General features: G+C 40.5%; 2 protein-coding genes across 4 annotated transcripts; one reads left to right on the top strand and one right to left on the bottom strand.

Moving 5' to 3' along the window:
* The first annotated feature begins 44,181 nt into the window (after positions 1-44,181).
* Positions 44,182-227,231, top strand: PLPPR1 (phospholipid phosphatase related 1). Of its 3 annotated transcripts, none has more exons than XM_065947184.1 (8): positions 44,182-44,366; positions 86,502-86,606; positions 178,036-178,224; positions 193,134-193,266; positions 212,877-213,127; positions 217,298-217,474; positions 220,341-220,472; positions 226,350-227,231. In XM_065947184.1, the coding sequence occupies exons 2-8, from the start codon at positions 86,544-86,546 to the stop codon at positions 226,380-226,382; spliced, it is 978 nt and encodes a 325-aa protein (XP_065803256.1). In that variant the 5' UTR covers positions 44,182-44,366; positions 86,502-86,543; the 3' UTR covers positions 226,383-227,231. The 3 variants fall into 3 exon arrangements, with proteins under 3 accessions (XP_065803256.1, XP_065803260.1, XP_065803259.1); XM_065947187.1 differs by lacking the exon at positions 44,182-44,366 and adding an exon at positions 86,247-86,315; XM_065947188.1 differs by lacking the exon at positions 220,341-220,472.
* A 12,012-nt stretch (positions 227,232-239,243) lies between these two features.
* On the bottom strand, positions 239,244-250,994 carry BAAT (bile acid-CoA:amino acid N-acyltransferase). Its single transcript, XM_065946924.1, has 4 exons — positions 250,902-250,994; positions 243,749-244,243; positions 243,315-243,517; positions 239,244-239,837 (listed from the first exon to the last, which is right to left on the bottom strand). Exons 2-4 carry the CDS (start codon positions 244,209-244,211, stop codon positions 239,244-239,246), a joined length of 1,260 nt encoding a protein of 419 aa, XP_065802996.1. The 5' UTR covers positions 244,212-244,243; positions 250,902-250,994.
* Positions 250,995-288,358: the final 37,364 nt, after the last annotated feature.

The raw sequence follows: 288,358 nt of genomic DNA on the forward strand, positions 1-288,358 counted from the left end.
AGATGACAAGAAACTTCAAGGAATTGCTGCTGGAATACTGCAGATGCAGTCAGTTAAAGAAGGTGACTTTGAGGACCAATAAAGCATTGATTTGCTTGTGAAATGACTATCTGTTCTCCACTTGTGGGAATCAGATAGGCCTCAGGGTAGGTGAGTGAAACAGCCAGGAGGAAAGAGTAAGGAGTGAAAAGAATCCAAATATCTATATCTTGCTTATCACTCACTTTTTTTTAAAATGAAACACAGCATTTTCTTCTATAACATTGTGCTACTGCTAATTTTCACAATGATTATATCAGACCATCTTAAGTAATCCTGCATATGTGCTCAGTCATGTCCAGCTCTTTGTGACCCTATCGGCTGTAGTCTGCCAGACTCCTCTGTTCATGGGATTCTCTCCTCTGCCAGTTCCTTCTCCAAGGGATCTTCCCAACCCAGGTACTAAATCCATGTCTCCTGCATCTCCTTGCATTGGCAGGTGCATTCTTTACCATGGAGCCACCTGGGAAGCCTTCTTAAGTAATCAGCAATACACTTTTCCATTGTTGAATTCTATGTGAGCAAAAAGACACTTCGTATTGCTCTCACCATGTAAATGCTTTGAGGAAGTATAGATAGCAAGGGTTACATGGGAAATGGCTGCAGTGATATTTCTGCTGTCACAGTAATCAAGCATTTGTAACCTGCTTAGCCTTTTATCATTTCTTCTCTAGAAATGTCTTTATATTGAAATTTTAAATTTTATAGGAAAGTCATAGGGTGAACACAAAAGAACTGCTGGAATTTGCTGTGCTAGCTTACTGATCCCTGAGTGTTAGTATTCAGCTGATGAAACAAATACTTTGATATCTTACAGTGATTCCAAATGGTGAACATTTAAAACCCACAGGGATCTGCCTTTCCTGGAAAGTGGCATAGATCTTTGATTCCTAGTAAACTAATTGTAAGAGCCAGGCATTAACATTTATTGATTACTTAGTATTTGCCAGGCATTGTGCTAATGTGTTTTATGTCTATCATCTCTTCAGTCTTTTCAACAACCAAATGAAAAAGTTCTTATTCTTGCTTTATAGGTGATTAAACTGAGGCTTTAAAAAGTCAAGGGACTTGTGAAGAACAGTGAATGATGGAGCTGAAACATAGAGAGAAAGAGTATCATTATTTTTGTTAACCAAATAATTATTATTAAGTATATTAGCTTAATTACATATGTTTTGAAAGGTATTATTAGTACTTTCATGATTATGTTTACTGTGGAATGATCAGAAAAACATTAAGAAAACAAAAATCACTGTGCTCTTGTAGAGGAGATAAATAATTTTCCCTCTACCTTTTTAGGTTCTTGATTGAGACCCCTCCTCCCCACAATGAAAGACAGATTAACAGAAGAAAAAACAAGCAAATTTAATAACACCTCCTGTCTACATGGAGATATACAGGAGAACTGAGTAACTCCCCGAAATGGCCCAAGCCATCACCTTCAATCCTATTTTCAGCTTAAGACAAAAGAAAGAGGTTGGGGTGGGTTGGGGGCTGTTAATGGGGAAGGGTTTACCAGGAACGGCACAGTAACAAGTGAGAGGGATATGGTGGGCATGCAGATCTAAGTCCTTGCCTTCTCCACTGATGAGAGTCTCTAGAGAGTTAGCCACCCTTCTCTTGCTAGTCCTGAGAGGGAGGAGTCCTTGCAACTGATTCCTTTTCCCGTGTCTGCTGTTTCTTAAACCTTAGCAGCCTGAAATAATTCTTCTACCAAAGAAGTGTATTTAGGGGTGGCAAATTGAGTTCTCTGTCTCTCTCCTCTAATGCTCACCATTATCATTCATAATGTACACACGAAATACAAAGTTGGAGTAATAATGGACCTTATATAGCCTGTTTTTTCATATAAAACTGTGTGAAAAAATTTCCATATCATTAGTTTTTTTCTAGAACAGTATTTTAACTATTTAACACATGGTGTTATTTCCAGGTAAGGAACCTTTGACTTAGTCAGCTAGTTTCTTATTTTTGACCTAAGTGGTTCCTGATATTCCATTATTATGTGTATTACAATGATCCTTCCTATTAAGCAGTCTGTCTGATACATATTTCCAGACTGCCCTTGGAGAAGATAGTTTGTAAGATGTATTAGCTTGCTAAGGATGCTATAGCAAGGTGCCACAAACAGGATGTTTTAGAAGAAAAATGTATTTTCTTACAGTACTGGAGACTGGAAGTCCTAAATCAAGGTTTTGGCAGATCCATGCTCATTCTGAAACCTGTAGACAAAAGATCCTTTCTTGACTGTTCCAGCTTCTGGTAACCCAGGACATTTCTTGGCTTGTGGCTGTGTAATTCTCCCTGTGTCTCCCTGTATCTCTTCGCATGGTCTTCCTTCTCTGTGCCACTGTGTTCAGATGTCCTCTTTTATAAGGACAGCAGTCATTGAATTAGGGCCCATCCTAATTACCTCACCTTAATTTGGTTAAAACTACAAAGATCCTCTTTCCAAATAAGGTCATATTATGAGGAAATGGTGGTTAAGACTTGACTCAACTTTTTAGCGGAAAGTGAAAGTCACTCAGTTGTGTCTCTTTGTGACCCCATGGATTATAGAGTCCATGGAATTCTCCAGGCCAGAATACTGGGGTGGGTAGCTGTTCCCTTCTCCAGGGGATCTTCCCAACCCAGGGATCAAGCCCAGGTCTCCCGCTTTGCAGGCAGATTCTTTACCAGCTGAGCCACAAGGGAAGCCCAGGGGAGACATAATTCAACCCATCACACAAGGTGTACAGTCTTTATGAGTATGATGTAGGAGTCCTTATTCTCCTGCATGTTCACCAGGACTGGGCAAAATTTAACAAATGAAAAGAGATTTTATGTTTGCCAATTTAAAAGATAAAAATGATGTGTGTGTATGCTTTGATTTGAGAGTGTGCATTTTCTTATGGGTTGTTACACTCATGTTCAACCACCCTCAACCCACCACAATCTGGCTTCCACTCCTACCACTCCTCTGTATCTGCTTTTTCTAGAATTCTGGTGGCCTCCTTCCCACTGAATTCAGTGTTCATTTCAGTTTTTATTTTCCTTGCCCTGGTAAACAGTAATGCATATTTATGTCCCAACTTTCCATCTTGAAATATATTCTAAATCTGCTTTGCATGACAGTGCCTCTCTTGTTTTCTTCCATTCTCATTGGCTGCTCCTTCTCAGCTCCACCTGCTTCTTTCTCTCTCCCATCCCCTAAATTCTGGAGTTCTTTATGGTTGTGTACTAGGTCTATTTCTTCTTCTTCCTTTTTAAAATTTTTACTCTCACTTCCTAGATGATCACCTGTACATGGCAGGTAAGTTACTACACATGTTAATGACATATGTAGAAGTCAGAAGTTAGCTACTCCTGAACTTCTGTCATCTTCATCCAATACAATGTATTCTTTCTTGCCTCCAGGTCTATACTTTTTGTTGTTTTTAGTCTGTAAGTCATGTCCAACTCTTTGAAACCGTATGGGCTACAGGCTTCCAGGCTCCTCTGTCCATGGAATTCTCCAGACAAGAATTCTGGAGTGGGTAGCCATTTTCTTCTCCTGGAAATCTTCCAGACTCAGGGATTGAACCCGCATCTCCTGCATTGGCAGGCAGATTCTTTACCACTGAGCTACCTTGGAAGCCCCCAGGTCTGCATAAGAAAGAAAGTGAAAGTGAACTCGCTCAGTCATGTCCGATTCTTTGCGACCCCATGGACTGTGGCCTACCAGGCTCCTCCATCCATGGGATTCTCCAGGCAAGAATACTGGAGTGGGTTGCCATTTCCTTCTCCAGGAGATCTTCCCAACCCTGGGATCCAACCCAGGTCTCCCAAAATGCAGGCCCTTAAAACTGCAATAACAGTTATGTGTTTCAGTTTTCACTTTGCTGAAGTCTACTTTATTTCTCTTTCAGGTCCCACTTAAAAGCTTACTTCCTTTAGGAAGTCTTTTGCTGTTCCCCATCCTCTGGATGTGATGTGTCCCTACTTCCCTGTATCAGTACATACTATTTTGACATTGTGAACGTCATATCTATCTTGCTTACCATCCCTGCTGTATTTTTAGTGCCTAGCTGGTGCTTCACATAAATTAAATTCTCAATATAAACTTGTTGAGTTAAAAAAAAAATCAATATGGGCCTTTATCAAATAAAGCATCCTTGCTTGGTCCAGCCCTACCTCTTGAAATTCATCCTGCCTCTCTCTCTTCTGTGATTCATGCACACTAGCCTCTTAGTTCTGCCAAGGGACCCTGCTCCATCATGCTTTAGGAACAATGCCTATGCTGTACCCTTTCCTTGGAATGAATTCCTGTGCCTAGACCTGTCCTTCAGATCTCAGCCCAGGGGTCACTTCTGCAGGGAAGCTTTTCTTGACTCTCCCTTTTATAGATTAAGTGTCTGTGAAGCCTCTGCATCCCTATGTTGAAACTTTAAACTGTGGTGCTTGGGTGTTCCTTGGCCTTTGTGTGGTAATTAGGTTTTGACAAGTCATAGGGGAGACTTCCCTGGTGGTTCAGAGGGTAAAGCATCTGCCTGCAATGCGGGAGACTCACGTTCAATCCCTGGGTCAGGAAGATCTCCTGGAGCAGGAAATGGCAACCCACTCCAGTATTCTTGCCTGGAAAATCCCATGGACAGAAGAGCTTGGTGGGCTTTAGTCCAAGGGGTCGCAACGAGTCGGACATGACTGAGCGACTTCACTTCTTCACTTCACTTCAGGGGTGGGGCCCATGATGGGATTAGTGTCCTTATGAGAAGAGGAAGAAATCAAGCTGTCTTTCTTTCTGCTTCATGTGAATACAGCCCTCTGCAATCAGGAAGAGAGTCTTCACCAGATACTGAATTGATCTTGAACTCCCAACCTCCAGAATGTGAGGATAAAATGTCTGTCATGTAAGCTACCTAGTCTGTGATATTTTGTTATGGTTTATGGCATTCTAAGACGCACCCCATTCCCCTCTCCCAAACTCTCATGTTATATTTTCTTCAAAAACACTTATATTAGAGCCATTATCTCAGTGTTTATACAATCATTAGAGGGTGTATTTAGTTAATGTTCATCTTACTAATAGACTATGTTCCATAAGAATAGGAATTATCTATTTTGACTTATCATTGTATTCCCATTCAGCCACCAATAAATATTTGTTGAATGAAAAAACAAAAGAATGGATGAATAAATAAATGAATGAATTCCTCTCCTTTTATCCTCTGAGTTTCTTCCTTTTTCCCTCCCTTTCTTCTTTTCTGTACTCTTCACAGTGCTAGCTAGGGCAACTTACTATAAAAACAGGAGTACTAAAGAGTTTGTCTACATTAGGATAACTACGTAAGACTCTTTAGATCATCTGGACCTGTCTCGATACCAGGCAGGAGTTCATTCACCTTCCCTGAGGCTTGGACTGATGACAGACTTTATCAGTCACTGGTAGCTCATGACATTTCAATTTGTTCAGCAGTTTTGGTTGTTTGAAAACTCTCCATGCACCAAACCAACAACCATCTTCTTAAATTCCTCCCATTTATCCCATCTCAGCCCTCTGCAGCAATACATGATAAAATTATTCTCTCTTTGGAGTGACTCCTTTCATGTAATTATGGGCAGGTATTAGGGATTCTCCTCCCCTGCCCAGGACTCTTGTCTTAGTTCCATTCCTTTCAACAATCGCCATCCTGTTTGTGTTTGATGGCTCTTTTGCTTCTTTCTCTATCAACTTCTTTCTCCTACCCTTCCTTCCTTCTCCCTGATTTTCCTTTCCTCTTCCCTTCCTCCCCCTCCCTCCTCTCGTTTTCTGTTTTCTTTCTTTCCTTCCTCCCTCCTGCTTCCTGTTTCTCTGGTCTTTCTGTTTTCCCACTGTTCTTCCTTTTCCTCCTCCCTTTCCTTCTTCTCCTTTCCTCTCCATCCCTTCCCTTCCCCCACTTTATTTCCCAAATAATATAAAGCAACTAGGTGATCTCTAGTTCTCTTTTTTTTCTCTTAAATATCAGACCTACTCTGATTATCACAGTGAACAGGGAAGGAAGGAGAGAGGGATGTTCCCAGTCATTTTGATAAGAGTGCCTGTTATGCTTTCCTCCACACTAGATGAAAATGTTAAATAGGATTGAGCTCTGTACCAAAACCTGGGAATGCTACTAAAACTTCCCTTCAAGGTAATACTGATCCATTAATAACACTCTCAGTTATTAATATGCTGTCTCCAAGCCAATGTGGAAAATGTGAACAGTAATGTAATCACCAGGAAATCTTGAAGCTAGATTTAATATTTCAGAGAAACCCATTCATTGATTTATTCATTCAATTGAGTGCCCACTTAATATGTAGCCCTGACATTTTAAACTGAATATTTTGGTCATGGCAGCTATAACAGAGCTTTGAAATTTGAGAATGTCAAGCTTCTGTCCACTCAAATGTCACATAATTACTTTCCTGTCTGTCTTGATACATCCAGGAACTATACCATAGCCACCGACCAATTTTGTATTCTGTCTTAGGTCTATCTGTTTTAACTTTAGAATTTCCATTCATTGACTCATCTGATACGTAAGTGCACTGCTGTGGCAGTGCTTCCATCTTCTTGGCTAAATGAAATGGATATTGTGACCATCTCCTTTCATTAGATCAGCGATGCTGCTTTAGCATCCCGGAAGAAGCTCCAGTCAGGTTCCAGAATGCATGAATGATGGAATCTCTGAATCACTGTCTGTGTTTCTGGATTGTTCACCAAGGGAGAAGTCCTGAACAAAGGCTGGATATCAGAGCAGATCATTGTTCCATCCACAGTGGGGCCTTCACTTAAATCTTGCAGTTTTTCTGAATGTGTGATAGGACATCCTTCCTTTCTTTCCAACTCGCTGTTCAAGTGATCACCAAATCCCATTATTTTTTCCTATCTCTTAACTCTCCTTGATATTTGTCCACCCATCTCCATCCTTCCTTCTACTTCTTTATCTAAATCATCATCTTCCATCTGAATTGCAGCTGGAATATTCTAGCAGGACTCTCTTCCTCCTGCTTTGCCTCCCTCCAGATTGATGTTTCCAAAAGACAGATCAACTCAAGTCATTCTGCTGCTCAAAAACCTTCAGTAGCTCCCTATTTATGAATTTATTTATAAATACCACCTCACTAGAAAACACGTGTGTGTGTGTGAAGTCACTTAAGTCGTGTCTGACTCTTTGTGAACCTATGGACCAGTAGCCCACCAGGCCCCTCTGTCCATGGGATTCTCCAGGCAAGAATACTGGAGTGGGTTGCCATGCCCTCCTCCAGGGCATCTTCCCAACCCAGGGATTGAACCTGCATCTCTTTTGTCTCCTGCACTGGCAGGTGGGTTCTTTACCACTAGTACCACCTGGGAAACCACTTATACTTACTTATCCTGGAGCATATTACCTATTTAAGGTAATAGGTTTAAGCACACATTACCTACTTAAGGAGTAAATGTGTACAGCCTGGTCACCTTTTTTATTAATAGGCACTGCGTTGAGACTTAAATGTAATGGAACTGTCAAGCCCACTCTAGCAGCCCTTCTGTCACCAATGTGAACCCCATTTCCTTGCTTCTGTAGTTTTCTCAGCTCACTAAAGACATCCCTGAAGGCTTCAATCTATCTCAATTGTAAAATAATCTGCTATTTCTCTTTTTGACTTACTTCACTCTGTATGACAGGCTCTAGGTTCATCTGCCTCACCAGAACTGACTCAAATTAATTCCTTTTATGGCTGAGTAATAGTCCATAATATCTTCTCTATCCACTCATCTGTCAATGGACATCTAGTTTGTGACCATGTCCTGGCTATTGTAAATAGTTCTGCAGTGAACATTGGGGTACATGTGTCTTTTTCAATTAAGGTTTTCTCGGGGTATCCTCCAATTAAAGAATCTTCTATTTAGGTAGGAAGTTTCAAGAAGCCCCAGCCCTCCACCCCAATGAGTGGTAGTGTCAGGCCCAAGTACTGACCATGAGTTCCAAGTCATGTTGTCAGTGGCTTTGCAGCTCATCTGTTCCAGAGTGTGGTGTCTGAACAGATTATGAGGTGTCTATAATCTGTGTTTGAGCTTCCCTAGTGGCTCAGATGGTAAAGAATCCGCCTGCAATGTGGGAGATCTAGGTTCGATCCCTGGGTTGGGAAGATCTCCTGGAGAAGGGCAGGGCAACCCATTCCAGTATTCTGACCTGGAGAAGCCCCATGGACAGAGGAGCCTGGCAGACTACAGTCCATGGGATAGCAAAGAGTCAGACATGGCTGAGTGACTAAGTCCACAGCCTAGTCTCTGTTTATTGAGCTTTCTCTTCCTTTCTCAGACCTTGAAATTGTGCATTCTCGGCTTATCCACGTGTACCCAATTTTCTAAGCTCACTATTCCCTCCTCCTCTACCCTCACGTGCCTCAGTCAGTGGGACTAAACTGCTGACCTAGTCCCTATTCCAAGATTTTATTTCAGCAAAACCTAGTATAACTGAGACTCCGTGCATCTCCCACTGTCCCAGTGCCCCTGCTAGGAGGTTTATCCGTCTCATAGTCCATCCATAAGCATTACCTGTCTGCTGGCTTCTGAGCATTGTCCACACAGCCGCCTTCACGGTACCTGGACTGGATCTTTCCTGAGTCTGTGATGGGTTTGCTCTTTAAGTGGAACTCACCTCTCAGTCCCAACCTTACCTACATGCGCCATGGTAACTCCACTGTGGGAAAGCATAACTTTTCCCTTTATTTGACTTACAACACAATCTTTTTTAAAAGCTAACTTTCCTTGATCAAAGGCTATGTGCCAGTCACAAAACCTTCATAAACATCATGATCTTCATCATACAGGTGAGGGAACTATGCGTTTGAAATGTTACATGACTTTCTCAAGATCACGTAGCTGATAAGTGGTGGAACCAAGATTCAAATTAGTATCATTCTGATTTCAAGCATAAAATAGCGCTTTCTCTGCAAATTGGAGCAGAAAACACTTCAGACACGTACAGAAATATTTCTGAGCCACGAAAGGAGGTTGAGTTCATGATAAGTGTTCCACCATTACTCTTTGTTTTGAATGTTGAGCCAGTATCACTGCTTTAAGCCTCTCTTATTGATTGTGGCCAAGACAATGATAAAATTATGAGGTGGAAACAATCAAAAGCACTCTGAAATGAAGGAACTTGGAAAGCCCTGAAGATATTTAACTGGATTGCCAAAGGTGACAGAAGATGTGGTTAAAAGCGCATTTAAACCCACTGAAAGGCTGACAGTTGCTGGAACAACTTTTCCCAAGTTGATGAGGGTATTTGAATATGAGAATCAGATATAAATACAGTGTAAACAGTGGGGCGCTTGGGCTACCCTGAGATCACGGGGTGAACAAACTCTGAGGCAATTGATGGGCCAGCAGAGTGTTCATAGGGAGTGACACAGAAACGGCATCAGGAGAGAGGCCAGGTGCCATGGGAGACAAGTAAATGGGAAACTTTCTAAAGAAGGTACCACCCTCAACATGGGAAGTGGCTAGAGCAGTAGGGCCCCTTCGTCTCTAGCAGGGGTTGGTTAGCAGTGCATACAGGATGTGAGGGCAGTTCCTCAATGAGTGAGCATACAACTGAATGGCCCTATGAACATGTCAGTGAGCATGTGTGAGCTGAATAAGCACCTTTAACATCAGAATGGGCTTGTAAAATATCTCTATGCATTGTGAAACATGTATGACCATGTGTAAGATTGGAGTGAATTTGTATATTACTTGAAATAGAGTAGGTGACATCTAAATAAACACATGACTATGGAAGATCAGAATGAATAGTTTAACATATGAAAGATTTAGGTAAATCTTTTTTAACACTGCAGTGAACATATGTGTCATCTCAGCGAGCACATGTACTATCTGATGAGGTTTTATGATGTCTCAGGTATGACTTTCTGAACTAGCTCATGCATGATCTGAATATCAATGTGTAATGTTTGAACTATTTGCTACTTAAATGAATATGTTTTCTAACAAGCTAATGTGTGTATCATTTTAGTGAAGATATGCATCACCTGCATTAGTAAGGATGTGATCGAGCAGGCAAATAGAACATCTGAATGAGGATGCATAACACCTAAATTGACAGGTCTCAAACTGGAGCATATGCCAGGATCATCTGTAGGACAATGTTAAGCTCACATTGCCAGGAACTCGTCCCAAGAATTTCTGAATCAGAAGATCTGGGGTCAGGTCCAAGGATACGCATCCATGTGACCCTGGTGCTGCTGGTCTAGGAAACACATTCTAAGAACTACTGTTTTAATGACGTGTAACACTTAGGTGTAGCATTTCAGTGAGCTGATTAGTGGTACATGGACACATGACAGATCTAAGTGAACACATGTGTATAAGGGACATATATGTCACCTGAACAAACACTGTGGCAACTATACGAGCCACTTATGTAGGGAACATAAGTGAACCTCGATGTATGTGCAAAAACATCTAAATAAACGTGTGTAAATATGAGGAATATCTGAATTAATGTGAGTACCATCTGAGTAGATATAACATCTAGAAGATGTGTGTATGTTTTACATCTGAAGGCACTCATATGACTAGACAGGCATCTGCACAAATAATTACTGTGCATTATGGGAAATGCAGCAATGAATGTCCAGGGAACAAAGATGCACAAGAAACAATAGCTACATTAGTAGCAGAAGCTGCTAGAGGAGAAGGGAGTGGAAGATGACCTCTTAGGTCTGTTTTAAGTGCTGGTTAGGTCTATGGCTTATACCACCCAGAATGAGTCCCTTCTCATCTGATCTCGGAAGCTAAGCAGGGTTGGGCTTGGCTAGTGTTTGGATTGGAGACCACGTGGGAATACTTAATACTATAGGCTTTTTTTTTTTTTTTTTTAAACAAAAGCTGATTATGAATTCTCTAGGCTAAGAAGAGGAGGTAGGTGGTGAAGGTCATTCTGTAAGAGAGCACAGATTAAGAAAAGGCATAAAACAAAATAGCTTGGTGTATTTGAGGAACCAAAAGTAGTCTGAGATTTCTGGAATAAAATATCATGTGGTTCGCAGGGGCTGAGGCTAGAGGGTTTCCCAAAAGATCAGATCGTGGAGATCTTTATGGTCCATGATATGGAACTTGATGATTTTTTTCTCTCAGTAAGTGATACAAAAACCAATGAATTGGATTTAGGTAGAGAATTAATGTGATAGGTTTATGTTCAGAAATAGGACTTTGGAGCCTGAATGGGAGATAGACTGGAAAGGGAGCAGGAAGTCTGCTGCAACATCTATTTGCAACAGACAATGAGGTCTTCAACTACAAAAAAAAAATGCAGTGGAAAATAAGGGACAAAATTAGGATCAATTTTAGGAGATGAAAGTCCATAGGACTTGTGGTGGGTCATGAGTCTCAGGTGAAATGAATGGGCGAGGCCAGGAATATGGAGAATGGACTGGAAAGAATGATGTATTTGCTATTAGACACTGTCAACTTGGGTGCATCTTCAGCATTCAGAAGGTGATGTTGTACACTTGGGGCTGAAGCTCAGGAGATAATCCAGGTCAAAGATTGAAATTTGGAAATGATTAGTCAGTGCTAACTACACTCATGGGAATGGCTAGGCTTTGGTGAAAAGAGCAAAGAGGCCAGAGAGGGGGCTGCCCGGGATCATCAGCATTTGAGGGGTTGGCAAATGAAGAGACTGAAACAAAAGAAAATCAGGTGGAATACTGAAAAGGTAGAGGGATGCAGAATCATGTGACCCCATGAAGCATCAAGTTCTTTTAAAAGTCAGGGGAAATTCATTTCATTTCAGTGATTTACAGACAGTCCTGGATTGAGAGTGGGTGGTTCAAGAGGGAGACTCATGTTCCATCCTGGTTGTGCCACCAGATGCTTTTGTGGCTTTGGTTCATGAATTTGAGTCTATGGGCTTCAAAATGTGAAAAATGCTAAGGCAGTCTTGACTGTAAGAGAACAAGAGCTTGGCAGTTTCTGTTTTGCTCTGTGAATGAGAGTTTAAAGACTGTCCTTGAAATGCTTGTTACAAGGGCAGGCTCTGGCATTGCTCAGTCCTGGGTTGAAATCCTGAAGGCATTGTTTTCTAGTTCTTTGACCCCAGGTAAATTGCTTAATCTCTATAAACCTCAATTTCCTATAAGATAAGTCAAACAATAGTAGACTTGTGGGGTGGTTTTGTGTGAGTATTTAAAGAGACACACCATGTAAACTGCTTAGCACAGTGCCTGGTACAGGGTAAGTGTTCAAACAGACAAACCCATCAACAGCAACAATAAAACCCTATGAACTCCTGATGCTGGAGGAAGTCAAATTATTAGATCATCAGTGAAGTCTTTTCCAGCCCCACATTATATGTGTTTGCTTCTCTTTTTGTCTGCGGTCCTGAAATGAGACACTCAGTAGATATTTATGACCTACACATTGACTAGGAAGAAAGATTTGGTTTCTGACTTCTGACATATATTACACAGCAAGAAAAAATAATTCTGATGGGGAAAAAAAAAACCCCACCATAAAATGCAAATACACTAAAAAAATATGGCTTGCTAGGCAATGCCCCTCCTCTTCGCCTGCCCTGAGGCAGCTGAGGAGCCTGTGCTGCATGGAATCCAAAGAGCATCTTTTGCTAATGACCTGTAATAAATTGCTTCCTCAATCTAATCACTGGGACAGGTAATTATTTGTTTCTCAAAATATTGCTGTAAAATGAGAAGGAGTCATGAGCTTGGGGGAAATATGGTGGCTGATTACTTCTTTCTCTTTTATCACACCTGGTCAGAGGGTCTCATTACTTCTTTTATGAAAGTTGCACGGTTAGCATTTTTTCATATGTGCAATGTCTAGAAAAATGTAAGACTGACAAAAAGTGCCTTATTAATATGGATCCCCAACTAAATTTAGGACCTAGCAAGGTAGAAAGATAAAGCAGTCTGACTCAAAGCCAATGGCACAGAGCAACTGAGAAGATGAGAAGATCTCACCTTTGTGGTGACAGGGACTATTTTGCAATGCAAAACCATCCTCATCTCCACGCAAAGGCAGGCTAATGAGACTGAGCAGATTAAAGGCAGGACCCTGGAAAGAAGAAAGAGTGAGGTTTTATCTTCTACTCATTTTATTTTTATTTATGAAAAAACATAAGATTGCATTTCAAGGTATTATTTGAGCTTTTCACCTCTGTATAAGTCCTCCACCCTTCAATTCCTCACACTTTGCTCATCTTATCAGCTTGAAATCAAACCTCATTGCTCTCAAACCCTGAAAACACTACAGTTATTATGGAGATGTATTTTGGAATACACATTTTTGTACACTAACATTTAAGAAAATTTAAGAAACTATATTGTGATAATACATGGAATGGACTTAATTGATGGTTTGTCAGAGAATTTTCTCTTTGTGTGTGTGTGTGTGTGTGTGTGTGTAGTTTTGGTTGTAGCTCACATTTTTTGAGCACATTGAATAACCAAGTGCTTTTCCAAGTTCTTATTTAGCATTTAATCCTCACAGGACTCCATTCTTAAGACTTCTAGTGATATTGATCAAGGTTCTTGGCCTTCCCCATCAATAGAAATTGACTAGAGGCCAAACAAGAAATTCAGTCAAGGCTTTATTTGGGCCACTGCTGTAGCAATTGGAGCAAGAAAAAACAACAGGTTCCCTTGCTTGCTCTCTCCCTGAGGGAGAGCACCCTTGTTCCTTATATGGGATGAGGGTAGGGATGTGTCCAAGAGTCTGGCCTGAGGGGTGGATTAGGTGTTTTGCCCACCCCTCTGGTGGTGCTGAGTGCAAGGGGCATGCTCAATATGCTGCTTTTGCTCCCAACACCCTGTTTTTGCTCCTAGCTCTTCTGAAGTGGTAGTAGGGATTTTTTTGTCTTTTTGTGTCTTTTGTCCAGAATTTGCCCAACTGTACTACATGCAGTTATTTTCCCTCCCATATAGTTTCTTTCTGTTTTGTTGCCAGAGGAGAGGTTTGTCCAGGTATAAACACCACGGCACTGCAGCAAATGGTCCCAGGTCCTGGCCTGTCTCACTAGGATACAGTTAGAGCCCACAATTAGGATTATTATTTCACTCATTCTGTAGCTGAGAGAGCTGAATTTAGTGATGCAAAGTAATTCACCCAAAGTCACATAGCTAAATAGTGGTGGAGTAGGGTTTGAACACGGGTCTGCTTGATTCCCAAATCTACTCTTTGAGCCACTGCACAATACTTGTGTGTACAAAAAAGTATGTGCAAGTGAATTCAACCTTAAGAAATGCACATTCTTTTCCCCATTGCTGTTTGTGTTCTGCTTAGCTTGCTGTAGGCACTTTGTGCATCCCTTTATTACATTTACTTATTGCTTTGTATTATTAGTTTATGTTTATTTTATTTTTTATCAGTGGCTCTTGATTTTCTTGTGCAGTAAAAGATGGTGATGGCCATCATGAATCTCTTTGAGGATTTATCAAGGTTAGGACCTCTCTCATGCAAAATGTGTGGGCATGTAGGCTGGATTAAGGTTTCAGTGATGACTTATGTAACATTATACCTTTTCCCCATCAAAATATAATTTGGGTGTTCTTAGATTTTCTAGACATGTTAGATCACTCTTTTATTTAGTATCTCAATACTGAATACTTCATAAAGGAAATCTGGTCTCTTTCAAAAAACATCTCAGTGCTTGCTGTAAATGCTTCTGAGTCTTTGTTGCCACACATTACCTCTGGGTGCAGCTGCAGACAGCTCCAGGATGAGCTCTGGAGAGTGGTTGATACACTTAGTGAGGATCTGAGCCTACCTTGAGGTAATTTAAGGAGGGAAAAGGGGAAAAACTAATAGTTCTTTTCCCCCAGATTTCTTATTGGATACTCTGCTCGGTATACAGCCATCTTGTTGAATAAATAATAAATGGATGAATGAAAGGATAAATCTACAGACCCTTTAAATATGAATGAACCAGGTGGTTCAAATCCATGCACAAGACTGTAAAGTCCTTAAGGGCAAAGTTTTTTCTATATTCTTTACCATTATATGAAAGTGAATGTGTTAGTTGCTCAGTTGTATCCGACTCTTTGTGGCCTCATGGACTATAGCCTGTCAGGCTCCTCTGTTCATGGGATTTTCTAGGCAAGAATACTGGAGTGGGTTGCCATTTCCTTCTCCAGGGGATCTTCCTGATGCAGGGATTGAACCCAGGTCTCCCACATTGCAGGCAGACTCTACCATCTGAGCCACCAGGGAAGCCATTGTATACCTATAAGCTAATGCTAAAAAACTATTTGTTGAATTTATTAATGGAATAAATCCATTAGCTAAGTATATTGGTACACTAAAGAGAAAATTAGGGCCTCTTTTTAAAACTTCTTTTAAAACCAGGCCATAGGCTGTTAAAAGACTATTTCCAAATATAAGAGCATTATTTGCCCCAAAGAGAATAACACCATTACCTCTTCAATGCTGTTTATAGAATATCACCCTTTCTCACTTATCACATTTCTAGTTATTTTTTATGTAATTGCCTTTTCCATTATAAAGTGAGCTTATACACTTGATGAAAGTAGGAAAAACTTTTATCTGTATACCACTGTATTTCCAGGTTTTGGATGGAGGCAATAAATATTTGTTGAGGGAGACCTATTTAATTGATGAATGGATGATTAAGTCAATCAGTTGATCCATTCATGGACTATGGGTTGGCTTAGATGATAAACATCTTGCAAAGGTTTATTCCGTTTTGTATTCCTGACCTAATCCATGGAATCTGGCCTGAGTAGGTATTTGATAGATGCTTGTTGAATGAAATAAATACATGTATAAATGAGTCTTGGATAAGCCCTTACTGTCCAACTTGGGACTGTTTGTTAATGAAGGCAGGGGCCATTAGTAATTATGCCAGGATATCAAGCACAGACCAGAATTTCCCAGACACACTGGGAAGTTCGGTCACCCTGTGGGTAAAGATGATACCAAAGTAGATTTTTGTTTAGGGAAAATACAAGAAAATATCATTATAATGCAGTTCCCCTGAACATTTTTTTTTAAATCCCACCCTACGCCATAAATTAAACAATTAAGCTACACCTGATATTTACTTTGGAAATCATAAGATCCTTTCTATCTCCTAAAAGTCCTAAAAACTGGAAGACAGGCTCAAAACAGGCTGGAGAGCAATTGGGCTTTTGTCTCCTGGCCTGATACATAAATCATAAATCTTTAAAACAATTTGTGTTTTGTTTCACTAGCCTTTGGGAAGAGAATAAACATCCTCTGGGAATGCTGCTCTCCTAACACTCTTGCTTACTGCAAATGTTCCCAGCCTGCTTTGGTCTGAAGTTTTTTCTTAAGATGTCTCTGGATCATAGCACAGCCTTCACTTCTGTCCACCTTAGGACTAGATCCATTTACATAGCTCAGACTATTAATAGAACTAGCTAATCTCTAAAGCCGGTGATGCTGGGAATGAATGGGGGCCACATTCATTCTGGTTTATGGGCTTCTTCTCCTGTTTGTGACTGCAGAATCCTCTTGTCAAGCTAACTTTCAGGCAGTGTGAAAGGGTGATCTCAGAGTTAGAAGACAAGGCTGTGGGCTGAAATCATAGTTCGCTACTCAGATAGCTATGTGACCCTTTCTGGGCCTCTTTTTACTCCTGTGTAGAGTCATGTTGTGAAGATCACAATATTAAGGGAACCTTAATGTGAAGGTGCTGTATAAACTGTAAAGGGCAGTACAGAAACTGCGAAGGCCTAAACAGATCAGCATCCTACAGCTGCTCTGGACATCATCCATGATAATATTAGGGTACTGCCAGGTTCTATGACACTGTCTGTACTTCTCTTTAGAAAACAGTTAATGATGTTATTGTTCAGTCACTAAGTCATGCCTGATCCTTTGCGACCCCATGAACTACTGCACACCAGCCTTCCCTATCCTTCACCATTTCCCAGAAGGGACTCAAACTCATGTCCTTTGAGTCAGTGATGCCATCCAACCATCTCATCCTCTGTCACCTTCTTCTCCTCCTGCCCTCAATCTTTCCTAGCATCATGAGTCAACTCTTTCCCAGTGAGTCAGCTCTTCTCATCAGATGACCAAATGTCAGTGGAATCTAGTGATCATAAGTAAATTTTGCCTATTTTTTGACACTCTAACTTGGCAGTAATGAAATCATATTGTATATGTCCTTAGATTTTACTTCTTTTTACCATAGTATTCCTATAACTTAATTATATTTCGTGTTGTTCTGTATGAACAAAATTCATCCATCTTCAATTCTGTTAAGTATTCCATGGCTTTTTCATTTCTGTTGTTGTTATTACAAACAACAATCCTATGAACATCCTTTCATATGTGTCCTTGTGTGAAAGTGCAAGTATTTAAGGGAAAATTTTGCATTATAAATAATTCACATCTTTTGTTTTACTAAATTATATCTAATTATTTTCTTCAATGGGGAAGATAAATTGACATATCCACTAAGAGCATGTGAATTTTCTAATTCCTACACATCCTAGCCAACACTTGATATTGCTCAACTTTTTAATATTTGCCAGTCTAGTGGTTATAAATGGTACTGCATTGTGGTTTTAATTTGTATTTTCCTGATTACAAAAGAGGGTAATTTTTATTTAATACATTTATCCACGATTTAGATTCCCTACTCTGAAGTGCCTCATTACATGCTATGCCTATTTTTTTTACTTGATTATCTTTTTCTTATTGATTTGTTGGTACTCTTTGTATTTTCTGGATACTAATGAATTGTTAGTAGTTTGTGGCAACTATTTTCTCTCAACTTTGTGGTTTGAATTTCAGTGCATTTAAAAGTTTTTTATGTTGGAAAACGCTTTTTTGTTTTTCTTTTCCCCTGTAGTCAAATTTAACTCTTCTAATGGTCAACCATTTGTGTCATATTTAAGAACACATTTACTACCTTGGCTCATAAAATATTCTTCTGTAATGTCCTCTAAGATATGTAGAATGTTGCCTTTTGCATTTTTCTTTAATTCACTTGGAATTAATTTTGGTATATGATATGAGATGGGACAAATTTAATTTAAATTTCCTATGAATAACTAGTTGTCCCAATGCCTGTTTTTGGACAGGCCATCCTTTGCTGTATTTGCAGGGCAAGCTCAGATTTCCATGTATCCGTGGATCTATATTTCCAAGTAGCATTTTAAAAAAGAGAAAGAATCAACCTCACTAGAGCTTTCATTTATTGAGAGCTTAGTTTGGACTAGGAACTCTGCTAAAAGCTTTTCATGTGCATTGTTTCATTTGACCCCAAAATAATCCTATTGAGATTGATGGGCACTATTCATTTTATCCTCATTTTACTTATGAGTAAACTGAACCACATACATGAATTTCATAAATTAAGTACTCAACATTTCCTAATAAGAGTGGAGACTGGCAATGAACACTACATATGAAAGACATGTTTATTTTGCAAGGCACCATTTGAGTTTGAGAAACCAGAATGTATCCTTAAAACCCTGAGTTTTTAAAATGCCTTTTTGAAGCTTTAAATTTTATTTCAAATATAGTCTCAGTGGGGGAAATGATGTGAGCACACTTCCTGCTCACCTCTTCTCCTGCCATTCTGTCTCTAAAAGCTTTGTATGGAGTATTTTGCCAGAATCTACTCATTTTATAAGGATTAGTACATTCATTCAACATGAAACAAAACTGTCTATTATTAACTCACAGATACTTTAAATGAACGTGCTTCTTAATGCCTGCATTTTGGTGATGCAGTCAGCTTTATAGGGCTTTACTATTACTTTTAACATAGGTGATGATGATTAAAATTGTATTTAATGCATTCATTTCAACCTAAGCCTGAGATATTTAGTGTAATATATGTCTAAAAACCCCACTGGGCACCAGAATTCTTTTATTATAGAAATTCCATCTGTAGAGGAAATGACTAATCACTAGGATTATTTTCTCCACAGAAAGATCTCATCTGTTTATGAAATGACTAAGGTAAACCCTATACATAAAGTCTGAATACTCACATGCTTTTGTGCACACATACACACAATTCCTGCCTCTGGTTCAGTTTTAGGGCTAATTAACATTTTATGCACCTTACCCCACCCACACAGACATATAGAACAAAATAAAATCTTAGTTGGTCATTAAGTTGGAAATTTGTAATGTACAGATGACTTTCCTTTTCTGAAAGGTCAGATAAATTTTGAGAAAGAGCAAATTCCATAAGACCAAAGCTTAGAGAAAAATTTCCTGTCTTTGCTATGATTTTCCTGTTAGACCTTAGTTTGCTGTAGTTTTTTTCTGTATTTTTCATCCTGGCATTTTTAAAATGAGGAGAATCATACAGTCATAACATGTCAGAACTGTATGAAACCTTAAAAAACTTCTCATTCATGGATCCATAAGACCTTTGCAAGGTAAAAATCTTTTTTGTAATAATACTAAGATGCTACCTGTCTCTTTACTCTCCCTAGTGTTCAGTCAATTTCCCAGAGGCTACATGGCATGTGTTATCACAACAGATGGAATGTAGACAAAGAAGAGAGAATCCAGCTGTCTTCCACTTACCAGACAGGAAAAAGATATGCAGAAATGTAGGAGAGTTGCTTTTACAATTGTTTTCTGGTTTGGAAAATCTCATTATTTTTCAGTAATATGTTTTTATGTTAACCTGCATTGATGTTTTTAATGGTACTCTTGAACTAATAAATAGTTTTAAAATTTCTCAGTTTTAATTACTAGCATGGTAAAATTGATTGAGATAACTCACAAAACAAAAGCTCTTTTCAGTCCTCGATAATTTTTAAGAGTGTAATGGGGTCCTGAGATCAAAAAAATAAAGTTTAGAAACTTTCATCTATTTTAACTTAATGTCACCATTTTGCAGTAAAGAAATGGAAACCTTGACTTGCTCAAGGGTGTAGTCATTGCATTTAAATCAACATTTTGTTCTCTTCTCTCTATTGACTTTGCTAATCATTTCTCATGTAGATATGTACTGTGGTGCTGCCATATATACTTCTGGCCTAGAGCATGATCATAGCTTCATAGAAAGTATTTAAATATACTCACTGACTCAATGGTTATTGTGAATTTCTAGTAATCCTTCTAGTATGTTCTTGAAAGGGTATACGTAGGAGATTCCAGCACAGAGCACTTGGTGTTGATTTTTTACCATTTCCACAGAAAGATTAAGAGTAATTTAGTAATAGTCAATCCTATTACCCAGGCAAAATCACTGTGAAGATTTTTGGCTAATTCTTTTTTTTTTTTTTTTTGGTGTGGTTTTGCAAATTTGAGTACTACCCAATATTTTAGTGAGTTTTAATCATAATCAGTTAGCCATGTATAATACCTGTAACTGGGTGGTTTGCTTGTGACAACACTTTCAAAGCTATTTTGAACTCTTGGCACATGCCCGTGGTCATTATGTGCTGCTGAGCAACTCTGCTTTGGGGTAGGACAGGTGGGAAAACTGTTCAGTGATTCTCCCAGCAAAGCATCCCAAACATGTAAACAGTTTGGCCATTGTTAACGGTGCCAAGACACAACAGCTCTTGCTGCTGCTTTAAATTATCATATATAAAAACAGGAGACTATGAATGTGAAGGGAAGGACATAAATAACAAAACAGTTTCTTAGCTAGCAAATTAGTTGAAGAACAACAAGGGCAAGCTTTTTCCTAGTCTTCAGAATCCATATGATGATTCACTTGGAATTTAGAATTTAAGGTTCAAATTGAATAAGTGATTAATCTCACTCATAATTAAAGCAATACAAATGAAAATACAGTAAAAATAATGCAGTGTCTTAGCTTTTAGCCCAGCAAGGATTAAAAGGTTGCATCATAGTGTTGCTAGGAAATGTAAATAAAAATAACCATTTAGAAAAGGCAATATGATGATGTCTAGCAAAATTAAAAGGCATATATGTATATCAATTTACTGAACAGATTCCCTCTGTACTGAAACATCTATGCAAGTTTGCAAAATACATGTACAGGATGTGGTATCATTGTTTGTAACAGTAAAAATCAAGTGATGGAGATATGCATCAATGGGGACCATTTTTTAGTAAGTTCTATTATATCCAGGCAACCAAATCTAATGAAATCATTCAAAGGATTGAAGAAGAAGCGATATAGGCACTGATCTCCAAGATATGTTGCTAAGATATAACAGGCTTCCGTTTGTTTAATGACACAGTGTTAGTTGCCTAGTTGTTTTCAACTCTTGACTCAGTTGTGTTCGACCCCATGGACTGTAGCCCCCCACCCCCCTGGCTTCTCTGTCCATGGGATTCTCCAGGCAAGAATACTGGAGTGAGTTACCATTCCCTTCTCTAGGGGATCTTCCCGACCCAGGGATTGAACCTGGGTCTCACATTGCAGGCAGATTCTTTACCATCTGAGCCATCAGAGGCAGGGTGTGTGAGTAAATTGCATGTATTCCTGTGTATGAATATAAAGTTCCTGGAAGAATAAATAAGAAACTGTCTACACTGGTTACATCTGAAGGATAATCTGTAGATTGAAGTCAGGGAAGAAGGTAAAAGAGCTTTTTGCTCTTTGATAGATTATGTTCATGTGTTCGTATAATGAAAAACATTTTGATAAAAAAACCTTTAAATTTTTATCTCTTTAGATCCAGGAATACAACTTTATGGAATTAACCTTATAGAAATTGTTATGCATTATTAAGAGCCCTGGTGCTAAGATGGTCTTTTGGCAGTTACTAAATAAAATATTAGAAGCAATGTAAGTGACCAATCATGGAATTAGGTTACATGATTTATAGTATTATTAAAAATGATATTTTGTGAGAATATTTACACTGTAGTGTTAGATGGTGTCCCTTAAAGTATGTGCACTACAGCTCAGATATCTGGGATGCTGCTGCCTCTGCTAAGTCGCTTCAGTCGTGTCCAACTCTGTGCGACCCCATAGACGGCCGCCACCAGGCTCCCCCGTCCCTGGGATTCTCCAGGCAAGAACACTGGAGTGGGTTGCCATTTCCTTCTCCAATGCATGAAAGTGAAAAGTGAAAGTTAAGTCGTTCAGTCATGCCTGACTCTTAGCGACCCCATGGACTGCAGCCTATCAGGCTTCTCCGGCCATGGGATTCTCCAGGCAAGAGTACTGGAGTGGGTTGCCAGTGCCTTCTCCGTATCTGGGATGAGATATATCCAAACATGATTAGTGGTGGACTAATGAGTGATTTTTATTTTCCTTTTTAAAAAAAATCTATATTTCCCAAGTGCTCTAAATACACACACATGTACAACCCAGGTTATTTTTTAAAAAAATAAAAGTAAAAGCTAAGATATTTAGATATTACTAAGAGTAAATTAATCTCTTAGCACCATCAGAACATCTGTTTCCATATTTTCATAACCTGACTCCATTTTCCTAGTTTAGTAGTGCTACTCACTGCTTGGCTTACATGCCATGGAATTCCCATGTAACTGATGCATTCATAAACCTATTTATCCAGCAGTCAATTCCTTTAATAAAAATATGTTGGAGCTTGTGAAGTGAGATATTTGGGGGAAAGTATTTTTCTGTTGTACCTGCATTTGTGTACCTAAGCTATGTTAGATGGTCTATATGATTTGATATAGTTTGTCAATATTCTGTTGATGCTACTCTGGCATTTTACGTTGTAGTTGTTCAGTTGTGTCTGATTCTTTGCTACCGCATGGACTGAAGCATTCCAGACTTCCCTGTCCATCACTATCTCCTGCAGTTTGCTCAAACTCAGGTCCATTGTTTTGGTGGTACCATCCAACCATATCATCTTCTGTCACCCCCTTCTCTTCCTGCTCTCAATCTTTTCCAGGTCTTTTCCAATGAGTTGGCTCTTCGTTTCAGGTGGCCAAAGTATTGGAGCTTCAGCTTTAGCATTAGTCCTTCAAATGAATATTTAAAGTTGATTTCCTTTAGGATTGACTGCATTTGATCTCCTTGCAGTCCAAGGGATGGATTTTATTTATTTTGGTAAGACAGAAAAACTGTGAAGCACTGTTATTAACTTAATGAAAATTCAGGTACTAGACGGTAGACCCTTAATTGCACAGTTATAAAAACGGTACATCATGACTTTCTGATTTTCCCTGACCACAGAGCAGTGCTGAATGTTTGAGCTGTCCTCTTCTAGGCTGGACTGAACCATGTCATTTAAAAGTGTCTGCCAACCCAGCCCAACACTAATAAAGATATTTAGAAGAGCACTCAAATATTAGAAAGTCTCTATAGTAGGAGAAATGAATAGAACTTATGCTCTCAAACAATGCTTTAAAATACATTCAGCTTTACTTTAACTTCTCCTTTCCAACTTTATAAGGTGCTTTATTTAAACAGATTTAAGCTCAGGAAATAATTTGGCATTTCTCTCTCCCCATGTACACACTCTGTCTCTCTATATTCTGTGATAAGGAGATCATTTCTATTGCAGAATCTCTGGTGGCCATCCTGTCAATTCTCTCTAAGAATGATATTTGCCTGGTGAGCTACAGTTTTTGCCCAGACATATGAGGTGCAGGCTTCAAGTGTCATATCAACTGAAATCTAATATTCTGCACTTACCATTAGTTTCTACTTAATAAATTGATAATCATACTCAAAGATAAGGCAGTTTTACAGTCCTATTTGAACACTCTATCTGCATGTTAGCTTAACACTGACTTCATCCCACAAAGGCATTCATGGTGGTAAGGACAACTTTTCAGATACTGTTGTTTCTATATTATGAAGCATGTGCATATATAGCTGTATTTATATTTACATAAACAGGCAACAGTTGTTCCACACATAGAATTTGAAAGTGGGTAATAGGCGGAAATATAAGCCCAATTTTATAAATAACATTTAGCTAAGATTTGCCACTTATGCAGTCCTTATTCATTTAGTATTGGGTTCCATTTCCATAAGATGTAATTTTGGAACTTGGGAGTTTGGCTACTATTCTCATCTAAAAATATCTCACATGAACAGCTTCAAATACAAACAGTGTTGTTAGCAGTAATTTCAGTGCTTTAATACAGAAGCTGTCTCTTCCTGCATTTAATCATTGTCTGCCCCGGCACACAGGAGCCCTGCATCATTACTTGGTCACCCCAAGCGGTGCAGCGCTGAGCTTGGCAGTTTCCATATGGCATGTCACACTAGGGGAAATAGGGAAGGGAAGAATGCTGAGAGCGCACTTTCTTCCCTCCACATTGAGAAAGGAAATGATGCTGGCAGCTGTCTATCCATAGAAACATCTGAGCAGGTTAAAACTTCATCCTCACACTGTCAAATGCCAGGTGGTGGCACTTGCTTGTTTGTCTGTTTATGGTTTACGTTGAAAGAAACTCACCGGGATGAAACCCATGTCAGTTCTCATGGGATGAAGCGGTAAACTGACCTCACCATTCAGACATCTGCCTCCGATATTTGCATATTTACAGTGAACATGGTTTGGGGGCTTGAAAGATGGATCTTTTCCTCCAGTTTTTTACTTCTTTGGAGAATTGACAAATCCTTAGAGATATACATGTTTGGGGGTGGGAGAGGGCAATTGTATTTGTCTAGAACCTCCAGCTTGATTGCTTTGTTCTTTTAGATTTAGACAGTCAGGTTAGGAAGTGCTAGAATGATCATTGGAAGTGGGACAGGAAGTGATGAGAAGAATTTTATTCTTTTGCTGCATCCTTAAATATTCTAATGCTTCTTACCTTGGAGGATGTTGCAGTAGCCTCCAGTGAGAACCCTCAGTATTGGTTCTGATTTACTCAAGTCAAAACTATGCTAAACCAAACCAAACAAAATGTAAAGAAACCAGGTCAGTATTTTTGTATATTTCTGCCTTCATACGCTAGAAGTGATGTATGTTCTTTCGAGAAGCAACAAGAAAGTGAAATGCATAAGGGATATAGGATGATTGTTTGCTTTTCATTTTCCTGCAGGAAATAGATCATTCATTTTGTTCTAAGATGAACTAGAAAGTGTATCATCCCAAGGTCTTTACAAATCAGAGATCAGATGTACCCGTGGACTCTCAATTTGCATTCTTAATAGGAAATTTTTTACAGCTTCTTAAATATGCCAGTATTCAGTATGACTAGGGGGAAATGTGGTGGTAAGAAAGAACAGCAAAAATCATACTCTTAGGCTGACACTGAGGCTTTTTTACATGCAAAAAAATAAAACAAAAAATCAAGCAAGTTTCTGCACTGTTCATAAACAAATGCAATTTTTTCCCCCAAAAAACTTAAAGCAATTGCATATTTCTGCAGAAACTTGAGCCCCTATGGCTCTTGGGACCCATGGCAGGATTGTGGAGCGGTGTCTGCCCAGCAGTAAGTGAAGGCAGGCACAGAACAGTGAGTTGCAGAGGCAATAGGGAGAAGAAGAGCTGGAGCCTGGAGGTAGACCTGTCCATAGAAGGTGGGAGGAGACACAGGTGGAGAAGGAGGGAGGGCGGTAAGATGAATACAATAGTAGCGGCAGTTTGGGTGGCTCCACAGGAGATCAAGTAAGGAGTGATGGACGTGTCCTGAAAAGTGAACGGGAGCCTGAAGTTGGTCCTAATGGCAAAATCAGCAAGACAAACAGCAGCATCAGAACTGAGGATTGAGAGTCTCGCAATGGCTTTCCATGCCCACTGGAAAAAAATCCAAAGTCTTACCAGGGGGAAGTCCTTTAAAATCCGCTCTTACTGTCCCCTCCAGCCCCATCGTTCTCTCTACTTCCCTATTGCTTGCTATGCTCCAGCGAATTCACCTGCTTATGGTTCTTCCAACAACTCAAGCCTTTTTCCTCCTCAGGTCCTCTCCACATGCTGTTTCCTCTGCCTGTAATCCTGTTTTTCCGCATACTTCACCTCCACTGTCCTCAACGTGGCTGACTCCTACTTCTCCTTCATGTCTCAGCTGCCGTGCAACCATCTTCAGAGAGGTCTTTCCTGACCTTCTAATTTCTAGGACTGTAACCCTTGCCCAGTTACACGGTGTCACTATCATCTTGAGCCTGTCACTTGTGTGAACCAGGTCCTACCATCCTCCCCAACATAAATGCTGCCTGCAACCCGGAGAAGTCAAGTAAGTTGCCCAAACTATGCACTAGCGAAGGGTATATTAGTCAGGATCCCAGCAAGGGAGAGACAGTACACTTGGATTTGCCTGACTTAAGGAACCCTTAAACCTGAAGAGGAAGGAAATAGACACAGCTGTGTGGAAAGGGCCACCTACACAAGACTGAGACATGGGTGAGGGATGTAACCAGCCCAAGGTGACCCTGCAGAAAGGGAGGCAGGAGTAGGGAAAGCAGACCACACTCTCCTTTCTCCCTGTTTTCCTGCTGGTGCTCCATGCTGGAAAGCAGGCGGGAAAGGCAGCCAGTGATGTGATCTACATCGGCCCCCTAGGGACACAGAACAGGCCAAGAAAGGTCCATGTGGAGGCAAGCAGCAAAGGAACAAGGATTTGAACTTCATGTGGCTTCGTAACAGATGCTCTTAACAGTGGTGCGTGTTTCTCTTTCTGGTGTGTGTGTGTGTGTGTTAGTCGCTCAGTCGTGCCTGACTCTGCAACCCCATGGACTGTAACCCGCCAGGCTCCTCTGTCCATGGAGTTCTCGAGGCATGAATACTAGAGTGGGTAGCCATTCCCTTCTCCAGCAGATCTTCCCGACCCAGAGATTGAACCCACCTCTCCCACATTGCAGGCAGATTGTTTATCATCTGAGCCACCAGGGAAGCCCCTCTCTCTGGTACAAAGTGCTTAACCCAGACTGATCCTGATGTAAAGAGGACCTGAAAGATCAGTGAGGAGTTGCTGTCCTTCCTGCGTGCATTAAAAAGCAGAGTAAGGTGAATATTGCTAACCATCCTTCTCTGTAGGGGAGAGCTAAGGACCACTTATTAATTAAATTGGCCTTTTGAGAGGTGAGGGTGAGGTGGCCTCTTTATTTTTTTTTCCCTCTTGTAGCTCATTATGTTTCCTAGAATGGGTTGAGTCTTGCAGCTGCTGGAGAGATTCTCCAGGTAATTTCAGACTTGCACTTGGGGGCCAGCCTGTGTTTAATTTTGCTGGCCTCGTTACATTCTGTCCCACCCCCACAGAATAGGAGGGGCATTCATGTAGGAGAATTCATTCCATTCCCATAGCAGAGCCCCAGTGAGACAGAATGTCTAGCTCTCTCCTAGAAGGTCATTTTATTCTTTCCTAGTGGAGCTTCATTTGAAAAGACCTTGATGCTGGAAAAGATTGAAGGCAGGAGGAGAAGGGGACGACAGAGGATGAGATGGTTGGATGGTATCACCAACGCAATGGACATAAGTTTGAGTAAACTCTGGGAGTTTGTGATAGACAGGGAAGCCGTGCTGCAGTCCATGGGCTCATGAAGAGTCAGACATGACTGAGAGACTGAACTGACCGAATGGAGCTTCAGGAACATATGGGAAGAGAGGCAGCATAAACATTTGGGTATATCTGTGCCCCAAGGCTGATTCACACAGAGGATCAGCAACCTGCGTAAGTTTAGCCTACAAAGGCAGCTGTGACAGTTGTGGGAATGGTGACTGATTTCCATTATGCAATTATTTATCAAGAGCTTACCATGGGCCAAACACTTGGGGCTATTATGATGAACAAAGCAGGCGTGGTGTCATCATACTTTCAGAAGTTCACTTTTAAAAATACAAATTGCCAGTTGAGATGGAAAGACGTGTCTTTCCCTCCCTTGGGAAATATACGAGAGGGCAAAGAATAGAGTTTAAAAACATCATAGATGTGAGAGATGTAAAAAACCATATTGCATAATAGCCTTTTAAACAACCATTACATAAAACCTGATGGTTAGATATATATTAGTGAGATGCATATATTCCATATGGCATATGTGCATTGTGCTTTTTATCACACAACTTGAATGTACATTTAGCTGTGTCCTGTCTTAATGAGAGGGATTTCTTGCTTTCTTTATACTCTCAGAATTCCCTCTGATTTAGCTGGGAGAGACGGTAATAGCAACAGTGATAGTAAGTCCCTCCATTAAGGATGATTACTTTTTGCAGAGTTTCACATTATTCTCACTGCTTAGCAGTGACTCTCGGAATTTACACATCTTTCCAGTTTTCCAGACAATGAAAAGACAGCTTCTCTAGAAGAACAAAGCTTTGAAAATTCTCTGGGAATGACCGCAATTCTCAACGTGACTTTGTGACCAATGTGAGTATCACCTAGACAGTCTAATGGGGCTTCCCAGGTGGCTCAGATGGTAAAGAATCTACCTGCAATGCGGGAGACCTGGGTTCAATCCCTGAGTTGGGAAGATCCCCTGGTGGCGGGCATGGCAACCCACTCCAGTTTTCTTGCGTGGAGAATCCCCAGGGACAGAGGAGCCTGGTGGGCTACCATCCATGGTGTTGCAAAAAAGTTGGACACAACCGAGTAACTAAGCACAGACAATCTAGTAAACAGCCACGGAGCACTCAGTATCCGTAAGGCAGGCAACCAGTGGGTTGGGGGAACCTGTGGGTTAAGAGTGCAGGCTCTGAATTAGATGTGTCAAAACCTTAGGCAGACTGTTTAAGCTACAAAGTCTCCATTTCCTTCTCTTTAAGTGGAAATAATAAGAATATCTCCTTCAAAATTTAGTTGTGAAGATCAGTGACTTACCTAGCATGGTGCCCAGCACACATAAACACTCAGTAGGCATCAGTTAATTCTGCCATCACTTTAGTTATATCTGCTTTGCTCTTCTTAAATAAGTGGGACCCCAGGATACTTATATCCCCCAGGGGATTTCCTGCTCAAGGTTGCCTTTGTCAGATGCCATCAACAGAGGTAACTTTTATATCAGCAGTAGTTTCAAGGGGAAAAGCATAAAGGAACAATCCAAGAGGTCACTCAATGGACCAAAAAAAAAAACCCAAACCATAAGATCAAATGTTTAGAGGAGAAGATAGAAGCTGAGTCCAGAGAAATGACCTAAGACACCGTGTCTTAGTGCATCATAAGATTTGATTCATAACTAACATTCTATGACATGGATGTGCAAGAAGCCAATAAAGGCAAGCTGACCTGCCCTGGGCAATGATAGTTGAGAATCTTAAATGCTACCTCACTGATGGGACACAGGCACTGCCCACTGGGGTTCTGGGGAGCCTGGGCTTAGTGGGATTGGTATGAGAGAGCTAAAGAAAGAACACAACTGTCCTAGAGTGAGTAAGTTTGGAGTCACATCTTAGAGACCAAATTTGCTTTCTTGGAAATGGGATCTAAAAGAGAAAGGTGAATGGAACAAGAGATGGCATGAAATCGAGGAGTGAAGCACAGAAGATCTAGGACTTGTCCCATGAACTGCAAACTGGCACTCTCTCTGGATTCTGGCTCCATGTGGCTTGAGATAAAGATGTGACTTCAACTGGAGCAGCAGATATTAGAGAGGCTCTAGGGCAGGAAGGAGAAAGATTATGAAGCCTGTTAAGGCATGCCAAGGGGCTTCAGTCCCTTTGACCCCTTCAGAATGAAAGAGAGAAGGACACAAAGATGAGATGCTGATTTGGATGACGTCCCTTGAGAAGGTTTCCAGAGTCTCCTGAAGGCGTGGGCTTGGGGCTCAGGTACTAAGTCACACCCTCCTGCACTAGAACTGGGCCCTGGGAGTGGGCCAGCTGTACCTGGGCCTGCAGCACTGAAAGCCTCCTGAGAGTCCTTTTTCTCTTTTCCATCTGTCTTCCTAGTCTTACCATATACTTGGCGTACAACACTCGATATGTGTCTAATAACTGAAAGGCTGATACCTCTTCTTGAAGGAAGGCCTTCGGCAGGGCCTTCAGGGTGCTGGTTGCCCTAATGTTGTAGCATCATTGGTGGGGTGCTGCTTTGGCCATATGGACGCCCACCTGGTCTCCTGGGAGATGCTTGGAGCAAAACCACGTCACACAGCTCTGCCAACCCTGGCCATCAAGTGTGGCCGGGAGAGGGCAGCAGAGGGCAACAGGCAGGTCCAAATGCTCAGGGGAACGTCCCCCTGGAGGCCACTGAACTACCAGGCGATGTCCCTGGACGGAGGAATGCAGAGCTGGCAGGGAAGTGTTCTTGAGCAACCAAGAGGAAGTCAGTAGCGCCTTGGGAGCAAGTTTGGGCTGTAGAGAAATTGAGGAGCTGCCCCCTTGAGAACTGTGAGCTAGGTTGGGGCCCACAGTGGGAAACTAAAAGGCTTAGCCGAGCACGTGGGGAAGGGCAAAGCTGGCATTGCCTCACAGTGCCTTTATGTCACGCAGACCGCCAAGGTCACGGGTGAGTGGATGAGACCCACTTCCCAGAGGACCTCAGGGGAACCCTACGTGGCCTCTAGGCTATTCTTTTGTTTCTTGTTGTTCAGTCAGTAAGTTGGTCCTACTCTTTGTGACCCCATGGACTGCAGTGCACCACTCCTCTGTCCTTCACTGTCTCCCGGAGTTTGCGAAAATTCTTTTCTGTTGAGTCAGTGATGCCATCCAAACATCGCATCCTCTGTCACCCCCTTCTCCACCTGCCCTCAATCTTTCCCAGCACTGGGGGCTTTTCCAATGAGTTGGCTCTTCCCATCAGGTGGCCAACTCTTTGCGACCCCATGGGTTGTAGTCCATCAGGCTCCTCTGTCCATGGAATTCTCCAGGTAAGAATGCTGGAGTGGGTAGCCATTCCCTTCTCCAAGGGGATCTTTCTGATCTAGGGATCGAACCTGGGTCTCCTGCATTGCAGACAGATTCTTTACCATCTGAACCACTGGGGAAGCACCATAGGCTCTTTACTTGCCTGGAGAATGCAGTGGCTCTGGAAAAATCCCTCCCCATAGTCTTTTCCACATTCCTCCCACCTCAACCACCCATTTCTGCCTCATATGTTTGTTCTTTGGCAGGCTGAGGAGGCTAGTCCTACACTAAAGGAAAAATCCAGGTTTTCTTTGGCATCTTAGCATCCTCTCTAGGGACATCTACCTCATCTACCTAACAGTTAACTGCTGTAACTAGTGGCATTTAGGAGATTTTCCTCCCTTCTTTTAGCCTGTGCATTACTGAGTTTCTGCTTACTGGCTAGGAGAGAGCTCTGGGTTTTTTCCGGTGACTCACACATCTTCACACCTAAAGTTGTTTTCCTGTCTCTTCTTACTATAGCTTCCCAGAAGAAAAACTGTCTTTACACACACAAGGATAAAAATAATCATCCAAAAGTCTGAAAGAGAGGGAGTGAGATGTACTCACTCTCTCAAAATTCCTCTTTCCTTTTTTTTTTTTTTTTTTTTTGTCTTTTAACCCTTTTCGCCCAACAGCCAATGGGATCAATTGTTATGAATTCCTTTTCTTGCCTTTGATGGTTAGAATTACTGACTGTAGGCATTGTGACTTATTTAAAAGAGAGGGAATGTCTGAATGTTCTATTTACCAAGTGCATCGGCCAGTGTATCTTATCAATGCCTTTGTGTTTTAAGCATTTAATATTATTCCTCTTAGAAGCATCATAAATGTCCTTATTGGCTAGAACTTCATTGCCTGGTGAGGTATCTTCATTGTTTCCTTCTTTACATACTCAGCAACTCAATAGGTGTTACTGAATGAATGGGTGGGTGAATGCCTATTTTATGATAAGTACCATCCTCTGGCACGTTGCAGTCCATGCAGTCATGAAGAGTCGGACTTGACTTGTGACTGAACAACAACAACAATCATCCTCTTAGTTTATCCCAGGACCATTCATTTTTAAAAAGCTGAACATAGGAAATAGTTGTGGTCGTATTCTTCCGTCTTTAAATAGATAGAAGTGTGGGGTCATCACCAAAGGAAAAGGTTTGAGGCTTTGTGAGCTCAGCCACCCATCTCACTTGGCTTCAGAAGTTCTGTACTTTGGGAAAGATTATGACCCTATGAGGTCCTTCTCGCTCTATTATTCCCAGGATTTAGTGGCTCTTCCCTCTCATTGCCACAGTTACATCCTTGGCATTGGACATACTGGAATTATTATTGGTGGCTTAGATGACAGAATCAGAATCCATCAGTAGATGGTCATTACATAGAAACAAGTATGGACTCAATTTAAATAAACATTTTCTAACAGTTGAACTTCCCAAAGACAGATGAAGCTGATTCACAAGGGGATGGATGTCAATCACTGGGGTTTTAAGCAGAGGGTGGAAGGCCAGATGTCAATGCCAGTTCTCTCTGATGCTCAGATTGTAAAGTCTTTTATAGCCTTCAGGACACGTAAGGATCATGGCCTTCCGAAATGGGTTTCTTATAAGTTCCTATTGATGCCTGAGTCTTAGCCAGCAGAATAGTGCAGTGCATCTTAGAGATAAGATCTATCTTCTTTTTGGCAAAGAATAAATTTGCATTCATTGAGTTACTATATACTATGTCAAGTACTTTTCTTTTAATCTGCACAACAGCACTGCTAGGCAAGGTTTATTCTTTTCATTCCATAAGTAAGGAAGCTGAGATGCAGAGAGTCTAAGTCACTTGTCCAAGTCCACATTCATAGCAGAGCCCAATTCTAGAGCCACATCTGTCTAAAAGTGTCTTTTCAACACACCAGGTCTCCTTTAATAAAGAATTGAGAGCTACACTTGCCAAAGCTCTGTTTTTCTGAGTATACATGCATTTTAGTCACAAGTAACAACATTTACAACAGTAATTTATGATCAAGGAGCAGTTTGTAATTTTTATAAATGGCTGCAGGGTAAACACAGCTCAGCTTCATTCTGCATGCACCTCAGAACACGTGCACACTCGGTCAGTTTTCCCATTTCCTGTCAGCAAGTACAGTGGATGTGGTACTCAAGGAAGGTGAAAAATGATTGACTGCCTTCAAATGAAGGGAATTGCGAGATTTTTATAGCTGGTTTTGCCATGAGAATTGCGAGTGTGGGCAAGTGAAAACAATGAATTCTTCTAGAAGCTTTTCCCCTTGTTATAATACCTGAGTCCATCTCTTCTTTTTTAGGTATAAAACATGCACTTGGCAAGCTCCATGAGGGCTGATCAGACATGTGACCACGACGGTATGGTTAAGCGAGTCTGCTAATCTGTGGTTTGCAGAACTAAGAGACCAGAGTCACCCCCAGGAACATGGCTAGAGTGTTTGCCAGTGCAATGAAAGGCTGGAGCCATCCAAGCAATCAGCCTTTTGGTATTTATTTCCTTCATATAAAAACAGACATTGAATTTGCTTTGTATTCATTTGTTTTCCAGGTTATTTCTTGGCAATTTTCTTTGAATGTGCAGAGAGGGATTTTTCAGAGGTAACATTGAACCATAACAGGGAATCTTATCTGGCAGTCTTCCCTGATCTGTCACCGAACGCTAATCTCACCATAGGAACACTGTCATACATCATAAAGATACATACCCTTTCCAGACATTTTAAGACTTGTTCATCCTCCCATTGTTGTGCAAACCCTGCCATTGTCGACAGCTGTTGGTTTTCATAATGTTACTAGCAGACATTTAATTGCACTTGCTATGTGCCCAGCACTATTCTAAGAACTTTTTATCTTACGACAACTTTGTGATGATTTGCATTTTACAGATGTAGAAACTGCAGTCATCTGTTTTTTCCTTATAGATTAGGAAAAAAATTAAAAGTTGAAGTAAAAAATCCCTTCCAGCTTTAAAGCAGATATTCAGCTTAAAACACAACCGAACAAACTCAGTTTCAAAGATGTGTATTCTAGCAGTCATTTGTAAAGTTATATTTTTACTATTTACCTTAGTTTCAACTTTATTTAATAATTTCTATACTTACAAGATGTAATAGATCTACTTGGTTAAGTATATTTTTGATAGTATCCCTATGGCGGGTGGGGGAGGAGGGGGGGAGCAGGCTTTTTGAAAACAGAAGACCCAGGGTGAATTCTAGATTGGAGTTGTTGCCTTTTGTATACTACTTCGATCTCCGTAAGCCCCTAAACCATATTCCTTCAAAGACTGCAGGCTTTCAGGTTCTCTCTGTAGAAGTCAGGTCAGTCTTCTGTTTTCAAAATTGCAGAGTGACATTTACTATAAATGAGTTTATCTCAAGTGCAATGATTCAGTTCAGTTCAGTTCAGTCACTCAGCCATGTCTGACTCTTTGCGACCCCATGAATCACAGCACGCCAGGCCTCCCTGTCCATCACAAACTCATGCCCATCGAGTCGGTGATGCCATCCAGCCATCTCATCCTCTGTTGTCTCCTTCTCCTCCTGCCCCCAATCCCTCCCAGCATCAGGGTCTTTTCCAATGAGTCAGCTCTTCACATGAGGTGGCCAGAGTATTGGAGTTTCAGCTTCAGCATCAGTCCTTCCAATGAACACCCAGGACTGATCACCTTTAAGATGGACTGGTTGGATCTTCTTGCAGTCCAAGGGACTCTCAAGAGTCTTCTCCAACACCACAGTTCAAAAGCCATCAATTTTTCAGCACTCAACTTTCTTCATAGTCCAACTCTCACATCCATATGTGACCACTGGAAAAACCATAGCCTTGACCAGACAGACCTTTGTTGGCAAAGTAATGTGTCTGCTTTTTAATATGCTAACTAGGTTGGTCATAACTTTCCTTCCAAGGAGTAAGCGTCTTTTGATTTCATGGCTGCAGTCACCATCTGCAGTGATTTTGGAGCCCCCCAAAATAAAATCTGACACTGTTTCCACTGTCTCCCCATCTGTTTCCCATGAGGTGATGGGACCAGATGCCATAATCTTAGTTTTCTAAATGTTAAGCTTTAAGCCAACTTTTTCACTCTCCTCTTTCACTTTCATCAAGAGGCTTTTTAGTTCCTCTTCACTTTCTGCCATAAGGGTGGTGTCATCTGCATATCTGAGGTTATTGTTATTTCTCCCGGCAATCTTGATTCCAGCTTGTGCTTCTTCTAGCCCAGTGTTTCTCATGATGTACTCTGCATATAAGTTAAATAAGCAGGGTGACAATATACAGCCTTGACATACTCCTTTTCCTATTGGGAACCAGTCTTTTGTTCCATGTCCAGTTCTAACTGTTGCTTCCTGACCTGCATACAGGTGCAATGTTTAAGGGCCTCCTAATACCATATTCTCCTTAGACCTGAGTTTAGTTTCAGTACAGTTAATTCGCCTCGGCTTATGCTAAATAATGGGTGCTCCTGCAACCCCTCCAAAACTTTGTTACATGTAATTCCCCTATAATCCAAATCTATGTACCTGTATGTTTCTAAAACCCTGAATTAGAGGTCCATGCTTTAAAACTGAGACCTAACATTATAAATCCGAAAGTTCCCCCACATTAGGGAGGTTCAATGATAGCTCTGCTTGTCAGTCCACAGTAAGGCTTCTAAGACACTAAGAAGTAGAAAATCCTCACAGTGAGGCCTCCAGGCTTTGAGATCAGACAGGCTGGGTGGTCTTGATAGTCAAGGCAAATGTTGGAACCATAAATGCAAAGTGCCCAGTGATGGCTGGTGCTTGGGGGCTGGGTACGGGGGGCTGTGAGCGGAGTGAGAGCAAATAGGTAGTTGGAGGATCATTTCAAGAGGATCCCATAGGGAGGGAGAAGAGGAAAAACTAAACCACATCAGGCAATGTGGGGGATATTGGCCTGGGATGTGGGTGGAGACTAAGGTTGACAGAATTCCTAGAAAGAGTAGTTCAGGGAGATTTGTGAGGATCTAGAAAAGAAGGGCTTCCCTGGTAGATCAGATAGTAAAGAATCTGCTTGCAATGTGGGACACCTGGGTTCCATCCCAGGATCAGACAGATCCCCTGGAGAAGGGAATGGATACCCCACTCCAGTATTCTTGGGTCTTCCCTGGTGGCTCAGACAAGAGACCCAGGTTTGATCCCTGGGTTGAGAAGATCCCCTGGAGAAGAGAATGACTACCTACTCCAATATTCTTGCCTGGAGAATTCCATGGACAGAGGAGCCTGGTGGACTACAGTCCATGGTAGGTACTTTGGGATGGTGGGAAATTTCTTAGAGAACCTGGGAGCTATGTCTGGAGATACATTCAAGAAAAACCTGGGACTTCTGTTATGGAACAATCAAGAGGTTTGCAGCTCACATTGTATAGTCACCCAAAGCATCCAGCTGTAGAGAAATTCCAAGGAAGAAAAAAATCCTCACTGGAGTCATGATTCATCCCAACCTGCTGTTATAGCTTTTTGTTTAAATTCTGCAAAGTTCTTTCCCTAAAAGAGTGAATGCTTTCTTTTTAAAGTGAGGCAATCATTTTTCCTTTGAGATGTAATGATGATCTTATTTACTCTTGCCAGATCTTTATATTATTTGAGTCAGTCTGTGGTAGACAGCTTACTGAGTGCCAAATTCAGTTTCCATGGAAAACCCACACTCCCTTCAAAGCAGTGACTGGACATTTTTTGTTACTCAGTACAGAGCAAGTTTAACATGATGGGAGGGTGGCATTTTTTCTGTTGATGTGCTCAAGCTAGTGCTCTCTCTCTCAAAATATGTGGGTAATTACTCATTTCTTTGCTTGAGACCATGTGATCTGCAGGATTGACATGCTTCTCTGATGAGAACTTTGGAAGGAGATGATTTCATAGTACTTTGTCTTGTGGTTTATTGTGGGTCATTCCCAAGATAACCCCTTATGATGGGGATTAGAGAAGTTACATAATTGACCCAAGTTAAATTGGAGAAGGAAATGGCGACCCACTCCAGTATTCTTGCCTGGAGAATCCCAGGGATGGCGGAGCCTGGTGGGCTGCCATCTATGGGGTCGCACAGAGTCGGACACGACTGAAGCGACTTAGCAGCAGCAGCAGCCAGTCAATAGAGGATTCTGAAACATCATCTTTTTCTTCTAACAATACAAGTCCTATGGTTCTCTCAAGGGTGATACAAAACCTTTTACCAGAAGCTAAACCTGACCAACGATACATAATAATGTTATGTTCTTATTTTATATTTTCCTTTGAATCCTTTTAATCATATTTCAATATCCTATCATATTAATCCTTCTTTTTATAGATAGATACATAGCTAGATATGCAATTATACTAATGATCCTCTAACCAATTCACTGTCTCCCTAGACTTTGAGCTCCATGGGATAGAGTCCCTTGTCCTCTAATTCTTTAATCTCCTCATTGCCTCTTGCACAGTGCAGAACACACTATAAATCTTTGTTGAAAATACAGAAGACTGACTAGACCAAACATTGTCAAATATGTGGAACAACTAAAACTCTAATTCACTGCTGGTGAGACTGTAAGGTGGTGCAACCACTTTAGAAAAGAGTCTGAGAGTTTTTTTAAGTTAAACATACACCTATCATTTGACCTAATTGTTTCATTCCTGTTTATTTATTCAAGAGAAATGAAAGCATATATCCACACAAAAATTTATACAAAAAATACTCATAGCAGCTTTATTTGCAGTAGCCCCAAACTGGAAACAACCAAAATATGTCTTTCCATAGGTGAATGAAAAGACAAATTGTGATATATCCATACAATGGAATACTACTAAGCAATAGAAAGGAATAAACTATTAATATATGCAACATGGATAAGTTTGAAAATTATGTATGTGCACCTAATGCAAAAATGCCTCAGCAAAAAAAAAAAGAGTATATTCTATAAAATTCCATTGATATAAAATTCTAGGAAGTGTAAATTAATATATAATAACAACATAGTGTGAGTGCCTGGGAATGAGAAAACAGGGCAGGGAGGTTATAAAGGCAATGAGGAAACTTTTGGGGGTGATGATATATTCATTATCTAGATTTTGGTGATGGCTTAGTAGACACACACGTATGTCAAAAGTCATCAAATTTACATTCTAGATATGCCTGGCTTATTGTCAGTTATGCCTCAGGAAGCTAAAAGTACTGAAATTACTGAAAGTATTCTACATGTGTCATTTTCCCTTCAGTATCTCACTGCCTCTCTGTTTTTATGGCAGAAGCTTCCTCTTTGAGATCAGCATGCAAGAAGATGTGAAGCAGATCAGGGCATTTAGATCAGACAGAGCTTGTGTGATCAAAACTGTGCTTCTTACAGCTGTATAACCCTGGGCAAGCTTAACAGTGTTCTTAGAGCTCAGCTGCTTCCTCTTCTAGAAAATAGAATTAATAATATTCCAACCTCAGAGGAACATTATAAAAATTAAGTTAGATTAAAGGCCTGGCACCTCATAAATGGTGAAAGTGAAAGGGTGAGTTGTTCAGTCGTGTCCGACTCTTTGCGACCCCATAGATTATAGCCCTTCAGGTTCCTCTGTCCATGGGATTCTCCAGGCAAGAATACTGGAGTGGGTTGCCATTCCCTTCTCCAGGGGATGTTTCTGACCCAGGGATTGAACCCAGGTCTCCGGCATTGCAGGCAGATTCTTCACTGTCTGAGCTACCAGGGTCATTAATGGTAGCTACTATTTATTATATATTGTTAAGAACCTTTTAAAAATAAGACTGGCATATATTTATTGAGATCTTTCTCAGCTTGATTTAATTTTTGCTGATTCCTAACCAATTATTAAGAATGAAGCAACTAACAGAGGGCAGACTATGCTTGAATATATAAATAACACGAAATCACTTCTGGACACCTGTCCACTTAATTCTCCATCACTTGTGCTAAGCTGAATTAGCATCATATGTGTAAGTGTGTTCCAAATGGAGAACAAGATAACACAGAAAATGTGAATTGGAGCAGAGTGGGAATTGATAAACTGAAAGGCGTGGAGAGGTACTTGAAAGTGTGTGGGTTTTGCTTTACACAGCCTGACTATAAATGTGAGCTCAGCCACTTACTATTTATATGTGAAGTTGTGGATAGGTTTATTAAACCTCTGTGATCCTCAGTTTATTCATTTGCAAAATGTAGTTAAACAGTTCACACATCACAAATCTGTTGTGCCAATGAATATTTATACAAATATCAGAAATAATTTCAAGATTAAATATATATGTGTAATGGTCCCTATTCTCTGTCTCATTCTGGAATAAGGCCAACTGTTTGTGTACTAATGATAAACACATGATTTAACCTGGCCTTAATGGTATTTTTAAAACAATACATATTAAAAGTCCTTTGTAAACTCATTCTTGGATAATTGTGTGTGTGTGTGTGTGTGTGTGTAAATGTGATTACCAGATCTCTTGAATCTGCCACTAATACTTTTTTTAAGGAGAAAAGTTTATCACATTAAAACCTTCTCAGTGCAGGAAGGCAACTCAAGCAGCATTTTTGGTTCAGAGCAGTGAGGAGAGGCGCCCAGGCCAAGCCTCTAATTCCCAAGACTGGCCCACGTTCCACGGCCCAGGTGTATCTTCGTGGCACCATCAGGTTTAACAGAACCACCTGTTTAAAGGAATAGCCCCAGAAGCTCAGTTGGGGAGGTGGAGGCAGAAATCAGGTCCATGGAGCCGGGGTGTGGACTCTTCTCCTGACGGGAACCCAATGGCCTACTCTGGAGTGTCCTTTCTCAGACACCAGCATCTGCTCCTGGGTGTGAAAGGTTTGCCACCATTTACCTTCTATTTCTCAGCTTGCTTTCTACGGGGTCTTGAAAGTTTGAGAAAGGTACATATTTTAATCTGATTTTGCAAATGGGGAACCAAGTCCAAGAGAAACAAGTAGTGAGGAACTTTGAAAGAAGTTTTTAGCCAAAGAGATTAAAACTCTAGACTCTATACTCAGATTACCTAGGCTCTATTTTTATCTCTGAAATTTACTAGCTGTGTGATCTGGGACAAGTTACATAACCTCATTTTGTCTTGGTTTTCCCATGTGTAAATGGAGAGAGTACCTACCTCATAGGATTGTTGACAGAAGGAGTTAAAAGCAAGGTGCTCAAAATAGCACCTGGCTTATAGGAAGTGCTGCATCGATGTTGGTTATTGTTTTTTTTGTTTGTTTTGGTTTTGGTTTTTTGGGTTTTTTTTGTTTTGTTTTAGTTGGTTTTTGTTTTTGAACCATTGCTTAGTCAGTTTCATAAGAAAAGATTTGGTATATTGGGATTATTCTGACTTTCCATAACCCTATTCCTTTTAGACCTGTTTTTGAGAACAGACTAGGGCTTAGTTAAGACTGTCTTAAGCCGTAATATCAAATCTCTAGGTTTCCTCTGGTGGCTCAGTGGTAAAGAATCCTCCTGCCAATGCAGGAGGTGCAGATTCGATCCCTGGGTGGGGAACATCCCCTGGAGAAGAAAATGGTTATCTACTCCAGTATTCTTGCCTGGGAAATGGCACTGACAGAGGAGACTGGTGGGCTGTAGTCCATGAGGTCACTAAGAGTCTGACACGAACTAGCGATTAAAGAATAGCAACACATCTTCGGACCCTGTAGCATTTTAAAGAGAGTTTTGAAAATGAGATAGTTTGGAAACTGAGGGTGCTGTACACCAAAAACTCCTGAAAGTCTTAAGAAGAGATTAAGATCAATCAGTACCACAGAATCCCTAGCAGTGAGCCAGGCACAGGCCCTAAAGAATGGAAAATGCAGTGGGGAATTCTTCTCCTTAGGTGGCTTTTTTCCCCCCACTTTCTCTGCCAGCCTCTGGAACTTTTTCATGTCTTGAATGATTAACCAAGGATTATGGTGTGTGTTATTTCATGTGTAAGTTTGGCCACCAGATAGATTCAATCATGCTACAAAACCACGTAACTGAACTAGTGTTTTGCTGTGAGATAAATACCTAGTATCAGAAAAGCTTCACTTAGGAAACTGTGTTACAGAAAGATAAACCTTGAGTAACAATTTTAGGAAGAGTGAAAGTATTTCTTTATTTTTATGTATATGGATTTTCTCCACCAATACCCTTTATTTCACATGGTACCTGTTTCCTTATATAATACATGGTATTGAAACCTATCTTTATACCATTACCTTTTAAGAAGTATAGTGTTTGCTGCTGGTTAGAACAGATTTAACTGTTCTCCCCTGGTTTTATGTCCATTATTAAAGAATATTTGTATTGTCATATGAGCACTATAGCAGATATGAGAAAGCAGGGTAGTTTACAGGTTGAATTTGGCTTCTAGTATCTAAAGGGACTAAACTTGAATTCTAACTTCACCATCTAAAAACTTTTGACTTTGGATTAATTATTGAATTTAAACTTAAATTATTTTATCAGTTTTTTAAAAAGAATTATATATGTATCTACTATACATGATATTTACATGATTAGCTTAAGGCAGTCATGTGAGTGCTTATATTCATGCCTGGCATCGAGTGAGCAGCAAATAGTAAGTCACTGTTATTCAATGTTTTCAGCTTAAATAACAAGAAATTTTAATACTTGAAGCAATTTTATGGCTGGTAATCTTGAGTTTATCCCTTTAGTGAAGTGAAGGAAACTACAGCCAAATAAACTCACACCGCAGCTGTATAGTAGAATTGTATGGAGGTTACAAACTGGATTCAGAATTTAGACAAGCTGATTTCAAGTCTCAGCTCTACCCCTACTGCTCTGTGTGTGCATGCTCCATCATATCTGACTCTTTGCGACTCCATGGACTGTAGCCTGCCAGGCTCCTCTGTCCATGGGATTCTCCAGGCAAGAATATTGCAGTGGGTTGCCATTTTCTTCTCCAGGGATCTTGCCAACCCAGGGATCAAACCCTCATCTCTTACATCTCCTGCATTGGTAGGTGGGTCCTTTTACAAAATTTTTTAAAATTTTTTAATTGAAGGATAATTGCTTTACATAATTTTGTTATTTTCTGTCAAACCTCAACATGAATTAGCCATAGGTATACATACATCCTTCTTTCCAAGGGAGTAAGCGTCTTTTAATTTCATGGCTGCAGTCACCATCCGCAGTGATTTTGGAGCCCAGAAAAATAAAGTCTGACACTGTTTCCACTGTCTCCCCATCTATTTCCCATGAGGTGATGGGACCAGATGCGATGATCTTAGATTTCTGAATGTTAAGCTTTAAGCCAACTTTTTCACTCTCCGAAGGAAAGTTGGAAAAGACCCTGATGCTGGGAGGGATTGGGGGCAGGAGGAGAAGGGGACAACAGAGGATGAGATGGCTGGATGGCATCACCTTCTCGATGGGCATGAGTTTGAGTAAACTCCAGGAGTTTGTACTGGACAGGGAGGCCTGGCGTGCTGCGATTCATGGGGTCGCAGGGAGTTGGACACAACTGAGCGACTGAACTGAACTGATATATACATCCCTACCCTCTTGAACCTCCCTTCCATCTCCCTCCCCATCCCACTCCCCTGGGTTGACATAGAGTCCCTGTTTGAATTTCCTGAGACATATAGCCATAGATAGCCAATGGGAATTTTCTGTATGAGAGCTGGGTTCCTTACCACTAGTGCCACCTGATGAGATTATTGCTCTGTAGGTTTGGGCAAATTGCTTAACCTTCTGTGCTTCCCCTGTCTCCATCTATACAACTGGATCAGTGATACTACTTTATTCGGTGGCTGTGAGAATTAAGTGAGATTATACATATAGAACTGGCACATGGAAGACCTTCACAATATTTGAATTACTAATATTCAAGAATAGTCAAGGAAATTGCAGAGTGTAAACAACATAACTAAAGTCAAGTTTAGGTTTGGAGTTCTAGGAATCATGCAATTTTGCTCTATTCTATGTAAATGAGGTTGGTATCCATTCATAGTTTCTACTTTGTTAAATTAGGTAGACTATATCTCCATTACATCTTTATTGACTATTTATGTAGTGTAAAGAATATAGAAGTTGAAGAATTAAGGAATTTGTTATATTGTTAAAGAGACAACCCTAAGTCATAGAAGATAATTTGAGGATGGCGTCAGATAACATAGTCAAGTGCTAAGTGATATGCTGTGGTCTGTAAGAAAACGAAAACTGCAAAGCAGGCCAGATATCCGAGCAGCTGGGAGTAATTTATGGATGGTAGGGTAAGTGATAAGTGTTTGGAAGGGAGTATGGATGGATTCAAGTTCTAGTGCGAGAACAGCAAAAGCAGAAGGCAGGTGGTAGGTCTGGGCACGGCCGTTTTGGAGGGGAGAAGCAGAGGAATGAGAAACCCCAGAGGGTATCTGTGAGCAAATAGTGAGAACCGGGTGTGGTGTGCCAGGTGACAAGCCTTCTGAAGAGTCAAGTTTATGGTTTAACATGTACCCCTCATTTATAGATGAGGTGAATGAGGTATAAAGAACACCAGGTCACACTTACTAGTTGGTATGAGACCCCGTAATTCTGGACTCCTTGGCTAACGAATGTGCAACTGTATCACTTTGTCGGGTCAGATGACAGAGATCTTTCAGTTCAGTTCAGTCGCTCAGTCGTGTATGACTCTTTGCGACCCCATGAATCACAGCATGCCAGGCCTCCCTGTCCATCACCAACTCCCAGAGTTTACTCAAACTCATGCCCATTGAGTCGGTGATGCCATCCAACCATCTCATCCTCTATCGTCCCCTTTTCCTCCTGCCACCAATCTCTTCCAGCATCAGGGTCTTTTCCAATGAGTCAACTCTTCACATGAGGTGGCCAAAGTATTGGAGTTTCAGCTTCAGCATCAGTCCTTCCAGTGAACACCCAGGACTGATCTCCTTTAGGATGGACTGGTTGGATCTCCTTGAAGTCCTTAAGACGACTGAAAAATTCTCTAGACGGTTCTCACATGGTCATGCTTCTAATTTTGTAGATTAAGTGATGCTCTTTTTTTTTCTGTCCATATTTCCTAAAGTGAAAGAAGCAAACATTAAATCACAGACCATCGGAACGGGGGCTTCATCAGTCCCCTCTCAGGAAAACCCACTGGAGCATTGACTTAGAACCCAGATCTGATTCCCAGGGCAAAGTGCTTTCCACTACAACCCCCCGCTATATTTATTTACAATGATTTCAAACCCTTTTCTTAAGGATCTCCTTATTTTGATCCTTGTTAGGCTAAATGACTCGGGTTTCCTTTCCTCTACAGTGTGCGTTTCATTTCCTCACTTTCACCAACCCCCTTTAGGATCAATGAAATGTTACCATCTACTTATATAGAGCCTCCAGGATTGCTCTGCCTGTGACTCCCTAAAAGCTGCTGATCTGGAGTCTGTATTCTGTGGTTGTGTTCCTGAATCATGTAGGTCATTATATTAGAAACATGTTTTCCTCCTCCTCTGAGTCACCTCTGGCTTAGAGGTTGCAGATCCTACTGCTGCGGGAGTCCTTTCTTGATAAAAGCCAACACATACATCCCCGGGAGATCGCTGTTTTGCTATTACATTCTGGTGGAGTTGTTTTCACCTTCCCATTTTTCAGCCCCCGCCACTGTGAGCCCAGCGGGCATTCAGGTGAGGAAAGGAGCAGCAGAGGAGCCGAGTCGGTCCGGGTGTTAACACAGTCACGGTGTATTTCAGATGGCTGTGTGGGGAAGAGGCAGGCAAGCAGAAACGCTGCAGATCAAACACAAAAGGAGGTAGGATGGGCTGTGACTGAGGTTGCCGGGGCTTAGGAAAGTTTCTCTGCTATTTCTTAATCACCTTCAGTTCCTCTCCGTCACCTCTGAGTGGGTGTAAATTCCTTCAGAGTTCTTTTCCCCACCCTCACCTCCTCCTCCTCCTCTTCCGCTTCCCTGGGTTTCCTTTCACAGCCCTTAGTGGCAGGTGAATCAGAATTAGTGGGGGAATAATTATCTTCTCTTTCACTGTTTATCACCAGCCCACTTCCCTTTAAAACCTGAGATACTGCTTGCAGGTTGCCAAGTATCCGCAGCATCCTGAAGAAGCATCATGTTTACAGGAACAGCTTATACTGTCAGCATTAGAGAGAATAAGGGCAGATCTGTTCAGCAAATTGGAGACCTGTCTCACTGGATATGCTAAAACCTGGGAACAATAATAACTTGTGGGTCCTCCTTTGCTGATCCTGTTTGACACCATTCAACACATGATTTGCATGACAATGTTCTCTTTTCCTCTGACATTAAGCTGTGTTTATTGCTCTAGTGAAGATTCCAATTTCTCTACATTTACTTGTTACTGTTGCATCTTTCACTCGTAAATCCCTTCCTCCCTATTCAATTTTTAGTCAATTAGGGGTAAGTGTCTAAATGCAACTTTATGAGTTGCATTCATTCTATTATATTTGCTTTGAGAGCTTTATGTACTTCTATGTTTAAAAATGAGCTGTGTGGTTATTTGGTTATTTTTGTAATTTCATCAAATTGCATAATGAGGACTTGAATATGGTTACTGGGTTTCTTAGTGACAGTGCCTGGCTCTCCTGACAGCACTCATTCCTTTAGTCTTTCAGGACAGTCCGAGAGGTGACATTCTTTGTCAGACTGGGTGGCAGAGAGGATGGAGGGATGTTCTTCAGCCTGGCTTGGGAAACACGTAAGGCAAGAAAAGGGACTGGCAGGAGGAGGAGCCCTGTGGGTTTAAATTAGCCATTGGAAAGACTTCCTGGTGAGAAAAGAAATCAGGGAGGAGAGAAAGAGCACAGGCTGGAAGGAACGGAAGCTGGAGGGATAAGAAATAAGAATTACTTGGACAGAAATAGGTGGAAAATGATTAAAGAACAACAGTTTAATCAAGGACACTGCTAGCCCATACTCTGCCTTGGGGCAAAATTAGAGAAAGGTGGGTGGTTCCTCTGTGTGGAGGTGGTCCTGTATTTGGGTGCACAACTTGGGGAGCAGAGTAGGCTGTATTTTAGCACTGTCTGCCTCCTGGGTTTAGTGACCTTGGGCAGGACCCAGCCTGCATATTCTCCATGGCAAGTCTGAGTATATTGATCAAGAATATGCTCTAAAAAGCAGTGGTACAAGTTTTAGTATGTGTTACCTCTGGAGCGAAAAGAGTCTGCTCTGAAATGGTCGTATTCTAATATTCCTTTCCAAAATATAGTAAGACTGACAAAGTTTCTGAGCCTCTGTGCTTCTTTTGATCCCTCACATGGCACTGAGTATACTGTTATCCCCACTGTGTAGATGAACAGACAGGTTCAAAGAGATCAAGGTGTTCACAGAGGATATATGACATCAAGTAACAGAGTCATGATTTAAATCAAACCCCATGACTGTAAATCCTGAGTTCTTCTGCGGTTTTAGGCTGCCCGCATTGACAGCATACAGAATAAATGAGGCTGCATTTGTGAATTACCATGACCATTCCTCACGCATATGCAGTAATTAAGACAACTCTGTCATTTGGCCTGTACAATAGAGATGACGGATTCCTGCCACCAAGGTAACTTGGAGAAATGAATTTCTGTGCCTCAGTTTCCTCACATGTAAACTGAGGCCAGTAGTGAATCTACCCCATAACTCACTCGGTTGTTAATCATCATAATTGCGTTTCTGAATATTAAACACTACAAGACAGAGCTTCTGTCTGTTTCATATACCACTGTGTTTCCAGAAACAAAAACAATACCTGACACAAATAGCTGCCCAATATATATTTGTTGAAAGAATTAATGAACATAACAATTGACTGCATGCTGGTGCTAGGATGGGCTAAATGCTTTATAAACATTGCTTATTCCTCACCACAGAGCTGCAGGCTGTGTGTGATGACCTGCATTTTACAGATGAGGAAATCAAGGCAGAGAGCGGAGTGAAATAACTCATGAGAGGTCACACAACAGAGCTGGAATTCAAGCACAGACTTGTCTGATCCTAAAGCTTATGCTCACAGCTACTAGAATTGCAAGGACTAAACAAAAGTAGGTGCTGGACCTAGCATAGTTTATAATGCAAATGTTTGATTAATGAGAATTTCCTCTTTTATTCCAATTGTAAATCCACAAGTCATGACCACTTTTTAAATGTCTAAAGAATAATATAAGGGTTTTAGTTGATAAATAACTAGAAGCATAACTTCTGAAGCCTGACTAACCAGTTTCTTTCCTCTATCATGCTTCAGTGATGACAACTTCTTGGGACACTGGTTGACAATTTTTTTTTCTCCTTTCAACATACCCCTAGTTAGCTCTGGTAATGCATGTTCTCACAGGTCTCACAGCACAAGAGACATTGATACTGGCTTTTTTCCAAGGATGTAGAGGAGCAGCCAGGAGTGACTAACATCCCATATGGTGGGGAGCACAGTTCTGTCTTTATGATGTAGTCATCCCCAAAGACCTTGTGGTAAAGCAATTAATATCGCAATGGGTAAGGAGTTTTTCACTATTTACTGTGAGATCTGTATTTCTTCACCTTTCAGAAACAGGAAAAATAACATTTAGACAATATTAAATAGTTATAATGAAGTCTAATAGAGTTGCCGGAGCCTCCGTCCCCCTGCTTAATATGAAAAGCCCATGACTGGGTGCCAGCAATAGAACAAGCACCCAGATGTGGTCACGGTTCAGAGAGGCAGCTCTAGTCCGACCAGCCTGCAAAACATGAACTTTTGAAATAACCACATGGGTTCAGATCCCAGCTCCACCACTTGCTAGCCTTATTGTTCTGGGTGAGGTGTTAACCTCCACGGGGCCTTGGCCTTGCTCTCCTAGGAAGCTGAGAATTCCTGCTTCGCAGGCACTCTGTGAGGACTGAAGGAGGCAGCACGGAGCAGACCTAGTCGAGTGCCTGGCGTTCGTGGGAGCTCCGGGAAGATGGGATCTTCCCTCTCAGGGTCGACAGTGTAGCAGGGAGCTGGAGAAGATGAGGGAGGTGATTGCAGGTGAAGTCAGCGTGTGGTCCTCGCAGTAGAAGTGGCATCGTTACGTTAATTTTTGTAGACATGGAAATGCAAAATAAAGATTATGTATCATTCTGGTTGGTTAATAAAATGGTCATCTTGAAGTTAAATATGCGGGTGGCTGAGGCCCTGGCTAGACGTGCTGGGGAGCTTTCCCCCCACCTATGTCTCAGCTGCGCCCCAACAAATGGAGACGCGTCTACTGCACGCTTGCCGCTTAGTACAATGAAGGAGGCAAAGCCTGTGGATCTATAGTACCCTCAAATGAGGGCACAGAAGGAGTTAGAAGCGGGTCACTGCCCACTCCTTTTGTCCACGAAAGGGCTAAGTCTATATATATTCTCATAAAAATAACTTTTCCTGAATGAGCTTGACTTTTCCTAGAGACATAAAAGCAAGGTTAGTCAGTAGGAAAGAAGTTGACTCCTTATATAGACTGAAGCTGAGTTTACATTTCATTCGTTTGAATGTTCGAGGTCTGCTATATACCAGAATCCCCACAGAGTATTGCACATAGGAGAAACAGGTATTTGAAACACCAGCAAGAACAAAACAGCCTTGGCCCTAATAATGTAGAAATCGTTAGATGTGTAAAATGTTCTTTACCTTTTATACATGTTGACAAGTGGATAAAGGTCAGGAGAAGGGTACCTTGCGTGTGGACTGAACATGATTTTCCCGCTTTCTCCAGGGACCCCCTTATTTAAATAGCCCCCCTTCCTCATCTGTTGGTGGGATAAATGACTCCTTCTACAGGGTACAACATGACAACTGTCTAATGACATAACAGATGAATCCAGCAAGATTGTCATACCCCTCCGAGAGGAGAACAGGGGTCAGAAGCTAGCAGCCAGTTACCCACAGTAGAATTTGGCCCGCGTGTTGTAGGGAGAGGATGGTTCTGATGGACTGTGTAACAGGATGTACGGAACCCCACAATTAGATGTGTGTCCTCTAGCTAGCTGGGCAGCAAGAATACCTCACCACCAGGATGAGAGACTGAAATAAGCAGCAATACAAGACAGGCAGACGTGAGAAAGAGGTGGGAGTGTGCTCCACAGGTGAGCGGCCTCAAGGCCTGTCAGTAGGTAACACTCTGCTTAGAAGTGTCGCAGTGCTGACACCTCGCCGGAATCCCATGAGAAAATGACTCACGCATGGAAGTTTCTGTCTGGAGGAAATGACACTCCTGTGTCCCTGTGTAGAAGTGTCATGAGGAATTGGAAGTCTTTGAAGAGAAAATAAGGATTAATTTCCAGCCACAATGGACATGGCGTCCTGTTAGACATTGGGAGGAGAGACATGTTTCTGAGGAGAACCGATGGGAATCTCCTTTGGCCACAGGGAAGATTCTAGTCTGTGAAAGCATTAGATGTTGCGTCTCATGTTCTTTAATCATTAGCATCGTAAATGTTTTTGTACTATGGAGGTTGAGCCTTTTGTGTGAATTACCTTTTTAATTCTCACGATGATTTATGAAGTAGATATTGTCAGTGCCAGTTTTCAGATTGGAAACTTGAAGATTAAAGTGATTAAGTATATTATCAAAAAATCATACCATTAGTCGAAAAATCTCACTACTCCTATTAGATGGAATTAAACTCAGGTCAGAGCCCAAGTTCTTAACCATAACTTGATGGATTTTTCCTAGCACAGAATGAGTGAGAGGATTCTTGGTTGTATATGAATGAACAACTTTAAAACATATTTATTGAATAAGAATTTTTTAAAAATTATTTTTGGTTGCACTGGGTCTTTGCTGCTGCGTGTGGGCTTTCTCTGGTTGTGGTGAGCAGAGGCTACCCTTGGTTGCTGGGCATGGACTTTTCATTGCAGTGGCTTCTCTCGTTGCAGAGCACAGGTTCTGGGCTCATGGGCTTCAGTAGTCGCAGCCCGTGGGCTCAGTAGTCGTGAGGCACAGGCTTGGTTGCTCCACAGCATGGGGAATCTTCCTGGATCAGAGATGGAACCTATGTCCCTTGCATTGGCAGGCAGATTCCTGTCTACTGTGCCAGCAGGGGAGTCTGAAAAAGAATCCAACCCATGATTTCATTTTAGCTGTTCTTAGAAAGAGAGCAAGTAAAAATAGTCAACTTAAAGGTAATTTTCTCGCAATAGGAAGGACATGGGAAAGCCGTGAATAAGTATGTAAGTAACTGAAACTGGCAGACTGCATTAGGACATGTATCCTTACCTGGCTCTTGCATTTCTGTCACCAGCACTCTTTATCCCCATGTGCTCTGGAATTTCAGTTCCTCTGCCCACTTTGGATCAGCCCCAGTGCTGACTTGACTTGCTCCTGTTCTTTGATGGTTAACAGCACAGGACTGGGGGAAAGCATAACCCTGCTAATTGGTTCAGGCTTCCTGGGTGGCGCTAGTTGTGAAGAATCTCCTGCCAATGCAAGAGATATAAAAGACATGGGTTCGATTCCTGGGTCGGGAAGATCCCCTGGAGTAGGAAATGGCAACCTGCTCCAGTATTCTTGCCTGGAAAATTCCATGGATAGGGGAGTCTAGTGTGACTACAGTCCATTGAGCTGCAAAGAGTCAGACATGACTGGTCAGGTGAGCACTGCATAGATCTCATTCCCTGCCCCAGCTTGTTTCTCCCGATTGGTCAGCAGTTCTGTTCTTTATCCTGCAGTGGCTCTTCCAAACATTTACCACATATCTCAGTCCAACTGTATCTGAACATCCCTCTCACCAGATGCTGCAAACCTCTTCCTTCCAAGAAAATACCCCCCTAGAGTTCTTTACTTAGAAGCAAACTGAGGCACAGAAAGCTTAAGTAACTTGCCTCAAGTTTCACTGCTAATATTGGTAGAGCTGGGATTCAAACCTTCTCAGTCCGGCTATACACTTTGCCCTGTTAACCTCTATGCCATATTGCCTCTATGGACATATATTTGGGATGAGTCAGTTAATCAGTGAGTAGATAGATTAAAGGCTGGAATCTGAAACTTGGTAGCCATAGCAGCCAGGCCAGGTCTGCCTGTACGTATGAAGCTACTGATAAAGTTAATTCTTATATCACGACCCACTAAACGGAAGCCACCTTAGTAGCCTGGTCCACGTTACAAAGGTAAACCTAAGCCAGGCTGCGCTTACAGGAAATGCCTGTCAAGGAAACCTAACATACACCAATCACAGTCCTCCAACTTTAGCTAGCTCACCTTACCCTGGGAAACAGGACCTGCCAGCCTTATAAGGAAATTCCCAACCCCCTAGCCACTTACACTCTGTTTCTACATGGCCTCTTCTGATGCTCTGTAAAACACTCTTACCCCAAATCTCTCGGAAAGAATGCTCCACTGCTTCTGAGGCTCAGCACTCCCCCAATCCATGGATTATTTTCTCTTGAATAAAGGACATCAGACTCCTTCTTCTAGTTTTATCACTAGATACTAGGCTTGCACTAAATGTGGCCTGAATCCACATGCCTTGGCACTTAGTTTTACTGGGCTGGTCCTTCCCCAGGGACCACAGGAACTACCACCAGGAACTTCCTCCGTGACAGTTTTCTCCTTGTCCCAGCATCCTATGTGGCCAGAGTGGCTGCTTCACTGACCCTTCCCTGGTCTCAGCTAGCTTTTCTTCTGTATTCCCTGTTGCCCTTGAGGACTGTCTTCCAGATGAGAATCCAGGAATAGTCTGGAATCCTTCCCATACTCTCCTAAAATTTTATTTCTTGACTCTGTCTCCTCCTCTCGTTTTCCATCATCGCTTCTTTGATTCTTTCATGTAGCACATTATTTTGGCGTTAAGAATGCAGTGATGAAGATAACAGACAATGCCCCTGACCTCGTTGTAAGGGAGGAGATAGACTCTGATGAAGATCTAGATTGTGATAAGTGAAAAGAATCAAACATGGGGTAGAGGGCATAATAGGATGGCCTGATGGTATTGAAGGGTTATGTGGGTACTCATGAATTGATTGTGAAACCAGTGATCCTAGTTGAGTGACTCTTCTTCCTCCTGTAACTTGCCTGCTTAGATGAGGTGTGGACAAGGTGGATGGATGACTTCATTTCTTCATCTCTTACGCAGATCATTACAAAAGTCTGCTGAATAGTCCCCTAACCTCCAGGTCTCACCTCTCTCCTGCTCCATATTGATGCCAACATGCTCTCTGTAAACACAGGGGTGCTATGTCGTTGCTCTAATTAGACATCTGTAATATCCCCTCTGCCTGTAGCAGTGGTTTTCCATCCTCAGTGAATCACTGTTGCGTGGAGAGTTAACCACACTGATGACTGTCTCCTCCCTGTCTCTCATCACCTCCCTCACCCTCATCACCTCCCTACCAAAGTTTCTGATGCCATAGATCTGAGGGTTGGTCTGGGGTGAGGTCTGAGAATTTGCATTTCTGACAAGTTTTCACCATATGCTGATGGTCTGGAGACCACACTTGGAAAACCACTGGTCTGAAGAACAGTTTGCTAACTGCTCCATAAACTAAGCCAGCCTATTTCCAGCTTCACTCCTTCACTTTCTCATTCATGTAGACAGTGTTCTAGTCAGACTCTCTGCAGCATTTTCAATATGCCAAGTACTTCGTCATCTGTTACCTCTGCTCACGCTGTTCATCTTGCCATGAATGCTCTTTCTTTTCTCTCCTTGGTGAATCCTTATCCTTTGAGTCTCTGCTGAAACACAGCTGCCTCTGGGATCCTTCCCTTATCCCACCATTTGAGTAAAGTTAATTACTGCTTCCTCTGGCTTCCATAGCACTTTCTTTGTATTGCTTTATTTCTCACAGCTTAATGTGATTCTTTACATCCCTCTTGCTTTGAGAAATCACAGTTTATTTATGCCTGTTACTGCCGTCCTACCCACCCTCCCCCCCCCCCCACCCACCCAGTGACCAGCACCAGCCCTGGTACCTAACAGAAGCTCAAGAAATATTTGTTGACAATGACTGGTTAGATAGGTGGGTGCTTAGAGGTGTCAGAGAAGGCCCCTCAGAGCAGAGTCTTGAGTAAAAGAGTAGAAAGAATACCTGATAATGTGCCAGTGTTAAGCCTTGTTGGACAGGAGACTATGGAACAAAAATGAAGTCCCTCGGAAGCCTCTACCAGCTACTCCACTCACCAAGCCAGGCCATTTAAGAGAAGAGATCTGTTGATAATGCAAAAAGAAATGTTTGAAACTTCTAGCTAGAATTGCCTAGAAATTATAGAGCTCAGGGAAACATCACCAGTGAAGGTACTGCTAAATAACCCAGCAAAGCAATTTCTGAGCTTGAGGCTCCAAAGGACTGAATTCCCTTACTCCCCAGCAGGGGTCTGAGGGGCCTTTAACCAAAGGATCTCTGCCTAATTTTCCCCTCCCCTCAGAACACCTTAAGCTCTGAGCTTGCAGTGATGACAGTCCCTTATATGAGGGTCAGCAGGCAAGGTCTGTGCCTCCAAGAAACTTAAAATGCTGCCCGAAACACATGGCCTTAGCATGTGGAGGGGACTCAGACATTGTGACTTCAGACCTTGTTTCAATTCCGCACAACATTAAGAATTTAAAGAGAGATCTGTTTCTGGTTTCGCTTGCCTAATAAAAGACCAGGATGTTGTAAGGTCACGTTGCTGGGCAAAAGGTCACTTCAGCAGTTCTGACTGTGGCCCCAGCCCAGCCACCTGGTAGCCGTAGAACTAAATAGGAGCAGCGTGTGTGGCGGGAGTGGCTCCCATCCTTGCCCTACAAAAGAGGTGCTGAGCCTGGAATTACCTTTTGGTGATTCAGCGGCCTCGTGTGAACTTCATTCAAACGTGGTTCTGTGGCTCAGAGCAGAGGCCTACCCACTGCCTAGTGGTCTAGGATATTTCCCATGTCTGCATATTTATAATTTGTGAGGAAGGTCTTGTATTCATCCACAGTAAGGTTTTCTGTGCAATTACCACAGTTTTGCTGTCTGTGGGTGGGCTTTAGAAAAACAGTTACTTTCGGTCCCTTGAAGATGCCCATTTCTTCCTAACTCGGGGGTCAGATATTCAGAACTGCTCTGCCAACCAAGGAGGTGAGTTTTTGTGCTACATGCCGCTGGGACTCCTCCTGTGTCTTCTTAGTGGTAACGTCCAAGGAAGGAGGAGCAGAGTAGTAAAAAGCACAGAGAGACAGACAGTTGGATTCAGAAGGAAGAAGAGCAAGACGTAGGAGGAGGAAGTGAGACAATTTCCCAGGAAACAGGACAGAAGAGTGTTCCAGCGAAGGAGAGGGAGAGGGAGAATGGGCAGGAAGAAGACTAAAGACACAGCTTCAGGAGGTGGCTTTGTAGGAAACCAGTGGCTGAGGCTGCAGGTACCTGGGAAGGGTGGGGTGAGGCGCACAGGGCGCCCGTCTGCTGAGCATTGAAGCCTCTCAGGCCCTTTACCACCCACTGTTATTGTCCTGGGAAACCCCCACACGAACCCAGTGAGATGTTACTATCCAAGCTAGCTAAGCTAATGTCACCATTTCAGCTAAGTGGCAGAAATGGTATTTGAGCCCAGGTGTGTTTTGATACCAGAGGTGGCATTCCTAAGATAGCCAGATCTGAGGCACTGTCTCTGTCCTTTGTTCTTCAGGGCACTCTGCAAACCATTTTCATTGTTATTGTGCAGTCGCTCAGCCATGTCCAACTCTTTATGACCCCATGGACTGCAGCACACAAGGCTTCCCTGTCCTTCACCATCTCCTGGAGCTTGCTCAGATTCATGTCCATTGAGTTGGTGATGCCATCCAATCATCTCATCCTCTGTTGTCCCCTTTTCCTCTTGCCTTCAATCTTTCCCAGAATTAGGGTCTTTTCCAATGAGTCAGCTCTTCGCATCAGGTGGCCTAAGTATTGGAGCTTCAGCATCAGTCCTTCCAATGAATATTCACAGTTGATTTCCTTTAGGATTGACTGATTTGATTTCCTTGCTGTCCAAGGGATTCTCAAGAGTCTTCTCCAGAACCACAGTTTGAAAGCATCAGTTCTTCAGCACTCATCCTTCTTTATGGTCCAGTTCTCACATCCATACATGATTGCTGGAAAAACCATAGCTTTGACTAGATGGACCTCTGACAGCAAAGTAATGTCTCTGCTTTTCAATATGCTGTCTAGGTTTGTCTTTGCTTTTCTTCCAGGGAGCAAGAATCTTTTAATGTCATGCCTGCAGTCACCGCCTTCGGTGATTTTTGAAGCCCAAGAAGACTGGTTCAAAATAGGAAAAGGAGTACTTCAAGGCTGTATATTGTCACCCTGCTTATTTAACTTATATGCAGAGTACATCATGAGAAATGCTGGGCTGGAGGAAGCACAAGCTGGAATCAAGATTGCCGGGAGAAATATCAATAACCTCAGATATGCAGATGACACCACCATCATGGCAGAAAGAGAAGAGGAACTAAAAAGCCTCTTGATGAAAGTGAAGGAGGAGAGTGAAAAAGTTGACTTAAAGCTCAACATTCAGAAAACTAAGATCATGGCATCTGGTGTCACTACTTTATGGGAAATAGATGGGGAAACAGTGGAAGCAGTGACAGACTATTTTCTGGGGCTCCAAAACCACTGCAGATGGTGATTGCAGCCATGAAATTAAAAGACGCTTACTCCTTGGAAAGTTATGACCAACCTAGATAGCATATTTGAAAGCAGAGACATTACTTTGCCAGCAAAGGTCCCCCTGGTCAAGTCTATGGTTTTTCCAGTAGTTATGTATGGATGTGAGAGTTGGACAGTGAAGAAAGCTGAGCACTGAAGAATTGATGCTTTTGAACTGTGGTGTTGGAGAAGACTCTTGAGAGTCCCTTGGAATGCAGGAAGATCCAACCTGTCTATCCTAAAGTAGATCAGTCCTGGGTGTTCATTGGAAGGACTGATGCTGAAGCTGAAACTCCAATACTTTGGCCACCTCATGCGAAGAGTTTACTCATTGGAAAAGACCCTGATGCTGGGAGGGATTGGGGCAGGAGGAGAAGGAGACAACAGAGGATGAGATGGCTGGATGGCATCACTGACTCGATGGACATGTATTTGGGTAGACTCTGGGAACTGGTGATGGACAGGGAGGCCTGGCGTGCTGTGATTCATGGGGTCACAAAAAGTCAGACATGACTGAGTGAGTGAACTGAACTGAATGTTTCCATTGTTTCCCCATCTATTTGCCATGAAGTGATGGGGCCAGATGTCATGATCTTAGTTTTTTGAATATTGAGTTTTAAGCAGATTTTTCATTCTCTTCTTTCACCTTCATCAAGAAGCTCTTTAGTTCCTCTTTGCTTCCTGCCATAAGGGTGGTGTCATCTGAATATCTGAAATTATTGACATTTCTCCTGGCAATCTTGGTTCCAGCTTGAGCTTCATCCAGCCTGGCATTTTGCATGATGTACTCTCCATATAAGTTAAATAAGCAGGGTGACAGTATACAGCCTTGATGTACTCCTTTCCCAATTTGGAACCAGCCATTGTTCTATGTCCGGTTTTAACTATTGCTTCTTGACCTGCACATAGGTTTCTCAGGAAGCAGGTAAAGTGGCCTGGTATTCCCATCTAAAGGCAGTCAGACTTGGATGCCCACTCACCTGGGTGTGTGTTAGGAGAGGGGCCTCCTTACGAATAGTCAGACTGGCAACAACTCACCTCTCAGTCTCCAGGTGGCCTCTGCTCTGAGCGGACAAACAGAATCCAAGGTGCCCGGGGTCCCTTCCCCGCTGTAACTGCAAAGGGGATGGTGTCTTCCATTCTCTCTCCTCTCTGTCTTCATATAGCAAATATCCAGATGTCTTCTCCAGTCTCATATTTTAGCGCCTAAGGATGCTGCTCTAGGTTAGAAGAGTCTCAAGTGTTCCTGATCTGATCGTAGACTCTGACAGGGGCTTACTTGCCTCTTCGATGAAACTGTTTGCATTCACAACTGGAAAACACCCTTAAAGATTGAGGAAACTGGGAGCAACTCCCAAGTAACCACTTGGGGGTTGGGTTCGACCCCTAATTTCTTTCATCTGGTGTTTTCATGTTCAGCCCTTTTTCGAACTTAGTTCCCTGCTGCTTCACCCCTGGAATGAATCTCTAACATCTCTCCAGTGTCCCACCTGCACTGCGTCGGGCCAGGTCCTCCCAACACTCTTTTGCTAAACCCTCCGTTCGCCATGTAACTGGCCCCCGGCCTGGGCCCTCTCTGTCCATCTTATGAAGTTTCTGCCAGATCCATCCTCCCTGAGTGCAGTGGTGGTGTTCAGTTTCTCAGTCATGGCCAACTCGTTATGACCCCGTGGACTGCAGCACCCCAGGCTTCCCTGTCCACCATCTCCTGGAGTTTGCTCAGACTTACGTCCATTGAGTCAGTGATGCCATTCAACCATCTCATCCTCTGTCGTCCCCTTCTCCTCCTGCCTTCAATCGTTCCTTGCATCAGGGTCTTTTCCAATGAGTTGACTCTGCATCCAGTGGCCAAAGTATTGGGGCTTGTGTGTTGTGCGAAGTTGCTTCAGTTGCGTCCGACTCTTTGCAACCCTGTAGCCCTCTAGGCTTCTCTGTCCATGGGATTCTCCAAGTATGAACACTGCAGCGGGTTGCCATTTTCTCCTCCAGGGGAATCTTCCCAGCCCAGGGATCAAACCCTTCTCTCCTGTGTCTCCGGCATTGGCAGACGGGTTCTTTCCCGCTAGCGCCACCTGGTGGTACTATTGGAGCTTTGGTGGTTTATTCACTCAGTCGTGCGGCCCCATGAACTGTAGCCCTCCCAGCTCCTCTGTCCATGGGGTTTTCCAGGAGAGAATACTGGGCGGGTTGCCATTTCCTTCTCCAGGGCATCTTCCCGACCCAGAGATTGAACCCGCATCTCCTGTGTCTCCTGCATCGCTGGCGAATTCTTTAGCAATGAGCTATCTGGGTTTTGCTCTATGTTGACCCAGTAGCACTTGAATGATCACAGAATGAAACTCCAAGGCTGGTCTGGACTTCAAGGCTCTCCATCGGGTCTTGCAGAGACTCACCCCACCCTGCTTTCTAGGGTCTCCCCACCCAACAGTCTCAATTCCAGCATACATCTAGAACTTCTTCCATTTCTGTGCCTTCATTCCCACAGTTGCCCTGCTTGGGATTATTCCCAAAGCTCAAAATCCACCTGTAATGCAAGGCCTGGTTCAAGTACCAGTTACCACAGAGAATTTCTGTTAAAGTCTTCCTCCCCATCCTTCTACCTAAAGCATTATCTCCTACCACCAAATCCCTATCACAGTGCATTACACCCTCTCAGGGAACTTTGTGGTGTAAAATTTTTGTTAGAAATATTCAGATAATAAATACCTGTTTTACGTACATTTCTAGGGATTTGCTTCATAGAATTAACCAGTTGACATGTGCTTCCTATGTTTCCTCCATACTTGTAAGATAATGGGGAAGCACTCTTCAGAGTTATGATGAAAAGAAGTGATTATTCTAAAGCACTGTTGATCATATATATAAAATAAGCTGTGTATTGACAGGACTTCCCTGGTGGCTCAGATGGTAAAGAATCTGCATGCAGTGCTGGAGGGCTGTGTTTGATTCCTGGATTGGGAAGATCCTCTGGAAAAGGGTATGGCTACCCACTCCAGTATTCTTGCCTAGAGATTCCCATGGACAGAGGAGCCTGGAGGGCTGCAGTCCATGGGGTCGTGAAGAGTCAGGTATGACTGGGCGACTCACACACCGAGTACTGACACCAGAGACTAACAGAAACTCAATATTTATTGACTAAATGAATGGATAAAAGAAGCAAATTAACATTTCTTAAGCTCAGCTTTTAAATAGAAAAACCCCTGACCTTACTCATAACCGTTACCACTTCATACCCTTCCTGGCCTTATCTGTGAGTCCTCCAGAATTCTAGGCCACACAGTCTTCCAGTTATCTAGGGTGACCTCTTTGTGTATTCAGTCTTGGACCCATGGTGGCCTTGCTTCCCCTACAGTGAATCCCTACCTGTCTCATACTAGAGGCAGCTAGCAAAACAAGAATAATTTGTCTGGTTATGAAATTCTTAGGTCACATTTTCCTTAGAATTTTGCCCATATTATTTCACTATTCCATATTTAATATTGCTAGGAAGAAGTCAGGGCCAACATAATTTTTTTCTGCTTTATTTTTCACAGCTAGGTATTCACAGACTATTTTTTATCTTTGGAGCTCAGCTACTTCCCCAGTACTTGATCAGGTTTTCTTAGGAAATGGTATGACTTTTTATCTGTAATATCAAATCTTTAATCCAGGATTGTTTTCTTCTTTTATAACTTTGACTGTTTTTATTCCATTTTTTTCCTGTCCTCTTTTTCAGCAATACCAGTTTTAGGGATGTCAGATTTCCTTTGCCTTATAATCAGGGTTATTCATCATCTTCCTTTTAATCATGATAACATCTTGGTTCTTATCTTATGTCATTTCAGGCCTCTCCACTAAATTTCTAGATCTGTTTTCAGTTATGTTTGTTTTACATTTGTGCTTTTAACAAGCCTTTCATTTGTCATACTTCTGCTTTGTTTTTGTATTTCTTTCTTGAGCACTGCCAACTTTTTAAATCTTCTATAATCTCAATAATAATTGCCTATTTAAAATCCTGTATCCTTTGAACTCTTTCTACAGCCCTCTAATATTTTTGTGTCTATTGAGATGCATTTCTCTAAACACTTTTATTGATTTCTGTTTCCACAAAATTGTCTTAATTTCATTGTCCCCTCTTTTCCTGTTGTGGGGTTTTAGTGTTTAATTGCTTACCTTAGTTGTGTAGCTTTTATGCATAGGTCTCAAATTGATGCATTTCTGATTATTATCTTTGGGTTATTAGTTTCGGAAGAATATTTCAGAGTGGAGTGAAGGAGGGCTATTAAGTTGGAGCACTCTACAATTTTGGTAGAGGCAGCTAGGAAAACAAGAACAGTTTGGTTGAGATTTGTCACTAATGCCTTTTCACAAATTCTGTTTTAAGTTTGTCTTACACTCAGGGCCCTAGCTTTAAGTTTTTGTCATTCAGAAAGCTGGTGTGATTTTTAACGAAAACTCTTGACAGGCTGAGAGTGTCAAAGTCTGAGGACTTCTGCCTCTTGTCCATCCACCACCCTGTTCTTCTCTGATGGTCTCTGTCCAGCAGATGGTTATACTGTGGGCCTCAGAAAGAGTCACTCAGCTTTGGTTCCTCTTTGGACCCCCTGGTGTGCAGATCAGCAATGATTTGCCCTGCCTCTGTTCCCACTCTCATTGCTTCAACAAAATGACTTTTCGGCAAGCCTTTAGGGCCATGCCTCTTGCTCCTGGTGAAATCCTCTTCCTGCTTGAGTTTTGAGGATGCGTATTCATCTTTACACATACAGGTTTCACAGTATTGGTCAGCTACACTTTATAGTTAGAGCAGCATTGCTATTTCCAAGTAAATGGAATTTTTTTCTTGATAGTTTAGTGTGTTTATGTGCACAGTATTTGAGAAAATAGGGTCAAATGGAAACAACTTTACATCTTTAAGCAAAGATTCAGATAATGTTTTTAAAGACCAAATTAAATGAAAAGAAAGCCATATGTGGCTAATAAAATATTCTATTAATTTTGCTATGACATAGATGAAGTTTGAAGAAATCATGCTAAGTAAAATAAGCTAGTCAAAAAGGGACCAATATTGTATGACTCCACTTAGATGAGCTATCTAGAGTAGACAAATTCATAGACACAGGAAGAAGAAAGGTGATTGATAAGGGCTGAGGGAGGTCAGAATGTTTGCTGAGGGCTGAGGGAGGTCAGAATGGGGAGTTATTGTCTAATGGATATAGTTTCCATTTAGGAAGATGGAGAATGTTCTGGACATGGGTGGTGGTTATGGTTGCACAAAAATGAGAATGTACTTAATGCCTCAGAACTTTAACCTTAAAATGGTGAAAAAGGCAAATTTCATATTGTGTATATTTTGCCAAATGTTTAAAAATAAAAGTACACAAATATGGGAAAAAAATATTCTATTAGTTAGATAATGTCAAAGTAATGGGTATTTGTTGCCATGAGTTGGCTGTGTAATTCTTTGGAACCATTCTCAGATGAAATAATGGATAGGAAACAATTTTTTAAATATTAGACAGTGTTTCAGTATAAGGTAATATTCATTATGGGCTTCCCTGGCGGTTCAGTGGTAAAGAACCCACCTACCGAGGCAGGAGACATGGGTTTGATCCCTGGGTCAGGAAGATCCCTTGGAGAAGGAAATGACAACCCACTCCAGTATTCTTTCCTGGGAAATCCCATGGACAGAGGAGCCCGGTGGGCACCAGTCCATGGGGTCACTAAAGAGTCAGTCACAACTTAGCAACTAAACAGCAACAACAACAAATATTCATAGAGTTTATATATACAAAGAGAGTTTATATAATAGAGTTTATATAAATATAGAATTTATATAGAATAGAGTTTATATAAATCTGGATCATTTTAAAAAATTTACTGATGGGACTACCCCAAAGCCTTTTTTATTGATTTGGCTTCAAATATTTGTACTTATTTTAAAAGGAAACTTTTAGTGTTCTTTAAGCAGGGGAAGGCATCGGTTCTTACAGGAAGAACAACTTATTGCTTTAAAATATTATTCAATCAGACCAAATAGCTCAGCAGCATCCTAATAAGTAATGAGTTAATTGTCAAGGCTCGCTGACATCCTGGATGAATGCTTGAGCATGCACTGGTGAAGCCCCTTGTGTGGCTGTATTATTTGTTATCCCCTCTCTGGTTTACAAAGGGATTGCAACTACATAGAATATATGCTGCTGCCCCTCTCTCCCTCCACCGCTTGCTGAGCTGCTGAAGAGCGCTAATTTATCATTTTACACGTTACACTGAGATCAGACATGGCCTTAGAACCTTTCCTGTCACAGAAGCATCTACTATGAATTTATTCAGCATGGCATGACAGAAGCAGTGTACCTACCACCCCTACTCTAACTCACTGCTGGGCTTCTCAATTTGATGATGTTCCCCAAATAATGAGCAGGCAGAATTGTGAAATTAAATGATGAAAATGATGTTTCCTAACTATCAGAAAACATTCCACAGGCTTCTCTTTCTATGATGTTTCGGTAGTGTGACTAAAATTCGGTTCGAAACCTCATGCCTACTCTGGGTGCTGTTTGATCTTGGGTGAGGAGATGAATAAAATATAAGCCCTGTCTTCAAGAGGTTAACCAATTAGCCTAAGTATTTATGAAGCACTTTCTCTGGCAGGCTCAATGCCTGGTGCTAGGGTTACAGAAGTGAGTAAAACAAGTGCTGACCTTGCCCTCATGGGATATACAGTCTAGAAGGGAAGCTGGGAAATCAAAACAGATAATGGTTAACTAATTACAAGGACATAAAGTGCTTCAGAGTTGTTGAGGGCACTACTGTTAGTATGTGGCGGCGGCCGTTAGTTTGTCATGGGTGAAGGGGTTTGTTATCTAGTAATAGAAATAGCCACAGAAGCAAAGAAGTGATACTTGGTATGACACAAACAATAGAAGAGTTATGTACAAGGGACAGAAGCAAAGACCCAGTGATTCATTCTGCTTTGTAGAATCAGGGAAGAGCACGTAGGGAACACTCGAGGGAGGTTGTAATGAATAAATAGGGAGTCAGTGGGCATGCACACAACAGAGAGGGAGGCTTGCCAGATGGAGGAAATTGCTGGAATTCAAAAGCAAATGAGAGACACTCCCTAGTTTTTGCAGAAAACTGTTCAAGTGATTCTGAATGGCACGTGATAGCCTCTCACTTGATCAAGATCCCTATATGGCATAAACTGAAGCTTATGCTTTATTTTTTTGTACCGATGAGATTGACTTGGCCCCACTTATTACAGAAAGATCAGTTGGTGGCAGTGTTGAGGATGGGTTGGTGAGTGAACTAAAGCCTGGAGATAAGGAACTGAGACTGGAGGTTATGATACCATGTGGGGGAGCTAATGAGGAATATTATAGTAAAGAATTCAAAATGCCCAAACCCAAATGCCTAATCCAGTTTACACTTTTTGGTTCCTACTTTACTTTTTCTGTGCTAGTGGAGAAGAAAAGGGGAGAATACATTTGAGAAATATTTAGGAGGTAAAATTCACAGGACTTGTTAACGGTTAGGTCATGAACCCTAGAGGAGATGATGGGTGATTAAACTTATGAAGGTTTCACCGAGTAATACACAAATTGTAGGAGATTTGTGCTAAAAAATGATCAATTCAGTCTCAGATGTATGACATCTAAATGTCTGTAAATGTAACCAAAGGGAGATATGGATCTAAATTCAAGAGTTGTCAATCCTGAAAAATATGGATTTCAGCACTGTTAGCCAGGGGAGTAAATGAAATTACCAAGGAAGAGCATGTATGATAAAAAGAGAACCTGAGAAGAAAGCCTTGGAGGGCATCAACATTTAAATAGTTTGTAGAAGAATAGAATCTAAAGCAGTCTTCAAAGGAATAGTCAGAAATATCAGAGGAAAATGAAGAGACTGAGGTCACAAAAATCAAGGTTAATGAAATTTAAAGAAGATAGTTTCTGTAACATAGAGAAGTGAAAGTGTTAGGTTTGGCATTTAGAAGGTCACTGCTGACTTTTTGATGAAAAGAGTTTCAATAGAGATGGATGAAGAAGGCAGATTACAGCTGGTGAAGATGAGAAATTTACAGCATATAGCGCAATTATGTAGACTGGTTGATAAAGAAAGGGGGGAGGAAGTTCGGAGAGTAGCCAGAAGGGGGACGCAAGAGGGTTTTTTCATAGAGTGAGAGAAAACTGGCTGTTTGGAAGAAGTTATCACTGGAGCAGAGAGCAAGATGGGACATAGGACCAGAACAGGTGAAGGAGCTGGCATTCATCTTAGTGTGGATCTCTCTAGAAACATGCTGAAACATGAGGGCAAGAGAAAGTAGTTTCTTGAGGAGTGCCGGAAATAACAGTAGGAAGGTAGAAAAGTGGGACAGGGAAGGAAGATAGGCAATAAGACTCTCAGACCAGCTACCACTTTGGGCGACTGGTGCTTAAATTAACCCCATGGGGAAGGTCTAGGAAACAGTGTGAGGGGCCTGCCACAGAGTTTTCTCATCCCCAGGGGTGAAGCTCGGGCATTTTACTCTGACTGCCACCAGACAATGGTTGAGGAGTTGCTATTTTCAGGGGTTTTAATTCCCTGCGCTTCCAGCCTGCATTGCAGATAGAATATCCCCTGGTGAAGAGATGTTGTAGGTGCTGCAGGGTGGGAGTTGGGCTGAAAAGAGTGAAAAGTGAAGTTGCTCAGTCGTGTCTGACTCTTTGCGACCCCACGGACTGTAGCCTACCAGGCTCCTCCATCCATGGGATAGGTCAACTGAAATAGTAAGTCACAGGGCAGGTGTGCTGGGCCACAACAGTTTTCTTACAGCTTGAAAGATAGACTGTGCTGAGTGAGCTGGAGGCATGGGATTGAGTGGATTTTCCATGACATTTCATGTAATTGGTGTGTGTGTGCTAAATTTGACTACTATCTTCATCATATATCAATTTTAAGAGTGAAAATTATGTTTGAATAGTAATCTATAAGGAAAAAACTTTTCCCCCTGTCTTACATATGTAATTTAAAATCTTGATGTATGACACCATTTTCAACCTATAGAAGGTGTTACTTTATTTCTCCTAAGTGATCTTGCAAAAACACCTGGCAAAGGAAATGTACTGTGAAAAATCAAAGTTTGTGACTAAGTACATAGAAATTTACATTCATCAGTGAGGTGGGCTAGATATTTTAGGAGTGAGAGTGAAGGTGCAAAAAACCCTACAAAATTCATAACCTTAAATTAAGTCATATAATATTGGACTCTTATTATAGAGACAAACATAGGTATTAACTTCAAATTTATTTTGAGTTGTCTTGTGAAAGATATGAGTGGTGGTTTAGGCTGTGGTGATGCATGCCTGTATGTGTAAGTTTCTTCTAAACTTCTCTTAAATTTAGATCAAACTGAAAATGATTTTTCCTGTACTTAATACTAATCACTTTATTTGCCCTTTAATGTATGAGTCTAGTTACTAAATATGAAAAGAAACAATTAAAATGTTTCAAAGTGATTGCCTCTCAAAGATGGGGCATCAGGGTGAAAAAAGGCAAAATGGCAAACTGCTAATGGGGTCATAAGTTGGTAGTTTTATTTGATCTTTTAAACTTGCCACATGTATTTATTTTTTCATACAGACTTTAAAAATGTTCTGTGGAACAAAGAAGCTAAGAGAGATGAATGGAAAGCAGTGGTTAACTAGAGCTGTAGTGCAAAAGAACAAAGTTTTGGGAGGCGAGGATAACATGGCCTCTTCCACACACAAACACAAAGGAACATGATGCAAAAGACATCCTTGGAGCAGAGAGGGGCTGAGCTGGTTAAACTGGACAGGACTTGTCTTCCAAGCTGTGTGTTGATATTATAAACTTTACATCTCACTTTCCAGACTGTAATTTAAGATTCTTCTGCAAAGAGGGATTATTTTGCTTCTTGTGACATAATGGTACCTAAACAAAATGCAAAGCTTTCTATGTCAAGAAAAATGTGGTGGTGGTTAGGGCTTTACCCTTAAGAAGTTGGAGTGAGAGTGCTAAGTGTTAATGAAAAGGCCTCCTGCGAACCTGCTGAGATTCCTAAAGTGTGTACCTGGGGAGAGCATGATCCTTCTAGAAACAGGCAGAACAAGGACCGAGCCATTGATTCCCCTCTGGGTGGTTGAGAGCTGGCTTTCTCTGTAACGATAGCAGTGTTTTTATGTCAGACGAGTGGCTTGAGACCTGCTTCTGCTCAGTTGCTACATGATGCTGAATGGGTTACTCGGTCTTTCTACTCCTTGGTTTCTTTAATAGTAAAATAGGATGGTAATCTCCACTTCTAGGGTGGTTATGGGGATCACATGAAGTCATCTATGTGAAAGGCTGCCTGGTGATGATTTGATGTGTGCTTTTTTGCTCTTTGCTTTGAGGGCGTTTGGTACTTTAGTACTCTTTGATCAGAATGAATGCTTTCACATGAGAAATCCATTTTATCATGGTATTTGGGTCTTCAAACTTTCATCCAAATTTTTTTGTTTCATTTGTTGTAAGAATTATAAATTTCATGATGTAGTTTGAATAGCAAGTGTGAGAATTTAAAATGTAGCCTTGAAGGATGTTAAAAACAATTGCTTGTTTAACATGAACCTAACCAATAACAGCAAAGAGCTCAGGTTTCATGGAGAGCGTAAAATTGGACAAATTCCTGGATAAAAGGCTTATAATCCAATTAGCTATCAGGAGTCCATAAATATTTATGCAAAAATCATAGGACTGGAAAGAATTTCAAGTTAAATGCAAATGTGATTTCTACAAAAAAGTCCTTAACTTCCTTTTTCATTCTAACCTTTTATGTGTTCAAAATGTCATTGAAATATTAAAAAAAATTTTTTTAACCACTTTAGTGTGACAAGTTGTCTGTAGCTGGATGGTTGGCTGGATATAAAATGTTATTCTCCTTCAGCTATTAAAGCTGTCCTTGAAAAGAATCTCTCTCAATTTCCTTCCAGATCACTTGTGCTTCAATAAATTGCATTAAACCTCTTTACTTTTGGAAATATCACTTCATTAGCATTATTTTTTGCCCTTGACCCTATGGGAGATACAAGTGGGAGGTTCCTAACTGAATTGCATTGTCAATTGAATATAAGTATGATTTTTCTGATCATCAGAGCTGCTTATAAATGGAACAAGCTTTAAGTGTTTTTATTCACTGGAGATGTTCAAATACAGGCTCAATAAGTGGTAGTTAACATGTTAGCTCAGTTGCCCCAAGATGTTCTGACCCTAGGAAACTAGAGAAGTGTTTGGACAAACCTTAGATAGAAGAAGGACTTCCCTGGTGGCTCAGATGGTAAAGAATCCCCCTGCAATGCAGGAGATCCGAGTTCAGTCCTTGGATTGGGAAGATCCCCTGGAGAAGGGATAGGCTACCCACTCCAGTATTCTTGCCTGGAGAATTCCATGGACAGAGGAGCCTGGTGAACTGCAGTCCATTGAGTCACAAAGAGTTAGACAGGACTGAGGGACTAACACTTTCACTTTAGACGGAAGAAAGTGTTGGGTTATTGACCACCTGCCACAGACTCGCAAATAATCACAACTGCCTGCTGATGTCAAGACAGAGAGTAGTAGGAAGTCATTAGGTTTACTCCTTATTTTACTACGTGTCTCCACATACCTTGAAGACCACATGAATAAACTACATTTGTATCCTTGCACTAAGGCCTACTTGTTGTGTGACTTTGGATAAGTTATGCAATGGTTCTAAGCCTGTTTCTGTATCTGTAAAATGGGGATATTAATGATAGAACTTGCTTTATAAGATTATTGTAGAATTTCTTCTAGAGCCTATTATACGGAGTGAAGTAAGTCAGAAAGAGAAATATAAATATCATATACTGATGTATGTATATGGAATCTAGAAAGATTATGGTACTGATGAATTTATTTTCAGGGCACAAATGGAGAAACAGACATAGAGAACAGACCTAAGGACAGGAGGGGAGGGGAGAAGGGAAAGGGTGAGATGTATGGAGAGAGTCATGTGGAAATTCATAATACCATACGTAAAATAGACAGCCAGTGGGAATTTGCTATACAACTCAGGGAACTCAAACATGGGCTCTGCGACAATCTAGAAGGGCAGGATAGGAGGGAGGTGGAAGGGAGATTCAGGAGGGAGGGGACATGGGTGTACCTATGGTTGATTTTTGTTGATATATGATAGAAAACCACAAAATTCTGTAAAGAAAATATCCTTAAGTTAAAAAAATTAAGTGGCAAAAAAAAAAGATTACTGTAGGGTTTCTTAAGGCAATACTGGAGCTTAGCATGACCTAACACACAGGAGGCATTCAAAATATGCTATTTATTAAAAGAGGGAGAAAAGAGTGTCTCATAAATGGTTTTTCCCAACCCCAGGACTGCTCACCTCTCTGGAAAGTTACTGCCTTATTTCAAACTGTGTAAAAGTCCTTTTCTGAAATTCTAAGCATAGGCTGAGTTCTTGGACTAGATGACTCATGAGGCAGCTTCCTGCTCTGAGACTGTTATTTTGAGTATTTGATTCATAGTATTCACTATGGTAAACATTCCCATATCTCCCCAAGTATGAATAGCCTGGTTATCCTGGGTAAGCACTGTGTAGAATGAGGAGCTAACATGATGAAGTAGATGGAATTCGGTTACCTCTGGACCTTTTGGACCTAGTTTGTATCCTAGCTTCTAATACCTGTTAGCTGGGAACCACATGAGGCAAGTTGCTTAACCTCTCTGAGCGTCAGTATTCACAGATGTAAAATGAGGGTAAAATAATATCCAGGAGGTCTGGAACGAAGATGCAATGAACTAGTCCGTGTTATGTCATCCAGCACTGGGTATCCAGGAAATGATCTTTCTCTTGGCTGCAGATTTCACATTTTAGCTAGGTGTGTCTGCATGATTTAACACAGCCTGACAGTGTTTTATCCCCACCCCGTAAACAGCAGGAATATCTTCTGCCTGGCCCAAACGTTAGGATGTAAGATTTTTGGTTGGCACCCAGTTTGTGCTCATATAAAAGCCCTAAATAAAATGCTTTGGGTAGAAACAGTTTTGGCTCATCTGCAAGGCAGCGGCAAAAGTGCCTGGCTTCCCGAGGACAAAGCAAATGATGCTGTGACTGGCTTTATTTGCTGAGGGCAGAACTTGTGAAGTTCTGTGCTGCAGCTGCCATCCACGTTCCTGCAGCTGTCTCTTCCCATTTTTTTTTTAGAGCTGTTGTGGCAAAGTCTTCTTAGCATGATGTGCCAAGTTTGAGGGAAGTTAATTTATTAGTTCATTAAGTTTAGGGCATTCTAGCTTCTGCCTCACCATTGCTTTTGATTTTGGAGTTTGGGGCTTCTCATATCTTCAGTGTTTGACCTACCACTTTGCCAGCCGTGACCCATCACCGAGTGCTACGTGCTATGTTTTCACTTCCAGGGTTGCCCAGATGGATTTGCTCTGTGTTGTGGAGAATATGGTTAATTAAGAGCTTCAGGCAGAACCCGCAAGTGCTTTTTAATTTTCCTTGCTGTCTGGTTCATCGCTTCCCTTATCTCATTACCCACGTTTCTCCTCCAATCTCAAGAATGAATTTCCTGCTCATAAAGTCCCGCTGGCTGCATTGTAGCCTGTACCCGGCTATCCGCTCCACTGAACGGTGGTTTCTCTGTGAGGGGAAAATAAAATAGTGAAATTAACTCATACTCAAATCTGAAGGTTTTCTGAAAATAGATGTGAAATTAGGCGTTCTGGGAATTAGCCAAAGCTCAGTAATTAATAACCTTTTTAGGTCTGGGTGAATAAGAAGAATGTTTAATAATATGGCTAATGTTCTCTACAAACAGTCCATTCTCATTAAGCAGGATAGTAGAACACTGTTTCCCTAATGGGTGATATTTGGCCCTGGGGGGCAAAAGCAGAAACGTGACTGCAAGTGAGGGGTGTAGTGAGATTTCTTTTTAAAAAAATTTTTATTTGCTCTTTATTTTATTTTATTGACCACACCCTCTGGTATGCAAGATCTTAGTTCCCCAACCAGGGATCGAACTGGTGCCCCCTGCATTGGAAGCATGGAGTCTTAACCCCTGGACCACCAGAGAAGTCCCTGTAGTGATCTTTCATGCCTGGTATGTACTAACCACTGTACATATCATGTAATTACCCCTCACACCGATTACTGTAGCACAACCTCAGTAACACCAAGGAATAGAAAACACAGCAAGTCAGGGTGGCTTAATCTAGTTTATGTACTTGGTTCCTTGTGACTGGGGTCCAGATCCAACACCTGTCAGACTCCAAAGCTAGTGTTCAAGGCCTGGAACCTGGGACTTTGTCATCAGATGCAGAGTGACATTTACTTGTGTGATGAGGGTTAATGCTGTCCCAAGAAGGAAATCTCTGTCCTGGTGGTATTCTAGTGACAGCAGGCTGCTGGGGAGGTTGTTCATTAACCTGCCCAGCTTTCCCTCTGTAGGTTACACATGAGCAAAGTCCAGAGAGAAAGGGGGACACGTGGTGAGAACACTGGAACAAGGGCGCGCTTCATCCCAAAGCTTGTTTATAGACAGCGAATGTCGGTCAGTAAACAGGTGCCTTTGAGGGTCTAAGATTTATCCTTAACTCACTCTGGATTGGACCGCAGAATAACATCAAGTCCCTGAAGTAATTTTATGATCCTCTGAAATGTGGAATTTCAGTGAGATAGAGAAGAGGATGAGAGGTCTCCTAAGTATAGCCATTGAAGGTATCTTGGGCCACAACTTGTGAAAGTTCTTGTGAAACTAGGGAAGAACTCCCCTGGTAGTCCAGAGGTTAAGAATCCACCTTCCAATGCAGAGGACTTGGGTTTGATCCCTGATCAGAGAACTAAGACCTCACACACCAGGAGGCAACTAAGCCAGCACTGCACAACTGGAGTTACATGCTGCAACCAAGACCCCACACAGCCAAATAAATTTAAAAAAATTTTTTAATAAAATCAGGAAAAGCTTGGGGCTTGCATTAGGGGATCAGAACCCCTGGATGTCTAATGAAATATAAAAAGAACCAGCATGTTAAAGAGCAAACTGACCCCAGCTAGCAAGCTGGGACCAGGGATGTAAATTAAGCCCTTTGCTTCCCTTTTCATTTTTCTGGAGAAGCAAATGATACAATTACTGAGTACACAAACTTTAGGATCAGACACCTAGGTTATAAATCCTAGCTTGAAACCTAGTGTCATATGTGATCCTGGGCTCTGCCTAAATTCTCTGTAACTGTCTGTTTTCTCCCCCAAAAGATCCAACAATGGATTGTATATTTCATATAGTGGTTATAAATATTAAGTGAATTCTATATATTGTTTAATATTTCTTTCATCCTGACCTTTTGGCACCTTTATGAATGTTCCTGTTAAAAATGGGAAGGCAGAAAGGAAGGAAAACTTAGTGGATTTTTTAAGTAATTTTACCAAAAGGACAGGTGATTCTATGGATCTGAAATTGGATCAATAGTTTGAGTTCATTCATTTTCCTTCTAATGTGAAAAAATATTCATGAATTGACTCTGCTTTAATCACAGGGTCTTCACAGAAGATTTGACATGTTACTATGGCCAGCATTTTGCTGACTGCCCACTTGACGCCCAGCTGGGCATCTCACATTGGTGACCATAAATACTTTCTGTATATTATCATTTAGCCCTGGGCTAGATGCTGTGAGGGAGTTTATAATCTGGAAGAAAAGATAAGCCATTTGCCCATTGGAAGTTAACTAAAAATTTTGCAGTGAAAGATGAAAATGAAAATGAGAATACAAAAGGGAACCATGGGCTGGGAAGGGTCTTATCATTGTTCAGTCACTAAATCATGTCTGACTTTGCAGCTCCATGAACTGCAGCACACCAGGCTTCCCTGTCCTTCCCTGTCTCCCAGAGTTTGCTCAAAGACATGTCCATTTAGTAGGTGATGCCATCTAGTCATCTCATCCTTTGTCGCCCCCTTCTCCGCCTGCCCTCAGCCTTTCCCAGCATCAGGGTCTTTTTGAATGAGTCAACTCTTCTCATCAGGTGACTAAAGTATTGGAGCTCCAGCATCAGTCCTTCCAATGAACATTCAGGGTTGATTTCCTCTAGGGTTGACTGGTTTGTTCGCCTTGTCGTCCTGCAGACTCTCAAGAGTCTTCTCCAGCACCACAATTCAGAAGTGTCAGTTCTTCAGCACTCAGCCTTCTTTATGGTCCAGCTCTCACATCCTAATGTTGCTTGTGACCAAACACCAAATCAATAGTTCACATAGTAAGCATGCACAGCTTATGGGCAGATCAAAGCGTGATTGTTGTGAATGACTGACTTATCTAATTGTGTCCTAAAGGATACAGAGGAGTTGGAAGGGCAAAAAGAAAATAAGGAAGGGCATTTGTATGTGTTAAAGGATCCCAACTTATTGAAGGAATGGATTTGCAATAAGTTACTGGTTTTGTTGTCTTAGCACGGTATATTTTTAATTTATTTTTTAACTGGAATATAATTGCCTTACAATATTGTGTTAGTTTCTACTGTTCAACAATATGAATCAGTGTAAGTGTACACGGACTTCCCAGGTGGCACTAGTGGTTAAGAACCCATCTGACAATGCAGGAGACATATAAGATGTGGGTTCGATCCCTGAGTTGGGAAGATCCCCTGCAGGAGGGCATGGTAACCCATTCCAGTGTTGTTGCCTGGAGAATCCCATGGATAGAGGAGCCTAGTGGGCTACAGTCCATAGGATCGCAAAGAGTCAGACACATCTGAAGTAATTTAGCACAAATGCATCCACACACATAAGTATACATATATCACCTCTCTCTCGAGTAAGCACGGTGTTTTCCAATGAGATATTGTGAGGTGATGCTCAAGAATTGTCTGTTCCATGCTCTGCCTGATTCTGGGCCAGATGAAGGCTGAGAGGACATGGTTGGGACTCAGGAGGAAAGATTGAAGGAGAGGCTGCGGCTGATTTAACAGGAGAGGAAGCAAAGCTATTCATCATCACCCCTGGAGGCAGCACAAGTAAGGTGGTACTCAGGATTTAAATTTTAAAAGGCATTTAAACATCCCCACCACTCCTACTTTAATCAGTAATTAAATGCTATTTGCTCGTCTGGTCTCTTGGGCTCACTGACCTGTCTGTGTCTGTTGCCTGAGTCTGAGTTCCAGCTACCTTCCCCTTTTATCTGGAGATAGCAGGACCCTTCCGCTGGTCACCTCACCAGTCTCTCTTGTCCCACTCTCCCAAACCATTCTCTCTTTTCTGAGCTGTCTTTAGTAAAAGCAAACCGGGGCATGGCTGTTTTGTTCCTTAAAGCCCTTCAATAGTTTACTATTGTTCTTAGAACAAATCTCAGACTTTTTAATGTGTCTCCCCAGCCTTGCATCGTGAGCCCTTTCATCCCAGCCCTCATCATGTGTCCATTGCCGAGGCTGTGTTTTGCAGCTGTGTGGCCATGCTTTCTCTCATTTCAGGAAGTTCCCCTGTTCTATTCCTTTTGACAGGAATATAGTACAATCTTTCATGCATCCAAGATCACTTCTTTAGGGAAAACTCTCCTGACCCCTATACTATGTTGGGTTCCCCATTAGGTCCTGGAGAGATACAGTATCTCTCACTTGTAATTATTCTTTATCTTCTTTCCAAAAGACACTTAGGGTACAACTGGTGAACAGAACAGGAGGAATCATGAAACTTATATCCTGGTCACTGGAGGAAGATGATAAACATAATGAATAAATAAATTATGGTATGTTATATATATATAAAAGAATAGAGTAAGAAGGATGAAATGAGGGAGGCGGGGTGCAATATTGGAAAGAATGGTCAGCGTATTTCCATGCCATATGCAAATTAACTCAAGAAATGTTGTAGTGTTAAATGTAAAAGTTAAGACTATAACTCTGCATAAAGCCTGGCATGTGTTAGTAAGTTCTCAAAGCATATTTATCAAGGAGACTAGCAGACAATATTAGCACTGTTATTATACTCATTCAAATTCTAAGTCTGGGTCAGGCATAGAATATGTGCAGCCTTCTCCTGGTTGCATAGCAGGCAAACCAAGGCTTACACCAAGGTTGTCTAATCCTTCTCTGAAATCTCCTGTGGTGAAAGGGGATTCCTTTTAATGCTTTTTTCTGTCTCCTGAGAGACCCTAACAGAGTCCAACAGAATTAATTAGTTACCCTGTCATGAGGGCATAGGGACTTCTTTGCAGTGATTTCTGAGGGCACCTGAAGATTGAGCAGGCCTAATGACAAAAACAGAATCATTCTGTTCCAGAGAGTTGATGTGCAGATAGATTGGATATCTGAACTCCTGGATGTTTCTGTCACTTTCTGTCTCTCTCACACACACATGCACACATGCTCTTTCTCTCCTTGTCTTCTCAACAACAAACAGCTTGGCTCCTGGGCAACTTAGCTTTAAATTGGAAAGTGCAGCCTTGCTTGGCAGAACAACAGTATCACAGCCTCCCCGTGGCTCAGAACAGCTTGTGACACATCCCTGCAGGCAAGACCGTAAAGGGCTGTCTAATGTCCTGGAACCACCACCCCCAAAAGGGCTCTCCTGTGCAGCTTCTTTAGAATGCTGGTTTACGGGGCATATCTTCTCTTCCCCAGCAGTTTCTCATGCTGGACTTGAACTTTTTGCTTCTTTCCTCTCTGTTTAATTAGTGATCTCATCTCTTCGATCATTAGAAACCCACAGTGGCCCTGGAGATGGGAATCAGAACCAAATTCAAAGGGAAATGCAGGAACCAATGACTTGGAAGTCTGAAAAAGCACTCTAGTCCCTCTGACCTTAATAAAATAATGCATTCCCTTCTTGGCCACTTTACAGAGGCCCCAGTTCAAACAGGCACTCCTATTTACCTCTCCTCCCTGTGTACCTCAAAATTGTTTTTTTAAAGACTAGATTGAAACAGTTCTTGCATGGTTCTGATTATGTCTTACTTAGATGATAGTGGCCACTCTTTCGTTGTTGTTGTTCAGTTACTAAGTCATATCTGACTCTTTGCGACCCCATGGACTGCAGCATGCCAAGGTCTTCTGTCCTACACTATCTCCTGAAGTTTGCTGAGATTCATGTCCATTGAACTGGTCATGCTATCTAACCATTTATCTCATCCTCTGCTGCTCCCTTCTCCTTGTGCCTTCAATCTTTCCCATCATCAGGGTGTTTTCCAATGAATTGGCTCTTTGCATCAGGTGCCAAAATATCGGAGCTTCAGCCTCAGTCCCTCCAATTAATATCCAGGGTTGATATCCTTTAGGATTGCTTAGTTTGATCTCCTTGAAGTCCAAGGGACTCTCAAGAGTCTTTTCTAGCCCCACAATTCAAAACCATCAATTCTTTGGTGCTCAGCCTTCTTAATTGTCCAACTCCCACAACCGTATATGACTACTGGAAAAACTGTAGCCTTCATAAGTCTTGCTGACTCCAGTGTTCACCCACCATCACCTATCTTATATTCTGTAAACAAAAGCCAATGAAATGAGCCTAAACTCCTTAGCTTGCATTGGACAATCCAGTGCCAGTCTTCTAGAGATAGAAGAAACTTGCCTAACCATAACTCCATGTCATAGATATGGTCTGGGCTATTCTACTCCATCCTTTGCCCCTACCAGTCCTAACACCTAGAAATTCATCTGTCTCCTGAGCATGTTCATAACTTCCTGTCCTCATCAGTTCACCTCAGATATCTTGCATGGAAACATTCTCTCCTTTCTATGAATTTTCATCATTTATATCATTTTATAAGTAGACTCTGCACTAGACTGCATTTGCATTCTTAACTAGGTTGTAAGCGACTGGCTGGCAATGTCTGTTTTACCCATATTTGCATTATTCAAAGCCTAAGACTTTGTACCTAGTAGATACTTAATAAAGCCTCATTGGTAAGTGAATGGACAAAATGGCATCTTTTCTCGATGTTTGTCTTCAAAATAGTTTAGTAAAAGGTGTTATGGTATTAGGTACATCAGAGCCTTTCTAAAATACAGTCCATTTTAGAACAAGCATAGTGCAAGTGATGGTAAGTCTGATCGATGGGCAGTTTTCTCTGGAATGATGTGAGAGACCACAATAAAAACAGTCTTTACCTTTAATATAGTCAGTCCTATAACAGATTATAACATCGTTACAAATTTCGTTAACTTCAATTGCTTTTGAAATTATATTTGAAATTTAATAACTAGAGCCAGATGCAGGAGAATATAAATACATTCAGTTCCCGACTTAATATGGTTGGATTTAATACTTTTCAACTCTGTAATGGTGTGAAAGCCATTCAGCAGAAAGACTGAAGATCAAACTGTGATCTTTCCCAGGGCTAGCAAATGAGGTATAGTGTCTCCTGATGCTGGGCAAGATCCTGAGCTGCATGCAGCTCCCAGTTTGCCATATGATCTCAAGGATAAACAAATGATACATTTACAACCAGTTTGTACCCATACAACCATTTTCTTTTCCAAACACAGTACAGTATTCAGTAAATTACCTGAGATAGTCAGTACTTGATTGTAAAGCAGGCTTTGTGTTAGATGACTGCTGACTAGCTGTAAGTGTTCTGTAGGCTAGGCTAAGCTGTTTGGTAAGTTAATGTGAATTAAATGCATTTTCTACTTAGGCTATTTTCGGTTAATGATGGTTCTATCAGGATGTAATTCCACCATAAATCAAGGAAGACCTGTGCCTAATTATATTTGAAAATCATATTCACTACTTTATAAGAGCAATTCAGCATGTTCCCTACCTCTTCTCTCCAGAATTTAAGCTGTGAGCACAACATTTGCCTGGAATTTTCCCTATCTTTAAGCCTTTCTGAGGGGGAAGGGTGTGTGTCTGTGTGTCCATCCCAGCCTCTGTGTGTGTGCACACACACACACACACACACACATGCATGCATACTTCTGGTTCTTGCTCCCATGCTTCAAGGTTTCAGTTTAACTGAGCTTCAAAACTTCATTTCCTTCTAGCCTTTGACTTGATTGAAAGAAACATTAACTTCTGCTTTCCCCCAGCTATTTTTTTTTTCTTTTTCCTGGTGGAAAATTAGGGGTAAACAGTATCAACTGAATTGAATTGAAAAAGAAAACTAGGGAATGGCCTTCTGATCTGGCCACTGTCTTGCTATCTGTTGAGCAGTTGTTCTGGTGGTGGCCCATCAGATGGCCCTGGGTCCTTGTTCTCATCAGCAAGCTTGACATTTGCAAGCTCTCTGCTTTCCTCCAGCTGTCTCAGGTCGCATGCTAAGCTTTGTGGTCTGAATCATGCTTGTGCTCTTTGTTTTTAGATCAGTCTGTAACGAAGTTGGCTTACTTTTGGATAGATTTGGATTCTTTTTTTCCAATTTAAACTTTTAGCTTGAAGGAGTGTACCTTTTAATGCAGCCATCTGAAGCAGTTTTGTTTCTTAATACTCAAAAGGACCAGAGGTAGAATCCAGTGTAATGATTTCTCCTTTCAATTTTACATTTTTAAATTGTTCTGGTTTATGTTTTGATTTCTAGGACTTTCAGATACTTTATTCTTCATTGTTCTTTGGACCCAAGATATAGCAGGTCTTAGCTAGTTGAGGTGGGTCAAAGGGCTTGACCCAAGACCTATTTTAGTACTATACTGTTGAGTTCATGCAGGACCTGGAAAGGACTGACCAAGACCCAGATGAGGACTGGGTCAGGAGTTAAGGAGTGGACCCAGGGCAAATGTGAAATCAAACAACAGAGCTGAGAGGCTTAGGCACACTGTTAGTGTCAACTTTTATTGTACATCTACTATGTGCCTGGTCTATGCAAATTACTGAAGTTACAGTGCTAAGCAAGGCAAACATTCCTAGAAAAGAGATATTAGGCAGTTACACAGTACATACTCTGAGGAAGCATGATAGTGTTTAATAGAACTGAACCAGTCAAGGCAACTAAGGAAACTTTCCCATTGAGAATGGTGTTTAACTGCAAATTCGAAGGTGGGGCAAATAATGGAGGAGAAAAAATTCTCCATGCTGTAGTGCATGAGAAAGTCCAGAGGTGAGAAAGAGCTTAGCATGTTGCAGAAACTGAGTGAGTGACTGGAGTACCGGGAGGCTGGGGATGGGCATGAGAAGATTGTTACAAAATGAGACTAGAAAGATTTAACATAGTCAAAAAAATTTAACAAGCTCAGTCATTAGCCAGGCCATCTTCTGCCTCAGTCGTGAGAGGTCCATCATTGGTACTCCTAGGTGTCAAGTCATCCTCTGGTAGCAAGGGGCAGTGGCTGTCTTGCAGACTATCCACTCAGGACTAGGGCTAAAGTGTGAGCCAGGTGTAACTTGCAGGTTCAAAGGACTCACCTAGATAAATGGGCATCTGAGTCCTAGTTACTGGTTGAAGTTCAGACAGGAGTGTGCAGGCAGACCTGAAAAGAGATTGAGGTATGAGAGAGATTCATCAGGTTTAAGCAGTGGGAACATGCTTAATGCCTGGTCATACAGACCTGGCCAATGTTGTATGGGAGCCCAGAGGGAACCTGGAATTATCCCCGGGTCTGAGAAGCCACTCAAGACCAACCTGGGGCCCTGGCATGCTCACAGGACACCCCCCCTTCAAGTTTTTATTTTGTAAAGATTTGACTGAATTCTAGAGTTCCCTGTGTTGTAGGTCTCATGTTCTTTGTATCTCTGCCTTATGCTGGGCTAGCTCAAGGGCTGGACCATGGATCCAGCTGTGAGACACTGTGGAAGGGAGATACTGGACAAAGAAAGAGGGTGTCAGTGCTATTCCCCTTAATGTAGGGTTTTCACTTTGCCACTTTTCACAAGCTTTGAAAAGCATCTCTAAAATTGAACAGAGTACAGCATTTCTCTTCAGTCTAAGTAATACAGTCTTAAATCCCACATCATCTTGTGATGAAATCTCTTTTACACTCATCTACAATCTCATTTGACTTGTTCCTATCTCTTAATGTCTTAGTTGCTTTCAAAAAATAAAGAAAGAAAACATAGTTGGGTTTTCCAGCTTTGAGAAATTAAATACCTACTGAGATGCTGGTTGGAGATAATGTACTGAATAGAAATGATCCAGAACAGTGAGGGGCAGCTCAGAGGCACCAGGGAATTTAATGCCTATTTAACATGTGTTAAAGATGAGCTGGATTAGGGGATTCTGGCTCATCCTTAGCACAGGAGAACAAAGTGAAATGGAACTCGCACAACTCATTTTTTGCCTTTTAATTTTCCCTTTTCTACTCTAATCCCCTCTGCCGTACCTCTAATTAAGATGTAGATCATGTAGAAAAAAGTCCTATTTTTCCCCTTGCTAGACATAATCTCATTTCAATCCTACATCAACCCAATTTCGAATAAATCCTAGAAAGTTTCACCACATTGAGTGTTGTAAAACTCACGTCAGAGGTTCCTTTGGTGTGACCTGAGTCATGGATATTCTTGCTTTTGGGGCCCCCTGACACTGGGGAAAAGCATGTCATTCAGTGGCCCAGAATCTAGGTAAATTTTCAGTATCCTGTAACAAAGAAAAAAAAAACTCTGTAAGGAATACTTGTGGCCCTTGGATAAGGAATGTTTTCATATCTGAGTTATTAGTTAACCCTAATTGAAGTCTTCGACCTTCTCTCTGATGAGTTAGGTGTCTTTTCATTTGGGTTGGTGGGAACAGGAAGTATTCTTGGCCTTGTGTGAGCCCCGATGATAATTTCACTCTAATCCTTTTGAATGGTTTCCCTCCCGGCCTTAGCTAGTTTCTCCCGTGCTCATTAGTACTCTGCCAAAGATTCACAGAGACCCCCAACCTTTTTGGCACCAGGGATAGATTTCATGGAAGACAGTTTTTCCACGGACTGGGGGTTGGAGGGTGTGGTTTCAAGATGATTTAAACACATTGCATTTATTATGCACTTTTTTTTACTATACCTCAGATCACCAGGCATTAGATTCTGGAGGTTGGGGACCCCTGCGCCTAGGGGACCCTCAGCAGGGCAACCCAGCTCTCTCTCTGCAGAACCCTCCTCTCTGGTCCTCTACCTTATGAACTCCAGTCACTTGGGCCTCCCCCACATTCCCAGTGCTGTCTGCTCAGCTCAGGGAGACCATGGGCCATTCTGGGTTTTCCTCTCTGTGCCCTGGGCTGGAGACGCTCTCCAGGCAGTAAGGAGGGCAATTGCGGGGCTTGCCTCTGTTTGTTCCCATCTTTCAGGGATCACTGCCCTTCATTGCCTCACAGCCAATGCCTTGAATACCATCGGCTCATTTATTTTGTCTCTATTTTTCAGTTGTGCCAGGCATGAAATCCAGTCTTAGTTACTTTCGCTTGGTTGAAAGCAGAATCCCTCCAGGGCTATTTTAAGGTTGTTTAAGCTTGTTTTTGACACTCACTTTTTGAGACCTCACTCCATACAAAGAGAAACACATAATGAGTGATCTGACAGTACATTTTTATTTTGTGGCAAAATGAAAATATTTTTATGATTTTTCTTTGGAAGTTATTTTTCTGAGTCACTAATTTTACAATTAAAGGTTCTTTGCAAAGGAATTTTTAGAATTAAGGATTTTTGCCTATAAATCACTTTCAGATTGTTAACACTAAACTGAGTAATGAAATTGCAAGAATTTTACATTTTTAGGTATACATGTACATATCCATTGGATTTTACAGAGCTTTGGTGCCTTTTTTGTTTATTTCTTATATATTCTCATAGACTGTTAAATAACTCATCAGTCCCAGGATTTGGGCCTAAAGGTCTCAATGTATAAAACAGTCCTGCTTTCTTTAGAGGTTCAAAGTGGTAGTAATACCACATACAATAGCTTTATTATCGCTCCAGTCATGGTCTCTGACATAAGATGCCCTTTGTTTCCCCCAAATGCTGATAAGACATCTCAACAATTTTCGTATTTCCCTCTGTTAGGTACCAAGCAGGAATAGGTTTGTCCCCTTGTGCTAAAATGTGGCCTTTATCCTTAGTGAAGCAAGTTCTTCATCAGCTCAGAAATTCTAATATCCTAGGGCCTCTGCTTTCAATCCTTTAAAATTAATGGTTCTCCCCCAGGTCTGTCTCCATCCCCTGCTCCCTCCCACCTTGGAGGGGAATAACTAGCAATGTCTAGAGGCATTTTTAGTTGTTGCAATATTTGAAGAGGAGGGTAGAGGCCAGGGATTTAACTAAACACCTAATGATGCTCAGGGCAGCCCCTCACAACAAGAATTATGAAGCCCACAGTATCAACAGTGAGGGGGTTGAGAAACATTGTCCTGAATCAGTGTGGCCTCAGAGTGCAGAATTCTTGGGGCTACTCATAAAAATACCTTTTTGGTGACCTTGTTATTACCTATTTGTTTTTTAGACTTTTGTTTTAGTAAACTCAATTAATTCATATCATCCTAACTTTGAAGGGAATCACCATGGCATTTTAAGCAAAATTAGCTTAAAATATTCTGTATAAAAAGAGCAAGATCTAGCATCCCTAAAATCATAGACTCTGGGCTGCTGAGAAGAACCTCAGGCTGTGACTTTGCCCACTGAAAATATTGGATTCACACCAAGGCTGGGCAGAAGCTCCACTGAATCATGGGAACTCTTTCTCAAGGGCATTTTTGTTCCTTGCTGTTGATACTTCATTTGACTGGTCAACTGGAGCTAACTTTGCATAACATAGAAATCGGTGAGGTTTATCCTCATCTATCTATGACTGTGCTCCATCCATAGCAATTCTGAGTCTCACTGAAACAGATTCTTTATAATCAGCCATTATTTGTGCATTTGTCCTGGGTTGACTAAGAATTGTTACACTTCTCATGAGCAAAAGGGAATTACATGGAAAATCCAGTGGAAACACATGAGATGTCATTAACTCCTTGATTGAACAGTTCTGATTTATAATGTACTTACTGCCTAGAGATGAAGAGCTCTGAATTAATTAGTAGGAAACAGTAGTCCGTCAATATTCTCCTTTTATCTCCATGCTCCTATCTGATATAGAAATGGACCAACCTTGTATTTCTTATCCTTGAGGTCTTCTAACTTCTGAGTTTGTGCATAAAATTCTACATGTATATAAACAAATTTTGGTAGCACCTTGAATGTTTTCATACATTTGAGCTGCTGGTGATGTTTTTAGCTTTGCAAACATATGTTAAGTCAACTTATATCTTTGAAGCCTTAGCTCTTGCTGTTAAAAATACTTCATTTGTCCTCCTCCGATAGGGGAGCAGCTACCTTTATTTTAAACAACTTAAATAGCCTTCTCCTCTAAGAAACTTTTCCTTAACTTTCTCCCAGCGAGGACTATCTCATTACTTTTGTGGACTCTAGGCAATTTTGCCTTTGTGGACCCCTTTCTCTATTAAAATTAAAATTTATATTTTACAGTTGAATTGGTGTAAAACTGAATTTAATAATACGTTAAATATTTTTGTACCTAACCTAAACATTTATTATCTTAAAAGAAATTAAAACATTTTCATAGGCTCCTAAAAGTATTGTGGGTCCCAAACAGTGAATCTACTATGCCAACTGGATAACTCCCTGACCTCCAGAATTAGAATTGGTCATCCATGCTGCCGTTATCCCTCTTATAACTGATTGGAAAATATACAAACAAGTATAACAGCCTTTTCTTGATGACTATTAGCCCCTTAAATACAGAGTGTATGGCTAATTCATTACTTCTAGTTGTGCCTAATGGGATACCCGGCATGAATCAGGGACTCACAAATAAACAAACAAATGTTGCTATTCTGATATTTTGAAACCTTGGGCACAAAAAGACTCAAATTCATGAGAACACAGCAGGGCTAAGCTACATGAGAACTTTGGTCCCTACTGTTGTGGTGCTCCTTTAAAGACTTCTAACGACTTCTTCTGAAAGGATGGAGTAAGATGTATTTTCCCCATTCCTCCCACTAAATCAACCAAAAATCTTGAATGTTACATGTAAACAGACAAAGCTCCGAGGAAGGAAAGGTGGACTGGTGGAGGCTTCACACAAGAACCAGCACAATATTGAGTTCTCAGGATTTCTTTTTGCCTCGTATCTCAGACTGGATATCAGAGAAGCTGGCACACAGGGATACTGGTACTCTCAGATGAAACAGCCCCAAGAAAAGCTGCTGCTTTCCTAGCCAAAGCACTGGGAAAAGGGCAGCCTGGTGGTGCAGAAAACTTTTAGAAAATAACCCTTTGACTATATCCAAAACCACAGAGAAAAACTGCAGTCCTACCTCTGTCTCTATCGGCAAAGGCTATGCAGAGACCCTGGACTTCTGCCCCTGTCAGGCTACAAGGATACTCCTCCAAACTTCCGCTGGGTTATATCAGAGAAGGCCAACTGGGAGCCAAGACTTTAATTCATGCTGGCCAATAACGAGTAGGCCCCCACCCCTGTTCCACAGTGTCGGTGGAGGCTGTGTAGGGAGCATTAAAGAGGTACCTAACCTTGTGACCAACCTAGACAGCATATTAAAAAGCAGAGACATTACTTTGCCAACAAAGGTCCATCTAGTCAAGGCTATGGTTTTTCCAGTGGTCATGTATGGATGTGAGAGTTGGACTGTGAAGAAATCTGAGCGCAGAAGAATTGATGCTTTTGAACTGCAGTATTAGAGAAGACTCTTGAGAGTCCCTTGGACTGCAAGGAGATCCAACCAGTCCATCCTAAAGGAGATCAGTCCTGGGTGTTCATTGGAAGGACTGATGCTGAAGCTGAAACTCCAATACTTTGGCCACCTGATGTGAAGAGTTGACTCATTGGAAAAGACCCTGATGCTGGGAGGGACTGGGGGCAGGAGGAGAAGGGGACGACAGAGGATGAGATGGCTGGATGGCATCACTGATGCGATGGGCATGAGTTTGAGTAAACTCTGGGAGTTGGTGATGGACAGGGAGGCCTGGTGTGCTGCGGTTCATGGGGTCACAAAGAGTCGGACATGACTGAGCGACTGAACTGAACCCCCTCCCAGCCCTAGTGGTATCCGTGGGCCTTACTGAGGAGCCTGAACTCTCCTGTTACCTAGTAAAAGGGGCCACTCACCAGCTAGCTATCACGGGGGGCCAGGTAGAGAACCTGGACTTCTACCTTCACATGGCAGTAACAAGGGGACATTCCCTGCATCTACTGGAGGAGTGTCAGAGGAGGTATAAAAAGACATAGGCTTTCAACAGGATCTTTAGTCTTACAATATAACAACCAAGGTCAATAAAAAATCACTCTGCATGCCAAGAACCCGGAAGACGGCAAACTGTATAAGAACAGATCATTAACAGACACCTAAAACAAGATGATATAGAATTGTCTGACAGAAATTTAAGTGGCCATCATAAAAATGCTTTAATAAGTAACTGTAGACATGCTTGAAACAAATGAAAAAATAGTCTCAGCCAAGAAAGACTTTCAGCAAAGGGATAGAAAATAGAAAAATCAGATGGAAATTTTAGAATTAAGAAATATAACAGCTAAAACTCAGTGGATGGACTTGGCTCAGCACCATATGGGGATGATAGAGGAAAGAATCAGTGAGTTTGAGAACAGAATAGGAGAAAATACCCCATCTGAACAACAGAAAGTAGACTGGGGTGGGGATGGGGTAATAAAAGTCTCATGGACATGATGGATGGACTGCAACAAAAAGTCTAATATTCATGTCACTGGAGTCCCAGAAGGAGATGAGAGAGTAGGTTAAAAAAGTATTCCAGGAATAATGGCTGAAAATTTTCCCAGACTTGGGAAAAACCTAAACTGATAGATTTAAGTATTAAGAAATTTCTTAGCAGGATAAACCTAAAGGAATCCATACCAAGGCACATTAATAGTCAGAAGACAAAATATATTCTGGTAAGAGACTTGTGTCCAGAATATACAAAGAATGCTTTTATTTTGAAAATATCCAAATGTTTTGTATTTTATGATTCGGTTATTTTACAAAAGAAGATAGAATAATGGGCAATAAGCACCTAAAAGGATGTTCAATATCATTTGTTATTTACAAAATGAAAACCACAATGAGATATTATCCCACATCCACTATAATGACTATGAGAAATGAAAATAAACACAGCATGTTCTTAGCATCACTGGATAATTATAATATCGGATACAACCTTATGTTGGATACAGCAAAAAATTAGAAACAGCCTACATTTCCACCCATTGGTAAAGGTTCTATATCCATACAATGGAATAGATTCAGTAATAAAAAGGAAAAATTACTGATGTGTGCCCTATGACATGAATAAACTTCAAAAACATGCTTTTGTTTTGTATAAGAATCCGGATCAAGAGACCACACATTATATGATTCTATTTATTTGAAATATCCAGAAAAAGCAGATCTGTAGAGACAGGGAGTTAGATTAGTGACTAGCTGGGCTGGAGAGGGGTGAGTGAGGTGATGATGGGAATGAGAATTCTTTGGGGGTGAAGGAAAAAGTGCTAAAATTGTTTTGTGTTTATCATTGTACAACTTGGTAAATTTACTAAAATATTGAATTGTACACTTGAAATGGGTGAATTATATGTGAAAGTAACCTCATAGTTACTAATTATGTATAATACACATACATAGATACATATGTGTGTGTATATATGTGTGTGTGCATATGTTTAGTCTTCATACATGTATAAAAAGCTAGGTTGTGTTTTGAACCAGAAGAGTGAAGAGAAAGGTGAATTTTATGTGATATCCCAAAGGTTGTGTTGTATTCTCCATTTCATTGCTATTTTTTATGAATTGTATGGAGAGGCCATCTAAAATACTGGGTGTGTCTGATGCCTTTATTTTTCTGGTGCCCCTACCTACTTCAAGGTGATTAAAAACTTAATTTACTTTTCAGATATAAGGCACTATGTTTAGTTGATGCTAACAGTAGGACTCATCTAAATCATAAATACCAACATATCACACCATTATTGATTGGCTATACTCCAATATAAAATAAAAAGTTAAAAAAATCATAAATAGTGATAAATGAATTCTAAGATACTTGGGTTAAGTAAGGGTAAAATGAAACCAATCATTGAGTTGCCAAACCAACTCAAATGTGTTTTACTTATGAGTTTCTTTCTAATTGTAAAAAATATTATTTATTCCTAAATTATGAAATAGAATGGTGAAATAAAAGATTTATTATGAGTATTTTATAACAGATAATATCCAATAGAAAATTTTAAACTGCCAATAATTTAAGCACTGTAACTGATGTGGACTTAATATCGCACATAATGTTAAATTTGATCAGACAAGGTTTTAGTCAACAATTGAAAGCTGGTTTTTCATAAAGAGAAAGAAATGTTTTTTAAAGTTTTATCTTGGAAAAAAATAAGAATGGGCAGAAAGACAGAGTTAAGTTAAAAAACATTCATTCATGACCTTTAAGAAAAAATGCAGTTGGCCAGTTGCATGGGCCAGCAGTCTCTGTACCACTTTTCTTACCACAGTCCATAAGAACTATTGGGAAGTCTGACACAGAAACAGAACAAACAAAAAATAATTCCCAGGAGCAGTTACCTGAAACATACTCAGTATTGCTTTGAATAGAGAATGAAAGGTTTAGTGGAAAATTCTTTTTATTGGGCCATGGAAGTTTCAGAAAAGCCTAGAATCTCTATTTTGTGTTGTTATTAAGAAGAACCAAAATTAACGGATCTTCTAATACACGACTATTTTCAGTTTAAAGTAGGACAGAAGAGTTCTAACAAATATTTAAAATTATCTGCTGTTGCCCAACTACACCATTCTTATAGGAGAATGTTTATGGTGTCAATGTTTTGTGTTTACAATATACACACACACAGAAAGAGAGAGACATGGCTGAGGGAACCCAGTGAGAGGGACCAGTGATGTATTAAATCCAAAGTAGTGAAAGGCACTGTAGTCAAGGGAGCAAGGGCAAAGAGGGGTCAAGAAAGGAAGTCAGGGATTAGTGCCTCAGTCCTAAATGTCAGCTCCAGAGCAAGAGGCAGAGGCAAAAACGAACAAATCCTTAGACTGCAAACTGCAAGGGTCATGCACAGAAGAGATTCACGCAGAATGGACAGAAACAAATGTGTTGTAGCAAAAATTGCATTTGTGGCATGAGCACAATCTACTGGGTTCAGCATTGTGCAGCACCAGGCAGTTAAAATTCTGTTCACTAGATCTGTGTGCGCAGGGGCTCCCTGCTTGGTCATTGAGGCTCAGAGACTGTTTATGGTTAGTAAACCTTAGTTTCTTTTCTCTGGACTTATTATTAATCTGATTTAACTGTGCTGTAGATCAGTATTTGGCCTTGTTTGTACACAGCTTGCTTATCTAGACGGTAGCTGATATTTTTATGTGCATACCTGAGGGACTTCTAAACATATGGTTCTTACACCATGCCATCTATTTCTGTTTCAGCCTGGACAGTTTTAGACGGCACAGCCTTGCTACATGTAAGAAATGGCTGTAGGAAACAACACTCAACGAAGTTATTCCATCATCCCGTGTTTTATATTTGTTGAGGTAGGTGTATTTATTTACCTTTACAGAAAAACTGGAATAATTGTAGCAGTTTTTATGCTGAGAACTTGGATTATTTTATAGAATTATTTAATCGTATGATTGATAATGAAATTTTTATAGCAGAAACATTGGTAAAGAATAAGTTATGCAATGTGTTTCTTAAATAGGAAGGCATAGAACAAGAAGATTCATCTTTGGGGTCCAAAATAATTGTGTCTTACTAGACTTCTTTTGTTTTCAGTGGTGATTTGAATATATTATGAATTATGAATGCAGCATTTTGATTAAATTGTTTCTTTAAAAAATCAATATCATATTTCAAGAATTCAATAAGCAAGGTTTATAGATGATGTTAATGACCTTTGGCCTTGGATCCAATATAAAGAAGAAAATTTCTTAGAGTTAACTATCTTCACTGGGCATATTTGTTTTACTGGGATATTGAGAACTTATATAGTGTGGAATTTCTTTGGGTTTTAAATGGTTTTATTGAGATGCCCCAACTTTGTGCCAGCAAAGAATTTCTCCAGCATCTTTTGGTTAAACTTCTTGGCATCCTTCCCCCACTGTACCTCCCTTTCCATAATGTTTGCTATAGAAGAGACAAAGACATGAAAATTTTAGGTAATTTGGAATAATATGATGAAAAAAAAGCTACTCCAGATTTTCACAAAATAAGGTATTGATTTGCCAGAGATGATATTATTGGGCATCTAACACATTAGTTTTTATCCAGAAAATTGTGTTTAAAATATGATGATGTGAAGAGTTGAAAAGTAAATGTCCTGAGTTTCCTTTCTGGTAACAGCTTGTATAGTCTCTCCATCCTAAGGATCGGCTGTAGCATGTTCTTACATAATCAGGCAGGGGACCTTTTTGGCTCTGAGTATGGGAGGAATATGCATGTTGATCCATTTTATCACCTGTATCACTTGAGTTAAACCATTACTGATGCTAGCAAAAATGTACTTTCAGTGCATGTGTAGTTTAAACATAGCCTATGAATCAATGAAATGTTTGGGTTTTTGTTTTTTTTTTTTTATCTTCTAGCTCTTGAAATAACTGTAGCTGTCTATATAGTCAGTTGAATGATTTTGATAATATTATCTGGGCCAAATAATAATGTTTGGCTGATCCTCAAGTTTCACCTTATAGATATCCCTTGGTAGTTTAGATAGACAAATATTACTTGATGATTTATTTTCTGGTGATATCTGTGAACCTATTTGTATTGCAGAACCAAGTGGAAATAAAATTAGATTGGGACAGAAGTGTTGATATAAGTTAAGACACTCAGACTCAAGCTATATCTTTGAAAGGGTAAACTAAGAGCTCATCTTTGAAAGGGTAAAGAAGGAACTCATCTTTAAAGACAAGCATATATTTTTAATACTCTTAACTTTCCACACAAGGTCAAGAATAACTCCTTTCAGACAATAACTCTATATTATATCTATTGTGGGTTCTGGTTACTGTTGTTCATATTGAAATTGTGATGAATAAAAAGGAGTCCTTTCTCCCACTGATCATGGGAAAAGGATAGAAGAGTTCGACACTATGTTTTTCAGTGTTAAAACCCTGACTCTTTTGTCACAACAAAAATAAGATTTTAAAGTGAACTAGAGGAGATTTAGAATAAGTCATCTGTCATCATCCTTATCCTCCTGGTAGCAGTTTTATTTTAAATTTTCTTAAAAGTTGAACAGGAACCAAACCTTAAAGTAAGCAACTGACTTCATTGGCTGGAAGCTCTGTGACTAAAGATTGTCAGGCCTCTAGTCTGTGAATGATGAGCTTGACAAGTAGAGCAAACCACAGAAGACATCAATTAATCTTTCTATGCCTCAACCTGACACAAACGAAAAAGTCTAAAAATCTTGGAAAGGAAAGATAGTTTATTCTTTATCTTGCTGTATTATTGTTCTTACTTTGCATAGAAGTTTAAGACATATCAGTGACTTCTTTGAAACAAGGAGGAGAAACAAAAAGAGGACATGAAGTATCAATAGAATAAAGTAGAAACTGAAAAAGAAAGAGGTGAAAAGTGGCTTTCATGATTCTTAGTTATTTCATTCATCAAATGCTTTTTGTTATAAACACCCCATGTTTGTTGCTGCACTATTTATAATAATCAAGGTATAGAAACAACCTAAGTGTCTGACAATAGATTAATTGATAATGCAGTTGTGATTTGTAGATATATGTGTGTGTGTGCTGTATCTATCTCTATATATATATTTTCCCCCAGTGGAATATTATTCAGCCATCAAAAAGAATTAAGATACTGTCATTTGTGACAGCATATATGGATCTCAAGGGCATTATGCTAAGTGAAACCAGTCAAAGACAAATACTTTATGATTGTTGAATCTAAATATGTGGAATACATATGTGGAATCTAAAAAGGAAGATAAATGCTCATAAATACAGTGCAGATTTGTGGTTTCCAGATGTGGGGGTACAGGGAGGAGGACAGAAATGGGTGAAGGAAGTCAAAATGTTAAAAAAAAATAAGTAAGTTTCTTCTGAGATTGGGCAACAAAATTTTGAGTAAGATTCAATGGGAACAAAAGAAATAAATAAAAGAAAATACTTATTGTTTACCTACATTATTCCAGGCATTATAACAGGGATATCAGAAAACTTGATCAAAAGTATAACTTGGTAAAAATGTCAGCATGATCAATAAGTATCTTTCCATTGTTGTTTTTTAATTATGAAGTAATTAAAACAGAGAAAATAATATAGCAGACTTCACTGTACCTACCATCAAGACCAAATCTTAAAATTTGCTACATATGCTTCAGATATTTTTTTCATGGAATGTAAAATATTCCAGATATGGCTGAAGTCCTACTGTTCTAGACACAGAACTACAGTTGAGCCTAAACATTGTGGATTTGAACTGTACAATTCCACTTATATGCAGATGTTTTTCAATAGTAAATACTACAGTACTAAGAGCCCATGGTTGATTGAACCTGTGGATGTGGAGGAACCTTGGATACGGAGGGCTGACTACAAGTTATACATGAATTAACCCCTGAATTGCTTCAAGGGTCAGCTGCTTGTATGTGAAGTTAGAGGCTTTATTCTCCTGCATAATTCTTATACGTATTTTCATATTTTCCCCATATGTCCACATATTCATAAATTATATTTTAGGGAGAGTTTAGATAAATTATACCATATTGAACCTACTTTTTCTAACTTACCTTTTCACTGAACATTATGTTTCTAAGTTTATTCAGACTGGCAAGTCATTCTTTTAATTATTGCCTTTTATCCAATTATGTGAATATATATCAATACCTACTGAGGGATGGTTTGGTTGATTCTTTCTTATTTTCTTAATGCTTTATACCCTTACAGCTTTTTATTTTTTTTTTTGCAGAAATTATCCTTATTTCTATCTCTGTATGCAGGTGTACAGGCGCTTTCCTTGGATTGACACCTAGCAGTGGAATGATGAGAGATGATTATATTTTCCTGTTTTGTTTCTTCATTATAGAAACAATATTAGTATTTTTCTACCAATTTTCTTGAAAAAACTTTGCTAAACTTTATTATTACTTTTACTGGTGTCTGTATATTTCTTAGATTTTTTTCAGACAGTTATATCACCTGAAGGTATAGAACCCAGGCTCCCTGCATTGGGAGTATGGAGTCCTAGCCCCTGGACCACCAGGGATGTCCCTGAATTCACTGGTATTTAATCCTCCAGTATGTTGAATCTGCTGTCTCTAGCTCATAGTGGATTGTTTCTTTATAATTATTTTTAGCTCATTTTTGGCAGAGCTAAAATTCTTCTTCTATGTAATTCATGTGGGCCTTAGACTTTCCAAAATCTTTGGAAAGATTTTGTATGCATGTTTCTCTTGGGTTTATGTTTCTATATTCATTAGTCAAATTTTCATAATTCCACAGTACTATTAATCAAAGCTCATCTTCCATGTAGTCTCCCTAAGCCAGCAGGTGGATTTACACAGAACACTGTCTCTGAAGTGTCAGAAGCAAGCTTTCAGGAGTCTCAGTTTTTACACAGGAGTCTCAGTTCCAACTCAGGTCCTTAGAATGTCTTATCCTCATGGGCATTAAAACCCAAGCCTTGTTTGCTAAGACTGCCATGTACCCCTTTCTCTATTCCCGTTTAGGTTCACTGTGTCATCAGCTTACTCAGTTACCACTCCTGCTTTCAATACCCTTTTGGATTCAGCTCATCTATGAATTAAAAAGAAAGAAAAAGGCTGACCATTGTTTGTAGGTGTTTGTAGTAGAATCTTTGCATGATTTTTTTGTTCCATGAATGCATTCACTCATTCAACACTCATATTTTTAGTACTTATTTTTCTTCCCCAAGTCATTATGTGTTTAGCCCTTTTTTGCATACTTGACATACTAACTGGGTTTCTGTAACTTGTATCTCATCAAGGTTTTTGGAGGTCTGTGGTTATTGGGCCATGTTTAACATGTGTAGGGGATGGAGGGTGGGGATGAGACACACACAGAGCTCTCAGGTGTATTTTCTTGGTGATTTTAACTCTATGAGCATAAATTTTTATTTGTGGTAGTTGGTGAGAAGAATAGATACCAACCAGCCTCTAAAATTCAAACTTGCTGATATAGTAGGAGCTTGCTCGAGACCCACCCAGAAGGCTGAAACAGTGGTAGAGAGGCTGACAAGGCAGCATGCAGCAGGAAATATCTCACGGTGGTAACATGTCAGGAGAGCATTGCTTTAGGTAATCCTTAAATGTCACAAACGAAAATGAAGGGTTAAGATATCTTTAGAGAGAGAGCAAAGTTTGTAGATTAGGAGAGTATCTAGAGAAAGTAATGGGCTGAAAGGAGGGAATTAACCATGGGAGGACAGCAGAATAGATTGAGAAGTATGATATGCAGCGGGCAATGCACATAGTTCCAGAAACCAAGCCCTTGAATGTTAGAAATTCAGAAAAATCTCTCAAGTACATCTTCCAGCTAATCCTTAAAATGTACCTTTCCATGCTGGCTAAAGCCTGTTAAATGGAAAGCCCTTGACAAGAAAATAATGGCTTGATTGACCAGAATACCAACTTTTCTGTCACTAATGAGAGGGAACTTCAGAATCACTAAAATTTGAATATGGTCCACAATAATACTTCTGGCCAGCTTTTGGCTCTTTGCTGATCTTGTTCTACTAGTGCAAGTGGTAGAGCAACTGGTGAGCTAGACAAAAGTTTAGAAAAGTCAGAGGCAGCAGGAAGAGCAGTAGATGTTTACCAGCCTGTAACATGAGGACAAGGGGGACACCTACTTCCCATCCTCATTTTTATGTCTTGAACTCAATAATACAAATTTTTGGTGAGGATAAATGTACAACAAAGTAGCTTCCCAAAAGTGATCAAAATAATCAAATATTCTTTGTGATTTTTCTTAGTCCCTGTTTCTCTCCCTCTGCCTTCCCTACCTCCCTCTCTGCCTTTTAGTCTATCTCTGGTCTCCTTTTCTCTGTCATTTTAGCAATACCTCTTATGCTTGAGGATCTAAAATGGAGACTCTCCCTGAGGGAAAAACACACTCAAATTTGTGACTGAAGTATAATTTTTTTCCTAAAAATAAGAACACAAGTTGTTTAAGATCTCCCATGTCCCCCAAATCAACACCTAACTCTATTTTTGCAAATTACTTAGGGTTGAAATACACTTTTTGCAAATCTTTCCAGGTATCAGTGGACACCTCTTGAGACAGTTTCACTGCATGCTCTATAAACTTGCGAAAAATTCAGTCAAATCTCTTTCAAACATATTTGTCTTAACAGCAAAACTCCAAATGGAACTTAGCTTCCTTGGAAGACAGTATTAAGTATCAGGAGTTGGACATAATGAATGTAATCATTGCTTGATATGTACAAACGTGACAGTTTTATCATTTTGATGGTTGCTTGTACTTGCAGTTGTTATTGCCTTTTCTTGACAACTCATTTTTCTCAGCTGGAACCTACTAGGTGATTGTCATAAATCCCAGACTGAAGATAAATACTCTCATGAAGTTCGGCAAGAACTTAGGATTCTGAGTGTCTTTCTCCAAGGCCAGAAGTTAAGAAATTTCCCCTTGTCATTTCTGGACTATGAGTGCCATTTCAATGTCTCACTTGTTTCATGTGCCTCCGATTTTAAAGGAAGGGTTGCTTGGCTTTGCTTTCTGCTGTTTACTTGCAGGTGCAAAGATTTAGCAGCTGCGATTGCCTTGTTTCTGAGTCTTAAATTGCATTTATATTTAAGTCACATTGAGATATTTTTCTCTTAAAAAAAAATCAAACTGCTGGTTCTTACAAGGAGAAAGTATCAAAAATTATCCTCAAACAGAGTAAAGTAGAACAAGAAAATAACTTGGTGTCAGAAGCGGTGAGTTTGAGTCCTGGCTCTGCCATTTACTGCTTCTATAAACTTGGGTTCCTTCTTTGGTCCTCAGTTGCTTCACCTTTGAAGTGGAAATAAAAATAACTTCTTCCTGAACACTTTTGAGAAATGAGGCAATGCGTCTGAAAGTGCTTGTCAAGTAATAAGTGGTTAAAAAGTGTTAGCACAAAAATAATTTAAAATAATAAGTTCTACCCACTATAAAGCAGAAAATAAAAACAGCAAAGATGAAAAATAAAACTAACCAAACACACACATACACAGACACTAAAACCCCGACAATTAGGGAGGAAGTCTGGCAGTTTAATCCCCAATTATGCAGCATCGCTGGGTTTAGGGGCATAATGTTTTTAGAATATATTGAGATGTTATTGGATGTGGTGTTTTAAGAGCAATGAACAATCCATGGTCTTTTTAACAACTGCAGTGATAAATGCACATTATAAAGTACTTTCCCATGATTTTCCTTATTTAATCATTATTTTGACTAGTGTTTGCAGTACTGGGGTAAAAGGACAATGCCAATCTTCAGGTATCTATTTTTCATAGTATCAAAATACCAATGTTGATTTTAAAAATTAAATATGGTTACCATCACCCTTTATCCTTGTCATCAGATGCCCTTCCCAATGAATGAAGTCTCCTCTATTCTTCAGCATTGAGTCTCTCCAAGGTGAATATTTTGGGATCAAGGTCCCAGTTAAATCTCCCTGAGGGGAAAGGAAGTTAGGAATAAAAAAATGAATCTGGCTTCAGAGGACAAAAGATCAAGAGAGGAAGAAATATAGTTCTGGGGACACTCAGGTGGTCGGACTCCAAGACCAACTAGGAACTGGGCCTGGGAACCTCCCAGCCCCTCCTTTCTCTGAGCCCCTTTCCATACCCTCCTCCTGTTTTCCGTACTGGTCCACTCCTCCTCCCACCCACCCTTTGAAACTAATGAAAAGCCCAATCGGGGAGGAGGAGTTATAAATCCCCAAGAAATATAAGAAAAGATGAGCAAACTCACTGGTAATCTAAAAGTGATAATGATGATAACTATACCATGAAGGAATTTTGAATAGAGCAGGGATGAGGTCAGAATGAGAGCAGCTTTGCTCTTGTCGACATTTTAATGAAGTATATAATTCTGCATGCATCTCATGATGTAAGTTAGTCAGATTTCAGATTTTTTTGAAAATCCCCTAATGTGTTATACTATTGTGCTCAGTCACTAAGTTTTGCCGGACTCTGTGCAACTCCATGGACTGTAGCCCGCCAAGCTCCTCTGTCCATGGGATTTTCCAGGCAGGAATACTGGAGTGGGTTGCCATTTCCTTCTCCAGGGGATCTTCCTGATTCGAGGATCAAACCCTCATCTTCTCATCTCCTGCATTGACAGGCCGATTCTTTACCACTGAGCCACCTGGGAAGCCCATTATACCACTAAATATACTTGACATTTGCAAGGTGTTCTGTTATAAAACTGGAGTCTTGAAAAACATCAGTAGGAAAATATTGATTTTTTTCAATAGAAATATGTCTTTTAAAATTTCAAAATGAAGAAACTGAGATACAGAGAAGTTAATTGGCTTACTCAAGGCCACACAGCCAACAGGTGTTAAACTTGTGATTTTAATTCATCACACCTTCATATCTTATGTTCTTTCCACTGCATATATGTAGACATGATAATCACTGGCCTCCTGGTCACATGGAAGGAGGGAACTTTCTCCTCTGGAGAAAATAACGTAGGGTAAGGAAGTCCTTTCAGGGACCAGAATCCAAACAGAAATATTGACGTGTGAATTTCCCTTTCTACAAGCTTCTGTGCTTTAAGAGCTTAATGAGTATTGTTATGTTTAAATCCAGGTAAATCTCAACTATCCAGAACTCTTTCAAAGTAAGGCATTTAAAAAGACTTGTTATTGGAGTATAGTTGATTTAAAATTTTGTGTTACTTCCTGCTGTATAGCAAAGTGCCACTGTTGTGATTACTGCAACTTTGTAAGTGCCATTCAGTCCTGATTACTATAGTTTTGCAGCATAGTCTAAAGTCGGGGTGCCTGACTGCTCCAGCTCCATCTTGTTTCTCAGGATTGCTTTGACTGTTCAGGGTTTTTGGGATTCCATACAAATTGTAAAATTTTCTGTTCTGAGTCTGTGAAAAGTGTCATTGGTAATTTGAAAGGAATTACATTGAATCTGAGGGTTGCTTTGGGTAGTAAAGTCATTTTCACCATATTGATTCCTCCAATCCAAGAGCATGGTATATCCCTTCATCTGTTGGTGTTGTCTTTGATTTCTTTCATCAGTAGCTTATAGTTTTCTGTATACAGGTCTTTTGCCTCATTAAGTAGGTTTATTCCTAAATATTTTATTCTTCTTGTTGCAGTGGAACATGAGTTTGTTTCCTTAATTTCTCTTTCTGATCTTTTGTTGTTTAGTGTATAGGAATGCAAGAGATTTCTATGTATCAATTTTGTATCCTGCAACATTACCAAATTCATTGATGAGCTATAGTAAGTTTTTTGGTTAGCATCTTTAGGATTTTCTGTGTATAGTATTATGTCATCTGCAAACAGTGACAGTTTTACTTATTTTTTTCAAGCTTGGATTTCTTTTATTTTTTTCTTCTTTGATTGCTGTGACTAGGGCTTCCAAAACTATGTTTAATAAAAGTGGCAAGAGTGACCACCCTTTCTTTTCCCTGCTCTTAGAGGAAATGTTTTCAGTTTTTTACTGTTAAGTATGATGTTTGCTGTGGATTTGTTGTATATGGTCCTTATCATGTTGAGGTTAATTCCATATATGCACACTTTCTGGAGAGTTTTATTATAAGTTAGTGTTGAATTTTGACAAAAGCTTTTTCTGCATCTATCGAGATGATCATCCAGGTTTTGTTCTTCAGTTTATTAATATGACATATCACATTAATTGCTTTGAATAAATTAAAGAATCCTTGCATCCCTGAGATAAATGCTACTTGATCATAGTGTATGATCCTTTTAATGTGTTGTATTCAGTTTGCTAGTATTTTGTGTCTGTGTTCATCAGTGATACTGGCCTGTAATTTTCTGTTTTGTGATTTATTTGTCTGATTTTTGTATCAGAGTGATGGTGGCCTTATAAAATGAGCTTGGGAGTGTTCCTTCCTCTGCAATTTTTTGGAAGAGTTTCAGAAGGGTAGGTGTTAACTCTTCTTTAAATGTTTGATAGAATTCACCTGTGAAGTCATCATGTCCTGCACTTTTATTTGTTGGAAGTTTTCCATCACAATTTCAATTTCAGTACTTGTGTTTGGTCTGTTCATATTTTCTATTTCTCCCTGGCTCAGTGTTAAAAGGTTATACCTTTCTAAGAATTTGTCCATTTCTTCTAGGTTGTCCCTTTTATTGGTTTGCAGTTGCTTGTAGTAGTCTCTTATTCTTTGAATTTCTGTGGTGTCAGTTGTAATTTCTCCTTTTTCACTTCTAATTTTATTGACTCTAGTCCTCTCCTTTTTCTTAATGAGTCTGGCTAAAGATTTATCAATTTTGTTTATCTTCACAAAGAACTAGCTTTTAGTTTCATTGATCCTTGCTATTATTTTCTTCATCTCTGTTTCATTTCTTTCTGCTCTGATCTTTGATTTCTTTCCCTCTACTCACTTTGGGTTTTGTTTGCTCTTCTTTCTCTAGTTGCTTTAGGTGTAAGGTTATGTTGTTTATTTGGGATTTTTGTAGTAAGATTGTACTGCTATAAACTTCCCTCTTAGAACTGCTTTTGCTGTGTCCCATAAGTTTTGGATCATTATGTTTTCATTATCATTTGCCTCTAGATATTTTTTTATTTCCTCTTTGATTTCTTCAGTGTTCCATTGATTGTTTAATAATATATCATTTAGTCTCCATGTGTTTCTGCTTTTTACAGTTTTTTCCTGTAATTTATTTCTAATCTCATAGTGTGTGGTCAGAAAATCTGTTTGATATGATTTCAGTTTTCTTTAATTTACTGAGACTTGGTTTGTGGACCAAGATGTGATCTATCCTGGAGAATTTTTCATGTACACTCGAGCAGAAAGTGTTTTCTGCTGCTTTTGGATAAAATGTCCTATAAATATCAATTTAGTCTATCAACTCTAATGTGTCCTTTAAGGCTTGTGTTTCCTTATTATATTCTGTCTGGATGATCTGTCCATTGGTGTAAGTGGAGTGCTAAAGTCCCCCACTAATATTGTGTTACTGTTGATTTCCCCTTTATGACTGTTAGCATTTGCCTTATGTACTGCTATGCTCCTATGTTAGGAGTGGGAGCATATATATTTATAATTGTTATGTCTTCTTGGATTGATCCCTTGATCATTATGTAGTGTCTTTCCTTGTTTCTCTCTTATACCAGTCTTTATTTTAAAATCTATTTTGTCTGATTTGAGTACTGATACTCTAGCTTTCTTTTGGTTTCCATTTACATGGAATATCATTTTTCCATCCCTTCACAAAGTAGGGCATTTTATTTGGAGGTTTAAGTTAGCTGATAAAAGTCAGAAAACCCTTTGACTTTAATAACTACTCTTAAATAACTTTCTTTTAAACTTGTGTTTTGAATGATCAGAAGCATACTCTACATAATAGAAAATAATATCTTTCAAGTACTCAGCTATATAAAACCTTAAATTCTGGCATTGTGTGGTTCAGATTTAAAATAATAATAAGATGTCACTGATAGAGTTGAAGCTCCCATGTACTTTTCCTTTATGGGATCCCATTTTCTACTTTGCCTCTTTAGAGGTAACCACTAAGCTGAATTTGTTGGACATAGTTTTCTAAGCTTTGAACACTTCTATAATATGTGTTCACTTTGTGCCTTAGTAAGTTAGAAAGGCTGAACAATTATATTTCTTTTTTAATGTTAAAGTACTTGATCATGAGTTGTGTTTACATGCTGCTCTATTATAGGTGTAGATATTTAGGAGATTGAACCAAACACATAATGTCCATGGCTTTATATGATAGATTGGCATTTTAAAATAACCCCAGCTAAAACTGACTTTAACAGTCAGTGTGGGATAGGCTTTGGCACAATAACAGACAGTTATTGTGGTTAACACACAAGCTGATTTCTCCCACTGCAGATTCATTGCAGTTGGTGGGAGGGTTCTGCCCATCCCAGTCACTGAGACCTTTCCTGTTGGAGGTATCAGCTCAACACATGTTTCCATGATCACTTTGGCAAACCAGAGCAAACATGGACATTCACAACACAGACTCCAAAGCTTATATATATAGTTAATATCAGTCAAGCTTCTTATATATAGTTAATATCGGTCACTTCCACCCACATTTCAGCAGCCCAAGCAACAAAACTGTGGCCATGCCCAAGTTTAAACAGGGTGGGGAAGTACATCCTACAAATGTATCTAAGAGAGAGAGATGCTTTGTAGCCTAAATGACCACCACAATGCCCTTGTGATTTCTTCTTTCTCACTAAAAGTTATGTTCCAAATCGTTTAGATAATAAGCTTTACTTAGCCATGTTCTATTTGATAGTGACATTTGCATGTGTTTACTGAGTTCTTTTGTCAAATGATTTATGCAGTTGATGTGGCTGATAGGGACAGTTCCCTGTCACTGGTGTGTTTAAGTAGAGACCGATTTGCCAAGCAGTGAGAGACTGAAGAGGAGACTTCAGTACCACACTGCGCTGTGTTTAGCCGCTCAGTCATGTCTGACTTTTTGCAACCCCATGGACTGTAGCCGCCGGGCTCCTCTGTCCACAGGCATTCCCCAGGCAAGAATACTGGAGTGGGTTGCCATGCCCTCCTCCAGGGGATCATCCCAACCCAGGGATCAAACCCAGGTCTCCCACATTGCAGGCGGATTCTTTACCATCTGAGCCACTAGGGAAGCCCAAGAATACTGGAGGGATAGCCTATCCCATTTGCAGGAGATCTTCCCAACCCAGGAATCAAACTGGGGTCTCCGGCATTGCAGGTGGATTCTTTACCAGCTGAGCTACCAGGGAGGCCCCTTAATGCCAAACAAGTGACCCTCATTCCCTTATGACCCCGAGTACCTGTCCTAGTGAGACCATCCAAAGATGATAGTCCTAGTGAGACCATCCACACGCAAGTACCATCGCCCAGGTTTTGCCCAAGAATGCTTTCCTTAATTCATCCACCTACTTTGTGGAGTTTCCAGACCACCTTATTCCCATATGGTATACCATGTGGTAACATGCTCCTTACCAGCTTCCCTGATAATTGACATAGCACCTTAAACCAAGCATCCTTCGTAATGTTGAATGAATGCACCAATACTCTGGTCCTCATCAAATTTTATATTCTGTCTCTATAGGTCATGAGCCCAATAAAGCCAAAATAATAGCAGAGTCCGGAATGAACATGTTATATTTTTTAAGAACTATAAAAGCATCTTGTTCTACTGCAGTGTATTATTTTGCACAGGGTACAGGTGAATTCATTCTTTGCTTTGTGATGCCTTTTTTCTTTTATAAAATCCTTTAAATATAATTTGAAGCAGTCTAAGCTGTTGTTGAGATGTGTGGCTGGCCAAACTCTTTGCATTTCTCTTGAATCCTAATTCCAAGATTATATCAAGGTTAATTTTTAAGCCAATACAATGTTATGATCATTTATTCTAAAAACAAAGCAAAAATACTTGAATTTGAATCTATTTCATAGCGTATAAAAGTCTAACTTATAGGAATGCTAAAATAGCAATCTGTAGGGAGAAGCAGCTTGGCACTGTGTCCCAAGATCTTCAAGACTTTGTATTCCCCTTTTTACCCCAAAAGCACAATCTGCTTTTTTTTTTAAATTGAAGCACAGTTGATTTACAGTGTTGTGGTAATTTCCGCTACAGAGCAAAGTGATTCAGTTGCACATATATACATTCCATTATGGTTTATCACAGGATATTGAATATATTATAGTTCCCTGTGCTATACAGTAGGGCCTTGTATATCCATTCTATATATGCTAATTTACATCTGCTAACCTCAAACTCCCACTGCGTGCCTTTACCACCCCTCTTCCTGCTTGGCAGTCACAAATCTGTTCTCATTGCCTATTGCTCACACATGCTCACAGAGGATTCCAGCAGCTCCCTAATCTTCCCTGGTTAAGCCTGGAATTGATACCATGCTCGTGAAGCAGTCTCTGGGCTCTTGTTACCCAGAGAATCAGAGAATTTTGTTGATCAGCTCCAGCCATACATATCTATTTTCTCAAGCAAAGAAGCCACATAAAGGTGCCTCAGCCCTGCCACTGCTGGCTTTGCTGTCATGGGGAATGCTAAAATGTCAGCCACGGGTGGGTGTGGGTGTTAGTTGCTCAGTCATGTCCAACTCTTTGCAACCTCATGGACTGTAGCCCTCTAGGCTCTTCTGTCCATGGATGAGTAGCCATTCCATTCTCTAGGGAATCTTCCCAACCCAGGGTTTGAACCCGGGTCTCCTGCATTGCTGAGAGAGGGCATCAGAGGGCAGACAGACTGAAACCACAATCACAGAAAACTAGTCAATCTGATCACATGGACCACAGCCTTGTCTAGCTCAGTGAAACTAAGCCATGCTGTGTGGGGCCACCCAAGACAGACGGGTCATGGTGGAGAGGTCTGACAGAATGTGGTCCACTGGAGAAGGGAATGGCAAACCACTTCAGTATTCTTGCCTTGAGAACCCCATGAACAGTATGAAAAGGCAAAAAGATAGGACACTGAAAGATGAACTCCCCAGGTCAGTGGGTACCCAGTATGCTTCTCAGTGGAGAAATAACTCCTCATTTGAAAAGACCCTGACACTGGGAAAGATTGAGGGCAGGAGAAGGGGATGACAGAGGATGAGATGGTTGAATGGCATCACCGACTCAATGGACATGAGTTTGGGTAAACTCTGGGAGTTGGTGATGGACAAGAAGGCCTGGTGTGCTGCGGTTCAAGGGGTTGAAGAGTTGGACACAACTGAGTGACTGAACTGAACTGAATTGAACTCCTGCATTGCAGGCAGATTCTTTACCATCTGAGCTACCTTTGTCTCTGTGAAGGATAGAAAAGAAATTCTGTTCCCAACTCAATGTCTCACTTCATCACCAGAGCATCAGGAGGCTCTGATGTGTCTTTACAACCTTCTGTTCACAGGACTCACATGTGAATCTGTGTACTCATGGAAGAACCAATGCCTAAAACAGACACACTTGTCTCCTCTATTTGCATTTTTCCTTCCCCCTTTTCCATGCAAATTAGTTCAAAAAATAACATTTTGTAGGCCACCAGCTACGTTAACATCTCAGACATGCTGGATGTGTTCAGGTCATGGCAGTAGATATTGTAGCCTACAAGTCAGATAACCTCTCCATTCAAATTCTGCAGCACAGCTGTAAAATGTGATGCCATTTTGGAAATATGGATATGTAGCTATATAACTAGAAAGAAAAGTATGTGCAAAAGCCAGTGTTCACCTCTGGATATTGGTATTAAAAGTACATTTTTTTGCATAGAACTTAATTACTTTTTCTATATAAAAAATAATTTCCTTTTAAGAGTACACTAAGTCACTGATGTGCGTAGTATGAAATATGAAAATACTGTTGTTTAAAGGTAGAACCTGGCTACTACTTCTGTAGCCTGAAAACTCCTTCACAAAAAAATCTGTGAAAAACTCCATTTCTCAATATAGAATTAATTGAAACAATAGTGAAGGTTGCTCTAACACTGGGTTTTTTTTTTTTTTTCCAATACATACTATGTGTTTATCACTAATAAAAGCGTTGGGAGTATCAATGTAAATATTTATAATCATGCTTCAATTGCCAGTTTCGTGTAGAAAAACATATTTAAGAAAATATTTGAGTGCTCTGGATTCTTCTCTGGTTATAGATTGGTATATTAGATTGTTCATTATATAAGAGAATAATTGTTATTTTTAGTTTTAAAACTACTGTCTTTTCTACACATATTTGCGGAACTGTATTTTTCTACTCAACTGGCAGCTCTCGCCCGAGTGCTCACAGTGGTTGTCTCATTTGTGTGTGTAATGTGCGTGTCAGCAAGAAGTGGTGATGAGAACCTGGAGCTGAGGATAGGAGACATGAGCTCAGGTTTGCACTACATACAGTAGATACCATCTCTCCCCAGACGGCAGAATATCATTCTTAGAGAGGTGAACAAGTGTCAAGGCCCTAGAGTCCTCATTGCCCACTTTCCATAAAGTCAGAGAGATGAGAAGAATGTGCAAGGAATGATACTTTATCAAAAAATGCTGAGCATACCAAACTGCTTTTAGAAGTACCATGTCACCTTTTGTCATAACTTAGGAAATTATGAAAAAGATGGTGTCAGCAGTTGGTCTGGCTTTGACGCTCCCCAAAGCTGAACAGGTATATATGCAGGCTCCCTGTGACAAAGGCTTAAAGATTTTTTTTTTCCTAAGAATCCTGACCAACATATGTAGGTACAATGATTTCATTTTCTGTTTCAATATCCCCTTTTCTTATTTCCTCCCTCCACTCACTCCTGCTCATCACCATCTTGTTGGAAAAGTATGATCACTCCAGAATAAGGGTATCTGACAATTTTGCTCCTGACCCATGATCAGATGGATGAATCTATATTTAAAGGGATTTTCTAGAATTAGACTTGCAAAGTGCTAACCCATTCACATACTCTCATTACACTCCCTTCATGAGCAACAGCTTATATTTGAGAAAATGAGACATAGGAAAGTAAGATCCTTCTGCAGTCGTTAGGATTTTTTTCCTCCAAGACACTGGTGAGCATACATGGGGATGAATTCATGGTGTTTGGTGTCACGAGGACAGTGTTTTCACACAGTGGTCCAGGGGCCACTTGCTCTGAAACAGATGCTTGTTGAAATTCAGGTTGCTAAATCCAATCACTGATCTTATTCAGTATGGAGGTGGGGGGCTAGAGATATGTATTTTTCTACATCTTTAGGTCATTATGCCCAGTAAAGTTGAATAAGTTTTGATTAACTTAGTTCAGTGCGAACACAGCGCAACAGATGTAGGCAGCACTCTGCTCAGCCCATTTTTCTCAACCTGAGAAAAACAGTCCTTGCAAACAGCCCTGAACAGACATACAGGTTTTTCTATCTTGTCCCCATAGGCTATTCTCTAGCTGTAGAAATGTGCTAGGCCTGACAAGTTGAGGAGGCCGTGATTGCTGGGGGGGTTACACCCAGCTCCCCTTGACCAATGAAGAAGACATGATGGTGGATAAACTGTCTACCTTCCTCACTCCTCAGTGGGACTATTCTGAAAGGGGTTTGATGTCATCTCTGAGAGGTTCCAGCAAGACTGAATGCCGCTTGCCCCTAGCAGTGACCTCCTCACTAATGCACTGTTATTTTCTTTATCCTCCCTTCCTTGTCTCCCTTACCCTTCCCTCAGGTGTTTCCCAGATCACTTCACAAATAAATGACTTGCACGCACATCACTGTCCACTTGGTGGGGGGAACCCAGACTGAGGCAGATAATATACTGTATGTGGAGTGGAAAAACTTTATTACAGCCAAATTAGGGAATGAGATTTGAAGAATGGAGGGTAAAAATTTCTTAAAATCCACCCAATCAAAATGGAGTCAGTTCAAGCTGTTGTATTTTTCACACTGTTTTCTATTATTTCTGTGTGGGTATACAGCCTTCTATGAAGTCTGATGTATTCAACAACCTTCCCAAAGTATCCTCATTATTTTATATTAAATCCTTCAACTTCTTCTTGAAAATATTCAGATTTTTATGAAGATAAATATTAATTCTGTGTATGCTAGATGGAATTTAGATAACTTAGGAATCAATTTTCCTTTGATAGTAGACAAAAGACTGCTTAGCCAAAAAAAAAAGAAGCAGCATTTTAAAGACTCATTTTCCCTGAAACTACACTGTTATTTGACCCGAACAATTGAGGACATGATTGTTCAAACTCATTTTTGCACATCCTAAGGCAAACACGTTGGAGCTGAACTTTGGTATGCTTTTTTTCCAGCCCTAAAGGATGGCAGCATGGTATTTTGAAAGAAGCATGGGTTTGTGGGTCTGACAAAATAGCTGTAATACCTTACTAATCATCTCCTAGTTGTAGTTTTCCCATTTGTTACAGAGTAGTAATAATGATAATACTAGCAATACCTACTTCACTAGGTTGTTTTGCAGATTACATAGTGTTTTTAAGGTGCCTGGCACATCGAAGGTAGATGCTTACTACTCATTAGCTCACCAGACAGCCCAGCTAGAACCTCACACCATGAAGAAGCCAGTATTTATCAACTCAGGAATGTCCTCAAGGTTTCTTATCATCTACTTCTATTCAGCTTTCTCTGTTCCATCGTTCTTATTCAGTAACTGTCCTGGGCTGAAGGAGGGTTATTTATAGGATTCTGTGTAGCCAGTGTCTGCGTCCTGCAAACATTTGTCTGACTGGCAGAGTCACCAGCTCGAGTGCAAACCCAAATGGCTAACATGTCAAGCTAATGACATACACAAAATTTAACTGTTTAATATGTTTGCCTTCCATGGCCATTAATCTATTTGGACAGAACTGAATGAGAAGACAGATAGTTCTGACACTCTTCAAACACAAGATGCAAAATAGCCAATTAATCTTGTCCAGCCAGTCTGGGGGTCTATGTACCTAGCCTTGTCACTAAATAACAAGCCTGGGTTGTATGAAATCTTTCTCTTTAGATTGGTCATTCAAGCGTGCATTGTACGGGATGACAAACTCTGTGAAATGTATTAATATTTCCAAGTGAAATCAGTACCTTGATTGTTTCTTTGATGTATGTAATCTTACTCCTTAGGTTGTCTGACGCCTTTCTGCCATAGGGTACTTTGTGCTGAGTTCTTAATGGCAAACTCCACTTTTCATTGTGAGAATCTTGCATTAGTGAACATATGTTTATTGTACGTATCCCCAGTATTCTTCCCAAGTAGACTGTTGTCGCTGGTCTTAACCTTTGTGCTTATATTCCTAGAGGTCTTATCTTTTAAGGGCTAGGATGGTGTCTGCTTGCTCTTCATATCTCTGATACCTATTATATAAAAATGACTTGTACAGAGTATAAATGCTTGTTTTAGGTTGGATTCCTCCAGAACATTCTCTAAAACCAAGACTTGCAGGGAAGTAGTTTGAAAGTGCCTGTTACAAATGGGAAAGGATGAAGCTAAGACAAAATACATAGAGGGCAGGTGCCCAGGGTGGAGAACGGCTCCGTGCATGCTGGAGACACCTAGGATATGCCTCAGAGTTATCCCAACCAAGGGGCGAGGAAGCTGGTATATTTATCATCTGGTAGCTGCATTGTGGTTCAAGGTTTCCTCCCAGAGGCATTGATTCCTGGGCACTCCAGCCAGCCGTGCACACAGCCAGCACACTCCCACATCTCAGGAGCCCTCAGGCAGAGGGTCACTTTGTGAGAAGATAGCCAGTGCTAAGGGATTGTGAGCAGCTGTCTCTGCTGTAATGCTTAATAAACTCTTCTTGTACAGAGGTGAGTGGAATTTTCCCAGAGCTATAAGAAATGTCAAATGACTCCAAGACCTGAAATCACTGATTTTTACTTACCTCCTGCAGACGTGTGTTTTCAGCAGTATCAACTTTGTCAGGGCTGAACGATTTGGGGGCAATGCCATCTCTAAAAGCAGCAGGAGGGCAGTGTTTATTCTGACTCCATCACAGCGGTGGGATGTCTTACATACCCAGGCTATGTTACAGATAGAGCAATAAAAGTACTTTTTTATGCCTTTTAAACTAAGCAGTATGGGATCTCAGTAGAGACTCCAGGGAAAAAAGACTGTATTGTCCTTTGGAAAGAGTACTGGGCCAGGAGTTGGGGGATTTAGGTGTTTATATTCTTTCTCACATGACCTCACGTGGCCTTACGGAAATCACATTGAACCTTCTAGCCTCATTTGCTGACCTGTAAAATGGATAGGTTGAACACTAAGGTTTCTTCCAGTTTTAAGTATGATTATGTCCAATGAAGTAAGGCAATAAGACTTGTATTATGTGGATCAAGTAGAGATTGGAAGGGAAAAAATACAGACTTACACATATGTACAAATTATGCATACTTATTTCTGTAAGATGTGTGTCTATTCATTCTGTAGTTATTTTTATTCCAAAAATGAGAGAACATATTGTTATGACATTTGGAACATATCCTTTTCTAATAATCTTTTCCCCTGAAAGCAAATGGTTTCTTCTCCCACTTATAAGTGAGAATATATTTTCCATGTAGGATCACAACGGGAAAGGGAATTTGAGAATGAGATCTTTTCTTATGACTGACGTGATTAAGTAGTCTATAGAGATGAATGTTGGTTGAAAATTCATGTGAAAATAACCTAAGGTTGCTTCTCCAGGTCATTTAAGTTTCTGTTAATTTCCCATCTGTCTTCATAAACTCAGCAGGATTATACTAGTATGGAAGGATGCCCTACTTTTAAATATTAAAAAAATCCAACTTTGCAGTTTCTGTTTTGCTGATTTAGCCTTAAGTATTGGCCTCATAACCTAATAAATGTAAGGTTTTATCCAGTTTCTTCCTAAGAGGTAGAGAGTGGTGTGGGAAGGGTGGGAGCAACCAGTTCAAGCCCATTGGTAGGGCTCACTTACCCCAACCCATATCTCTTTGAGGACTTCATATCATACTGTGAATAAGAGAACTCTGGCATTTTATAATAACGATGTACATTAGGTTGTGATGGAGATGTCAAAGAGAGGGAAGTTCACATGCTATGCCAGCACCCTGGCTAATCACCCCGGCTCTGACCTTCCCACTCGGATCCTTTAAGGGAGTGTGCCTGGGCTTGTCTGGTGCTCAGCTGAGGATGCAGAAAGTGATTCACTGGTTTTGAGGCGCAGCACGTTTATAGACACTCTTAAGCTGCTGCTTCTGTGTAGTGGGAAAGCAGAGCCACAGTCAGGCCCTTCTGCTACTGCTTTCCCGTGCTGTGGACACCTGTTCATCTTCCCGGGAACCACCCCACTCCAGACTGGGTCTTCAGGCCCTTGGAAGTACAGAATGGGTTTCTAAGTTTCTCTGGCTTCTCTAGTAGGGTCGATGTTTTCTTACTGGGTTAATCAGGATGTCTGAAGTCCCAATAGACCTTTGAGTCAAAATCAGCTTGGGAACTATTTAATGGTTAGGAATAGTAGAGGAGGCCATGTTCAGCTCAGTTTGTTGTTCAGTTGCTGGTCATGTCCAACTCTTTGCAACCCCATGGACTGCAGCACAAAGGCTTCCCTGTCCATCACCAACTCCAAGAGCTTGCTCAAACTCATGTCCACTGAGTCGGTGATGCCATCCAACTATCTCATCCTCTGTCAACCCCTTCTTCTCCCTCCTTCAATCTTTCCTAGCATTCAGAGTCTTTTCCAATGCGTTGACTCTTCATATCAGGTAGCCAAAGTATTAGAGCTTCAGCTTCAGTATCAGTCCTTCCAATGAATATTTAGGACTGATTTCCTTTAGGATTGACTGGTTTGATCTCCTTACAGTCCAAGGGACTCTCAAGAGTGTTCTCCAACACCACAGTTCAAAGGCATCAATTCTTTGGTGCTCAGCCTTCTTTATGGTCCAACTCTCACATCCATACATGACCACTGGAAACCCATAGCTTTCACTATACAGATCTTTGTCAGCAAAGTGATGTCTGTGCTTTTTAGTACGCTGTCTAGGTTTGTCATAACTTTTCTTCCAAGGAGCAAGCATCTTTTAATACCATGGCTGTAGTCACCATTCGCAGTGATTTTGGAGGCCAAGAAAAGAAAATCTGTTACTGTTTCCACTTTTCCCCCTTTTATATTAGCTATGAAGTGATGGGACCATATAACATGATCTTAGTTTCTTGAATATTGAGTTTTAAGCCAGCTTTTTCACTCTCCTCTTTCACCCTCATCAAGAGGCTCTTTAGTTCGTCTTTCCTTTCTGCCATGAGGATAGTATCATCTGCATATCTGAGGTTGTTTATATTTCTCTGGGCAATCTTGATTCCTGCTTGTGCTTCATCCAGCCCTGATTTCACATGATGTACTCTGCATATAAGTTAAATAAGAAGGGTGACAATATACAGCCTTAACATGCTCCTTTCCTGATTTGGAACCAGTCCATTGTTCCATGTCCCGTTCTAACTACTGCTTCTTGGCCTGCATACAGGTTTCTCAGGAGGCAGGTAAGGTGGTCTGGTATTTCCATCTCTTTAAGAATTTTCCATAGTTTGTTGTGATCCACACTGTCAAAGGATTTAGCATAGTCAATGAAGCAAAAGTACATGTTTTTCTGGAATTGTCTTGCTTCTTCTATGATCCAACAGATGTTGGCAATTTGATCTCTGGTTCCTCTGTATTTTCTAAATCCAGCTTGTAAATCTGAAGTTCTCAGTTCACATACTGTTGAAGCCCTGCTTGAAGGATTTTGAGCATTACTTTGCTAGCATGTGAGATGAGTGCAATTGTGCAGTAGTTTGAACATTCTTTGGCATTGCCTTTTTTGGGGATTAAAATGAAAGCTGATCTTTTCCAGTCCTGTGGCCCTTGCTGAGTTTTCCAAATTTGCTGGCATATTGAGTGCTTTAGCACTTTAGCAGCAGCATCTTTTAGTATTTTAAATAGCTCAGCTGGAAATTTAGCACTTTAGCAGCAGCATCTTTTAGTATTTTAAATAGCTCAGCTGGAATTCTATCATCTCCATTAACTTTATTCATGCTTCCTAAGGCCCACTGACGTCACACTTCAAAATGTCTGGCTATATGTGAATGACCACACCATTGTTGTGATCTGGATCATTAAGACCTTTTTTGGTACAGTTCTTCTGTGGATTCTTAATCTCTTCTGCTTCTGTTAGGTCCTTGCCATTTCTGTCCTTTATTGTGCCCATCTTTGCATGAAGTATTCTCTGGGTGTCTCCAATTTTCTCTAGTCTTCCCCATTCTATTGTTTTCCTTTTTTTTCTGCTGCGTTGTTCACATAAGAAAGCCTTCTTATCTCTCCTTGCTGTTCTTTGGAACTCTGCATTTAGATGGATATATCTTTTCTTTTCTCCTTTGCCTTTCACTTCTCTTCTCAGCTATTTGTAAGGCCTCCTCAAACATCTGTTTTGCCTTTTTTGCATTTCTTTTTCTTTGGGATGGTTTTGGTACACTCCTCCTGAACAATGTTACGAGCCTCCGTCCATAGTTCTTCAAGCACTATGTGTATCAGGTCTAATCCCTTGCATCTATTTGTCACTTCCACTGTATAATCATAAGGGATTTGATTCAGGTCATATGTGAATGTTCCAGTGGTTTTGAATGTCCTACACTTCTGGGCTTGTATAAAACACACAAGCTCAGACAAACATAAGTTTTGTTTAAGCTCACTTAGTACTGCTTGCTTAGTTTTACTCAGTTTAGGAATCATAACCTTTCTGTAATCGTGACAGAGACATAGAGGAATGTTCCATGCACACACACACACACAGAGAATCTCAGCCGATGGTTGGAAAAGGGTGAGATGGCCATTAGGTTGGGAGTTAGAGTGTGCCCACAAGTTACACCAACATATTTCCTCAAGGATTTGGGCAGATGTGAAAATTAAAGTCACAGGGACCAAAGGGTTTATAGGAGCTAGACTATTTCTCACAAGTGAGGCTGGTAAAGGCTTAAAAACTACTGACCTATGATTATCTGGAAGCCTTTTTAACTTAGGACTTTGTCAAACAAAAGACTCTGTGAATGTCAGAATCCATACTCTGGAAAGGAAGATAGTGGAACAAACATGGCCACACACAGATACACTAAACACATGCGATGTCCAGACCCACACCCTTAGCCTTCTGATTAGCTTTCTGGAAGTTCACTTTGAGTGTAGACATTATCCAGTGATTCTCAGGGAAGTATATCTGAAGATATCAGTAAATGCCTGCTGCTTGGACATATTAACCTGTGACTCCATCTGCTCCAGTCTGCAGCCTGAGCTTTCTCTCAGAGTCTGCGCTCTGCCTGGAACAGAACAAACTTTCTTCTGTCCTTTTGTGTTACAAGCACACAGGTTTCTCTTGCTCAACAGCAAAGGGACAGAGGTAGAGATGTTAGGGGAAGCACACTGACTGAAACCGCCCACCCTGGCCAGGCACCATAGTAACCATTTGCATGAGTTGTTTTATGACAGGAGATCCTGATAAGGAATACGGAACTAATAAGCCACCACCAGCCGGAAGAGTTCAGGAAAGATTGAAAGGAGACACTACCTGTCCGTCCACTTCCCAGAATCCCTCTTGCTAGCATCCACCTTGGCTGAGCGATGCGTGCGCCACCAGGAAAGACTCTGAACTAAAATGATTGGCCAAAGACTACCCGGAAACGAATCCCATCACCATAAAACCCAAGACTGCGAGCCACGCGGCAGAGCAGTTCTCCTGGGTTCCCTTACCCTCCTGCTCTCCACCCGGGTGCCCTTTCCCAATAAAATCTCTTGCTTTGTCAGCATGTGTCTCCTCGGACAATTCATTTCCGAGTGTTAGACAAGAGCCCAGTTTCGGGCCCTGGAAGGCGTCCCCCTTCCTGCAACAAATGGCGACCACGAAGGGACATCTTCTTCGCTGAGACTGACATCCTGACCACTCGGGGTACTCAGGGGCCAGCTTGCCTGCCAATGGACCAGACCCAGCGGCCGCGACTGGGACCCTTTTGTCCCTGGTCTCCTCCTGACGCGGACAACTGGCCAGAGTGCCCCGACCGGTAAGGAACAAGAGATTTTATTGACCTCCCTCCCCTTCCCTCTCTCTTTCCTCTCCTTAGCCCTTCCTATCCTTCCCGTTTTTCTAGTCCCCCGGTCCTGGACGCAGGAATCTGGTCGAAGGGCCTCAGCCTGAGCTGTGGATTGGAGACTGATCACCTCCTCTTGGCAGAGAACTCGAATTCTGGTCTTGTTTCTGGTAGGGCCGAGTTCCAGTCCTCCCTTCTCTGGAAGCCCAGGGAAAAGTCCCGTAACGCCTGGGTGTCTGCAGGTGGCAGGAGACGTCTGTAAGGCCACCCCTTTTGCCCCCCTTTCCCGCCTCCTCCTCCTCCTTCTTTCAACCTGGCTTCCTTTCCTCCTTTTGAAATCTTTAAAGACATCTCAAGTTCTGTGTCTCTATAGAAGGTTTTCTGAGAGACTGCATTCTTGTATTTAAGGGAGTGTCTGATGAGGACTGCCAGGTTTATATGTGTGCGTTTTAACTCTGTTCTGTGTCGTGATTTGTGACGGCCGTTTTGCTTTGTCTAGCCACCATTTAGACCTGCCGCCATTTTGTTAAAACTTGATTTTCTTTCCCTGTGCCTTGAGACCAGGGCTCTCAGGAACACTTATCTAGACCATCTCTAACTCCTGAGACTGAGAGAAAAAAGAAAAAGCCTTTTAAAATGTTATTTAAATTTTATATTGTAATATCTAATTCATGACCAAACTTAGAAAATGAAGCTAGATCTTGCAGTGTGTCTGTCTAAATATGTCTTGGTATGTTTTTGTCTCTGGGTAATATTTTTTAGGTTAATTTGTAAATGAGCTCTATTTAATTGGCTTAAAAAAAAAAAGGTAAGCGCTTACAAATCAAATAATTCTAAATTAAACAATAAATTCCAGGTTCAGGTGAACTGGGAAATATTCAGTATTAAATATCTGATATTAATGTTTGTTTGTTGACCTATCTAATATAGACATGTCTTAGAGTAATTAACATCAAGAAAAAGATTAAACCTAGGTTTAATATAAGTTAAATATTATATCTGTTACAAGTTTGTCAACAAGGAAATTACCTCGAGTGAAGAAACTTCTAAAAAATGTAAATGAGATATGAGTTTGTATTCTTTAAGAATATCTGTCTACAATAGTCTCCCCAGATTGGTGTAACTTAAATTTCTAAGGGTTGTGCTAAACTAAGTATTAGAAGTCTATTAAATAATTAGGTCATTTCCAAATGAAATAAGATTTTAAAACATTTACTACTAAACACTGACTTTCTTTTACAGAAAAACTAAAGAGATTTGGAACCATAAATGAATAATGTTTGATGCCATCCTAAAATGTTTTAAGAAAGCAAGGGTTTTAGAATTTATCACTGGTATTTATGTTCATCAATCTATAAAATGCTAATATAAAAGTTAGCTCTTGGTTGCTAAAGGAAAGCAGGAAGAGTGATTTCAGTAAAAAAGTATGAAAAAAATACTAAAAAGAGTTATGCATAATCAGGATTTTCTAAAATTGGATTACAATTAGTTAGATAAGTAGATTTTGTTAGGAATGACATGGGTGTAAGAAAACTGCTTAGAGCCAATTAGGTCCAAGATGGCGGAGCTGACTTTCACTAGACCTTGAGCCTTGGTATTTACGCCCATTGTGACATATCAACAAGTTAAATGATACAGCCATCAACATTGACTAAATCTGACCAAATGTTCTAAACGCTTTTAATTGATCTTTTCGATAAAAATTCCTAAATCGAATTCTTTTAAAGTTCCTTTGACCTCTAGCTAACTTTGGGGTGCTTCAGAGGGCCCCTGAAACATCCCAAAGAGAGATATTAAACTGTGTTTATTTGGTTGGTTAAATTACATGAAAAAGATTATCAAATGAGCAAAAAAATCTGCTCATGTTATAATGTATGGTAAAATTACTAATACAGATATCCTAAAAATTATATGGAGTTCTTAACATTTTGATATGTCTTGGTGTTCTAATGAGAAACCTGATGACTTCACAAAAGTTAACAAAGGACTGAATGAACCAGCGAATATGCTTATAATTTTTATGGTTTCTATCTGAAAAATTACAGGTTTAAATCTTGTGTTTTCCGGGAGTAAGGAAAACATTCCTCTCAAACTAATTATAAAAATAATTTGGTAAAATTACATTATAAACAAAACAATTATATTTTCTCTCTATCTGACTCCTCCAGAAATTTGAAACTCTTAAGTTTCCAGTAAGTTTATCAAATGAGCTAAAAAGGTTATCTCACTAACAGGTACAAAAATCTCAAGGAATTTTTGAGACCTTAAAAAGAGAAGAGTTCACCTAGATTTGTTATTCAAAATCTGTGATAAGCCTTTGGTGTGAGTTTCCCAGCCCTGTTTTATATTAAAAGTTCAGTCTGAGATTCTATAGGTGTTTCAGCAAAATAAAAAGTCTATAATCAATTATGGTTATATAAATCATCAGACCAAAATTAGTGAGAACAGACCTATTTTGCAAACAAAATAGCCTTAATTTGGTTATATTTGATAAAAATGAGGGTAACTTTGGAAAAAAAAAATATTTCAAAAAATGTTAAATCCCAGTTTGTTCATGGAGGTCTGCATGTAGTAAGACTCATTTCTTAGATAGTTCTTTGCTGTTATGTGATATTAATGCAAAATTTAATTAAATTCTTAAAGAACACCCTAAGTTTGTTTCTGAAGCTTACCTCAATAATCTATCTTTGGATGAAAATTGGATGCCTCATGACCTGCAACCAGGACTGGAAAAAGACATAATTTAAGGGACTGTCTCCAACGTGGATGGAAGGACTTTTTATCAGGTACTCTTAACTAACTCTTGCACAATGAAACTGAAGAAAATTAACTCTTAGATTAATTCCCACTTCCAAAGGCCCCTACACTGGATTAATCTATAGAGAAGACAGCTGACCTGATCTCACCTTAAAATGATGCTCAAACAAGAGAAACTACAGTACACCAGGATGAGAAGACAACAACATCAGAGGTAGACAGCTTGTCCAAGATGCTGGACCTGATTCATATGATCATTTATAATGTTTTCTTGACTTCTTAGACTTTTGCATATAAATCAAATGCTTTTCTATCACAGGCCTGATACTATGCTAGTTTTAAAAATCAATCCGATTGTTGGGTTTGTGACCAATTATCTGTGTCTAGCTCCGGGTTACCTTGATAAATTTCTCTACTACAAGACTCTAACTGATTGGCCCTGAGGAAATTTACTTAAAAAAATTATAGTCATATTCAGGTTACTATGATACTACCAGACGGGATCCCTTCACTGGGCCAATTAATAATGCCTACTCTGACTCTGGCCATAAATTTGAGCCTTTTTCTATTCCTCAAGCTCAATCAGAGCAACACAAGAAGTTTCAGCAAAAGAAAAAAGTCTCCCACAATTATGAGATAGATTTATGTAGATAACACTAAGCTATGGTAATTTAGGTTTAAAGTCTCTGTGTTAAAAACAATTAAATCATACTAAAGATAACCAGTCTAGTAACACTAGAAAACTGGGCTGTGTGCCTTATAGATGGTGGTGCCAATGTATAATTTCCCTGAAAGATAAAGATTCGTACAGAGTAGACTAAGTCAGACGACCTGGGATATACTGGGCTACATCTAATAGAAGCTCTTAAGTCTTACTCGTGACTTTACTAATACTGCTGGCTATGTTCTTTGTATTTCACCTGTTTTACAAAATTGCTGTTTCTTACACTGCCAAATGTGTGACTGAGGCCTCTGATAAAATAATATATAGTTCCTTATGAAATCGATGATGATGACAGTGTAACTCTAGATATGAGAAAAAGCAACAAGAGGGAATGTTTTCCTGGACCAGAGGCTAGTAAGACAGGTGGTCCAGAGAATTTTAGATACTGTTTTATGGCCTAATCCAGTAACAGCACATTGAGAGGCTGGTCGACAAAATCTTTGCCAAACCTGAGAATGGACATTCTGAGCACCATGGGATAAAATGGTCATGAAATGCCCCCCTCAAAGTCATTGTCAAGTTTGTGAGCAAAAAGGGGCTTTGCCAACTGAAGATTGACACTTGCCATCTACATCTACAGTGATTATATCATGGCCACTGCAACTGCTGACTTTCAACGGCCCTGAAAGGAGTTCAGGGTGAAGATCAGGAATGAGGCGCTCCGTGCTCTGGGAAAAACTGGCAGAACAGGCCTTCAGATAGTTAGATCTTTTCAAGAGATTTTATGAGTCCCAATTCTTGCATCTTCTCATACCTAGAGAAACACTGACATCATTAATGGTGCCATCTGCTTTGGCTATTAAAGAAAAAATTTTTAAATTAAAAGTCAAAATAGAGTACTCAGCTATGGTTCAGACATCCTGAAAAATAACCAGGTGTTACTATGGGTGTAATTTCAGATTAGACATTGTATTGCTAAACACTGGAGTTTTCTGAGTCGTGTCAGGCTTAGATGCTACCATTCTCAAAAGTGTCTGCTGGAAGCTAGTAACTTCTACCTTACTTTTTATAAAACTAGGCAACTGGCCACCTGGCTACAAGTCTCCCTGAAGTGCCAGGTCCAGACTGGATTTCAGGCCTATTCTCCTAAAAGAAAGAAATTTACTTTGTCTATTAAAACTCCAGTTATCCCTTCTCCAGCTACTACTAACTGGGTATGTTACAACAAAATGGCAGACCAAGGGATTGAGATTTTAATCATACAAGGCTCAAATCTAGGACTTGGAACTCAGGAATACTTCCAATTCAGTGTCTCTTCTCCAAGCTGAGGCGGTCCTGTGCCCCATTTTGACAAAAAGTTATCACAGTCATAGTTGCCCTGTTCCCTAAATAAAACTAAACAGGACTCCGCGGGGTGGCGACTCTGGAGTACAGATCTACTGAACTGTAAAATATAGGCTTTATTCAGCCTCCTTGACCTTCCCTGAGTTCCAAAGGGTAGATTCAAACAATTACCAATCAGAGAAGAAAAAAAAAAATACAGAAACAGAGGGGAAACAATCAAACGGTGGTACAGCCTTGAGACGGGTCCTGGTTCCGACTCAAAAAAAATATATGCATAACAATGTCTTTTGAGTTCTTCTACAGAACTAGAGCCCCCACCCAGGTGAAAGATGGTAACTTCAGACTAAACATAAGATTCTTAGAACACAGCTCTGTTGCTTGACCACCCGCCAATCATCCCAGCGGTGCCTCCTGTTTCTGGGGACCAGTGATGACCATCCTGTTAGGTCTCCTGTTTGGCCCCTGTCTATTTTACCTCTGAGAGGCGCTGACAGTTTCAAACTCAGTCACTGTTATTACAAGAGTGAAAGCTGGTTTCAGATATAAAACACCCCAACTTAGATCAGGTAGAGAGAGACTTCTACTCTACTAGGCAGGCCTACGCCCAGGCACAGCAGGAAGAAGTTACAGAAGAAAGAGACCTTCGCCCCAATTCCCAAGAAGCATCTTGAGTGTGAAGTCTCTCAGGGGGGAGTTGTTAGGGGAAGCACACTGACTGAAACCGCCCACCCTGGCCAGGCACCATAGTAACCATTTGCATGAGTTGTTTTATGACAGGAGATCCTGATAAGGAATACGGAACTAATAAGCCACCACCAGCCGGAAGAGTTCAGGAAAGATTGAAAGGAGACACTACCTGTCCGTCCACTTCCCAGAATCCCTCTTGCTAGCATCCACCTTGGCTGAGCGATGCGTGCGCCACCAGGAAAGACTCTGAACTAAAATGATTGGCCAAAGACTACCCGGAAACGAATCCCATCACCATAAAACCCAAGACTGCGAGCCACGCGGCAGAGCAGTTCTCCTGGGTTCCCTTACCCTCCTGCTCTCCACCCGGGTGCCCTTTCCCAATAAAATCTCTTGCTTTGTCAGCATGTGTCTCCTCGGACAATTCATTTCCGAGTGTTAGACAAGAGCCCAGTTTCGGGCCCTGGAAGGCGTCCCCCTTCCTGCAACAGAGACAGGAAAAGAGTAGGTTTAAACTTGGATCCTTTGCCAGCAGATTCTCTCCTTGAAAGGTGATGGAAATGGACGTTTATTCAGCTTCCAGCTATGACACCCAGGTTTTTCTGGCAAACTGCTGAATTTATCACTTTCTGTGGGATAATGATATTTTCCCTGGAACTTCCACTGATACCTGGAGTTATATAGTCTGTAAGTTGTTTACTTGTGTGTGTGTGTGTGATTTTTTAAAATTTGCTTTTTCTCCTGTGTCTTACTCACTAGACTATAAGCTCCATGCATAACAAATAAAGATAATAAATATTGCTTCAGTGAATAAACAGGTAAACCCTCAGGAAAAATATATCCAACCCCCAGCCTTCCTCTCACTTGTTCCTTTTCCAAGAAATGAAGAGGAATGAGAGGAAGAAGGAATTGGAAGCATTAGACCACACTAACCTTCAGGACTAGTATAAAGGCTGCTCTCTATCTTTTAATTGTACCTGGCCTGGAAGAACTATGCAGAATTGTCTTTAAACCCTCTAAATCTTTGATTCAGCGCCCCCCCACCCCATCCCAATAATCTGGTTTTCTCCAACTGTGGTTTGATAGTTTTCATACTTTAAGAAATTAGGTAAATTGCTTTCTTTCTTGGACCCTACATGCATTTTCAGAATATTGTTCAAATAGCCTGAGATGGAATGATGAGGATGAGGAGAAAGTGTGGGGAAGCATGGGGAATGGAACCCAAGCTCTACCCCTTAAGTCATCTTCAGGTTATGTGACATCAAGCCACCCCCACTCACCACCAGTGGCAAATACATTACTAATGGACAGTATCTCAGCATATGATTTCTGATGGAACCATGATCTATCCATCTTGACCCCCAAGAATTAGGGGAAGAATTCTGAGCCTATGAAAGAGTTTGAAAATGGAAGGGGTGCTCTTCAAGGAGGGGACAGAATACATATCTAGTAATCAGTGAGATAACTAGGAAATCAGGGCTTCTTATAGTCTAAGGAGAGGTCCTGAATGGAAGGATGCCAGCTTCATTCTACCTACAAGCATATTTTGTTTGAGTCGCACACTTTTTTTTTTATTGGAGTATAATTGCTTTACACTGCTGTGTCATTTTCTGCTATACAACAGGGTGAATCGGCTATACATATACATATGAAAGGTTGCTGCTATGAGTTGTGAGCAATGCCTGAATTCTTGGCCTCTGGAGGAGAGGAATTCTATCCGGGGCCAATGACAAGGCTTGATCGCTCAGAGCTTTTTGTGTAATAAAGTTTTAATAAAGTATAAAAGAGAGAAAGCTTCTGACATAGACATCAAAAGGGACAGAAGGGGTGCCCCCTTGCTAGTTTTTAGCAAGGAGTTATATACCTATTAGCAAGCTGCTAATTGGAGAAAGGAAATGCCTCAAAACTGAGAGAGTTGCTCCAGGCCCACAACAGACATTTTGAGATAGCATTGGCACAAGATGAGTTATCTCAGGCCATAAAACGATTGGCATCAGTCTTAAAAAAAAAGCAGACTTCCAAGCAAATACATAGTTCATTAACATAGCTTAAGGAAGATATTTCCATGAGAAAAACGCATTGGTTAGCTCAAGGTTTGAGATAAAGTTAAGTTCAGGTGGAACCAGGTGTCGTCATGACAACACAGAATTTTAAAAGAAAAAAAAAATGCCTGCCACTTGCGATTTTATTTCCTCTTGCTCCTTGGGGACCTCTGGCCTCCCTACCAAGGCTATTAACACTCTCACATATATCCCCTCTTTTTTTAGATTTCCTTCCCATTTAGGTCATCACAGAGAATTGAGAGAGAGAGGTCTCTGTGCTATACAGTAGGTTCTCATTAGTTATGTATTTTATACATAGTAATATACATATATATATATATACACACACACACACACACATATATATGTCAATCCCAATCTCCCAATTCATCCCACCCTGCACTTTCCCCCTAGTATCCAGATGTTCGTTCTTTACATCTGTGACTCTGTTTCTGCTTTGAAAATAGGTTCTTCTGTACCATTTTTCTAGATTCCACATATGTGTTAACATACATTTTTCTCTAACTTACTTCACTCTGTATGACAGTCTCTAGATCTATCCACATCTCTGCAAGTGACACAATTTCATTCCTTTTTATGTCTGAATAATATTCCATTGTATTTATGTACCACATCTTCATTCATTCATCTGTTGACGGACATTTAGATTGCTTTCATGCCCTGACTACTGTAAATAGTGCTGATATGAACGTTGGGTTGCATGTATCTTTCTGAACATTGGTTTTCTCTGGGTATACGCCCAGGAGTGGTATTGCTGGGTCATATGGTAGTTCTATTTTTAGTTTTTTAAGGCAGCTCCATACTGTTTTCCATAGTGGCTGTATCAATTTACACTTCCGCCAGCAGTACATGAGGGCTCCCTTTTCTCCACACCCTCTCCACCATTTATTGTTTGCAGATTTCTTGATGATGGCCATTCTGACTAGTCGCACACTATTTTAACAGCTAGGAAACTTTACATGAAATTCCAAGTTCTGATCTCTCTTGGAAAATTGGGAGATCTGGTAACACTGGGATCACATCCCATAATGCAGCAATCTCCTGCGGCTGGGTAAGAATTTCCCATCTATACAGAACATAACAGTCTTTGGTTAACCAAGTCTCTTAACTATCTACTGCCTTATATTCTATTTCACTTATATTGGTCCCTGTTGGCTGCAAGATTTCATCTCTGGTCTCTGAAATAGATTTAGGATTTTCAAAGGAACAGTACACCGTGGGTATTTCGTTGACAGAATGGAAGTGAATTGGCAGACACTTCCTGACTCTACCAGAGAGAACCAAAGGCTCCAAGGAGGTGTGTTTATCACTTACATTGAGTTGGCCAGTACGTCCTTAGGAGACACATGCATGGAGAGTATCTCTTGAACTCAAGCATCTGTCTGTGGTTGAGAATTTCTAGGTGGTGGTGGTGGTAGGTTTTCTGCACATTTGTGACAGATTTTTTTTTTTTGTCAGCACAAATTTTAGCTTTGCATTTTATTCAGTTTGTAACACTTGCTAGTACCTATTTTGGAAATTACGGTCATTCTTTCATCTTTATATCTCAACCTTCATTTGTTCCAAATGGTTGAGTTTCTTCCTACTGGAAAATTTGCTTAGTCTCAGTAAATGTGTGTCTGTTATTAGGCCAGATTAGTTTTGCCAAATCAGTGAATATAATATCCTCAGGGTAGAATAAATTAATACATTTGGAAAGGTAATTCCATTAAGTCATTTTGCCACAGCAGTCAGAAAAAAAGGTTAGAGAAAATTTCTAATGAATCCTTTGGAGTGGTTTTGTGAAAGACTCATGCAAATTCTAATTAGTCGTAAATTGTAATTTGGTAATGTCCACATTTACAATGATAGAGCTCCCTGGCCACTGTCATCTTCCTTTATAGTTGCCCCCTTTGGTCTGGCTAAACAAAGAGAAACATCCAGTTTGGGCCTGCTATTTCATCTCTCTGCTTCCTCATTCACCCCCTCGTTCACTTCCTAACAATCATCTGTTGAGCAAATCCACTGGAGCCTTGGGTGAGAAAAGAGACCAGCCCTCAGAGTGCTCAGAAACTAATAATCAAGTGAAGAATTAGGCCTGTGGGCAGGCCACAATGTGTAGCCTCAGCATCACACTGAAACTTGTTAGAAGTACACATTCACAACTCCCGCTGGATGTAATGAACCAGAAAGTCGAGGAGTGGGCCCCGAAATCAGTGTGTTAACCAGCCCTCCAGGTGCTTCTGACTTACGTAACTGTTTGAGAGCCCAAGTGTCCTGTGTTCCATTCACAGAAAGTAAACAAATAAGCTAAAGCCTGAGGGCCCTGGTCTCCAAAGAGGCAGAATTTTTCCTTTGTGAGTTCTTCCTCTCTAGTATTGCCGTTGCTCTGTGGCTATTTCAGCAGCCCAGGTGGTGCTAGTGGTAAAGAACCTGCCTGCCAATGCAGGAGACATGGGTTCAAGCCCTGGCTTGGGACAATCCGCTGGAGAAGGGTCCAGCAACCCACTCGTATTCTTGCTTGGAGAATCCCATGAACAGAGGAGCCTGGCAGGCTGTGGTCCACAGGGTCACAGAGAGTCAGACATGACTGAAGCGACTCAGCACTCAGGCACGTGTTATAGACAGGACCGACCTTCAAGGTAGTTTTGGAGTGAATGAACCACCTGCTCCCTTGTCTGTCTCTCTGTTTAGGGTCCTTTCCCAGATTTCTTAGGCATCTTTAGTCCACATAATCTCCTTTTCTCTGTCTGTTGTTCAGAGAGATAGAATCAGCAAATTCACAATGTGTGGGACATGTTTGGTCCAAACCATGAGGATGGATAGTTTAAAATCAGCAACGTATTTTTAGCTGTTGACAGTGTGGTTTTTCCTGCTGGCCAGCGTATCTCATTTCCACATCAAATAAATGAGACTTCTGACCATGCCAGGATTGTCCATTTTTCAGCTACGGAGATAATCCCTCTAAGGAATATCTGCAAAATGTGGATTATTTTTACCAGTGAGAAGTTTCTGGTTTTTAAATTTTATTGGAGTATCGTTGATTTACACCACTGAGAAGTTTTAAAAATAGCACATCAGCTGTCTTCTGGATCACCGCCTCACTGATCTAATCGTGTGTTCTGTTCTCAGAGTTAACACTGATTTTTGCAGGCAGTTTGTGCAGTGACTGTTAATCCAGGTTTGAACTCAGGAGCCTTAGATGTGAAGAATGAGCAGTACTTCCTAGAAATACAGGGATTAGTTTTATAACGACTTACATTTCCATCAGGTGTAGAATTGTTTTTTACTATTTTTAGAATTATAAAACCCAACATTATGCACCTTTGCTATGTCCTGACAATTGCCTTAAGCCGTGCTCATCAACTGTGTGGGGCTTCCCAGGTGGTTCAGTGGTAAAGAATATGCCTGCCAATGCATAGACATGGGTTCGATCCCTGGGTCGGGAAGATCCCTGTAGAAGGGCATGGCAACCCACTCCAGTATTCTTGCTGGGAAAATTCCATGGATAGAGGAGTCTGGCAGGCTGCAGCCCATGGTGTTGCAAAGAGTCGGCTGTGACTGTGCGGCTGAGTACGTCCACACAACTGTGCTTGCTAACACCGTGAACAATGGCTAGTACTGCATTCTGTCACGGGCAAAGATTCTGCTGGCTTTGGGGGAGTGGTATTAATGTGACCCGTGTACTTGAGAGCACCGCAGAATCATCTGAGAGAAGATGAAGACATGTGTAGGTTATGACACAAGTCGCTTGGAAGCCTCTGGATATTGACTCCAGGACCCAGGGGCTCCCTGGGCCCTGGGGGTTTGTGTGGGTAGTGACCAGTGTTTAGGGACAGACAGGGAAGATGTCTATGCACTCATCCCCACTCCTCCCTCTGGAGGCTTCTGCAGCAGGTCCTTGACTGGTCATCTTTCTTCCTTTCGTTCTTTATAACGGGCTTTGAGTATATGAGGATTCATAGTTGCCGATCAATTTTTTCCCCCAAATTTGGCCTTGTATCCTGTGAATATGATGAAGTGTACCTGTTTCTGTTGGCCAGTTCTGCTTGTAAAAACAGACATTTAAAACCTAGAATTTAAAAGAAGAATGCAATTTTCTTTTCTATTTACCTTCACAATTGAGTTGGACATCCTTCCATTTTTTAATCTTAATTAAATTTAATTTTATATTCATGCTGTAATTACAGTTATGGTTTTACGAGGCCCTGGTTAATTTCACGATTCAGGTGCTGCTGCTGGAAGCAATAACTGAACAGATAGGGCTGGAGATTTCAGAAGGGGTCACCTGCACCGGTCAGAACGGAGCTTCATTAAGATAGAAAGAGAAAGGAACCCTGACACCCAGGAGCTGGCTTAGTACTTTCAGTAGGGTTGGCATTTGCCTGCTGCATGTATTTTCACAGGACATCATGATCAGACAAGGCCATTCTGTGACTCTGCTGGATCAAGACAAAAATAAGACCACTCCAAATCACATCTGAACACAGGCAAAACCTAAACATTCCGCTCTCTCAGCTAGTAGGAATGACTGCTGTTTCTCTTTCAATTAAAGCTTTAGTTTGTCCTGCCCTCAGATAAGATTCATTAAGGTAATTTAAAAATTATCCCTGCTTTCTATAATTAACCAACAGAGATAAAAGCCCGCTTCCTTGGACTCTCCTCAGAACACTCAGTCAAAACCCCAATCTTAAAAGTCCTTGCTAACACCTCCCTTTTTAAAATTTTTTTGTACTTAAAAAAAAAAACTTATTGAAGTCTGATTTATAATGTGTTAATTTCTGCTGTACAGTACAGTGATTCAGTTATATATTCTTTTTCATATTTTATTATTATCATTAATATTATGCTAAATGGATTTAAATTAGACCTGCTTAGATATAAACATATAAGAAAATCTATAGTCAATATACTTCTCAAATTAATTTTTATTTGGAGTATAGTTGATTTACAATGTTGTATTAGTTTCTGCTATACGGCAAAGTGAGTCGGTTATACATACACATATATCCACTCTTTAGATTCTTTTCCCATATAGACCTTTACAGAGTTTTAAGTAGAGTTTCCTGTGCTATATAGTAGGTCTTTATTAGTTACCTATCTGACCTATCCCAATTTCCCAGCTTATCCCCTCTCCTTTCCCCCTAGGTAACCATAAATTTGTTTTCTACATCTATGACTCTGTTCTGTTGTGTAAATAAGTTCATTTGTACCATTTTCTAAGAGTCCACATATGTGATATTATATGATACTTTCACCATTGGACTTACTTCACTTGGTATGACAGTCTTTTAAGTCCATCCCTTTCTGCGGCCAGCACAACAGGTAGGGATCGAAAGTGGTCGACACACAGTTTGGGGAAAAGAAACTAGAGACAGAATTAAAGTTTTAAAGATGGGACCGGGGGACTCAAGACTTCTTGGATCAAGAGCCCTGTTCCTCAGAGCCATATCACTTTTATTTAGTGTCTCGGTACGCAGAAAGTATCTGTTGTGCTACGATAAAATCAGCCTCCTGTGTCCCTGGTCACGTCTCCCATTTTATTGATTGCTTTGAACTATCTTTGTTATTTTCTTGTACAAGGGTTATCGCCCGGCTGGAGGCCATAGACCCACATATGCTTTGGGAAACATCTTGACGTGTGCACAAGAAATGTTCTGAACTTGCACTGACCTGGCATTCCAAGGTCCACACTATATTTTTCCTTAGTTTAGCAGGGCATGACAACCTCAAAAGTACATCAACCTGATGTACTTTTGTTCAGATTATACTGTATTGCTATATTTTGCTTTTGTTCTTTTCTCATGGCATTTTTCTTATAGCTTAGCCAGAGCAACAGGCAGCTGATTATTAACCCCTGCAATCCATGTTGCCCCAAATGGCATTATTTTGTTCTTTTTTATTGTGTAACATTCCACCATACATATGTACCACATTCTTTATCCATTCCTCTGGTGATGGACATTTAGATTGCTTCCATGTCCTGGCTATTATAAGTGGTGCTGCAATAAACGCTGGGGTGCATATACCTTCTTTAAAATTTTTATTGGCGTCTAGCTGATTTACAATGTTGTGTTTGGTTTCAAGTGTACAGAAAAGTGGATAAGTTCTATATATACATTTATGCATTCTTTTTTAGATTCTTTTCTAATATAGGCCATTACAGAGTAGAGTTCCTTGTGCTATACAGTAGGTCTGTATTAGTGATCCATTTTATATACAGTAGTGTGTACACATCAGTACCAATCTCCCAATCTATCCCTCCCCACCTTATCTCTTGGTGACCACAAGTTTGTTTTCTAAATCTATAACTCTGTTTCTGTCTTATAGATAAGTTCATTTGAACCTTTTTTCATTTTAGATTGCATATATAGGCGATATCATATGGTATTTGTTATTTGTCTTTCTATGTTTGACTTCACTCAATATGAATCCCTGGGTCCATCCATGTTGCTGCAAATGGCATTATTTCCTTCTTTTTTATGACTAACATTCCTTTGTGTATATGTACTTTATTCCTCTGTTAATGAACATTTAGTTTATTTCCATGTCTTGGCTATTGTAAATAGTGCTGCAACGAGCATTGGGGTGCATATATCTTTTCAAATTATGGTTTTCTCCAGATACATGCCCAGAGGTGGGATTCCTGGATCATATGGTAGCTCTATTTTTGGTTTAAGGATCCTCTACACTGTTCTTCATAGTGGCTTACCAACTTAAATTCCCACCAACAGTGTAGGAGGGTTTCCTTTTCTCCAGCATTTGTAGATTTTTTTGATGATGGGTGTTCTGACTGGTGTGAGGTGATCAGTTCAGTTCAGTCACTCAGTCATGTCCAACTCTTTGCGACCCCGTGAATCACAGCATGCCAGGCGTCCCTGTCCATCACAAACTCCCGGAGTTTACTCAAACTCATGTCCATCAAGTCGGGGATGCCATCTAGCCATCTCATCCTCTGTCGTCCCCTTCTCCTCCTGCCCCCAATCCCTCCCAGCATCAGGGTCTTTTCTGATGAGTCAACTCTTCACATCAGGTGGCCAAAGTATTGGAGTTTCAGCTTCAGCATCAGTCCTTCCAATGAACACCCAGGACTGATCTCCTTTAGGATGGACTGGTTGGATCTCCTTGCAGTCCAAGGGACTCTCAAGAGTCTTCTCCAACACCACAGTTCAAAAGCATCAATTTTTCGGTGCTCAGCTTTCTTTACAGTTCAACTCTCACATCCATACATGACCACTGGAAAAACCATAGCCTTGACTAGATGGACCTTTGTTGGCAAAGTAATGTCTCTGCTTTTTAATACGCTATCTAGATTGGTCATAACTTTCCTTCCAAGGAGTAAGCGTCTTTTAATTTCATGGTTGCAATCACCATCTGCAGTGATTTTGGAGCCCCCAAATGAGGTGATACCTCATTGTAATTTTGATTTGCATTTCTCTAATAATTAGTGAGTTGAACATCTTTTCATGTGCTTTTTGACTATCTGTATGTCTCCTTTAGAGGATGTCTATTTAGATCTTCTGCCCATTTTTTGATTGAATTTTTTGTTTTTATTGAGCTGCATGAGCTGTTTGTACATTTTGAAGATTAATCCTTTGTTAGTTGCTTCATTTGAAAAATACTTTCTCCCATTCTGTGGGTTGTCTTTTCATTTTGTCTATGGTTTTGTTTACTGTGAAAAAGCTTTTAAGTTTACTTAGGTATCATTTATTTTGTTTTTATTTTCATTATTCTAGCAGGTGGATCAAAAAGATACTACTGTGTCAGAGAGTGTTCTGTTTTCCTCTATGAGTTTGATAGCATCCAGCCTTATAGTTAGGTCTTTGATCCATTTTGAGTTTATCTTTGTGTATGGTGTTAGAGAATGTTCTAATTTCATTCTTTTGCATGTAGCTATCCAGTTTATCTTCTATGCCTATTTTCTGGAGAGTTTTTGCCATAAATGTAACACCCTCTTTCTGAGACAACCCATAATTACCCGTGGTATGCTCTCACTGCAACAAGTAACAAACCCAACTTTTTCAACCACAGGTGTGTTCCTGGTGGTCTTTGGCCAGAGAATATTCTATATGTTGGTTGACTATTTGGTTATGTCCACTCTGAATGATAAATATGAATTGTACCTCCTTAACGCTGGGCATGCTTACTAATGAATGCATCAGCTTTGTCCTTCTCTCACTTCAGGTCTTCTGGGAGATTTCTATTTTTTAACTTTTTATTTTATATTGGAATACAGCTGATTAACAATGTTGATAGTTTCAAGTGGATAGCAAAGGGACTTAGCCATGTATATAAATGTATCCATAATTGGAGATTTGTTCTTAATGGGTTCATATGCTGAAAAGATTTTAATTCTTTGAATGGAGTCACCTTAGAATCTAAACTGAACCACAGTTCAAAAGCATCAATAATTCTGCGCTCAGCTTTCTCTTGGAGAAGGAAATGGCAACCCTCTCTAGTACTCTTCCCTGGAAAATTCCATGGATGGGGGAACCTGGTAGGCTACAGTCCATGAGATCGCAAAGAGTTGGACACAACTGAGCGACTTCACTTTCTTTCTTTCTATAGTTCCTATTGGAGAAGGAAATGGTAACCCACTCCAGTGTTCTTGCCTGGAGAATCCCATGGACAGAGGGGCCTGGTGGGGCTACAGTCTATGGAGTTGCAAAGAGTCGGACATGACTAAGCAACTAACACATACACATTTTAAAGTCCAACTCTCACATTCATACATGACTACTGGAAAAAAACAGTTTTGACTAGAGGGACCTTTGTTGGCAAAGTAATGTCTCTGCTTTTTAATATGCTATCTAGGTTGGTCATAACTTTTCTTCCAAGGAGCAAGCGTCTTTTAATTTCATGGCTGCAGTCACCATCTGCAGTGATTTTGGAGCCCCCCAAAATAAAATCTGTCAGTGTTTCCACTGTTTCCCCATCTATTTGCCATGACTCCATTTTACAGATGAGCATACTGAAACACAGGTGAATTAACTTGCCCAATTACACAGCTAAGGTTCAAATTCAAGTTGTCTAACTCTCCTCTCTTTAAACTTTTACATTTTGCTGCCTTTGCAATACCTCCTCTGTTTCCCAGAATCTAAACAGTGGTCATTCAGAATGTGGTTATCTGGAGGAACACAGGTAATTCTAGGTAGACATAATAATAGTTATTAAAATGTTGGTACATTGATAAATACATTACCAGCCTTGTTCTTCTCAGTCACAATAGTTAATGAATCCATGATCAAACTCTTGAGAGAGCCAGATAGTATTATCATATATCAATATAACTAAAGGGTTCAGATGTTTTCAGTGCAAATATTGTTAAAAGTGTATTCTTCTTATTTAGGGTCATTGTAAAGTAAAAATATATAGGAAACTCTTCTTTGAATAAGATAGACATATTTGTAGCAAAAGGAATGAAAGATATGTGTAACATGAGTGCTGAGTACAGGTATATTAAGGTGGCATCAGTTGTTACAAGTGTTTCCTGGGTAATCCTCTTCCTTGTTGGTAATAGCTGAATTGGGTATTTACATCGAGAGGTACTACTAGATTCATTGTACAGTGTTTTGTTCTTCTTTTGTCCAATCACTATTTTCAACCTCTTATGTTCTCTGTCCCTCTTAGTCACAGAGAATTTAATTACTCTCATTGTTTACTTGATCCATCCTTTTATGCTAACTTACCATTTCTTTTACCACTTGGTAGATTTTTTGTAATGGTTTAGCGATTTTTACAACTCTTCTGACCTTTAAGCCTATTGTCAATGTTAGTTAATAAATCAAGAACTTATTTGAATATCCAAAAGAATATAAAATAACTTTGAGTAAGCACTCAAGAAAATATATAATCCATACAAATAATTTGAATAAGTATTGTTTTCAAAATAGGCATATGTTTAACATCACTGATATACTTTAGAAATTCTAAGGTTAACATTAAAATAGTAAATGTGCAGAAACAAAATTTATAAACAGATTGCCTTCCTGTCCCTTATCAATGTCAACTATATTAAAATTCACAGTTTACACATGATTATGGAATATTTTCTGTCTGTTATCTGGAGCAATCAAGGGAAAACCTGTGACCTCCTGGGTGCGCTTAGTTGTATCCAACTCTTTGTGACCCCATGCACTGTAGCCCACCAGGCTTTTCTGTCCATGGAATTTTCCAGGCAAGAATACTGCAGTGGGTTGCCATTTCCTTTCAGCATGTGGTAATATAGAATGTTTTTCATCAGTTCCTACCTAATTGTTAGGGTTGCAATTAACTTTAATAGTCCTTCCATTGCACCTTACAGTCAAACAAATTCTAAGTAAGTCTAATTTAGCTCTGTATCTAAGAAGGGAAATATAATGTAAAGAAACAAAGGAAAAGTTTAGTTGTAAGCACCTCAAATGCAAATATACCATTTTTGGGAGTATTCACAGAAGGTTAAATACTGACAGAAAAAAGTAATTTAATTAAATGTTTCATCAGTATTGCATCTCTTACTCTAAACATCTGACTCTATATATTCAGAGAAAATCACATATGTGGTTCAGTTTAGAAAGATGTGTTTGTCTACAGTTTTGATCTGAGAAGAGAATGTACACCTCAGTCACTCTTGACTACTCTGTGAGGCCTCCAGAAAAATCTGTAAAAGAGATGGATGAGGTGACAAGGCAGATCCCGGTAAAAGGGGCTTTAGGGATTGCTATCACTGAAGGACTAAGGATTAGGTCAGAAATACTTTTGTTCAAGTTCATTCAAGAATCAATCATGCTGTTCTGCAGGGATGCTGGGGGAAATTACAATTTGACCTGCTGCAGAGGAACCTTTTACCCGTGATGGCTTCTGAATAGCTCCTTGTACTTCAAGGAGCTTAAGCACATCTTTGTGCCAACATATCCTGGCCTAGCTAGCACAGCAACACTTCACCATGTCACATGAATATTTGTAGAGGTATTATACGTATGTGTATGTGTGTATATATGTGCACACCCACAGATATATACATATACTTACTATGTATATGTATAAAAGCATAAGTGTATGTATGCTTAAAAATAGTGAAAAACTTACAGATCTTCATTTTAAATATTTTAAAATTTTTAAATATTTTTAATTCTATCAACATTCTTTATGAAAATTAGTTTGGAAGTCCAAGCCTATGCTATATGAACCAAACAAAAATAAGATAAACATTGGAAAGAATCTACAAATTATATTACTTCATGGGTTGAAAACTGAAAGTAGCCAGACAAATTCTACTCAAATTCTGAGTTTTAGTAAAATTGCTTGAGATAAAAAATAGTATACAGATATAGCTTTTTGATAACAAAGAGGTTCCATTTCAGAGCAAGAAACTTGTAAAATACTTAGGAATACTCAGAGATGTTCATGACAAGGTAAGAAAACCAGAAAATTTGACTGGAACTTTTACTTAGTAAAGACTTATTTTTAAACAGGAGCTATAATAGAAGACTGACTGAGAATGTAAGTTAATTTGTAGCACTAGTGAAATTCTGGCCAAAGTCTGAAAAGAATTTTCTTTTTCCTTGGTAGAGGCTATTGTAAAATTTATTTGTAAAAATAAGCATTCAGAAGACCAATTGATACTTTAAAAAGAACCATAAATGGGGGAGGTGACTGGCTGCATGTTGCTATGAAGTGAAGTGAAGTTGCTCAGTCGTGTTCGACTCTTTGCAACCCCATGGACTGTAGCCTACAAGGCTCCTCTGTCCATGGAATTTTCCAGGCAAGAGTACTGGAGTGGGATGCCATTGTTATAAAGCATCGGTAAATACGGTACAAAGCTGAAGTTGTTGTTCAGTGCCTAAGCCATGTGCAACTCTTGGCGACCCCACAGACTGCGGCACACCAGGCTTTCCTGTCCTTCACTGTCTAAAAGCTAAAGTAGGGTTTCTCAACTACACTGACATTTGGGCCAGGTAATTCTTTGTTTGGGGGCTGTCCTGAAATTGTAAGATGGTTTTTAGCAGCACCACTGGCCTCTCTACTCATTAGGTGAGTAGCACCTTCTTCAGTTGTGATAACCAAAAACACCTCTGGATACTGACAGATGTCTCTTAGGGTCAAAATCATTCCTAGTTGAGGATCACTGAGCTAAAAAAAAAAAAAAAAAAATCAGAAATTAATGAAGCAGATTTGAGAGTTCAAAAACTCTCTAATTATATATGAAGGTTATGAAAAGGTAGGCATCAACAGGCAATGAATAAGAGTTTTTAAAACAGATTTGCACAATCAAGTTTCATATTATACATTAAAGTTAACATTGTGAGTAGAATTAAATAAAGGAATCATATCATTAAAAGGAGCTAATAGAAAATAGATTAAACCTATGTATCTGATCTCTGGGGCAGTGATTGTTGAAGGAAACAAAAAAGTCTATCATAAAAACAAACATCAAGGTTTTGACACAAATGGCATAATTTAAAAAAACAAAATTACAGACAGGGATAAACATTTAAGCCCATTATAAGAGATTTAAGATTAATGGGTATACCAGAGGGCAGCAAAGGGCTAGATATAGTAAATGTTTCAGACTTTGTGGGGAGGGCCAACTTCACGGGCATGTGACCTTCACTTGACTTAATGCTCTGTCATTGACATCTTGAAATTCTTGGTGTGAAGCTCCTTGTTAAAAATTTGTTTTCATTTTCTTACCCTTCAAATTATGTAGCCACTTCTGTTTGCAGGCCACATGTTTTCTGTTGAAACTACTGAACTCTGTGGTTGTAGCATAAAAGCTACTATAGACTATACATGAATGAATGTGGTCATGCTTGAATAAAACTTTATGGGCCAAACCTGGCCCACTGGCTGTTTTTATAAATAAACATTGTTTACCCTTGTATGTCCTAAGAGAGTTGGACATGACCGAGTGACTAAACAACAAATACTATAGAAAGTATATAGAAACAGATAAAGAAAAAGAACCATAAATGAATGTCCCAGTTCTGACATTTTCAAAGAAATAATTATTAATAAGACAACTGTTGAATTAATACAAACGTAATGATTAATTTCCATACCAGTGAAATCATAGTAAACCTGGTAGCCTCAGAAAACAGTCACAGGAGCATAACTCAAACTTTGAAGAATATGTTTAAAGAATTTTAAGAATTATAAAAAGGCATCTAGCTTTTGACTCAGTACCTTCACTCTTAAGAATTTATCCCAAGAAATAGGTCAAAATTAGAGAATATTGTGTGCATGAAGATATTCACTAGAGGTTTATTACTAAAAGAGGGAAACTGATAACAATATAAATCTCTACAATGGAAGTATGCTTAAATAAAGTATGATTCTACTGACTTTTTGAAATTGTATACATACTCTCAATAAAGGTGATCCAGCTTGTAAAGTTGAGACAGCAACTTGCGAAGTTTTTAGTATTCTGCTATATGAAAAGAACAGACAATCAATCAATGCTGTGTTTGCAGTAAGGCAAAAATTATGAATGGCTAATGAAAAACTCTGAAAGGAGTCAATGAGAAAGAAACCAGAAAACAGTCTTTGAGTTCTAGTACTCTGCTGGAGTCCTGGGCCTGTGGTATTCGGCAGGGCCCCATTTGGCATGACTGTGAACAAGTCACTAAACTTTTGAGACTCAATTTCCTTTTCTTCAAAACAGATGTGATAACATTATACTGTCTATATCATGAGGATGCTGTGACGTAAAAGATAGATATGGTATGGCACAGTGCTTTGCACATGGGATGCTTTCAAATGTTAGCTATTATTATTATTAGCAAAGCATGGGAAATTAAAAGTTCATTTCCTTTTTAGTTCAGTTGTTATGATGTTATTTGTGCCGTTAGAGAAACTTCTAACAGCTGTCTTTTAAAATGTAATGATTAAGACTACAGCAATCTCAGTACGTAGCAAACTAAAACTACTAAAGCAGGGACCATAAAAAGACTATTTTGAAGATTTCACCAATAGAAAAGAGAGAAGAATTGCTGAAATGTCTTACATAAGTTGCTAAGCAAAGTCACAAAGACGATTAGAATGAGCACAGGGAAGGGTAATGAGGGGCGATAATTAAAGCTGCCAGCAGATACGCACACAGGCAAACTCACACACATCTCTCTGTCCTTTAGGACAGCTGATTAAGGCAGCAGAGGAGCAGGCGAAGGGGTAATTATTAAACCAGTCTTGTCATGAACAGGCTCCTCTACCCAGCTTCTCCCCTAAGGTGAGAGAGGAAGAGAAGTCACCCCATCACATTACTGCCAGCAATCTTTGTCATTCACTCCTGGCCCTTGTCCTTATCCCCCACTCTCACTGTGGATGAGTGGGTTTCCAGACACCATGTATGTAGCTTGATGGTCTGGGGAGCTGACTCAACACGAAATTCACTCTAGTCGTTTGGTTCCAAGAAGGCTCGTGATAAAAGCATTTAACACAGTAAATCTGGGCTTATTCTTCAACCGTAAGATGATTTTCATTGCCACAGAAGGCCAGGTTATGGTTGATAAGACTATCCTACCTTTTTTCCCTTTTCCACCTGGGAATATCTGTTAGACTGAACTAGACAGTGTTCTGTTTTCCTCGCCATGCCAGAATTTGCAAACACCCTCAGCGTGTGCACACATATAGCACATAATGCAAAAGAATGTGTTTAAGGAGTTTAAACCAATTTATAACCTACAGAAGGTCAGCAGCCGGTTGATGAAAGTAAGATGCCCTATTCCTCCCAGCTCTGAGTTCTCAGCGTGTTGACTATGCTTCACCTCACAACAGAGATGCAGGGAGTGCTCCGGTCTAGAACTTTGCCATGGCCCTGCCCACAGGGACGACATTCGTCTTCTTACTGTGGCACCGTCATGAACCCCAGCTGGGCCCCCAGTTTGACCTCCCCAGTGCTCCATAGCCTCTGCATGGCCTTCAGCTCCCTCGTTCACTCTGAAATCCATCCGTCACAGGTAGAACTGCCGCAACCTTGGAACAGGGGCAGGGAGTCCCTCTGTTTTCCCTCCTGGTGCTCCTTCTTTTTCCCTCCCTCATTTTACCAAAGTGTTGTGGCAGAAATAATGGAAATTCAGGCCCGCTTTGAGCCCTCCCCTGACATCAGTAGACATATCTTCTACAACTGAGTTTCTTAACCTTGGCACTTGTGATATTTAGGACTGGGTGGCTCTTTGTTGCAGGGTCAGTGCTGTGAATTGTGACATGTTTAGCAGCATCCCTGGTCTCTACCTACTAAACACCAGTTGCAGCTCCCATTTATAACAACCAGAAATGCTTTATAGACTTTGCTAAATGTTCCCTGGGCAGGGTGTCTCTGTGTGCATGTGTGTGTGAAATCACTCCTACTTAAGAACCACTCTTCTGCTCGGTAATTTTGTATGACCTCCTGATCACTTTTATGTAAAAATGCCCTTTAAATGAGCACAATGATTTAAGTATCATTATTCATCACCTACAATTTATGAGGGAATTATTATTAAACCCATTTTTCAGGTGAGGGAATTGAGGTTCTCTTTGCCAAACATTACACAGTTAATAAGTGGTAATATCTGGATTTGAACATAGGTCTAACTAGAACTCTCACCTTTTTTCCTACTATTTAACATTGCAAACCAGAGTATTATCTTGCTGGTTCATAGCTAACTTGTATTTTCCCTGTGTCCTCACATGGAAGGAGGAGCAAAAGAGCTTTTATAAGGGCACTAATCCCATTCATAAGGGCTCCTCCCTCATGAGCTGATCACCTCCCAAAGGCCCCACCTCTGAATACTATCTTATTGGGAGTTAAGATTTCAACATATGAATTTGGGAGGGACACAGACCTTTGGTTCATCACCATATACACATAATACATGGAGCAGTATAGTAACAACAACAAAAAAAAAGAGCTACATTAGTTTAGCTGATATTACATTATTAAAGTGCCAAATATCTTTTAAAACAAATAATTTTCTTACAATTCTGCCTTCTAGTTAAATGGAGAATAATTTATATTTGAGGGTAGTTAGATTCACAGAGTTTTCCTTTCCCCAAGCATATTGGTCTCTCAGTTGAAGTTTTACATTACAGATTTCAAACTGGTTGATTCACATAATGGAAAAATCCAGATATAATACCGACCTCAAGTAAGACTTGATCTGGGGTTTCAAACACTATTTTGCCTTCATGTTTCAGCTGCTTTTCTTAATGTGAATTCCACTCTCAGGTTTTACACTTTGGGCCAGCAGATTAAGGCTCCCTCTTCATGGTGCTGGTTCAGGCTTCACAGCTTCATTTTACGCCATCTAAAAAGAAGGCGGCAGTCCCACGAGAGAGAGAGTTGATATATTTTTCTCTTAAGCCCTAGAAAATATCTGGCTCTTCATCGAGTCATATGCCCATCCCTGAACCCCTCAGTTCAGCCAGAGGATTGGCTGTATAATTTGCTTTAGCTCTTCAAGGCTTACTCTGGACTAGTTCTGGGGTCAATCCCCTTTAACTTATAGATCTAAAATTGAAAAGCAGTGATTCCTCAAGGAAAGTTAGGAATATAATTCCAGAAGATGGGGGAATGGTTGCTAGGGGGAACCAAATATGTTTTTAGACCAATTCTTGTTAATCTGTGTGCTGCACTTAGTAGTTTTCATTATTTCACAAGTCATCTCCCCATCCCCACCCCCACATTGCCCCCTGCCATCCCAAGACCTCCCCAGCCAATTTTATCACAGAACTTTTACTATAGACCTGTTTCCTTTACCTGGTATTGCTGAAAACTCTTGACAAGTGCCCAGGTAGACACTGTGGTGAACCAACACCCACAGAGCAGGTCTCAGCCAAGGCCAGGTGTGGGGACAGCCCACTGCTTCTTAGAGAGGGCTCCCAGCCAGTCCCTAACATTCAATCAAAACCTCTCTCAATCATGGGGACTCTAGGGCCAGATTGCTGTCACTGCAAGTTGGTTAGCACTTCATTCCTCAAAGCCAAGGAAAGGGGCTGTGTTTGAGCACCTCCTGTGCACCAAGCAAATGCCATGTTCATATGTCTTCCTACAACCACCTACAAGGTGGGTTTTATTATCCCACTTCAAAGATCAGGAAGTGGAAGCTCTGGAAGGTGAAGCAGCTTGCCCCAAGCACACCTCCGTAAGAGGCCGAACACACATTCACTGACATGTCTCATTCCAAAGCCTGTGCTTTGCGTCAGCCAAAGTGAGCCCCCCGGAAAATCAATGAATATGTATTTACTTAAAATCTATTGTACGTCAAGAAATATGCTCAACGTTATTTACATATGAGTAAATATAGAGCATTTCCCCTTTTCCCCAGGAATGAATGAATGGAAGAGGAAAAATGAGAAAGCAGGAAAGATAAAACCCTTGTGTAATGAGAAGAGCCTAGTCATCCCAGGGCCCACACAGTACCTAGAAATCAGCACCAGCGTGTAATAATGAGAGCATCTGCAGGATGAAGAAGTTAGGGCAAGAGTTCTTTAGGCAGTGACACCGAGTCCCCAGAGAAGTAAGTGGTGGCTGGGCAGCCCTGTGGCAACAGTGGGAATCAAAGCAGCATTTGACAACGAAGGTGAGCGGGCAGTGTGCATGCCAGTCCCATCACAGGGGGTCTCGGCTCTGCCTCCAGGTTGGTGGGCCCTAAAGGAATTCCTGCTAGAGAAAGATGGTGCAGCAATACACATAGGCTTTGCTGAAATTCAAATTCTGCATCTGGAATAGAACAAACAGGAAGAGCATTTGCTCATTCCTGGGTTATCTTGAAAAGCTAACATAGTCATAACACTTGGGTGTATTCTTCATCTCATAGGGTAGGTATTATGTGGATTTCTTTCAGCTCTGGCAAAAATATCACCTTTAGGCACATCAAAAATGAGACACACCCTCTACGCACCTCAGTCTCCACCTGTCATCCTAAAGCCAGGTAAACTTTGGACAGGTTGTGAGTTAAATCATTCCTTTGCCCATGATCCATAATATACAGCAGGATGACACAAAAGCAAATAGCTAGTTTTCTCTGTTCTGTGTTGAGATGACAGTCAACTGTGTACGATCTGGCTTGTTGTGCAGAAGGCCTAGAGCAGAAGTCCTCGGATTGGGTTCTGCAGAGAACTAGGCCTGAGAGAGGGTCACAAAAGCCACAAAAGAGACCAGGGGGATGCCTGTGTATGCACCCCCCCCCCCCACCTCCTCTCCCTAGCACCTCCCCTGCACCTGCTTCTACTATTGGAGCTCTATGTGAGATTGTATCTGCAAATATTTCACTACGAAAGGTTCAGAAGCCATAGTCCTAGATGGAAACACCTATCTCTGCCTCTGAAATGCCTGAGTTATGCTCAGAATGACAGCTCCTAAGACATATGGAAGTCAACACTCTAGAGCCGTGGTCCCCAACCTTTTTTGGCACCAGGGGCTGGTTTCATAGAAGACAATTTTTCCACAGACAGAGGGATTGGGGGCGGGGGGATGATTCAGGTGATAATGGGAGCGATGGGGAATGGCAGATGAAGCTTTACTGGTTTGCCCACTGCTCACTTCCTGCTATGCAGCCCAGTTCCTAACAGGTCACAGACCAGTACGGGTCCATGGCCCAGGGGTTGGTGACCCCTGCTCTAGAGGATGCCAGGTTTTGGGGACAAGTGCCCTCTGAATTTGCATGGGAACCAGTTGCTTGGTATATAATAGTTTTGCTTGGTATATAATAGTGCTGGGCATGACATCCAGAAAACAGAATTTCCAGAACTTTCATGAAGCCCGTCCGTCTTGTTCTGAGACACCTCCCTCCCCAATTATTCAATCCTTTTACTAATTCACCTGCCCCCAACAAGAATCTCTAGTGAGTTCTAAGTAAAGCATCAGGGCCTTAAGCCTTTGGATTGTCCATCCCTGGTAGCTCAGCTGGTAAAGAATCCGCCTGCAATGCTGGAGACCTGGGTTCGATCCCTGGGTTGGGACGATCCCCTGAAGGAGGGCATGGCAACCCATTCCAGTATTCTTGCCTGGAGAATCCCCATGGACAGAGGAGCCTGGTAGGCTACAGCTCATGGTGTTCCAAAGAGTCAGACATGACTGAGCACATCCCGACTAGTGGGGCGGCAGATAACATCTATTTTCCACCTGACCTCCCACCTACAAGTATTGAAAAATGCATTTAAGACAGAGTGAGAAACTTTTGCTATATTTTGAGGTAATTTCAGCTATTCTGAAAAATGACATGACAGTTCTAAATTTGATTGGATGTAAAGTGAAACACCCAGTTTAGTTCTGTCCATTTAAAGAAAATTATGTATGAATGTCTGAAACATATACATATAATACCTAAATGTATATAACCAAACCAGTACTTCATCATTGGAGAAAACAGCCAGTCAGTTTTTAGTTGGTATTTTTACACTTTTTTCAACAACTTACATGATACCCCTCTCCAAATTCCTCTCCTGTCCCTGTTAAGGTGTGGGAACCTGCAGGTTGATATCTTGGCCTAAATCTCCCCTGGTCTTATTAGGATGAAATAACAAAGCCTCTCACCTCCTTAGGAGAGTTATTTTGAGGTATGATAAAAAGTTGCTATTGTGCTTTTAGCCTCTGACAATTGACAAATGTAAGAAACTGGACAAAGGAGAAAGATTCTGCAAAAATTTTCTGTACAAATCAGGTGGTAAATGTCTTTGCTATTGTTGATGGTTATTCACTAACAAAGGTTAAAAATGTTCTGCTAGGAAAATAGAATTCCAGGGCCATATCCAAAAAGATACAATGTGCTATTGAATTTTAAGCATTCATTATCATTGATGGAGGGAAACATAATTAGAAGCTTCCATTTTGATGACAAGCATTTTCCTTTCTCACTGAACCCAAAGTTACTAATGTTTAGGCCTATGTCTCCTGCATTGCAGGCATATTCTTTACCCATTGAGCCACGTGGGAAGCCCCAGGACTCTGTCATTGAGTCTTTGGGGGAAGGTTTTATTTCTTCTGTATAAAGAGGGTAGGTAAAGTGGTGGCAGTTTTACTTGGGGAGAAAAAAATGTACGGTGGGCTCTATCCAAGGGCCTATGGACAGCCTAGGGTGGGCATTTACAGACACCATGGAGAAGATCTGTGGATGTAAAAGACTATTTTAGCATGTGGGGCCTGAATTTGTACCAGTGCAATAATCTGTCTTTTGGAGTCATTTGGGGAATGAATTTTACCAGCAATTCTTCCTTAAGTGAAAAGAATCATTAAGTCATTTCCTTTCGAGCACATGACATCTTTAATGTTTCTTACGAGCCATTTGTGAAGTGAAATATTATCAGTGCTCACAAGGTAGTTTTCCGAAAATAGAAGGCCCTGTAGATGGATTTCACAAGGGCCATGCCTCACTTGGCTGTGCTGGGCTAATGGGCTCGTTCTGGTTCCACACAACCCACCCCAAAGCAAGAGCTGGCCCTCGACCATACAAGCATTCACCCATCAACTCCTAGGTTTCCAGAACGTCTCATCCCCATTGCAAAATTTGCCTGTGCACCTCAAACTAAAGAGAGAGCATGCGGTGGGAGATGCTTTTCACATGAGCTCTCACAGTCCATGCTTGCTCACATGCGGCAGTCACCTTTGGAAGCTTCCCGCACCCCATGGCTCCCTCATTGTCCCCTGTACCTGTCTAGCCAAACAGTAGAATTTAAGAGTGCCAAATATTACACACAATGGATTAAGGTGCTCTTATAAAAATGATAGATCCACTCCAGTTACACTACACCAGATGCAAATCTTGGGGCCTTTTGGATCAACCCCTTAAGATCACTTATTTTTGCAACTGGGGAAACTGAGACCCAGAGAAAGAAAGTCAGTTGGCCAAAGTCACACAGGAGTTTAGTGAGACCCAGCCCCTCTCCCTCTCCCTCCAGGACCAGAGAGGCTTTTCCTCTCTCACAATCTCATTTCCCAAGTTTACTCTCTGACCTGATGACTTATACGTTTGTCCTCGGGGCAGGTAAGACGGTAGCTTTTTCTGAAAGTAAACTTCTTGGAAACATGTTGCTGAGGTGGTAGAACAGTGAACTGAGATGTTTTCTCCTTCCTCCCACGTGCACACACAAACCCCGTTCTGCTCCAATACCACACAGGTAGCCAGGGACTCCATGTGCTTTGTTAATCACAGGGGCATATGCCAGGGGGAAGGAGCTGAAGCTACTTAAACTTACTGGCTCTTATTTTTTGTCAGAGCTTGTACTCCTTACAGTGATTATGCTAGAAGACCTGGAGGGACTGGGAAGAAGGGAGGTCTTTGAGGGCCAGCAGAGAGAGAGAGGAGGAGGAAGAGAATTCTTTGAGACTGGAAAAGAGAAACAGAATGGGTGGGTCTTTAAACAAGCTAGGGACAAATGTCTTGCTGCATAGCAGGACTTCTGTGAGTTTGCAAGACCTCACAGGTGAAGACCATGTGGGTCCAAAGGAGGCTGGACCTTGGAGCTCCAAGCCCCGGCAAAGATGCCTGTGCCCTAACGGTGACACAGAAGCAGCAGAGCTCCAGGGCCTAAAGGAACTATATGAGCTAGATACTGTGGGCTTCAGGGCTACCCAGTATAGACCATCACTCACCCCAGGGGCTTATCTGATACACTAAGATCCGATAGGGGAGTCCTCAGTTCAGTTGCTCAGTCATGTCTGACTCTGCGACCCCATGAATCGCAGCACGCCAGGCCTCCCTGTCCATCACAAACTCCCAGAGTTTACTCAAACTCATGCCCATCGAGTTGGTGATGCCATCCAGCAATCTCATCCTCCGTCGTCCCCTTCTCCTCCTGCCCCCAATCCCTCCCAGCATCAGGGTCTTTTCCAATGAGTCACCTCTTCGCATGAGGTGGACAAACTATTGGGGTTTCAGCTTCAGCATCAGTCCTTCCAATGAACACCCAGGACTGATCTAGTCAAAGCTGTAGTTTTTCCAGTGGTCATGTATGGATGTGAAAGGGGGACTATAAAGAAAGTTGAGCACTGAAGAATTGATGCTTTTGAACTGTGGTGTTGGAGAAGATTCTTGAGAGCCCCGTGGACTGCAAGGAGAGCCAACCAGTCCATCGTAAAGGAGATCAGTCCTGGGTATTCAATGGAAGGACTGATGCTGAAGCTCCAAAACTTTGGCCACCTCATGTGAAGAGCTGACTCATTGAAAAAGACCCTGATGCTGGGCAAGACTGAAGACAGGAGGGGAGGGGAATGACAGAGGATGAATTGGTTGGATGACATCACCAATGCAATGGACATGAGTTTGAGCAGGTTCTTGGAGTTGGTGATGGACAGGGAAGCCTGGCGTGCTGCAGTCCATGGGCTCGCAAAGAGTGGGACACGACTGAGCAACTAAACTGAGCTCGAGCTACATATAACTTAATTTTGAGATAAAAGAAAAACAAAACACCACAAACCCATGCGTTCTTCATTTGGGCTGATGAAGACCGAAGTCCCGGGGTTACTTAGAAGCTGTGGCTGTTTCTAGATTTTCAGTTCTGCTGCCGCTTCTGCTCTCAGCTCAGGTCAGGTCAACAGACTCGAGGGGATACTCAGCATGTTTGGGGCACTTTGCTCTGTTTCATGAGAAAGTCTCATGCATACACACTCACATGCACACACACATGCTCCCGCAAGGAGCTCCCGGCCTACTGAAGAGTACAGGCAAAACAAGGTACATGATGAAAAAATCATACTGCTAATTCTCTTTGCCTCATACCCACTGTAGGACCCGCATCCAGGCCTAATGTACGCCGATCGGTCAGGTCAATCCCACACAGTGAGGGGCAGTCATGGGAGCTCTGGATTTTGAAAGCAAGGAGCTAGGTTCTAATCCTTTCCTTGGATCTTAGTTTCTTCAATTTTTTCCTAAGTGGATGTCATATTTGAGTCAGAGGTCTGATTGACAGTATGCTTACAAATGCAGTGTAAAAAACGGTTTTCAAAAAGTAAAAAATGAGAAAAAAACACTATTCCAAAGAAAGAATAAGTACACAAAACAAGTAATACACAGAATAAGTATATAAAACAGAGAATTGAATGGAGACGATAGAGAATGAGGAAGTAGAAAGGGAAAATAAAGCCTATTTAGTCAATGAATTTAAACACAAAAGAAGAGAAACTGGACAGGAGTTGAAATTACTAGTATTAATAAATTCCAGTGGGACTATTGGTGATGTGACAATATTTAGGATATAAAATTATTTAGAAGAACCAATTAAGTTAATCATAAATGCTAGCCAGAAAATGGGCATGTCATCCTCTAGAAGAGTAAAATAGTAAGTTCAGGGTAGAGGTGATTGGACCTAAATCTTTGAGACAGTGAGTGAGTAGGGGAGGAAAGTTAGGAAGTTAATGGACCTTTGCAGGGGAGAAGTACTAAATAAGTGAGCTGAAAAAATCACATGCCAACGGATCCCTCCCCGAAAGTCACTATATTATTTACCTAGGAATCAATATAAACTGTTTTGAACTGCAGCCTCTGAGGAGATTCATGTAACAAGTAGGTCATTTCCATGATTTGCTTGACAAAATTAGTCAGTTCTTAACTCAGAATGAAAAAATGATTAAGTCTGCTTCCAAGAGTTTGGCTTATTTGTTATTGGGTCAGTGGTTTGATATTGGATCAAAGCCACAATTACACATTGATTCTTAAGCATAATTTTGTATTGAAATGAAAACAAAGTGTATCTGCAGTCATTCAGTCAAAAATAAGTACAGTGTAAGAATCAATTGTTATCTGTGTTTGTTATCTTCCAATGCATCAAATTTGCCAGTCCCAGGATCTTAGGGGAAAAAAGCTAATTCTCCTGTGTAGCTTATTGGATCTTATAGCCCATATTGGGGAACTGATTTAACTGTATGAGAATAATCATATTTTAAGTAATTTAAATATTTCTTTTCCATTTATAAAAACAAAGTATATAAAATACAGAAAAAAAAAGAAAAAAATCATTCATTGGTCAATCATTCAAAGCAACCCACTGCTAATAATGTGATGTATGTACTAGAATTTTCTATGCATATTTTATTTCATAGTTGGGATCATACTCTCATATATGGCTTCACTTATCTTAATAATAAAGAGCATTTAAAAATACTTTTTAAAAATAAGATGCTTAAATCTAAAATGCCATGCACTTGAAAGTTTTCATCTCTCAGTTTCTGCAGTAAGACTTTAACATCATCTTTAACAGGAAGTAAAATTCAGTATCAAACCTGACTAAAATTAGAGACTAGTTGGAGGGTCTCAGCCAGCAAAATCAGCAGATTCTAAAACCTCTCCAATTTCTGTGCCTTGCCAAGCGGCTGAAGTGGAGAGGCAACTTGACTATTGCCTTCTGACGCTAATTAATGTTTAATACTGAGCAGCAAACGTGCGCTTCCTCTTGTAAGTTCTCATTAAGTTCCTTTTGAATCAGTTAACACTCTGTTTATAAAGATGTGGATATTTTCTCTAATTACTGTAATTTTGGCTAGTGCTGTAAAAAATCAGTGCTCCGTGTCACGCTGTCAGAGATCATTACAGATGCGAGTATACTTCTCCCCTCCCTCCCCTGGAAGGGATCCAGTTATCTCTGGAAATTAAATGCCTTAAAAGGTTCAGTAAAGGAAAATCCAGACATAGCATGTCTCTTGTCAAGCCATTCCAGAAGAAAACCAGGATGTATTCATCAGGGTGATGAAATGTGGACTGTTTAAAGAAGAAGGGTATAGATGCCGAGTTCTCTTACTTATAATAAATTTCATTATTGTAAAATCCAATTCATCCTGCCCAACAAGAATAAACTGAGATGATTTATGCTCTCAGAAGCACATTTCCCCCTCCTGGTATTTCCTTCTGTGTGGAGAGCTATCTGTAAGGGTATAAAGTCTGGCCCCTTCTCCCCCTTGGGGTACCCCTGCCCTGGGGTGGAAGTTTCACCATTATTGAGTTTAGAAGATGACCTGGGCACGCATGGCTCAGCTTCTTTCTCCTTCCTTCTCTGTGGGAGCCAGATACCACAAGAAATGTGTGTTCTAGTCTCTTCTTTCTTTGTGGGGAAGGACTGAGGTTTTCTAGCTATCTGTGACTGAGTAGGTTAAGTCCACCTGAGTCTATGGCTCAGCATTGGTGACTCCAATTAAGCCACATCCTCGAACTCAGCCTTTAGAAGTAACAAAGGACCCTCCATCTCTGACACCTTGCTCTCTTAATCAATTCAGAACACTTGGATGGCTAAAACAGGTGCTATTTACCACTAAACACAAAGAAGCTGGTGATTCAAAAACAAAGTGAAGCAAAAACACCACTCTGTTTTAGAGTTGTGCTGTTTTCCTTTCAGTTATTATAGGCAGCATCAGAAAGATATGCTATAAGGGTTTATTAAATTGAGAAAAATATGTCCGACTAGAAAGGCATGTTCCAGAAGTTCAGAGGATGGCCCCAGGGGCCAAGGTAAGTTTTATAGAGGAGTACCTAGTCTGTGTTTGGCATATACCTAGAGGGGGTTGAATGAAGGTGAAAATACGAATGAGCAGTAAGGGCAGGTGGGAATTAGGCAGCTTTCTTATGCTTCAAATAGAACTGAATCAGAGAAAACCATAGGTATGCACAGGTATGTTTTAATGTAACCTTCCTTTAAGTCCCAGAATTCTTAAGATATAAAGCTGAAAGTATTTTGAGGATAGATGATCCAGAAAAATGGGATATAAGAAATTTCCAGAAACGATAATAATTCATAATTATATATGCCACCTAGCATTATGTCATGGTAAATGTGCAAAAATTGCATTTATTCTTATTGATGTTTAATAATCTCTCTATTCATGACCGAACATGGGGCTTGTGAATGTGTTAGTGTGAAGAAAGGCGGCTCTTTATCTCATCTACTGTGCATTTCAAATCTAAATATTTTCCTTTCCCCCCAATTCCTTTCATAATTACGGGCCTTTGCCTGTGCCAATAAAAGGGGAGAGAGCAAAACAGACAAGTATTTGTTGCATCAGAGTAGTTTCTAACACAGAAAGAACTGTTTCATTTCACTCATTACAGCTAACTGAGAGCTGTAAGCATTAGTGATGCTAGTTCACCATGATGTCAATTCAGCTGTCTTCCCAATTCCCAGGACTTGGAAATGCTGAATCTGCAGCTGCTGTGACAGTTTTTTCACCCTCTCTCTCACCAAAAAAAAAAAAAAAAAAAATTTAAGGCCTCCAGCATCTTTATCTTAGAAAAACCAAATATGTACATGCTGTGCTTTTATTTCATTAAGTTCATTTGAAACAGATGACATTTCTGTGGATTTTTCTAAGAAAAATAGTTTCTCTATCTGCTTTGATTTGTGATCATTTTAAAATGCTCAGCATTACCAAGAGCACTTAGTCTGTGAGTCAAGTGCTTCTGCCGATAGAACACCAATGCCCCCTACTGATAAATTTCCCAAAACCTTTCTATGCACAATGAGAACAGAACCCCTCACTTAAAACAAGCATACTATTCACCGGCCTTGTCTGAAAAGGACGAGTACTTCTCGGATCACCTGTGTCTGCTTTATTAGCCTCTCATTAGTGTAATTTCCTCTATTAGTCTTTACTAAAGCAGCTAGAAGTTATTTCATGCATGGCTGGCTGTATTAGAAAAACAATTTTAAAGGTATCAGCAGAGCTTTATACCTGATAAAATGTGAACCAGAACTAACATTTGATTATAGTAGTGTAATTCATGTTACATTATGTTTATATTTAATGGGAAAAGTCCTTCTGAATACCTTCCTATTTGTCTTCCTGTGTCTTCAGTATTTATAGAATTCAGGCATAAACAGACTTTAATACCTAATGCTCCAGATTTACAGGAATCCCTTCTAATGTCATCTCCATCAAGTAATTGCTTGGTTTTCCCTAGTGACAGAGAACACACTACCTATCAAAGCAACCTGTTGCATCTTTGAAAAAATTTTCAGCTTTCAAAATACCGGGCAATTTCTTCCCTTCCTTTGCAGTAGGAACTAATTCTTCTTCAATATTTGAACAGAAAGATTATGCCCTTCTTCTGGCATTCTTCTCTTCCTCAGGAAGAGTGATGTCAGATGTTAGAGAAGAGACAAATGTTTCTATAAGTGTGAGGTCAAAGGGACAAGGATTTAGGACAGGATGCCCCGGTGGCACAGTGGTTAAGAATCTGCCTGCCAGAGCCGGAGACACAAGCGCCGTGGGTTCAATCCCTGGTTTGGGAAGGTCCCCTGCAAGGAAATGACAACCCACTCCGGTATTCAAGCCTAAAAATTTCCATGAACATGGGAGACTGGAGGGCTATGGTCCATGGGGTCTCAAATCAGACACAACTGAGCAAGCATGTATGCCAGTAGAGTATAAAATTCCTATTTTCAAATTATGTACTAATTGTTACTTCCTCGCTATGTCTCATAAAAACATACACACCCCTCATGGTTACCACAATACACTTTAAAAATGGTCTTCTTTACTCTTGGCAATACGGTCAACAATCTTTTTCCAGGCTCCATACAGCACAGAAATCTTTCCAGAACTTTAATCTGATCACATCTTTATTTTCAGCTCTTTAAAGGATCCTCTATCAAAATAAATTCTCAAATCTTAGGTCAAAAAAAAAGGTCATCTTTGAACTTAGTACAGGAAGCAAGAGACCAATTCAACTTCTGTGTTAGTGTGATTTGAATGTTTCCAAGAAGATCCAGTCTCAAGGCTACCTTCACAAATGCCTGGAAATTGTTAGACCTCCCTGCTCAGTCCATGTATTCTTAAGCAAGTAGCGTTAGATGAGGGTTTCCAACAAGGTTGAGAAATTAGTGAACTTAGACTGAGGCTTTTTAAGCAGCAAATGTCTCACAAGACCAATTGGACCTTTGTAAGAAGTCCGTCATCCCATTAAGTTCAGGCCCTTCTCTTCGGGCAGACACAAAATGAAGATTGCTAGTGCTCTCTGTATAATTCCCTTTCTCCCTTTTATTTGCAACCTTAATTTTGCTGTCTAGGAAGCCAATCATGAAGGGTATTGCCATCTTTTATTTAATTATAAAACAAGCAAGAAAAGTATCATATATTAATACATAGACATGGAATCTAGAAAAATGGTACTGAGGAACTTTGAACTTACTTGCAGGGCAGGAGAGGGTGGGATGGATTGGGAGATTATGATTGACATTTATGCATTATCTTGTGTACAACAGAGAGCTCAGCCCTGTGCAGGCACCACCAGCACCTTCGTGTGGCCTTTTTATGTGCCTTGGGCTTCTTGATTTGGGAGTGGAAGCATTACAGGAAGAAACATTGAGATAGACCCAGGTAGATGCTGCAAGGCTTCTTCTGACCTAACTGACCTCCCATTCATCACACTTCTTCCCTGAAACAGGCCAAGAAACACTCATGTGAGAGGTGCTCTTCCTACACCCAGAGAAAAAGAGCATCCTTCTCTCTGAAAACAAGGGCAGCTGAGAAGAATCTTAGCAGGTCTTGCTCAGTTTCCCCCAGTTTCCTGCAATCACCTCATACTTCTTAACCTGTCAGATTCCTCTCCAGTTGTACAGCTCACCAAACCCTAGCATACAATACTCAAGGCCGTTTCTTTGGGTCTTCATTTCCTTATGAAGGCTCTCATGTCACATTAAACTTATATTAAATAAATCTGTGTCACCTTCTTCTCATTCTGTTGGTCAAGGAAACTACCTTCAAGAGCAGGATAATTCAGCTCCATTTCTTAGCAAGAAAAGCAGCAGAGTCTGCTGTTACGGTTAATCTGCCATAGCTGTGTTTGGTTAGAGAAGGAATGGCTTGAGGGGGTGGGGTGGGCAAAAACGGGTGAAGGGGGTCAATAAGCACAAACTTCAGCTGCAAAATAAATAAGTCCTGGGGATGCAATGTACAACATGGAGACTACCGTTAACAATTCTGTACTGCATATTTGCAAGTTGCTAAAGGAGTAAATCTTAAAAGTCCTTTTCACAAGAAAAAAATTTTCTAACTACATGTGGTGGAAGATGTGATCGTTTCAGTGTATACAAATATTGACTTGTTATTTATTCAACTAAAACTAATGTCAAATGCCAATTATACTTCAATTTTTAAAAAAAAGTTTCTTGCTCTCAATTGCTTACTATTGTAATAGGTACTGTTTTCTTTCTGTGGTGCTTCACACAGTTCCCATTTCTTCAATCATTGCCCCTTTGACAAGGTGTTAGACCAGTCCTATAAGGTTAGGACTGAAAAGTGTTGAATGAGTTTTTTAATGAGGAAGTCATTGATGATTCAAATGAGGCCAACTTGAGGAGAGTGGCTGAAGCAGATTAAGTTAACCCCTCAGTAGCCCTGCACTGTAGAAAAGTAGAAAGATTGGACGGTAGTGAAAGGCAGTAATACAATGAAGGGAGTTTTGTTTTTTTGGTCTGTGTTTTTAATGTTTAAGATGTCCTTAGAAGTGGTGAAGATGGAGAGGTTCAGGATGCAGAAAGAGGAAGAATAATGGAGAAGTGTTTTCAAGAAAGATAAATTAGCTAACAGTCACAAGAGGAAAGGCTTCTTTTTCTAAGGCTTGTTCCTTTATTGCAATTCTGTTAAGTTACATTTATGCCCCTCTCATATCCACCACCCAATATTTGAGCAATAGATTATTAGTATTAGGGCTTCTGTTTTTTGTTTCTATGAAATTTCTTGGAGTTAAATTCGGTCTCTCATTTCAGACCACTGAGGACTTTCTGGCTTTGTTAGAGGAAGCAGACTGACTGAAACCTCCCACCCTGGCCAGGCACCATAGCAACCATTTGCACGAGTTATTTTATGACAGGAGGTCCTAAAGGAACATGGAACTAACAAACCACCACCAACTGGAAGAATTTGGGAAAGGTCAAAAGGAGATGCCATGTGTCCCACCACCTCCCAGAATCCTCGCTGGCATCCATCTTGGCCAGTGCATGCACCACCAGGAAAAACCTTGAGTCAGAATGATTGGCCAAAGACAACCCGGAAACTAATCCCATCACCATGAAACCCTGGACTGTGAGCCATGTGGCAGAGCAGTTCTCCTGGGTTTCCTCACCCTCCTGCTCTCCTCCCAGGAATCCTTTCCCAATAACGTCTCCTGCTTTGTCAGCATGTGTGTCTCCTTAGACAACTCATTTCCGAGTGTTAGACAAGAATCTACTCTTGGGCCCTGGAAGGGGTCCCCCTGCCTGCAACAGATTCAGATTTTTTTTGTTTCTGTGTGTATGCTATCCCTTCAAAGTTCACATTCATCATTTACAGATTTGGTAAGGCTGACTTCTAACCCATTGACACAAGAATGAGAAATGCACACCCCCAGATTTTTCCATTAATATTACTACTGACACATTAATAAGCTCATTTAGTTCATCCAATATTCTATATACCTATCATTCAGTACATATTTGTTTTGTCCTTCAGATTTCTTAAGGTCAACTTTTGACAGATTCCTGGATGTAGCCTAGACAGATCATAAATAACTCATATCCCTCCCTCCTATGCCAATCCAGTAACTCCATTAAAGAATGAAGTAAGATCAGCCTAAGATAACCTGACTCATCCTTAATGAACCCATCTGGCTCAGGGTGATCACGGCTTCCTCTTCTAAAAGCAAAGAAAGTTGCCCTGTAACATTCTAAGTCATCCCCCAGGTAACTATAAAATTCAATCATCATCATTAGCAATAGTTTTAAGTCTGTTGACTTCATTTTTTGAAATTTGGAAATAATGTTTGCCCATATCTAACCTTCCTGTTTCTCTTTCACTCTCAGTGATTTCTTAACACTTATTTGCAAGGTTCTCAGTGTCCTGGATGTGATTTCTCTTATAAAGCATATTTAAACTCATTTAAAGCAACTTTATTCTTTCCTCAATCCCACACTACATTTGGGATCAATGCCACTCTCACTTTTTCAATCTTAAGATCTTTTCTCTAGACCGAGAAAACAAATAAATATTAAATAATTCAGCTTTCTCAGTACCATCCATCAATATCACAATCATCATTCTGTTTTGTTGCATCAAATCTAATTGTAGCATTTTTTTTAACCACCATTTACTTTGGATTTTGGATACCAGAACACACTATAAAAGACATCGCCTGAAAAACAAATATCATATATTACCACATATATATGAAATGTTAAAAAAAATTGTACCTATTTCCAGGCAGGAATAGAAAGACACAGGTATAGAGACATGGTGGGTGGGGGGAAGCAGAGGGTGGGACAAACTGAGAGGGTGGCATTGACATATATACACTATGATGTGTAAAGCTGATAGCTAGCAGAAGTTGCTATATATCTGTATAGCTGGGTGCTCTGTAATGACCTAGAGGGGTGGCATGGGTGGGGGACGGGGAGGTTCAAGAGGAAGGGGAGATATACATATATATATATCTACACACATGTGACTGATTCACACTGCTGCACAGCAGAAAATAACACAACATTGTAATGCAATTATACTCCAATTTTTAAAAAATTAATAAAATGGAAAGAAAACAAGAGAGAGAGATTCCCTGCCTTATATTGGTCTCTGTTAGCGCTCTTTCATCTTGTATACATTGCCAAATCTGGCCTCCTCACAGAGCTCCCATAGAGCTCAGAGAGCTTCTTTCAGTTGTTTCTCCTCTTCTTTCTCATTACAACTTCACTTGTGAGAACTTCAGTCATCTAGACTGATTTCTCTTTTAGCTTCTCATGTCGTAGACCCATGTCTGCTTCATCTTGAAATCTTTTCATTTATTTTCATGAGTTCATGTCTGACCAAACTCAACCTTTCCTTTCTTAGATACACTGAACTAAGTTAATGGTAGATTTTTCTTCCTACATTCACTTCAGGTAATTTATTTTTAAATTATTTTTCATGGATTACAGCACATTGATCTGATAGGTTACCTATAAACAATCCCATGCCTTATAAGAATATCAAAATTAACTGAAACGTTGATAAATATTGTGTATGAATTGTGGGGCAAGTAGAAAATGAAAGCCATGTGGCATAATAGGTACACAGAATCATATTTCTCAATTACTAATGTGACTTGAATTATCATAAAGAGGTTATAACCAATAAAGTAATTGCTTTAGAGTACTTTAGATATGTGATTGACTAGGACAATCATTTGTACATATCAAATCCCTATAATTTGGAGATAATCTCATTTCTATGCTGACATACAATAAAATATACCTTTGATGTATTGAAAAACCATACTAAAGAAATACAAAAACCAGGAAATTGTATTCATCAAAAGATGTCAATGGGAGGGAGTTTCAAGAGGGAGCGGACAATTGTACACCTGTAGCTGATTCATGTTTGACAGAAAACAACAAAATTCTGTAAAGCAATTATCCTTCAGTTAAAAAATAAAATTTTTAAAAGGTAAAAAGAAATACTGCAGAGGATTTTTTATGTGTATCTATCTGATAAGAGATTAGTGTCCAGAGTTTATTAAAAACTACTTCAAGCCAGTAAAATGACAGTGCAAAAAGACACATAAATAGGCTGTGTGTGAACATACACACATATGTACCTACCTATATTTAAGGTACTCATACAGATGTGCAGAGAAATGAAAAATATAAAATTCAGGTAACAGTGGCCTCTTTGGGAGATCATCAGGTTGGGGCTGCAATAGGATCCAATAGATTGAGATTAGAGCACATACAGTTGACCCTTAACCAGTACAGGGTTAGGGAGCCAACTGATTGCACGGTTGAAAATCTGTGTGTAAATTATAATAGGCGCTCCATATCAGCACTTCCTCCATATCTACTGCTTTTGAGGATTCAACCTCATGGATCACGTAATGAAAAAAAATTGGGTTTAAGTGAACCCATGTAGTTCAAAACCAGACTGTTCAAGGGTCAAGGGTCAACTGTATATGGGAAGTGTCTATGGCTTTAAATAATATGCTCACATAATCATGTGTTTAAACTATAATTCAATTAAATATATATAGTGAATTTACAATGTTGTGTTAATTTCAGGTGTATTGCAAAGTGATTGAGTTACTCATTTTTTTTTTCAGATTCTTATCCATTATAGGTTATTACAAGATACTGAATATATTCAGTAGTTACCTGTGCTATACAATAAGCAGGTCTTTTTTGCTTATCTATTTATGTATAATAATATGTATTTTATATATAGAGTGTGTCTATATTGTTCCTAAACTCTTAATTTTACACATATCAAAAATACCAAACAATAAAAAACAATAAAAACCCACTGTGCTATGTGCTGATCCAGAGTATTTGGATAACTTATTCTGTTATCTCAAACAAGTTACTTAGTTTGTCTGAGCTTCACGTCCCTCATTGGTAAAGAAACTGGCTAATCTGTAAAGTGTCTTCCAATTCCCACAGTCTCTAATCCCATGATCCAGAGAAATAAAAGTATGTAAACCTAGGATCTTCCCCAGTTATTTTTCAATTTACACATGTTGACATAGGCTCAAAATATGAGGAAAGGGGCAAAGAATATTAAGCTGCTAAGTTATTTTAAATAAATGAGAAATTCAAACAAGGAAAGACTAAATAAACAAGATTGTATTAGATTATTTGAAACTATAACCATCTTACCCCTGGATCAAATAGCTACTTGTCCACAATCCTCCTATCACCTCTCCCATATCCCTTTCAAAATTTTAAAAACAAGGAAAACTTTGTATAAACACTGAAATCTAGAGGAAAATGACATTCAGTGACAAAAACCTCAAATACTGCAAATGTGGTACCGATTGACTCAGAAGAAGGAAAAGGAAACTGTGGCCACCTTTTGCCCACCCAGCAAAACTAGCAGCAGCATGTGAAGCAAGAAATAAAACTCATTGGAAAAACACCATTGATATTCCTTAATTAGGACAGGAGCAGACTTTCAGACATGCAGAATCAACCTACTTGGTTCTCTTTTCATCAATGCAAATCAATGTAACAGCAAATGATAATAGCACATTTATAGTGTTTACTATATGTCAGTATATATAATTAGTTCACTGAATCTTCACATCACAGTCTGTTGGTAAATACTTCTGTCTTAATATTAAAGGTGAAAAAACAGGTATAGATAGTTTATGTGACTGTGCCCAGGGCCAGTGAGTGGCTGAGGCAGGATTTAAATCTGAGCTCTAGGTGGAGAAGGTGTGGAGAAAAAAGGAACTCATCTACACTGTTGGTGGGAATGTGAATTGGTACAACCACTATGAAGTATGGTATGGAGCTTCCTTAAAAAAGCTTTAAAAAAATAAAAATAAAAATAGAGCTACCATATGATGTAGCTATCCCACTCCTAGGCATATATCTGTAGAAAACCGTAATTTGAAAGAATGCATGCAATGTTCACTGCAGCACTATTTACAATAGGATCAATGGATCCTATTGTAAGATTCTTACAATGGAAAGAATCTTAATGTCCATCGACAGAAGAATGGATAAAGATGATGTGGTACATATATCCAATGGAGTATTAGCCATAAAGAAGAACAAAATAGTGCCATCTGCAGAGATGTGGATGGACCTGGAAATTGTCATACAAAATGAAGTAAATCAGAAAGAGAAAAACAAATCTATCACTTATATGTGGAATCTAGAAAAATGGTACAGATGAACTTATTGGCAAAGCAGAAATAGTCACAGATGTACAGAAAAAATTTGTGGGGAATTGGGGGTGGGATAAATCAGGAGATGGGATTGACCTATATACACTACTATGTATAAAATAGGTAACTAATGAGAACCTACTGTGTAGCACAGGGAACTCTAATCAGTGCTCTGTGGTGACCTAAGTGGGCAGGAAATCTATAAAGAGTGGATATATGTGTAACTGATTCACTTTGCCATATACCAGAAATGAACACAACATTGTAAAGCAACTATATTCCAGTAAAAATTAATTAAGAAATAAATCCAAGCTCTTGACTTCCAGAGTCTGGTCCACTTATCACTGAACTATATATACTGTCCCTCAACAGCAAAAGAAAGTAGTTATGTCTAATGTCTATTGACACAATAATGATGCATTAAAAACAACTTCAAAAGCCTATGGTATATAACATAAACTCATGAGTTTGTGGGATGGCTGTTTAGACCTTACTGGGTGGCTCTGGTCTTGGCTGGGCTCGCTCATAAGTCTAAGAGCTGACCAGCTATTGTCTGAGGCTCACACATCCTGGGGTGACTTGGCTTTCCTCCAAGCAGTTCACGCGTCCCTCCAGCAGGCTGACCCAGGCACGTTCTCCTGGCAGATGTGCGTGAACAAAGAGGACACACAGTGCTTTTCACACTTCTGTTTGTAGTCACTCTGCACACATCCCCTGGGCCAAAGGAAGTCACTGCTCTTCAGTAAGAGGAACAAGAGAAATGGTGTGGAGACAGGGAGAGATGAATTGGGGCCTTTACTGTCATTCATTCGTCATGGTAACTGCTGAGAGGTTCTGAAAAAGCTTTTGCTGCAGTAACAAGGCTTCCCCGCTTGCATCAGGACTCTTCCCTGAGGCAGCTCTGAAGGGAGGGAAGGTCCAACAATATGCCACCTGGGGCCAGGCCCTTCAGACAACTGGATTCAGCAATCTGACCTCCAGGGAAGATTCTCCAACAAGACAGGGAAAACTCAAAGCAGCGACCCAAAGGCAACTGCAGCTCCCTCTCATTCCTCCCCTCTCAGGCTTCTACATGACCTAACTGGGTACTTACATCAAACTGTCCTTTACTGGGACCTCCGAGAGGACGATGTTTACAGCCATCATAGGGAAAGGAATCTAAAGAGATATTTATGTGAGAAAGTGTCTTCCATTTCTGCTGGGGTTTGGATTTATTACATGGCACTTAACCAAGGCATTACTTGTTGCTAATGGTTGTCTTGAGGCACTTGAGAGAACTATAGGTGTGGTGGTCTGTGGATCGACACCCATTGGCTGGAGTCTGGATCTCACCATTCTCCTCTGACTTTCATCCATTTGTTGTACAAGGACGCATGGAGCACCTACCAAATACCAGGCTCTGGGAGCACAATAGCTGTCAGCGTTCACAATCCCCACAGACTTTTTAGCCTCCTGCACTGATTCTTCATGGTCTCCCAGACCCAGAGTGCTCATTAGACTATATTCAGGAATTAAAATAGCATGATCATTGCTATTCTGTCTCCCATACCTCTCTTTATGAGTGAGTATAACCTCTTCTTCAATATATCCAGCTAAAAATATTTTTCCTGATCCCCAGAGAAGAGAGACCCTGTCCTACTTCGTAGAAAGCAGAGAGCCTGTGCCTAGGAAGGGATGGGGCTAAGCCTGGATTAGCTGATACAGCAGTGCTGATGGAAACTACTTTTGGACACAGTAAGAGGCTGATGATGTGAGGTATAAGGTGTCAGTTGGTGGGGCCCAAACCAGCACCCTGACTGCACACTCTAGTTATAACATTCTGACCTTCACATTTTTCTGTCGTGAAAATGTGAAGACACCACTGAAATGATCTTTCATATCCTAGATTCGCTACCTTCTACTGGCTGTTTCATGGGGCCAGAAGACAAGCATCAGTCAAGAATGAAAAGCTTATGGTGAACAATTATTAACTACTTAAGAATATAACTAACTTCCTGAACGCTTTCAGCTCAACATGCCTGGCTCAAATCAAATGCTCTAAATGTGTCTTCTAAAGTAATTTCACATCTCATTGAATAAATTTCCATTGACAAGGCATGCTCAGTCATAAGTCCCCTAGTATAATGGCAGAGTATTTAGAGTGCTAAATGATACAGATTATGCATTGTGCCGTGTTCAGAAAGTTTTTAAATGGAACAATCGTTTTCAAAAGGAACAAAAATCAACCCAAGAGGATAAAAGTGAGAAAAGGAGGCTTAGATTGCTTTGCAGAACCTCCAGTCAGGCATGGATATCCAGAGAGTGACAGTTTTTCATAAGAATCAGGAGATTAAAAGCTCTGAAAGCCTTTCTCCTATCATGTGTTTTAAAATAATTGTTCCTCTAATTCAAATCTCTAAGCAGCTTAATGCCTGTTCTTATCTTAGTTCAATTTAGAGAGAACATAAGAACAAAAATGCTGTATCTGCTCAGTGTCTGCTTCTCTAGATGAAATTGTTTAAGTAAACTCAAAGCTCTGGGCTTATGTGGTTGACCATGTAACTGGACATTCCTTCCGAAAACAAGGTAAAGAAAGCCTTTCCTAGTCCAAGACTCAAATTGAAAAGTGGTCCTAGGATTGTTAGAGGGGTATAATAACCTCTTCCTAATGAAATATGTTTGGGAACAAATTAACCTAATATTAGAGGGGAGAAAAAAAACAATCTCTGTTCCACTCAATGCCCTAAATTTAGTTGAATCACCATGATTGCATCAGTCAACACTCTAAGCTGACCAACTGGGGTCTTATCTGGGACAAGAGGTAGCCATCTCTACTGAAATTACTGCCTTTCTCCAGAAATCAAAGAAATGATCGATGAGCAAATGTCTGGTGATACTCCATGCTGGATTGCCTGTCATGTACGTCTCCTCTGGACAGGAAACTTTGGAACCAGAGTTTCCTTGTCTCAGGAATGTGGAGTACTTTGAAGACACACAGACATGTACTGAAAACCTCATGGCAATCTAACCTATTTCAGGACCCAAGTCACATACCTGAATAGGTGGTACTCCTTACGACATCAGGGGTAGCCTAGTTCCAGTCATCTGGTAATGACTGAGTGCTGTGTGGAAAATGATATGAAGACCCAACTGGGTTCAGTAGGAAAGAGTCCCAAGAATAACTGGTGCTATTGGTCATAATTAGGCACATTTGACACGATTTTATCATTTCCAGTTCTGCTGACTTGAAACAACTATTTTCCTCACATTTTCTCATTTCTTTAAAAACACAGAGAAAAGGAAGCCTGGTTGGGGATGAGGGCGGGTAGGTGGGTCTAAGTCCTCTGCATTTTGAAGCGAAGATGTTGGTCCTGTATTTGTGTTATTCTCTGACAATTTATTAGGTGCTTGTTATAAAATGGGGCAGGTAGTTCTGAACTACGCTCTCCAACATGGGAGTACTTGGATAAGTGGACCACTGGCCCATTCTGTTGTGGAGACAAGGGGAAGATGCACCTCCTGGAATCCCAAAGAGCAAAAAAAGGTTTTGAAATGACCAAGTCTCTTCTCATCATCTGCTAAACAACAAGCACAGTTGCACTTGAGATCTGACGTTTCCTTTCTCTCCCTCCTTTTCAATGTCGGGTACCATAGTGGACATTCAACACGTATTTATTGAGATAAGACAAGGGCAGAATTCATCTTGCCTAGAGATGCCTGCTGCTGCTGCTAAGTCGCTTCAGTCGTGTCCGACTCTGTGTGACCCCATAGACGGCAGCCCACCAGGCTCTGCCGTCCCTGCGATTCTCCAGGCAAGAACACTGGAGTGGGTGCCATTTCCTTCTCCAATGCATGAAAGTGAAAAGTGAAAGTGAAGTCGCTCAGACATGTCCAACTCTTTGTGACCCCATGGACTGCAGCCCACCAGGCTCCTCTGCCCATGGGATTTTCCAGGCAAGAGTGCTGGAGTGGGGTGCCGTTGCCTTCTCCGCTAGAGATGCCTAAAGATGTGCTAATTTGCCACAATTTACGAAACATTTTTAAAACAGCCACATTCCTGGATTAGCACACAAAGGCTGGAAAAAAAAACAAAAACAAAAACAACTCACAGCACAATGCAGAGGACCTTTTTCTGTCTCTTCCTGTATTCTCAATACAGCCCCACAAATCTGCCTCAAAGAACGCTGAGGGGTAATTCTGTTCTGCCCATTGTCCCTATCTCAACCACAATTAAAAGACAAGGACTCCACATCACCTCTCACCCTCCTATGTCCACACGGCTCCTGCATCTCTTAAGTGATCCCATCACCCACCTTCCTCAACCCCTACATTTCTTCCCTATAGCCTGTCATCAATACAATCCTTTATCTTCTTACCCTTGTCTGAACAGTTTCTTCTTCTGTGAACTTGACTTTCTTAATATAATAGCTTCCTGCAGCCCTCCCAAGTGGCCATGTTTTATTTCCCACACCCCTTGTGCCACTGGACTTAGAGACAGGTCAGGTGTTGTTCTTGCTCCCCATTGTCTCTTGTAGACTCTTCTTAAAAGTCACTCAGCTTGTAATAAATAGACACATGCAAGTCAGAACTACAATGAGATACCACCTGGCACCAGTCCGAATGGCCATCATTAAAAAACTACAAATAACAAATGCTGGAGAGGGTTTTGGGAAAAGGGAACCCTCCTACACTACTGGTGGGAATGCATATTAGTGCAGCCAGTCTGGAGAACAGTATGGAGGTTCCTCGAAAAACTAAAAATATAGTTTATATGATCCAGCAGGCTTAGACAGTAAAGAATCTGCCTGCAATGTAGGAGACCTAGGTTGAATCCCTGGGTTGGGAAGATCCCCTGGAGGAGGGCATGGCAACCCACTCCAGTGTTCTTGCCTGGAGAATCCCCGTGGACAGAGGAGCCTGGCGGGCTACAGTCCATGGGGTCGCAAAGTGTCAGACACGATTGAGTGACTGAGCACACAGAAGCACATATGATCCCGCAATCCTGCTCATGGACATATATCTGGACACAACTATAATTCAAAAAGATATATGCACCTCTAGATTCACAGCATCTCTATTTACAATAGACAAAACATGGAAACAACCTAAATGTTCATCGACACATGAATGGATAAAGAAGTTTGTGGTACATATGTAAAATGGGATATTCTTCAACCATAAAAGAGAATGAAATAATGCCATTTGCAACTACATGGATGGACCTAGAGATGATCAGATTAAGCTAAGTAAGTCAGAAAGAGAAAGACATGCCATATGATATCACTTACATGTGGAATCTAAAATATGACACAAATGAACCCGTCTATGAAACAGAAGGGGGAAAGGGAGGTGGGATGAATTGGAAGATTGGGATTGACATATATACACTATTGATACTTGTATAAAACAGATAAGTAATGAGAATCTACTGTATCACACAGGGAACTGTCCTCAATGCTCTGCGGTGACCTAAATGGAAATCCAAAACAGATGGGATAAATGTATGTGTATGACTGATTCACTTTGCCATACAGTAGAAACTAACACAATATTGTAAAGCAACTATACTCCAATAAAAACTTTATAAAAAAAGAAATAAAATATAGAGAATAGACTGGTGATTGCCAGTGTGGGAGAGGGTTAGATTGAGAATCTGGAACCAGCAGATGTAAGCTGGTATATATAGAATGGATAAACAATAAGATCCTACTGTATAGCACAAAGAACTATCTGTGATAAACCCTAATGGAAAAAATATGAAAAGAATGTATTCATATATGTATATATATGCATGCATGCTTAGTCACTTCAGTCATGTCTGATTCTTTGGTGACCCCATGGACTGTAGCCCGCCAGGATCATTTGTCCATGGGATTCTATAAGCAAGAATACTGGAGTGGTTTGCCATGGCCCCTCCTTGTATATATATGGCTTCCCTGGTGACTCAGATGGTAAAGAATCTGCCTGCAATGCAGGAGACTTGGGTTTGATCCCTGGGTGGGGAAGATCCCCTGGAGAAGGGAATGGCTATATATATAACCATATACACACACACACACATATATATACATACATACACACACACACCTGAATTACTTTTCTGTACATCTGAAACTTTCACTACATTGTAAATCAACTATACTTCAAGAAAAAAAAGTCATTCAGTGTGGAGCCTCATTCTATCAGTCAGTACCACTCATTGCCTCCTTAATGCCCTTACATGAAGTCTTGGACCATGTATCTTGGTCCAATATCTCCAATATTCTTGTTCTTGGCTCACTGTTATTTTGCCTCCAGTCCTACCCTTGTCACCACCTTCTTCATTTGCCTTTGCTCATTCATCACATTTTCTGGACTCTGCTCTCCTCTATGTATGCTCACTAACTAAGGCTCCCAGGTGGTCCAGTGGTAAAGAATCTACCTGCCGATGCAGGAGATGCAGGTTTGATCCCTGAGTCTGTAAATCCCTGGAGTAGGAAATGGCAACCCATTCCAGTATTCTTGCCTGGAAAATTCCATGGACAAGGAAGCCTGGCGGGCTACAGTCCCTGTGTCAGACACAACTGAGCAACAGATCACTAACTAGATGATCACATACCTTGACTCCCAAAATATTATCTCCAACTTATATAGCTGACTCCCTCCTTGACATTTCTATTGAATGTCTAATAGGCATCTCAAAATTTATATGTTCAAAATGAAACTTATTTTTTCCCCAGCCCCCAAATCTACTCTCTTTTTACTGCCTCCCCCATGTGGACAGAGACTTGATTTTGTACACTGCTATTTCTTTAATACCTATCATATAGTAGTTTATCTATGAAAGTTTAATGAATGAATTACTTTGTATCTTCACAATCGTAGTTAAAACTAAATTTACAACAGATAGCATGTTACTTTTATTCCTTTGTGAGGGAGAGTGCTAAATAGGATTTCGTGAGAGCAGTACAGTATAATTGGTACTCCGAGTACCTGGAAACTGACCTGGAAACTAACCTCTGCACCAACTCTGATTTGTCTGCCAAGGGTCCCTGCTCCAGCCCCATATGGATTCCTGTCAAGGTCGCCTTCTCTTCAGTGACAGGTTTGATGACACCAATTCTCTGCTCAAAATCCTTCAGTTACTTCAAGTATACAATAAAAGGTTGATATTCTCTGCCTACCATGCAGAGCTCTCCTCTTTTGAGTTTGTACCTACTTATCCTTTTTTATTCTGGTTCCTGAATACACCTGTCAATCAGAATATATCAGCTCATCTAACTGTAAAGATCTCTATGTACTAAGATAGAGATCTTTATAGTTACAAAGAAATAATAGCTGGCTCAGAGGGTAAAGAATCTGCCTGCAATGCAGGAAACCAGGGCTCGATCCCTGGATCAGAAAGATCCCCTCGAGAAGGGAATAGCAACCCATTCCACTATTCTTGCCTGGAGAGTCCCATGGACAGAGGAGCCTGGCAGGCTGCAGTCCATGGGGTCCCAAAGAGTCGGACATGTTTGAACAACTAACACTTTCACTTCGACTGTAAAGATCTCTATGTACTAAGATAGAAAAATGGTGAAAATAAGTTAAGAGAAATACATGCTGTGGAATAGCATTTATGGTTTGATTCTACTTTATGTATTTTAAAATCTAGAAGAACAAATATAGACCACATATTAATTTCAATAAGTTTTTCAAGTTATACCATTATATATTAGAGTGTTTCATTTTTTAAAAGATTCACAAAATCAGAGACAGAGATCAGACTTGTGGCTAACAGGGGTGGAAGAAGAGGGGGATGAAAATTAGAGGAAGGTGATCAAAAGGTACAAGTTTCCAAATAAAGTAAGTACCAGGAAGGTAATGTACCACATGATACTGTCTGATATAGGAAAATTATTAAAAGAGTAAATGCTAAGAGTTCCCATCAGAAGGAGAAAATTTTTTCTTTTTTAATTTCTTCTTTTTATTTTAGTTATATGAGACGATGGACATTAGCTGAGTCTATTGTAATAATTTCACAATATATATAAGTCAGATCATCATGATGTATGCCTTAAATTTATATAGTGATGCATGTCAATTATTTCTCAATAAAACTGGAAAAAAATGAAAGGCTCATATTTATGTTTGGCTCATAGTTGCACACTGCTAATGCAAAGTTATCATGCACGTTCCAATATAACTACCAGCCATGTGTGGCTACTTAAATTTATATAAACTGAGGTGAAATTTAAAATTCCATAGCCACATTTTAAGGGCTGGTAGCTACACATCGCTAGTGGCTATCGTATTGAGAGTACAGATATGGAATCTTTCCATCTATTAAAAACAGTCCCACACTGGGGGACACCTGGTAAGCCAGATGTTCCTAAATGCTCACCTGGTTGTCATCACGAGGATAACTGGCTTCATTTAGTTGCAGCCAGAGTGAAGCAGGTACAGGCCTGAATACCTGTGATCTGACAGCCACCAGGAGTTGGAGGGAGGGTCAGTTCAGTGTTCCTTTATGCAAGATTTTCCTAATGTATCTGGGGAAAGTGCTATTATAGAGGCCACTTACTCAGTAAATTGAAGGAAAATAACGAATATCCTAACTTGTAATTTTTAAAGGAAAATGAGAACATCTAAATCTTTTACAATGTTGATATTAACCTGTTTTAATTAGAAAGAAAAATAACTGGTTGATTTTAAAAAATGTCTTTCCTTTTCTCATTTGCTTAATTCCCAAATAATGTAGCAATCCATGTGGAGAAAGAAGAATCATATTCCTTTCTGGTAGGAAAATTAAAATGGTATCTTAAGTAGTTCTGTTCAAAATTACTTGAAAGCAAACATAGGAAACAAGCTACCTTGTTTCCTTAATTTTCTTTTTCAGTTGAAATCTTTAATGTTTGTTGTATGTGGCATGCAGAAAATGCAATGTTAGTTTTGTGTCCATTCTAATTTAATCATAAAATAATTTCTCATGTGACTTTTCCCAAGTCCATAATTTAAAAGCTCATAGCGAGAAAAGGATTCTTATTGTAAATAAAAAATAGGAATTCTCAACACTTTTGAGATACAGTGTGATTTTTGATATTTAAAGAGCAATATATTATATCTCAATCTCTGGTATCATTTTAAAGTCACAAAACAGTAAGCCCATGAAAATATCATATTTTTAAGAGCAAAATCATTACAACTTTTTTGACCACAGATCTCATTCCTTCTCTCTCTCTCTGCAAAGCACTTATGAACATCTTACATACCAGAGAACACTATTCAGAACATGCTGGTTATATTAAAAACTTTAGTTTTAACCAATATACCAATAAGACATCCCATGATGTTTTAGGTCATATATTCCTTGAATTATGGTTTTCTCAGGGTATATGCCCAGAATTGAAAGAGACACATGGACCCCAATATTCACTGCAGCACTATTTACAATAACCAGGACATGGAAGCAACCTAGATGTCCATCAACAAATGAATGGATAAAGTTGTTGTACATATGTGCAATGGAATGTTACTCAGCCATAAAAAGGAACAAATATGAGTCAGGTGTAGTGAGGTGGATGAATGTAGAGCCCGTTACACAGAGTTAAGTCAGAAAAACAAATACCATATATTAACACATAATATATGGAATGCAGAAAAATAGTACTGTTGAACCTATGTGCAGGGCACAGAGATGCAGACATAGGAACCAGACCTGTAGACACAATCAGGAAGGAGAGGGTGGGACAAACAGAGCAGCACTGACATTTATATGTTACCATGTGTAAATCAGAGCTAGTGGGAAGCTGCCGTACGGCACAAGGAGCTCAGCCAGGTGCTCTGCGATCTGGGTGGGGGGGCGGGAGGGAGGCTCTTGAGAGAGGGGATATATGTATATGCTTGGCTAATTCACACTGTTGTACAGCAGAAACCAAGAAAAAATTGTAAAGCAATTGTTTTCCCCAGTTAAAAATTAAAATTTAAAAAAAAAAAAAAAAAACACTTCATGGCCAAGCAGAATCTTCAGACTTGGTTTTGGGGGGACATGAATCTGCCTTCTCCCTGATTGGTGGCTTTTTGACTACAACTAATTTCCTTTCCACCAATAAATGCCTCTTGGATACTGAGGCATCCTATACCAAAGTATTCCTCATGATGAAAATCACATTACATGACCTTACCCCTAAAGAAAGAAAAATACAGGATAAGGTGAAGTCCTATAGAACTTAATCCTATTACAAAAGGGCCCAGAATGACTAGCAAATTTCTTTTGTTGGGCTGAAGTCTTATCCTATTATATTTTCCTTTGACTACATGGATTAAATAGTTGAAGTCCTTCAGTAAGGTACCTTTACTTGGAACATCATAATTAGGATTTTAGTGTGGATATTAGTATAGTGTGGATAGACCAAAGGAAGTAAGAATAAAGTCCTCTTTTTCCTTCAGACTAGGCAGACCCAAAATGATTCTTTAGGCAGAAAATCAAATCAGTCTCCCCAAAGGAAAATCAGTGTTCAGTTAGAAAGCAAAGATTGCAGTAATGATGATTCAAATCCGGCTTCACATATTCACTTGTGATACCCGGCTTTGTTCACACAGGGCCTGTGCCTGCTGATTAAGCCTGTATCTCTTTCACTGAAAATCTCTTTTGATTATTAATGAAAGAAATTTTAAAGATGGCAAGAAAATTGCATTTCCTTTTGAAATTATAGTATAAGTGTAATTTCTTCAACTGGCTCTTTAAAAATTGAGAAGGCCTCATCCTCACAGATTAATGAGGTTTTTTCCTTCCCTGTGCCCACTCAAACCCCCTTGGACCTACTGATACACTTAATAAGTCTGCTGCCTGTCTCGGCTGTCAGAAATGACACAAGTCTTCATCCTTGTGGAGGACGGCTAACTCTTCTGGATGCTCGGGCAATCGTGTTTCTAAAGATTTTCTTCAGTGCTTTTGACTAGAGTGGATGGCACACCAGAGGCCCTGTTCTCACATCTATACCCTTCTCCCCTTCCTCCACAAGAGGAAGTGAGGCCTTTGGTGTTAGAGTCTAAAGACTGGCATTCAGATGACCTACTTGTTATTCCTGTAGCTTTTTATCCAATGATATTCAATCCCTCAAAGAAGTCAGGCGCTGGGAAAGTTGAACCCAAGAGTGTTTGTGGGTTTAGAGCAGAGGTCTCATTCAAGTGCCCTAAAGGACCAACTCTTTTAAGAACAACAGGGTAGGTTGTTTTGATCATGGCTCTTTGGATTCATAGAACAGAAAACCAACTGCATTATGTGAAGCCAAACCTTTTGAAATTAGAGTAAAAGTGAATTCACAGAAAACCAGAAAGCAGACAACCATCAGCACAAACTAAAAGCAAAAACTGCAAAACCATCAGAACCAAAATTATTCCCTCTCTCTGGGCCTTACGGTCTCTTGGTTTTACATGTCCCCCTTACTTTTCCCTCTGAAAAACCATGCATTAACCCTCATGGCTTTTCCAGATTCAGGTGGCCACACACCAAGCCCTGTAGCTTCTGGATTTAACATGTCCTGAGCTGGTCAACAAAGACACACAAAGGTGTGTGAATCTCACTGCTAATTCCTTAGAAGCCAATCAGTGAGAGGAAAAGACCAAAAGTCAGGACTTCCTCCCCAAATTATGGGGTTTCTCCCCTCTTTGGATCCTCCTTTGTAACCTCAGAGAGTTCTGACCAAATGTGGAACATCTTGACCAAAGGCACATCCAGCTGCCCTTGGAAATGGCTTCCATTGCCACCTCCCTGTGATACTCAACTGGGAACACAGTTCGTCCAGTCCTCACTTTCTTCAGTCCTGAAGTCATCTTTGAGAGCCAAGTCACACAGGACCATGTTTGCTTACCCTTCTCCCACAGGGCAGTGGGGCCCTGCATATGGGTAGCACCTTAAGTCTTGTGGTGTTTCTGACTGGTCAGTTGATTTTATGTAACTTTTTTTTATTAGGTTTTCCAGAAACGTTCTGCTATTTTTTCTGCTATGAGGAGGCTAAGGAGGGCAAAGAACTCCCCTTTACCAGCAAATACTATAAGCTATGAGCTAAACATTACTTTTTACATATTTTAATTTTATTTTTCACAGTTAAGTGTTAAATAAATCTATTTTAAAGATGAGGAAACAGATTTGGAGAGATTCTGTACATTACCCGAAGCCAAGCCTCTCGATGGTGTATCTAGTATTGTATCTGGGTCTTTAAGCTCCAAGGCCATCAACTTCTCCTGTGCCATATAACCAGCTCGGATGTCATTGCCAGCATAACCCTTCCCCTGTCTCATCACATGTCTCTCACAGTGATTTTCTCTTCTTGATGTGACATCCATCCATCCATCCATCCATCCTTCCCTCCTTCCATCAATCCATCATCCAGTTATAACAAGTTAACAAAGAAAATCCCAATGAGGATCCTAACTAGTAGAAAATCCTAACTACCAGAAGGTAGGTCTAGTAGTTCCTTGGTTGGTCCAGTGGCTAAGACTCTCTGCTCCAAATGCAGGGGTCCAGGTTCAATCCCTGGTTGGGGAACTAGATCCCACATGCCACAACTAAGAGGTCCCATGCCACAACTGCAGATCCTGCATGCTGCAGCTAAGACCTAGCACAGCCAAATAAATAAATATTCTAAAAAAAGAGAAAAAACTACTAGAGTATTCATCAATTAATTTGTTAGTGTTGCAGGATACAATTAATACACAGAAATCTCTTGCATCCCTATACACTAACAATAAAAGATCAGAAAGAGAAATTAAGGAAACAGTCCCATTCACCATCACATCAAAAAGAATAAAATAGGAATAAACCTACCTAAGGAGATAAAAGATCTGTACTCTGAAAACTATAAGATGCTGATAAAAGAAATTGAAGATGACACAAACAGATGGAAAGATATACCATGTTCTTGGATTGGAAGAACCAATTGTCAAACTGACTATACTACCCAAGGCAATATACAGAATCAGTGCAATCCCTATCAAATTACCAGTGGCATTTTTCATAGAACTAAGACAAAAGAATTTTAATTTATATAGAAACACAAAGGACCTCCCAAGCAGCCAAAGCAAGCCTGGGAAAGAAAAACAGAGCTGGAGAAATACCCCCTGAGTTCGGACTATACTACAAAGCTACAATAATCAAGACAGTATGGTCCTAGCATAAAAAAAGAAATATGGATCCAAATATATATGGAACAGGATAGAAGGCCCAGAGATAAACCCACAGACCTATGGCCAATTGATCTATGACAAAGGAGGCAAGAATATACAATGGAGACAAGACAGTCTTTTCAGTAAATGGTATTGTGAAAACCAGACGGCTACATGTAAAAGAATGAAATTAGAACATTCTCTAACAGCATATATAAAAATAAACTCAAAATCGGTCAAAGACCTAAATGTAAGGCCAGACAATATAAAGCCCTGAGAGGAAAACAGGCAGAGCACTCTGCTGCAGCAAAGAGACTGTGTGCCACAACTAAGACCTAAAACAGCCAAATAATTAAATACTAGGAAAGGAGAGCTCTGGGTGGGAGGTGATCAGTCAACACCCACTCTTACCCCATGCCCATTGAAAAGGACAAGTGAATAGAAATCAAAGAACATGAGAAAGGAAGGACTGAGCACTCACTAAGTGCTGAGAAGTCATTAGGCTAAGCATTTTACAGACATCATCTCATTATGCTGAAGTGACACCAGGGGTTCAAATCCTACTCCACCATTCACTAGTTCTGTGAGCTTTGATAAATGTACTCTGCTTTAAACGAGCGTAACTCCTCATCTTACAGGGTGGCATGAGTATCATGTAACAATACATCTCAAAGCACATACTTAGTTATGTGCTCAGTCAATGGGAGTCATTGTTCTCATTCCTTTGGGTTTGCTTTTATATCTGTCTCCCCCACAGACAGCCCCATGAGTCCAAAAATCATGTCTGTTTTATAAGTTTTGTTATCTGTTTTTCAGTTTTGTCAACAACTGAAAACCCCCAGTGTCTGTATGTAGTAGGCACTCAATGAATACTAGTTGAATAACTGAACAATCTCATTTCATCTACATCCTTGCCTATGGGTACACCTTTGGTTCTCCTTAAAAAAGGAATGAATTCTCATATATACCCTGGTCAATATATAGTAAGTTTTTACATGAGGATGTCATGGTTAACCATAACTTAATTGCCTACTAATTAAAAGATCCTGGACTGAGGGGGAAATGGAGAATTACTAATCAACAGCTATGAAGATTCAGGGTACTGAGTTCAGATCCCAGGGATTTAAGCTCTGTTGGCACTATCTAGAAGTGATGTTTTTTCTCCAGAAAAATACCAGAAGATCGGCACAGACAGATGCAGTCTGTCTCAGTCCCTATGAAAGCTGACAGCAATGTGACCAGTGGTGTATTTATTTTTTAAATGTTAGAAATGCTGAATCCATCCATTTCCTATGGTATTGATTACCAAAGTATTATACAGTTCAAAAAAAGAGGGGAGTAAGTTCTAAAAATCTGCTGTACATTGGACCTATAGTCATCAATAACATAATGGTATTCTAAATATTTGTTAAGAAGGTAGATCTCATTTTAAGTGTTCTTACTACAATAATTTTAAAAATCTTTCAGAAAAAATAGACAATTAAGAATCAAATGCACTGACAAAAGAAGACTAATTGCTTAATATTTTTATCTTGTCATTTCTTAAGAGAAGATATCCTTTGCAAATAGCAAGCTAAGAATAGTTTGACTTTTGAAAATTCCTATTTGTAGAAATAAGATGTTAAGAAGCATCTTTTCTGTCTTTTGTACATGGAAAAACTAGTTGATCATTCAGTCTTGGCTAATGCAATGATTTTATATTCTCATGTATTTTAATGCATGTGGTATTGTTTGCTCATTCAGAAAACAATGTATATTCTACTTAGGTTTAACAGTTACTGAGTGCCTACTCAGTGGAGGCATTTTTAATGTATTTTTAAATTTACATATGATAAAAATTTACTCTTTTTGATATACATTTCCATGAGTATTGACAGGTAAGTGGTTTTGATATACTAAATCACATAGTTCCCTTACTACTCTCATGAGCATTTCACAGGTTAAGCAATTGGTTCAAAGACATACAGTAGTAATTACTAGATTTGGGATTTGAATTTACATGTCTTAGCCACTAAAGTATAAGGAACTTGCCTATGATGAAAGAGATATCTAATAAAATCCCAGTTTATTGAAAGATTTTTAAAAATATAACTGAAAGAAAGAAATATATATCATTCTCCTTCTTCTATGTTGTGTACTCAAAAAAAAGTTTCACATAAAAACACTCGCCCTTAGGACTGGGAGTTTGGGATTAGCAGGTACAAACTAGTATATGTCAGATGGCTAAAAAACAGAGTCCTACTGTATAGCACAGGGAACTATATTCAATATCTTATAATAAACCAAAGGGGGGGAAATATGAAAAATAATATACATGTGTATAACTGAGTCACTTTGCTGTACAAAAGAAATTAACACAACATTGTAAGTCAAGTATACTTTAATAAAAATTTTTAAAGAGACTTGTCTTACTATATGTAAAGCTAATATATTCAATTCTTTTCTGTTCTTTTTCCCTACAAAATGCTGGCTGAACTCCAAACTGTACATTTGTTTCACAATCCACTAATGGTTTCATACCTTCAGTTTAGAAACCCAGCATAAAAAAGGACATGTTAAGATACAGTATCCCTAAATGAAGCTAATAACGATGAGGGATACCATTTATTAAGCATGTGCTATGTGCCAAAATACTGTCATCAAATTTATGTATAATATCCTCAATTCTTATTACAACCCTGAAAAGTAACACAGTCTTTCCTCACAGAAGAAACCAGAATGAGAAAAGGTTAAAAGATTTGTCCTACAGAGAGCAGACTGAACAAACGTTCCTTCCACTAGTCCACTCTAAAAATAACACTATGGTATCAGTCAGTTCAGTCGCTCAGTCGTGTCCGACTCTTTGTGACCCCATGAACCGCAGCAGGCCAGGCCTCCCTGTCCATCACCAGCTCCCAGAGTCCACCCAAACCCACGTCCATCGAATCAGTGATGCCATCCAACCATCTCATCCTCTGTCGTCCCCTTCTTCTCGTGGCCTCAATCTTTCCCAGCATCAGGGTCTTTTCCAATGAGTCAGCTCTTTGCATGAGGTGCCCAAAGTATTGGAGTTTCAGCTTCCACATCAGTCCTTCCAGTGAACACCCAGGACTGATCTTTAGGATGGACTGGTTGGATCTCCTTGCAGTCCAAGGGACTCTCAAGAGTCTTCTCCAACACCACAGTTCAAAAGCACCAATTGTTTGGTGCCCAGCTTTCTTTATAGTCCAACTCTGACATCCATACATGACCACTGGAAAAACCATAGCCTTGACTAGATGGACCTTTGCTGACAAAGTAATGTCGCTGGTTTTTAATATGCTGTTTAGGTTGGTCATAACTTTCCTTCCAAGTAGTAAGCGTCTTTTAATTTCATGGCTGCAATCACCATGTGCAGTGATTTTGGAGCCCAGAAAAATAAAGTCAGCCACTGTTTCCCCATCTATTTGCCATGAAGTGATGGGACCGGATGCCATGATCTTAGTTTTCTGAATGTTGAGTTTTAAGCCAAATTTTTCACTCTCCTCTTTCACTTTCATCAAGAGGCTCTTTAGTTCTTCACTTTCTACCATAAGGGTGGTGTCATCTGCATATCTGAGGTTATTGATATTTCTCCCGGCAATCTTGATTCCAGCTTGTGCTTCTTCCAGCCCAGCATTTCTCCTGATGTCCTCTGCACATATGTTAAATAAGCAGGGTGACAATATGCAGCCTTGACGTACTCCTTTTCCTATTTGGAACCAGTCTGGTGTTCCATGTCCAGTTCTAACTGTTGCTTCCTGACCTGCATACAGGTTTCTCAAGAGGCAGGTCAGGTGGCCTGGTGTGCCCATCTCTTTCAGAATTTTCCACAGTTTATTGTGACCCACACAGTCAAAGGCTTTGGCATAGTCAATAAAGCAGAAGTAGATATTTTTCGGGAACTCTCTTGCTTTTTCAATGATCCAGCAAATGTCGGCAATTTGATCTCTGGCTCCTCTGCCTTTTCTAAAACCAGCTTGGACATCTGCAAGTTCACAGTTCCCGTACTGCTGAAGCCTGGCTCGGAGAATTTTGAGCATAACTTTACTAGCACATGCTGATGTGCTCAGTCATGGCCGACTCTTTGTGACCCCAAGGACTGAAGCCCACCAGGTTCGTCTGACCATGGAATTTTCGAGGCAAGAATACTGGAGTGGGTTGCCTTTCCCCTCTCCATGTGAAGAATGTGAGATGAGAACAATTGTGCAGTGGTTTGAGCATTCTTTGGCCAAACAGGAGATGGCAAGAGTGAATGTCGACCGTCTGGGAATCAGCGAACTAAAATGGACTGGAATGGGTGAATTTAACTCAGATGACCATTATATCTACTACTGTGGGCCGGAATCCCTTAGAAGAAATGGAGTAGCCATCATAGTCAACTAAAGAGTCCAAAATGCAGTACTTGGATGCAATCTCAAAAATGACAGAATTATCTCTGTTCATTTCCAAGGCAAACCATTCAACATCACGGTAATCCGAGTCTATGCCCCGACCAGTAATGCTGAAGAAGCTAAAGTTGAATGGTTCTATGAAGACCTACAAGACCTTTTAGAACTAACACCCAAAAAAAGATGACCTTTTCATTATAGGGGAGTGGAATGCAACAGTAGGAAGTCAAGAAACACCTGGAGTAACAGGCAAATTTGGCCTTGGAGTGCAGAATGGAGCAGGGCAAAGACTAATAGAGTTCTGCCAAGAGGATGCACTGGTCATAGCAAACACCCTCTTCCAACAACACAAGAGAAGACTCTATATGTGGACATCACCAGATAGTCAACACTGAAATCAGACTGATTATATTCTTTGCAGCCAAAGATGGAGAAGCTCTATACAGTCAGCAAAAACAAGACCGGGAGCTGACTGTGGTTCAGATCATGAACTCCTTATTGCCAAATTCAGACTTAAATTGAAGAAAGTGGGGAAAACCACTAGACCATTCAGGTATGACCTAAATCAAATCCCTTATGATTATACCGTAGAAGTGAGAAATAGATTTAAGGGACTAGATCTGATAGAGTGCCTGATGAACTATGGACGGAGGTTCATGACATTGTAGTATCATTAAACAATGAAACCCATTTTTTAAAAAATATGTGGATCTGTGTTTCACTAGCAGAATACTTATGAAAAGGTAGTATCTAATTCACTGCTGCCCTAATTTTTAAATACCTAACCTGAGAGAAACTATAGGAAAGAATGTGGAAGAATACATAGTCTAGGCATTCTTCTAGAACATGCTTACTTTTGAGTCAGATATTGCTCTAAATACTGCACAGTCCTCATTCAATCTGCACAAAGACCTGAAGAGGTAAGAGCTGTAGTATTACTAGCCCCTTCACTTTATTAATGAAGAAACAGAGACACAGGAATTTGTCACGTTCCTAGAAAGCAGCAGAGTTTTCCTAGGGTTTCCAGCCTAGGCAGCCTTAACCTTTCATTGTGCTGTACATCTCTCAAGTTTAACCTACACTGAATCATGACACCCACCTCCTCCCTCCTATCTCACAGTATTGTTTTTGTGCATTTAGCTTTAATGTGATGTCATCAACCCATGTTAAGAGTTGATATGAAATCCCATGTAAGGGGCAGCACAGTCATTCTTAGCATGGTCACTGTTTATCATGTCGCTTGTGAGGACCCAGGATGAATTTCTGTCCAGTCACTCTATCAGAAAGATTATACTTACCTTTATTTAACCATTGGTTGGTTTTTATCTTATAGTTACCGTGAAATGTCAAACTGACCAGTAATTCCTTATTGTGTTGACTATTAGACAACTTATACTCAAGGATGTAATTCCTGTCTCCATATTTATTTCTTCTGTTCCAACAGCTCATTGATGCTTGCTTACTTTATTTGGTAGAAGTTCATATAACTTCTTTTTGAAACAAAATGAGAATATATAAACATGCCTCAGGGCATATTTATGAGTTATTATTGACCTTCATACAGATGAAGACATTGATTCCAGGAAACATTTGAATAAAGTACTCAAGCCTGGGGACTTCCCTGGTGATCCAGTGGCTAAGACGTCACACTCCCAATGCAGGGGGCCCAGGTTCAATCCCTAGTCAGGGAACTAGATCCCACATGCGGCAACTAAGACCCATCACAATCAAATAAAATTTTTTTAAGTACTCAAGTTTGTAGCACATAGTTTAGCCCTTAATATTATGCTGACATGTTTCTAACCTGATTTTCCCCAGGCAGGCAGAGTTTGTGTGAAGAAATAATCATAATTACAGTAGTAATCCCAGATTCAGCCAAGTTATGTGACCTTATGTAATTAATGTTATCTCTACAGGTTTCTGTTTCCTCTTCTCTAAAATAGAAATAATATGTGTACCATTTTGGTTGGTTGAGCACAGAGAAAAGAGTTGATTTATGTCATGTGCTTAGAATAGTTCCCAAGACATGCATAGTATAGATCATCACCTTTACCATCTCCCCCATCTCCTACTCCTTCTGTTTCTTCTTGGCTCTTGCCCCTGTAATTATGCAAGACTTCCAGGTCCTCTCAAAGCATCACTTTTATATCTAAGGGTTTCCATTGAGGTTTCACGGGGCTCACAGTCAGTTTTCTCAGGTGTTTCCCCTCCAGCTTACTATCTTGTCCATCAGTACCACTTGGGGGTTTCCCACCCCAGTTGTTTTGTGCAGCTACTGACCTTGGTGCCTAACATACTTTGCCAGTACTGAACAACATGCAAATCTTTAATGTGTACTATCCCTTGAGGTTCTAAGACTTTGCTTCTGCATTGCAACCATGCCAGATCTGATCATCTAAGCTCTGATGCAACGTTCCTTCTGCTCAGAGTATCCTTTATTCTCTCTCTATGGAATTGAACATATGTCCCTGGGGCTTAGTCAAAATCAATATCCTGACCACACACCACTCTGCCTTCTCCACCCCCTTGCCCTCTCTCCTCCTCTACACAGCAGCCCCTTCCCTTGCTCTCCTGTCAACACCCAACCCTACTAGGTCACCAACCATATATGAACCCCAGCTTGGTATCAATTGACACCCTCCTACAGATCACTGTCTGTTTCCTGTGTTGCTGTGTGCTCCTCAGTTGGGTCACAAGTGACTTGAGATTAGAGAGCATATCTGAGACCTCCTCACCTTCACTACACTTAGTTCAGGACTGAATGCAGAGACAGTTTTCAGAAACAGTTGTTGGTTGGCTGATTAATTGGCACTGATCTTAATCACTTCTGGCAGGACCAGAATAAGAAAGCTTTTGGGGGAGGGAAGCATTCATTGCCTCAGGTAGAGTGACTGAGCACCCCAATTTGTTCAAGACACACAAACATCTCCATGTTAGCACTGATAGGTCCCACATCCCAGGACACCCCTTGGTCCTGGGCAAACTGAGATGACTGGTCACTTAGCACTAGGATCCCTCAGTTCAAAATATGCCCTTTAGGGACTTCCCTGGTGTCCAGAAGCCAAGAGTCCAAGCTTCCAATGCAGGAGGCCCAGGTTTGATCCCTGGTCAGGGAACTAGATCCCACATGCTGCAACCAAGACTGACACAGCCGAATAAATAAATAAAAATAAATCTTAAAATAAAAATATCCCTTTTACACTCCAAACCAGATACCAGTCCTCTCATTCCCACATCATAAGTCTGCCCCTACATCCCTGGACAGACAGACACACACACACAGTTTCACTCACTCGCATAAGTCATACACCATTATCTGTCCCCTGCTCTCCTAGCTTGTATCCTGTTGTATAAATTCAGTTCAGTCGCTCAGTCGTGTCCGACTCTTTGCGACCCCATGAACTGCAGCACATGAGGCCTCCCTGTCCATCACCAACTCCCGGAGTTTACTCAAACTCATGCCCATCGAGTCGGTGATGCCATCCAGCCATCTCATCCTCTGTCGTCCCCTTCTCCTCCTACAACCAATCCCTCCCAGCATCAGGGTCTTTTCTAATGAGTCAACTCTTCGCATGAGGTGGCCAACATATTGGAGTTTCAGCTTCAGCATCAATCCATCCAATGAACACCCAGGACTGATCTCCTTTATAAATTATAATAAATTTGTATAAAGTTTTTATAAAAAATTTTTATAAGTTGTATAAATTAGTGGTCCACAATTTCTTCAGACTTTACCAACCAAAGGAAAATGTATCTGTCATCTCTGGCTCTCCTCTCAGCTTTCTGACCTTCCCAGTTACCCCTCTGTGACCTTAACTTTTCTCCCATCAGCAGAGGGCTGGGGTAGAAACATAGGACTGTCGACTTCGAGAAGCTGCTTTTCATATACTGCTGGCTGCTGCCTTCTGAATCTTCATAGAATGATCAGGACTTCATGCATCCTCACATATCGGGTTGTCATTCTTAGGAAGCAACAGCTGAGGAGAATCCCTGATATGGGAGCTCCTGACACCTTATCGCCCCACAGCCTTAATTGCTCTTTTCACACTGGTATCGTCAACCCTGCCACCAGCCCTTGGGTCCGGCACAGCCTCACCATCTGCTTATGTGACGCCAACATTATGGCCACCCTCCAGACCTCCCTAGCTGGGGCTGGAGAAGGCAGCGCAGACGGCAATGGTGCCAGCTGGCACGACTGACACAAACCTAGACAGTGATGAATGTGGCCCAGGATAGGCAGGAGGAAGGGAGGATGCTGACAGCTAACTGTGTGCCATCCGTGCTGTGAGTTTGCCCACGGAAGCAGAATCAATGTGCTGCTCCTGTTCCTGCTCTGGTTTTTAACACATGGTCACAAGAGAAAGCTGGATTCCCTGGTGGCTCAGACAGTAAAGATCTGCCTCCAATGTGGGAGACCCGGGTTCGATCCCTAGGTCAGGAAGATCCCCTGGAGGAGGAAATGTAAACCCACTCCAATATTCTTGCCTGGAAAATCCCATGGATGGAGGAGCCTGGTAGGCTACAGTTCATGGGGTCACCAAGGGTCAGACACGACTGAGTGACTTCATTTTCACTTTCTTTCACGAGAGAACATTCAAGAGAAAAGAAGCCTGTGCTCATGGTAAAGAAACTGCCTGCAATGCGGGAGACCTGGGTTCAGCCTCTGGGTTGGGAAGATCCCCGGGAGGAGGGCATGGCAACCCACTCCAGTATCCTTGCCTGGGGAATCCCATGGACAAAGGAGCCTGGCAGGCTACAGTCCATAGGGTTGCATAGAGTCAGACATGACTAAAGTGATCCAACATGCACACACATACATTATATATGTATAATGTATATGTGTATGTATAATGTATACATATATAATATGTATATATATATGTATGATTATATATATACACACACATATATAGGTCATTTGTATATAGATCACATATATATATGTGTGTATATATATACACACACAATTTTGCTATCATTTACTTCCCTTTACCTTTTCTCTTTTAAATGGAAGTGGTAGCACAAATGTACCTAATAAAATATAACATTCCTCCTCAATAGAGGAAGCTAGATGCCATTTATTTATGTTTGTTTTATCCAAAAAGCCCCCATTGATCTGCCTGTTCTCCAAGCACATTTCTCCTAAGGACTAATGAAGCTGAGAGAGAGAAAATGTGTTTCCTGCCACATGGATAAGATAAACAGAAATCAGATCAGGCCTGTGCAGAAAACAGAACCAGAGGCAGAGCCCCCACACTCCTGGAATCCTAGTGTTAGCTCCGAAACATTCAGGTCAGCTGGCCAGCTTCTTTCCCATCCAGTCAATTCAACTGAGCAGGGCAGCAGAAGAGAAACAGAGACATCATGGCCTTGACTTTATAAACTAGCTGCTGGCAAGAGCGCCATTCAGTGGGGCAGCTTGGAAGCACCTATTTCGCATCCTTCTAGGAAACATCTGTATCCAAGTTTGTGTTAAAGAGGAAAGAAAGAAAATGCTTGAAACAGAAGAGATGGTGGCACGAGCACTGGTAATTTACTGCTAATAAACAACTTCAGGCACCGAGAAACACATGCAAACGTCTAGAGATTACTGGATGGTCAGAAGCTGTGACAGAAGGTCCACTGGGGAGGAAGGCAGCAAACGTCAGATAATGGAATTTAATCCTTATAGAGCCAGAAACATGCTGGGTATGAGAGTGATTGGAAAGTATGATTTGGAGCCTACAGACCTTTATAGCAGGATGGTTGGGAGTTTGTACTTTGAAGTCCAGAGGTAATTCAAGGCTTCTGAACCAAAGAGGAAAGGCACTGAGTTAGAGAAAATGGGATACTGGGGAAGATTCTTAATCCAAATGACCCTTAAAGACAATGAGGAGGAGGAATCGCAAAGCTAACATTCCAGAGGCAGAGACTGTGCCTGGTGTGAAAGAGTGGGGGGAGTGCAAGGCTCTGCTCCGGTGTTGTGGCTAAAGAAATGGACATGGATGTGGATAAAGATGACAAATAGTGCCTCTCTGCATGAGAACTGAGCTGCTTTGCCTCCCCCCACAACTTGCATAGGAGGTGATTTCCACTCCATGACAGGTGTTTTGCCCCCTGGAGATCAGAAAACATGGGTTTCTTGTCCTGGGTCTAACACTAACTAGCTACGTGACCTTGGGTTAGTCACTCCAGGGCTGGAATAAAAACTGGAGACTAAACCCTCAAAGATTACACTTCTTCCTCCCTGCCGCTTATGTACTTCCACACAGAAACAATTTTTAAACCTTGAAAGACACACTGCTGCTGCTAAGTCACTCCAGTCATGTCCGACTCTGTGCGACCCCATAGACGGCAGCCCACCAGGCTCCCCCGTCCCTGGGATTCTCCAGGCAAGAGCACTGGAGTGGGCTGCCATTTCCTTCTCCAATGCATGAAAGTGAAAAGTGAAAGTGAAGTCAATCCAGTCATGTCTGACTCTTCGAGACCCAAGGGACTGCAGCCTACAAGGCTCCTCTGTCCATGGGATTTTCCAGGCAAGAGTACTGGAGTGGGGTGCCATTGCCTTCTACCTTCAAGTTCTAATTTTTCCCAAAATGATTACTTTGATACTTTGAAACAAATCAACATTTAAAAATACTTTTTCTCCATTTCAGTTTCCTTGCTCTGCTGATTGTCAGCATGAGCACATGTTTGGTTTACTTATTGGATAATCGAGCAATAGTTAGTTCTCCTTGCTGGGCCTCTATTTGCTCATCTATGAAATAAAGATTTTATATGGAAAGATTTCCAAGGTCTTTTCCAGCTTAATTTTCTGTAATTTCATAATCTCAAAGATCTCTTTTCTGTCTACCTTTATCACCATCTCATCTTGCCATTTTGGTGTTTCTATTGTGAATGAGGAAAATAATGGTGTTTCCATACTCCCCCAACTCCTCACACCTATTAAAGGCTTCATCTAAACCTCAGTGAGTATCTGGGACGTGTCTGAGCTAAACGAAAGGATAAAATTGTGTCCCTTTTTGTGTCCAAACCTTATGAAGTACATATAGAATAAGATGTGATCATCAGCAAAGTCCTTTATTGACTGGTAGAAAGCCTTTATTAAAGGTAGAAAGCTTTACCTTTATTTTTGGAATAAAGGTAATACGTTTTTGGAAAAGGATAAGAGTTATGACTGATATAGGATACCTGTACGATATTCTTATCCATGCCATTAATTTAGGGTGTGGTTCTGAAAATTTCCCTTAACCTTTTCTAGGCTTTAGCTTTCCTGATCATTCATTCATTTGTTCATTCGTTCATCATTTACCTGCCTCTAATACTTTATAATAAGGTAAGTTTATCTCTAATATTTTCTGAAATTTTCCATGAGCAGATCTCATGCTACATCTGGCCAATTCACATGCCACTGTCCTTTGACTTTTCACCTCTGTCCAGAATGGGAGCATTGCCTTGGTTCCCACGCATCCTCTGGGCGGGTCGTGGGGGGCAGGAGAAGCTGGGTCTCTCTACAAGCGATGCTGTGGTCTGCCTCTCAGATGGGAGCCGTTCTTATTTGCTGGGAGGTTTATATAACAGATGTTACAAGGCAGACAAGTAAGCACACACTCCCTGAGCCCGCCGCACGAGGAGCCAGACACGCACACACTTGCCAGTACCAGCACGTGGAGAGCTGCCGGGTGATGGAGGGAGTATCTCGGCGGGGCGGGCGCGGCTCCGAAGCCCTGCTAATGCCTCTGTGTGGCCATGCTGTATTTTCAGCTTGTCATCATGGCTGGGACAGTGCTGCTTGCCTACTACTTCGAATGCACTGACACTTTTCAGGTGCATATCCAAGGATTCTTCTGTCAGGACGGAGACTTAATGAAGCCTTACCCGGGGACAGAGGAGGAAAGCTTCATCACCCCTCTGCTGCTCTACTGCGTGCTGGCGGCCACCCCAACTGCTATTGTGAGTACAGAAGGAGATTTCCTTCTTTCCTGTCGGGTCCTAAACAACATTTTCTGTCTGCCTTTTCTCCTCTTTCCTCTCTTCCTGGGCTTACAGCAGCAGCCTTACTAGATGTGTCCTTTTCTGGTCAAAATAGAGTAGAGCCTTGCATAAAATCTCATCTAAGTAGGCCTTGTCTTTTACAGGTCGCTTTTGCTTTTTGGTGCCTGAATTGAAATATATATAATTTTTAAAGTATGTCTGAATATGTAAGTCAATAGTCATGAGTGGCTGCCATGTTAAGTATAGCAATTGTGCTCTTGAAAAAAAAAAACATATGGCTTGCTTTGTGTGTATTCAGAAGAGGTTGTGAATGTAAATGCTGGCCTCAATATAAAGACTCACGTCAGAGTGGGACAGAATCCTTCCCCGCCCCCCTCCAGCCTGCATCTCCTGTCCTTCTGACTCAATTTCCAGAGAGGCCGGAGATGAGAGAAATCGCTCGACCTGATTTGCCGTGATTTATTCTGGGCAGCTGATTCTGCTCACGTTGCTTGACATTCAATTAAGTTGCAACTTTACCTTCATTGATTGCACTCTTCCCTCTCATGAGGGGAAAAAAAAAAAGGCCCAGCGGTTCTCTAGGGAGACTGCTTCAAAAGCATAACTCACAGATATGTATTGTCTAGTAAAGTGATTTAACACTTAGACATCTTAATTTTAACTTAAAAAATGACTTTGTATTTTAAAATAAACATTTCTTTGTACATGCTATGGGGTCAGATTATTTGGGATGTGATCTCAGTTATCATTCACTCCTTTTTTCTTCCAAAGATTCCTCCCCCTCAACTTTCCCTCCTCCCCTACTCTTTCTCCCTCATCCCCCACTCCCATCTCTTTGGGACAATAATAAAAATACTCACTGGCATGCTGAGGAATGTACTAATTACTCAGATGTTCAGTTCAAGTATTGTTTTCCATACACATGTTTTCCTTGCTTTAAGGTGAGAAATGGAATCGAATTTAGAGGAGAATAGGCACATAATGAGTACTTTAAGTTCATTTTTATCATGAATTCTAGGCTTGACAAGCTCCCCCTTAAATGATAAAGCTCTGCAGTAGGAATTAAGATCAGCTGTGATAAAACAGGATCTCTCATGGCGGTGAAAAACACAAACTTTGCAGTCCAACCTACAGGACCTCCTGTCTGTGTGACTTCCGGCAAATCACTGTTCTGTTCCCTCCCCCTCTGCCCCCCAAAATGGAGATAATGTGGCTGGTTAGTTCACGCAGTTATCAAGACTGAAGATGCTTCATACAAATACTTGGCACAGTGTCTAGCATGCACTAACTGGTTAGAAGTAGGGGAAACAAAGAATAACTGGAAACTGATCTTCACCTCCTTCAGGATCACAGAAGAACTTCCTCTCCCTGCAGAAGAGACTCCATGGAGACCCTAGTCACACCTCCTGTTTAGCGATTCCATGAGACGCTGGTGACACTTCCTGTTTAGAGTGATAGGGGATGTGCCCCTCTTAACTTTCCCTTCTCACCAGCCCAGGGACTAAGAGAAAGCATAAAAGCCCCACTTCCAGGCATCTCAAAAGATGACACAATTTGCTCCCCAGCTAAAGCCTAGAGGCTACATTGGGTTCTATCTGGAATGGTTTAATGGTGGCTCTAACCAGAGGCACTGGGCTTAGCTGGAATCAGGTGTGGTTTCTTCCTGTTCCATAAACATACCATTATCTCATGTTCTCAGACTAGAATCCCTGAGAGATCCATTGACTTACTAACATTTACCTATCTTCTTGCTAGTACCAGGAAATATATTGCCTGGACTCTCCTGCAATTACTTTTTGTAATCATAGAGACATTTTTCCTTTAAAAAAAGAGAGAGAAACAAGGAAAGCAAAGGAAGCAGATCAATAAAAATTATGAACAAATCAATGAATCAGAAAACAATAGGATTGATAAATAAAATGTACAATCCCCTTGTTCTAACATAAGACAAAAGTTAAAAAAAGAGAGAAAAAATATATAAGCAAAAATATATAAATGTTTAGAAGTCTGTACTATAGTTTTGTTAAAATTGTATATTCAGCTCTAGGCCAATACATGCTTACCTCTCAATAAAATCGATAATATTCTATAAAAATGTAACTCTTTAACAATGCCTTTAATAGAAGTAGAAAACTGAATAGGTGAATAACAATAGAGAAAATTTTAAACTGTCTAAAATTTATCTCATTTCATTGGAGACACATAACTATAACATAAATTCCTTCAAAATTTCAACGCACAGAAAGTCAGTAACTGCATAAACTGTTCCGGAGCCTTAAAATAAGCGGAAAGCTTTTCAATGCACATTATAAAGCAAGAAAAATAGGGATTTCAAACACTTAGAAAGTCTACATACACATCCACAAAAGCATTAGGAATGTTAATACAAGCAGATGGAAGAGGACTGATAAGTCTACCTGAAAAATAAGCATTTCTACAAAATAAAAGGTAAATAAAGACTGCAAAAATATTTGCAGAATATGAGACTCCCATGTAAATATTCTTACTACTTAAAAAGATGAGCTTCCCAAAATAAAAACGGGCAAGGACAAAAAAAGACAATTAACAAAATAAATTGTATGCACACAAACATTTCTAAACTCATGAATTATCACAGAAAAGTCGTTTTTTAAAGTCCAGAATTTTCCCCATGTAAAATTGACAAGTGCTTTAAAGAAGTATAACCTGTGTTGTTAAAGGTATAAGTACTTTCATACAATTTAAGTCAAAACGTAAACTGAGGGGCTTCCCTGGTAGCTCAGTGCTGGGGAATTCACCTGCCAATGTAGGAGACATGGATTTCATCCCTGATCCAGGAAGATATCACACACCATGGAGCAGCTAGGCCCTTGCGCCACTGTTATTGTGCTCTAGAGCCCAGAGTCACTACTACTGAGCCCATGTACCCTAGAGCCACGCTACACAAGAGAAGCCTCTGCGATGAGAAGTCCATGCGCCACAACAGAGTAGTTCCTGCTCCCCACAACTGGAGAAAGCCCGTGCAAGGCAACGAAGACCCAGTGCAGCCAAAAATAAACAAATAATATTTTTAAAGAAACTGGCCATTAAAAAACGTAAGCTGGCATTTTCTTTTTTAAGAGCAGCTGGTCAAAGATGTACAAGAGTTTTATAAACTTTGGACCCATTAATTCCATTCCTTGAATTTATGTTAAGGAGATAAGCTGAGTAGGGATGTTCAGTCAGCTTTAAGGGAGGGAGGTGGGAGGGGCGTTCAGGATGGGGAATACATGTAAATCCATGGCTGATTCATGTCAATGTATGGCAAAAACCACTACAATAATGTAAAGTAATTAGCCTCCAACTAAGAAAAATAATTGGGAAAAAAATTTTTTTTAAAAAGAGTAGAAGGATACTTGGTGGTAGCTAAATACACAGAACTAGAGGATTGTCCAAACTCATTATGAGGCTGTGATATTTCTGAAACACCTCTAAGAGAAATGAAGCATGCTTATGATTTAGTGAGAAGATTTTTATGAGGGCTAAAAAATTGTATATAGTATCAGAGGTAAAAGCTTTTTCTCTTCTACAAGAAAATATGAGATTCTCTTGGTTTTCTAGCTCTGTTTTTCCAGAAAAAGAGGGTACGTATCAGCTATGTTACTAGGCAGAATTAACCCCTGATTGGTGAATTGCCCCTGGACTCAGAGAACTGAGATTGCCCAAGACGGTGTCATTCTATGATTTCCCAGTTCAAGTGACTCTGGAAACTTGGAAGCCATGTCTGTGGAACTGCTGCACCTTTCATTGACTCTGATGGGACATGATAAGTCTTGTAAGCCAAGGTGGGTCCTGCATCCTCTGATGTGTCTGTGGTCTCCTTGCACCTGAGCTGCCCTGGGTCACTGCAAGGAAACAGGCTGAAGAGGAGCAAGTGATGCTGCCCTGTTGACAAGCCATAGTTCCTCCCACGTGGACCAGTGCCAAATGAGACATGTGGTTGTCTGTGGCTCTGAATATTTAATAGACCCTAAGAAGACACCGTATGTGTGTTACAAGTATAATCCCAAATTTATAATTATACAAAAAGAAAACTGGCAAGAAATAAACTAAAATGTACAGCTATTATCTCTGAGTGCTAATGGAAGTTATTTTTTTCTTCTGTTATATAATTAAATTCTACATCAATGCAGTATTTTCAAACTGAAAGATATTTTTAAAACATTCTGATTCTTCTGGCATAATTATGAAATGACCAATCTTTAGTTAAGATTTAAACAGCAATTCGAATAAACAAAAACACATATGACCAAAAAAACAAAAATAAAACAGAACTTTATGAGGAATTTCTCTTCTATGTAAAGATGATAGATTTCATTCTAAGGTTTCAGCAGAAATTCTTCTCAAACTATGAATTTTGCTCATTATACTCCTTTTCCCCCAAATGATATGACCTGACATGGGGTCAAATGCCGTGATGGGAAGCCAAGGGAGTGTGGCCACTGGACAGTGAACTGAATTTTAAGGATCTAGAATTCTCCTCTCATTTTCAAGTATGGAACTTTGAATTGGACATTCCATTCCTCCTTCTTGGGGAGAAAAGTGTGACCAATAATGATGGTGGGCCTTCAATATATGTGCTGAGGAATATTCCATAAATGAAGATGGCAAGGATAACTTCTTTAAATTTTCTTGTATTCTGCAGTCCTTGCCTAATTTATCCTCATAGCATCCCAGAGAAATAGAAAAGAGATATCTCCAAGAGCATAGAGAAAGTGTGTGATCCAATTTCCTTCATTTTTGACTCTGAGTCTGTGAGTTCATTTAGGAAGACAGTCATTAGCTACGTTAAATGATTTGCTGAAGGCTGCAGCTAGTTCTCTATGTGACTGGACAGTAACCCACCCATTTGGTTCTACTTTTATTTTCCTCTCCAACGAGGAGCACTGCTAGGACCCAGCACTGATAGCAGCTGATGGGTTAATGGCAGAGAGTCCAGGGGCCTTGAAACCCTACTGTGGTGCTTGATCTTCCCCCAAAACCTGAAAATAAGTGAGCAGCTGCAGTACAGAGAGTGGACCTCTCCTGATGCTCAGAGACATCCCCTGGGAGCAGGGAGCCGTATTCACTTCTGTCCCTCTCGGAGAGGTACAGCATATCCGAGCGTAGTCTGTATCAGGCCCCCTGAACCCAGATCCCAAGCACCAAACTCTGCACACCCCTACCCCCGAGTGTGCATCCTTGATCCTCACGCTGCAGAGTCGCCCTGTCTCAGGCCTGCTCTGTCAAGAGAGGGAGGGACGTCAGTTATGGCCTTGTACCCCAGTAACTGTGTGACCTCTGATAAGGCATGTTCCCTCTGTGGGGTGGATTTCTCATCGGTAGAAGGTAGGGTTGGGATAAATGATCTCCAAGATCTGTCTGGTTCTAATATTCCTTAAGAGCTGAACAAACACCTTATAATTGGAAGGCTCCAAATGTCAGATTCCCAATTCTTTAGTCTCTGTTGACTTTCTTTCCAGAGTTTAATTTGTGCCTGGCCAAGGGTTACACAGAATGGGACAGTGTGTGTGTGTTTCTGTGTGTGTTCAGGGTTTCTCAGAGTGGTACAGTGTGTGTGTGTTTACTCCTTTTTAAGCCCATTTCCTATTTTCCCTGGAGTAGAAAGAAGGCAGGGCTACTCTGGGGACTCCGTGGTAGAGTCCTCCTGCCAATGCAGGAGACATGGGTTCAAGTCTGAGGTTGAGAAGATCCCCTGGAGAAGGAAACGACAACCCACTCCATAGTATTCTTGCTTGGGGAATGCTGGACAGAGGAACCTGGGGGACTCCAGTTCATGGGATCACAAGAGAGTCGGACATGGCTCACAGACTAAACAACAAACAATAACAACAAAGAAAGAAGGGGGGACTCCTCAGGGTGACATGTGACACAAACCAATGGCAGTTCTCTAAGGAGGCACCTCAACTTGGACTTATCCTTGGTGTTCTGTGTATTCTGTGGTTGATGTGCTAGAGAACAACCTCACGCCCTACACTGTATCTCTGAGAATGGGCACTAATTGCCAGGATGCACAAGAAAAGTCATGAGGGAAAGGACTCTGCTGTGGGTTTGATCTGTCACTTCCCATTTCTCCTTTTGTGCTTCGCTGTCAGAAAGGATCAGCATCATGTGGAGGCAAGGCCACGTGGGAGCAACCGTGCGGGGACTTAGGAAAGGTTAGAGCTTGGAGTATTTATTGCGTCCAGAACCATTTAGCCAAAAGTGTTGGCCCGGGCTTCCAGGAAATCTGCAGGGTGCCTTCTGACCATCGTGGAAACCCTGGCTCACAACTGCCTCAGGGCCCCTGAATAAACTCAGACTCAAAGGAAGAGAGTCTTTTTGGATAAGAGGATTTAATTCAGTGGACAATCTGATTTACCCGTATTGTATCTCAGCCCCAGCACCACAGGGCATGAGAAGATAGCTAGTAAACCTTTATTGGCCTCACAACAAAGTGATGGGAGTACTTAGAATTGAAACAGCAGAATGTTTGACGCCCAGCCCAGGAGAATCGACCCAGCTCGTGGTCTGCATGCACGCGTACACATGAGCATACATGCACAAGACTCAGAGAATTTCCTAGGAAAGGAAGAGACAAGCATAGTTTGACAGAAAGGCCCAATCTGGAGGAAACCGTGACGCTTCATTTGGGGGGTTTCTAGGCCAGAAGCTCTGGGAGTGAATACAAAAGCTCAAAGCACAGCGTGGATCAGAGAGCCGGCCCTGAGTAAAGGCACATCTGTCGCCTGGCTGATGAGGACCGCAGCTGCGGAGGCAGAGGAGACAGTGTCGGCGCCCGAGTGCCTTGTCATCTGCCTCTTCCCGGCTCTGAACAACCTCAGCTATTGAAATCCCTTTTAACACTTCATCATTCACATCTTTTCCCTTTTGTACATTATCACATGATTTCCTTTTTTATTTTTTATTAGAAGCCTGCGCTGTTTTTTCACTTTATTTTGACCCAACCATGCAACATGTCAGATCCTAGTTCCCCAACCAGGGATCGAACCCATGTTCCCTGCAGTGGAAACGTGGAGTCTGAACCACTGAACCACCAGGCAAGTCCCTATATTTATTCATCTTTACCATGAGTACATTTTCTTTATTGCAAATGTACTTAGTCATTACAATTTACATCCCCCCCCCCCACCCCGGGAAAGAGTTATAAATATCCTCATTAACTGCTGTGGATTTTTTCAAAACCTTGAAGAAGAATATCCATTTCCCTATTTACTATCCTTGTGATGGATGAGTGCTCCAAATTCCTTTACGGACTGTTTTTTACCCATCATCTGACAGCGAGATGTCCTTACACCTTTGAGATGGTCCTTACCACCTTTACAATGCCTCTTTTAATGACTGATGATTAGATGATTGTGTTAGGAGTTTTGATAATTTGTTTCTTGAAAAGACTATCATTTGCCTAAAATTATGTGATGATGAGTTTACTTGGTGATCACAATGCATTTTACTTTTTACTGAGAGCAGTATTTTAGCTAATTCATTTTAAATTCCTATTTCTCTTATATCCACTGTTCAGAAAGGGAAAAAAAAAGTTCAAGAGAACACCCTGCTTTGGAAAGGTAGCGTGCCACCTTGGTGCTTCACTTCATTGCAAGTGTCGATTTCAGAGCCTTCTGAATGGGTAGGTGCCACCCCTAGATTAAGACCAGTAAGTGAAAAGTGACAGTGAAAGTCACTCAGTCATGTCCGACTTATTGCAACCCCATGGAATATACAGTCCATGGAATTCTCTAGGCCAAAATACTGAAGTGAGTAGCCATTCCTTTCTCCAGGGGAATCTTCCCAACAACAGGGATTGAACCCAGGTCTCCCACATTACAGGTGGATTCTTTACCAGCTGAGCCACACAGGAGGCAGTAATGATGACTCTCCAATCCACAAAACACTTATTATCTGAGTTGCTGGATAATTTCCAAAGCCATCATCCAAATGGCCTTGATTTTCTCGAAGCCTTCAGCTTTGAAAGGCATAGAAATATCTACAGCTGAATTCCTTTATTTACACTTAAGTATGATAAAGCAAACGTCAAGAGGTCTTGAACCAAGCATAAACTAACCCTAACCCTAACTCAGCAGGCCAGAGGACTAGAATCCTCTCTGTAGATCTGAGCTGTCACTGGTACTCATCAGGAAAGATTAAACAGAGCATGAAGATGTTGGGCAGCATGGTCAGTACGTTTAAAATCCCCTGGGTCACTTTTAAACAAGATCTATTGGAAAAACCCTGGTGCCTCAGACAGTAAAGAATCTGCCTGCAATGCAGGAGACCCAGGTTCGATTCCTGGGCCTGGAAGATCCTCTGGAGAAGGGCATGGCAACCCACTCCAGTGTTCTTGCCTGGAGAATCTCATGGACAGAGGAAGCTGGTGATCTATCAGTCCATGGGGTCGCAAAAAGTTGGACTAACACGTGTGAACACACAACATACACAGCAAAAACCATGCCTTTCTCAGAAATGCTCACGAGTAAAGAAGCCTCCCAAGGAGGATACTGGAAGCATCTACAACTCCCTGGGACTGAAAGCTCTGCAGCTACTTAGACACTGGTATTGAGAAGTGTGCAGAGAACCCTCTTCTCTTCCTCAGAGCATGATACATGCACACCCAGGGAGGGGCTGCCAGCCCCTGCTGTCCTTTAGAAACACAGGTGACAGGTATCAGGCAGTGTGATGACTCTGGAGGAGGCTGTGTCCACTTTGCTCCAAGGGCAAAGTCCTTGGGAGTTTAAAAGTGAATGAAGGCTGGAGGAAGAAGCATTGTAAGAAACTATGCTGGCCCTGGAGAGCTTAACCAACAGAAGAGAGACTGAAGCCCAATTATGTGATATCAGGTCCCTTAATCAGTCCTACCTTTCTATCATAAAACAAAGATCTTGGAGCTGAAAGAGCAACTTAAAGGTCCCCTACAGAGTTCCCCAACCTCCAGGATCTCAGGTGATGATCTGAGGTGGAGCTGGTGTAATAATAATAGAAATAAGGCACACAATAAATGCAATGCCTTTGAATCATCCTGAAACCATTCCCCCTCCCCAGTCCATGGAAAAAATGTCTTCCGTGAAACTGCTCCTTGGTGTGAAAGAAAAAAGGTTAGGGGCCACTGTAGTCTAACAGATGAGAGATTGACAGAGAACGAACCAGAGAGGTCAGCCAAGTGGTCCAAGACTGAACACCTGGTTAGGGGCAGAGCAGAGCTTGAATCACACCATGTTTCCTTAATCCAGGACAGTTTTTAAATCAATTTCAACACACATTCTTGCCTAGACCAACCAGTAAGTGAAAGCAATAAACACTCTTTGAGCTTTTCTAGATGCTTTTCTATACATTTCTAATAATCAATAATTTTCTGATATAGTTATTATGTTTAAAATCATAGGGGAAAAAAAGCTTGGAAATATTCAGTTATCTGCCCAAAGTCACCCATCAAGAAGGGAGGGAACTGAGCGCTTTCAACTCCAGAGCCTACATTCAAGAAACAGGACTATGTGGGAGAAGGAGAGGGTGGGATGATATAAGAGAATAGTATTGAAACATATATTACCATGTGTAAAATAGATGACCAGTGCAACTTTGATGCATGAAGCAGGGCCCTCAAAGCTGTTGCTCTGGGACAACCCAGAGGGATTGGGTGGGAAGGGAGTTGCGGGGGGGGGGGGCGGTTCAGGATGGGTGGACATATGTACACCCATGGCTGAGTCATGTCAATGTATGGCAAAAACCACCACAATATTGTAAAGTAATTAGCTTCCAACTAAAATAAACAAACTAATATTTAAAAAATAAAATCATAAAAAAACAAAAAAGAAACAGCAATGATTTTGATGTACCAAGTATCAGAGCTACAGCTAGCATAATGCATGAACCCAAAACCTATATTCCAGGATCTCTAGATGCCTTTTGTGATGATAGCCACACAGAAGATGCAGTGGATCCCCCTTACAACACGAAATGATAATACGTCTTCCAGTGACTTTTTCTGCAGACTTTATATTTTGCAACCTAAAACACTATCTTCTAAATATTTTGTATTTATATCACTTGTGACTTGTCAGATCTCCTTAAAACATTGTCAAGACATAAATTCTGAAAGATTTCACCAAACTGATGCATTATATTCCAGGGTTATTTATTTATTTGAAATCTGGGCTTCCATATTTGAAAGACAAATTTATTAAGAGTTACTCACTATGAAGTCAGTCAGAAAGAGAAAGGCAAATCTATATTAACACACATATAGAATCTAGAAAGATAGTACTGATAATCCTATTTGCAGGATATCAGAGGAGACATAGACATAAAGAACAGAATTTTGGACACAGTGGGGGAAGGAGAGAGTGGGATGATTTGAGAGAATAGCCTTGAAACATATACATGACTATGTGTAAAATAAATAGCCAGTGGGAATTTGCTATACGATGCAGGGAACCCAACGCCAGTGCTGTGACAATCTGGAGGGGTGGCATGGGGAGAGTGGCAGGAAGGGGGATCAAGGAGGCGGGGACATAGGTATACCTAAGGCTGATTTATGTTGATGTATGGAAGAAACCATCACAACCTTGTAAAGTAATTATCCTCTAATTAAAATTTTAAGAAAGGAGTTACTCACTAGAAGTATATGTATTGTTATCTAAAAGTTTTAGGTCACTTGAGATAGTAGGCGGCATAAGCTGTGGGGGACGAGAGATGCACCAATGGAATTCACTTGCTTGTTCATGGCCAGGTCTAGAGTTTGGCCTTGATCATTTCTCACCGGAGGGTATTCTCATTTGCTATGAGTGATAGCATGCTTGTTAGTCAACAATCTGAAAGGTCATAATAGGCAGGGCAGCCAGGGCCAAACACATGGAGAGCCCCACGTGTCCCGGCTGCTCTCTGAACAGAGCGGTGGATGGAGACAGAGCGTGCATGGCAAACAGACAGATGGAAGAACCCAGTCAGTGCCAGACCAGAGTCATAAATCTGCCAGTGTGAGAGGTGGCTTCCAACATGGGCTGGTGGCCTGGCAGGGAAGCAGAATCTCGCCCGCCTCTTTTCCCAAGCAGAATCAGGCCTGTAGGAAACTATAGGACCCAGCGGATGGAGAAACAGTACCCTGTGTGTGATCAGTGAAATGAACATCCATGAAGCTCATTCACTGGGATCTGAGAGCTGGATTGTTCCATCAGCAACCTTTATGCCCATCACAGTCTGAACTGAAAATCGGGACGGTTGTCCTACCTTTAACTTTTAAAATGACCCCCTTTCTCTCTCTCTTTCTTCCTTCTTTATGTAAACAGTATTGTTTAAAATACTAAAAATATTAGATCAGTAACTATATAAATTATCATATATTCTAGTTCTGATTTTTTTCTATTTCATATCTCAACTCTGATTTGAATATTGTGGACCAGTAGTACCAATTCGTATACTGCTTATCACTGCTGACACAAGAGTCTTAGGACATTTTACTCATGGATTATTTGAGACCCATACCCTTTCACATGGCAAGTCTTGTTTGGTGCACCTTGGAGTGATTTTGTTTAGATTTGTGTGTGTGTGCATGCCTGTGTACACATATATGTGCATATTTTTCTTAAAACAAGAATATGTTATGTATAGATTTTCACTCACATTTTCTTTCCATTTTGTCTCTTGCGTGAGTGTGTATGCTCAATCACTCAGTCGTGTCTGACTCTTTGTGACCCCATGGACTGTAGCCACCAGCTCCTCTGTCCATGGAATTTTCCCAACAGGAATACTGGGGTGGGTTTTGCCATTTCCTCCTCCAGGGGATCTTCCCAACCCAAGGATCGAACCTGTGTCTCCTGCATTGGCAGGAGGATTCTTTACCACTGAACCTCCTGGGAAGCTCCAGATGTCAGAACAGAGATCTGTATAATATGTTGTGGGAACAATGATAAGACAGGGTCTCCCTTTTCCTGAGGGGACCTGGCAAAGGTTTGGGGAGAGTCATGACATTTTCATTGAGTCTGGAGGGACAAATACTGAAAATTATTTTTCCTTCCTTATAGTCTACCTCATTAAACCTATATTCCAAAAAACCTTCTTTAATCTGATATGCTTAATTCATTTAACACTGTGCCTTACACTGGGCTAGGCCCTAGGGATGTAATCAGAATAAGACAGGCAGGACATCCTATAACAAGGAATAACAATGATAGTATGTACTCATATGTGATAGGAATAGAAAGGAGAAACATGAAGTAAGAGATTCATATACAACAAGAATGCTTAAGCTAGGCTCTGGGAGTAGAGAACGCACCCTCAAGGAAATGCTGTTTCATTACCCGACCATGCATGAATTTATCCCCATCTGTTCACAGAGATGAAGAACAGTAATGCAGTGCCATCATTCCAGTGGGGACAAACAAAGCCTTGTGGCTCCTCATTTTGGGAGAGATAAGTCTAATGAGAAAAAAAGGGAAAGCTGAGTCCTTAAAGTTATTCAAATATTTTTACCTGAAGGAGCATTAATGCATTAATTCCAAAGGATGTCACAAAATATTCCTAGGCATATGCACACAGCACTTGACAAAGTGATCCATGCTGTCCCATCACATGCCTGTCTGACCCTGAACTCAGTCTATTCCTGCCAACTTTTCATCCCATTCTGACTTGGTGATAGTTCTCCTTCTACTACACCAATCTATCTTGTACTTTAATATCACCTAAGGTTTATCAGTGTTTAAAGCATATTGCATTTGTTTTGTTTTCTGTGTCGTCAATATGAAACACAAATTCAATAAGTATTTTACTGGCTCACTGCTGAGTAAAAGTATAGCATTTAAGACAAAGGATTCCAGAGACAGGTTTCCTGGCTTCAGAACTAAGACTTGTGATGAACTTGGACAAATTATTTAACCCCTCCATGCCTCAGGTGTCTTATCTGTACCATAGGATAACAGTGTCTACTTATTGACCACCTGCTAGAGTTGCTTCAGACACTGCATGGCCAAATCCCTGAGACTGTCGAGTTTCTCTCTCAGATGAAGGGGGAAACCTGTAGATGATTCCAGTTTCACAATTCTATCATTTAACTTCCACCGTTCATGTACCATTCATTATGTTGGCATCTTTATCCATCTAAATAGATATTCTATAATGGAAGGAGGAATATAAGGCATAGGAAGTCTTAAAACATGGATGAAGTTTATAAAAAACCACAAGCACATGCACAGCAAAGAACAATTGTAAGATCACATTCTTCTGGGGAATTGTTGAAAGGAGGGTTCAGAAAATAAAAATGGCATATGATGTGGTGGGATATGGGAACTTTGGAACCCAGCCATATTGAATACCAATCCTAGTCCTTCCACAGGTCACTTGTATGCTCTGGAGGGTAAGTTACTTAACCTTGCTGAACTTTCATTCTTCACAAGCAAAGCAAATATAATACTACCAAGACGAGGGATTTTGTGAACATGAAAACTACTATGATAAAGTGCCTGACACCCAATTTGCAATAGTTGATAGTAATTATTAACTTTTCATTCATTCAAGGTTCTCAGTCTTTAATCACAGCAGTGTCAGAGTTGGTGACAGCTTCCCTCGTGCCTGTTCCTTATTTTAAATGGGAATACAATGTACTGGGTGCTATAAACATAATGAAGAAATATAAGATATGGTCCCTGTCATCAGGGAGTTTACAGGGTACACAAAGGTATTATAAGTTAAATGGTAATACACATGTATTAGTTCACAACAACAAGAGAGGTGCCAATCCTAAAGGTGTGACAGTCAACTAATTTAGAGCAGGAGAATATCACTCAGGCAAACGTGTTCAAATGAGATTTGTCATGTAAATAATGGTAGTATTGCCACATAGTTCAGTTCGGTCGCTCAGTTGTGTCTGACTCTTTGCAACCCCATGGACTGCAGCACACCAGGCCTCCCTGTCCATCACCAACTCCGGGGGTTTATTCAAACTCATGCCCATTAAGTTGGTGATGCCATCCAACCATCTCATCCTCTGTCATCCCCTTCTCCTCCTGCCCTCAATCTTTCCCAGCATCAGGGTCTTATCGATTGAGTCTGTTCTTTGCATCAGGTGGCCAAAAGTATTGGAGTTTCAGCTTCAACATCAATCCTTCCAATGAATATTCAGGACTGATTTTCTTTAGGATGGACTGGTTGGATCTCCTTGCAGATCAAGGGACTCTCAAAAGTCTTCTCCAGCACCACAGTTCAAAAGCATCACGCTCAGCTTTCATTATAGTCCAACTCTCACATCCATACATGACTACTGGAAAAACCATAGCCTTGACTAGATGGACCTTTGTTGGCAAAGTAATGTCTCTGCTTTTTAATATGCTGTCTAGGTCTATCATAACTTTCCTTCCATGGAGTAAGTGTCTTTTAATTTCATGGTAGCCGTCACCATCTGCAGTGATTTTGGAGCCCAAAAAAATAAAGTATGTCACTGTCCCCACTGTTATTGCCACATAATGAAGTTAACAATTTATTGCGATGTGTGCATATAATGCCCTGCTGGACACATTGGCTGTCCCAGTCATTCCTCATCACTGTAATACACACATTCAGTTTAAAATATTCAAGACCAGCATGAGTGAGCTTTTTCATTCATTCTCTTATTCAATTTATTATTTCAACTTATGTTTTATATGACTTTAGAATTTAATATTATACCTGAAATCTATCTGAAATTATCAGTTGTCACTTTCTCTAATTCTTTAAAGAGTTGTCTGCAAACTGCTATTTAACTCTCCATCTCTCCAACATAGTTTTTTAATACAACTGTGAAGCCTCAGGGGTTTTCAGTTTTTTTAAGCCACTGGTCTCTCTATCAGAAAGCTCTCCAACTTGATAATTCTTTAACATTCCTTCTCCAGATTTTTATTGGTGAGATATCCATGTATTTCATAAAGTCAACCAGAGAATCTCTGATTGCCCAGGAGAAAACAATTCTGACTGGAGAATGCTGTTACCTGAACCCCTTACTCCGAAGGATCATAAGATTCATAGGTGAGTACAAGAGGATGTTGTAAAAGCCTCACTTACAGGTAAAACTTACTAAAGACGAACATACTTGATAAAATAACCTAAGCTATGGAAGCACCAGCTTTAAAAGCAAGGGTTGTTTTAGAGTTTTTCTAGGAAGTGCAGAAATTGTGCCTGATCATGGTGCCAACTCAAATATTTCATCCTTAAAGTGAAGTAATACTTACTAAACTGTTTTACAAAAGATTTCAACTTTTTTCCTACACTATATTTATCTGAGATTCCCTCAGGACATATATTTTAGTATTGACTGGATATTGCCATATACTCTTTAGCTGAATCAGGCAAGGGGGTGGGCCATCAGAGAACACCAATAAAATGAACTTAGAAATAATCAAATTTCCTGGGAAAAAAAAAAGTTTCCTACCTAGTAATTCTATTATGCAGGGAACTTTTAAAAGTATGGGAAATCACATCCATCAGTTTCTTGAAAATCATGCCTTTCCAAAGTTGGAAAACAAAGAGTTTTTCTAGTGTTTATGACAAAGAATAATTAAGACACTTTCTATATCCCTCCTTCTAGGACTTTTATAAAAATCCTGAGGGGATATGAATAATGATCACAGATATAGGAATGAATGTGTATATGGGTAAATGTGGGAATATAGATCTCACAGAGTTCCTACACAGTGAGTCCTCAGTAAATAATTATTAGTATTCTAATGAGACCTGCAAATTACCTACTGGCCAGGTGCTTGTGGGAGCCAAGATAAAACTCTGAACATATCAATATGGTGTTAATACAAGTCATGATACCATTTAGAACATAGAGAACTGACAGCTGAGAAGGTGAGGTCCAGAAGACACATGCTCTCAACTCCTTTGATTATTCTTAATCCTTTTCTTCCTATGGACGGAAGGGTTCAATTTCCTCAAGTCATGAGCAAAGGATCACAGCACAATCAAATGTGCCGTAAATTCATGCACCCCTATGTTCACTGTAGCACTATTTATTAATATATATGATAGCCAAGACATGAAAACAACCTAAATGTCCATCAACAGAGCAATGGATAAAGGAGGTGTGGTACATGTATACAATGGAATATTACTCAGCCATTAAAAAGAATGACATAATGCCAGTAACATGGTTGGACCTAGAGATTATCATACTAAGCCAGAAAGAGAAAGACAAATGCCATGTGGTATCACTTACAAATGGAATCTGAAATACAACACAAATGGAATACCTATGAAACAAAAACAGACTTAGATATAGAAAATGGACTTGTGGTTGCCGAGGTGGGGAGGGTGGAGGCAAAGACTGGGAGTTTGGAATTAGCAGATGCAAACTATGATACATAGGATGGATAAACAGCAAGGCCCTACTGTATAGCACAGGGAACTATAATATATCCAACATCCTGTGATAAACCATAATGGAAGAGAATATGAAAAGAATATATACATATGTGTATAAATATGTCACTTTGCTATACAACAAAAATTAAACAATAGTATAAATCAATTATACCTTAATAAAATTTAAAAACTATATGCAGTAACTTCTAACATTGGCATGGAAGTGAGGGAAGTAGTAGAGTGGGAGGCCTAAGAAAACCTAAAAGAAGCAACATTTAACATTCAAATAGTCTTTGGCATTTGCTGACATTTGCAGAATGACCTGTGGGAATCTGCAACAGGCTCACTGGGTTTACCCTGATCCATATGATGCCTTCACTACTACTCATTCCAAACAATAGCGTCTTTCAAAGACATCCAGAATTTGGCCACTTGTTACCAGAGTGGCTTCAAGGAATAAAGAGGAGAGTAAAGAATATTTATTACACAGAGCACTGGACTAGTCACTTTATAATTTCTTTGATCCACCCAACACCCTTTAAGGTAGATTATAGTTCTAACTGTGCAGACAAAGAAGTTGATATAAAATGAGATAAAGTCACTATTCCCAAGGACTGTGTGTGTGTGTGTAAGGCTAATAATACCTATACTGTGAACATGAAAAATACTATGATAAAGAGCTTGACACCTAGTTTTTAAAAGATGATGGTAATCATTTACTTTTAACTTTTCACTGCATGACTTTGCTCTCAATGGGTTCAGTTACTCACAGTCAGCCATGGTCCCAAAAGGCTCCAGAAATAATTCCTAAGTTTTAAATCACTCTCCATTCTGAGTATGTTGAAATCTTGCACCATCCTGCTCGGTCATGAATTTTCTCTCTGTCCAAAGGGTCCTACCTGTCTGTCAGTCACTTAGTGGCCCTCTGGTTATCACCTTGACTATCATTATATTGCAGGGCTAAGTTCAGGTAACCCTTGCTGTACTTAGTAATGGCCTCAAAATGCAAGAGAAGTGATGCTGGCAATTTGGATATGCCAAAGAAAAGCCATAAAGTGCTTTAAGTGAAAAGGGAAAGGTTCTCAACTTAATAAGAAGAATCATATGCTGAGGATGAACAGTAAGAACAGATCTTTTGTTTGTGAAATTATGAAGGAAAAAGGAATATGTGCTAGTTCTGCTGTCACATTTCAAACTGCAAAAGTTACAGCCACAGTACGTGGTAAATATTTAGTTAAGACAGAAAAGGCATTACATTTGTACAGTAAGATAATCTGAGAGAGACTATATTCACCTAACTTTTATTACTGTAAATGTTCTATTTTGTTATTAGTTGTTGTTAATATCTTAGTGTACCTAATTTATAAATTAAACTTTGTTATAGGTATGTATGTATCAGAAAAACATGATATAGCATTTGGTATGATCCATGCTTTCAGGCATCTACTGGGGGTCTTGAATGTATCCCCATGGATAAGGGGGACTCTTGCAATTTGTGATCCCTTGGAGAGGAGGGACTGTATCTTTCGTGCTTTGTATCAATAGCATATTGTAAAATGCCTGTCACATAGTAGGTTTTCCATAATTTTTCTGGAGGGGTAAAGAGCAAAACTAAACTGTGTTAAATCACAGATTTACCTAAAATTGCTTTCATAAATACTGATTCTTAAATATTCATTTGCCACCTGTTTAATTAACTTTTGGGACATCCTAGGTGGCTCAGATGGTAAAGTGTCTGCCTACAATGCGGGAGACCCAGGTTCAATCCCTGGGTCAGGAAGATCCTCTGGAGAAGGAAATGGCAACCCACTCCAGTACTCTTGCCTGGAAAATCCCATGGACAGAGGAGCATGGTAGGCTACAGTCCACAGGGTCGCAGAGTCAGACATGAGTAAGCAACTTCACTTTCACTTTCTAATTAACTTTTTACCTCTCTTAGCTTAGTTCTGGAAAATTAAGGTATATAAATAAGGCAATTTCTAAGAGAGATTCAAAAGTCTATTCTGACTTTTCATATAGGAGAAGTGAACGTGGAGGGAGGGGTTTATCTTGAGATGGGTAACTTTGTCGTAGTATCTGTGGATTTTTTTAATAAGAGTTTTTCTTATTTTCTTATTCAAGTATACTACTTGAAATAAAGATCCTTTAAATGGAGATGTTTCCTTTGAAAAAGTTAAAGTATAATAAGGTATTAATCAAAATGTATTAGAAATATTATTGTAAGTTGCTTAACAGTCTTTTCCTCTAGCCCAAGAGCCTGCAAAATGTATACTATGCAATTGATATTAGAAAATGATAACTATTCCTATGAGCTGAAATGGCATGACTTTCCTCTTGCAGTTTGTATAATTATCCTAAAACCCATTACAAATAGTGTTTCCTAACAAGTACAATCAGTTTCACATTGCAAAAATGGCCAATTAACTAGCAAAATATTTTTAAACAAAATAATGCTTTATTCTATCACAGATGAGAAAAAACGTGGGATTCTAGTGCATTTCTAGTGAGGGTAAGTCGATATACCCTTTCTGCACAGCAGTTTGACAGTATATTTCAATAGCCTTAAAATAATCATTCTTTTTAACTCAAAAGTCTATTTTAAATAATCTATCCTAAGGAAATAATTGGAAATATAAATCACTTTTTATGGACTAAAATCACTAAATTTTAAGTGAGAAAATGACAATGGCCAAGTCAAAGGGAAAACATTCAAATTAAGTCATCTTGTCCTACAGACAAATGCTCACTGTGTTGACCTTGACGGAAAGGATTGAACTCCTCTGATTCCCAAATCCAACAATAACTTTTTTCCCAGGGTCTTCATTATAAGGAAGATGAAACACCCTCACAGATAAAGAAAACTTGTGATTACAAAAAAGGAAATGTCTGGGAGTAACAGCTAAATACCACCATGCATAAAGTAAACAACAAGGATTTACTGAATAGCACAGGGAACTATATTCAATATCTTATAATAACCGATAACAGAAAAGAACCTGTAAATATATATATATAACTGAAACACATTACTGTATACCTAAAACTAATGCAATATGACGCATCAACTCTACTTCAACAAGCAAAAAGAAGTCTCCAGGCTTTAGCTGTAAATCCTCAGAGTTAATTTCTGTACTCATTTCCAAACTAGTATATAGTTTCTCACACTGTGTTACATGACGTGGGAAGGGAGAAAAGGAATTGACTGAACGAACAAACTTGACCAACCTTTTATCAAAGCAAATGTTGTCAAATTAATAACACTTATTTAGGCTTCTCCCTTTCATTTTTTCCTCTCCATTGCTTTCCCTTCCTATACCAGTTCCTTGGGTATGCATTAAACTGAACAACAATACACAGGCTTTAAGTTCTAAAAAGATATAAACCTCTACATTCTCTTTTCAGAAACAAAAACAAACTAAGGAAGTCATAATTAAATTCCTTTCATTCACAAATATACTTGAGTAAGCATATCTTGTAAATATTGATTATTTAATAATAGCTTGTTTGTTTAAAACTGAAAAGTATGGATAAAAATATTAGAATTTGATGAGGGTTTCTGGTTTATTTGCCTTCTTGAATAACTTTCTTTTGGGTTAAAGAAAAAACGGATCCAAATATACCAAGATTAGATTGTCTATTAGCACCTAAAATAGACTGTCATCCAGAAGCTATTTATTATGGGCTTTTCATTTGGGATCACACGATTGCTCCATTATTACTTCTAATAAAACTTTAATTAAATACCAAGTAAGTCTTAGGCCATTTACTTAGGTCATATCTAAGGATTAGGTAGCCATGGACAGACTGGAAAGTACCATGGTAAACAGTTAATTCATGTAACAGTAATTAATTGCCATAAATTAAGTGTGATCTAAATGAAGCATGAATATTTTAAATGCAGCCTCAAAGGTCACAGTGTTTTATGGTTGTAAGAATTGATACCCTGAGACAAGCTTAATGTCAGCCTTTTTGAGAACTAGAAAATCTCAATTGAGATTTAAAATTAAGTTTAGATTTTCTCAATTTAGAAATTCATTTAGATGTACGTTACCTGAAAGGAAACTCCATTTGATTCCATCACTCCATTTTTGTTTGCATTCAGTGTTTATAATTATAAACAGGGGACTGATCATATGTTTAATCTTCAACAATTGTTGGTGTCTGCCATATGCTAAACACTGATTAAGGTGTTGAGAACATATCAGTGAACTGAATAGAGATTTATTTGCTCTCATTGAATTTATATTCTAATGGGGGAAGCTAGGCATTAAACTAAATATATCATAGTATTTGTGTTATGGGGGGAAATAATGTAGAAAAAGGAAATAGGGGGTTTGCAAAGGCAAACATACAATTTTAAGTGGGAAGGAAGAGGCTGTCCTCCAATGAGAATTATCTAGAGTTGGCAGTGCCTTCAGGGCAGGACAATGACCCTCCCGGGAAACTAGGTGCCCAGCGAACTAGCCCAGCTCCACGTGTTGATCATGGAAGTTGACCTTGGCTGGAGAGTTTGAAAGAGAGTGTCAGTGCCCAGGCACCCAACTTTAGTTCTGAGTCCAGAGTAGACCCTAAAACAAACATGTCAAAGACAAGGTAGAGCATGAGCCTATAAGCAGATGGAGATATTTCTAGAACTCAGCAACAAGAACCAGGTTCGAACTCAGGTATATAGCTGAGGAGGCAAAAGCCAGGATGGATCTTAGGAAATAAGTGGAATCTCAGTTTCTGGACCCCGTGAACATCCAGACCACCAGCCTTTGAGACAAAGATGTTTGATGCTTCCCTCTAGGGACCAGGATTGACTCTGGATGCAGGAGAGGGAGGCATGCTGAGGCTGAGAGCCTTGGTTGACTGCGGAGGCATAACCAGGGATCAAGCACAGCTCAGGTCTCAAGAAGGTGTGACGAGGCTGCTTTTGGCGGCTCTGTTCAGTGCGGAGAACAAGTCTCGTCCTCCTTGAATGTCAATCCTCACTGAACCAGAGCATTACAGACCTGAACAAGACTCCTGACCCAGAACTCTACAAGTTACTCTAATTATCAAGAGGAAAGTTATTTAGTCATGAGACTCAAGTGACTCTTTTCCAAGGACCCTTCCCAGCACCAGTGTTTAGAGACTGGACTCAAATAAAAAGACTAATTGAGTGGCTTAGTGCTAACTAGAAGGACTATGTAAAGACCAATGCTTAAGAACGAACTAAAAGAACTAAGACTTGCTGCTTTCTTAATCACTTTGCAGATTAACTTGTGCAAATTCATGACACTTCAGTGAACTTATTTGCTGCAAAGCAGAGTTTCTCTTCCTCAGCACTGTTGACATCTTGGGCCTGTTAGCTCTTTTCTGTACAGGAGGAGCGGACATCCTACATTGCAGAGTGTAGGAAGCACAGGAGCATCCCTGGCCTCCACCCACCAGGTACCAGTAGCGCCCCCTCCCCCATGAGTGACAATCACAAACGTCTCCAAACATTGCAAAATGCCCCCTGGGGACAGGATCCCCCTCAGTCAAAATCCACTGCTATAACGACGATTTCAAAGACTTTTTAAAAGAGTTTTATGAATGTTTATGTTATATAAGATTACACACAACAAAATCAAGCACAGCGAGCTGCAGAAATACTGTCTGGATATCAGAAATGAATCCCAGGGCCTCCCTGGTGGCTGTGGTAGAAGAGTCTGCCTGCCAACGCAGGAGACACAGGTTCAATCCCTGAACTGGGAAGATCCCACCTGCTGCAGAGCAACTAAGCTCCTGTGCCGCAGCTACTGAGCCTGTGCTCTAGAGCCTGGGAGCTGCAACTACTGAGCCCATGTGCCCCAAGTACTGCAGCCTGCAGGCCCTAGAGCCTGTGTTTCACGAGAGAAGCCAGCTCAATAAGTAGCCTGCCCACTGCAACTAGAGAGTAGCCCCCACTCGCCACAACGAGAGGAAAAGTCCTCACAGCAAAGAGGACCCAGCACAGCCAAAGAAAGAAAGAAATGACTCCCAACAACTGATAAAGGGCAGTTTCAAAGTTTTCTATGATTAAAAAATAATAATAAAATTTGCAAAATATGCAAATATCAAATCACACTGTATACCTGAAATTAATACAATGCTACATGTCACTCACACCTTAATTTTAAAAAGTTATAAGTGCATGTTTTGGAAATGATTTAAATTATTACATTAAATCATCATAAAAGTGAATGAGAAATGCTGATGCAGAGAGCAACAGTACCAGCTCAGGATGGCTGGTCACCAATAGGGCTGGCAGCTGCCTGCTGATGGAACTTGAGGCTGGTCAGGTGGTGGGAATAGGGGTGGATTCAGATCAACAGCTTTGGCTTTAGAAACTTATAAATATGAATCAGAAAGAGCAGATTTGAAGGCTGGAAGCCCTCCAGGCTTTGATTTCCTATTTTTAGGTTCCTTGATAGATAAGGAATCTAAAATCTTCCCTCTCCACCTTTAGTTTGTATCTAGGTGTACTTTCTAGTACATCATGCAAAACACCGGGCTGGATGAATCACAAGCTGGAAATCAAGACTGACAGGAGAAATATCAACAACCTCAGATATGCAGATGATACCACCCTAATGGCAGAAAGTAAAGAGGAACTAAAGAGCCTCTTGATGAAGGTGAAAAAGCTGGCTTAAAACTCAACATTCAAAAAACTAAGATCGTGGCACTCACTCCCATCACTTCATGGCAAATAGATGGGAAAAAGAGGAAACAGTAACAGATTTTATTTTCTTGGGCTCCAAAACCACTGCAGACATGAAATTAAAGATGCTTACTCCTTGGAAGGAAAGCTATGCCAAACCTAGACAGTGTATTAAAAAGCAGAGACATTACTTTGCCACCAAAGTTCTATGTAGCATATTAAAAAGTAGAGACATCACTTTGCTGACAAAGGTCCATATAGTCAAAGCTATGGTTTTTCCAGTAGTCATGTATGGATGTGAGAGTTGGACCATAAAGAAGGCTGAGTACCAAAGAACTGATGCTTTTGAATTGTGCTGGAGAAGACTCTTGAGGGTCCCTCAGACTGCAAGGAGATCAAACCAGTTGATCCTAAAGGAAATCAAGCCTGAATATTCATTGGAAGGACTGTTGCTGAAGTTCTAATACTTTGGCCACATGCGGTGAAGAGCCAGGGGTGGGCAAAGGATGAAATGATTGGGTAACATCACCAACTCAATGGACATGAATCTGAGCAAACTCCAGGAGATGGTGGAGGACAGAGGAGCCTGGCGTACTGCAGGCCATGGCGTTGCAGAGCCGGGACCACTGCGCACACAGCACGCACACAACAGGAGTGAGAGAGGAAGCAGATCCTGAGAGAGGAAGCCCTGAGGTGCTGTCCTGAGTGAAGAGGAGTAAAGTCCCTCTTGTTGAGATAGAACCATCTTCCCAAGAAATGGTGCAGCTTTGGGGACCTCCCTGACAGTGCAGTGGTTAAGACCGCACACTTCCAGTGCAGAGGGCACAGGTTTGATCCCTGGTTGGGTAACTAAGATGCCACATGACATGTGGCGTGGCCAAAAGTAGACTTTTTTAAAAATCAGACAACTTTATACTTTGGCGGAGCACAAGTCTATTGGTTTGCTCTTTCATTTATAAAAACATTTGGGAGGTTTTCTGGCTGATAACTCTTCCTCTTCCTTCGCCATGATGCATAGTTATAGTAATGACAGAGTGTTGTTTAAACACCACCAGCTCCTCATATTTTAAAGGTGTTTTATTAATACAAAGAATGAATAACAGAGTCAAATATATGTTTGAGTTTGTTAGAATCAGTCTTCTTATCTCCTTCTGTCTTAAAATTACTTTATAATCAACTTATTTGAAATATCCTTCAGTTATAAAAATAGTCACTAATATATAAATTTCACAATGTACAAAATGGTTTTACAACTATTTTCTGTGATTTTTCAATAATAACCCAGTGATTTAGGACTATTTAAAGCATCTAAATAAATAAAACCTCTTATAAGGTAACTGAAGTTTAGATTACTTGATTTACATTAAATTTATTCTTTTGATTAAAACCATGATATCAAGACAAGTAGACTGCTGTCAGCTTTTCATGTTTCTGTGACTTACATAGGAAAGAGCCCCCAGAATCTTTGTTTTGGGAACCCCTGAAATTAACTATCTAAGGAACTGACTTATTCAGTCCTGTTAGACACTTCCTTTCGAAACAATATTTGATGTGTATAAATCAATTTGCACTGATTGTTTCTAGTATAACAAGAACACTAAGTCAGATTCATTGCTAAAGTGATGAGAAAAATGTCTCATTCAGTGATGACATGTCTTAGGTATTCTACCATCTTCTTGTTGGAAAATTGTTGGCCAAAAATAGAGGAATTCTTTTTCTGAGTTGACAAGGCAAACATTTCATCAGGGAAATGCTCTAAATCCTTGCCTCTTAGTGCATAAATGAGAACTAAAGTCCTTTTTTTCACAGCCTAATGCCTATCTCTATATGTATATATATTTTTAAGTACATAAAAATATAAGCTTAGAGGGTTGTGAATAAGAGTTTGGATCTAGAGCCATAGGTATTTAGTGTCTAATCCCAGCTCTTCTATTCCCATCACATGGACTTCCCTGATGACTCAGCGGTAAAGAATTGGCCTGCCGATGCAGGAGACATGGGTTCGATCCCTGGTCTGGGAAGATCCCCTGGAGAAGGAAATGGCAACCCACTCCAGTATTCTTGCCTGGGAAATCCCTTGGACAGAGAAGCCTGGCAGGCTATAGTCCATAGGGTCCAAAGTGTCAGAGACAACTTAAAGAGACTAAAAACAAACCCAGCTCTTCTACTTACTAGCTGTGTGAACGTGGTCAAATTAGTTGATCTCTCTGTGCCTCACTTTCCTCATCTGTAAAATGGAGATAATGGTGTCTACCTCAAAGAGTTGTGGTGGACTAATATTTCCAAGCACTTAGATTAATACTGAGCACATTCTAAGCACCATGTATTAGCTACCTTGTTACCATCATTAGCTCGTATCTATGGCAGTCTTATTTAAACATCTATCTCATCAGCTTAGTACACCTTGCAAGGAAATGAGATGAACATGGTAACTGCAGATAAAATATCTTCATTAGGAATTTTCCAGTTTGAATAAAACATGTTAAGGAGAAGAAAACATTTCGCTATCTCTCCTTTTTCTAAAGACATCATTGTTTCCTGAAGGAATGGTCTTCACAGCTGGATGACTTTCTCCACTGAGATTTTCCACTAGGGATCTCCACATGGCAACAGGAGAAGCAAAAAGGAGCTACGTTCATTTCTTCATATCTTATATTCCATTTACAATGGCGCTTTTATGAAAGATGCAATCTAGAATGAAGACCCAGTGATTGCATCAGAATATATTTTGAGGAAAGTTGAACATAAGAATTCCTTAGAGGTCCCCTTTCCACTGTCAAAAATGGCATTGGTGACCCTATTCCTCTTGCTTGTACCTGTATGTAGGATAAGACTGTCATCAATTTTCCCACTAAAATAAAGACCAGGACTTGATTTAAGGGTATGTTTTCTTGTTTTGTTGGGGTTTTTTTTAACATCATGGTGGGAAAACTACAACAAAAGATTCATAAAGCTGGTTAATTTCTGAAAGTGAGAAAATATTCAAGCATTCTTAATCTCAAACAGTATGGTGCCTAAGTGTGCTAAGTCGCTTCAGTCATGTGCAAGTCTTTGGGCCCTGTGGGCTACAACCTGCCAGGCTCCTCTGTCCATGGGGATTCTCTAGGCAAGATACTGGACTTAGTTTCCATGCCCTCCTCCAGGGGGTCTTCCCAACCCAGGGATTGAACCCATACCTCTTACATCTCCTGCGTTGGCAGGCAGGTTCTTTACCACTAGCACCACCTGGAAGCCCTTTCATTACCTTGATTTGCTAGCATAGACAGAAGAGCCATTCTCTTCTAGAAATGTTTAATGAGAGTCTGAGAACATATGTTGAGGAAGAACTAAGATCCTCTCCCCTTTTCAGGGAGTAGTACTACCACTCTAACCCAGATAACTTGTTTTTATGTCTTTTCCACTATTCTTTCAAAATTCTATGTGTTAGTTTCTCCACATAAAAAACATATAGGAGTCATGCTTTCATATGTGCACGTGTTAATATTTAAACTGACAACCATTGCACCTTCTCAGAATCAGAAATGGGGCAATGTGTCTCAAAGATGTTCATGTCTACATAAAACTGCCCAAGTGCATCATGACTTCCAGATTTCTTGTGCTTCATAAACATCCACAGGAAGAAATCTCTCCCCTGCATATGTGATGTGGGCCTTCATATTCCAAATTAAGGATATTTTCTCATTCTTGCTGTATTGAAAAGGGAGAGTGATTTGATTTCCAAATTATGATTTACAAGTTTTCTGAGTCTTGAGACACTTAGAAAGACCCAGTTTTCAATTCTAAGCAGCTAGCACTCTACTGGATCTTGTGGCATTTATTAAAAAGAGAAATGGTCCCTACCTCTTACATGCTAAGTGGTTTGATCTCAACCCCATGTTCAACAGAGTCAGGGATGTGAGACCCAACAGAAGTGAGACAATTGGACAAGTTTCTATGCTCTTTTACTGTCTTCTCCTGTCAGTCTTCTCTGAAATCTCTTCTGCAGTTGATTCATTGATTCCACAAATGTCTATTAAGTGCTTACTGTGTGCCAAGTTTGATGCTAGGTGCTTGGATACAGGATTGAGCAAAAAATAGATGTGTTCTCTGCTCTTTACAGCGTGCATATTCTACAGTTCTAATGGGAGAGATGGACATTATTGAATAATCGCATATAAGAGGTACAAAAAAGAATAGTGGTACAATACTAGTCTAAAATAGTATTTTTACTCACTCACCTAGGGTCAATTAATCTACAACAGAGAGGCAAGAATATACAATGGAGAAATGACACTCTTCTCTAAGTGCTGGGAAAGCTGGACAGCGACATGTAAAAGAATGAAATTAGAACATTCTCTAATACCACACACCAAAATAAACTCAAAACGGATTAAAGTCCTAAATGTAACACCAGATACTATAAAACTCCTATAGGAAAATATAGGCAGAACATTTTGGACATATACTGCAGCAATACCTATCTGGATAGAGGAAAACAAAAACCAGAAATGAACAAATGGTACCTAATAAACTTAAAAGCTTTTGCAGAGCAAAAAAGAAACCGTAAACAAAATAAAAAGAGAACCCACAGAATGGGAGAAAATACTTGAAAATGAAGCAACGGACAAGGTATTAATCTCCAAAATATACAAACAGCTCGTGTGGCTCTGTCAAAAATAAATAAATAAGTGGGCAAAGGGGTTTCCCTGGTGGCTCAGTGGTAAGGAATCCGCCCGCCAGTGCAGGAGACATGGGTTTGATCCCTGGTCTGGGAAGATCCCACATGCCATGAACCCGTGCACCACAACTATTAAGCCTGTGTTCTATAGCCTGGGAGCCACAGCTACTTAAACTCTCACGTCCTAGAGTCTATGCTCCACAACAAAAGAGGCCACCTCAATGAGAAGCCTGACCACTGCAATTAGAGAGCAGCCTTCTCTTCCTGCAACTTAGAGAAAAGTTTATGTAGCAGCGAAGACCCAGCACAGTCAAAAAATTTTTTTAATTACTAAATGAATTTTTAAAAATTTAAATGTTTTAAAAATGGGCAAATCTCTAAGTAGATATTTCTCCAAAGAAGACACAGAGATGGCCAAAAAGCACATGAAAAGATGCTCAGCATCACTAATTATCAGAGAAATACAAATCACAACTGCAGTGAGGTATCATCACACATCCATCAGAACAGCCATCATCAAAAAGTCTACAAACAGTAAATGCTGGAGATGGTGTGGAGAAAAGGAAACCCTCCTACACTGCTGGTGGGAATGTAAGTTGATGAAGCCACTATAGAGAATAGCACGGAGTTTTTAAAACCTGAAAATAGAGTCCCCATATAATCCAAGAATCCCACTCCTAGGCATATATACAGAGAAAAATATAATTCAAAATGATATTTGCACCCCAGTGTTCACAGTAGCAATATTCAGAATAACCAAGACATATGTGCTCAGTTACTCAGCTGTGGCTGAATCTTTGCAACCCCATGGACAGTGGCCCACCAGACTCCTTTGTCCATGGGATATTTTCAAGCAAGGATACTGAAGTGGGTTGCCATTTCCTACTCTAAGACATGGAAGCAACCTAAATGCCCATCAGCCAATGAAAGATGTGGTACATATATACAATGGAATACTACTCAGCCATAGAAAAGAATGAAATAATGCCATTTGCAGCAACATGAATGGATGTAGAGAATATTATGCTAAGTGAAGTAAGCTGGATAAAACAAATATCATATGATATCACTTATATGTGAAATTTAAAAAGAAAAAATGATACAAATGAACTTATTTACAAAACAGGGGACAGACTCACATACTTACAAAATAAACTTATGGTTACCAAGTGGGAAAAGGGGAGATAAATTAGGAGTTCGAGGTTAATACATACACACTACTATACATAAAGCAGATAACCAACAAGGTTCTACTGTATAGCACAGAGAACTATATTCTGTATTTTGTAATAACTTGTAAGGGAAAATAACCTGAAAATATATAACTGAAATCACTTGGCTGTACACTTAAAATTAATACAACATTGTAAACTGTACTTCAAAAAACTTCATAAACCCAAAAAATATGCTTTATATATAGCAGTTGTGAATTTGAGAAACTCAAATATGCAAATATTTCATAGTTCTTGTTTTTATTTTTTAAGTGAGATGCAATTTACATACCACAAAATTTACCCTTTAAAGTGTTCGGTTTGGTGGTTTTTAATATATTCACAAAGTTATACAACTACCAGCACTGTTTAATTCTAGAAAATTTCTTCATCCCTCCCCAAATACCAATACCTATTAGCAGTCACCCACTGTTTTTCCCTTCTCCCCAGACCCTGATGTTCACTGTTCTGCTATCTGTGAATTTGCCTGTTTTAGGCATTTCATATAAATTGATCATACAAGGTAAAAAAAAATAAGAGCAGCTTTTTCCCCAAGATCCCATGTGATATGTGATTATTTCTGCCTCTTCAGGTTTAGGTGGGGCAAGATCTATACATTCTGTTTTCCTCAACGGAAAGAACAGAATGACTTGCTCCCGGTCCAACCTTCAGAGCTTAAGCCTGAGAGCAGGTTGGCACGCACAGCACTGAGTCCCATTCCAAATCAGCAGGTTTCCTGCTGGAGCTCCTCAGCTACTGAACTGGCATCTCCTCCTACCCTCAGTGCCATGACAATGCAGTGCACGCAAAGCTATGGCGCCCCGCACATGCTGCTGTCTACCGCATGCAGGTCTAAATCTCTCAGAAGCAAGATGCCAGCACCAGGGCCCCTGCCACTGCCTGCCTAGCTCTTGTCCCGGAGCGTGTCTCTAAGTACATTTAACAGAGCAAGGGGGCAAAGGAACTCATCCGTGGCAAAGTCACAGAGCAGAACTCATCCAGTGGAGTGACAGCATCCCTGTCTTCTGAGCGATCTAAATCCTGGATCTCTGAGTAGGGGGCAGACAAGAGAGAAAGGAAATCTCCCTAGGTTTTCTTCCATGATGGATCTGCAGAGAGAAGCTAGGGTTTTTCATGAGGTAAAACCTTGTGTGTGTGTGCACATGTGAAAAAGGGAGACAGACAGAAATCCTCACTGATTATCCCTTTGAGCTGGCACTCTGAATTTCCATCTTTTTTTCACTGTCATCATGTATTTTCAGTTGAAAAGTGTTCTGTTAGAGTCTGGCAGCAAAGTGCCATTTTAAACTGGAAAATCGCACACTTGCAATTTAATATAGAATAATTGGCCTTCAGTTCAGAGGCTCCACCTCCAGGTCACAGGTTCTTTGTGGCTAAAACGAAATATTCCTTCCTTTGCTCATCCCATCAGCCCCTGCTAATTATTACTCTGTGGTCTGGGTCTAGGCTTCCTAATGAAGGCTTCCTGTGTGTCTTTCTCAGCAGCGAGCAGTCTGATTTCTGTATTTTGACCAGTTCTTTGTTTGGGAGGCAAAAAGACATCCTGATAGGAGCCCTTGTTAGCATTCGCCAGCACCCCAGTTACCTGTGGCCAAGAAGATCTTTGTCATGCGTGCTTCCTACTTACATCACTGCTTCCCCTACAACCTTCTCAGCTGAATAAAAGGATGGAACCCTGAACTGATCCCATGACAAGGAGCGGGTCACAGTTTCACCTCTGTGTCCTCATTTACCAGTGATGAAAGATCCTGATTTGTCCAAAGAATCCAGGTAAAACCCTGAGAGGGAGGAGAAAGGATTTTTAACACTTTCATCTTCCTTTCTTCATCCTTTGACTTGCCTGATGTGTGTCAGATTCTTTTAGGCCACAAAGTGGCAGCAAGCTCAGGTTACCATGGTGATCCATGTCATCAAAACAGGGACCATATAACGATAACCCTATATGCAAAACAGAAAAAGAAACAGATGTACAGAACAGACTTTCGAACTCTGTGAGAGAAGGCGAGGGTGGGATGTTTCGAGAGAACAGCATCAAAACATGTATATTATCTGGGGTAGAACAGATCACCAGCCCAGGTTGGATGTATGAGACAAGTGCTCGGGCCTGGTGCACTGGGAAGACCCAGAGGGATTGGGTGGAGAGGGAGGTGGGAGGGGGGATCGGGATGGGGAATATATGTAAATCCATGGCTGATTCATGTCAATGTATGACAAAACCACTACAATATTGTAAAGTAATTAGCCTCCAACTAATAAAAAAATAAATGGGAAAAAAAGAAAACAGGAACCATAGACCTCACCAACAATGCCAGTCTCTGTCCTAAAGCCAGGCTGCTTCTACCTCCTGGTCCTCTGAGCATTCTAATGCCCCTCACCCCTGATGGATTCACAAGTGCCCACCCCATTCTACACCAGAATGTATGGGTCCTGTGGGTACCCTAGGGCTCAACCAATTTTACCCTCATCCATCACTGCTAACACAAGCATCCATAGCTCCAGTACCATGGGAGGTGTGGAACTTCTCTGAAAGATGTGCAGGACTCCTGAGCCACACCCTGGAAGGCACAGGACAGACTTCAACTTGATTTTCAAAAATTATTTGGGAGGTTTCTGTTGCCCTGCCCCTGGGGTTTGACAGGCAGCATGGGCAGGGAAGGGGGCAGCCCCTTCACTCCTTCAATCAGACTAGGTAAGTTTCTAGCTCCTCCTTGGGAGACATCCTTCCCACATCTCCCCATTCCAGGGTTTATTTTAGAAATTCAATGGTCTTGTCCTCCAGGCCATGGCTCTTGGTTTTCCCATCCAATTCGTTTCAGAATTCCAAATGAAACAAACAGTACCTGTCTCAAGCATATAGCTCTGGCAAGCTAAGAGAGTTTTACTTTTAGATTTCTGTCTGCTGTAAATCCACTCAGAAATGTGATCAAGGACTTCCCTGGTGGTCCAGTTGCTAAGACTCAGCACTCCTAATACAGGGGCCCTATTTAGGGAATTAGACCTCACATGCCACAACTGAGGCCTGGAGTAGCCACATAAATAAATAAAAATATTTTTTGAAAAAAAAAAAAAAAGTGTGATTAGCTTCCCTGAAGCAAGGAATACTGTTGGGAGCAGAACCATAAGCTATGTATCAACAGAAGCAGCTAGGGAGGGTCATAGGAATGAAAAATGTATCTGTTAAAACTTCAAAAAGATTATCACACTTAAAGAATTTTAGACACCAAGGTAGGATACTTCAAAAGCATCTCCTTCAAATCATATATTGCAGTAGAGGAGGCCATAAACAGTGTTCCATCCTGACTCTAAGGACAAAAGCAACAGTTTTTAGCTTCTGAGGCTTGTAACATACACACAAGAAGCTCAGGATTAACAGAGGAATGCCTGGAATGCCTTACAAAAGCCCTGCATGATCTGACATTGTCTGTGAATCACCAGGGTAGGCTCCACCGCACTTTGTTGGCATGGCCTGTGCCAGGCAGGTGGAGTCCTGGGGCTGCCCTTCTGAAGCTACATCAAATACACCAGAATGAGCTGTTTGGAAAGCAAATGCTTGTTAAGCCATCAGGAGAAGCAGACATAATCCAGGGGAGGCCAGGGGAAAAAGAGAAAGCAACTTTCAGCAACAGTATCACACGCCAACAAAGCAGAAATTTGCCCATCACAGACCCACTGCGACCACAGACCTGGTATTTAAGATACTCATCTGAGGAACCTAGAAATCCTCAGGAATGTCTCGGAAAGAATTCACCCTAATTGGAGGCACTCCAACAAATAAAATGCCAGGGGAAAATGCTGTCTCTTTTCTCTTTTCAAATCATGAATTATCCTCGTTTTCCTGGAAAAGTATGTCTAGACAGACTTATTGCCCCTTGAAAAGGCTAGAGACCTGGTCTTTGAGAATCTTGAAGATATAAAAAAATTGCTACCCAGAACCTGGGAGTGAAAGGAATGATCAATGAATGCTTAGTCTCAGAGGTCAGACCCAGGAGTGTCAATCAGCTGAAGCTATTAAAAGAGCCAGTTCTCATTGTGATAAAGCCCATCCTGGCAAAGTCACAGAAAAGAAAATTATAAGAATCAATACAAGTCAAAATGGAAACCGGATGAAGGTTTCAGCCAAACTCGTCTTCACTTCTGATCTAATGGATTGACTTTTGGGTGCTGAAATCAGCACAATTTGCAGATTCAAGACATTGAATATGGAAGTCAAAATTGGATAGAAATTTAATCAAAACCTATAGCAGATCCTTGAAATTTACAAGGGTTAATGCTGCCTCTCACTCTTGCCAATTCCTCCCACAGCTGAGATGCACTGGCAAAGTCTTCTTTACCTCTTCAAGCAACCTGTGTATATCTTGGCTCTCCACAGCTGCTCTTGATACATTTAACAGATACTCTATAGATGTATGCATAACCTTTGAAAGAATCCACAGTACAACTTCCTATAAGGAATTCATATTTTTGTCCAAGCTAGTCAGGGGCAATCCTATATTCCTGTGGAATTTACCAGAGAACAGATAAAATCCAGGAAGTATAGCCTACCCACAGGATTCTTAGCCAAACCAATCAAGTCAGCATGGTAGGTAAAATGATGCCTTTCTCACCCCAAAATGTTTATGCCCTAATCCCTAGAAACTGTGGGCATGTTACCTTACATGACAAACAGGAATGTACATGTGTGATCAGACTAAGGATTTTGAGATTATCCTGGATTATTCAGGCAGACACAATGTAACCAATGTAACATTATAAGAGAAGCAAAATAGTCAGGGAAGGAGACGTGACAACGGCAGTAGAGCTCTTACGATACGATTGCTAGAAGCAGGGGCATAAGTCAAGGAATGAAGTTAAGAATCTGGGAAAAGCAAGGAATAAGTTCTGCTCTGGAGCTTCCAGAAAGAACACAGCCCTGCCAACACTTTGAGGTTACCCCAGTGAAACCTATTTTGGATTTCTGACCTCTGGAACTGTAAAAGAATGCATTCGTGGTGGTTTAACCACTCAGTTGGTAATTCGATACAGTCAACAACATTCTCATTTTCTGTTGCCAACATCAAATGAGACATTCAATTCAATCAGGGTTTCTAGAGCGATCTCTTTCTTTCTTTGAAGGACAACTCCTAACATACTCATTCTCTCACCTGCCATGATAACTCCTTTGAGGAATAATCACATCTCCAACAGGACCAGGGAGAAGATATATTCTGTAGAAGGCAAGAGAACCCGTGTTGAGTAACTACTGAGTTGACCAAAATGTCCGCTCATGTTTTCCCAAAAAGTTTTCAAACTTTTTGGCCAACCCAATACTTAATGCCAGGCACCCTAGGGGTTATTTTGCACACGTTTTATCTTTCCAACTCTTTTCTGAGGTATCATTCCCTGCAACCATGCTGTGATAAGGGTACTAAGATTCAAAGAAGATAGCTTACACAGTGAACAAGTCAGTGCCTAGAGCCCAGCTGTACGTGACTCCAAAATTCAAATTCCTCCTATGAGAACATGCTGCTTCTACTTTATTGACACAAAACAGTAAAGCGCTACCAGCAGCGTGACTGCATCAATTTGGAAGAAACAGTGGTTTAGGAAGCAGGAAAGAGAAAGGTGAGGGGACAGTCTGACTCCAGGGAGGACCTTTCTGATAGGCTGTCACGAGCTCACACTGCCGTTTTACTCTCAGGGACAAAAACCAATTTATGGTGTATGTCACCATTCCTAATTGCCTTAAATCTCCTCGTAGGAGTATTTGCTTTTGGGCTCTTTGCTACTGACATTTTTGTAAACGCCGGACAAGTGGTCACGGGGCACCTGACCCCATATTTCCTGACGGTGTGCAAGCCCAACTACACCAGTACAGACTGCCGGGCGCACCACCAGTTCATCAACAACGGGAACATCTGCACCGGGGACCTGGAAGTGATAGAGAAGGCGCGGAGGTCCTTTCCCTCCAAACACGCTGCTCTGAGCATCTACTCCGCCCTGTACGCCACGGTGAGTATGACCCGAGTGGAGCTTTGGCTGCGATGGGTGTCTCTGCCATCCTCACCCGCCCCCCACTGCCTTTTTTCATCACTTCTTTCATTGCAGTCACTTCTGGTGACTTTTGAAGTCATGTGACAACGTGCTTCTCCTCCATTCTATCATGCCCCCACCCTCAATACCCCCATGTAAGACCTGCCAGAGGATGTTAATTCTGGCATGACTGTTGATGATCACTAAGTCACAGCCTCCCATTTTACAGATGCAGAAACTGAGGCCCAGAGAATTGTTAAGAGCACACAGTCAGACCAGAGGCCCAGGCTCCTGGCATTGGGCACGGGGTTCTGTCACTGCCCAGAATAGCACTCTGGGCCAAAGCTCTGGTTGGTTCCAGAACAACACGTATTCCTCATGCTTGTCTATAGATTGCAGATGTAGGCCTCATGCAAATGCCTGCCCAAAGCAATGTGCAATACCAGATGAAGACAGGGCTTTCCTCTGCTCCTCCTAACACTCTTCGACACTTTGCCAGGACAGATGGACAATCTTGCAAGACCCCCAAAATCCAACAGTTCACTTCTCACTGTTCTCTAGATTACAAAATCTCTTGACTGCCCCCACTGGGGTATAATAGTCTAAACTTTGTGGCCTCAAAGAGAAAGCGCAAAAGTGTGTCTAACAACTTAAAATGGAAGAAATGGTGTCTGTCTATATTTCCTGCTCTTTAATTCCGCCCCACTTTGGAAATGACCTAGGGCTTCCCAGGGGGCACTAGTGGTAAAGAACCGCCTGCCACTGAAGGAGACGTAAGGGACACGGGTTCAATCCCTCGGTTGGGAAGCTCCCCTGGAGGAGGGCATGGCAACCCACTCCAGTATTCTTGCCTGGAGATTCCCATGGACAGAGGAGCCTGACAGGCTATAGTCTATAGGGTCACAAAGGGTCAGACATGACTGAAGTGACTGAGCACGCATAGAAATGACCTCATTTCACCTTTGCCTGACCTCTGCTTCTTTAGAACCGAATGTGTAGAAGTAGAGAGATCAATGCAAATGTTCCACTGATGGATATCATGTGTATTTACCTATGGATGACTGACTATTGGCTAAAAACATCCCTTTTCCTTCAACTTACTTTATATTCAGGGTACTACTAGTCTAGAGACTCTTGGGTGAAAGGTGAGGTAAGGAGAAGGCAGAGCAAAGACCACTTTCAAGCTCTGCAGTCTTCCTAGAAACTCCCCATGAGCCTTCAGCCCAGCCCCCGGGAGCACGTTCCCTTCCAATGACACACTGCCCACTGCATCTGCTTCTGATGGAAGCATGTCCATGCCATCGTCCCAAACACTGTCCTAAATTCAGGGAGGAGTGAAGGTGACTGACTCCAGGTCTGGCCCATTTAGTGTAGTTTAAAAGAAATTGCTGAATAGTCTCTTTAGAACAATGGTTCTTTTGTGTCCAATTTATAGAATCACATCTATAGGATCAACTTTCCAAAATAAGTCTATTTCTTTTAAATTTACTCTTTAATGAATACATGACAAAAATGATTTCAGCTACCCCCACATTAAGGAAACATAATGTAAACAATACAGTAGCCTTGAATTAAAAACAGACCAGTTTAGCTCAATGAAGTTTCTTGACTTTTCCCCACCCACTAAAAAAAAAAAAAATCTATGCCAGGCATTTTTTAAACAAGGTCTTTTCAGGCATTTGGCATAATTTCCAGCTTTCAAAATATTGTATCAATTGCTATCCTAGACTATCTAGAACTTATCTAGAACCTAAGTTATATGAAACAATGTGGTCTTGCACCCGTTCCTGTATTTTTATCAGACTTAAGTCATTGTTGTATAAAATCAATTTTTACAACACCGTTACAAAAGCCAATCTGTTACTCATCCTAAGATACTGCCTCATCAAGTGAAATATAAATTTCTCTTGAGAAGAAAGAAGTATAGCCATCTTACTCAGAATATATGCTGGTAGAGCACGTGTTTTCAAGGATTCAGATATAATCCAATTCAAATCATGCCCCACAGACAGACTATAATCAGATAAACCCTGATACAAGATTCCAATTATGTAAACATCTTCTGAGCGCCTATTATGTGTGCTTTCAGAAATTACTCAACAAGGATTTCCTAAGTACTAGTTAATACTGTGAAGAATACTAATGAACTATAGGCCCATGTTTTTAATAGTTTGTAATCTTATAAGATTTATAAAGGCTATAATTTAAAAACAATATAGAAGCATAAAACACTAAATTTAAACATATATATATAGAATTTAACCCATTATTGACTGGGGGATTTTTGCAAAAACCAATACTTATGGCCAGCGATTTTTATTTTGGCCAGCCAAAAATTAATTGCTATTTAACTAAGACTTGGTGGGTTACTGCATTTAATAGTTATACCTGACACACCTGTAAGTCTTCTCCAGCACCTTGAGTTTTATCTATCACTTTCCATATCAGAATTGATCACTAAGGTTTTTTTGTCTTTTGTTGGTCTAATATTCACACCGTCTGAATCAGAACTATATTCTGAAGATCATCTTTTGACACATTTAGTATATATGCCGCTTAGACAATCAGATAAAGTATCTGCATAAAATTCTTCTTCACTCAAAATTTCACGATGTATCATTTTTGAAAATTTTACAGCAATAAACTTGCGTTTATAATATACACAGCATTGGAACAAAAACTGAATGGAGGAAAATGTGAATGATAATGATAATTATCATAACATGATAAATATTATAAGTTATAATAATTATAATCATAAGTTGTGTAATGAACTCTATAAATTTTAAGCTCTAACAACTATGTCTCTGGTCAATAACATTCAGTACCAAAAGACATATTAATACATCTTTGGTCAATAATGTGCTAAATAACATTTCCTACTCAGCCTCAGAATGGTGTGATGATATGCTCTAATTCATATAACTGATCTAACCACACTTTTGTAGGGTATGTGTTACATATAATAGAGAAAATCCCAACTTCCTGTATTCACACCAATGCTGAAGGATCATCCTAGGAAATTAAGTTTCCACTAAAATATTTTAAAATGCATCTATTTGAACTTATAGGTGTTCAGGCCATACAATCACACTATACTGTAACTTGAGTATTGGCATACTATTTTTCTGAGTCACAAACTCATCCAGCACACGTGTTAAGGTTTCCCTGGTGGTTCCGATGGTAAAGAATCTGCAATGCCGGAGATCCGGGTTTGGTTCCTCGGTCAGGAACGTCCCCTGGAGAAAGGAATAGCAGCCCACTCCAGTATTCTTGCCTGGAGAATCCCATGGATAGAGGAGCCTGGTGGGCTACAGTCCATGGGGTTGCAGAGTTGGACAGAATGAGACTAAGACAGAGACAATAGATCAATTGCGCCCTCTAGTGGTTTCCTACAACCATTACCAAAGTTTGTGTGACAAAGTGTGTGTTTCAAAGAGGCATATCTTGCTTAGTCCAAGCCACCAGGGACATATTTGGTAACCGAGCCTGTAAAATATTTAAGTCTTACTCAGCTCCTCACAATGTCATAAAAACAGAGTATGTCTCACGTGTCAAAAATTGTATCATCATTTACTAACATCAGGTCTTCCCAACCTTTTTTACGCCCACATGGAAAATTTTAAAACATGCTCAAGTAAATGAATGAATAGAACTGATCACAGCCATCCCAAGCAATTCGTGAGAATCAACTTCCCAGCACAACTGAAACCTATCTATGTTACACACTGGCTTGGAAGTCAATGCTTTCATATTCATTGAAAGTGTGAAGAAATAGCTAGGATTATGGGGGACACAAAAAATGAAATGTATTGTTACTCCCTTACCTGGTCTTCTTCATAAAATTAATCCTCATAGAAGATTTTCTGGCATCTGAGATTCTTATATGGGTTTATTAACATTCCAGGTGATTCTTTAGTTTGTAGCATAAAAACTGCATGCTCTGGACCTGATTATGCAGTCATTCATGTCCCTGTAATTCTGTTCCCACGCCCACCAGAATATAAAGCACTGAGATGAGTGTTCATTCATTCATCGTTCATGCTTTGGTGCGGGCTCGTCTGTGTGTGTTGGTGTGTGTCCGTGTGCGTGTGTATGTGCACCGTGTGCGGAGGCTGCCGGTCACTCCCGGTCTCTGTCCTCACCTAGATGTACATCACAAGCACAATCAAGACGAAGAGCAGCCGACTGGCCAAGCCAGTGCTGTGCCTCGGGACCCTCTGCACAGCCTTCCTGACGGGCCTCAACCGGGTCTCCGAGTATCGGAACCACTGCTCTGACGTGATCGCGGGCTTCATCCTGGGCACTGCGGTCGCCCTGTTTCTGGTAGGTCAGCTTCCTCTACTTTTTTCCCCCCCTCTGGTGCTCTCTGAAACATTGCCCAAGATCCTGGTAAGTCAGGCTCCCCAGACTCCACGGTCTCAGTCCAGGTTCCATCAGCCTCAACCTAATGAGCTGCAGTTACTCAGCAAGTACCCTGCGTCCTTGCTTTCAGAAATATGACTGCATAGTCCCTCTGCAGGCCAGGAGTGTGATCACTCCAGGAAGGATGGCTTGCTCCACTTCTTCCAACCCTGTCCTTGGGGCTGGGGCTGGGCAGACTAGCAGAAATTTAGTGTACCTTCAAGTCATGATTCTTTAAATACTTGCTTAGAGACATACTGGCAGCATAAGCTAAGTGCCGCTTGGGGGAACAACAGAGGACAAAGTATTGATGGAAGCAGGCAGCTCCTTCTCCAGCATTTCAAGAAACTCCACTCTGGCCCAGATTTGCAAGTCCCACTCAGAAATAGGAAAACCCTCAGCTAATCGCACCCAGGGGACCTCTGTTATTATCTGAACATGCCTCCTGGGCATCTTGTTTCCGCTATAAGTGGCTTCTCAACCACATAACACTCCCTGAAGAAGGGTTTTGGTTCATTTTTATAGATTTGAGGTATGATAAAGTAAAAGTGTTAGCCATTCAGTCATATCCAACTCTTTTCAATCCCATGGGCTGTGGTCCACCAGGCTCCTCTGTCCATGGAATTCTCCAGACAAGAATACTGGAGTGGTTTGCCATTTCTTTCTCCAGGGGATCTTCCCAACCCAGGGATAGAACATGGGTCTCCTACATTGCAGGCAGATTCTTAACTATCTGAGTCACCAAGGAAGCTAGGCATACAATAAATGGTACAGGAATTGTATAACATGATCAATTTTGACCTTCAGATACCTCTTTCTCTCCCACCCTTCCCTCCTCCTCATTCCTAAGCAACCAGTGATTTTCTGTATTAGGTTACTGTAAGATTTAATGTTAATAGAATTATACAATATATGTGTTTTTTTCTGGCTTCCCTCATTCAGCATAATTATTTTGTGATTCATCCATGTTGTATCAGTAATTCCTTTCTCTTGTTATGTAATATTCCATTGCATGGACATGCCATGGAGGTACAGTTTTTAAAAATATAGTCCAGGACTGGGCTTCCTTGGTGGCTCAGTGGTAAAGAACTGCCTGCCAATGCAGGAAACATGGGTTTGAGCCCTGATCTGGGAAGATCCTACAAACCACAGAGCAACTAAGCCTGCGCACTACAACTATTAAGCCTGTGCTCTAGAGCCCAGGAGCTGCAACTACTGAAACCCAAGCACCTAGAACCTGTACTCCGCACCAAGATAAACCACTGCAGTAGGAAGCCAGCACAACGCAACTAAAGATCAGCCCCCACTGGTCACAACTAGAGAAAAGCCTGAGCAGCAATGAAGGCCAAGCACAGCCAAAAATAAATTTATATAAATATATATGTGTGTATATATGTGTGCATATATATATATATATATATATATATATATATATTCAAGGGTTTAAAATATACCCAGAAGGGTTTACAGTAAATCACTAGGCTTAAAGATGCTGCGCATGATGAAGTCAGTCTCCTAATAACATTCAGCAAGCCTCTCCTAGCAGACAGAAATCATCACAGCCTGCTGTACTTCCTCCCATTCTGCCCTTTCTGGTCCAAGGCACCCGTTGAGACTAACATCACATGTAGATGGATTTCACAGGCCTGTGACATAACTTCTCCTTGTCCTATCCCTTCCATACAGGGATTCTGCGTACATGTCCTCCCCAACATACAAAAGGCACATATGCCTCTCCCAACTTCTAACTCAGAGTTCCCCAACGCTTTTACCTGCTCAGACACACACAGAAAATGTTCACGTTTACTCAGAACACTAACTGGCAAGCTCCACTTGAATTCAAAATTCTTTTTAAGACGAGAGACTTAAACGCACATTCTCTGTGAAGCGGCCGCAAAAGTGGTGCCGAGTGATCCTGAGACACTGATCTCTCAGAGGGTATTTCCCCTAGGGTGCTCCTTAAAAGGGGGAGAGAATACAGATGACTCAGGGATCAATTGTATGTCAATGAAAGCCCCTTTGAGGGGCTTCCCTGGTGGCTTAGATAGTAAAGCCTCTACCTGCAACGTGGGAGACCCGGGTTCGATCCCTGTGTCAGGAAGATCCCCTGGAGAAGGAAATGGCAACCCACTCCAGTACTCTTGCCTAGAAAACTCCACGGATGGAGGAGCCTGGTGGGCTACAGTCCATGGGGTCGCAGAGAGTCAGATACAACTGAGCGACTTCACTCGGCACTTAAGAAGCCAAATCCTACAGTGGACTGATTTAGAGGCTATGGAGTTTATGTAGCCTTGGGAAAGTTATCTAAATTCTCTGTACCTCCTTATCTAAATTGGAGAGGATAACAGCACCTCCCTTATAAGAATGCTGAGTAGTCAAATGGTCAAATGAAATTAGGTAAAACCCTTTGGACAATGCCAGATACATAAGTGGCCCTCAGTAAATGTTAGCTGTTACTCTGAGATGGTTTACATGCGTCATGTCTTTTAAATGTATAAATCTACAAGGCAGGTGTTATCCCCATTTATACAGGTCAGGAAACAAGTTCAGTGGGGGTAGATTGAGTATCCCTGGCCATCTGGTGATCAAACAGATGCTTCCTCAGCACCCTAAACGTGCTCAGCAGTAGACAGCCTGGCTCACGCCCCAGGTCTTTCCATGGTCCCTACCCATTGGCTCAAAGGTCACTGTGCAATGACATTCTCAGGGGCAGGCCGGCCACCCACAGCGATAGCCAGGCATTGATGGCTGCAGTCTGACCCTAATCTTTTTTCCCCTCATCCCGCAGGGAATGTGTGTGGTCCATAACTTTAAAGGAACACAAGGATCTCCTTCCAAGCCCAAGCCCGAGGACCCCCGTGGAGTACCCCTCATGGCTTTCCCGAGGGTAGAAAGCCCCCTGGAAACCTTAAGCGCACAGGTACAGTAAAGTGGTTTCAGCCGACAGAACCTGGAGGCTGCAGGCTCGTTATCTGGGAAGTCAGCTAACCATTCCTCTAGTGGAGACAGGACACAGCTGAATCCACCCAACAACAATGAAAATCTGGGGACGTCCCTGGCAATCCAGTGGTTAAGACTTCGCCTTCCAATACAGAAGGTGTGGGTTCAATCCCTGGTCAGGGAACTAAGATCCCACCGTGCCTCTCATGGCCAGAAATACCAAAACATAAAACAGAAACAATATTGAAACAAATTCAATAAAGACCCTAAAAATGGTCCACATCAAAAAAAAAAAAAAAAAAAAAAAAAAACCAATAAAAATCTGACATAAAGGCCCTCAAAAACTTCACAGCTTCCCTCAATTAGTCCCATATTCCTTTCAGGGCATAGGCATCATGAATCCTCAGGAGGTTCTTAGTAATGTCTAACTTAAACCCCAGCTGCTTCAGGATATCTTGACCTTCAATGTAATAACACACTTGTGAAACTTAGACCAACTCTTGTGGGAGGCCAATTCAATTTAGTATGTAGGACAACACTTAGAAAGAAATGCTTTGTTACATTCCATGATAGATGTAAACCAGAAGCACATTAGAAAAGGTAACTAAATATCCTTTTGGATCTCTTTTGATGACCATCAAAAATTCAATGCAACAGTACTTACTGTTTACATTAGGACCTTGTTTACCTTAGGACCTTGCTTCCTGCCAGAGATAAAGACTACAACTAGCCACACAGTCTTTATGCTCAAGGAACATACAGATAATCAGGAGAGGTGTATATAAATGCATGCATGCTCAGTTGTGCCGGACTCTTTGTGACCCCATAGACTGTAGCCCGCCAAGCTCCTCTGTCCATAGAGTTCTCCAGGCAAGAATACTGAAGTGGGTTGCCATTTCCTACCCCAGAGGATCTTCCCGACTCTGGGATAGGACTGGCATCTCCTTCATTGGCAGGTAGATTCTTTACCACTCTGCCACCTGGGAAGCCCTGTATATAAATGAATAATCATGATATGGCATGCTGAATCAGATGCACAAAGTGTTCTGTGGACACAAATGAAGAAAAAATTTATTGTAAGGCAGCGAAAGACAGATGTGCCAGCCAAAATGAGCCCTGATACATGGTATAAAACCTGACTTTTGCCTGAGACAATTGCTAAGTGCTTTACAAATATATATTTTTTTGAACTGAATTGGTATATTTTTTTTTACTGAATTGGTAGTGTAATTCCCATTTCACAGAGAGGAATATGAAGATAGCAATATAAAATTACTCACCCAAGACTCATAGCAAGCAAGTGGGAGAGTTGGGGTGAATAGTTCTTTGAGCAGACAGAGCAGGGATAACTAACAATAAAATAGGGATTTTATTTTCATGTAGCTGAGTCCTGCTAAAAATGTTTGTTTTCTGTAATAGTCTGTTTACCTTGAAGTCTTATGGTATTTGGCATCTCCTTACTAAATCATCTTTATAGAGTACAAGAGGAAAGCAAATCTCCTCCCACTGGGCTTATCAGATACTTCCTATCAATACAGTATAAAATATTTCACTAAAGATTATTAACTATCAGACATCTGAGAAACTATCCCATTTCTTTTCACATTTAATGAAGTCCAATTTTATTAATGAACCAGGAAAAAAAAATCTATTTCCACCTTGGGAAAAAAATATTTAGGAGTCTCTATTAAACCCAGTGCCAAGTGCTTTGTTTTCCCTTCACCTATATTAAGGTGAAAATGTTGACTTTGTCTAATTAGAAATAACATGTTGAAAATTTTGTCACTGGTTTATTTATATATAGCCAGTTAATGCATGCTGAGTGACAAATTAGCTAAATAATGAAACCTTATAATGAAAAACCCTAGTTTTTCTTCTAACTATGTTCTTAAACCCAATGAAGTCAGAGTAGTGAAGGGAAATTGCTCAGTTGTGTCCGACTCTTTGTGACCCCATGGACTGTAGCCTACCAGGCTCCTCCATCTATGGGATTTTCCAGGCAAGAGTACTGGAGTGGGGTGCCATTGCCTTCTCCAGGGGATCCTCCCAACCCAGGGATTGAACCCGGGTCTACCTACATTGTAGGCAGATGCTTTACTGTCTGAGTCACCAGGGACAATCCCAAAGTCAGAGTGGTTCCCTCTATTTTTGAGATGAAGCAACTAGTGACAAAGGTGAATTTAAAAAGCAAGCTGAAATGTTTGCCAAGTTCCACAAACATGTAGTCTGTCCTTATAAATGCTGTTGACCTTGCCCTGAATGTCCTGGTCTAAGAGCACCTTCTTTCCACCTCAGCACTGCTCAAGTGTCACCTTCTGTCTGAAGCCTTCTCCAGACTTCTCTCCTCCCTCAGGACCAGTAGTAGTTGACTAAACCAAGAGGCAACCAGGCCATGTTTTGGGGGATTCTGCTTGCATTGAAAAATGAAGTACCATAAAAGGTTTCACAACCCAATATTCGCGATATAGGGACCTCCAGGTGGTGTGGTGGTAAAGAATCTGCCTGCCAATGCAGAAGAAGTTAAGAGACATGAGTTGAATCCCTGGGTCAGGAAGATCCCCTGGAGAAGGAAATGGCAACCCACTCCAGTATTCTTGCCTGGAGAATCCCATGCACAGAGGAGCTTGAGGGGCTACAGTCTATGGGGCTGCAAAGAGTAGGGCATGACTACACAACCGACCAATCCACAATACAGGTTTTTAAAAATCTTTAAATATATGTATCATTATTCACTACAGGCAGTCACTGAACTTTTGAAATCTGTCCATCTGTCTTTATTTCCAAGTGTATCACCTCATCTGCACACAGTTTGAGGCCTTTTGTGAATACCAGGCTTCGGCTGAAGGACCCTCAGGGTCCAACGTGTATTCCCCCCTCACAGTTCATGTCAGGAGTGCCCTCATATCTGCCTCTCCCAGGAACTAAGAGATTAAAGATACAAACCCTATGAACCATGTCCTTCTTACTCTTCATATTTCCTGACATTCACTAGGTGTGAAATAAATGTCAGATAAATACAGATGCAAGCCAGAATCAAAATATGAACTAGGCCCTTCAGTCAAAACCAAGAACCCAAAATTGGACTACAGTCAATATCTGAACCTCCATAGTAAACAGTTTATGAGTAATGGTGAACGGGACTTCTACAGGCTGGTCACAATGAAGCTACAGGAAGCCAGATGGAAAGTTCTGCCTCTTAAGCAATGCCTTCCATGCCATTTGTGCAATATCCAAGCATCTGCTTTCCACGTGGGTGGTTAGAAGGACATACCCTTTATTTGTGGGTCAAGAAAAGGAAATGAGCATATGGTGCAAGTTATCACATTCAATCTTTACCATAATCTTGCAATTGGCCTTATTCTTCTATTTTATAGATGAAGTAAGGCACAAAGATTTTAAGTCATACGCTGAAGGTCACTCAGTAAAGATTAAGACGCAGGCCCATCTAATTCTAAAGGCTCTGCTTGCTTTCTACACCACACAGCCTGAGGTTAAAGGAAAACTCCATTTTGAAATCTACAGCTCTCAGCACTGAATATGGAAGCACGCTGCAGGGGCCAGTGTGTGGGGGCTGAGGTGCGCAGCCCCGGCAGAGTCGACACTGAACACAGCTCTTCCAGAACAAACATGCCGTGTGTTCTCCCCCCTAGGCCAAGGCTTCCCGTGCAATAGCAGCGGCCATGGCTTCTACTAGAAACTGCTGCTCCTTTGTAGTTGTGGGGATAGAGCGGTCTTCCCAGGAGGAGGACTCTGGAGCTCTGAGAGAAGACATGAACCTCTCTTTAGGGCACACATTCTCACATGAGAAATCCATCCCGCCGTTCTGAGCACCTCAAGGAGAAGACCGCCTCGCTGGGGAGGGAGCCCCTCACCCTCCCTTTCGTCCCCCCGAGACATACTTTCTCCTTTGTCACCCGGAGCCCCAGGGCTGCAGGCTGCCCCAGGTTGCTTCTCTCTTCCCCTCTAAACGATCAGCTCAAATTTAAATACTTGGCCTTCTGTGATTGAGACAGTACATTCTCTAAAATCTTTCCCCAGGACTAAAGAGAAACCAGAAAGTAAAAAACTGTAGAATCCTGTGTGGGGAATACTTGTAAATCCATGGCTGATTCATGTCAATGTATGACAAAACCCACTACAATATTGTAAAGTAATTAGCCTCCAACTAATAAAAATAAATGAAAAAAAAAAAAACAAAAAACTGTAGAATCCAAATGAAACAAAAATGGTCAAGTTTCCAAAGTGTGATTTTGCAACCCCACAGAGTTGTATCCTGGAGACCTGCTCCGAGCTCTCCTCGCCCTGCAGCCTCATGCCCATTTCCACCTGCGAAATCAAGCTTAATGTTGAGCAAATGTGTTCTTGTTGAACACAGTTTATATTAACAAAGAAATGAGAGAGGAGCCAATGTGTTAACTCACTGTATGGTATGAAGTCTCTTGTGTCTCCTGATGTGTGCAAGGGGGAGATGAGCTATATTTTTCTTTAACAACTGTAACAACAAAAGGATCCACTCTATTCCAGGACCCACATGCTTATGACCTTATTCCAGGAGATTCTGATTCAGCCATTCTGGGTTGAAAACCCATATAAGAAAATCATCCCACAGGAATTCTAATGCTTATAGACTTCATATCATAAATAGGAAAGAAAAAAAAAGACTTGGAGAGTTAAAGAAATCTGTACAAAGTCACCAAGTTAGTTATCTTAGGCTGTTGAACAACTTTATCTTTACCATTCACTCTTAAATGAAATCTTAAAAACATATAAATGACCAAGCTATTGATGAAAGTTTTTTTTTTAAGGAAGCATACTATAAAAGCAAAAGCATAACTTTTTCACATTATAGCAAGAAATGCAAAAACCTCAGTTTTCACAAATATGGTAGATAAAAGTACCTTGAGAAATATGGAATATTCAGTTTCTAAAATTCACGTTTGCCCTCTCAAGAATATGATTCTCTAATGTCCTAAAAACAAACAGGAATCTGGAACCCATAATAATCGATTAGCTCTAAAGTCACCATTTCTTAAGGTATTATCAGTACCATAAACTGGGAATTTAAGTTCAAACAAAAGAGAAAGCCTTGGGCCTGAAAAAAGGTGGGATTATAAATGTTATATAAAACAAGAGATTAGGGTTATTATGAACAAAGCACATAAACAAAAATTAACAGAGCTACAAGGAAAAGTGGATAAGATGGCAATCATAAATTCTAACACTTTCTTCAGTAATAAGCAAACAAAATATAGTAAAAAGTTAATAAGGTTCATCTAAGTCAATATATAATCCTCAAAACACAAACATTTAAAACAAACTACATTTAAGACTATAATGCCAATCAAGAAACTTTAAAAGCATTCAGTGTTATATTTTCATAATTTAAAAAAATTTGTGTAAAAAAAATAAATCTATTCAATAGATCACACAGATGCCATGCTCCAGAAATTCAAAGATACCTTAAACCAAAACCGCTATGCATTTGAAAACATTAAACTCACCGCTCTGAAAAATTCATGGCTCAGAATACATCATATGGAAATTTTTCAAAGATTAGAAATGTTCAAAATTAAAACCACAACACTAAAAAAAAAAATGTAGGATGCAGCTAAAACTACTTTGAGATCGTCAAATGTTTCATAGAATATAATTAAGTATAATACAAGACAGATGAGTTTATTTTGGTTGAAAAAATCAGGGAAGGTTTAATAGAAGAGGTAAAAAGTTGAGGGGCCTTGGAAACGCACGTCAGGGAGCAGGAACAGACTGTGAACCTGAGACAGGAATCAAGGGGATATTGAGGGAAGTGAGAGTGTGTACATGAGTCAACTAAGATTGTATCTGCTTATGTTCGCAGAATCACTCTGCCTCCATGACCGAAGTTACCTGAAACGGCTGACGTGTCACAAGCTGTTTTTTTTTTTTTTGATCACCCTCCAATTCGATACTTCAAGACACAGTTACTTGATATCAAACTGTGAAGACAAGTATTATGTTTATCTAGTTAGAGGCTAATGTTTTGTACATTTTTTGTATGAGGAAGTGATGTAGCTTGCCCTGATTTTTTTTTTTTTTTTTTTTTGGTCAGCTTTAATATATTTATGCCAGAATTTTAAACAAAGTTTTCTTCTTGTTCAGGTGTGCATTGAAGAACCACATTTATTCAATGATTGATGTTGTTTTGTGATATTTGTACACAAACCTTCTTTTATCAGTTTTATAGACACTGAAATGAAATAATTCACTTTAATCTTTTATTATCACAGTTGCTGCCTCCTCCAGAATTTTTGAATTTAAAAAAAAAACTTAACTTTTGAGTTGCAGGGTAAACAATGTTGGTTAATGGTAAATCTCAAAATTAGTTGTGTAGAAAGAAGTATTACTTTGAAAAAGAACTTTATATTGACTTCTTAACATGTGATTGCATCCCAAGTTAAAGTAACATATTAATAAGAGAAAAATCACCTAAGTTACACAAGCAATAGTAGGAAATTCTGGTTTTGAGGATGTTGGTATGATCCTTACGTAATGGCCTCTCCTGGTTAAGAAATTCAAGATCTTTCTGTAAGATGCCCTTGGGTTGGCAGGTAACACTGTAGCCTTCTTTCCCAAAATCCAGCCAGTACCAGCATCCCCTGTCAACTCAGTTTTGTATATCATATTGTATGGACTTTATATGAAAATGAATATTTTACAGTTTGCACAGTATTATTTTACAGAGAGGGTATCAGAGCATCTACAACCTAGAGCCCCAAAGCAACAGCTTGACTTTGGGACTTTTAATTGTTCTAGAATTTTAACTGCATCTCATTTTTCTAGCATGGTAATAACTAATGTGTAACTTCCTTGAGAGCAGGAGCTCCCTTGTCTGTATCTATCAGAATGTTTTCTCAACACTTCCATGTTGGTTCTTCTGAGATTTTTTTGTACATATTTTTTTTTCTAAAGAAAAAAGTTATTCACAAAATGAATTTTGGCTCATGTCCTTTGTTTGATGCTTCACCCCACGAGTATTTGAAGACTCACAATGATGTGACCTCAGTAAGTGTTTATCCTCTTCAGTTCCCTGGCTAGTGGCATCAGTCATAATAGAGGCATGACTGATGTGTCCTTTCATGAAGAAGTATGTGTGTTTAGGCCAAAGAATTTGTGTATTTAAGACACTCAGAAGCACATTCTGGTTTTCTAGCAAGCTACCTTCGTCTTCAGTCTGCCCATAGATACTTCTAAGGCATCAGTAAAACTTCAGAGTCATTTTGACTCTGCTAAAACTCATCCTGCATCTCATTCTGGCCTAAATTTATTTGCACTTACATGTATAAACACTCACACCATCTTTTGAGTGAATCAGACTAAAAGTTGGGGAAGTGGGCAAGAAAGGGAAGTGTTGAAGGCCCTACTCATCCCCAATGCTAAGCCACAACCTTAATCTGATTGTTCAAAACAATGAACCCAGACATAGAGAACAGACTTTTGGGCACAGTGGGAAGAAGAGAGGATGGGTCGAATTGAGAGCCTAGCATGGAAACACAAAGGTTACCATATGTAAAACAGATAGCTAGTGGGAATTTGCTATATGACACAAAAACTGGTGTTTTGTGACAACCTAGAGGGGTGTGATGGGGGGGAGGGAGGTTCATGAGGCAGGGGACACAATTAAACCTGTGGCTGATTCATGTTGATGTATGGCAGAAACCAATACAATATTGTAGAGCAATTATCCTCCAATTAAAAATAAATAACTACACACACATATATAAACAGTGAACCCAAAGAAGCTGTGACGACTCCAAGGTGGTGCTATATACATCAGCAGTAATGTTGGAATCCAGGTTTGCCTGACTCCAAATTCCATTCTTTCCACTATGTTAAAATGTCTCTGAACCAAGTCTGCATCTTCTCAGAGGTTTTTGACATCATCACCTACTTATGTGGTTCAGGGTGGTGTAGGTGACAAGCGCACACCTTGAGAAAGATGCATTCTACTTATAAGAAGGACTGATTTGCAAGCTCTGAGCCTTCCATTCCAGTATAAGCTACCCAAGCATAATGTTGCCCAACTTCAGAGGGATTCATCTTCTAAATATATTTTATAGTTCTTTTAACAACAGCAATGAGAACTCAGTTTCATTGTTCATAAGACATTCTGGCACACTCCAGATTCTACATTGCCCATTTCTTATCACAGTAAGAGACCATCTAAATATCTACCAAATGGTATTTCCAAGAACATAAGTTGACCAAGTGAGGGTTACCCTTACACTCTTCACTTTGGTTTCAATCTGGAAGGACCTATTAGAAGTGTTCTGAGGGTTCCAACCACAGACTCCATTTTCATGGCCTTTGGAAGTTACTGATACAGGACTCAATGATGTTCCACAGAACAAAACACTGGGGCACCTAGAACCAAGGACCATGTCTGGGCTCACATCCCCTGGGATCACTGAGTCAGTCTGATTCCTTCCATATGACAAGGCAACCTCAGTGTTACCCTGATTTAGGCCCACGTCACTTCACAGGCCAAGTCACTTCATTGACCTTTCAAGTCTGCCATTTGAGACTCGTTTCTTAAGGCTAGAGACCCCTCCATATGGGCTGTCTACCCAGGATAAAGCCCTCTAAGTAGGAGTAGTCACTATCACCTTAGGATGAAGTCTGCGATGAGCTTTTCCTCTTTTTAAAGAAGCCCAGAGGAATCTGAGAAGTCTGATTCACTCTGAGAGGGAAGTGAAAAGAAACTAAAGAAAAGCTGATAAAGTGTATGGACATAAGCAACCTCATGAAACTATTAGCCCCTGAGGGTTTATTTATGGCATTTTCATTTCTTTGATTCTGCACCCAGAATAGGATCTGACAGAGAAAACTGTGTCAAATAGATGGATGCCAGGGTTCCACTTAATTTGCCTGAAAGAGATTATGCCTAGTTTGGAAATAGAGAATTTACATGGAGCCTGCAGGTAGATGAAACATAAAATATATTTAGATACAGAATTAAGTGTGAGGAAACTGCACTCAGCAGTTATGAACATGTGGGTGACTCTCTTGGTAAATTCTAGAGATCTCTCTAATTAGGCTATGATAGACAGAAAGGCTATATGTAGCTCCAGTTAATTAGAATGTAAACAGGCATAATTCCATACACAGGAGGAGTAGACATCACTAGTATGATTTAAAGAGCAGAAGAGTGCCAGGAATAGCATTTTTGTTTCTAAAAAATTGCCTTGATTTTTCTACTATATGCAATGACCAGAACTTTGAAAGTATTAAGTATCTTGGAGGCAGACACAAATACCAGATTGCCCTAGTTAGTTTTAAGGAGGTTACATTAAGACTGTTACACTGTTCTTGCCCTGCTGAAGTCAAGGTGTGTACTAGAACTAGCCAGTCATTCACAATCATCCCCTCTACTACCACAGGAATCTTGTAATGAACAGCTAATCTCTTGCTTCCATCCTAGTTCTTGATCCAGATATCCCAGGATTGAGTGATATGATCATTCACCAGGAATTTAATGAGCATCTGTTATGTGTTAAGAATCATGCCAAGAACTGGGAATATACAAAATTGACCTACCACTCACCCCTATGGAATTTAGGGTCAAATGGAAGAAAAGGAGAATACTCAGTGTTTTGAAGGGAGACCTGATTTAGGTAAGGCAAGTGTTATGTCTTCTTTGAAATGACATATTCATTCAAATGAGTAGGAGATGACTAGACAGAAAAGTAGCAAAGAGCATATGAGGCTAAGGGAACAGTATGTACCAATGTCCTGGGGGCAAGAATGAGCTTTATCCATGCGAAGAACTGAAAGTAAGCCAGAGAGGTGCCAAGTATCAGTTATCCATTCAAGGAGAAGTTGAGGCCCTGGGGCCCCCTACCTTTTGCCAAGTCCCTCGTGGGGGTCCTTGATTTGGTCAGCTCTGTGGACCAAATGTGTTAAGGCAGCTGCCAGCGGGATGGCCTGTTGTCTCATTCTCTGTTGTTCCTTCTTCCTAAACCTGGGCCCTGTCATTAGAAATTTTGAAGGCAATCTCAACAAGGTGGGACATAGGCATACCCAAAGTCCCTTCCACCTTTTGTACTTTCCTTTGTATGTTAGAGGCACTGATAAAAGTCATGTTAACCATCTTTAAATTCTCTGGGGCCTCAGATACTGTGTCTGTATATGCCTATAGGCTTTAAAGATCCTTTCTAGAAACTCCGAAGGATCTTCACTCAGTTTCCTTCCTTCCTGTGCTTTATTAAGGTATCTTTGTTTTGACCCCGGTTTGGGCCCGTCTCCAGCACCACTTCCCAAACAGGACCCACTGTGGGTTCTGCTGCACTTGCAGCAGACTGTTTTGGACTGCCAGAGGTTCTGAATGAGGCCCACCTGCCTCATCCCCAGCTTTATCCAGCACCTTCTACGCTCTTCTGAAGTGAGGAGTATGGGTATTAAACCTTGAACATCAGCTCAGCTTGGGCTGTGGGCTGCAAAAAATTGATAAAAAAAATTTTTTCCATTCTCCTTGGGTCATCTCTGTATGTTGACATCTTAAGGGAACAGTACGTATTCCCATTATTTATTCCAATTAAATAAACCTGAAGTTGATAAAGGAGAATGGACTGGGACCAACCCCCCTGGCTGCCCAGTTTCAGCATTCGCACCCCTAGTGGGGACTAGTCCTAAAACAGGGGACCCCGACCCCCCAAGCCACGACTGGTACTGATCTGTGGCCAGAGAGGAACCAGGCCACACAGCAGGAGGTGAGCGGCGGGAGAAACCAAAACCATTCCCCAACTCTACCCTGCCCAGGAAAAACCGTCTTACACAAAACTGGTCCCCTGTGCCAAAAAAGGCTGGCGATCGCTGACTTGAGAGATATTGCCGCACCTTACAAGATCAAAAAACGAAGTCTCAAGCTTTTAAACCAGGAACGGTAACATTTCATATTGCCTGCCCACATCCCGCCAGGTGGGCCTCCAACCCACGACCCGTGGGTCAAAATCCCACACAGAACGTGCGCAGGTGTGTTTCTTTAACAAGGTTACCCAAAAGGCATCTTCCAAACCCTCCATCTCCCCCGAACCACTGTTTCACCGCAACAGGAATCTAAGTGGGGAAGCCTGGCGGCCCCTCACTGGGTCAGCCAGGGACCGTTCCTGCAGCAAATGGACCCGGCTGCCTCTTGGACTCAGCGCACAGGCTCTCAGCCTCTCAGCCCCCGGGAGGGGCCAAAGAACCAACGGGCAAAATCCTGTTTGGACTTACCTCCTGGTTGAGCCACCAAATTTGTTACTGAGCCAGGTTCATTTTTCGGGAGGCAGAGCAAGCCAAAACGCTGAGTCAGCGAGGCTCGCAGCAAAGACAGTTTACTTGCAAGGCGAGGAAATGGGAAAACAAGCCTCAAATCCAAGCCCCAGAAGACAAGGGGGTGGAGTATTCAGGGGCTGACCAATGAAGAAGCAGAGGGGAGCTGGCTGAGGCGAGAGGGGGCGTGGGGGAAAGGTGATTGGGAAAAGGTGCAAGGCTCATGGTCCTGCACAGGCGTAGCTAATCTCCAAGCCTCTCCATGTTCAAAAGGTCACCCAGCAGACACCAGCAGGTGCCCAGCTAGAGGGTCGATGGTGCTACCCCGTCCTAACCAGCTCAGCCTGAACTAGCCAGAGCTGAGAGTCCAACATCCTGGAAAATAACTCAGGCAAACATCTTGTTTATGCTACATGCCTCTTAGAGGACAAGTAGTCATAAGACATACAAATGTTAAAACAACCTTGATTAGTGAAGGCAAGTGAAATGGGTTTGACTAATCATTGTATTTGGTTTCAGATAAAACCAGGGGAAAAAAGAGCAAGAAAATGTGAGGATAAAAGCATGTAAAAACATTTTCAAATATTATCTTTAACACACCATGTGTAAACTCAAGAAACATTTATTAATTGATGGTTGCATCAATACTCATTTGTGTCCAAAATTTGACATCCCAGGCTTCCCAGGTGGCTCAGTGGTAAAGAACCCGCCTACCAATGCAAGAGCCACAGGAGATGCCGATTTGATCTCTGGGTTGGGAAGATTTCTTGGAGTAGGAAATAGCAACCCACCGAAGTATTCTTGCCTGGAGAATTCCATGGACAAAGGTGTTCTGGCAGGCTACAATCCATAGCAGTGCAAAAGACTCAGACACGACTTAGCAACTCAACAACAGCTCATACTTCATCTTGTAATCGAGATGTCTAGAAAACCATTTTATTAGTTAAAATGTTGCTTGATTAGCGTGAATCTCTTTTTAAAGGTGAATAGTGTATTCTCTGGTGACTCAGATGGGAAAGAATCTGCCTGCAATGCAGGAGACCCAGGTTCAATCCCTGGATCGGGAAGATCCCCTGGAGAAAGGAATGGCAACCCACTCCAACATTCTTGCCTGGAGAATTCCATGGACAGAGGAGCCTGGTGGGCTACTGTCCATGGGGTTGCAAAGAGTCAAACACGACTAAGCAATTATCACTTTCGCTTTCATAACTGAATAAGCCATGGGAATAGCCTGCTGCACAGTCCTGATCCCATGGATAAGATGACTTCTCTATTGTGAGCTCAACTCTATTTTCTTTACTGGTGGATTTTGTTCTCTAACCCAGTTTATTTCATTCAGAGCAATGCGAGACATTCACTAAACCTTTCTCACTGAGGCCAGAACATACTTCTGCTTGTCTGAATTTTTCTTTCTGTATATGTGGCATTATCAATTAAAGTATTGTAAGGTCCTCTGTCATTGGATTAGTCTGTCTTTTAATATAACTAAAAAATTATAAAGGCCCTTACCACATCCAACCTCAATTATAGTGGAAGCCATAATATTGGTATAACAGATAAGAGATTAGAGTATTTCATCCCTAGATACTGCAACCTGGGTAGATAATGCTGTCAGGCAGGTAAAATGATAGTTACATGAGTTCTGAAAGACTATAAATTCAATCCTATTATAAATTCATCTATATTTGTGTAAGCTTAGGTAACATAAGCTCCCCAAGTCTTGGTTTACTCATCCATAAAATGGAAATAATTTAGTGACTATCTATACTGTGGTGGTTAATTTTATGTATCAACTTGACTGAACCACTGGAGCCCCAGATATTTGGTCAAACATTATTGTGGGTATATCTGTGAGGGTGTTTTTGGATGAGATTACATGAGATTCAACAGACTGAGTAAAAACATGGATTGCCCTCCCTAACATAGGTGGCCCTCATCCAATTAATGGAAAACTGAATAGAATAAAAAGACTGACCTTCCTTTAAAAAGAGGGAACTCCTCCTGCCTGTTTGAGCTAAGACATCTGTCTTTTCCTGACTTCAGTCTCATACTGAAACATCAGCTCTCCTTTTATATCGAGGCAGCCAGCTTTCAGACTGGAATTCACACTATTAACTCTTGTGGCTCTCAGGCCTTCAGACTTGGACTACAATTACACCATCAGCTCTTCTAGGTCTCCAGATTGCAGCTTGTGGATTTGGAGACTTCTCAGCCTCTGTAACCACAAGAGTCAATGCCTTAAAAAAATTTTATGTATTTATCATGTTGGTTCCATTTCTCTTGAGAACTCTGACCGAGATTTTCATACAGAGAGTGTTTCTTAAAAAAAACAGTTTTAAGATTGAGTTTTTTTTAATTGGCTCTAGTGTTTCTGGAACTGGCTCTTTAATCTGATTAGATTTAAATATGCTAATTATTCTATTTTGAGTAATAAGGAGAACACTGATAGTCTGGGGCATGACTTGGCAATGAAGACAGGGAAAAAAAAGGCACCCCTGAATACTTCTCATCAACCTCTTATAAGAATGAAAGGGCTGGATAAATTTGTATATGATACTTTAGAACATTTTTGGCAAACTGATAAATATAAGATTGGCTTGTTGCTCCTAGTGTTGCTGGACAAAGTAGGGAAAGAAGATGAACTCAGGAATTTAAATTCCCAACTTGTGTGCCCTACAGATGATCTGAAAGCTTCTATGTGTGCTCTGAAAAAGATCCTTCTCTCCTGTAATCACAGGACTGAGATTGCTAAAAATCAAACCCAGGATCCTACCCTGTGGCCAGCTGAATGACAATGCTAATCCATCTCAGAGCCTCTTGGGATGTCTCCTATTAAAGCTGCTCTGAAGATTCAATTAGATAACTCAAAAAAACCTTGTAGCAAAGTTTCTGGTATACAGTAAAAACTCAATAAGCATTTTGGTCTGTATTTTTTTCTATATAGATGGCTTATTTTCAGCTCCCTTCCAATTGGGAAGATGGAGGTGACTCTACTCACCATCAGAGGTTTCACTTCTCCCCACTATTGCATCATCACAAGGAAAATGTAATACAATCTCCTCCAACAACAATACATGGTACTTGGGACTTCCCTGGCAGTCCAGTGGTTAAGATTTCACCGTCCAATGCAGGAGGTGTGGGTTAGTTCTACCCCTGGTTGGGCAACTATGATCGAACATGCCTTAAGGCCAAAAAATCAGAATATAAAGCAGAAGCAATATTGTAACAAATTCAATAGAGACTTTAATATTAGTCCACATCAAAAAAAAAAACTTTAAAAAAGAATAAAACACAATCCATGCCTCTCAGGTTATGCATATTATATAATCTTATGGAACTTTAAAAGTCTAATAAATGTCATAAAATTCAAGATGGTTATTAATTTTTAATTCATCTTGCAATATTTTCATTTAAAAAATTAGGTTGTGCCATTTGTTCTTTTACAATGCCTCAGGCCAGATCCAAAAGAGGGTGGGCTGCCAAGAGGGAGAAATGTTTGTGACCATGATCGTCTTTAGTAGCAAAGAACAGAAAAGCCCAAAGTAAGTGACTTAAACAAATAAGACAGTGTATTGAGTCTATTAACAAGAAATACAAAGATTGAACAAGTATGGCAACAACATAATTAGAGCTCCAGTATTTCTCTGCAACTCGTTTGGCTCAGACCTTGGGTGTTGGCTTTGTCCTCAGACCAACTCCCCTCATGGTCTCAGGATATCATCCACCTTAAGATACAACATCCAAATGGAAAATTTCCCTCCAAATTCCAAAAATGTCCCTTTCAGGCAATCCCCATTCTCTTCAGATGTCTCTGACATCTCATTGGCCGGAATTATGCCACATTCTGTGCCTACACGAATCACTGGATCAGGGAAAAAAGACCACCATGACTCGTCTACACCAATCACCACTCACCTGTGGGGGATGGAGTAAGTCCAGAATCACAGAAGCACCGGGACATATGTGGGTACAATTAAAAAGGAGAAAGGTTATGCAACAAGCGTGTAAGCAGCAGAGATTTTTAAACCAATTAAACTTTCTACCAGAAGCAAAGGAATCTGTGAAAACCACATACAAAGGCTGAGAGGAAAATACCTAGTCAAGGTTAAAACACAGCAAAGAAACAGTGAAATGGGAAGCCTTAGAGATAAAGAAAATTCAGAGACTAAGAGGCTGCCAGTTTCCAGCATTATAAATTATTTGTGTTCAAGGGCACATAAACCTTTGTCTTTGGGATAGACTGTCCAAACACCCTAGAAAGGGAATGTGATAGGGTGAACGTTACTAGGATTCATATATACAGATGAAAAGTATTCTACAAATGTTTAGACTAGAAATACTTCTGCAGTCAGCCAAAGGACACAAAGAAAGAAGGCAAAGCTTAGAGAGTCAAAATGTCTGGACAGGTTATTTGAGGGGTAATCTTTGCCCATTAGTTACAGAAAATACTTGAAATGCATCAGAAATGAGAAGAGCACAGCTTCCCCAATCAAATTTTCATTTGTTACTGAAATAATTAGGGGAGACAGTAAAAGCAGGCAGGGCAAACTGTGCTGATTGGCAACTGAATAGCCGTCCCTAATAATGGATCTTATTTTTGTTCATAGTCCACTAAATGGACATGGTTTTCAATGGATGCTGGCCCATCGTTGTACCTCCAGGTTAGTCTTAATTGTCTGAGTTAGTATGGTGGTCTCATCTCCCTCACCTGTAATCAATTTAGGCATGAACATGTGATACAGATTCAGCCCCTGGGGTACCAAGCAAAATAAATTAAAATACTAATAATAAGCCCACTCCTAGTCATATCTTGATGGAATTTCAGAATGCTAAGAACAAAGAGAAAATTGTAAGAAATTTTCAGAAAAAGAAGAAAAAATCCCACAAAGTAGCAAGAATCAGATTTCTCATTGGCAACGATGGATGCCAAAATAAAAAGACTAAAGAGAAAAACAAATATTGTGTAATATCATGTACATGTGGAGTCTAGAAAAATGGTACAGATGAACTTATTTGCAAAGCAGAGAGTCATAGATATAGAGAACCAACTCATGGTTACCAAGCGGGGAAGGAGGAGGGGGATGAATTAGGAGATTGGGATTGACCTTCATACACTACCATGTATAAAATATCAATAGATAACTAATGAGAACCAATTGTATAGTAGAGGGAACTCTACTCAATGCTCTATGGTGACCTAAATGGGAAGGAAATCTGAAAAAGAAGGGATATATGTGTATATACATGTAACTGATCCATTTTGCTATATAGCAGAAAATAATACAACATTGTAAAGCAACTACACTCCAATGAAAATTAATTTAAAATGTTTGTTACTGATTGCAAAAGATTAATCTGAAATTAATGAGGTATATCATGGAGAAAAGATGTATGGCATGCTAAAGTGCTTGCCTGTTGGGCAGAAAAATAAATATACCAATTGTATCTTATTTTTTAACTTTTATTATTAAAAACTTGCAAGCATACATAAAAGTAGAGAAAACAAACCTCAGTATATGCATCATCTAGATATAATAATTTCTCACATTTTCCATATGCCTGAGGTATTTTAAAATGATTCCCAGATATTGTGACTCTTCACCTCTAAATGTCAGTATCCATCTCTAAAAAGTTACTTTTTTACATAACCCCAATATCATTCTGACACCTAACAAGATAATGATTTCATAGTATTGCTTACTATCCAGTCATATTCATATTTCTCTAGTTACTCCTCAAAAATCTTTTTACAGTTATTTTGTCCAAACCCGTCCCACACACAGCATTTGGTTGATATGCCTCTCAAGTCCCTTTTAATTGTGAATAATTCCCCAGCTCACTCCAATGCATAAAGAAAAACAAAATCCTACTAAGTGAAAAATTCCAAAAATTTCCATGCAATTAACTTATGAAAAGAGACCAGGTCAGTTGGTAATTAACTTGTGAAGAAATCAGATCATAGAATGATAGGCAATCTATGGCTGTCTCCTTGTAGTACCATTTATCTTTTTCACTAGCTACCACATTAGTAAGAAGTTTGATCTAAGGACTGGATTTAAAGCTTGACATTAAAACTTCAAGCTTACTAGTGTTGTTAGAAGAGTTCTAAGAAGCGCTGGGCACTCCACATTACATCTCATCATGAAACATGTTATTTCAAGTTGACCATTTTTAGAGACACTAAGTTTGATCAGTGCGTTCCGAGGGTGACAATCTGACCCCTCCAATACAAAGTGAGATTCCCTTTTAAAGAACAAGTTAACTACAGGATGATACTTGGTACTTCTGTAAAAGTACTCTTGGGTTTAAAGGAGGGGCAGGGAGTAAATCACAAACTACTTAGACATTAACAAAATGAGAACATTGTATATCAAAAAGTCAGAAAAACACAAATATGACAGAAAGAATAAACTTATTTCAAAGAAGCAGAAGTTGATGAATCAGGAAAAATTAGATTTGACCCATAAACAACCCAAAAGCTGTTCTAGGAAAAGATCAATAAAATAGACAAATATTTAGCAAGTCGGATTCAAAGTAAAAGGCGAAAGCATGCAAATAAAACGATAGTCGATATGTTAAAAAGAGAGAGAGAGAGAAATGTGTTCCAGAAAATAGAGATGAAATTCTTAGAAAATATAAGTGACTAGGTTAGCGCCAAAAAATTTTTAATTTTAAAACCCAAACTAGTCAAGATGAGAAACTGACCTAGTAGAATTAGATGAATAAGAAAAATTAGTGTATCAATGAATACAATTCACCACATTAACAGATTGAAGGAGAAAAGCATTATGGAAATAATAATAGCTAACTCTGATACTGAAATCACTATGTGCCAGGCACTCCTGTAATCACTTTAAATATAACTCATTTAGTCACTAAATGCTCCAGAAGTACATAAGCATTTAATCCCACTCCTGTTTAAAATTTTTAAACAACATACATTTTAGGAAGAAAAATAAACATCACTATTCCAAAAAAAAAAAAGAGTTAAGATATCTACTGGAAATCCGTAGCAAGCACTACACCTGATGGTGGTATCAGAACTTTCCAAATCAAATGTCAAATTCAACTCAAAAGAGTTTAAACAGAATATGACGTCACAAGGGACCTCAGAGTTTCAGGAAATTCATCTAGATTGGCAATACCCGGATCCAAGGTCTCCCCAGTCGGGATACAAAAGGTTATTCAATGTTCAAGGGCATCAAAATTTTGAAGGAGCAACGTACCCTGGTGCATATCAACTAAGATTCAATTTACAAAAATTTATAAAACACATACAATTTAATCAGAAATGTTTCAGATGCATCTGATTCTTTGATTTTGCCCGATTTCCTTCCAGTTGACTCAAGATGACTGTGAATCTACAGAAATCAGGAGAGCCCCCTCCCTCACCCATAGCCCTGCCTGATTCTTTTTTTTTTTTTTTTTTTTTTTTTTTGGTCTCCCCACCCCATCATCCCCCTTAGAGTGTGCTTCTGCTTAAAACAAGGTGTTGCCTGAAGAACTTCAGGATCTCTTGCCAGGAGTGCTCCTGGGCTGCGGCGTGGCCCTCAGGCTCGCCGCCCCAGAGCATGGGGAGGAAGAGGCCGCGGCTCCAGGACATGTAGCAGAGCGGCCCGTAGTGTGGCTCCAGCAGGTGGCCCGCCCCAGGGTAGGCCAGCATCCTCCCGCTGCTTTTCCCGTGCCTCCGCAGCTGCTCCAGCGCCTGCTCAGCGTATTCCTTGCTATTGAAGCATTCGTCAGCCTCGCCTACGACGAAGAGGATTGGGCCCCGGGCCTTTTCAACAGGAAGCACACTCTGTTGATTCCGTTCATCTCGCGGGTCGCCCTTGAAGTGGCGGATGCGCACAGCGCCCTCCACGTTGACCTGCATGCGCTCTGGGTACGAGGGGATGGGGGCTATGACCAGATCCTTGTACCTGAGCGGAAATTCATGGATGGCATTGGTCCCATTGATGCAGACAGTGGCTGCCACCTGCTTGAGGTAGCAGGCCATGGCCAGCCCGATCTCTGCACCTTTGCTCACAGATATCACTCCAATTCCCGGCTTTTGGACCTGAAGGACACAGTGAAGGGAACCCATTAAGCGCCATTCTCTGAGAAGGAGCTGCCCTACAGGCCAGTAAGCTGGGATAACCGGGAGAGTCAGGAAATGGGGAGTGGGAGTCCTGGCACTAGGGTTTACCAGCTTCTGAGACCAAGAGAGATCATCATCTACTTACACTCCCTAAGCCTTATTGTCTTACGGGGGAGAGGGGGCGGGTCATAATATTACCTACCTTGCATGACTGCTATGAAGATCAAGTAAAACAATAGACACTAAAACTGCTCATCAAAAGCAGAGTTCTATATAAAGCAAAAAGGGTCTAATGCACCAGCAACATTCAAGCAGAGGCAGGTAAACATTCTGAAGAATCAAATTCTTCTCTCCAGCTAGAAAAGGAGGTGTCCTGGGTTCTTTCAACTATTAGGTAAGTGTAATTCCTATTTAAACGGCATTTTACAGCTACAGAGGATTTGCATATTGGTTAACCTAAAGGCTAATCCTAGAAGCATTGGGAGGGTAAAGATGAAAGACTCGGATTCTATAAACTGAATTTCAGTACCCAGTCCAGTAGGCAAAGCAGGGGTCACAGGAGGGAGTCCTTAATTTTGTGCTGGGCCGAGGGAGCAGTGGGAAGGGAAGAAGTCTGAGAGAAGAATGAGGAAAGGAAGGGCAATCTGCATGATCAATGGCAAATACATACTAACCCTGTGTATTTACTTTGCTCACAATTGTATCCCCAGCACCTTTCTATCATCAGAATCACCTGGGGCGGGGGGACTTTAAAATCAGAACTTTCTGAGATCCAGTTTTTTTGAGAGCTAATTTAATAGGTCTGAGTGGCCCCAAGAATCTGATACTATAAACTATGGCCAAGGAAATCCAGTGTGCAACCACATCTGGGAACAATCCACGTGGAGTGAGAAAGGAGGGCTGTAGCTGACTGATGCACTGTTGCAGAATAACAGGTGAGCTGTGATGAGGGAATGGACTAGAACATCAGCCAAGAGGAAGAAGAGGCCATAATGTATTGAGAGAGAACCTAAAACACTTTGGGATGGATTGAGGGTATGGGAAAAGGAAAAGGGAAGAAGCCAGATGGGCACAAGTGATGAGGTGTATTTATTGAGCATTTACTATATGCAAGGCCCTCCATAAGTGCTTTACACATGTCATCTCATTCCTTCCAAGAAAATGGAGATTCAGGAAGTTTAAGTCTTGCTCAAGGTTACAACAGTATCAAGGGGCAGAGGTGGAAATTGAACCTCTTCTGCTGAATTTAACCACAAATTGAATTTTGGAAATTGCCCTTTCTCCTCCTAAAGTGTCACAAATAGTTAAATCTTGAAATGAAAAAAACAAAAAAATTCAGTTGAAAACATCTTATCTGGGATTTAATTCCTTATAGGCAATCCTTTAAAAAGAGCCAAAATACGCTTAGAAAAAGTCATACATCTATTTGATTATAATGATGGTAACACAAAATGGGAGTACTGGTGATGCTCCAATAGGAAACATATCCTGTCTCTTCTTGAGAAGAGTCAAGGCTCTCCCAGGGGAGAAAGATACAATTCTGGGAGCCAGAATGACAATGGTTTGGAGCCAAGACATTGCCCGAAGGCTCTGTCGCTAACTGGCTGTGGAGTTTTGGCATCTTACTCAACTGAGATGGGTAGGCCTTCTCACCTGAAAGATGAGGATCATGTCAAAAGTACTTTCATCTAGTAATTATGAGCATTAAATAAAGGGTACATATAAAGTATATAGCATAGAGTCTAACAAATAATCAGTTAATAAACATTAGGTGATATGATTGTTCTACCACGTCAGGTTGAACTGTTCTGTTCAGTTCAGTCGCTCAGCTGTGTCTGACTCTTTGTGACCCCATGAACTGCAGCACGCCAGGCCTCCCTGTCCATCACTAACTCCCGGAGTCCACCCAAACCCATGTCCACTGAGTCGGTGATGCCATCCAATCATCTAATCCTCTGTCGCCCCCTTCTCCTCCTGCCCTCAATCTTTCCCAGCATCAGGGTCTTTTCCAATGAGTCAGCTCTTCACATCAGGTGGCCAAAGTATTGCAGTTTCAGCTTCAACATCAGTTCTTTCAATGAGCACCCAGGACTGATCTCCTTTAGGATGGACTGGTTGCATCTCCTTGCAGTCCAAGGGACTCCCAAGAGTCTTCTCCAACACCAGAGTTCAAAAGCACCAATTGTTTGGTGCCCAGCTTTCTTAATAGTTCAATCCATGCATGACCACGGGAAAAACCATAGCCTCGACTAGACAGACTTTTGTTGACAAAGTAATGTTTCTGCTTTTTTATATACTGTCTAGGTTAGTCATAACTTTCTTTCCAAGGAGTAAGTGTCTTTTAATTTCATGGCTGCAGTCACCATCTGCAGTGATTTTGGAGCCCAGAAAAATAAAGTCAGCCACTGTTTCCTCATCTGTTTCCCATGAAGTGATGGGACCAGAAGCCATGATCTTAGTTTTCTGAATGTTGAGCTTTAAGCCAACTTTTTCACTCTCCTCTTTCACTTTCATCAAGAGACTCTTTAGTTCTTCTTCACTTTCTGCCATAAGGGTGGTGTCATCTGCATATCTGAGGTTATTGATATTTCTCCCGGTAATCTTGATTCCAGCTTGTGCTTCATCCAGGTCAGCGTTTCTCATGATGTACTCTGCATATAAGTTAAACGAGCAGGGTGACAATATACAGCCTTGATGTACTCCCTTTCCTATTTTGAACCAGTCTGTTGTTCCATGTCCAGTTCTTACCTTGGCATACAGATTTCTCAAGAGGCAGGTCAGGTGGTCTGGTATTCCCATCTCTTTCAGAATTTTCTATAGTTTATTGTGATCCATACAGTCAAAGGCTTTGGCGTAGTCAATAAAGCAGAAGTAGATGTTTTTCTGGAACTCCCTTGCTTTTTCGATGATCCAGCAGAGGTTAACAATTTGATCTCTGGTTCCTCTGCCTTTTATAAAACCAGCTTGAACATCTGGAAATTCACAGTTCACGTATAGCTGAAGCCTGGCTTGGAGAATTTTGAGCATTACTTTACTAGCATGTGAGATGAGTGCAATTGTGCAGTAGAGTGAGCATTCTTTGGCATTGCCTTTCTTTGGGATTGGAATGAAAACTGACCTTTTCCAGTCCTGTGGCCACTGCTGAGTTTTCCAAATTTGCTGACATATCAAGTGCAGCACTTTCAAGAAATACCTAATATATAAACCTTTTTGAACTAGAAAATGAAGAGGATCATAATATACCCAATATTTATTGTCTTCTCTGTGCCAGTAAGCATTAAGCTGATCCTAATCAACCCAGCAATCCTACAGGGTTGATGTTATTATCCCCAATTTTAACTCAGTGTGCTGTGCCCCAGTCTAAACAGACTGGTAACATAGGCAAAACAGACATTTGTGATATATATATATATTTGCTATAATATTGGCAGGTAAAATGAAAAGTATTTTAAGTACCTTGGGATGAGCTAGTAGCAAGTTGGCAGCCTCCTCAAAATATTCCAGGTCCACCTCCTCCAGCTGATTGGGCAGGTCATCATAGGCAAAATATGCTAAAGCCAGCACTGCAAAGCCACGGGCAGCCAAAAGACTGGCCCGATATTCAACAAGACCCCCGATGCCCCCTAACAAATCAAGGAGTCCTGGAAATGGGCCTTCCCCTAAGAGCAGCAAAAAGAGAAAAAAATGAGATCAGAAAGAGTGTCAGAAGGGCTGAGTAGATAACAGTAAAAGTACAAGCCAAGCAGAATGAATTTCACTCTGATACACAACAAAACGGCTTGTTACTTTTAAAAGATTGTGGGAAATCCTAGTTCAACAACTGGATGCCCTTTGTTTTTGCTTTTATCCCCACCAACCGTGTTTTCTAGGTCCCCCAAGATGAGTCTCACCTGGAGGCAGGAACAGGGCTGCTCTCACTCGGCCTTCTCGGATGGGCACCCGCTCCAGGTCAGGGCTGGAGAACCAGCGCTGCAGCACCTGGGTGGCCTTGGGCTGAACCTCGCCTACCTTTTGTATGTAAACTGAGTCATATAGATCCAGAGTGATCCAGAAGGGTGTGTTCATCACATCCCTCTTAATTAGCCTGGCAAAAGGCCTCTCGGATTGCAGGGACCAGATAAGGCCCATCGGATGGACCCCCATGTAGTTGCCCCCCACGGCAGGATCTCGCTTCAGGTCCAGTTCCCCAGCCTCGTTAGCCCTGTAGAAAGCTCGGGACCGGTAGAGATTCCCCTTGTCATCCTTCATAGTCGCTATGAGGGTCACCATCTGCAGTGGGGGCAGGCCCGTCGCTTGGATGTGTACAGGCTCATCTGCCAGGGCACTTGCCGGGGTGACTGTCAGCTGGAACATTGGCAGCAGGCAAAGGGACCAAGTGGTGTTTCCTGCAGTGGGAGAGAAGACTTTGAGTTGGAGACTTTGCTTCCAAGGAAGAGGCTCAGACAAGGCTTACACTGGCCCAGAAGACTTCTGGAGATTAGTACAAAATACACAGAACATTTGGAGGAGGGAAAAATAAGGTGTGCAGAGCGTACTCATTATTCTCATTTTACATATGGGGAAGGTTAAGTGGCATGCCCAAGTGTTGTAAATAATTAATAGTAGAACTGGAAATTCAAGCTAGGTCTTAACACTACGGCCTCCTGTCTTAGCCATTACAGCACTGAAGGAAATCTTAGTTTTGTGGTTTTAAGTAAATTGAGCTTCAGTTCTTCAGCTGAGGTCATTCCCAGATGACCTGTTTCACAGGTGTTTGTTAGACTCCAAGGGGTAAAGCATGATTAAGGGTTTCCTGGAAGAATCAGTGCTGCTTTCTTTTCTTTCTTTTCTTTTTTTTTCAGTGCTGCATTTCAATTCCCCTATCTACATAAACAAGAAATATGTTATAGTATTATTTCTTTTTCACTTTTTCAAATTTCCAACCCCTCCCTGCCATTGTAAGACCAACCACCAGCTCTTTTCAGAGTTCCAATTATTTGTTCTTCTTCAGGGAAAATAAAATTTCATGATCGGCTTCTATGGCTTTCCAGTGGGGTGGTAAATATCAAATGTTGTTTGTAGCAAAGAGAATGAAATATGCATTTGGTCAGCTATTTCATACTCTGCCCTTTTATGAGCAAAATTGGGGTATTCTCCTCCCTCACTCTCTTCTTTCTTTCTCTCCTTTCTTATATACCTCATTCACAAAGGGCTTGAACCTGTTTATAAGTAACAGAGACATAATAAAATAAAAATAGGATCTGAGAAAATATGAGCTAGAATCAGAAACACTGAATGAATGACAACCGAAGGGAAAAAGGCAACCTGTCAGTCGTTTTGTTCTAATTATTCTCATAGAAAGGGTTACCAGTTTATCAACGGAAAGGAAAAAGTGAGGCCTTTCCAATATCTTCCTAAAAGAAATTTCTCACAGGAGACTTTGATATAGATATGCATCATTTTCCAGCAATATCTTCAGACAAATTGTAGTAATAGGTGTCCCCTCAGAAAGTTTGATCCTCTAAGGGATCCTTGATTTTATTTTATGGAGGAATGCAAAGTGAGGGCTTTAGGCTTTATATTTGTGACCAGAAAAGATTCTGGAGAAAATAAACAGGGTCTGGCAGTGCAGGGGCAGGAGAGGGGTCTTAATGCTCAGCTTTTCACTGTTGAAAGGGGATCTTCAGAGGAAAGAGAGGGTCAAGGAAAAAATACATTTTGTGCTTCTTTTACGAAAAAGTGATTTTCTGGGAAGTCCCTTGTGGTCCAGTGGTTAGAACTCCACTCTCTCAATGCCAAAGGTCTGGGTTCCATCCCTGGTTGGGGAACTAAAATTCCACAAACTTCTCAGCACAGCCAAAAATTTAAAAAGCAAAACAATTTTTAAAAGAAAATAATTTTCCGCAAAGGATATACTCCCTCTCACCTGTTTCCCCATCAACAACCAGTATTACTGACCATTTGAAAACTCATGATCAATAGAATAATTTGGAATAAATAGAAAGATTGTGAATGTTTTCCTTTAATACCAGCAGAGTTCTACACAGAAGGAGGTTGCATCAATTCAAACCTCCTGGGTCTTTCATTCATCTCAGGGACACAGGACATGTAATATGAATAAGAACACCCCATATCCTGTGTGACATTTCAGGGCTCCCTTGGTATTTTCTGATCTGGTCCTTCCTATAACTCTTTGTATCTGCTATTTCTTTCTTCCCAAAAAAGAAATCATTAAGAAAGGGTACTTGAGAGCCTTATTCCACACATTCTTCTTCCTTCTCAAAACTTCCGTATAATAGTGACTCACTACAGATTTTATTTTCAAATAGAATTCATTTGAATTACTTAACATAACTACTCTCCTGCATGCATTCTGCGTCTGGTCTCATTCTCCCAGGTGGATTGCAAACTCAAGGGCAGCAACCATGTGTTAAAACTTTAGGAAATCTTACTCATGTAGTAAATTATACATTGTACATACTTAAGAGTTATGAAATTCATAATGGGAGCAAGAAAAACAATAGCACCAAACAAGTAATGAAGATACTCTACTTATATAGTGCTTTTGTAATGTAAAATATTAGAGTTTCTTTACAAGTCATGGTCTCTCTTTATCTGAGAATTGCCCCCTAAGCCCAGAGATGGACACTTCATAGCTATGTTTATACAATGTGACCTCCTTCCTGGGGGCTGTTGCTGACTGGATCAGAACTGGTCACCTGATTCAAGATATGCCTGGAATGTTCCTCCCTTACCAATATGGAATGGGGACTCAGAGCTCACCAGTCCCTTTATCAAGATAAAGACTAAAGGTGAAGCAGAGGTGGCAAAGTTGGGTACCAACTTTGGTAGCAGAGTTGACTTGCATGGCCTCGCCTTTGACATCCTGAAATTTTGCACCCAAGGTGCCCTCTTACCTCACACTAGTCCTGTCCCTGGACTCTTTCTGTGTGAGTGTATCCATAAAGTACAGACACTGCATCCAGATTATCACAGAAAACCAGCCTTGGGGTAGAGTATGGACATTTGAGGAAAGAGAGACAGAGACAGAAATTAGTTTGTTCCTATCCTCAGAAGCCCCTGAAGAAAGAAGGTCTGCAATTACAGAAATAAGCATCAGAGGAAAGAGACATGCCAGAAGATAGGTTTCAGAAGATTTCAGTCTTTGAAAGGAATCTTTCTTAGAATTTTGTTTTGGGGTCTCAGGACTTAGTTGACTATACTTACTGTTTTATCTCCTAATTTTTTTGGAGCTCCTGTTAAATGTGTAAAGCTATTGATTCTGAATTGTCAGAAATTCCCTGTAATGGTCATTAGTATTCCAGGTCTAGATTTTGCCATTTACAACAAGGTATATGCAAGGGATTAGATTATAATGGTAGTTCCTGTAAGAAGTAGGAATTCTCCCAAGAACACATGAAACAGAGAGATAGAGAGAGATCACTCGGTAAGTCAACAATGTGTGCTTGTGAATGGTGTCTCTGGTTTCTTGGCCACATACAGAGTAGGAAGTAGCCACGTGATCAGCAATCCCACAGTCACTGCCTTTGGAACGTGAGCTAAACAAAGTCGCCTTTCGCAGGCTGATGAGGTCTCGGGAAGATCTGGTAGGGATCCAAGGCAAAGTTTGACAGATTTCCTTTGCAGAACTTAATTGTAAGCCTCTCGGACCTCAGATTAATCAAACCTCTGTGTCATCTGTTCTTTATATAACACTCTCTTATAAATTCAAGAAACAAGAAAAATCCAAGATTCAAATATTGGGTTAGCAAAAAAGTTCATTTGGGTTTTCCTTAATATCTTACAGAAAACCCAGAATGAAAATTTTGGTCCACCCAATACATACACATGTATACACACACACACACACACACACACACACACTTACAAAAGAAGATTTGGGATTCTCAAATCTGGGGTTCTGAGGAACTCTGAGGTTGTGCAAAATGTCATTAGGGTTTCCACAAGAGCTCTTAATTGGAAAAAAAGAGAAACAGGTTTTTTTTTTTTCCATTTATTTTTGTTAGTTGGAGGCTAATTACTTTACAATATTGTAGTGGTTTTTGCCATACATTGACATGAATCAGTCATGGATTTACATGTGTTTTTGAACTCCAAGTATGAGGTGAAGGACGGGGCTAAGCAGTTCCATTCCTGGTTGTTTAGCCCCATAGGGTACTGTGTGAAAGGACCATAGCCAGAGACCATTCTAAGTTTGAGATGCAATTAGCGGGGGCTTGTGAAGGCTAGTGAGCTCAATGTTTAGTGGAGAGGAGGACACTGTGTTGATGAGTGACTCTCCTCCTTGAATTACCTCCTCCAAACCCCACTCTGCTCTGTGGACTGAGATAAAGAAGAGAACAAAGTCTATTGGTGTAATATAGAGGGAAATTTGCTGGTAATACAAGTGGTCCTGTTTCACTGGGCATGATCTTTAACAACTAAAAAACGCAGCAGTGACTCCAGGAAAGGGGAAAAGACAAATCGAATATCACAATTATTTGACAAGTAATGGGGTTGGTTATTTTAAGTGGCCTTTGAAATTCAATTCTCCCCCCTCATTTCCCTTTTTTCTGTAATAGGAAACAATTACTGAACACTTACTAAAGGCTTGTCACTGGGTAATAGGAATCTGCATAGTAAAGCCTTTTCACTTTTCTAGACCCTTTTATGTTTATTATTTATCTTGACCCTCACAAAAAATCTATGGGAATAAAAAAAAAAATCATTATTATCCTTACATTGTAAATTAGAAAATTGAGCTCAGCTAGTTAAATGACTTACCCAACCTTGCCTATGTTGTTAATGGTGAAGTAAGAATTTTAACCAGTGCCATCCTTCCGTACTTACACACCTTACTTATCTTCCCCAAATGAGGATAGACTCGTGAAAGCTCATTCTTTCCCAGGCCCCTCCCTCTTGCTTTCTTTCCTACTTCTTTCTTGATTTTAACTTCATCTCTTCCTTTCCCCAACTCTGAAGACTTATGTTAAATATTAATATATATCCTGGTATACCCTCTTTCTTGATTATACCTTTATCTTTCCTGTTCCTTAATTCTAAAGCCCTTTGGTTAAATATTAATATATACCGTGATATGGCGGAACTAGTAATGGAACAGTAGAGTTAAACTTTATAGTCCACAAACCCACATATGCAGGAAATGTAAATTTTTTCTATTTTTCTAGATTCAGAGTAATTTCTATTCCTGACCCAGGTATCAAACCCGGGTCTCCAGCATTGCAGACAGATTCTTTACTGTCTGAACCAATGCAGACCCAATGGGTGGTGCTAGTGGTAGAGAACCTGCCTGCCAATGCAGGAGACTCAAAGAGGTATAGATTCGATCCCTGAGTTAGGAAGATACCCTGGAGTAGGAAATGAAAACCCACTCCAGTATTCTTGCCTGGAATATTCCATGGACAGAGGAGCCTGGCAGGCTGTTGTCCATGGGGTCGCAAAGAGTTGGACACGACTGAGTGACTGAGAATGCTTGATGATGAGCTTACTTGATGATGCATTCTTCTAAACCCATTTTACAATGGATGCCAGGGGTTCCAAATTCATACACCTATTGGGGTCAGACAGGTAATATAAATTTATAGATAAAGACCAGAGATGAACAAAATATAAGACTGTAGTGAACCTAAGACTACCAGCCCATCTATAGGTACTCAAATGTATTCTATATACAAAAAAAAAAAAAAAAAAAATACATGAATACAAAACCACCCAACAACCACCAAACAAACAAAAATCAATCCAAGGTGTGGACCAAATGAAACACACCCATTTGTGACTTCTGGAATTCAGGTCATCCATTAGGATATTGCACCATAAAGGCCAAGTAAAGATCTTTGTTTTCTCTTCCTGGTGTACTGTCCTTTTCTGAGGCAAAAAGTATCAACTGGCCTCCCTCTGGAGGAAGAAGGAAAATGAGGTAAAATAGAAATACCAAAATATGAGTGACATATCTCAGAGACAGTGTGAAGATAGAACAGAAGACCAGGTGAATTTTTATGGGCTACTTAAGATGCAAAATTCCTCAAAATTCAATGGCATAAAATTTCCAGATTTCCTCACTTCCTTGCAGCAGAAGGCAGGACCCTGTATACTGGCAACTGTCAAAGAAACCAAATGTAGAAAGCAACCGGAGGGCAAGAAACAAAAACTCAGCTGCCTCATATGTAGTGGTAGAGAGGGAACCCTCAGCAAAATGGAAGCAACCTGATAGGGTCCGAAAGCTGAAACCCACATTGCTAAGCAGGCTTCAGACCCCCCAGAGTCCCAGGGTGAAGGGTGGGGATCAAGCCTGCACTATTTGAGACCTTGACCTGTTAGAGGAAAGGCAGTCAAGAACTGGCAGGACATCAACACATCAGAAGCAGGAAGCAAAGAGTAAAAGAGATCAAAGTTCCCATGGAACTTAAAATTACCATCACTAATCAAGAAACAAAGATTCCATTCCCTTTAGAAGCCTGTGGCTTTTCTTTCTTCACCCCAGCACTTCTTCCTCCTATAAACCCCAGAAAAATATTCCTTGAGTCAAGAAACATCTCTCCGGTAGTCACATTAGGCTGGATCTTGACTTTTGTAGGCAAGTGTGCATTTTGCCTCCAAAGTAAAAGTGAAAGTGTTAGTTGATCAGTTGTGTCCAACTCTTTGTGACCTCATGGACTATAGCCCACCAGGCTCCTCTGACCATGAGATTCTCTAGGCAAGAATAGCAAAGTGGGTTTCCATTCCCCTCTCCAGGGTATCTTTCCAACCCAGAGATTGAACCTGGGTCTTTCTTCTGCATTGCAAGCAGATTCTTTACCGTCTGAGCCAGCAGTAAAGCCCTTTTGCCTCCAAGACAGTCTCCTAAACAGTCTTCCAGGTAGCTTGAAGTAGCTAGCATCAATCTGCATTTGAACAATAAACCACCTGGGATAGTAATTGCTGGTTTTTCAGAGAACTGAGCTACCCACTGAAGTGAACAAAATACACACAGCAAGACGCAAACAGCCTTCCAGGGTGCCCTGTGGCTGAAATCAGAAAGCAGATCTTTTCTACTTGACTCACCCTGAATTCAGCTGTAGGGAGCAGTCCGGAGCGAGGTGCCTTACTGAGCCAGCGAAGAGCACTAGAAACTTGCCTGTTGCTTGCTAATTTAGATCCTTCAAAATACCTCAGCCTACTGGTCAAAGTTGAAACTATCTCCATAGAAACAATCAGCTGACTTTTTTTTTTTTTTTTTAAGTTCTCAGGGGCAGGGTTATCAGCACGTGCTGCCACAGGCTCTGGGCAAAGACTCAGTTCAGGTGGCGTGCCTTTCAATCCAAGTGTTTCATAGTGGAGTCTTTCATTTCATCACATAGGTCTGGCTTCTATGCCTCTTCCCTGAACTTCTCTCAACTCCTAGCTCTCTTCTCCTTTGCTTCAATTCCTTCCCTATCTCCTCCCCTAAGTCAGTAGTCTCTTAGGCAGCACGTTTTTGTTGGTTTTGGAGAAGAGTCCCAAACATCCATCTTCAGAGTGGTGTGGTTTTCAGACTCATCTGGAGAGTCAGTTAAACACAGACTCAGGGCCCTTTACCTGGAGATTCTGACTTGATAGATTTTGGTTAACTTTCTGGGACCTGTACTTTTAACAACAGATTCTAAAACATAGGTTCTAAAACAACAGATTCTAAAACAGTTTGCAAACCACTCTCCCAAGGCGGGGCTGAAGCCCTGTCCATGCAAAAATGCCTCCTCAGGACAAGAATCCCTGATATCCGTTCCACTGTTAATCCTATTAGTCAATGTCTATTGTCAAAATGTACAAATGAACCAAACTGCAGACTGCGCCTCCAGGTTGTGAGTTCCCTGAGGGAGGGTACCAAATCTTCTCATTTTTGCATCTCTTGCAGCCAGTGAAGTGTAGCTAGCCTCTGGAATCAGAGAACCATGATTGGAACCCTGATTGGAACCCTGATTCCTTTATTTACATCTGTCATTGTGATTGACCTCAGACAAATTACTGACCTTTCCTTGGACTTCAGCTTTCTAATTTGTGAAATGTGAATGGTACGATAAAATATATTGAAAGTGAAATGTAAGCCTTGAGGAGAAGGGGTCAATATTGGGAGTCATGAGCAAACTGGAACATCTGGAACAAGAGGAGGCTGTTTTGGCACACAGCTCTTACATTGGATGAGAGGTACCTTGGTAGGATAGCAAAGCTCCCAGCTGAGTGACTAATTCCCAGGACTAGATCCAAGGATGGGGGTTGACTGAGGAGAAACACATAGAAATAGAGTGCTGTTTTTACTCAGACTCCAAGAGAAGCACAGAGACTTCCCCAGTGGTCCAGTGGCTAAGGCTCAGCCTTCCAATGTAGGGTATGCTGGTTTGATCCCTGGTCAGGGAATGACAATCCCACATGCCTTGGAGTATGGTGGAAAATAAATAAATAAATAAATAAGAGAAGCACAAGAAACAGGGCTCCAGTTGTTCTTGCTGTTGTTCAGTCACCAATTCGAATCCGACTCTTTGCAACCCCATGGACTGCCCCATGCCAGGCTCCCCTGTCCTTCACTATCTCCCAGAGTTTGCTCAGATTCACGTCCATTGACCATCTAACCATCTCATCCTCTGCTGCCCCCAACTACTTTGACCTTCAATCTTTTCCAATATCAGGGTCTTTTCTAAGGAGTCAGCTCTTTGCACTAGGTGGCCAGAGTATTGGAGCTTCAGCATCAGTCCTTCCAATGAATATTCAGGGCTGATTTCCTTTAGGATTGACTGCTTTGATCTCTTTGCAGTCCAAGGGACTCTCAAGGGCCTTCTCCAACACAACAGTTCAAAAGCATCAATTCTTCAGTTCTCAGCTTTCTTTATGGCCCAACTCTCACATCCATACATCACTACTGGAAAAATCTTAGCTCTGAATATATGGACCTTTGTCAGCAAAGTGATGCCTCTACTTTTTAATATGCTGTCTAGGTTGGTCATAGCTTTCCTTCCAAGGAGCAAGCATCTTCTAATTTCATGGCTGCAGTCACCATCCACAGTGATTTTGTAGCCAAAGAAAATAAAATATGTTACTGCCTCCACTTTTTCCCATCTATTTGCCATGAAGTGATGGGAGCAATTGTCATGATCTTAGTTTTTTGAATGTTGAGTTTTAAGCCTGTTTTTTCACTCACCACTTTCAAACCCATATCAAGAGGCTCTTTAGTTCCCCTTCACTTCCTGCCATTAGAGTGGTTTCATCTGCATATCTAAGTTGTTTATATTTCTCCCAGCAATCTTGATTCCAGCTTGTGATTCACCTAGTCTGGCATTTTGCATGATGTACTCTGCATATAAGTTAAATAAGCAGGATGACATACTTGACATACTCCTTTCCAAATTTTGAACCAGTCGACTGTTTCATGTCCAGTTCTATTGACCTGCATACAGGTTTCTCAGCAGGCAAGTAAGTTGGTCTGGAAATTCTCTTTAAGAATTTCCCACAGTTTGCTGTGATCCACACAGTCAAGGGCTTTAGTGTAGTCAATGAAGCAGAAGTAGATGTTTTTCTGGAATTTCCTTGCTTTCTCTATGTTCCAATGAATGTTGGCAATTTGATCTCTGCTTCTTCTGCCTTTTTTAAGCCAGACTGTACATTTGGAAGTTCTTGGTTCGTGTACTGCTGAAGCCTAGCTTGAAGGATTTTGAATGTAACCTTGCTGGCATGTGAAATGAGTGTAATTGTATGCTAGTTTGAACATTCATTTGGCACTGCCCTTCTTTGGGATTGGAATGAAAACACCTTTTCCGGTCCTGTGGCCACTGCTGAGTTTTCCAAATTTGCTGGCATATTGAGTGCAGCACTTGAACAACATCATTTTTTTAGGATTTAAAATAGCTCAGCTGGAATTCTATCACCTCCACTAGCTTTATTCATAGTGATGCTTCCTAAGGCCCACTTGACCTCACACTCCAGGATGTCTGGCTCTATGTGAGTGACCACGCCATCATAGTTATCATCCAGATCATTAAGACCTTTTTGTTTAGTTCTTCTGTGTATTCTTGCCACCTCTACTTAACATCTTCTGCTTCTGTTAAGGTCTTTGCTGTTTCTGTCCTTTATATTGCCCATACTTACATGAAATATTCCCTTGATATCTCCGGTTTCCTTGAAGAGATCTCTAGTCTTTCACATACTATTGTTTTCCTCTATTTCTTTGCATTGTTCATTAAGAAAGCCTTCTTTTATCTCTCCTTGCTATTCTCTGGAACTCTGTATTCAGTCGAGTATATTTTTCCCTTGTCTTTCGCTTCTCTACTTTCCTCAGCTACATGTAAGTCCTCTTCAGACAACCACTTTGCCCTCTTGCACTTCTTTTTCTTTGGGATGGTTTTGGTCACTGCCTCCTATACAATGTTATGAACCTCCATCCATAGTTCTTCAGACACTCTGTCTACCAGATCTAATCCCTTGAATCTATTCGTCACCTTCACTGTATAATCATAAGGGATTTGAGTTAGGTCACAGCTGAATAGCCTTGTGGTTTTCCCTACTTTCTTCAATTTAAGCCTGAATTTTCCAATAAGGAGCTCATAATTTGAGCCACAGTCAGCTCCAGGTCTTGTTTTTGCTGACTGTATAGAGTTTCTCGATCTTCAGCTGCCAAAAATATAATCAATCTGATTTCAGTATTGACCATCTGGTGATGTCTATATGTAGACTCATTTCTTGTGTTTTTGGAAGAGGGTGTTTGCTATGACCAGTGCATTCTCTTGACAAAACTCTGTTATCCTTTGCCCTGCTTCATTTTATAAGCACCTGTTATTCCAGGTATCCCTTGACTTTCTACTTTTGCATTCCAATCCCCTACAAGGAAAATGACTTTTTTTTTTAATGTTAGTTCTACAAGGTATTATAGGTCTCCATTGAACCACTCAGGTTCAGCTTCTTTGGCATCAGTTGGGGCGTAGACATGTATTACTGTGATGAGGAATGGTTTGCCTGGAAACAATCTGAGATCATTCTGTCGTTTTTGAGGTTGTACCCAGGTACTGCATTTTGGACACTTGTTGATTTGTTGGGCTACCCAACAAAGGTCTGTCTAGTCAAAGTTTTGGTTTTTCCAGTAGTCGTGTATGGATGTGAGAGTTGGACTATAAAGAAAGGTGAGCGCTGAAGAATTGATGCTTTTGTACTGTGGTACTGGAGAAGACTTGAGAGTCCCTCGGATAGCAAGGAGATCCAACCAGCCCATCCTAAAAGAATATTCATTGGAAGGACTGATGCTGAAGCTGAAACTCCAATACTTTGGCCACATGATGTGAAGAACTGATTCACTGGAAAAGACGCTGATGCTGGGAATAATCAAAGGCAGGAGGAAAAGGGGATGACAGAGGATGAGATGGTTGGATGGCATCACCGACTCTATGGACATGAGTTTGAGTAAGCTCCGGGAGTTGGTGATCGGACATAACCAGGCGACTAAACTGAACTGAACTGAACATTTCTTCTAAGGAATTTTTGCCCACAGCAGTAGATATAATGGTCGTCTGAATTAAATTCATCCGTTTTAGTTCACTGATTCCTAAGATATCAGTATTCAATCATGCCATCTGCTTGACCATGTCGCTTACGTTGACTCATGAATCTAACATTCCAGGTTCCTGTGCAAAATTGTTCTTTACAACATGGTTCTTTCCTTTCACCACCAGACACATCCAGAACTGAGCATTCTTTCCATTCTGGCCCAGCCACTTCATTCTTTCTAGAGCTATTAGTAATTGCCCTGCGCTATTCCCAGTAGTTTATTGGACACCTTCTGACCTTGGGGGCTCATCTTCCGGTATCATATCTTTTTGCCTTTTCATATTGTTTATGGGGTTCTCGAGGCAAGAATACTGGAGTGGTTTGCCATTCCCTCCTTCACTGGACCACATTTTTTCAGAACTCTCCACTGTGACCTGTCTGTCTTGGTTGGCCCTACACGGCATGACTCATAGCTTCCATGAGTTATACAAGCCCTTCACCACCACATGGCTGCGATCCATGCAATGGACCAGGGATTGAGGTATTGCAGGTCTGGAGATGGATAGTGCTGACGGTAGCACAACAGTGTGAAAGTGCTTAAAGCCACTGTATAATTCAGCATATATTCATCTAAAAATGCTTAAAATGGCAAACTTTATGTTTTATCTATTTGCCACAATAAGAAAAAAGCCAGGATCCTCTATAAAGTTTTATTCATATAATTTAAAAAATTAAATGGAATTAATTTCTGTTTTAACTCTAGCAACATTAGTATGCCAGAGTTGGAGGGATTTTTTGTTTTACTGTATTTTTTAGATTTTATCATATAGTTTAATTTAGTCTTAAATGTTTCTAGTTCTTCTGATAGGTAAAATGCCAAATATATATATATGTTTGAAAGTGAAAAGTGAGAGTGAAAGTGAAAGTCAGTCATGTCCAACTGTTTGCGACCACATGAACTATACAGTCTATGGAATTCTCCAGGCCAGAATACTGGAATGGGGAGTTGTTCTCTTTTCCACAGGAACTTCCCAACCCAGGGATCGATACCACGTCTCCCACATTGCAGGAGAACTCTTTGCCAACTGAGCCACCAGGGAAGCCCTTTATATATATATACACACATACATATATATGAAGAACTTGTTTGGTTGAAAATGTCTACTATAATATAGACAAGATGCAATATACTAAATATTAATAAAAATCCAGGATGTATTTTAAAAAATTACCAGGAAAAATGTAATACCTAGGATAGAGCAACTAGCTTTTAAAAAGAGATAATTTCTGTCCTAATTAAACTACTGCAGGAAAGAAGGAAAACTTTTGAATTCTTTTTATGAAATAAGTATAAAATTGACATAATACCTGATCCCCCAAAAGAACTCACAAAAAAATGTTTGATCTTATTTAATGTTAGAATTGGGGTTAGATCTTAGTTCCTCACCAGGGAGTGAACCTGCATCTCCCACAGTAAAAGCATAGAGTCTTAACCACAGGACCACCAGGAAAGTTCCTAGAGAGGTACTCTGACTGGCCAGGTCTGGGAAATGTGAAAACGTCTATGAGTGAAAGAGGAAGGAGGCTAACAGCCCCACTCATACTGAATGGAATGTTTTTACTCTAAACAGAAGGTATCAAAAGCAGAGAAAATAAAGAGGTTAGGCAGATAAAACTGAAGTGTCCTCATGTTACTTCTATTATTCTATATTGGCTCCCCATCATACCTACAAAATGATTCAGAATACTTTCCTACTGATTCCTCTTCACCTTGATTATCCATCATGTAAAAATTATATGAAATCTGAATTTCAGTGTTCACAAATAAAATTTAATTGGAACATGGATACAATCATTATTACATCCTATCTAAGGCTGCTTTTGTGCTATAACGGTAGGACTGAATAATAGTGACAGAGACCTTATGGACTACAGAGTCAAAAATATTTACTATCTAGTGCTTTGCTAGAAAGAGTCTTATTGTTCTTCAGTTGCTAAGTCATGTCCAACTCTTTGCAACCCCATGAACTGCAGCACACCAGGCTTCCCTGTCCTTCACTATCTCTCCTGGAGTCTGCTTAAACTCATGTTCATTGATTCAGTGATGCCATCCAATAATGTCATCCTCTGTTGCCCCCTTCTCTGCTGGGCCGCAATCTGGAAGCACATAATCCACACCATCATAACCATCAAAACTACTTTCCTAAACTGAAAATTCTGTGAATCTTAGATTGCTCCTCTTGAAAAATGCTATACATGTTTAGACACATAAAAATATTTTCTTTAGCTAGCTTTTGTTAAATTATTGATTGTAGGCTGATTCAATGTTACCTCCATAACTGCTTCCATATTGTCTTAATATATTTTTTACTCACGTCTAGTTTTCCAAACCAACGAAGTAACCATGAGCATATTTTTTTCCTTTCTTTTTTAAAATACTTGTTTATTTATTTGGCAGCTCTGGGACTTAGTTACAGCATGTGGGATCTTCAGTTTTCGCTGTGGCACGTACGATCTTTCTACTTGCAGCATGCAAACTCCTAGTTGCAGCATGTGGGATCTAGTTCCCTGACCAGGGAATGAATGCAGGCACCTTGCTTTGGGAGCATGGAGTCTTAGTCACTGGACCACTAGGGAAGTCCCATGAGCATATCTTCAAGTATGAGAAAACTAAGCATATTTTTAAATCTATTTTATTCAAGTACAGTTGATTTACAATGTTGTGTTAAAAAGCATATTAATTTGGGTTTTAAGAAATCCATTTGTCAGCACCTGGTTCTATTGCTCCATGAAAATCAAGTGAAGGTCTGGTAAAGCATCCTATTCCTTCTCTATTTCTAGGAATATTTGCTCTTCTCAGAGATGACTGGTCACAACCGGAATAAGGTGTTTCCTGAGAAACTTCTGGATTTCCTTCCAAGAATGTTCATGTCCAGCTGCGTGTGGGAAAAGGAATTGCCTCCTCGGTGCATGGAGAAGTGGAGATTAGAGATCCTGGAGGCATAGCACAGGGGGGGTGGGGGGGAGGCTGTATCACGTGGCCCACTCCAAAGTAAGACAGCAGAGTCCAGTTGTTCCTCCCACGTCTCCTCAGCTGGTCTGTGCTTGCTCTGCATGTTTTCCTACTGACATTCTTATCTTCTTCTCCCATGATGAAGAGAAAATGTCCCTGGGTCTTTTCAATGGGGAGAAAAGACGTCTCACTGGCTTCAGCTCTAGTTTCCTCAAATATGTGCTATAACCTTACTAATCCTAAGGCACTGATGGATAGGAGAGGAGGAGAGAATGGTGAGGGCTGATTTATCTGATCATGATGTATCTCAAATGTCAAGAGCAAAGTTGGGCTCATTAATAAGCACAGTGGCTATGCCTTATTTTAGGTGAATAGCCATGGAAAGGCCAATCTCTGCTCCTTTCATATGGAGACTACCCCAATGCCTGGTCCAGGGACCTGTAAAAAATTAATACAGAAACTTCAAGTAAATATTAATACAACCCGGAGACCAGTAGGGGGAGCTCTCATTTCTGAAACGATGGCAAACCCAACAGGTAGAAAGGCTCCTCTTCTTTCCAGCAAGGACTCGGTCATTGAAAAGTCTTGGGTTCTTTGCTCACTGTAAGTCCTCCCATCTTCCTTTTCCCCTCCAGGAAATCCTTCCCTTGCTGTCAGGGATTTGCATGTGGTTCACCATGGTTCCAGACCCCAACTTGCAATTTCTGCTGATCCTGAATAACCTCATCTTTGCTGGAAGAGTATCTGGCATCCTATTTGTTTTAGGTCAACATTTGGTGGCCTATACAAAGGCCAGAGAGCTTCCCTGTGGCTCAGTGGTAAAGAATCTGCCTGCAATGTAAGAGACCTGGGTTCTATATCTGGGTCAGAAAGATCCCCTGGAGAAGGAAATGGCAATCTGGGAAACCCCACGGACAGAGGAGCCTGACAGGCTACAGTCCATAGGGACATGACTTAGCAACTAATCCACCACCACAAGGACCAGAGGAAACCCCCAAATACTCTAGGGCTAATGAGCAAAGAAGGGCTGCTGCTGCTGCTAAGTCCCTTCAGTCGTGTCCGACTCTGTGTGACCCCATACACGTCAGCCCACCAGGCTACCCCATCTCTGGGATTCTCCAGGCAAGAACACTGGAGTGGGTTGCCATTTCCTTCTTCAATGAGTGAAAGTGAAGTTGCTTAGCCGCATCTGACTCTTAGCGACCCCATGGACTGCAGCCTACCAGGCTCCTCCATCCATGGGATTTTCCAGGCAAGAGTACTGGAGTGGGGTGCCATTGCATTCTCTGGCAAAGAAGTGACATATCCACAATTGAGCCCTTTATTGCTCATTCCTTTTCTCACTGACCCTGTACATCTTTCTCCTGATTCAAGCCTTTGTAGTCTGTGGACTAAGAATGCTGTCTGCCATATCAGTAGAAAAAGGATGTGGTGGCCATCAAGCCATCAGCCACTACAGCCCCTCCTCCAACAGACAACCCCGAGGGAACTCAGGATGGAAGCAAACAGGATGCTGATCCTAGATAGCTGATGTGTATATCAAAGGAATTATTTCAGTGAACCCAGATTCTTTTATCTTCCTATATGCAACTTCACTTTCACTTTTCACTTTCATGCATTGGAGGAGGAAATGGCAACCCACTCCAGTGTTCTTGCCTGGAGAATCCCAGGGACGGGGGAGCCTGGTGGGCTGCCGTCTGTGGGGTCACACAGAGTCGGACACGACTGAAGCAACTTAGCAGCAGCAGCAGCATGTAGAAAAGTACAAATTCATTAATTTGAGATGACTGGTTTTCTTTAATAAATAGTAATCTTTTGATCAGTAAAACCTGGCTTGCAAAAACCTGGTTTTTGTTGAAAAACTCTTACATATCCTGGCTTCTCCCTTACCTCTAGAGAGCAGTCCCTCAGAGCTATCTGAGAAGCTGCCCCCTTGGCTTAAAAGTCCTCAGTTTGTCCACCAAATAAAACATAATTCTCAATTTTCAGGTTGTGCTTTTCTTTTCTTTTTATCAGTTGACCCCTGCTTGTACTTGAAGCTCTTCAGGTTGTTTTTAGGTTTCACTCTTTCTGGTTAAAGCCTTGTTCTGTATGCAAGTTCTTTTGGCAGTTCAATCTTATTCTGAGATCAGACTGCTTCAACTGAAATTGGCTGAGAAGCTATCAGCCCAGTTCCTTCAGGCACAGGGGTTATTTCACTGAAACAGTCAGTTCACTGAAACTGAACCATCACCCTGAACTGGTACCTTTGGAATGGGCGCGGTTTCACAGGAATTAGCTGAGAAGCCTTTGGCCTGGCTCCTCCAGGACCAAGCTGCTCCCTCAGGATTGGCGGGTATTAGGCCTGCAGACGGTTTGAGCTGCAAGCTGTTAAAACTGAGCTGTTCAAGATATAAATTGTTTAAGCTGTTGGGAAATTATTCTTTCATTCTAGAGAAAAAGTCTCTGAGAAATGGTATCCTAGTTATCTATATATCTTGAGGGCACCCCCCCCCCACACACACACACACACTGAGATTCCAGGCAATTTTAAGTTTAAAATCTTTATTTTTCCTCATGCTAATGGACTGACCTAACCAAAGGCAATTCAGAATATCAATGGCCATTATGGGTAACCTTTGAAATTCCTAAATTTAATTTTCTTAAAACCAAACTGGAATACAATAGCGCAAAAATCTTCAGAACTGAATGAAATGCCTATTTTGAATGGTATTTGGGGATGATGGCATAAATTTTAGATATTTAGAAAGAAAATTAAAGCATAACATACTCCCTGTCAGAGCTGGGCCCTCCCTATGTGCAGTTTGCATCTGCATTATCCATTAACCAGACCGCCTCAAGGCAGGAATGCCCACTTGACTATAAAAATTAACCTTTTCTCTTCTTCATATACCAGTAATGTTACTCCTTACAAGATAACATTTCTTTCCTAGTCCTAGAAGAGATCGGGGTGACTCATTGCTGGCTTTGTATAGTGCTTGTCTGGACTGTGTATCTCTGATGAATTTTATATAAAACATCAATGTGCCACTTTGATATATGATCTTTTGTTTCAGGAATGTATGTAACTGGGTCTTTGACTTCTAAACAAGAAGAACAGTCTCAGAAAGACTGTCTGCTGGGTTATAATCCTCAGGTTGACTTCAGTAAAATTTTCTATTTCTTCTTAAAATCAACTATTGATTAATTTTTCATTCACAGAGACTTCCCAACATTATCAGAAGTCTAAAACTTCATTTCTGCAAAATAAGATTTTAAGATTAACCGAGGCAAATGAACTATTTTAGAAAAATAAAATGATGCCTGAGACCTCAGGTTCTTCAAAGGCTTCTTTGTCTCAGGCTGTGACTCTGATGGGAGCTTCCCAGGTGGTGCTAGTGGTAAAGAACCCACCTGCCAATGCAGGAGATGTAAACACGCAGGTTCGATCCCTGGGACGGTAAGATCCCCTGGAGGAGGGTACAGCAACCCTCTCCAGTATTCTTGCCTGGAGAATCCCATGGACAGAGGAGCGTGGCAGGCTATAGCCCATAGGGTCACAAAGAGTTGGACTTGGCTAAAGTCATGTAGCATGCACAGAAGCTGCCTCTGATGCCATCTTGTCTTCCTCCCTCACCTCCCAGGCTCTGCCCTAGGCACCACCTTCCTTCTTTCCTTTGATGCCACCTACATTGCCTCTATACCCTCAATTTTTCTATACTAATTATTTAATTTTCTTTTTGTCTGAAACCCTCCCCACCTTTTCCCTCTAAACATCAAAGCTCAGTTCAGTTCAGTCGCTCAGTTGTGTCTACGACCCCATGGACTGCAGCATGCCAGGCCTTTCTGTCCATCACCAACTCCCGGAGCTTGCTCAAACTCATGTCCATCAAGTTGAAGCCATCCAACCATCTCATCCTCTGTCATCCCCTTCTCCTGCCTTCAGTCTTTCCCAGCATCAGGGTCTTTTCAAATGAGACAGTTCTTCACATCAGAAGGCCAAAGTATTGGAGTTTCAGCTTCAGCATCAGTCCATCCAATGAATATTCAGGGCTGATTTCCTTTAGGATTGAACGGTTGATCTCCTTGCTGTTCAAGGACCTGGTGTCTGGGAAGGGAAACATATTCCAGGTAGTGTTAATATGGGCGTTGTAAGAAGGGAGTCTTTTATCAAAGCTAGTCCCTTTAAAACTAAGCCTTCTGAGGATGCAGAACCTTTATTTATATTTCCTGAACTAAAGCTGAACTGTGAGCCATAGTCAAAGATTTTCCCAAAATAACCGAAGATCCTCACAAATTTTGTGAAAAATTTAACATCGTTATTCAAACTTATCAACCTTGTTTTTCTAACTTACACCTACTACTTTCATATGCTTGTCAGTAAAGGTCAAGCCCAGGATTAGATAAAAACGCCCAAATGGGAAAATCCTGAAATTTCCCTCTGATGGAGACAGTTTTCAAACACTGAGGCATGGGGAAGTAATTTTGGCTTATACACAGCAGCCTGAACTTTGTATGAACTAGAACAGCTTGTTATACACACACAGCACATCTGCTTTAACCATCAAGGTAAAGAATATCTGTTTTGAAGATAAGGGGAAAAACTCCCTTCTTACGACATCCACATTAACACTCCCTGGAAGATGTTTCCCTTCCCAGACACCAGGTCCTACTGTCTCACTCTCTATATACTAAATCTGTCTATTTTGGAAACTTGAAGGAATATCCCTGTGTCATGTTTGATGTATGTTTTCTGTTCTGATAAAGTATATAACTATACTAAAAACCATTTTTCAAGCAAGCAGTTTCTCAGAGTAATCTGACAGGTTGTCTCCTGGGTTATAGTCCTCAGTTTGGCTCAAACAAAACTCTTTTCTATTCCTACTACAAGTAGTTTATTGATTATTTCCATCAACACCTAAGATTACAACACAGAGACCAACCTACTAACTTATATGATCTAATCTGGGCAATTACTGGGTGACTTTTTCAAAGCCTGTTGTTTGGAACAAAATTCAGACTTTTTACATGAAAACCTGATGAATCTGCTCATGACTATTACAATCAACTTCAGATTATTTTAAAAGAAAATTCTGATCTTTTAGAGGTTGATTCCACCCAGATAGCTTTAACTCTATGTTTATTAATGGACTAAACCAGAATATTTCCTTCCTAGGAAAAAGAACCAAGATGGAATGGGAGACTAGAATTTTCCACTCCAGAGTTTAGTTAATCTTGCAAACTCTCTCTCTCACACTCTAAATGAGTCACCAAAATGAAAGACCACCGAAATTCTTAAACTCCAGCAAATGACAGCCCCTAAGTGAAAACCAAAACCCTGTTAGTTTTAAACACGTTCTGCCCTCTAGCCAGTCTTTCCAATGTTCTCCCAGTTCTCAATAATAGGGTTTGGGGGGGGACTACAGGGGCTCTTTCCCACCTTCCCTCTTAATAGAATGGGAGAAACATTTCCTCAGATTGGGGATGGGTCTCTTCCTGTTCTAAGTAACACCAGAACCACAGTCTCGGTGCTCAGCACCACTACTATAAAGTAGCCCCTGCCTCGGAGTACTAAAACAATTCAAATATGGGATCTCTAGTGAACCCAAAAGAACTTCCTGTCTCTGAACCTATTTCCTTTTGTTTAAGCCCTTTGAGAGATACACACCCTTTTCTGCTTAACTCCTCTGCCCTTAGCCATTTATTAGGTCAAGACTTCCTAGATAAGCATCTTGCCAGAATTTCTTTATCCCAAAAAGGGAAAATTATTCTAGCATTTGACAGAAGTCATCAAAGTAACCAACCACATAAATTAAATGGCCCTTTGACATCTTTTCATTGCTTCAGCTCTGAGTCCTAGAGCTGATTCTCAAAACACTGATTATTTATTCTATTGAATTAGCTACCACTTTCCTATGGACAAAATTCTGTAACTGATACGGGCAAAATTTACAGCACACCTCCCATCATGATTCAGATAGGTCCCTCAAAACCTTTTCCAGGAATTAATCAATACCTTTTAAGTAAAGAAGCCCTTAATTGAAGACTGCAAGTCTCAAGACCTCATTATCCCTTGTACTGGTCTTTCTAATATTTCTACTTGACCTGTGAGAAAACCTAGGACCCCAGGATGGATGTTCACCAGAATCTCCAGGTAGTAACAACACATCCCTCGAAGCCCTGTTGTTCCTAACTCTTATATGTTACTAATATCCACTGTCACTAAGTAAATTCTTTACAATAACTGATTTATGCAGTGCATTCTCTAGTACTCCAGTTGATGAAGCCACCCATTAACTTTTGCCTTTATTTGGAAAGAAAAAGAATTAACCTGAACACTAATGCCTCAGGTTTTACTAAGAGTCCTTATTTCTCAATTTCTGAAGGCTGGTCTGGATGACAGAATATGTGGATGATTGGCTTCTTTGCTCTTCTTCTCAAGCCTCCTCAAAGAAAGATAGCATATACTTGCTGAAGTATTAGCTTCAAAGGGACATAAAGCCACCAAAATTTCAAAGGAAAATTGCAGTTTGTCCAAACCCAGGTGTATATTTAGAGCATCTGATATGAGAACAGGGACTAAACCTAGAGCCAGATAGATTTTATAGTGTCCAGAGTTTCCCCAAACCCAAAACTAAACACCATCTGTGACATTTTCTTGCGATAGTTGGTTATGCTAAAGTTAGATTCCAAATTTCTCTCTTATGGCCAAATGTCTTTGTGTTTTATTCAAGAATAACAACCCCAGCCCAACTTAAGAGGAAAAACCAGAAGACATACCTTATAAGGCCTTAAAGGAGAACTTGATGAACTCACCTGCCCTGGGGCATTCCAATGATCAGACTCCCTTTTACCTTTTTTGAAAAGGAAGAAGTCCTTGGGGTACTCACCCCAAAACACAAGGACCACCACTCAACCTTAGGGTATTCTAGCCAGCAGCTGGATCCTGTGACATAGGGATACCCTCCTTGCCTTAGAGTGATTCAGTTCAGTTCAGTCACTCAGTCGTGTCCAACTCTTTGCGACTCGATGGACTGCAGTACTCCAGGCTTCCCTGTCCATCACCAACTTCTGGAGTTTACACAAACTCACATCCATTGAGTCGGTGATGCCATCCAACCATCTCATTCTCTGTCGTCACCTTCTCCTCCCACTTTCAATCCTTCTCAGCATCAGGGTATTTTCAAATGAGTCAGTTCTTCACATAGGTGGCCAAAGTACTGGAGTTTCAGCCTCAGCATCAGTCCTTTCAATGAATATTCAGGACTGACTTCCTTTAGGATGAACTGGTTGGATCTCTCTACTGTCCAAGGGACTCTCAAGAGTCTTTTCCAACACCATAATACAAAAACATCAATTCTTCAGCACTCGGCCTTCTTTACAGTCCAACTCTGACATCCATACATGACTACTGGAAAAATCATAGCTTTGACTGGACAGACCTTTGTTGGCAAAGTAATGTCTCTGCTTTTTAATGTGCTGCCTAGGTTGGTCATAACTTTTCTCCAAAGGAGCAAGCAAGTTCTTTTAATTTCATGGCTGCAGTCATCATCACTGCAGTGATTTTGGAGCCCCCAAAAATAAAGTCTGCCACTGTTTCCATTGTTTCCCCATCTATTTGCCATGAAGTGATGGGACCAGATGCCATGATCTTAGTTTTCTGAATGTTGAGTTTTAAGCCAAGTTTTTCACTTTCCTCTTTCATTTTCATCAAGAGGCTCTTTAGTTCCTCACTTTCTGCCATAAGGGTTGTGTCATCTGCATATCTGAGGTTATTGAAATTTCTCCTGGAAATCTTGATTCCAGCTTGTGCTTCATCCAGTTCAACATTTCTCATGATATACTCTGCATATATGTTAAATAAGGAGGGTGACAATATACAGCCTTGATGTACTCCTTTCCTGATTTGGAACCAGTCTGTTGTTCCATGACCACTTCTAACTGTTGCTTCTTGACCTGCATACAGATTTCTCAGGAGGCAGGTCAGGTGATCTGGTATTCCCATCCTTTAAATAATTTTCTAGAGTTTGTTGTGATCCACACAGTCAAAGACTTTGGCATAGTCAATAAAGCAGAAGCAGATGTTTTTCTGGAACTCTCTTGCTTTTGTAATGATCCAACAGATGTAGGCAATTTGATCTCTGGCTCCTCTGCCTTTTCTAAATCCAGCTTGAACATCTGGAATTTCACAGTTCATGTACTGTTAAGCCTGGCTTGGAGAATTTTGAGCATTACTTTGCTGGCATGTGAGATGAGTGCAATTGTGCAGTAGTTTGAACATTCTTTGGCATTGCCTTTCTTTGAGATTGGAATGCAAACTGATCTTTTCCTGTCCTGTGGCCACTGCTGAGTTTTCCAAATTTGCTGGCATACTGAGTGCAGCACTTTCACAGCATCATCTTTTAGGATTTGAAATAGCTCAACTGGAATTCCATCATCTCCACTAGGTTTGTTTGTAGGGATGCTTCCTAAGGCCCACTTGACTTCACATTCCAGAATGTCTGGCTCTCTATGAGTTATCATACCTTTGTGATTATCTGGATTGAAATCTTTTTGGATAGTTCTTCTGTGCATTCTTGCCACCTCTTCTTAATATCTTCTGCTTCTGTTAGGTTCAAACCTTTATTGTGCCCATCTTTGCATGAAATGTTCCCTTGGTATCTCTAATTTTCATGAAGAGGTCTCTAGTGTTTCCCATTCTATTATTTTCCTCTATTTCATTGCACTGATCACTGAGGAAGGCTTTCTTATCTCTCCTTGCTATTCTTTGGAACTCTAAATTCAAACAGGTATATCTTTCCTTTTCTCCTTTGCCTTTCGCTTCTCTTCTTTTCATAGCTATTTGTAAGGCCTCCTCAGACAACCATTTTGCCTTTTTGCATTTCTTTTTCTTGGGGATGGTCTTGATCACTGCTTCCTGTACAATGTCATGAACCTCTGTCCATAGTTCATCAGGCACTTTGTCTATCAGATCTAATCTCTTGAATCTATTTCTCACTTCCACTATGTAATTGTAAGAAATTTGATTTACGTCATACCTGAATGGTCTAGTGGTTTCCCTACTTTCTTCAATTTAAGTCTGTATTTGGCAATAAGGACTTCATGATCTGTGCCACAGTCAACTCCTGGTTCTGTTTTTGTTGACTGTATAGAGCTTTTCCATCTTTGGCTGCAACGAATATAATCAATCTGATTTCAGTATTGACCATCTGGTAATGTCCATGTGTAGAGTCTTCTCTTGTGCTGTTGAAAGAGGGTATTTGCTATGACTAGTGAGTTCTCTTGGCAAAACTCTATTAGCCTTTGCCCTGCTTCATTCTGTATTCCAAGGCCAAATTTGCCTGTTATTCCAGGTATTTCTTGACTTCCTACTTTTGCATTCCAGTCCTCTATAATGAAAAGAACATCTTTTAGGGGTGTTAGTTCTAGAAGGTCTTGTAAGTCTTCCTAGAACTGTTTAACTTCAGCTTCTTCAACATTACTGGTTGGGGCATAGACGTGGATTACTGTGATACTGAATGGTTTGCCTTGGAAATGAACAGAGATCACTCTGCATTTTTGAGATTGCATCAAGTACTGCATTTCACACTCCTGTTGACTATGATGGCTACTCTATTTCTTCTAAGGGATTCTTGCCCACAGTAGTAGATATAATGGTCATCTGAGTAAATTCACCCGTTCCAGTCCATTTTAGTTCAATTCCTAAAATGTCGATGTTCACTCTTGTCATCACCTGTTTGACCACTTCCAGTTTGCCTTGATTCATGGACCTAACATTCCAGGTTTCTATGCAATATTGCTCTTTGCAGCATTGGACTTTACTTCCATCACCAGTCACATCCACAACTCGGTGGTGTTTTTGCTTTGGCTCTGTCTCTTCATTCTTTCTGGAGTTATTTCCCCACTGATCTCCACTAGCATATTGGGCACCTATTGACCTGGGGAGTTCATCTTTCAGTGTCCTCCTATCATTTTGCCTTTTCATTTGTTTATGGGGTTTTCAAGGCAAGACTACTGAAGTAGTCTTGCCATTCTCTTCTCCAGTGGACTTCATTTTGTCAGAACTCTTCACCATGACCCTTCCATCTTGGGTGGCCCTACATGGCATGGTTCATAGTTTCATTGAGTTAGACAAGGCTGTGGTCCATGTGATCAGTTTGGCTAGTTTTCTGTGATTGTGGTTTTCAGTCTGTCTTCCTTCTGATGGAGAAGGATAAGAGGCTTATGGAAGCTTCCTGATGGGAGAGACTGATTAAGGGGGAAACTGGGTCTTGTTCTGATGGGCGGGGCCATGCTCAGTAAATCTTTAATCCAATTTTCTGTTGATGGGCGGAGCTGCTCTTTCATTAGGCCCCTGCTCTTTCAGTTAAGACCACTGAGAAAATCATCATGGAATCCCCTTAAACTGCTTTTGTACTTTATGCATTAGAAGCTTTCCTGAATTTTCATCACTCTCAGCATTTCTCAGTCAGTCACCTCACCCCCTGTGAAGTCTTTTCTGTTAACTGTTCCTCACATAACTCTTCCACATTGTATTAAGCTTAACCCTGCTACTCTTCACCTCTCCATCACTGAAGAAGTCCCTTTTGACAGCCTAACATTGAGAGATCACCTCCTGACTGGTTCTAATGATCTACAGGCAAATCCTCTGAGTAATACTGACCTTTCATGGTTCACTGGTGGTTATTATATAAAAGGTGCTGTGCTCGGTAAGCTACTTCCACTCCGTTTGATGTTGAGGCAGCATCTTTACGTATGGCTACTTTAGCCCAACAGGCTGAATTATACACTATTACGTGGGCTTGTACTTTAGCCAATGGCAAAACTGGCAGCATTTATACTGATAGCAGATGTGCTTTCAGAGAAGCTCATGATTTTGGAACATTGTAGAAGACCTGGCTTCCATACTTCCAGCCACAACAAAAATTTAAATGGCTTCATTTTTTAGGAAATTTTGCCTGCTGCCTTAGCTATTATTAAGATTCTGTGAACATTCTAAATCTTACTCTCTGAAAGCTAAGGAAACCACCTTGTGATATTTACACACACACACGTACACATACAAAAACCAGTCTTAAAGCAACCAGCAGTAGCTAAAACTTTGTTATGGTTCAAAGTTTTATTTCCCTAAATGATAACTTTAGAAAACTTGTTAGAGAAGCCCAACAATTGACCTCAGAAAAGGAAAAACAAGATTGGAAATTCAACAATTGTTGGTTTGATAAAAAGAGAAAGCTCTGGTTTAGACCAAATGACAACCCATCCTACCAGAGACTCTAAAATTCTCAGTCCTCACCACTGTACATGCATTAAACTGTTGATTTACTGACCAAATGATAGCATTCATGAGTCAATAATGGTGGGGAAATATTAACTAAGCCACAAAAAATGCACACCTCGCTTCTCTCACCTGTCCAAAACACAACCAACGGAAACCTATTCATACTGCTCCCAGACATTATTAACTGCCTAATGGACCATTCGAAATCTGGCAAATGACTTTCATATAACTTTTTACATCTCATGGATATAAGTATGTTTTAGTCATTGCCTGTATATTTTCACACTGGACTGCGACCTTCCCTTAAAGATAAGCTACTGCCTCTTCTGTGGCTAACATCCTTCCAGAAAAGATTATCCTTACCTTATCCCCACTTGAACTTCATAGTGATCAAGGAACCTATTTTACTGGCCAGGTGCTTTGATAAGTCTGTACTGTTTGGCTGTTTTCACAGATTTTATTGTAATTTCTGCCCTCAATCCTTTGGCTTAGTTGAACACACTAGTGGCATTATTAAGAGTCAATTAGCAAAACTGGTGAAAACCCTCTAAGTACTTTGACCAAAAATGTTGTCATTTGTCCTTATAAATCTCAGATACATACCCTTTGGAACCCATAAACTCTTACTCTAGTCAAAGGACACCTAATGAATTTGGCTTCTGCTTCTTTTGACCCACAGCCAATAAAAGAAGAGATATTCCAATATTGCAAAGACCTAATTGCTTCTGGGCTTTCCTAGTGGCTCAGATGGTAAAGAATTTGACTCCAATGTAGAAGACCTGAGTTCAACCCTGAAAGGTTGTTGCTGAACCGTGAAAGACACTGGGATTCTTGGCCTCCAGGGGAGAGGAATTCAATCCAGGGCCAGTGACAAGGCTTGATCACGCAGAGCTTTTGTGTAATAAAGTTTTATTAAAGCATAAAAGAGATAGAGAAAGCTTCTGACATAGACTTCAGAAGCGGGCAGAAAGAGTGCCCCCCTGCAAGTCTTTAGCCAGATGTTGTATAGCTACTAGCAGGCTGCTAATTAGAGAAAGGGAATTCTCAAAACTCAGAGACTGGTACCAGGCCCTCACTCACAACATGCATTCTGAGATAACATTGGCACAAGGTGAGCTGTCCTGGGCCATAAAATGATTGACATGAATCTTGAAGAAAGGCAGATTTCCAAGTAAATATATAGTTTCATTAACATAGATTAGGAGAACAATGTATGAGTAAAACATACTGGTTTGTTGAGCCCTTATTGGTTCTGAATCTTAAGCGGAACTGAGTTGGAGAAAGACAGAGTCTAGGGTAAATACATAGTTCATTAACATACCTTAAGAAAAGCATTTCCATAAGAAAAACACATTGGTTAGCTCAAGGTTTGATAAAGGTTCAGGTGGAACCAGGTGTCATCATGGCAACAGAGAATTTTAAGAGAAACCTCCTTTTAATTTTGTATAGAGAAGGGAAAAATATCTGACACTTGTAGTTTGTTTCCTCCTGCCACTTAAGAAAGAGATAAAAAAATGTCTGACACTTGCAGCCTATTTCCTCCATTTGGAGACCCCTCACCTTCCTGCCTGTTTTACCATCTCAATCCCTGGGTTGGGAAGATCCTGAGAAGGAATTGTCAACCCACTCTGCCGGGAGCCAGCACACGAGATCCTACCCATGACAAGGTCATGAGGGAGAAAACCTGACGGGCAAGGCGGATCAGGTTTTCGAGGATTCCAAAAAGCTGCCCCAAAGCTGGCCCCGGCGCTCACCTTAAAGATGGTATCTGTTTTTCTGATGCTTGCTTTAATAGATTACTCCCTAATTTCTGTAACATAGGCAGAAGACCTTCCCAGATTTCTTTCCAAATAAGAATCAATTTAGAACTTTAATCAATAAGTTTCCCAGGTGGTGGTATTTTATGAGATTATCCAGGGTGAAAGGAGGGTTTTAATTTAAACTCCTTTGCTGGTATTTTAGTTTGTTTGGCAAATGCATTTATGCCCTTGGTACTAATATGCATGATTGCTTATAATACCCTAATCATAAAATAACATAAAGAACCTGATCATATAAAGACCCTAATAGACATAGAGCCCTTTGGGGAGTGAGGAAGCCCTATTAAGAAAACATAAGAAAAATTATTCTAAAAGTGGTTATTGGGTTAATGTTTGCTTGCTGTGTTTTGCTTGCTGTGTTTTTGCTTTTAATGTGCTAAGGTTATGTTATAGAAACCATTGTTAATATAGTTAAAGATCTAGAGAAATAAGAACTTAGCCCTAGTGTGGTAACAATGAGATGGTTGCTAATTGTCAGCCAGGAGTGCTAGGCAGAAGCTGCCTCACCAAAGTCACAGAGTCAGTGTGGGGTAAATGTCTTAGATAAACGCAACTGACAACTTCTGTAGAAGGATTAATTTTTGTGTTAACAAGGTTATACTTCCACTCTGTACTGTTGCTCTATGAGACTGCTACCTTTCAGTTAAGGTCACCATAGAAACAGAAAATAGGTTTACATTCACCTGACCTGCATAAAATGTTAATAGGCCCCAAGGCCAGAAGATAATGTACAAGACCCTCATAAACAAAGAAGTAAGCAGAAAACACCCTGATTTTGTGAAGGACAAGCTGACATAATGTTAAACTATCTTCCCCTTAGAAATGTACTAACTTAGGGCATAAAAGCTATGGTAAAAAATAAAGCATTGCCAGACTCTGCCAGATTCTCTGCACCCCCGTCTGGTCATTTCTCTCTCTCTCTCTCTCTCTCTCTCTCTCTCTCTTTCTCTCTCCCTCGCAGACTTGGCCCTATCAAGGCTGGTCTCACGTGTCTTCTCTCTCTCTCTCTCGCCGATGCCGTTCATCCTGAGGGTGCCCCCTGGATCCTGCCGAGGCTGGACCCCGGCACCACTCCAATATTTTTGCCTGGAGAATCCCAAGGACAGAGGAGCCTGGCAGGCTAGAGTCTAGAGGGTCACAAAGAGTCAGATGCAACTGAGCAACTAACGCACACAAATTGCTTCTATTAATAATAATCATATTTTGGTAATCTTTTCACAGTGTCATCTTAGGACACAAGGATTTTATGATTCACATTCTGCAACCTGGAGATTTCAGCTATTGAAAAAGACCCTTCCAGAAAAAAGCTCTCTTTACCCTCACAAGAAGGCCCTTGTGCACCAAAATCCAAGGAAGAGACTCTTGAATTTATGTGACACATACAAAGAAAGTATCAAACCCTGACTAGACCTGCACATCATCTAGTGACCTGAAAGTAAAAATTTCCCAGAACCAAAGCAGATAATATCTGATGAGACAGCTTTCCCAAGATATTCAGACTACACCTATTGGAAGTTTGCTAAATTTTTTTCAGTCAGTTCAGTCACTGAGTCATGTTCGACTCTCTGTGACCCCATGGACTGCTGAACGCCAGTCTTCCCTGTCCATCACCAACTCTTACAGCCAACACCTACAAACTCATGTCCATTGAGTAGGCCATCCAACCATCTCAACCTCTGTCGTCCCCTTCTCCTCCTGCCTTCAATCTTTCCCAGCATCAGGGTCTTTTCCAATGAGACAGTTCTTCACATCAGGTGGCCAAAGTATTGGAGTTTCAGCTTCAGCATCAGTCCATCCAACAAATATTTAGGACTGATTTCCTTTAGGATTGACTGGTTGGATCTCCTTGCAATCCAAGGGACTCTCTTTTTATGTTTTTGCTTCTTTGTTTTGTTTGGCTGTGCTGTGCTATATGTGGGATCTTAGTTCTCCTACCAGAGATCAAACTCATTGCCCACATCAGTGGAAGGGCAGAGTCTTAACTGGATCACAAGGGAAGTCCCTGGAAGTTTGTCAGCTTTTGGTGACGACATAATGCTTTAGATGATCTCGATAACATACGGATTTTAGATGAAAATACTAGATAGTTGTCCCTTCTTGTTACTTGCGTGACTTCAACTGGTTTCCAATCTATACACCTGCCCTCCAATGGGAGGCTCTACACCTAGGGAAGGTCCTTCTGGGCATTGAAGAACAAGTGGCTGCTTAAATTAGAAAACCTGACTCTTGATCAGTGATGCTTTCAGAGAAAGATCTTGATCTAAAGTGGGAAATGCAAAAAATTAATAAACAAGAAACCTCAATTAAGTAGACTTGGGAGACCCGAAAGGGGAGCTCTCATACCCTGCAACAAAGGCCAGCTGGAGGAAGAAAGACTCCTTTCTTGGCCAGGATTCAGCCAACAAAAAGCCACAGAGTCTTGTTTACTATAGCTCTTCCCCTCCCAACCCCCAAATTCCTTTTCCCCCCCATAAAAGCACTCCCTTTCCCTTGCTGTGTGGAGACTTGCATGTGGCTCTTCATGGTTGAAACACCAAATTGCAGTTCTCTGCTGATCTTGATTAAACCCACCTTGGCAGAGAAATATCTGGAGGTCTATTTGTTTTAGGTAAACAGACCTGAAAATAGTATAAATGAGATATTGATTCCATCCATCATTTAGCAAAACCCTACCATCTCTATCAATCAATGAACTTCAGTGGCTAGTGGAAACAAAGCAAGTACTAATCCCACCTACATGCCCAGTTTAGAGCTTTGGAATGCCCAAGGAGATGACTCCTTCAAGAATATGTCAGTCTCTTACTGACTGAATACTATGGGTTGTGTTAGATGCTGTTTTAAATTCCCTTAAAAAAAATGTAGAAGGGACAATAAGAAAAAGACATGATAAAAATATCAAATAATTATGTAGTATACTTGAAACCATAGCACTGTAAATCAACTATACTTCAATTAAAGTGTGTGTGTTACATGAAAATATAGAGAGAAAAAAGGCATGTACTTACTGTAAATAATATTAGCCAGCATCAAATTGATTAATAAACTTTGTTGCACTAATTCTGAGCTATCTACAAGTTCAGAGGAAAGGGTGCTCTGTAGGAAAAGACTGAGTAAAAACGATGCGTTCAGTAGAATAGAACATGGAAACTTGCACAGAGGATTGTAGACTTGCTTTGATTTCTCCAAAAGGTTTCTCCTCTGGAAAAGGTTTCAGAAAAAAGGCTTGGCTTAGCTTCCTCTTTCATTGTCAGTCATCAAACCTAGCAAGCACTTTAGATCATCTACCCTGTACAAGCACTGGGGGGACACAGAGAAAAAAAGGCATAATCCCTTTTTATCAAGGCACTCACCACCAATTGAAGAGATAGGAGGAAAGAAGCAGACAATTAGAGTATCTCATAAATTCTACGATAAAATAATGCACATAGGCAAGCCTGCCAACCCAGAAGGTAGAATCAGACATAACTACATGTAAAATAAATAACAAATAAGAACCTGCTGTATAGCATAGAGAATACTACTCAATACTGCATAGTGGCCTAAATGGGAAAAGAATCTGAAGAAAAAAAAAAAATAGTGCATATATGTATATGCATAACTGATTCACTTTGCTATGTTTTCTGAAACTAACACAACACTGCAAATTAACTATACTCCAATAAAAATTAAGGAAAAAAAGATTCTCAGAAAAAATGGGCTATAAGTTGAGTCTTTATGTTAAAAAAAAAAAAAAATTAGAGCAAGCAAGAAGAAATAGCATTCTAGGCTGAGTATAGTAGACACCGTTAGCTGCCTATACAGGGGCCAATCTCCACAGTTTTAAAGCTAACATGGCCTTGTTTTTTTAGGGCATAGCAATGTATCTAGTCTCAAAAGATAAATTCTGTTGGATGTGAATCCATTCACCTTTGCTACATCCTTTTCAAGCCTCTCCTGGAAAGACAGTAAATTTTACCTACGATCTTGGCTTTTTCCCCCGACATAGAATAGAATCACGAGGAGAAAACCAAGTTTCCTGACCATTTTTTCCTGCTTATAATGCTGGCATGTTGATTTAATGCCTGAAATGCCACAGCCATTTTGTGACCTTGAGGAGAAAGCCAGGAAATTACAGAAATGTCAGTCTAGTCTCCTTGTTCAGAAACTCCTCTGAGTCTCCAAACTAAAGCTGGAAACACCTATCTCCAGGTCTGTTACATGAGAAAATAAAATGCCTTATGTTGATGCTGCTTAAGCCACCTTCAGTGACTTTTCTGAAAACATAGCCAAAGCATTCCTAGTGGATTCACCATGGGAAGAACACCTGCTAAAACTCAGGAGCAATGCATTCAGGGGACCAGAGTAGTTCTTTATTACTTGAGTTTAAGGTATAAAACAGGAAGTAGTAAAATAAGGCTGGAATGGAAAACAGCAGCTTGATAGGGAATGACTTGGAAAAAAAATGTTAATAAGCAGCTTTGACTTGCTTCCTTACACAGAGGAGAATCAGGAGAAATTTTAAAGAGAAGTGTAAGATAAGGCATAAATGGTAAAGAATCCACTTGCAATGCAGGAGGCCCTGGATTGATTCCTGGGTTGGGAAGATCCCCTGGAGAAGGGATAGGCTACCCTCTCCAGTATTCTTGGGCTTCCCTGGTGGCTCAGATGGTAAAGAATCTGCCTGAAAGGCGGGAGACCTGGGTTCAATCCCTGGGTTGGGAAGATCCCCTGGAGGAGGGCATGGCAACTCACTCCAGTATTCTTGCCTGGAGAATCCCCATGGTCAGAGGAGCCTGGAGGGCTACAGTCCATGGGGTTGCAAAGAGTCCGACATAACTGAGCAACTAGCGTACACACACACATACATAAATCAGATTATGAAAAACTTTATTAAAGATGCTAGGAATCCTGACCTTTATCCTGTAGTAAATTGAGAGACTGTTAAGCAAATGAGTAAATTAATTATGCTCTAGAAAAACCTAGTCTTGTAACTCTGACTTGCAAAAATGGAGGCAGAAAAGTCAAGTCTACTGCAATGGTGCAGGCAAGAAAGAAGGTACCTTTTTTATTACTGGTGGTGATAAAAAGGAAACATGTCTGTGAGCTATTTATAAGAGTAGAATATACAACTCCTAGTTACCAACTTTGTATGTGAGAGCAAAAAAAAAAGAAAAGAAAAAGGAAGAAGGAATTAAAGATCTTTTTTAAAAAAATAGTGCAAAATAAAGCCTTCATTCTCCTTGAGCACTGACCCCATGCAAGGATAGTTTCAGGGAGTCACATCTCTTCTAAAGCCATATTGATTACCTAGATATTCTTATAAAAAAAAATTTTTTTTTTATTAAGTAATGTTTGGGTTTTTTCTTATTATTTAGAAAACTATGAATGAATGTACCACTTGTATCTACTTGACAGAAATGTGAAAATTTCTTACAGCAAAGGAAAAAATGAAACAAATCGAGTGAGTCACATGTACTCTCCATTTTCTACCCTGCATAGTAAGAGAAGTAGCTTGAACTTCCACCCTCACCCCTAATTTGGTTTAAAAGAACCTTTCAAGTTCTGAAATTCTATGTCAATATAAAATATACAGAGTCACAGGTGTGGCAGGAGAGATGAGAACTCAGAATGGATGTGGCCACGGAAAATAAAGTAAAGCCAGTGTATCTTGGATAAGCAACAACAACAAAAAGGTGACTCAGATATATATGCAGGCTTTATTTAATTTGTTTCTGGCCTTTGGCAGAACACTAACTCTTACTACAACTTCTGCCACCAAATTTTGGATCAGGGAATTTAGAGGCGTTTGGAAGACACTTCAGATCAACAGATGGAGAAATAAGACTTCCAAGGAATTGCAATATCTGAGGTCTAGCCTTCTGCAGAACAGACAGTGTGAAGCAGGTTTAATGGAAATACTTAGAGCCTAGGAAAGAAATCTGGTTTCCAGGCCTGGCTTAGTCACTAACGAGCTAGCTATGTAAATCGGTAGAAACAATGACAGAAAAGTCACCAGCCCCTAAAAGCAGACCCAGGCTAAAAGAGTGAGGAAGAGAATTGCATAACCTCTTAAATTCTTATTTAAGCCAACAAGAGGATTAGCACAATGATAACAATGCCTACTTGATAATTCAAGGACAATTCCATTATATTCATCAAAAATAGCTATTTAAAAAGTCAACGCATCAGTAGATTGTCAGCAACTGTTGCTCATTTTACAATAGCAATTCTGATCATATTTTGATGATCCTTATATGAAAAAAGATGTAATACAGAGTCTTAATTACTTAGATTAATTCTTATTAAGAAAAAAATATTAACAATAAATAAGGGCTAACATTCATCAACTCTCTTGCAGCAGCAAAGCACATTGTAAAATTTTAAGAAGTTACGTGGGTTAGAAAGTACTACAGCATTATGCTTAAGATGTCTCATGTAACTAAAAATTCAGACCCTCTCTTTAAAGAAATACAGATTTTCTACCTGGTTAAGTATGATGATTTAATAATTATCAGAGAAGGTGATAATAATAATAATTGATCAGATTATTGAGTGTTTAGTGTTGTCAGTTACTCTAAGATGACTTGGCTTTTAGTATTCCCTTTAATTCTCACAATAACCTTGTAAAGTAGTGACATTGCAATATTTTTTAACAAATGAAGAAACTGAGGATTAGAGGTTCTTAGCAATTTGCCCAGATTCAAAACAACCAGATGGTACGGAGCCAGAAGTGAAAGCCATTTATGTCTGAATCCAAAGCCAATGCCTTTGATTCCATGAAGGACATAGACTAACTATGCATTTCAGCTTTCTGAGCTAAAGACATAGGATGCAAAACAAATCATGTGAATAGAATTTCATGTAATAGAATTTCAAGTTCAGAGGGTGAATCACACTTGGAAGTTAAAAAAAAGTCATAGAATATCATGGTTATTGAAAACTAGGGACCAAAACCAACTAAAAAGACAAAATTTACCTTAGGATGTCTCAGGGCAAAGCTGGCAACTTCCTCAAAATATTCCAAACCTACTTTCTCCTGTCAGAAAGGCAGGTTTTCATAGGCAGGTCTTCTTTATAATAGGTCAAGGCTATGGTACCAAAGCCATGACTGGCCAGGAGACTGGCCTGGATTTCAATCAGTCCATCAATACCACCAAACCAATCAATTACACCTGGGAAACAACCCTCTCCTGAAAAGAAGACAAAAACAAAACCCACAGAACTGAGTATGAGGGGAAGGTGAGGAAAACAGAAGACAAAGACTGATAACACAAAGGAGAAATGCACCACAAATTTTATAATTTAAGTATAAAATTTCAGTAGAATCTCTACATTTTCAGCCTTGTATCTGGGGCAGAATTAAAACTGATTAAATATATAATGGAGCATAATATTCAGAAGTTTCATTGGAAACCATGTTCACTGACAATGTTCAGTCTCTACAATCAGAGACCTGAGGACTCATAATGAGTCATTTCTATAGTGTTGGAGTAAAGAAAGTCATAGAAATTAGGCCACAGCTTCTTAACCTATAAAGAGATACACAAATAGGCATCAGGAAATCAGTGCTAGTCCTGAAATTATGTGCAAGACTATATATGTTTATATGTACATTTTATTGATGAGCGTGCCCACAGATTTAATTGGGTTCTCAAAGAAGTATATGGCTTTAAAAAGAAAAACTGTATTGAAATGACTATATTATCTAAAATCCTGACCTAATATTGCTCTGTTATACTCATCTGAATATACAATGATGACATTTTACACTAAAATAGGGATGGTCAGGGTATCTTTCTATACTTACTGTGTAGGCAGCTTGCTTCCAAAATACAGTAGAACCCACATCTTGAAAATAATTTACTATGCCCTTATTAGTTCAGTTCAGTAGCTCAGTCGTGTCTGACTCTGCAATCCCATGAACCACAGCACACCAGGCCTCCCTGGTCCATCACCAACTCCCGGAGTTTACTCAAACTCATGTCCATTGAGTCGGTGATACCATCTAACCATCTCATCCTCTGTCGTCCCCTTCTCCTCCTGTCCTCAATCTTTCCCAACATCAAGGTCTTTTCAAATGAGTCAGCTCTTTGCATCAGGTGGCCAAAGTACTGGAGTTTCAGCTTCAACCATCAGTCCTTCCAATGAACACCCAGGACTGATCTCCTTTAGGATGGACTGGTTGGATCTCCTTGCAGTCCAAGGGACTCTCAAGAGTCTTCTCCAACACCACAGTTCAAAAGCATCAATTCTTTGGCACTCAGCTTTCTTTAGAGTCCAACTCTCACATCCATACATGACTACTGGAAAAGCTATAGCCTTGACTAGATGGATCTTTGCTGACAAAGCAATGTCTCTGCTTTTTAATATGCTGTCTAGCTTGGTCATAACTTTCCTTCCAAGGAGTAAGCGTCTTTTAATTTCTTGACTGCAATCACCATCTGCAGTGATTTTAGAGCCCAGAAACATAAAGTCAGCCACTGTTTCCACTGTCTCCCCATCTATTTGCCATGAAGTGATGGGACCGGATGCCGTGATCTTAGTTATCTGAATGTTGAGCTTCACGCCAACTTTTTCACTCTCCTCTTTCACTTTCATCAAGAGGCTCTTTAGTCCTTCTTCACTTTCTGCCATAGGGTGGTGTCATCTGTATATCTGAGGTTACTGATACCCTTATTGGGGATATTCTATTATGGTATAAGTGATTTTAGCTAAGAAAGCCTGATCCTATCCATATCTGAGAAGAGGGACTTGGTTTAAAGGAGTATTGGGAATTTTCAAAACAAAATATTGCTATATTTTCTCACCTTGAGTAAAGAAGAAATAAAGTGATATTGAGTATATCTTGGTTTAAAACTACTATTTGAATATATGAATGGGGATGTTTTGCATCTTCTGATTGACAGTACTTAAGAATACTGAGCATCTTATTCTGGAAAAAATGTTGTTGTGAACTTCTTTGAGACTTAACTCTTTTGGCCCCACACAACACAACCCTTTTTTGTACCCCCCAAAAATAAGCACCCAAATCAGGAGACCCAGCATACACAATGTCTAAGAGGGTTTATATCTCTTGGCACAACCTAAATCATCACATAATCCCAAGGTGAAAGCCCTGCACTAATATTCATATTCTTAACTGAATATTAGAGGCAAGGAGGTTTGTGTCACTCACTTCTTGATCCCTATAGACAATAAAGTTGTCTATATGCTAAATACTGAGTATAAAAAATTTCAAATTTACCCAAAATAAGTGCATGGATCATGGTGAATTTGCAAAGGAAATCTTTTTTCCCTTCTATGCCACCTAAAACTCCATGCTGTCAGAAACCACCTCTAACACTTCAGGTTTCCTTGTCTCAGTTCTAGAAGGTGACTTTTAGAAGAAGAAAAAAAATAATAGAGAAAGAAAATACATCCTGATTCCAGATCAAAGCTACCTCACATACACCTGAAATCTGGACCTGAAAAGTGAAAGAAAGTGAAAGTGAAGTCGCTCAATCATGTCCGACTCTTTGCGACCCTGTGGACTATAGCCCACCAGGCTCCTCTGTCCAATGGGATTCTCCAGCCAAGAATACTGGAGTGGGTTGCCATTTCCTTCTCCAGGGGATCTTCCCAACCCAGGGACTGAACCCAGGTCTCCCGTACTTCGGGCAGACGCTTTAACCTCTGAGCCACTAGGGAAGGCCAAAAATCTGGACCTACTGAGGGCTATTTCTTGGAAATTAACTTTGATTCAACCAGTCCCATAGTAAACTCTGAGAAATGTACCAACAGATGTTTTGAACCACTTATTGATATGTTGAGATTACTATGAAGAATTATGATAAATTCTATAGCCATTAGGAAAATAGGAAAAGGAGTACATCAAGGCTGTATATTGTCACCTTGCTTATTTAACTTATATGCAGAGTACATCATGAGAAACACTGGGCTGGATGAAGCACAAGCTGGAATCAAGATTGCCGGGAGAAATATCAATAACCTCAGATATGCAGATGACACCACCCTTATGGCAGAAAGTGAAGAAGAACTAAAGAGCCTCTTGATGAAAGTGAAAGAGGAGAGTGAAAAAGTTGGCGTGAAGCTCAACATTCAGAAAACTCAGATCACGGCATCCAGTCCCATCACTACATGGCAAATAGATGGGGAGACAGTGGAAACAGTGGCTGACTTTATGTTTCTGGGCTCTAAAATCACTGCAGATGGTGATTGCAGTCAAGAAATTAAAAGACGCTTACTCCTTGGAAGGAAAGTTATGACCAAGCTAGACAGTATATTAAAAAGCAGAGACATTGCTTTGTCAGCAAAGGTCCATCTAGTCAAGGTTATGGTTTTCCAGTAGTCATGTATGGATGTGAGAGTTGAACTCTAAGGAAAGCTGAGTGCCAAAGAATTGATGCTTTTGAACTGTGGTGTTGGAGAAGACTCTTGAGAGTCCCTTGGACTGCAAGGAGATCCAACCAGTCCATCCTAAAGGAGATCAGTCCTGGGTGTTCATCGGAAGGACTGATGGTTGAAGCTGAAACTCCAATACTTTGGCCACCTGATGTGAAGAGCTGACTCATTTGAAAAGACCTTGATGTTGGGAAAGACTGAAGGCAGGAGGAGAAGGGGACGACAGAGGATGAGATGGTTAGATGGTATCACCGACTCAATGGACATGAGTTTGAGTAAACTCTGGGAGTTGGTGATGGACAGAGAGGCCTAGCGTGCTGTGGTTCATGGGATCTCAAAAAGTCGGACACGACTGAGCAATTGAACTGAACTGATAGTCATTAGGAAGCATGTTATATTAGCTGGTGGTTTATGGAATCTCCTGTAAATATGCAATACTTAAGCAACTAAAAGGTATAAAGTTCCATTGCATCCTCTGTGTTTTTTACAATATTTCAGTTCATTATGTCATCAGTTTATTGTGGCAGTCAAGTAATGACCTATGCCTAAATTAAAACTCAGGCATGACTGAATTCCCCAAAAAACCTGGGACACAATTCCATACCAGAATGAGGGTCTTCAGATAGCCAGGTTTCACTGTGAATGAATTTCACACAAATCCAAAGCGATGGAAATTCCAAAATGCAGGCACTCTTAATAAACTACTGCCATATCCTTAGGCTCCAGAATTGCTGAGAAAAAGCCTGAGTTGGACTAAAGCTATCACCACATTCTTGTTCTGTTCGAAAGTTAACTCTGATTCTAAGTCAGGAAAGGAATACTGTTTATATACCCATTTTTAAGACAAACTTTTTTGAGGAGAAGGGATTCAAAAGGGTGGGAAAAAGGATGACAATAACCATGGTAATTCTATTTGACTGGAGGGAGAAAGCAGGCTACCTGAAGGCAGCCTTCTTTGACTAGGATCCGGGTGACACTAGGTACTACACACCACCTCTCCAAAATCATACTGACATTTGGAGTAGTGATGGCAACATGGGTTACCATTACGTCTGAATCACAAAGTTTTAGTTGGACCTGCAAAGGGCTATTCATCACATCTCTTTTCAACAATCTAATTAATATCTTCTCAGGTTTCAGGGACCAAAGGAGATCCATGGTGTGGACCCCTACATAATAACCTCCAAGAAAAGGTGCTTGCTCACCAACTTCATTGGCCCTATAGTTGGCTTGAGAATGAAACAGGTTCCCCTTTTCATCCTCCAGTGATTCTCAAAGAAGCTCTATCTGAAATGGAGTCAGGCCTGTATCTTGGGTATGTACTGGTTCATCAGTAAGAGCACTTGCTTGGGTAGCTGTCAGTTGACCCACTGCTACAGTGCGGCATCGTGGATGACTCTTCAGTAATGCCTTCAGGAAACCTCAACACAGAAAGAAATACAGGAGAATGAAGTAAGGCAGTGATAGGGTTAATGAGAAGTAAACTGGACCAGGAATCAGGCTGCTCGGGTTTCAGCTCTAACTCTTCAGTTCGCTAGCATATATCCTGATGTAATCTTCTAGTTCAAGATCCCTAGGAGTGTTCAACAAATCGCTAGAAACTATAAAGCAAGGTGGTAAGTGTCATAATAATAATGAATCAAGGTTGAGGAAGCAGCAGTCAAAATATGCATGAATGACATTAACACATCTAAGGAAGACATCACCATCTGCTACTTAGAGCCCTTGGAAACTCAAGTGCAATGGAGAATAGGAGTGAGAGGTGGGGATGAAAACAGGGAGAACTGATGAACATCTTTCTGTAAGGAACAGATGACTTCACAATTAATCCCCTCTCTGAGTCCTGCAAACAGAATGCTTTGGCATCTAAAACTGTACCTCAAAAGAACATGAAAAAAATCTAAGGATTTTTTCAAAAGAATGAGAATAAAGTGCCGAGGGAGAACAAGGAGACTGATATATATTGCTCCCTAGAAAAAAATTACTCATAGCTTCATAGTTATGATTTACTCAGTCCTTAAGCAAAACTAGAAACTGACAAGCCCTTCAGGTGGACAGAAGTGCTTTTTGTTTTCTTTTGTTTTTTAAAACTCATTAGATTGCCAAGAATGCAAAGAATCTAAATGAATTAAACTCTAGCAAGTGACAAGCTCCTCTTAGAAGATATTTTCACTCCTACACAGTGACTTTCAGTCACAGCAAAGCAACAACAACAACAAAAAACGCATAGGGGAAAAATAGAGAAATCCACAGAAAATTTAATGCACTTTTAATGGATGTGCGTGGGCTGGCTTAATAGATTAGATTTCTGAGAAACTCCAGTGACAGAGTAAGTCTCTCTCCAACTGCCAACCGTTTCTATAGGACTTGACAATGTGCTCAGGGACAATACATCAGAGTCAGAGCACAGACTTGGCTGAGAGAAATCCCCCTGAGACTTTGCAGGCCTTTATATAAAGTAAGGCAGCTGCCTTCCAAAAGATGGAGGCAGAGTAGCAAAAGAGAGAGATATCCCCTGGTTCAGAAAGCCAGGAGTAGAATGACAGAGCAAAGACATTTCCTTAGTTACCCTGCTTCCACAAGGATTGTAAATCAGAGAAATATATTCCACAGTTAGAAAAGCTAGCAACATGACAATAACATACAAAAAAAATATCTCCAGAAGCTCACTGATGTTGCAACCCTAGGCTCTTCTAATGAGAAGGGCCTAATCCCCCAAATATTAGAAGCCAGTGGTGCACTGAATCAGATAAAGCCCCAACAAAGCCCATACCTAGCTCAACTACAAATCAGATTGATTCAGCCCCTAATTCCAACATTTTGACAGGAGTATGCTCTTTTCTTGAGGCAAATATTACTTATTTAAGCTATTGCTTTTATTTTATACAAAATATCCAGATACAAAAATAAATAAATAGAACAATTATAGGCACAAAAGAAGCAGGAAGATTGACCCTTGTCATGAGAGAAAACATTCATTAGGAGGAGACACAGAAATATTCCAAAGGTTGGAATAATTAGATAGGGAATTTTTTTTTTTTTTTGGTAGAGATGGAGAAAGATTTTTTCTTTTTTAAATTGGAGTATAATTGGCATGCTGCAGTACATCAGGTCTCAAAGAGTCAGACACAACTTAACAACTAAACTACAACAACATAATTGCTTTACAATAGTGTGTTAACTTCTGCTGTACAACATGAATCAGCTGTAAGTATACATACATCCCCTCCCCCTTAAGCCTCCCTGTAGCCCCTCTCACCCCTCTAGGTCGTCAGGGATACTGAGCTGAGCTCCCTGCGCTATCCAGCAGCTTCCCATCAACTACATATCTTACACATAGAAGTGTAAGTTCCCTGGTGGCTCAAGGGAACTTAATGACTAAACAACAACAAACAAGTGTATATATAAGGCAGGAACTTTGATACAATAGAATGCTATTCAGCGATTTTTTAAAAAAAGATTGTATTATTGATATATGTAACGTGTATGAATTACAAGGGAATGATATGACTTTTCAAAAGCCAATCCTAAATGGTTACATTCTGTATGATTTCATTTATATGACACTCTTGAGATGACATAATTATGGAGAACAGGTTAGTGGTTGCCTAGGTTCAGGGACTGGGATGGGGAGAGATGGCTATAAAGGATACTAGGAGGGAATACTGTGGTGGTACAAATAGTCTATATCTTGATTGTGTCAATGTCAATATTCATGTTGTGATGTTGTTCCACAATTTTAGAAGACTTTATCACAGGGGAACTGGGTAAAGGGTCATGTGTTCACTCTGTATTTCTTACAACTGATACGAATCTACCATCGTCTCAAAGAAAAAGGCTAATTTTTAAAATAACTATGCTAAAAATGCTAAAGGATCTACTGGGAAGGCAGACAAAATACATGAAGAAATTGAGAATTTCATTTGGGTGCAGAAGCTATAAACAAAAAATAACCAGTTAAGTCAGAAATAAAAATAAAATATCAGAAATGAAGAATTCACTAGATAGACTTAATAGAAGACAGGAAACAGTTGAGCTGTTAAAGGACCATAAACTTAAGGACATTTTCATTGAAAATACCCAAGCTGGACTTCCCTGGTGATCCATCTTTCAGGGCAGGGAATTCAGGTTTAATCCCTAGTCGGGGAACCAAGATTGCACATACTGCACAGCAACTAAGCCTGAGCACCTCAGTGAAAGATCCCACATAATGCAACAAAGATCCCTTGTGCCACAACTAAGACCCAAGAAGCCAAATAAATAAATATTTTTTTAAAAAAACAGAAACAACCCAAACTAAACCCCCAAAAGATAAAAGGGTATAAAAGAACAGTGCACTTGAGATGTGTAGGACAATGGCAAATGTTCTAATATATGTGTAGCTGGTGTCTTAGAAAGAGAGGAGGGAGACAGGCACAGAAGATGTGTTTACAAAAGATAATGGCTGAAATTTTGCCCAAATCATTGAAAAACACCATGCCACAATTGCAAGAATCTCAACAAACTACAAAGAAAACAATCCCAAGAAACCACAACTGTGGCAGTATAGTCAAACTGTTAATAATAAAATATAAACAGCAAATCTTAAAAAGCAACCAGAGGAAAATGGAAACATGACTTAGAGGAGAACAAACAATGCAAATGACATTTGACTTCACATCACAAACAACAGAAGCCAGAAGACAATAAAATGAATCTCTATAATGTTTAAAGGGAAAAAAAATTAAATTTTTTAACAAAAATACACTTCAAAAATGAAGGCAAAATAAAGACATTTCCAGGAAAAAAAGAACAAAAACATAAACCTGAGGTATATGTCTGCTGCAGACCAGTACTATAAGAAATGCTAAAATGTTAAAGGGAAATGATACTAGCTGGACAACTCAATCTGTGGGGAAAGGATGGAGAACACAAAAAATGAAAATTATAAAAGCCCTTAAAAAAATCTTTACTATGTATGCATACACATGTGTGTATTTAAATATAATTAAGACTGTTTAACAAAAATAATAAAAATGCATTGTGGAACCTGTGAATATATAGAAATAAAATGTGACAGAAAGATGGGAATGGAATATAGAATTATATTGTTGAAAGATTATTGTATTACTATTTTTCAAGTAATAAAAGATTATTTGTAAGCAAACTAAAATAGCCTAGAGTTACTGTCAGAAGGTCAGCTGAGCTAGAGGAAACAGAGAGCTGAGCCGCCAGTTGTCAGAGTGGCTGATTAAAGTGACAAGCCAAAAACCAGAGTTACCCCTTTGATCACTTACCATGATGGGAGCAAGTGCCTGAGACAAGACAGGGATCAAGGAGGGTTGTTGGATCAGCCAGATGTGGAAGTGATCTCACAGCTGAGGGAATCCCAAAGGATTCAACAATTTGGAGTCAGAACAGGGGAAAGGGCTACGGTTAAAAAAAGAACTGAATTCCTTCCTCCATGCATAAAGAGGCCTCAGTAGAGATGCCTGAAGACATTAGACCTGGAACAAAGGCCTGAGAGAAAGATTAAAAAATAATGACTCCTAACCCTATTTATTTAAATTACATGCAGAGTACATCATGCAAAATGCCAGGCTAGATGAAGCACAAGCTGGAATCAGGACTGCCGGGTGAAATATCTATAACTTCAGATATGCAGATGACACCACCATTATGGCAGAAAGCAAAGAGGAACTAAAGAGTCTCTTGATGAAAGTGAAAGAGGAGAGTGAAAAAAATTGGCTTAAAACTCAACATTCAAAAAGCTAAGATCATAGCATCCGGTCCCATCACTTCATGGCAAATAGAGGGGAAACAACGCAAACAGTGACAGACTTTTTTTTCTTGGGCTCCAAAATCACAAGTGCAGTGCAGTGGTGACTGTAGCCATGAAATTAAAAGACGCTTGCTCCTTGGGAAAAAAAGCTATGACAAACCTAGACAGCATATTAAAAAGCAGATACATTACTTTGTCAACAAAGGCCTGTCTAGTCAAAGTTATGGCTTTTCCAGTAGCCATGTAGGATATGAGAGTTGGACCATAAAGCTGAGTGCCGAAGGATTGATGTTTTTGAACTGTGGTGTTGAAGAAGACTGTTGAGAGACCCTTGAACTGCAAGGAGATCCAACCAGTCCATCCTAAAGGAAGTCAGTCCTGACTATTCACTGGAAGGACTGATGCTGAAGCTGAAACTCCATACTTTGGCTACCTGATGAGAAGAACTGAACCATTGGAAAAGACCCTGATGCTGGGAAAGACTGAAGGCGCGAGGAGAAGGGGACGACAGAGGATAAGATGGTCGGATGGCATCACCAACTCAATGGACCTGAGTTTGAGCAAGCTCCACGAGTTGGTGATGGACAGGGAAGACTGGCATGCTGCATTCCAGAGGGTTGCAAAGAGTTGGACATGACTGAGTGACTGAAATGAACTGAACTGAACTGAAAGAAAATGTGGTACACATATACAATGGAATATTTCCTCAGCCAGTAAAAAGAATGAAGTCATGGCATTTGCAGCAACATGGATGGGCCTGGAGGTTATCATAATAAGTGAAGT

This window comes from Muntiacus reevesi, chromosome 10, assembly GCF_963930625.1.
Source record: "Muntiacus reevesi chromosome 10, mMunRee1.1, whole genome shotgun sequence".
Taxonomy (NCBI): Eukaryota; Metazoa; Chordata; class Mammalia; order Artiodactyla; family Cervidae; genus Muntiacus; species Muntiacus reevesi.

What these genes read in the sequence shown, in the direction of transcription:
- PLPPR1 (XM_065947184.1), top strand. Translation starts at nt 86,544, where the DNA reads ATGGCTGTAGGAAACAACACTCAACGAAGTTATTCCATCATCCCGTGT. An exon ending in CGTGTTTTATATTTGTTGAG is followed by an intron (nt 86,607 to 178,035) that starts GTAGGTGTATTT and finishes CTGTATTTTCAG; the next exon opens with CTTGTCATCATGGCTGGGAC. An exon ending in TGGAAACCTTAAGCGCACAG is followed by an intron (nt 220,473 to 226,349) that starts GTACAGTAAAGT and finishes TTATGTTCGCAG; the next exon opens with AATCACTCTGCCTCCATGAC.
- BAAT (XM_065946924.1), bottom strand. Translation starts at nt 244,211, where the DNA reads ATGTTCCAGCTGACAGTCACCCCGGCAAGTGCCCTGGCAGATGAGCCT. An exon ending in AGCCCTGTTCCTGCCTCCAG is followed by an intron (nt 243,518 to 243,748) that starts GTGAGACTCATC and finishes TGCTGCTCTTAG; the next exon opens with GGGAAGGCCCATTTCCAGGA. An exon ending in TGCTACTAGCTCATCCCAAG is followed by an intron (nt 239,838 to 243,314) that starts GTACTTAAAATA and finishes TGTGTCCTTCAG; the next exon opens with GTCCAAAAGCCGGGAATTGG.